The following is a 222,154-nucleotide window of genomic DNA, read 5'->3' as shown; positions in this document are numbered from 1 at the left end:
GACTAGCTAAGCTGTCTATTGTCTGTGGAGGTCTGGAGGGGGCTGGGCAGATAAAATTTCTCAGACAATGCTGTGTGTATCTAAATAGAAATGTCAGGAAACAGTCCCGAAGTTTATATTGCATCCTACAGAAATTCACGCTGCTTTGCACGTCACTTTCTCGAAGGACACCTGTAAAATACCCAGAATTACCCAAAAACTTTTCAACTTGTTAAATTTGACTTTGCTATATTATTCTTTTGTTTGTAATTGCTTTACGTTATCAAACAGATTCAATTTTTAGAGCTAAAGAACCACACCTACAGTATCATTTATGCCATAAAATAGTAATAACAATAATAATAATAAAAAACATTTCATAAATTCTCAATTTTCAAAACAGCACTATTTAATAAGCTATGATTTGATTCTCACTTTGCCCTCCCTCCAAACTATTCTTCTATGTTTTGTACCATTTAACATGCCCTAAATCTCACCCCTTTTCAAGGTAATGGCTTTAGCTTAAAGCTCCAGAGATTAACCTTGCAACCCAGCTACCCCCTCTCCCTCCTCCTGAAAATTCATTGCTCGCTTTTTTATATCTTTCCCTGGTGATAACAAACTGTTGTCCGCCTAAAACGTACAAACAACTCTGTTTCAGAACCTTGCTTGACAGGGCAGTGAGTGACCCGCGACCAAAGAACGACTTTCGGAGTGTGCAACGCGGGCAGTGGTTGCTTAGCCGCTGTCATGGGGCTTATCAATGAGACCTGCACCTTGCGGCTAATTTCTTGCATCCATTGTTCATTTGCAATCATATGCCATGTCACGTGACTAATTTAATAAAATATGTCAATTCACCTTCAATTTAAGGTTACTTAGAACCAAATTGACTTAAAATTAGGCGAAGGAGAGAGGCAAGTCACTCCAAGAAAATCTCGTACAACTTTCGTTAAAATACTATTGTTTTAGCTGAAATTCCCCAGAAATCTTCTTGTTTTAGGGAAAACCTCGTACGCTATTTGCAAGAGTGAATTGTCCCTTTGGGCGAAGGTATTTTCGATTAACAAGGATTTTTACAGATCCAGCTTTTGCCAGCTTTTAAGCACTGCAGAAGGCTTTCATGTACTGAGGCCGGTGTTGCTGCTAGCAATAAGATTCTTTTGGCTGATAGCTTGATTACACGACATAGGTAGTTACACAGTTGTGTGAGGAAGCACATAGTGATACAGTACATAAACAAGCGCAGATAAAGAATTTCACTTATGTAGAGAGAATAAGAATTGTACACAGCCCTGATCCTTGTCGCACCTCACATAAAACGGATGTAGAGCTACAAATACCATTGACGTACTCAATGAAACTGCACCGTATAGTCATTACAGTGAATATCAAATTCTCATAAACCTGGAAATTAATAGTATGCAGACTCAATACTACCGAAAGTATGGACTAGAGACTCGTTACATATGAAAATTTAATTTCACCTTACATTAACATCGATCATTTCGTAAATAGGCCCATTTGCAGGCCAATCTGCTGATTTTTGGGGGTGATTCTCTTATCTGGTTAACCACTTATCATTATTGGTGATGCCAGTCTCTAGTTTATTACTATTTATGCTCTTTTCATCTAGATAATTCTTCTATAATGACTTCTAGTGCGTCATTCTCTGGTTACCGGTTTTCAGCAGGTGCAACCAAAATGCACAAACCACTTTCAGTCGAATGCTGTTTTGGCCGTTATCAGTAGCAAGAGCAAAGAAGCATACAAGAAGCTTTTAGTGCTCTTTGCTACAATCTTCTATCGATTTGGCAAATAGACAGCATAACATTGCTGGATATTGTCCATATCCACCATGCCATAGCTCTTTTCATTCCACTTGGTGTTGGCTTTATTGCGTGCAAGATATTTTGAGTCAGCAGTCTGGCGCGAGAGGGGCAAAGAAAAAGGTAGAAAATTGGTGCCCGAGACAAGCGTAAATCAACAACATTCATGCAAAGCTTAGGCCCTGCTTTCACTAAACTGGGCTCATTTCATATCGGATTCACTGATAAAACCCGATGGCTGCTCCTAACGTTTTCATTTGGATATGAAATGAACCGGTCTACTTAAGAATTGGGCCTAATTATTCTGCCCTTATTCAATTTATTTTTAAAGGGGCCTTCGCAGGGGACTTCAAAGAGAGCGATGCTACGTTCCCTTGTCTCTTGCGGGTCCTAGCTTAGAGTAAAGGGTATCTAAACATCCACATCGATCTTCCAATATGAGAAAGGTAATCTTTTATCAGCTTAGACCATTGAGAGCCAGGACATAAAGGGTTAGGTACATACGTAACATTGTAAAGGGGGGTTTATAACCCCCAGCTACCCCTGAAGAAACGTAAAGAAAATGTTTGATATCATTAGTTGACTGATTTTGCGCTCCCACATTGACATTAAAACATCAAATTAGGTTTTCGTATAAATGCTTCCAAGCCCTAAATTTTTGTAAGGACCAAACCGTGTATAAACATCACATAATAAAAATTAGAAACTCAATTCGACCGTTTCTATTGTCATCAAGTGTCCTTTTGACCTCTGCGCTTTAACCTTTTAACCCCAAATCTGTTTTTCGTCGAGAGCTGCTGAATTGTGGGTGATAAACAAAGAAGTGTTGTCGTTGGAATTGAAAAGACAGATTTTGTGTCACGAAAATGTTCTAATTTTGGATCGATATTCTGGGAGTAGCAACCGTGGGGTGTTGGCCTCAACAGCATCCCTGATTAGGTGATGATACTCTTTGCGCAAGGACTCTGTTAGGCCAAGAGGCTGCAACAAGGCCCTGGCAAGAACTTCATTTGAGTAAAGCAAACAGCAATTCATTTGAGTGACCCTAATTATAGTGGAATGTTTGATACATATCTTTCAACATAGAAGAAGATTTTGACTTGGGGACAAATCGAATCGGGACTGCGGACTGAAGAAGTTGAAGAGAAATCGAATCGCAGAGTTTTACGGGACTGCGGAATAAACAATAGTTCAATCGCCCTTATTTACCGAGTTATTTTCCATTCTCCTAAAAAACATGCTTATCGGCATTGATAATCATTTCGGGGCAAACTTTTTATAACCAACTTCTTTGCAGGCAGCTTTCGCATAGAAAGCTAAATTAACTTTGAATACACCGAGTTGCTCATAATTTAAGTTCTGAATGATAAATGTTCATTCGAAGGTGTTTCAGTATCATCGTCATCCTGTATTACCTCTTGTATTAAACTCTTTTTTATATTAATCGCCGGATTTTTATCTGCATTTCCAAATTTTGCATGCATTGGAAAAGTGGTGCTTTTTCACGTACTGTATTAAAGTAAATTCGTAGGCCTTTTCTCAGGGATATCACTTTTTTGAGACTCTGCGTTAAAGACTTTTGAGTTTACGGCCTTCCTTGCAAATGAAGGGCATCTAGGACCCTGGGAGCCAGTGCACTTGTCACCCAAACAAGACTCCTTCCCAGTCCCTTTACGAGGCCCATTAAGCAACAATGATCTTGTTGATTGGCGTAATTTGCTCTGAATTGGTGAAAAACTCTTTATTGTGTTGTTGTAATTTGGCCTTAACTACCAAAATTCAGTTAAATGCTGCCAAAAAGTCAGTGTTGTTGACAGTGCCATAATTTGTGAGTCATGATTAACAAAAGTGTATTTCTAAAAATTGACCCTACCCTAATAAAGAGAATTGTGACTCATTCTTTTATTGTTTTACTACAATGTTTACAAATAGTTGTTGGTAAACAAAGATCAGTAAACACAACGAGTCCACAAAATTTCTCCTTTTGCTGAAAACTAGGATAGGGAAATGCTTGGCTGAAAACTAAAAAAACCCGCCAGATTACCGCTACTGTTTCCCGCAACTCATAACTACATTTTCAAAGATGCCGAGAGGAGAGCAAGAAATAGACACAGTGTTGTTATTTACAATTAAAGCATCTGTAACAACGGAGTAGAATATGACGTCATTTATGCTAGTGACTCATGCTCTACCGTTTGTTTTGAGAACCGGCCAGAACTGTCAAAAGCGAATATTGACTCGGTTATAAATAAGTTCCATAAATAAGCAAATGATGACAACAGTATCAAGTAACATGTCTGAATCTTTGCCATAAAATTTTCTCTCAGATTTGATAATATTTTTCTATTTTTAACGTAAAGTATCTTTTTACTTATGCGAATACAGGTATCATACTGCAATGTTGTTGTTTTTAGTGGTATTCTAGAAGCAGCATTTGTGTTATGAATTGGGCGGGACATAGGTGTGTTCCACAGAGAGAAACATGTCGAACTCGAACATATATATATATATATGATGATTATACGTAATTATTTATTCTCAAGAGAGAGAACCTCTCTCCATGCCTCGTGCATCTAACTCTAATCAATAATTTGTTTTGCCTTGCCGGTAACTAAATGTTGATCACCAAACGGTTGCAAAGTTAAACTGCTAGTTATAATCATCAATATGTAGTTTTCAATTACCAAAATGTTTTATTTTTAAAGTATGGAGATCTCTTCGAGCATTCAAGAGCATCTTCAAGCCCATTCAAGCCCCCTTACGACAACACATCTTGTTTTAAATTATTTTAATCAAAATTCTAATGCGTGGTCATAAATCTTATCAAAATTTACTTTTAGAAATCGGCATAGTCTTGGTAATTGAACACCCTTTAAACACTGCTATTTTGCTATTAGGACAAGTTTGGGACATTGGGTGATTGTGAAATCGATATTTAATGTTGGCAAAGGAAACAAGCAGAAACAGACATCTTCATTGAAAGGACTGGAAATGACTGTCATATTTGCTAGATATGCCATCCGCAATGTCATATGCGACAAAGCAACGTAAGTATGGTAGCAAGAGATTGCCAAAAATTCATTTTCGTTCAGATAATTGCTTGTCAAACGAGGTTATACCTCTAGGCCTTGCTATAGGAAAGAGCTGCTCTTGCCATGATTGAATGCAAGATAATTTTTGCAGAAAAACTTGCACTATGCTCAGTTTATAGGCTCAGCTTAAAGAGCTATTGCCAAAAAATGGTGAAAAGAGTGGCGATGCCAAATCGTCCTTGCCTGAAATGACCTTAGACCTTGAAAATACAAATTTATTAGACTCTAAAGAGGTTAAGAGGACTAGTCGCCTCCTTACCTCACTTTTGTGTCTAAGGCACCATTCTTCATGAATAAGTTACAAAATTGCGTTACTTTTTATGATTGGACGTGTAGGAAGTTAGTGAACCTTTGCGAAAAACAATTGGCTTCTCTATTCTATTATCCAATGCTACTTCATGAGGTGGGTGTGTCCACGACAAAACCTTCTTGAAGATGTTTGGGAAAAACGGAATACTAAAGAAACAAAGACACAAACTGACGTGTGTCTGTGTTACTAATTTAATATGAAAATGGTGCGCTAAAGTCACGGGTATAAATTGAAATATACTTCTATGATATTGTTGTTGGTTGTTGGTTGTAATTTAAGATGTTGGTTGTAATTTAAGATGGGGTAGGGCCAGTACATAGGTCATACATGACTTTCGTGCATAATTCAGAGACAAACATTCTAAGATTAAAGTGAGTTTCAACCTTTCAAGGTCAAATGGGCATGTTTTCAGACGGCTTGCGGATCATAAACTCCACACATTAATCGGTCGAATCTCGGAGCAGTTAATCAAACTAATAACGCATTCCCTTTCCCTTTATGCGACACGAGTTAAGGTGGTGCACGACCTTCCAGTCGGATGCTAAGTCAAGCCTCAAAGTCAAAACAAATCTTGAATTGACCTCCGTTGAAGAAAACGTTGAAGAACAGGACCTTTGGTATTATCCTTCAAAAAAGGTTACACGATACAAGACAAACATGACAAACCTTTTATGTTGACGATATTAGACAGCTTGTTTCCACAAGCCTTCGACGTTGCGTCATTTGATAACAGAGCATGGTGTTTGGCTGGCTAGGCCAAAAACAAACTTACCAAACAGGCGTGGAATTATCAAGAGGATATGAAACCGTCCCTCCTTTTAAATCAATGTAAATCCCAATTGATATTATTGTTATGCACGAATAAAAATTCAAAAAAGCCTTTAACCTTTTGGAACTACGCAACTTACTCGTGCAGAAAGTATTCCTTTTGGAATTGCTGAAGTCAAGGGCAGAAACTTCTCTCCGTAGTGTGCAGAATGTTACTTTCTAATCGGAACCAGATAATTTTTGTTTTCAATGATCTAGTTTTTGGATAATTCTAGGCTTGGATGTTCTTAATGTTGTTTGGATCAGAATTAGTACTGATAGTGTTTTATATATGCAGATCGTCTGGAAAAATATATGCAGATCAAAATCCAAAGGATGCTATCTTTTGCAAAGAAAAATAAACAAAATAAAAACTTTTGACTCCTTTAAATATAAATTTTACAGTTTCTTAACTTTTCATGAGCGGAGTACCAAAGTATGTTAAAATTATGGCCATCCTAATACACAAAGAGCCGTGTATTTCAGTGATAACTTTTCTGCAACAATATGCTACAAAATAGTTTGTAAGGCTATTAAAGAAAATTTTCGCATTTCATTTGTAGTAGTAGTACGGTTAATTATAAAGTCTTTTAACAACAGAGTAAATTTTCGAGAAAAAACATTTTTCTTGCCCTTTGTCATCTGAGGCTGGTCATATTCTTAAGGTGTTGTTATTTTTCGGTGTTCTCATGCAGTGTGTTTTTAAGAAATAAAAGAGTTGTATATACCTAACACAAGTTCTATATCATTCGAGACGTCGTTTGTGACCTTACTCAAAAAACTGTCCGTCTTCCGACAGGTTTAAGCTCTGATTATAGTGAGGGAATATTTCTAATATAGAAGCAGATTTATTACAGCAAAATATCTCGTGAGTTAAGCATTGTTGCCTAAAAAATATAATGACAAAAACACCAACGCGCGGGAATCAAATCTCGTGCTTTGTTTTGGTCTTTTCCAGTCGCGACATGATCGTGCGTGATTCAACCAAAAGTCGAAGCACAATAACCTTGCAAAGTCGCTGCGGGCTTTAATTAAAGCATATTTCAATTCTGCTCATAATTAAAAGAGTTCTTCCGTTGGAAAAATATTATACTCTGCTGGCTTCAAAGAAAGCAAACCGCGCCTATCGAACAAGAGATCCCAGTAGCTGAGAAACACGCAGCGCTCGAGTTCGTGCTGGAGTTGCGTGCTCAGAATCTTACGTTATATTTGACTGGAAAGATTGCCATCTATTGTGATTTGCCTTGCCAACACCATGTTTTCCGGACTAATCTCCACCGAGACAAACAATTGTTTCACAGTCTAACATCTGTGCTTCAGTTTTCTAGACAAAAAATCTGCTACCAAAGTTTCTTAAATTTTCATAATAACAGATTCTATTGTATTCCAGGGGCATGATAGCCGCAAAAAACATGCGAGACTGATAGAATTTGTTTATGCTCAGAGAAAAAAACAAGGGAGAGTTTGAAATTTCATAGCTCGTGGAAACTCAACACTACCTTTCAGTCAATAGGTCCAACAGTTTTCAAGGCCAAACTAAAACTAACAAAGTATTGACGAGAACGAGAAACGATAAACAAGAACAAATCAGAAACACGACTTTATTCTGATACAATAACATCGATTTATCGCTGAAGAAGAATTCGTACACATCTTAAAATTAATTAAAATAAAGGAAATAGATGAGTTAAGCCAAAGGTGTGACTTAAGATTAATCTAGAAAATTGTTAAAAATCACTAAAATAAAAAGAGATGGATGGGGAAAAAGAACGACAAAAGAAAACAGAACAGTTGCGAACAGAAAACCCTTGCAACCAGATCGCAAGTAAACTTTTGGGAACAGGGGATAATGGGTGATAAAACTACAAGCCGAGCGTTACATTGGAATACTTACAGGTTGGGTTTTTTAAAAGGCAAAGAAACAGTTTTAAATCATAATGCGAGATGCTGGTGTTAACTCTACCTTCAAACGAAATTAGCAATTGTTTGAGTTAATAAACAACATTTGACGATCCTTTCGAATGTTATTTACAGTTTAGAACTGGACAACCTCGGCTGATGAATACTGATATACCACAGATGACGATTACAGCATGGATCCTGATTATGAAATCAGTTTAATTTTAAATTCATAAAGACAAACACACAAACATCAAGTAAACATTTAATCAACCCTGATTTTTAACATTCTGGTACTGTATCTGTATCAAAACATTTCAGAGAATATAAAATCTATTTTTAATGTCATTTGATCATGTATAATTTTCCATGAGTCGTCGTTTTTCTTCAGCGCGCTCATCCAGGGTAGCAAGAGGTGTTCCCCGCGAAGATGGTCCAACGTAGCTCAAAAGCACGGGTAGAAATATCAGTCCATGTAAGGCTCCAATTATGACAATACCTAGGTACATTCTGAAGTAGAATATCTATGGAAAAATACAATATTATTTCACATAATATCATGTCATATCATGGAGCTAAGCAACAGGTCAAGGGAATGCTTTAATATCAGTCCATGTAAGGCTCCAATTATCACAATACCTAGGTACATTCTGAAGTCTAATATCTACGGAAAAATACAATATTATTTCACATAATATCATGTCATATCATGGACCTAAGCAACAGGTAAAGGGAACGCTTCAAATTGAAATGGGGGGGGGGGGGGGGTTGAAGGAGGGTTCAATAAAAAGCGTACATTAATATCAGAGACAGATTTGAGTTCCTAGGTGCCAAGTACTCGCTCAATCTTCCAGAATAAATTGATAAACAGTTATTTTCTAAAACTTTCCACACTGTAGAACTTTGCATACTGTCTCTTCAAAATTTTAAAATAAACAGCCGATTATACTTCTTTTAAGGTTGTTTTGAAATGCTGCTGCCATGTCATTGCACGCAGAAAGTATGTCAGACAGAGAAAAACACCACATTTTGATTGCCTGCCTGATTAACATCAAACTTCATCGTAACATTAGAGGCAGAAAAAGGGGAAGGACGAGAAAGGTTTTATCCTGTGTCGGAGAGTTGAAAGAAAGCTACGGGGGTCCTATTTAAAAAGTTTGTTTGTACAAGAAGAAATCTAAAACTTTGCTTCAATGAGTGGGTATTCTCCCACTCCATGACACCCCTGCTCCCACCCCAAACCTATGAAACCCCCTGCCCCACCCCATGACACCTCTCCCTTATGCATCAATATCAGTCCTGCAGTTTAGTAGATACACGTTTCTAAACAGGCCTAGCTTTAACCCTGAACTGAGCCAGGTTGTTCCCAGTTTTGTGGACCAGACTGACAGACAGTTTTAATCAAACAACTTTAAAGAACAGTACATACCTCAAACAGCTGCGATTTAGCAAATGCAAGCACAATGATGCCGACGAATTTCGTGAAGGTAATACCACTGAGAACAGAGCTGCCCATGCGAGCAAGCGAGTCTTGTGCTCTGTCGATTCTGCTATGCAGCGGGCTGACGCTGAACGCCCTAGCGATATGTGCGCAAAACTCCACTGATATTCCTATGGCCATGATGAGGTTGACGAGGGACACAGCATTGAGGGAAATCCCCCAGATGCTCATCAAACCAAGCAAGTTGACAACAATCATCGCGACCACTACCGTCATGATCACAGCAATACCCAAATTGAATCCAAGCAAAATAAAGGTAACAACGAAAATTGCACCTGAAAAAGAAGAACATGGATTATTCAATGGCATACGAGGGTTATATTTGCCAAAAAGCAAGTGGTATTCAGTTACGCTGGCATGTAAGAAAAGTTCAGTTAACAGTTGTAATACATTTAGTACGAAAAAGGGTAACCAAACAAGAATCATTTCTCTACAGAACAAACAAAAATGCAGTTAATATAGACTCAATGCATGATAAATGCCTTTACATGATCAACGGGAAAACACAAGGTTTAACGATGGAGATAGGAAGTTATGGTTTGTTTGATCTCAAATAGATACATGAAAATGTAGATTTCTGCTTTTCAGTCTTAAGTAACGAGACTGTTTAGATGACTCGGTCATGATGTGACATAAAAGGAGCCATATCTAGAAAATCTTTAGAAATTTATAGTACAGTACAGTTTCAATAAGTACAGCGTTTGGGTTGGGTGGCGCAAGGTGAATATTTAATAGCACTGTAAAATCAGTACATATGGCAACAACAGCAATAATAAGAAAGCAAACTGCAACAGATAAAATATTGCATCCAGGCAACGAGGATGAACAACTGCCATACGTACTCACTCTTCGTACATAAAAACGACACAGCCCTTGTCTATTAAAAGCTCTTTCAATAGGCTCTAGGCTTATGAACTAGAATGGTTTGAAAGAGGATAAAAACTTACTTGCACAGATGGATAAATCAACCCAAGTGTCATGAACGATCGTTAAGTACTGTTCATAGAAGACGTAGAAGATACTGCAAAAAGGGCATTAGTCATTGCATTTTCAGCAAACTGGTAATCAATGTGAAATATGGACAATAATTACTAGAAACTCAATATTAAAAATTCTTTACTTCCCATCATATTTTTAGCAAGCAAGATCTCAATTGTGTAGGTTATTAGTCAAGGATGGACTCCAATACCAAACTGATGAGCGATATGCTTGCAATCCAAAGAAAGACTACAATATCAACGGTAAAATGCTATAACTTCAGTTAAGCCCAGCTCAGATGTTCAGAGGGTTGTAAAGAACGACGCTCATCAATTACTAATTCAGAGGAGAATGCTCTCACTCTCAGAAGTATGGTCATCAGCATATTCGGCGTCACTGCATCTCTCTTCCCTTACCTTCTCTTCCTTTCTCCTCTCTCCTTTCCCTTTCTTTCCCTTCTTTCTTTCTTTCTTTCTTTCTTTCTTTCTTTCTTTCTTTCTTTCTTTCTTTTTTCTTTCTTTCTTTCTTTCTTTCTTTCTTTCTTTCTTTCTTTCTTTCTTTCTCTCTCTTTCTTTCTTTCTTTCTTTCTTTCTTTCTCTCTTTCTTTCTTTCTTTCTCTCTTTCTTTCTTTCTTTCTTTCTTTCTTTCTTTCTTTCTTTCTCTCTTTCTTTCTTTCTTTCTTTCTTTCTTTCTTTCTTTCTTTCTTTCTTTCTTTCTTTCTTTCTTTCTTTCTTTCTTTCTTTCTTTCTTTCTTTCTTTCTTTCTTTCTCTCTCTCTTTCTTTCTTTCTTTCTTTCTCTCTCTCTTTCTTTCTCTCTCTCTTTCTTTCTTTCTTTCTTTCTTTCTTTCTTTCTTTCTTTCTTTCTTTCTTTCTTTCTTTCTTACTCTTCTCTTCTCTTCTCTTCTCTTCTCTTCTCTTCTCTTCTCTTCTCTTCTCTTCTCTTCTCTTCTTTTCTCTTCTCTTCTCTTCTCTTCTCTTCTCTTCTTTTCTCTTCACTTCTCTTCTCTTCCCTTCCTCTTCCCTTCCTCTTCTCTTCTTCTCCTCTTCCGCTTCTCTTCCTTTCTCTTCTCTTCTCTTCTTCTCTCCTCGTCTCTTCTTTTCTCATTTTACCTTCTCTTACCTCCTTTTCACTCGTATGGTAAAAAGTGTCATCTACTTGCTCTCATATTATGCTTGATTTTCATCATGTTATTGAGTGAGTGATATGATTCTAAACACTACCGGCCGATTTTCATTTTCACAAGCCACAAGAATAACATATTTCCTTATCTAATTCGTTGGATTTTTTTAAAAACCCACACTTTTCCCAAGGGGAGAGGGGGAAGGCTGAATTTGCACTTAAAAACTGACGTTAGTGTTCGTTAACAGTAGCTTGCCTAAAGAAAGGTTCCTCTAGAAACAACGGTTTAGTAAAGCCAGAAAAAGTTCGACAATCTACAACTTATTTCCTTAGAAAAGTTAAAGTTAATGTATACGGGAATCCATAGAAAACACATACCTGTAGGGGAACACTTCGTGATTCAGCACTTTCGACATATTGGCTGATAAAGATCGGGCATATTTCAAGGCATTTGTGTAGTCTTGCGAAGTTTTTAATATTGTGTGGTAGGACATGAAATACGAAGCTAAAAAAAATACGAGCACACAATTATAGAAAACAAGTAACAATTTTTTAGGAAAAGAGATTCAAAGCACAGTCGGCTCAAAAATCAAGTTACTTCTAATTATCATTGGAAAAAAGCTTAACAAAATCTTGAAAAATAGTCTTACCATTGACAATGTCACTGCTCGTGTTTGGGTTGAGTTTCACTGCACTGCCGTAAGAAGCATGACCCCTGGAGCAGAAAAATTTAGAGTAAAAACATGTAGTATAGAGAAATGTATGAAAAAGTGTGTCAACCAAGTTTTGTTAACCTTACAAGACTGCCTTCCTTACTTGAAAAGTAATGAAAGACAAGAAGAATCGATCATCGAAGGGTATGAACATTTAACCTAAAAGACTGGAACTACCTCTCTATTATTTACAAGAACTTGCAAGTTTGATGTGAATTTTCGTTAAGAGTTCACAATAAACCAGAGACTAAAATTGTGAATTTATCTCCCACTGTATTTGTATTGCTGAAAAGTGTAGGGATTTTTGCCACCACTGGCACTATAGACAACAAATTGATTGATAGCAACAAGATTACCCTTTAGGGCACACAGCATTTGGATTGTCCTTAAGGAACGATCCGAGGTACTTCCTGAAATCGTCCTCTGTTGGCCTCAAACCCGCATCTTTGATGTCTCTGCAAGGCGAGCAATGCCAGCTTGCGTTGTTCATTGTCGAGCTACAGAACACAAATCTGCCAGGGAAAATCCGTTTTTCCACAGTGCTATTTCCAACCGTAACATTCTTGGAGATGTAATCTAGCTTACGGCAACATGGGGTATCACCACTTGGATCGGACCAAGCAATGTAATCGTCAACCCACGAAGAGGCAGTCAGGGCAATTTTGGAACTAAAACAGAGAGGAAATGTGAGGAAAAACAAAAAGTGAGGGTAGAGAATCAGATGACACGAAGATGAAGAATCCCATGGCAATACGTGAGAAATGGGGAAAATATGAATAGAGTTATGTAATTAAAGTATTCTAAAAAAAGAAGGAATACTGGAATTAACGGAAGCATAGCAAAAAACGGCAATAAATGAACTATTTTATGTGTTGATAATTCGCCCAAGATTACAGGCAACCTCAGAGCTACTATATAAAAACAATTTATTTCAGTGTACTTATATGCAGTGTATTTCAAATCAAAGTATGTGCGGGGATAGCGATACTGTGTGGCGGTGAGAACAATGATGTAGCAATGATGGTTGCGATTGGTGATAATGACAACGATTGCCATTATTGTTCTAGTTAGCAATACTTGTTTTGAAACTGATACGATATCTGGATATTAGTTCGATGAATGAACTATTCAACGAACAGGGGATTCTAGCATTCAAGAAAAAAGCAAGGACAGGATCATATACAAATAAAAAATATACATATATAGTAATTCACAAACTGCCGGTTCAATGGAGACTGGAGAGTGAGCAACGTCTCTTATATAAAAATCTTGAAAACGTACTAGTCTTTGATCTCAGATGACAGGAAGACTTGCGAAACCAGCGAGTCAACTTTACAACCAGCAATGCCACAAAGCTGCAAAGAAAACGACTTTTAGAATGCCATCTACAATAAATGAATCCTTTAGAGAGAGGCTAAGGCCCCTACACTGAACATCATTTAAATTGTTTATTTGTTTTCTACAAAGACAGGGATAAAGAACACTTTTTGGATCACGAATTAGTTGCATTTTTATCTTGATGATGGCGTTTGCCAAGGAATAAATGGGTATTGAAAGAAGGTGGGTGAAAAAGTGAGGGCAAAAGCAGGTCTTGGCAAAAGAGGATTAGGGAATGGATTTTTTGAAGGAAAAAGGGTAAATATCTCACAAGGTAAAATAGAAAGTATTACCAAAGAAGTATTACAAGGAAGTATAACCGAAGAGATGTCTGTAATAAAGCACACTAAAGGAATGTTTTCATTAGAGACAAAAATACCACCATTTTTATTAGCACAGAAAAGGCCTTGATGATAGGCAAACATCAGGCAAATTTAGAAATTCAAGTTAATATTATGAAATAAGGAGTTTTTGATCTTACCTCGTTTATATTTTTGGGATCCTCATATTTGTAGCCTTCTTTGACAACGAAGTAAACAGGCGGTCCTACATGAAGGTACTTATTCATGTCACTAAACCAATCCAAAAGGAAGGAATCTTTGGGCAAAGCTAGCTTCTGATCAAGGCCAATATCGATGTAGGGGATGAGACAAATGCTGGAGGTTAGCAAGGCACCGAACACAAGCATCTGCAAAGAAAGAACAAAGTGAAAAATTATGCACGAACAGCAAAACAAAGACGAACTAAGAGCAAATTATCAATTAAGATCCGGAAATGATATAATCCCTGGAAATATTTTTACATACCACAATAACTCGAACTTTTTTCATCATCAGAAATGGTGCATAGAACTTCTTGAAGAGGTAATACAAACAGCCCTCGTTTTCATTGCCAGAACAACCAGTGTTTTCTTTCGTTGCCATCTTTGATACTTTTAGACAGCAAGCAAATTCCAGCCTATCATTCTGCAATAAAGAGAGAGTTACTCTTTAAACTAAAGAATGCAATCACAGAAAATGTCCACTCAATACCGGATAAGGAAGTAAGAAAAGTCAATCATTGAGTGCAACACTACATGGATATTTTAGCAATAAAGAGAATTATCAGTAAAAAATTCAATTGTGATTTGGAATATTTTGGGAAAGAGGGGATGAATTATGGAAAAAATTAAATGAATAACCGCTTTGTTGCAATCTTGAATGTGAATTGCCAATGAATTGCGATCTGTAGCACGATCTATTTCTATATGAGGTCTTAGAGGCCCAATGTCTCTGTTAAACGTTAAACGTGAAATGTTAAACCTACCTTTGTTAAAAATGGACTGGCTTAGTTTTTGTGGAAAGGTAACACCAAATATTTTCCAGGAAAGTGTCCGCTCTATTCCATAATGTATGGATTATGAAATTCAGGATTTAGTTCAATTCAATTTGAAGATATGTTTTCGCTAGAATATCTCAAACAAGCTGTGGTGGAGGCTTAAGATAAAATTGCTTTTCAACGCCATTGATCACACAGTTTCACACTAGATTTAAGAATAATCTGATATACTGTTTTGCATATCAACCCATTTGGCGTCAGTATTAACATATGAACTGGAATGGACAAAAGATGCGCAGATGTACTTAATGTTTTCAGCTATGAAAAATGAAACTTACTTTATGACGTTTAGCATCCAACGCTAACAAAGCTACGAAAGCAGTAATCTGCAGCAGAAAGTCGAAAAAGACTGCTAATGCGGCATACTGCGAGAAAACACGCACAGCAGGCATTGTTGACATGGCACCTACAAACAAAAGCAAGCAATCAAGATTGGAAAAAAGTGGCATTGAAAATGGAAGAACCGTATGAAACATTACAGAAAACAAATATAAGCTACAAATATTCTGATTTTTGTTATGGCAAAGTCAAATTTCTGTTAGACAGGTTTGTAATGAAGTATTTTTCAGTTTGTTATTAGATTGGTGTTGCGAAAGACACGTTCTTCATAGGTTAAAGCTAAAACATTAGCTTAAGAACATTAAATCTACGTTTGTATGAAGCACAACATACAAGAAACGAAAGCAATTCACGCTCGCAATAAAAAACATGACAGCCTTACCTAAACCAAAAGCCACAGATTCGGACAATGATGAAAGAAGCATGCTTGGAGCGACCTGGCCCAGAACCCTTCCTACTTGGTGCGCTATAGGTTCACCCGGGAGTGGAACATCTCGCTGAAAAATTAAATCATAAAATCAAATACATCAACAAACAAACAAACGAAATAATGATTTGAAAGAGGTTGTCAAAGAGACGCAATAAAGATTTGATGAAATCACTTATTTCTGAGGTATATTTTTAAAATACAAGACTGGATTACAGCTGATCTAGATGCATTCACATCCCCTAAAGTAATACTGCTGTCATAGTAAATCTAACCAGCCATCAAAGGACAATCCATTTGAGTTTCATTCACAAGCAGATTCTTCTCACAATCACAACTTTGCAAACGAAATTCAAGAAAGCTAGCGATCATGTCTCGAATATTCATATCAAAAGGTCCTTGTAGGCGCGTTTTGCAAAAAAAATTACAGTGCCTATTTTTCAATGTTGATGTTATATCTTCGATGTTCCTTCATATTCTCCTCCCATGCCTTGCAGACACAAAAACATTTGAAAATTAAATCAAAATGCTCCACAAAAATAAATTTTGATTCAATAATGTGATTAAATAAGGTGATTCAAATAGTTTCAATTGCGATTTTTCAGACAGATTCACTCCATGACAACAAAGTACCTTTAAATCTACTGACACAGTGAGAAAGTAACACAAGTAACAGAAGAGACATATATAGATGATGTCACATGAAAATCAATTTAAAAATGCTGCTTACTTGGAAGGTCTGCACAAGAATGAAAATATTGTCAACACCAACAGCGAGCACCAAGAATGGCACAACCTCAATGATGATAAGTGTTGCTGGTACTCCGGCATAGGAGAAGGTACCCAGCGAGCTTGCAACTGAGCACAGGACAATCATTACACCACCGAGGCCAACTATCAACTTTGAATCAACCTGCATCAAGTGAAAATTCAGCAATAAGCATAAATATACATAATTATACCCCTTCTCTCGGTAAAGTTCTCAATTTTGCATCAAGTTTAAAATAAGCCACCTAAGGTTAAATTGCTGCTGGAAGCTGTTGTAGAGGAGCACTGATAGAGTGAGCTGGTTTCAGTGTTCTCACTTTGCTTCATGTAAATTTCCTTAAAGTCGCACGAAAATTTCCTCAGTTTTCGGAAAAATTCCTTAGATTTATGAAAACCTGTTTTTGTTTAAAAGATATGGTCAAAACAACTTTGGCATATAAAAAAATTTCACATCGAGTCATTTGTCTACATGAAATCGGAAAACTTCGGACCAAAATTCGTTTGTAACTTTATTTGTCCAAAATCTAAGTTTCTTTGTCCGAAAGTTTTGTCTAAACGTTTTTTGTCCGAAATTATCGAAAATGCCTTTAAAGACCCACTCGATGAAACATATTTTCTATCGCCTTACTTTTAATTCAATGTTGCGTTTGGTTGGAAATGTATAATTTTCCTTTACCATAGAAGAGCAAAAATTTCTCAAAATTTTGAAAATTCCTTGAAATTTCCTTATAACTGAAATTCCTTAAAAAGTTAAAAAATTCCTTAGTTTAAAGGAATTTCTACACTGAGCCGACTGGTTTATACAGTGGTGGAGAGCAAAGAGGTCCCTGGCGCCAGTAAGGAACTTGTAGTGGTTGGAGCCACACAACTAAGTAAGCAAAAAGGATTTTCATGCACTCACTAGATTTTCATGCACTCACTATTTTCAAGATTCTAGAATACTGATTGCAAAACAATGAAGTGCAAATTAAAATTTCGCTTTGATGCTCAGCACAATACTTTGCTGGAGAGCTGTTATCAATGTTATATTAATTAATTGTCTTCCAAACAACTTCACAAGGTTTTGTCCCACCAACACTTACAAGATCTACTAATATATGGCAAGTAAAGACAGTATATATTTAAAGAAGTCTAAAATACAGATCATAATAATAAAACCACTCACCAACAGTCTGCTCATGCTATTCCATTGACCAAGAGCAATTGAAATGTACAGAAACATGAGTAAATAGCTGACCAGGATGGTCAGAATATCTGACTCACTCTCTCTATTAAGCTCATCTTGAATTGACCTCTCTGATGAAAATGACACGTTGAAATATTTTGGTCCATTCTTCTTGTAGTCTTTCATGAATTCAATGAATGATTTCTCCCAGGCTTCTGCCTTTTTGTTCTTAGTTTCCTCATCGTAGTTATTCACAATAAAAGTAAGAATGATTGAATTTGCAGATCGGTAAATATCTCCCTCAAAGCCTCCAAGTCCAACATTTGGATCTACAGGGCCTCCAAATTCACCCATGCATGGCATAAACAAAAAGTTTCCATCATTCAAGCTGGTAGGTGACCTAGATTTGATCAAAATGTCCTGCATTAATCGAAGTATCATGTAATCTGTTCATGATATTATTTATCAAACATATCTTTGTATTTGAATCATGATTCATACCCCTTCAGGTAGCCATAATCAATAGAAAAATCTCTGGTCTGCGAGCCCTAACTTTTTGTTTCATTTAATGATGTCACGTGATCAAAATGAGTGCACAGCTTTCGCGCGGTAGAGTTCAAATTTCTAATTTGCGCGTCGTTTTAACATAATATTTTCAACTTATCATCAAGTTAGCAAGTATGCTATATTATTAACATCCCTGGAGCTAATTGTACGTTTCATGAATGTGGAGTGATAAGTAGAGAAGTTTTTTCGAAAGCAATATTTACAGTTCCAAACCGGGCAGAAATTTTATTCGAATCGGCGAAAGAATTCCTTGGATGTGTTTTCAAAGTGTTTATCTGCGAAAGACAATTTGTCTTTGCTTGAGTAAAGACTTTCTCAATTTCATTATTAGCTGTTATCAAACCTCCTCTACTCTTGGTTTTATCAGTCTTTGGGACACAGGCCTTTCTCCAGCAACCCAATTAAAGTCTGGTAAATGTCATTTGGGCTGTTTCTTGCTTTTTCAAAAACTTGTTCAATCTAGCCAGATAAGTATTGTAGGCAATCGAAATTTTTATCGCACATGGGCAATGGCCTTTCTAGCACCACTGGTTGTGCTCTCCTGAAGAAGCTGAAAATTTTGTATCCGAAATTTTTAAACAAAAAGAAGTTAATAGAGCTGGCTGCAAAACTTGGTTTAAGAACATTTGCAAACTGCACAACCATACTGAAAAAAAAAACAGAAAAAACTGCTCACCATCGCTACTGTCCGATAAGACTGCATAGCATTCCATTTATTCGTTTTTAAAAGAGTCCATTAAAATGAAATTCATTATGAAAAATCGCTTCAGGTAGGGCTTCTGGATAGCCATAGCCTGTGCGCAGACCCAATATTAGCAGCTATTATGTTGGAAATAAGTTTGTGAAGATTTTACAAATCTCATGATATCTGACATATTCAATAGGCGGATAGAGCAGCTGCTCTGGCAACAGCGATGTCGTGTTCCTTCTTTGTTTGTCGTTTTTGGCCACTTTTCTTGTAGTAGTGCTTTTTGCAAATTGCATAACTGAGTTCAACAGGAAAAATCTCATTGTTAAACAGTTCCTCTAGCTTTTCTTCAACAAAAGATATAAAATCTAAGCTAGTCGCTGTGCACACTGTCAGCTGACGTTGTAAATGCCTATTGTGTGTCAAAAGCTGGGGCACTAGACTAGAGCCTGTTGTGGCTCTAAAAGCAGTAGATTTATCAGTTGGAATTACTTCATTATATACTTAATTTTGTTACTTCTGTATTGTTTTTGTTCTGATTTTCTTCAAATTTGCCATTTCTTCCTGTTAAGTATACAATCAAAATCTTAGTAGCTTCTAAATCTAAAACACTCAAGTAGGATAAATTGCCTTGACAGCTTTTTTTGAGTTTTTCATGTTTCCTTCAGCCAATAAGTTTACGATGTATCGTCTTTAAAAAGCTTTCTTCAATTGTACAAATACAAAATATTTTACTTTTGATATTTAAGTACAATGTGATTAACATGCGTTTGAGTTGAAGGTTCGTCTGCACACTAAAAAAAGCAGCATCAACTATATCATAATTTGTTTGTACACTCATTTTGATCACGTGACCTACAAATAGACTGGCTTCAAGTTGGCGCGAAACAAAAGGATAAGACAAAGGACCTCCAGACCAGTGTTTTTCTATTGACTATGAGGTAGCTTAATGCTAAAAATTCAATTACTCCTTAATGATTTGAAATATGAACATAAAGTTGTTAGGTGACCAATTTTTGCACAGCAACATGTTTTGCCCCAATCAGTCAGAGTAGGACTTGCAATCAATGATTGTGAATGTGCCATACAAGGTGAACTTGCATGTCACTATTAATTTTGGATAATTTGGGCCGGCAGGGGCACAACAGGGTGTAGATGCTACAGTAGAGGGCTAGTTGTCTTTGCAAAATCGAAACAAAATGGAAATGTTACTTACGCTGTGCATTTCATAAAGTGATCATGCCAGTCAGAGGCATTATTTCCAATACCAGCACTGCAAGGGTCCTTTGTGTCAGCCATGCATTCATCAATCTTTGTATGATTATTCTGCCAATATTGTGTTATACTCATGATAGTGCATTCATTATTATCTGGTGACAGTGGCTTATAGCAAATGTCTTTCAATCCAACTGTGACATTTTTGCCATTTTCTTCATAGCTTCCTTTGATATTTGAAATTGCAATTTGTAGATCTAAAACCTGAGGATGTAGATTTTCAATTAATCCACGATACACATTTACATAACAGTTTAAAATAAAATAAACATTTTAAAATTCAAATGCTTTTAGCCTAGAGTTGACTGCCAGATACTTCTAACTGCAAGATCTCTGTTAAATGCGAGTCCCTCAATATTGCAAACAAAACAGACGCACAACTGTATTTGAAAACAAGATGGAAATGATTTATTCTACCTCATACCAATTAAAAAGTCAAAATCTGTTGAAAGAACATAATTTTTTGCATTATACTGTCTCAGACCAATTATTTTAACCACTGAGGAAAAATTGCAAATTTAAATAAGGAATTTTAAAAAATATAGTTTATCATATGCTTTTAAATGACCCATTGTTAAATGACCTTGTGGGAGAGGGTTGAAATTACAACATGCAAACTACAATATAAAAAATAGACCAGGTGTCCTGCAAATTTTAATACCCTATGTTCAAAATATATGCTTCCATAAAAATTTTATGTGTTAACTTTGTATATAAAATCTTAACACAAATTTTTTTTTCTTCTCTGATACTTTTTCTCAGAACTTACAGCTGATCTAAATTTCTTAGACATTCAGAAAAATCTGATCTAATCTTTACTTTTTGGATCTTACTATTTCAACCCTAAAATTGTTGCATTTGGGTCTTTCATTTTAAAGAAAAGGTCTTCCAAAAACGAACCATTTCTTGCATTAAAGCACTTTATATGATTATAGGGTTTAAACCTCATTGTTCTTCCAAATATTTTGTCAAATCGGTGTGATATTGTGTAATAATGCACCATCAAATATCCTTAACTTTTTGCTTGCAATGTAGTTCACATACAAACAAGGAATGTGTTAGAGTCTCAGGAAAAACCAAAGAGAAAAGTTTTCATTTTGTCATTGTCTGCTAACTGATGTGAAACTAAGGTAATAGAAAGAGAAGCTGCAACTCCTAGCTGGCAGAAACAGATGGGGAACTTGATTGTAAAGGGGCTCTGAAACTCTGAAATTCTAAAGAGATTCAACAGAGAAAAACAAAAACATTAATGTGACAACTAGTGGTTACCTTGTGCAGCATGTCTTTATGAATGATCCCATTGAATTCAATAATTTCTCCTCTTGGGTACAAAGAGTAATTCTCTTTTCGTGGTTCAGCTGTTATGATAACCTGCTCAGTTCTGTAAAATGGCCCAAAATGTTTGTCAAAATATGCCCTTTCTTCTCTAGCAGTACTTTCTGTTGCAGACCATAAATTAACTGGGTCAGTTATCACCTTGAAAAACAACAACCCGAATGATAGTGCAACCACAACCAAAAATGAAGCTATAATAACTGTCCAAGGATGGAAGCCACACCATGTGCCCCAGGCCTGAAAAGACTTTCTCAGATATCCATCTAAGGCAGCACCACATCTAACAGACAAACTCCTCTTTGCATTGCCCCCATATTGTGCTTCTGATTTGCGAGCAAGATCATCAGAAGTGCCTTCAATACTTCCATAACCATTCAATGAAACAACTGTTCTTTCACATCTTCCTTTACAGAAGATTGAAGCCAAAATAAAAACCAGGGCAAACAGAATATAAATTATACATACAATGAAGATATGCAATGGGATATGGATGATTTCTTTTTCATGTTTTGCTGGTGGTATATCTGGCGGTGATGGACAAGATTCTGTACAGTCTTGACAACTACAGGAGCTGTCATTTCTGCCAGTAGATTTATCAAAGAATGTCTCATTACAGCCAAGCATTCTTTTGTTGTTTGGGATAACATCACCTGGTTTGGGGTTCACTGGCTCGTGCATTATGTATGAAGTAATCTGGAATGGGGCATAAGGGGGGCTACCAATAAATGCAAGCCATTTTTGAGGTGTACATTTGTCAGCACTTGTTCCACACATATAATCAAGAACCTTGCCATTGCTTCCTGGGTAATTGACATGTCTGCATGAATTGAAGAGCCCTTCAGCGAAATTTCTTGTCAGATAGTAATCAGCTTGTAAAGAAACCCCTAAGCCATAATCATACACTGTTGTGAACAATGCTTGGTTTGGGCTGCATGTAAACTCACACCATAAATCAATAAAGTTCCGTAAGCAACTTGGACATCTTGTGAGCAAACTTCTTGCTGCCTGAAGCTGTGAGGACAATGTGCGAAGCTGTTTAACATCACAACAAGCAGTACTAAACTCTGTTGAAGAATTCTTGTGTACTAGGTTTGGGCAAGTATCCTTTAACAACTTAATAGTCTCTGCATCTGTTGATGATTTAGCAGGACCATTATAGACACAGTTCTTTGGTGGGTCATAGTTTCCACATTGACTATACATTGAGCAGTGTCCAGCTAAGTGCTTTGTATTTTGTGACATAACCTAAAACATGAAAACTAACATTTACCAACTTTATAACTTTAGTGGTCAGGGACATGGGGTATACACATGAACAGACGTTTTTTGTTGGGGTAAAGCTTGTTGTCAAGTGGGCATTATCATGACTAATAGTTTTAATAATTCTAACATAACTGCTAGGGAATATAAGATAAATTACTGGGCTAAATATGATTCATCAAATGTGGTGTATCAGCTAGAGTGCAATGTCTGTGGTGTGCAGTATGCTGGTAGCACTTCTAGCACTAACACATCCTTTAGATCAAGGTTTAATAACTATAAGGCATGTTATCAAAACTTTACTCAAGAAGCCTCATTACCTCAAGGAGAATTCTCACACACTTTACAGAAGAAGGCAACCAAGGATTGTTTTGGCATAGGAGGGAAAGCATATTTGATATAGATTAACTGAGAAGAGTAAGATGCAGGAAAGCCTCTAAAGCTTGATTGTTTTTTCTACTATGCATGTTACTTTATTTCATTTCATGTCAATATTGATCCCTTATAGTTATTAATTTCTTTCGTTAATATTCGTCGGTTTGGCATATCTATTTTCTTTGCTCTACAGGTGTTATGGACTACAGGAATTTGAGAATTTCACTGCTGCTTAATCTTATTGACCCTCTGGTAGAGTTATACCTTTAACAATACTTATTGTGATGGGCAATTTCCCTTAACCACTCTTTTGTATTGATTGGTTTAGGAGGCAGAAAACAAAGTGCCCTTGTATTGAATTAAAAATCTGAAAGAATTGCCAGTTAATTGTATATATATGTTAATATTTTCATTGTCATTGTATTTCTTTACATTGCAACTCCTTTACAGAGCCAGAAAACTTTCCTCTAGAAATTGTGTTCTTCTACATTTGTATTTTATTTGGTATTTATTCCTACCAAGATCACAATTTTTAGTACACAAAGAAGCAGTGCTTCAAGAATCTCCAGCCATGTGATTGCAGAGAGGGGACCCTTCTTTCCCCAAGTGAAAGTTTTGCCATTTTAAGGACCCCAACCGAAGACCCTTGGATAATAAATTATGCTTACTTAATAAGTGGTGATTACTCAATTTCTTCCCGCAAAATTTTGATAACATTTGGGAGTGTAACATTTTGATAATTCTGTAGTTGCTGCTGCCTACAAAGCAGTCACCTCTTCTGGCGCTGTTTTCACGGCCTACAAAGACGCTCCGAATAAAGTTGGCAGCGCATGCACATGGTTCTAACCTGTTAGTGTATCTAATTATCCAATAATATAGTGTTTCAAAGACAAAGTTGTTTAGTGGTAGGAGTGTCATAAACTGTCATAAATTTAGTTATCTTTTGCGTTATGTTATGCCTAAGCATGCGCTGCCAACAGCCAAGACAATCACGGGGTTTGTCACTAGCCTAAGAGCCGATTCTGCCTAGTTCAGGCAATTTTGCTACAAACAAGCAAACAAATTGTGTGATTATTGCAATGCTACATAACTGAGAGATCGTAAACAATATTTATAGCTGTAAAATTTTACAAGTGATTTTTCTGTACAAAATATTACGACGGGCATTGAATCGCTAATGACTTTGCCTTGCAGCGCTGTTTCTCGGCACGTAAAATGGAAATCGTAAAATTCAAGGTTAAAATATATTTAAAAGCAAACAAATGCTGTAATGAAAGCATTCTATGCCTGAAAATATAGAAAAGAATATGCCAACTACACAATAGAAAATTAAGTTAAATACACTTACCAAGCTTGCAAACAAGGCAGTAAAGCAAACAATCCCTACAATTCTGTTGAAGACAGCCATTATTTATTTGACGGAAAACGAAGCAAATCACATAGATTAGAAATAATTAATCGACTAGTCCAGTTAGCAATTTCTCTGAGAGAACCGAGGATTCTCCCCGTAAAACACGACTTTCTCAGTTAAATTTTGTTTTGAAAGGAAAGGCCAACCCTTCCTTTATTTCGACATAAGAAAGTGTGGTTCAGAAAAGCCAGACCATCGTTCGAGGCAAAGGTGTAATTTGATTGGGTTAAGTTTTAGCACACTCAAATGTGATTGGTAGAAGGCTATTCTGGAGAGAGCTTGATTGGTCAGCAGTGTTCGATTGACTCTAGACGACCCCAGTGGTATATTGTTTATCACATGATCGTCGAACTGATGTTGTTTGGTGTGAAATGACATGCGCCTTTCGTGCCATATCACGCCACTGAAAATGGAAATGCTCTGCAATGTACTTTGAACCTCTTTACAGCTGGCGACATGTTTTGTCCCCCCAAAATAACCATGAATACACTCGCTGAATGTCAAGTTTTTTGTCAACACTCGAGCCATGTTTCTTGTTCATCTGTTTCTATTCAATAAATAGGCTATCAGAAAAATATGCCGATAAAAAAGGTCTATCTTGTATTAACTTTCACCCATACACTAAGCTAATGTAAAGTTTGTGTTAAAATGCTTCTTGCAAAAGAAATGTCTGTCCAGTAGTTACATTGCTCACTGGAATGCCATGGAGAAATCTCTACTTTTAGTTCTAGCGTCCTTGAGAAAATTTAAGAGAAAATAATTTGGGACTGCACCACAAATGAGCCGGAACCATTCCCCCACTCTTTGTTCGCTTCAACACTTAGATTTGAGTTTTTTCAAAAAATTTGCCCAAAGTACCAAAATCTACAGGTAAAACAGAGTTAGAAAAATTTTGTGCAAACGTGCTTGGGTGGAGGAGCCGTTAGGGATAACAAGGACAATTTTTTTTCTTTTGCCCACCTTCCAAGTTTAGAATCGGTGGCGCGGTAAGTAGGAAATAACGAATTCAAGAAAATTGAACCTGTTTATTATAATCAATTAGCCTGTGTTCCAAACCCATAAATCTAAAGAATACCCCACCCAGGGACCAGACCTACGCTAAGTGCTCCCTTTAAAAAAATTCGGTCCCCCTAGTTCTCCATAACCAATAAGACCTCTCTACTCTTGACATTCCGAATATCCAAGAAACCTCGAATAATTTTGAAAATCTTTTATCCAAAGAGAATCTTTAAATTATTCTCATTCTTTTTGTTTCCAGAAAGATGAGACTTTCCATAATAAACATGTTGGTACAGGGCTTTTTATTTTTCGGAACAATTTTTCCATTCGTGTTTCAGTTGATCAAATACAAACCTCCATTTGTAAAACGTATATGAATCGAACCGTTCATCTCGTTAGCTGGGTATCTAGACGAATATCAGCTGCAGTTATTCGGCAGTATTGAGAAAATAAATATGTTTTCTTGCTTGGTTGTATGTAATGTAAGGGCGTGATATCGGGCAAGGTCTTCCTTTACGTGGTGACGAAAGCATTTGGAATTCGAACTGTCGATGAGCATTGAACCGAGGAGCCTACGTCAATGATAATCTACACAAAAATGTTTCGTCCATAAAACCGCGGAAATTCCACGTATTACATCATACAAGCTTAATATTATAGAATCAAGAGATGAACTTATTAACCCCCCCCCCCTAGACTCACCCTTAGCCGGTTTCAAGTTTTTGTACAGTTGACCCCTAAAATCCAAGACTCCATTATATACGAACAGCCCCACTAGAATCGGGTACTTGAATTAGGCATTTGAATAATAGCCAATGAAAACCAAATTGGTGATATTCTTTTTTTTGATAATGTGACAATTTCTGGCCAAAATATTCAAGGAAATTTATAAAATGAGTAAAAATAAATAGAATAGCTATGATTTGTTCTTTCTTCTCTGTCTATTTTTTTAAAATAAAACTATCAAAACGACACTTCGTTAAAATATAATATATTTACAAAAAAACAGGACAAAGAGAAAACAACGAAAATTAATGATCAAATACAATCGATAGGTTGATTTTTTTAAATTTTAACATTCAAATACTTCATAGACCTGGCCATGGTTATATAACGTGTATTTAACGAAGAGGGTTGAAGGGCTCTTTGTTCCAACGACGATAGGAAGCGGGTATTGAAAAAGACACCACTGTTCATTTATGGACGCAAAAAGGGCGGTGCTATCTGTCCAACATTAAAAAGCCGAATCCGTAGCGATCCGGTCCAAACAGGGATGATCCGGGAAGCTTCAAAAAAGCATTTAGAGTTCAAGTGCAAAGACAAAATGGACGACGGGGTGATTTTGCAATCGTTATTTGACTATGAAATGCGAAATGGCTTTTACTAGAAACCAGTTTGGCCAAGATCAAAGGAATACAGCAAAATAAGGTGTGGAAAGTTTTGAGGAGGAGTTGTGACATTAGTGTGACTGAGGGGGACAGAAGAAGTTGAAAAATTGACTTAAGTGACATTCAATATCCTAATGCCAAATGAGAAAAAATTCACAATAAGTATAAGGAATGAAATTCACAATGGGCAAAGCCACGACACCCTCTTGCTGCAACCATAGTCATTAGAAAAACTTTAGTCTAGAAGCAAACAATAGCACCTATGTTCTCCAAACACACAATATTTCTTATGACTATGCTGTAACTAAACAATTAAAACATAAGTGGCAGCTTCACATCGCTATTTCTTTGGCTTTCATATATTTGGGTGTCCAAGTACACAGCAGCCAGCAGACAAATACACCGGATAAACCTCCTTTTCAATTTTAATGCTGTACTAACATAAGGGCTGCTCAAAGTGTTTATGACAATAATTTAACTGAACGTGTTTGTAAAAGTAAAACCATAAAAACCACACATAACACTCTGGTTTAAGAGCTTCGCGATTGAAAATTCACTGTTTGTATTAAAAATTGACGTTCAAATATGTATTTAGTGAATTAACTATATCAACTATCTTAATCAAGTAAGAAAGAGGCCTAGGCCCACACAAGTTTTTCAATGTTTAAATTATTAAAGTAGCAGGTCTTGGGAATTTTATTTGAACAATTTCCAAAAAAAGATGTAAATTGAGTTGAAATGATCATTTTCTCAAGGTCTCAAGCTATAAATGGTTTCTAGCTAAACCTCTTTTTTTTCTTACCAAGGAGAATGGTTCATCAAAGTTTCCAGGCTGATGATTACGGGATAAACCCGGTGTACAGTAGAACAGGGGTTCAGTAATTCCCCTATGCTTAGAAACCGGGTTTTCCCCAAGAACACTGGAACTACTTGATTTACAAAGGTCATAAAAATATGGGTCTAGGTTCTGGTAAAACTGTACCCGAGAGAAAAGTGTATCGGTAAGTGTTATTGATTCCCGATAACGCCCTTAGGTGTGAAAGTGTCCCTGTTTTTGTTTGCTGCGTGATACTAAAAAATTAGGATTTTATTTACAAAATTTCACAAATATTTATTCGAATGACCACGCTTCCAGCCCCCGACATATAAAGTCCTCTTTGGATGACAGTGTCTCGTTGTCAAAAGTCTTACAAGCATGGCTTCTGCCATGATTGAGGTCTTCATCCAGCCACAGACCAAACATTCCACTGAAAAGACGAAATGCACTTTTAGAAAAGAGATACAACACAGCAGTCTGTAGAAACAAGTACAAAATTAATGTATCTTTCTGACAACACGAATGGAATATTTCTATCCTGAAAACGCTTGTTGCAAAGTGAAGGCCTGGCCAAGCGATTCAAGCATCCCGTAAAACATCGTAAAACATGGTGGCCAAACGAATAAAACATGTTTTTCAACAATATTGGATGATGTTTTATGCTGCCGTTCTATTTGTTGGACCAGGGCTTAAGGAAAAGATCAACGCAAGCGATGGGCATATTAAAATGTAAATTTATTGCTTTTTTGTCTGCTTCAATTGTTGAGTACAAATTTTCTTAGGAATCAGCGTTTAAAAGATATCCTTTTCTCACATCACTACGGTATCCTGCATTTTGTCCCTCAGACGCAAAGCAGGAGTATGGATCCCTCGGGACCTTCGTTGTTGCCTGCTTGGAGAGCAGTAGACTCCATCATGTCATTTTGTAATGATTACGATTAAATATACTTACTCTCCTCCCCCAACAGACAGACACTTGGTATCTCCTTTGATGAAAAAGCTGTTTATTCCGGTCCAACGATAGGCCTAGAAAATCGAAAGTCGGAATACGATAAAGATCCAACATATTGGTATGTAATAAATGACGAGAATTCCTAATTTTTCTGGCACTGAGCAAACATCCCTAAAATTGAAAATAAGCCGCTAAGGGACGAATATGCAAACTTGATCAAATTGTTTAGAAGAAAGAAGTTTGAAAGGGAAACTGCATTTTTGCTGAAACAAAGGTGAAAAGTCCACGTTTCTATAGAACAAGTTCACGGTTCTGGAGCTAGACAGAGATAGAGACAGAAAAATAAAAACACAACAACAGTTTGCCCTTAAAGGAAAAAGTTGTTGTAGGAATTAAATAGCTTTTGAAATAAAGTATAGAATTATAATCCAACATAATTTAAAAAGAGAAACAACTTGCTACAGTGTCTTCCCAACAAACAAATTAACTGATTCGATGATCAGGAAAATACATGGTCAGGAATGAAATTCTCTGAAATACCTCAACACCAATGATGGAAAAAAATTAATTGAAAATAAAACAAATTTACCTTAATTTTATTGTCTTTAAATGTAAACAACATCGATTCACCAGTTCCATAGAAGCCTTCGCTCACTTTTGGAGGGTCTGACATAAAAGCTCCAAATGTCTACAGAAGATAAACAAAACTTGGTGAGAAATGCCATTCAGATTTTAAACATCAACATCAACAAACTAACTGGTAAATAGTAAGCGAGCTAAACGCAAAAAAAAGCTTAAGGAACTACATTTGCAAGCTGAAACTTTTCGGCAACTGCTGGAGATACAATGGTCAATCTAGAAGTTCCTGGCATTAAGAACTACATACATCAAATATACAATGCAATACCTGCCCTGGGTATCATTTTATACTAGGCTTTTTCAATGATCATAATAGCTTTTTGAACAAAGTTGAAGAATCTTCACAGCCTTAATTAAACCGTCAATAAAGATATAACAAATCTACACAAATAGAAAACTAATATACAAAAAAAATGTTGGCTTTCCACTGGAATTACTTCAATATCTCTCTTTATTCTCTTTGTATCAAACGTTTACATTCATTAAATATAGCCCTGACATAGGAAATGCTCAATAGTTTCCCTTATTCACATTTATTTTTCATAAGTGGAACAAGCGTATATCAAGACAAAGATGCCAATGAGCTTGTAAGAAATGCAAACTACGTGACAGGCAATATCTTAACCAAGTGGCACACCTAACCCCCCCCCCCCAACTAGCTCACCCCTGGCCAGTAAGGACTATCTTTTATCCAATGACATTATCTCTCAGGTTTTCTAGTCCTTAAGCGATTCGAAATCTAAATTGGCACTCCTACTAAACTGAACTTCAGTGCCTTTACTCGTTACTTGGTAAACATTATGAAATACCATAACAAGACACAGCAAAAGGTTACCAACTAAGGCTAGAAACACAGCCGCCATTAAATTCTCATTAGCATACAGGAAATTTCCGAAAAACGTACCTTTCCGTCCTGATCGACAATAACTAACAGTATGGGCGTTTCTATATCTTGTGTATTGCGGTATAGCGTCTTCAGGCTGATGCCATGAACAGCTGTACTGTAAACGAGGTTCCATCGATGACCAATGGTTCTTGACGGCAACTCACGTGACAACTAAGGAATAATATTGGTAAAATGCAGAGGTATCTAATACAAAGGACTTCAAGTTAGGAGCTGCTGGCAAAGGTTGAGTTTTGATGACGAAGGAAGACCTGATTAACTCATGTAGTCATAAAAATTTTCATCTTCAAAAATCAATGTTGCAAGCACTACATGCGTTGAAGTTTTTATCAGCAACGGTTTTGAAGATATATGCAAAAACACAACAAAGTAGTTCCGTGTTTTACTGGGTAATAGAATAAAGTGTTTTACTGGGTAATAGAACAAAATCACATAACGAAATCGAGCTCAAATGGGCTGCGGTTTGAGATAAGAAGCAGAGATAAGAAGAATCTTAAAAGATAAATAGATGATTTGATTAGCTCAAATTGCTTTGCTCCTCAATACGTTGTTACATATTCTATCGCAACTGTAAAAACAGCCCGAGAACTAACTGTACACAATAGCATAACTGATGCTGTACACATATAGATTACATGGTTACACCTTACCGCCTCGATATGCGCGTTTTCCAGAATGTTTGACTCGTCTGTTAACTCCGGCACATCGTCTTCATTCAAGCTGATAAGAGAACAACAAGTTTACTGCGGGTATTTCAATTCACCATGCAAAACAATGTTAACTGGTGATACGCAAGTCTATACTATCAACAACAATGTTTAGAACTCAGGCTGGCAACATTAATCAGGTTTACTTTGCCTCTAGTGTTAGGAAACGAGCGAAGTAGTAAACGGCAAGGCAAGGGAGAATCATGATTACAGATCTGCTAAAAAAGTTAACAAAGCTGTCTTGGAATCTAAAGCAGGTATCGAAAACACACTTGAAAAGCACAGATAAAATACGAAAAAATCTTTATGCACGTTGTTGCGTAGATAAAATTGATACTCGCGCTGAATATTCCTTTAAACAATCACAAAACCGCGTGCATGATATGAAAATATCACCTGCACTGCCAAACTAAAACGCGACCCTTTCGAATTTCACACTGACAATACTGTGACGTTTTGCTTGACTTGACAACAAATGGCTCCAACACAGGCTGGCTGGGCAATAGGCCAAACAGCTGAAGCTCAAAGGGCAGTGTTGAGTTCTTCATTGACTTGACAAGATGTTGATGTGGAGCTTTCTTTATTTGCAACATCAAAGATCAAACAAACTTTGATGACTCTTGCAAACTCTTGCAAGTAATGACAGAAATGTTCGATCAACCTTCTGAGAAATGATTGTCTTTGTCAATCAGCCTCTTGATATTAAAAGTTCAAACAGCTCGACCCAAAGAGAGTCTCTCAAATCCAATGCGGTCAAGAATTAAAAAAATGCTTTGTAGTACAAATTACGTCATATTTCATGTTTATTTTGATGACGCAATTCCAGTGAAGTAACTTTGACGCAATACCAAGCAAATCCCGTAATACTGTAGTGGTCTGATGTGTTTGATAACGGTTTGATAAAAAGCTCTCGGTCTGATAAAAATCTCGTCCATTTAATTTTTGACAACTCCAAAACAGGCAGTGTATTATCCTTTGGCAATGCACGTGCCTACGTTACACGTCTCCTGACAAAAAGTCGTAAATCTCTCAACAGTAAACAAGATATGAATTGCATTCCATAAGTTGAAAATTCCCGGTTTACACAAGAAGGACTTCTCATTATGGTGTGCTCTAAGCTATATCTAGCGATTGTGTGTTTTCAACAAAATCGTGTTTCTAGTTCAGTATCCTCGCATTCACCAACGGCTGCACAAAAATGCACAATCTGAAGCAACGTGACTCGCGGCTGGAGGTTTCAAATAAAAGCGGGTACCAGTTTTCCTATTGAACCAACGACACCCGGAATACTGAATTCGCCAACACAACACTGACAGACAGCTTGATTAACAATCTCAATAAACAGGTTTTCTCTGTAATATAGATCACTATACTCGAGAGACAAACCGGTTTAACTAGTACTTGAAATAAGATTTTTGCTGACTAAGCAAAAACAATATTGCTGTTGCTATAGCAAACCAGCCGCACACCTCAAGGCAGAATCAAGCAAAATTTGTCCTAAGCAAAGATAATTCGATAATAAAGCCCCTATCAAAGTAGCTTGCTATTGGAAGGCAAAAAAACCACTTTGCTCTTTTGACAAAACGTCTTGCGAGTCTTTAATAACAACTTATATTTGTGTAGCTAGGCTTGGGTGACACAAGACGAAAATTTTGACGCGAAAATCTCTCATTTGGTTGCCAGATTTGAAGGGGTCAGTTGCCATTCTGTTTTAAGGCTCTTGGGTAACGCATTGAAAACCCTGTCATTCGGTCTCAACGCTCAAAGACATTTGACTTTTACTCCATACTTTTGTGACCAAGGACTGGAGAGCAGTTAATGGAACAAATAAACGAAGGCATAAGGACAAGAAGATCAAGAGGGCTATTCATTTTAACTGAGGACAAACTTACCTCGATAATGTCGATTTGCGAGATCCTGATAAAGGAGACGCCCGTAAGAAGCCTTCTTTGTACGGTTCTGCAAATTTTTTCGCTTGCTAAATGGGACATAAAAGGAAACCATGTTATGCAAAAAGATGGTATCTTTATCTCTAGCTTCTGGGAAGTCTTAGTGGAAAGCACATTCTGTTTATCATTCACAAAATAAATAAATACCAAATTAGCAAATTCTGCATTCAAATATAATTGTTTTAACAACTCAGAAGCATTGAAATGTATAGTTGGGAAGAGTTTGAAGGAAGTATGACAAGGGTATGTTCTGTATGTATTGAGATGAGTAGAGTTGTTTATCACAGAAGAGAAAGAGATTAAGCTCTAAGATCCTCCAGTAGTTAAATTCAAAGCAAAAATGTAAACATTCGTAAAAAAATAAGTAGGTTTACAGAATTCAAAATTTGAAACAAATAATTAAGAAAACTGATGGTTAATACATAGTTTATAGGCCTCAATACAGTTCAGCAATGATTGACAAGAATATTCCTGACCATGAAGTGTTCTTATTAGGTTTCCAACTTACATACAAAAAATGATATAAGAAGACGTGGTTACTATAACGGGAAACAAGTAGAAACAACTAGGAAACAAGTAGAAACAAGTAGAAACAAGTAGAAACGACTTGGAAAAATTTTAACTGCAGCACAATTATATTTATTTAGTGGAAATCCTGCATTAATAGCTATGATAGTAGATGTTGATATGGTATTTTTGTAAGAGGAATTAAACTATGAAAGCCTGATATGAAGTGCCAGCATTTTAGAGCAAGTCTCACTGGCATTGGGATTAACATGGAACAACTACCGGGAAGGTCGAAATAAAGCAATTTAAATTCTCGGCTAATAATTAAGCCTTTCCCCCCCCCCCCCTGAATTCAACTGCTTTAGGAACTTACCGGAACTTAGAGGCTTTAGGGTTAGGCTCCCAAACAAAACATTGTTCAAGAAGTAGATTGTCAACCTATACAACTTGTTCCTCTAGTATTCTGAAGTTTGTTCTTTTAGTTTATGTTGCTTTTGCTAAAATTAGCGTTGTAGAAACATAAGTAAGCATTATCACTGGGTTTCCGTAACCTCATCTAAGACATCAGCTTTTGCGATGGAGAACGACATGTCCGAACACTTAGGCCACTGCAACGAAGATGACAATGCCCACGTGGATGGATAAGCTTGCCTCGTTTTGGAGATCTAGTCGTTTCTACAAAGTCACAAATCGTTTCATGTTGTTTCTTTATCGTTTCTTCTCGTTTGTATTCGTTTCTTGTTGTCTCCTGTTATAGTAAACGCGATAAGAAGACCGGTTCAGCAGTATAACGTAGGGGACAGAGGGGAAGATCGCGTTTACTATAACAGGAAACAACAGGAAACAACAAGAAACTAGTACAAACGAGCAGAAACGATAAGGAAACAACATGAAACGATTGTTGTCTTAGCGGAAATGACTAGTCTCCAAAACGAGGCAAGCTTATCCATCCACGTGAGCATACAGTGTTGCCACACGTAGGGATTTCTACCTACTTTAGGGATTTCTACCTACTTTAGGGATTTTCAGAAGTTTGTAGGGAAAACCTACTGGATTAAATCAAGAAAAGTAGGTAGCTTTTTCTAATTGTAGGGATTTCTTTTAGTTTGCGGCCAAACAATCAAATTGCTTGTTTTTTTATAATCTCGAACATCGATTACCACCTATTTCCCCAGTGCAGTTTCCGAAAAGAGTATCATGAGACAATAATTTTCGCACCTTTTTAAACCAGTTGTAAAGAAGGAGATTAATTACACTCCCCTCCCTTGGGTACTCGCCATCAGATAGTCGTTTCTGCTTGTTTCTACTTGTTTCCTAGTCGTTTCTACTTGTTTCTAATTGTTTCCTAGTCGTTTCTATTCATTTCCTGTTATAGTAACCAGGGGGATAGATTGCCTTTCAGAATGGGGAATGGGAAGTAGGCACAACAATATTTTTCTTCTCGCTACAAGCAGAAAGAGAGGGATACCGAATATCAAGCGAAACTTGCAACTCATAAACTAACAAAAAGATGCCTACCCTGATGAAATTGTTCTGTATTTTTGTTTAGAGAACAAATTGGAGGGGCACCGTCCAGGGATTGCATCTTCATAAGGATCCCTCGGGTTTGGGATCTCAACGCTCTACTTTACTGACCACGCTGCGGTTAGAATAAGGTTGAAACTCACCTCGAATCTTTCAATCAGAAGTTCTTCAGCCGATGGACGAGCGAACGTGTCATCAATAATGCTGAGGCCCTAGTGGAAGAGATAAGAAATATCAGCTGTGGCATGAAGTTAGATTTTTATAAACACACAAACTAAAAATGTACAATTGAATAAAGATACAAGACATTGCCATTGCGAACATGATAGGCATAGGAAGCCTTTGATCTTAACAAGCAACAATGCAGTCATACTTCACGGTATACCATGTTTGTCACATCTTAGGGACAACTGGCTTAAATCAAATGATGCTGACGTCACTGATTTAGCAGAAAATTCAAAGGTTTACATATCTTGGTCTAGTTTTTAGAAACAGATATATGTTGAATGTTGACTCTGTTATCTTGAATGCTTTACAGGAAAGTTAAAAGACTGGTAGAGAGGGATGAAGCACTACATTTGTTTGTCTTTTGGTGGTGATTCAAGCGATGATTAATGTGATTCAAGAGATGATTAATGTGATTCAAGAAATGTACTGATTTATGAATAAATTTCAGCGTCGATTCTAAATTTTTAGGGGATAATCTTTTGTCACCATAAGCATTACGCGCACAACCGTTTCGGGATTTGACCGTTTCGAGACGCGACAAGATCGTTAATCGTGCCAAGAAGATCACACCTGTAAATATCATATGCAAGGCATCGTAGTAATGTTTCATCAAAAGTTACGTCATCCATTAGAAACATTATCCTAATATACAAGTAGAAGTGCGAATTTTTCGCCCGACTGTTGTTTTATTAAATGAAAACATTTTTATGGCGACAAACTTGCAAAATTTGGCTGAAAATTAATTTGTACGAAGATTTACTTTTACGAAAATTGTTACACCGACAGTTTCTGTTGTAGCATTGGGAGGAGAAATTTAGAAAAACCCAGGACCAAGAAAATGTTATCTGATATCAAATCTGTACTGTGTGAAAATATAATCAAATAAAAGAATAGTCAACAGAGAATGGAATCTTAACTTCAGGTAATATCAGCATAAAAAATAATAGCCTAAACAAAAAGCCAAATATTCTATCAAAAATTAAATAAGCATTTAACCAAGGTTTCTCGTTTTCTCATTTAGCACAAAGTTTCTCATTAGTCTCGGATACTGATTTTGCCCAAATCTTACATTAACTGTCTCTGACCATAGCCATTAAGAAAATGCCTTGCCCTAGGAAGGGAGGCTGAAAAAACTGGTCTGTATGCAGGAGCAATAGCAGAAGTGCTAATGTTTGTGATTTAGATCAAAGGAATATGTTGCCTTCCTTGCAAAACTCTGAAGATACTTCTGGATTCAAGATTAGCTAAAATATTGTTGTTTCGACTTGTTGATTTTGCCAGCCAGGGGTGAAGCGTTGAGATACTCGGTTGTTCCTCCGAAGGGTCATCCACCCTCACAACGCTGGCACAGATGACAAAGAGAACACAAAAAGAATATTTTGCAAAGAATGCGACTTGAAGAGGTCCAGATTGCTCCACAATCCTTATTAACAGTCAAAAGCACCGACAATTTGATGGAGTCACTTGTGGGTAACTTCCTCGCTTCGACCTGATGTCTCTAGCACTTGGGTGTGAAAAAGGGATAGAAAGAACAACAGAAACCAAATCCAAAAATAATCGGTGTTTTTATTCGGTACAAGATTATCACCTGTATTTCCTATCCACCATTTTCTCTGGCTTATCGATCTAAAATTGAGGCCAAAATTGAGTCTCCTTTGCTTAATATCACATAAAGAATGCAAATTAACTCAAAAAGAACAACAGTTCGCTTTGATATCTAGCCTTCCTTAATTTTTGGTTTTATGGAAAATAAAGAAATCTTACGTTTAGGAGGAGAAGGCGAGTAGCGATGAAAGATCAAATCTATCCAGCATTGTCCTTTTGGGAAAAGTTGATGAACAATAGAAAGGGCAATAGAAACAGCACAAGGCAGTTATCTAAGACAATAGACCTCACACATTTAGGAAACACATGTTGACAAGCATCGGAGACAGACAAAGAAAAATTATGAATATTCTCAAGGTAATTTGGAATATGAAATAAGAGAGTATCGCCGAAATGACTTTTAAAGGCCCAGGGGCCTGCAAATATGTGCAAATATCATAGGCAGCTGGAAGGTACAAATAAAGGAAACCACCTTATCAACAATGGCAGAACCACCTTAACATATCAGTCACTTTAAAGTTGTAAATCATAAAATAGAGCCAATATTAATTATCAGGTAAAACAGTAGACTTCACGCATTAAGAGTATATAAACTTTAAAAGGTATTTTCAAAGGCTGCAGCAACAAAATTTGAAGCGGTGCACATTTAGCAACTATGCTGGCATTCGTCAAGCTGACAAGGAAATATGATCAGCGATGGAAAGTTAGCAAACGGCTGCAACCAGTGGTGTAGTGCTATCAAAATAACAAGGGGGACTATTGCACATAGTGTTGCTCAAAACAATAGCAAAAGTAGAAATTGGTCATACTTTATAATTTGGTCACAAAGTATGCGAACGTGTGTATTCTGTTTATTCAGCTAGAATAATATAAGCATTTGCAGTAATACATCAATACAAAGCAGCCCTGATTTAATTTCAATTACATTCTTTTTCTTTATAAGAACACACTTTATGAAAAAACTGTGGTTCGATTTCCCAAAAATAGGAAAAAGCCTCAGGTAAAAAAGTAGAAAAAACACTGTCATTGAAAATTCCCTTTTATTATAACAAAACAGAACCGATTTTAGCAGCTAATCAACCATGCCTGTGAAATATCACGCGAAAGAGTTATTTCGTGGACTTAAAAAACCTTTTTATTGTAGGAAGTTGAATAAAATCAATGTTGAAATAATAAAAACAATGTTAAAGGCACACGAGATTCAATTTTCGAAAAAATAAGAACATCGAGCATCGGCAAAAATTACCCCGTTTTTATTAAAAAAGAGTGTACTTGCTTGGGTAACATTAAATTCAAAGTGCTTTTGGATTTGTTAAAACACAAATAGAAAATTTTAGACTTACATCTGACGTTCTACTGAAATCGTCGCCTTGGTTCTCTGGGCCATGCTTTGCGATTCCTTTCCAAGTTGTGAAAAATGTGTGCAACTGGTTGACCCTTTGAAAAGAAGTCAAACAATGGTATCATACAGACGTCGTGAACGAAGAATTCATAAAAAAAGAAATGATCGAAAACTGAAGTATCATCCTACCATTTAGTGCGCACCATTCTGAAGCGATCGATTCACGTGAAAGACTGCGTAATCAAAACATGGCTATTTTATAGGACAGCTAATTCCATTCACACTTTAACGATGCACATGACACCTTGAATTTACTCCACACAATGCAATAATACAACACATAATGCTTGATATTAAAAACATGCCCCGACAAGAGAATATTTAAAGGAAACGAAGAAGCATATCAAGAGCACTAAAAACGTTTTTAGCAGGTGCTATTAACTTCAAATGCAACATACAGTAGCTTCAGCTAAGCTACGATGCTGGCTAAAAGTCTTAGAACACCAATAGTATTTTTGTCATTCCCATTAGCTGTTTCCCCTCTTCCCTTTCAAACAATGCTGAATTATTCTCAAAAGAAATGAACTTTTCGAACGAAACCTGTATTTTCAGACATTAGAAAAACCAAAGTGAATTTCTAACATTGTTTTAGGGGGAAGGGGGCAACTCAGCTCCTTCTTTGGGGCGAATTGCAAATTGATCGAGAATTGACTGAAACTGCTTAGGCGTTCCAACTACTTTTGCCAAGCTGCGAAGAAAAATGCTCCTAATGAAAGGCGCCCCTAGTTCGTTCATGCCCCAGGTTCCAGGCGCGGCGTTTCGATGTATAAAGTAACTGCTGGTCGTTCACGGTTCTAAACCGCGCCCTCAATTGCACGTGCGAAACCTTAATAAAATTGACGGTGCATATTCAATTGACCTCACTATCTCCATTGAACAATTATGACACTATCTTAAACCGATAACGAAAATCATATGGTGCTAGAACCGACACTTTATTTGCACTCCTCAAGATACATTAATTACACCAATAACAGGGCTTCAATAACCGTTGTACAGCATCTGCATCTGTTTAACACAGCAACAGCAACCGTTTTATCCATACCACACCTTAATCATATGGCAGGCCATCGTAAATTGGAGCTTAACACAATTTTGAAAGTCTTAATATTCTTTAAAGGATAAGTTTTGCGAGAAAATTACTTCTCATTACATGGTATGTAACCATAATTTGGAAAATATATTCTTGCAAAAATTAAAAAAGCAGGTTGCTCAACATATTTGACAGAAAGATGTCACTGATGATAAAAGAAAACACATATGGGAAATCAAACTTTAAATTAACCAAAAACAGGAAATCAAACTGTTTATACCGATTGAATATAAACGATTGCCCTATTGTTGTTAGAACCCTATTCTGGCGTTACTCGGTAAATTTTCATGTTGATAGCAAAGATCGTTGACAGTTACACAATATCTCAAAAGTTTGATAAAATTTTTAAGTAGTAAAACAGTTCCTTTTGCATCCTGTATTTTCCCTGGTAAAGCATCTTTCATTTTGGCTGGTCATACAGATCTTTTTGAGTCCCTCCTTGTGACAAGAATCTCTAAACTTCAACCGTTATTCCTTCTCGGTCAATATTTTACTTCTGGATGCAGGAATTCATGGATATATACTTCCCCAGTTCTATTCTTTACAAAGACTCGTCTAGCACGCATTGGAAAACCTTCTTCAATTTTGATGTTAGGTATAAAGCAGTGCTGAAGAGTTTTTGCTTCCGTCCCAATTCACATGTTATTTTATTGGTTAAGATGGCATTGTCCCAGACCGATATGACCCCTTGGATCAATATGACCCGAGAGTCATATCGGTCCAGACCAATATGACACCAGGGTCATACCGATCCAGCGAGAGTCATATTGGTCTGGGCAAGAAGAATGAATTTGAGGCTTTATAATAGGAGGTTTCTGGTAGGCCTACTGTTGCTGGTTTGAATTTATCAAATCCAAATTCCATGAATTTAGATGTGTAAATGCTTGTTTGACTTTCAAAATATGTTTTGGACTAAGCCAAAGAATGGCTTATTTTAGATTTATCTGGATAATTCTTCAAATTGGCTGAATATTTGAATTTTTTAAGCAGCTGTTTCGTTTGTTATTCCTCTGCTTTAATAGGCATTATAGTTGCCATTTTGTATTCTATCTTTTCGCATTGTTGAGTTCTTCCTTTTATTCTTTAAATCTACTTGCTGAAAGTATGTATGTGTTTGTCGTCCGTGGAGCAGCACTGCTGCCGTGGTCTTTTCATTTCATTGGAATTTGTTAAGCTTCTGTCGTGGCCTGCGCGCTGCAAAAATGCATTCAAGTTGTGTCAATCAACAATAGGCATGAACAGCGCCAAACAACAAGGAGCAATCCAAAGTAAAAGTTTCTAAAGATTATCTAATTCCCCCGGAGAGGCCGGCAGGGTTTTCGCTTGCCATTTCTTAAAACGTATTGCAATCGAGGCTAGTAACATCGGGGGTCATATTGGTCTGGGAGTCATATTGGTCTGGACCGATATAACCCTGGAGTCATATTGGTCTGGGAGTCATATTTGTCTTGAACAGCATCAATGTCTTTGTTATGATTATGTACTTATGATTCAGGCCTTGTAGAGAGGGTTATGTTATACGTCCTCCCTAAAGCGGTGAAACACGTCCAAGAAGTGCTTTTCTTTCCACAATTTCTTTCAAGAACAGAAATTAAAATTTCAATCAAAATAAGAGAGGGTTGAAAAAAAGAGCATTGAAAATTTGAAAGCGCCGGGATAAAAATGTGTCTCGAATTTAATTAAATACCACGTAATTTGGCCAGCCCGTGAAAATCTACTCCTGTACAAAATTTCGTGGCAAGTTAATTGAGATTTAGTACGGCCTTTCTCCAGGTCATGCAAGCTTCTCCAACCACAGGTTTTTCTTTTAGAAGGCCTAATTCAACTGCCAACAGAATTCATAATAATAATCATAACATAGACTGATCACAGCATCCCAGTGTCGAACTGATTCGATTTGCTTCTCATTACACCGTTTAACTTGTCCCATTGCGCCAATCCGCAAATTACATCTATGGCATTTAGAGTTAGAGAAGAGCTGGGACCAAGTTGTTTTAAGCCATAGAAATTTAGTTACCGCGTATAGAGTTTTCTTGGTATAATTCGAATGATGACAATTCTGCGATCTATACACACGTGACGGTGCGCCTAGACAAGTTGGCACATACGGCGGTCCTGTTGCATTTTAGTTTAAGTGTACCATGAGAATATTTGAAAAATATCGGTAAAACGTTTAGACTCTCGATACTTGTCTTGCTTTTAAAAAAGAATGCAAAACTTATCGTTCTTACCTTTTGGAGTCATTAAACCGGAACTTAGTGAAAGGCAACACACTGCAAAGCGAATTCAACTTGAACAAACCATCTAACAAAGAGTCAAATATTATCCACAGCATTAGAATACAAATCTCTCTTCGTTTCAGCCACTTTGAAATTAGCCTCGTTTTTACCACAAACAATCCTGCACCAATAAAAATCAAACTATGTGTTCGCACCGGTAGTCTATCGATTAACGACGGAAAATCGATGTTTTCATAACCATCGCTCTCAAACAAACAACCATCTTTAAAGCGAAAAATAGACTGCTTTCCATTGTAGATACTGCATTGGCATCCCACAGATTTTCAGATCTTGCCCTCAAGGTAATTGAAAGACACTCATAGCAAGTGGCATTATCGATAGCGCGTTTCAAAAGACCAACAAACCTGGTATATCGTTCGAGAATGGAATTCTCAAAATTTTCGAACGGTCGATTCTTACGATTTCGCCTTTCAATCGCATTTGTTTCGATACCGAAACCGATTTGGATGATAGGTTTATGATAACTGTGCACCACTTAGTTCGTCAATTTGCGTTTTTTAATTACTGATACTGAATTACTGAATAGTGATTCCAAGGTCCATGATCAAAGATACGAGGCTCTCATCTCTCCTTAACTGGGGTTTATACAGGCAGTACGCATCTTCTATAAGCGCTAATTTGCTATTTCCATTAAACTTCAGTAGCTAGTTGCATAGTAAGATTCCTTCCGGTTCTATATACAAAAGACTGTAAATTGTCATACACAAGTTTCACGACCGAACTCTTTCTCACACCAAAACCAAATGTTTAGGGTCCTTAAGCTCTGAAATTATTAAGCTTCGAATAGGCTACCTCCACAATCTGAGTCTAATTGACATGATTCATCAAACATGCAATTGCGATAAATCGAACACATCCAGCATGGGCACTTAAGCCCTATTGCAACTTCCATGTCAAATAATCAACTATCATGCTAGAAGACAATCCAGGTTCTAATGTGGGCAAGACGGGGAGCATCGCATTTTTGCCTGGAAATGTTTCCCTACAGAGCCTTCTCTACTGGTGTTAGCTCAGTGGCAGTTGCTGTTTGAAAAGGTTCAAATCAACAAATAATATTTCTTCTACCAAAATACAATTAATGTTCCTGCAATTTTCAGGACTATCCGAATGAAAAAACCTGCTCACAATAACTTTACCAGAAAAATGAAACTTTTCTTTCTGCTTTGATAAATAAATCCTTCGTAAAATGGAATTAAACATAACCCCCAGATTACACATTTCAAATGAGCAGGTTTCTACAAATCTAATACAAATGACAAATAAACTGTGTTCTCAGCTTTGAAGGACACTTGTTAGAACCCTTTTAAAAAGAAATGCTGCAATCATGTATGCTTTAGATACCCGCACGTGAAATTAACCAGCTGCTGCCTCGATGCAAGATAAAACTTGAAATAAGCGCCTTTTCCGCCTTGGAAAGACTTACGTATTGCCAGAAAACAGCAGGACCACGCGCCTCGTTTGCAAATAGCCTCGTTTGGGATCTTCTTAAAGGCAGAACAGCGCTATACATTTCACAAAATGGTTGATGACATGTTTGCAAGAAAAATGATAGAACCGAATTATCCAAAAAACCTTGTGCACTCTTAGTAAAGAATGTTTCAATGTAACTGTAACTAACTGGATTTCAACATTGCGAAAAGTATTTCTTAAAGAAGTAATGGACCAGAAATAGCAGCCTAAATTTTGGCAGTAGGCTGAAAGGTAGATAAACAGTTTTCAGAAGTCTATAGCAAAGCTCCTTTCGTGTCGGTTAGATGGTGTCTTTCAAACCGATGAAATGAAGTCATCCATTCGACCCTCATGGAAAAGAGCCCAACCACTGATGGGTCAAAAACTTATTTAGTAACAAATTCCGAAGCAATGCTAGCCTAATATGTTACCATGATTTATCTCCCATGACAAGTCTCTCAAGGCAGACATGATCGTAAAATTTTAAGTAGGCATTACCTTTCCTGGGGAACAGCAAACCAGTGTTCCATCCTCTGCTGATCTCTGTTCTGAGGAATCCCCATGATGTGCGTCTCCAAGTTTGACGGTCTGCACCAATGTGCTTTGTGAATCCTGAGACAGAGATAGACCAGCTCATCTGCAGTGAGTGAAGCAGGGCGAGGTTTTGACAATTCCATTTGACTTGTGTCCATGGTTTCTATAGCAAAAGGTATTTTCAATCATATTTATCAAGTTCAACACGAAAGTAGGATAGATGGTGGAAGGTACCTACTACCCCACTTGACATCCAGCTTCTGTTAAAGAAACACTGTCGAATTTCCACAATATAATCCTATTTATTCGGACGTTTTCAAACAGCTGTTATCAATGATATTTAAAGTAGTAGGGAAAGTATTCAGAGAAATGAGAAAACCCCAATAGCGAAAGCCAAAGCAGAAGAAAAATCTTAGCTTTATCATTTCTTAATAATTAAAAAAAGGTTGGTTGAATATTATTTGTTGACGATTTACGTCCGTCGAATTTTTCCTTCCTTATCTTTTATCACGAAATTATTCTGCTAGTTTAAACAACAATATTCTACACTGCAGGATTACTGACGAGTGGCCAAAATTTTTGAGAAGGCTCTTCGGGCATACCAACTCTGGAAAGTCATAAGAGAAACTTAGGGAAGGCATACTTACCAGTAAAATGTCCCTCATCGTCACTATCAACGCTATACCGAATGCCTCGTTTGCCAAGCCACTGCCTCGCTTCATCGCTCAAACTTGATGATTTTGGTGACATGGGCCTATTTCCCACATCATTAGTAAGACCATGCTTTAAACTTGATCTCGTGGACGTAAAACTTGTGCCCTCTGATATTCCACTGTCTCTACTCGCGTCAATTTGAGACAAAGATTCCCCTTCAATGAAAGAATTAGCATTGCCTTTATCACCGTAAACATACGAATCTTCGAGTTTCCCCGATGTCTCTAACTTTATTGCATTTCCAGTTAGTTTCTTCATAGAGTTTTTCGGCTGGATTTTTGTGTATATTAGTCCTGAGTCGTCATGCATTGCAACTTTAGAATTTTTAATACTGTTTTCTTGGATTTTGCGGGGTGTGCTAGTGCACTTTGTGTCCATAATATCGATGCTGTCTCGCGCTCCTTCTGCGTGTTTCTGCGTGTTTTCATTTGATTGTTTTGTAAATATATCTGAATCTTTTATGGCGCCGTCCATCCGATCGTGATTTGTAAATGAACCACGAGACGAAGATGTCTCAGCCGTATAAATCGAATTAACAATATCATTTCCTTTTACTCTTCCTTCAACAGTTAGATTGTCCAAATCTGATCCAGTTTTGGAACTTTTCGTACAATTACAGCTAGTAAAAGTGTCGTCTTGAGATAAATTATCAGATAATGTAGAAGTTTGTGACAACGGTATCTGGTCTTTCTTCGTTTCGTCGAAACGAGAGTTCGTTCGATCTATCGATTCCAAAGAATACCTTTCCCTCATGTCTGAAAAATTGGATTCAGACAACATACCAATTGTATCTTGTGATACATAATTGCTTGTGTTCATTGAAAGATTTTCCCTTTCTGCCCAAGTTTTATGGCCTGACGTCACCAGTTTTGGTATACTAGGAAAAAACAATACATTCTTTGAGATCAAAATTTTCCTGTAAAACACAGTACAAATACTCATCATTAAGATAAGAATGAAATTATTAGATATGTGATAATCTTCTAGAGGAAACAACATTTCAGCATTCAAAACAGAAAGAAGCTAACAAGCAGCTAAATACCACAAAACCAATAATTTAGATATGTTTAAAACTTAAAGAACATAAGGAAATCTTTGATAAAACAAGAGCACGATCATTTGAAAGCTAATAATATAGCAAAAAACTTTAAAGACAGAAGAGAAAACATTAGTGAGCTAAAATCAAGCTAAAATTATCATAACTTTAGTGTTACAAGAGCGTCAAATTCGCATAAAAAATAAATAAGTTGAGGAATATATGTAAAAAGAAAATAAAATGTTAAAGGGCATGAAAAGAACAATTTTAAGAGAGTTCACGTTTACATGAAATGGTTTCTAATATTTACAAGGACTTTGGGTGCACAGACGCACTGCTGACAACAGAAAGATAAGATGGAGTTTAAACATAAACGCGAATTCACAACTCACAATTCGGCGGATACGTCTCCCAAAACCATGGCTGCTATATCATTGTAATATGCAATGCTTCTCGTTGCTTTCATTGGACATTTTACCGTGTATGCATCCCGCCCTCTGTCAATGACCAAATGGTCAGAGACGCTTGGGTTAAACATGACCGTCTGGGGAGTCACAAGCAGAACACCTGGTACCACGCCCTGAAAAAAACACAATACAGGAGCTATCTCAAATGTCCTCAGTTCCTCGTCTTTGTATCATTCCTTTCTAGATATCTAGCTCAAACTCTCATATTTGTTTGATATTAAAACCGTTTTTATTAAAACTTCTATAAACATTTGTTTGGATTTTATTGAAATTTAGAAATTTTTTTACATTAAACAACAATTTTACAAAAATTTCATAGACAGTTAAAAAATTTTCTTTATGGGTAAATAGTTTTGCAGCTCATACATTGAAAAACAAAAAAAAAGAGTATATACCTGTTATCAAAACATCCAATGTAAATAATACACAATTTTATAAAACTGTGATTTTTTATACAGGGGACTTTTTAACGACTAAATAATACTAGTAAATAACTGTGGCACGACATAGACTGTCATACCTTACTAAAATGCATATTAATGAGTTTTCGCATTATCATGGAAATTCAAGGACGGATAAAACTGTAAACAGAAGGAGGCCACTCTAGGGATAAAGCAAAATTTTCACATGTCCCAAAAACCTCACATTTGTCATGTTTCTCGGTATTAAGATTCTAATGTCATTGTTCGAAGACTGCTATAAAAAGAGGGAGGCAAAGAGAGAGGTTTGTTGTTCAATGTAAGTAAACCTGTAAATGTTTATCTATTTTCGATGCAACTCAATGGATGGCATCGGTGGGACAGAACTTGGCAGCATCAGAGTTGGCACGATGCTTTATTCCCAAGAGGTTCAACCACCTGATAATGAAATTGCCAAGATTACCTGTCCATCCGTGATGTATCGTCCATTTATTCTTAAATATTTCTCAGAAACTTCATCCTTTCCATTATCACTCTTCCTTAAAAGTTCTTCCATTTGAAAATCAGGACTCAAGGACTGTGGAAAGAGATACAAATATTTCAAACAAGAAAAGCTCGCATCAACCCCTTAACAATATTTTTAATAATACTTGCTACAGCAAGCTTAATAATATTTTCATTCAACTGAGCACTGAACATTCCATATGCAATATTACAGTATTTGTATTGAACAGGCCTGTGAAATCAATATGATATAGATGCTTTAGTTAAATCTTTGATAGGTTTATTTACAAGATCTTTTCAAATGCTTTTACATGGTTTTATACTGTTGCAAAATCAGATCAGCTTTCAGATGGTTAATCGAGTAGAAACAATGCTTTTGAGATCAGAGAGTGGCGATCACTGATACATTTAAGGCCGCAGAAATCTACTGCTTCCGTTTCTTAGGCCGTGGTGTACATTTTAGATTAAAACGACCTTATTCAAACCGGCTAGTATTGCGGATGAATTGTAGAGTCAAATTGAGAATGTTTCCATTGGCGTGATAAGGGAAATTTTCATTGCCATATAGTAAAAGCTGAGTTAGAGCCATATTTGACAGGTTTGTAGGTCCAAGAGGTCGTAATATGTCCAGTAAGACTCCAGCACAAAGAACTTGTCTTTGAGCAGCGAAAGAAGGGCAAAGCAACAAGAAATGTTCCGCATCCTCAATGCCATCATTTGAAGGGCACATTGGGTTTAAAGTATCCCTCAAATTGTGTTTGAATTTGTGACAGTTTAATTTGCTTAGACGAACTCTAAGTTGAGTGAGAATGGATAAACCTATTGGATCATGGATTCCGAAGACAGACTTTACAGCGTATCTTGAAATTGGAAATTGAGCGGCGTATCTTGCCATTGCTCAACTTGACAATCGTGAAACCTTCTCATTTTGAAACATGAGATGTAACATTAAAGAATCGTCCGCTTAAGATTTCGTTTACATCGAAAATTCGTTTCTCTCGATTTGTTCTCTTTACTAGCGCAAACTTTACGGTTATCTCAAGAAACACATTCAAAAACAAAACAATAAAGCAATGCTAAAACACAGAATCTTTGCCACGACAGTTTCTACATTCATAACGTTCGTCGAAATTACCTTACCTTCATCCGCATGCTGTGCTACGTTGGACTGGAATATCGGTATAAAACTAATTCAAAACTTCTTAACAGAAACCAGTCGGTTTAAAGTGACATGTTGAAGGTTCGTAACTAAATGACATTATCTGAATAGGGCTGACGGTCTATTTAACCATAAGCTGTAAGTCCAAAAATCTTTTAAGAAATATAGAGAATAGCAACTAAAAGATTGATCCTATTATACGCTGGAATTGCACAAAAACCAAATTGTATTGAAAGCTTAGCTTTGAAAACTTAGAGACACTTATCAGTTTATGAGTGCGAGATTAGAGAACTTGGCCGTGCCTGTCCAAACTAAACTGAACAAAAGCAAAAGGTAATGAGTTTCCCAGACCTGATTGTCTCAAGCAAAAGCACAAGAAATGCTTTTTAAAATTGTCAACTGTTGACTTGATACGGGTGCCACATTGTACCAAGAAACCTTCAATTTACAATTCTGAATTACTTTGTTGAAATAATTAAATTCAAATTGTTGGTGTACTGAAAACTGACTTAAATCAAAATAGGAGCAATTTCTTCTCGAAAAACTAGAACAACACACTTGCTTTCGAAAAACAGGCTTACTGCAATTGCATAAAAAACGAAATGCAATAAACTTGCTCGTTTTGTTGATAAAATACAAAAATTATTTTCTAAAAATCATTTTCGCCGACATGAAGGATTGAATTCAGGAATATCAAGTATTTCATACTAGAATTTGACAGACGTTTTGTTAAGGTTCCATGGCGATAGGACAAGAAAACTCTGGGTTTTCAGTTTTTGCTTTGTCGTGAAAAAAAGAGCAGGTTATTTAATTTCAAACCTCAATCCTGGACAGAAGATGTTGGGATTTATACCCCTTCCCCCAAGTTCACTATGGTCCTCGATGGTAACATTCCCTCTTATCCCGATAACGACTATCATGTTGTTTATGTATTTTATTCAAGAACAGAAAAGAGCATTCTGGAAACAAATGTCGTACTTACGTCCTGTCTGCCTGGAAATGGCCTCGTCTTCGGTGGTTTGGTGACGAGTTCCAGTTCATCTTTCTGCAGCTTTTTCTCGACCTGTCTCTCAAGCAAGTTTATTTTCACCGGCACAAACAATGTCTGGAAAACGAAGATTATAAATCACAAACACCAATATCAAATCACATCTGACGATACCGAGATAAAATAGACGTTTAGAAGAAACAAAGCAACAATGTAAAGGTGAGTTTCAGAAAAATCATAACTTTAACACTGGTGTGGGAAACAAAGTAAAGGAAACAGTTGATATGGGTCTCAGAGAGCTATGTTTGTCATTCCAGGGAAAAGTTCATTTGTTGCTTGTTGGGGCAACGAAACTTTAGTTCAGGTCTCATGGAAGGACAATGACAAAAGAAAACTCAAATGGAAGATTTCTGTTTCTATGGCTCGGAGATAGTTGCAAAAAGTATCTTGTCTTAGGAGCACTCCGACTTTCAATGGACATACATTTCCATAGGTAAAGATAAAATGAAATAAGGATCAGTTTTAATGCATGGCTTCCATTTCCCCGTTTCATTTTCTCCAATTTTGGACAAATTGATTACTCAAACATTTTGTCCCTGTCTCTTCGTAACCGGGTCTTAAAAAATACGCAATAAAGATGCACTTAAAGAAGGGAAAGTTGCCCCGCTGTCCCCTATGACAGTTTTTTTAAACTTCCCCTTTGTATTAGGGATAAATGCTTGTCCTTTCGGTGAAGTCCCTTAGTAAATGCCTTGCTGGAAAATTCAATACCATTGCAAAACAAACACAAGTGAAAATAAAATTGTGATTTATCAATATGTAAGCACTGTGAAACGTCCAAAAATCTAGTTGGAGCTACTAATGAACTATGTATAAAATAACATGCACATTGTCCTTTTCATATTCCATGTGGGGATCCTTTAGGTGAAAATTGTAATTTAAATCTTTGGTATGCCCTTATTTGAAAAAGACCTCTTCCAGCCAAATTACAATGGCTGGAGTGTTTTGATCAAGACCAACTCCTCTGCATAAGGGAACTTGTAAATATGTTTTTAAGTATTTCAAAAACAGATTATTCAAAACCAGTGAGACAATAAGATAAGAAAGAGATATGTTTTGGTGGACAAACTGAAAGCTACGACAGAACTTGAAGTCTTCAAACTAATAGTTATACACTTGATGCTTTAAAAGTAAGGCCTAACAACCAAAATTCGCAACAATAATACCTAAATTTATGTTTAGATTCTTACTCAAATAAAATCAAAATAAATTGCAAGGGTTAAAGGGATCAAACACCTTTTATTTTCTCTTATAATGAGATGACTCTTAATAAGAAATATTGCTCTAGAAATAAAGTATTTTTTCTCTGAATAACATTTAAAACCCTTCGCCTAAAGGGTTAGTGTTTGATTATTGTCATAGCCCGAATCACTTTCATTAATTTAGTTGCAAAGAGCATACACATTCGTACTTTCAAATACCAGAATTCGAGAAAAAACATTTCGCATCTAGTAAGTGACAGACCAAACTGTGCACAGTTAGAACAAGATTCTGGAAAAATATGGTTCAAATTCATACCAAAGACATTAACTCAATTCAACTCAACTTATGGTAGCTATCACCCATAAGTTGGGCTTTGTTGACAAATGTCACGACGACAGTTGCTTAAAGAGCCGTATATTAGGGAGGCGGAGAGGGCCTCGAAATGTGAAAAAACGTAACGTCCAGGATTATCTATCCACTTAAGTTAACTTATTTGCAAGGCTGCTAACACATTGATTTTTCATTTTCTCATAATCTGTTTCCACTTGATTCGCTCTGGTCGCGCGACTTGGCGAAATCGAATCAACAAGTCAGCGAATCGGCGAACGCGATCAGTCGCCCAGTAGTTCAACTGATTTCAACTACTCAGCGAACGGTCGCGCATTCGCAGCGAATAAGGAAGTTCAAATTTGCGAATGCCCTAATGTACATTCGCTCAGTCGCGCGACCAGAGCGAATAAAGTGGAAACTTGCCTTAAAATGATGTCCAGTGACAGCTGATTCTTGACCTTGGGTGTAGTGGCCTGGGAGAACCCCTAGTCTGTTGTCTGAGCCCCGTTCTAAGCAATTAAATAATTTTGGGTTAAAAATGATGCATAAAGCTTAGAACTGCATTGGCAATAATAAATGACTGCCTAAAAGCACAGTCAATCAGATAATTAAATCTAATTTAATGAGCATCCCTAAAAGTAAAACCAAATTTTTCGCTATTTAAAGGATGAAAAATTCTCAGCCTTAAAAGGTCGTTGAGTACCACCACATCATGTCATTTTTGGGTGCTCAAAAAGAAAGTGAAGCTACTAAAATTTCTGCCACGATGTAGACAAATAGAGTACATCTTATCACATGTGATTTCAATGCCATAAGATAAGACAATAAACAACTAGGCCTTACCACCACCTTCGAAATTGATCCACAGCAAGATGAAAATGACGCCGCCATGTCTAAATTTATCTACAAGACGGCAATTTAGGCAAAATAAAATAGGCCATATGTCGAGAGTTGCTCTAGCTGATCATGGTGCCCGCTGACCACGTGAGAGGTTCTATTCTTTATCAGAACATAAAACTTTGTACCGTTATCCAAGTTGGAGACGCAATGACTCGTGATTGTTTCTATTTTCTCTTCTTCTAACAACACACTTGTACACCAAATATCAATTGTAGGGTTTGAAACAATTAAAACAATTTTATGAGGCTACAAATCAAGACATTAGCCCGCGTAACTTGATCAAGCGATGAACACCGCACGGGTGGCGGGATTTATGATTTTTCAGGTGAAAACAATGTGGTTATACGGCTTTCTAGAGGACACATTGATGCGCCTGCTCTTGGCGGGAAGAACTGTGCAGAGAAGAGGAGCAGAAAAGAGGGATGTAGCAGTAAGAGGAAGTAGCAAAAGACTCGCCCTTGAGATCTGGTGGTGTCGGTTAGAAAAAGCAGGATAGGTCAGTCGAGGATAGCCATGATGAAATTTTCAAAACAATACGTCGCAACGCCATTTGTTGCTTCTTCGGGGCCAAGATAAGCAACTTGAACGAGTTAAGGGGGGTAATGAATGGCTATTGAAAGAGAGAACAAGCCAACCAAGTGGCATGGAAATGAGGCTGGAAGTAATTTTTTTATCCAAGGGCATAAATGCTCCAATAGCGGATAGAGAGGGATCATTGGGAATATGAGAAGAACCAAAGATGATTGGGGTGCAACCTCTTCCTAGTGAAGTTGGTTTTGACTTCAGGTCTTGTGAAATGAAAAGTTTTAAAGTGACTTTACTCAATGTAAACGAAATTTTGGAGACCACAAGAAACATTAAAATTTAATAAAATTCTTTAGTATCGGAGTTTCTTGCTTTTCAAGAAGCAGTGAGATGATAAACAAGTGGTGTCTCAAGAAAATACCTTTCTGGAGGTTTTCAACAACGTCACTTTTGTACTTCAAAATTCACAGCTGTTTCTATTTGCAGAAAAATCTACGATTAAGAGAATACTCAGAATTAAACTAAGTGTAAAAAATTTGAGCCCCTAGCTGATCTTGAGAAAAAAGAACGCCCTTGGGCATGTCTTTCAGAAAATGATGAACAAATTACAGGAAACACCAGAACCCCTAACAGCTCTAGCAGCTGTGGAAAAGTTTGATGAGATCAAAGGTAATGATGTTATGAGGGGAGCCGACGACGATTAATGATGATGATAATGATAATGGTGATCAGGACGGCGATTACAAATAAGGTGTACGCTTCAAAATAAGTGATATTTATAAGCGAAATAGCATCTTCCAAAAGCATAGGAGCCCAGGGCACGAGGGGCATTGTGTCTCGGCACAAGGGGAACTGTGTATCGGCGCAGGGGGCATTGTGTCTTGGCACAAGGGGAACTGTGTCTCGGCGCAAGGGGAACTGTGTCTCGGCGCAGGGGGCATTGTGTCTCGGCACAAGGGGAACTGTGTCTCGGCGCAAGGGGAACTGTGTCTCGGCGCAGGGGGCATTGTGTCTCGGCACAAGGGGAACTGTGTCTCGGCGCAGGGGGCATTATGTCTCGGCACAAGGGGGAACTGTGTCTCGGCGCAAGGGGAACTGTGTCTCGGCGCAGGGGGCATTGTGTCTCGGCACAAGGGGAACTGTGTCCGGCGCAAGGGGAACTGTGTCCGGCGCAAGGGGAACTGTGTCTCCCTCTAGATTTTGCGAGTGCTTTCCATGAAGAGTGAGTCCCCCTTTTTGCGTCGAACTTTTACTGTCACAGTGTTTATCTGCCAGAATCCAACGGTAAAAGGTTGGCATGATAAGTGCTCTTCCAAAAGCGCCCTCTCAAGTTATATAAGGGCCTATCAGGCTTGCTACATCCCGGTTTTCCTCTATGTGTGGTGAAACACCACTAGGTTGAAGTGACCATTATTCAGTCACGTGGGACATCGTTTAAAGAAAAGAATTAAAGGGATAATCCTAGGGAACATATGTCGGGGATACAAATCATATCCCACTTTCTAGCCGTTTTGGTTTAGCGAGGTAGATGGTGTATAACTGTAAATAAAACACTGGTAAGATAGAAAGAAAAAGCTTATGTTTTACCTTCATACAACTTGACATAAAATTCCACGATCGGTGATACCTAGCAACAATCGCCAATGTTGCGTCATAGTCACTAGATTCCATATCAACAGTGAATTTACTAGCATAGCTTCCGTACCAAGGTCCCGATCAAACAATTAGGCCAACGACTGTTGTGATACACATAAGAAGCCCTGAGCATCGATGATCAGCCAACAACCCGCTACTAAACTAGGGGGCTTTAAAACAAGTTTCAACGGCGCCTACTCCAATGTCTTCTTGAACCCGGAATCATTGTTCTTGTGCACGAAACTTCTGAAGATCAAAGGTCGGTTTTCACTTTGCTTCAAGATCCAACTTAGAAAATAAATTTGAAACAGGAGCTGGAAAAAAATTAGAGAGAAAAAAAGGGAAGGGTTCTTTGTTTAAGCTTTGCTCATGAATTGTTAATATGAATTTGGAGATTGGAAAAAAAACAATTAAGAACCAGTTATGATCTTATGGCTCTGAAAAAGCCTTCCCACGTGATTCACAGCATGATAGCGACACAAATGAGTGGAAAATTGGGAGTATCAAGAGTGGAGGAACGTTGCATAACATTAAGATGTTCATTAGAACGTAACTTATGATTACCGAGTGTCCAACACCAAGTATGTAAATGGACACATATTTCTGATAACTCGAGAAGCTGCCTAAGTAGAAAGGAAGGCGGCATGAATGGATAAGAGCTACGTTGCAAAATTAAGAAAGTCAATGCATAGAAGTCTACTAGATTGGAAAAGTCATGCTTCCATGCAATAGGATCCCCTGCTACAGCCTCATTTTGAACATAGCCTCATTTTGCTGAAACAGGCCTCGCTAAAGTGTGCAAGCGGCGCTCGCAGGCAAACCATGCCGATCAAATTACGTCTGCAGGCACATCTGAAAAAGCGGTCTTAGATAGACTTGTTCAACGTTTTCAATTGTTTAAGAATTTAGAGAAATAATTCAGCTACAAGTTTCACAATGTTGATATTAAGCTTTATCGCTTTGTGAAAGTGATTTATGTAGCAAAAAGAGAATAATACATTTTCCTAATACTAAAAACAAGATGTCCAAATATCTTGATATGATTATTGATTCTGTTTGCGTTGATGCAGCAAGTTATCGATTGAATCGGTCATCGATTGAAAGCTTCTGTGTAAAAAAATTCATGACAAGCTACCAATCAGGATTTAGCGTACAAGAGATGAAAATTGTGATGGTTGTTAATGGTTAAGATATAAAAAAAAGCTGAAAGTATCCTTAATTATAGTATCAAACAATATCAAGCGATAAAATCGACTGCCATTTCGTTCGTTGCTCGAATAAAATTGAGGACACAATCGCTGCAAATTTTCCCATTTTGTCAGTAGCTAAAATTTGTTTAAACTCTATAACGTTATTTTTGTTGATAAAACCATAGTCATTCTGAAGTAACTTTCTGTTAATGGTCTTCGCGTAATTAAACCTTACTTATGTCTCTTATTTCAAACAATTCTATATCCTACGCAGTACATATGATCCAAAGTTTTTCTGCTACTCACAAAAAGCATAGTTTTTTTGCTACATACACAATAGCTATTAGTTATGTTCCGGCAACACTGTAAGGATAAAAACATTTATGGAATAAAAACTGCCCAAGTTGATTCTCGTTGTCATTCATAAAAACCATCGTTCATGTAATATTCGCACGTTCATGTAATATAATATGCTGGGCAACACAGCTCTATTTTTCCGTGATATCCTCTCACTGATATACAAACTACAGCACGTAGTTAAATTATCAGGTGTCCGCTTGGTGCCTGTAAAGAATACCTTGTATCCTTGCAATTTGATCTTGTGGCTTAACACTGTTGGCAAATAGACGGTCTTCGCAAACCAGATCAGCACAGCCTTTTGTCAGGCCAGTCGAATCCAATAACAGCCCAATCGGGTTTGCAAAGCTTTTAATAAAATCGAGCGGTATTATAGGCAGTTTTTTAAAAGCCGGCGTCATGTGTTTAGCAATTTTAGATTTTAACAAAAATTACAGAATCAGATGAAATTAGAGCAGTAAATATTATTATATGGTGTATGTACTTATGATAATTTTCGCTCTAAGAGGCTAAAGATCAACAGATGTATTGAGACAATAGACCCAGGCTAGCTGTTTTTCTTCCAAAGAGTATGAATGAAACCGTAAAAAAATTTAAGCAAATAATTTCGAATGGCTGAAATTTAGATTCCTGTTCTCCAGCATCCGTCTCATATTCTGACCGAACATCCAATGTGAAACGGGTCCTAGTAGCTATCAGTAATTAATAGTATTTGTAGGTGTCTGTAATTGCTTCATTTAGCTGTTACCTGTTATATGTTTTTTTATGTTAATGGCCACAGGGTAGTCATTGTCTTTTGCTCCCTGTGGTCCCGTCCCTGTAGTGTTGTACACTTTGTAAAGAAATTAGGAAATAGGATGTAGACGTAAGCATCTATTGTAAAAAAAATTATATGATAAAAAAAAATTTAGATGGTGTAGTGGAAAACACTGTTGTTTCTCACAACAGTGAGCAGACACGTACCGTTTCGAGCCACTGCTCAGACCTCACAATAGAAGGTTTAAGAAAGTGGAAACCAGGTTAGGGGCCAGGAAGCCTAAGGGATCTGGAAATCAAAAAAGTTAATACAATATAATCACAGAAGCGCAAACTGAGTAGTGAAATACACAATAGTTTCGGAAACTTTCAAAATTTATTAATTCTGAGTCCATTTAACTCCAAATATTTTGTTAGGGTTACAAATCACAACTGTCAGAACATCACCAACGTTGTCTTAAAGCTTCAGAAAGTTTGATTGAGTTGACTCGGCTCAAACGCGACTGCACGAGCGACGCTAATAGCAGACAATCTAAACGATGACGGAACTTCGACAGAAACAACGGAGCATGTTACAAAGGGGTGGTGTGTTAAGTGTTTTCAGTACGCTTATGGCCCAGAGTAAAATGGTTCGGTGAATAGTTGTAAATGATTTCCTTCACTACAGTCCCTGACTTTAAAAGATTTATGCACCAACATTTGAAAGGAGCTCAACTAAAGGCTTATTTTATAACATTGTAAGAGATATCAGTTTAGAATATGTTAGTAAGTGCTAACATTTTTTTAGAGCATTGAACCGAGTTCCTGCATTAAAAAGGCTTAGAAGAAGCAATGCGTCATCCACTGACCAGCAACACCAGATACCATATATTATGCAGGATGGAAGAAACAGTATGGTGTTTTTATTCGAGTAGCATGCAACGAAAGACAGAATGCTACATAGCAAACGGAGTAGAGCCAACAATTCAAAGTATGTTTCCCCATAGATAGAACAGAAGCTTTAAAACAATGAAAAAACTCATTCAGCAAAAACATCCAGGGTTGAAAGCAGAGCTACTGTTCCAACATAAATTTAGGCAATTTTCAGTATCATTTCATATCCATCACAGAAGCAACACGGATGACAGCAAAACAGGCTTCTGTTTAAGGTAAACTGATAAACAATGTAAATATCATGTCGACATGAAGTAAACAATATATGAATTTAAAAGTAAGAACATCATTAGCAGAGTGTGTACACTATGACCTTAGTGCTACAATTAATGATGCAATGGCTACATCTTATAGCTGGGACAGGTAACTTATGACTGACCAGCTAACAGAAACATGGACCTTTACGATTGTTTTAGAAAAGCTTGCTGAAAATTTTAAAAAATAAAAAAGGTCAGTAAATAAAGATTAAAGTGTAAATATCTTTAAACAGCTTTAGGTATTGCATGCAAGAAGGTTTATCACAGCTTTCAAAATAATTTTTCCTTATCTTTCTCCCTATTGACACTTTGGTTGATAAGATGTGATGCAGGCTTCTCCAGGAAAAAGAACAACGCAGGCTTTAAAAAGCCCTTGCCAGTTTGGCTGCGTGGGCTATTTAGCCCTTGCATAACTGTTGTTAATGTTTTATATTTGAGTATTTACAAAGGCAAAATACATTACCTTGCCAACTCTTTGAACACTATTCACCTAAAGAAGGCAACCAGGAACATAACTTTTTTTGGAATATAGCAAAGTTCTGTTAGATTTTGCCAGTCAAATGTGGTGTTTTTGGGAATGCCTAGTTATATATGTTGTGACTTGAAAAGAACGTTTCGGACTTTCATTTTTCGTTGCATTAATCACACTATATGTTGTTCTTTTTGTGCAAACACATTTCCTATTCCATTGAAAGTTTTAGCAGATAATACAATAGTTTTTTAACATGTGAGAAACATCTAGATGTGTAAGACCTCTTTCTCTTTATTTACTAACACCTTAATATTCAGTGGTAAGTAGTACAAACATTGGGAAGCTAAACTGCGTGGATTAAATGAGAACATTGGTTTGAAAAACTGCACGGGCTGAAAAAAGCCCTCGTAAATTCATGGGCTATAGCCCGCATCTTTGAGAAAGGCCTGATGTGATGATACTTTAGCAATAAGGCCTGCTTTCATGTTGGTCCAGCAGACCTAACCTCATGCACCCTACAAGATCTGAAGCATTACAAACTTGGTCCCCAGATGTAAGTGTCTGTCGGTCTCTGTAATATAGTAATGCCACAGCATTTGAAATGATTTTTTTGTTGAATATTAAATATGATAATAAACAGATCTTTCTATAACCAAGAAAGGCTTGCTTTGACTGCATACAATGGCAGCACTCATTTTACATGACTTTTTTACATTGGAATGTTCTCAATTGTGATTCTAAGGTTCAGGCTTAAGCTGATCATCAACAGGACCAGCTGAACATTCAGTTGCCAGATGATCGTATTAAGTAAGTATGAAATTGTGATCTGCAACTTGAACTGTACTGCTCTACACATCAAAGTACATGAAGCTCTGCCTCAATGGCATCAAATCCCAAACAGCAGACCAATAACATGGCTTCATAAAATTATATCATACCCTATAGCATAATGTTTTAAGAAATATTTCATAATATTTCAACTCGCTGTGAGTTATTAAGAGGCTTGAATGCTGCTTTGATTGTGGTTTGCTATATTTATAGTTCAATTTTATTTCCATCAAAATTTATGATAATCTAAACAAAATAAATAGAAAAATAAAAAAGCCCCAACTGAAATTCAATGCATATGAGAAAAGGACTCAAACATTCCAACCACTTATGTCTAGTAGATTGTCACGAGAATCAATTTTGTCTAAAATTCACAACCAACCTGGCCAGGATAGAGAAGTCTCGTTGAAAGGCGATTCATTCTTGCCAGTTTACTTGTTGTTGTGTTGAATTTCAATGCTATACTGGCCAATGTGTCACTCCCTTTTACCTATTGATGAAAAAAGTCAAATGTTTTATATGACTAATAAAAAGCTCCTGTGAAATAAGAATTATTTCCACATGGTAGTAATTGGACCCATGGAAAGTAGCAATCATGAAAAGTACTTAAATACCATAAGTGTGTTTTGCTTTATGAGATAAAAATTGTGTTAGATGGTACACTTGCAAATTTGGAAAGTGACTGCAGGTGGCAATTAAAAACTCATAACGAAAGTGTGTGCCTTTTGCCTTGTGAATAGCCATTGTTATCATTGGTATAATGTCCTGACTAATGCACTTAAGCGCAGAGAATAAATTGTTCATTTATAAATCTTTGGTTAAATGCTGAAAGCTGAAAAATTTTGCCTTCATCTATAGGTCTTATCAAGCCCAATTTTCAGTCCCCGAAAAGCATTTATTACAGAAAGCAGTTTTTTATTCAAAAAGCTTTTAGCTGCCTTTGTTGTATTATCATTTTTCATTAACAAAACCATGAACTCTTTGAACAAGTTAAAAGAAATGGAAAGGATCAAAAGTTGTGTTTTTAACATACAAAATTCTAAATTAATGTCACCAGTGTCCTCTTTGAAATTTACTGTATCAACCTAAGTCCTTTAACATACTTAGGATATTTATTTAAACCAGATCCAAAAAAAGAGTTCTCTAATTAAGTCAAATATTTGCATTCTCAAAATAAAAATAAATGTCATGCTAAGTTTGAATATTCTCAAACCATATCAAAACAACAACATAGCAAGCTCAGCATCACCTTGTTATGGTTAGTGTTATCTGGAAAACATTTTGAAATTGTTGTTGGCAACCAAAATGTTTCAATGGGGAAATTTCTAGAGATTGCCCCAAGATGATTTTGTTTTAAAAATTTCCACCCTGGCAGGTTTTTTATTTCAATACAAATGGAAAACAATATGCCTTCTGATTTCTATGATATTGAGCAAAATGGCTCACTAATCTGATGATACTAGCCTGTGTCACGATTATCATTAAAATCTTGACCACTTTTTTTAAAGGCACTATATCTTGAAGATTCAGGCCGCCACCTACATTATTATTGGGTCAAATTCTATAGTTTCAAATCAGACCATATATCAAGTATAGAGGAACAGAGCAACAAAATAGCCACTATAGCAGACAAGGAAACCAAGGAGAAGGCCAGTCAATCCTTACATGAAATCAAATGCCAATATTGCAAGAAGGAGCCAAGGACACAATAAATAACTTTCTAGCCATCATTATACTAATGCATTGTAACAAAAGAGTGCATTTTTATTATTTGCTCCACTGACATACAGGGAATGTGTCACATGACTTTGGGTAAATCAATGACAGATAATGTCTATAAATAGAATAAATTGGGTTTTAACAAATTGAGCATATCAGTAAAACATTAATCACTGGGAGTGGCCTCCTTGAGAAAGAAAATCAAACAGACATACCGAATACTCCATCATTTCAGGAGTCTCTGGAGTGTTTGTGTTTCCAACCTTACTGTTTTTCATTTCAACTTCTCTTGCTGACATGTTTAAAGTCTTCTCTGTAGTGAGACAGAAAAAGCATAAATTAAGTTGCAAACAAATATATGAACATTTCAGGTTCTTTAGGGAATAACTGGAGATCTTTTTTTGTAGTGTGTAGTTTGCAATGGGAGTAGTATAAACAGCTTTTGAATCCTTTTTAAATTGATACAAATGACAAAATGAGTAGAGTAAAAAAGGAATATCAATTTTGGAGCTACCGTAAAGACTAACCCATCAACACGTGTTGAGTTTAAAAATTCAACCCAGGGCGTTAATGCAGTTTCGCACCTCTTGGACACTGATCCTCACCCAAACCCTATCCTTATGTATCCAGAAGCTGAGAGAGCAAACGACGTCCACACATACAAACCTTTGCTTAAACGGAACCCAACACCTAACTTTTCAGTCCTTGGTTCAGCCTTACTCGAGTCACTGTCACGAGGTTGTAACTTATCCTCTATTTTTTGGTGGATGAAAAAGTTATGGCTTTTTCTATAGGATGTAACTGCTTTTGTTGGATAGATTACGATTAAAGATACAATACTATCATAAAATATTGTTTGGCGTTGTTTGGTAGTCCAAAAAAACACGCCTCCAGGTCAATCGCTTACATTAGTTAAAGCCAACACAATATTAAGAACGATTAAGTACATTGGGCATTGATGATAGCAGCTTCTCTTTAGGCCGGGGAGAAGGGGATATCTTTTCTTGGAAGGCGCACGGTTAGGGCACTGGGTGTTATCAAAAATAAGCAGGGAAGATAAATGCAACTTAAAAGTTAATACTGCAATGTTAATTTCTAAGGCCCAATTTTATGCAGAAAGAGTCGTGTTGTAAGAAATAAGAAATAATGCTTGCAAGTTAAACTGTGGGAGAGAAAGTGAGTCTGCAGTAGCTTCAAACAGGCCACCTTACAGCTTTGAGATTTCCTGTCATATAGGAAATGAAGGGGAAAGCATCTCACCTGTGCATTTAACGTCCTTGTTACAGAGATAAAGTCAGCTGGAAAGAGCGGTGCCTATCATTAATTCATGTTCTTGGATCGAGTTACAAGTGTACTTTGATACAGCCTAACCAGATGGCCTTCCTCCAGTTTGTTTTGAAACAGGATGGTAATTCTCAAGTCGACGCTGCGAGCATGGCTAGGTGCCATCGCAGTGGCACCTAGCCACCCCCCTGGGAGGATTTGGGGAGACAAAGTATTCTTGCATTCACCAAAGCCAAATTTCAAAGGTTTATCTTGCCCAGGGCTTTCACTCAGATACCCTTTCACGACGCCCCTTAAAAAGAAGTTTCAGCCTCAGTGGCGGAAATTGCTGGGGTGTGGGGGTAACTGCCCCCAAGTTTTGCCAAATTGTCGGTTTTGTCGGTAAAATTATGTCATTTGTCGGCAAATTTGCTTGCTTTTGTGGGCATTGCCCCCCCCCTCCACTTGAAAAATCTGAATAAAAAGGGGAATAAATCTTTCATACATGTATTTGCATATTATCTTGATGTCACCATAATGATGTCACGTTGTACATTTTTGCTTTGCATATTTATTGTAAGTAGAGGTGGCCAAAGTTAAGCGGCAAGTACACAACGTGCATTATACTCGACAAATGTTCAGATTAATTACACCTTACCAAAGAAATTAATATAAATCGAAAATATAATGTACATGACTGAAAGGAATTATCGAATTTTCAGTCTCTCTCTCTTTCAAAGCAATTTTCAGTCTCTGTCTCTTTCAAATTAAATTTTTAGTCTCTGTTTACTTCAAAGCGAATTTTCAGTCTCTATCTGAGAGGGCTTTGGGGGAAGGGGGTATCAAATACCGTGATTCTGCAAGAAAATTTCCCTTTAACCGTAATTCCGCAAGATTTTTTTGATTTTACCTTAATTCCGAGCTTTCAAATTGAAAATTACCGAACAAAAACAGTTTGGGTTTTACCTAACTTCGTTTAAGTTTCGAGTAATTTCTTGGGAAATCTTCAAGATTCAAGCATGTAACATATGCTCATATATCACCGAAAGTTTATAATATATCCAAAACTCGTCCGCCTACAAAATATGACGCTTGTGCAGGACCCTTTTTCGTCAATCTTTCTAACAAACATATTCAGCTGGACTTTGTTAAGACTGGACAGAAGAAAGTTTGAACATTTCTCTCAGAGAATAAAGCGCTTTCTCTGTTCTGTTCTAGTCGTTGATACTATTTGTAGAAGAAGAGATCCTGCTTACCTGGCAGCTTTCTCGACCAAATGAGAACTCGTTTGATAAAAATTATTAATAGGAGGAGAGGTCCAAGAAAAGATCCCTGTGGAACACCAAAATGCAATTCCATTCCATTCTTGACCTAACACCATTGGTCGAAGCAAACTTTCGGCTCCAGGAACTAAAGAAGGAACTAAAACGACCCAAATTTATTTCCATTTTTAAACTAAAAAATAAATTTTTAGTTCCTTCTTTATGCTTTTAAAACCCAATAGCAGAAAGTCAAAAAGTGCTGTTCTGTTATGCTGATGGCTTTATGTAAAACAGAAGCAGTTAGCAGCAGCACCAGCATGAATAACAAAAGGGGTTAGGGCTCAGATCCAAGCAAATCCTATAGAACTAAGTTCTAAGCAGGGCATTCCTTCACAGACATATATAAGTAAGACACTACAACCTTTCTGTATTACGAAAGCCCAACACGGATGTATTTTGACAATATTGTACTGTTTTCCATAGTATAAATTAGAAAAATGTGTCCTATTCTTACACAGTAGGTATGTCAAATTAATATGCCATTGACCAAAATAGGGGACCCCTCCTACTTGTCCCCACCTGAAGTCGAGTTTACTTTTAATAAATGACATGATGTAAATGACATATGGGCAAAACGATAAATGGTTCGCTGTCTCCAGCGAATCTGCATTTTAGATTGTAAGAAAAACGAAGAGGAAAAAAGTGATAATGAAAAATCTAAAATTAAATCATACACATTTGCAGTTGCAACTTCAGTATTTTTCAACCAGTGGTAACACGATTCAAAGTGGAGAGAATAAAGAAATTTAAGATTTATCAGGAAAAAAGTCACGAAGGCTATGGATACAACAAGGATACAACAAGGAACCACCACTAGCATTTCACCCATATTTTTAATTAAACTGCTACATTGTTTAATTCAGAGTTGGCCAATACCGTACCCCGGGCAATAAATTCACTAAGTACTTTTCACCGCCGATTTTTTCATTACCGAAATACCGCCCAATTTGAGGACGATTACCGAATTACCGAGAGAGAAAAAGGCAAATACCGTAATACCGTCAACCCTAAAGACCCCCTCTATCTATTTGAAGGCGAATTCTTTAGTCTTATTATACTTAAAGTCATGTTTCCAAGTTCTATCTCTATAAAATTAAGCAAGACAAAATTGAATGTTAACTCCAGAATAACTGAATTTCCAATTCACATTTCCTGGGTCGTAGTACGCTGGTACGACAGTCTCCTTCGCAGTAGTTGTAGCAGTTAGGACTTTTGCCAGCAACGCCTATATGTAGGTTGTTCCACTTAGCAGCTGAAGGCAAAATATCTGGCTGTGAAAATATAACACGCAATTTACTTTTTTCAAAATAGGGCACATTTTACCTCTGCCCCGTGGCCCTCCGGTTCCGGCGGCCCCTAGCGGAATGGAATCATGTGTGACGTTATTAACTCGTTATAAATTTTATGGGTTTTCAAGCCTAGATATCAGTGGCTGATATTAGAACAGTGGCACGTTTCTAGCTTAACATGCGAAAGGTCGTGGGTTCGAGTCCACGCCCCAACCACTAGATGTGTATCTCCTTGGGAACGTAATGTCACGACGTCGTTGCCAAACCATCCCTACATCCCAAACATGCAGTCTCAGCAGGTAAATAAGGCCCACGAAACACAGAGTTGCAACATACAAGAAAACAATGGCAGCAAAAGGTTAGTAAACACGTGCAACCACTCTAGCACACATGTAGACCAGTCGAATGCATGGCAGCTGTTGCAAATAGGCAATATAAAAGCAACATTGTTGCCTAAATTATGTAAAAGCAAGCTTGAACAGGCAGATAATCAGCCAGCCATCACAGCAACGTGACGAGGAAATGTGTTGCAAATGTTGAAGTAACAGAATATACACACTAGTCGGCTTTCAGAAAACTGAAATAAGCTGTTAAAAAGACAGTTGAGACAGAAATATGGCGAAATATTTGCATTCTGTGAAACAGATTCTATGAAAAAAAATTCCTGCAAATCTTTGATCTTATGATACTAATTGGCAATGATATCAAAGACCGAACTCGTGAAATTTAAAGCTACCTTTGAAATTTAAAACTTTCTTAGAACTCTTTGGTCCGATATACAAATATTTAGGAGTACCCTCTTCATGGTTATCTATCTTCAGAATTCATAAATTCGATTCCTAGAGCTGAGCATTTAGCCAATTCAGTTCTCTTCGACTGCTTAAAACCTTTTTATCAACTTTCATCAATGGTATATGAGGCTCACACTTAATTTGAACAATGGTGGACTTTCCAAAGCAGCCCTCGCTTAAAAGGAGCTCTAGAGGTGGCTACAACTGCACTTGCAAAACTGTCTTATTTCATGATGGAGTTACCTTGAATATCAGAAGCTTAAGACAGATCCGTAGCAAAATGAACTGCTGAAAGGCTCTTGGAAGAATGCGTAGTTTGAAGCCTCCGTGGAAAAAAGGGGCTGGATAAGGAATTTGCCCGCGGGACACTACGCGCAAAGTTTGTTTCAATATTTGGTTAAAGATCAATCTTGCTAATGGAGACCGTAATAAGGAACGTTGTCTTCAGTAATGATTTGGCAATCTGTAACATTAACATATGCATAGCCTTTGATAGGCCCTGTTAGAGCATCTAATCTCCTAGGTTTCTTAAGTTTCACGTTCGAATATGGAAGTTTACGTCAATACGAGCTCGTAGCTCTTAAGATCTGCTTGTCAGTTTAACCGACACAGATACACGCATTAATTCAAAATGTTCGAAACGAAATGACAAGTCGATATTCACGCAGAATAACACTGGGAAATATACTGAATAAGAAATCTTCATATTGCAGGAACTTTGAAGTCTAATTGGTAGATTTGAACTAAGTTTCGCTAATTTTAGTGACCTCATTTGAGCTTCTTCAGGAACTCATCTTCATCATCATAAACCTCGACCGCACATTGCCTGGGAAACCAACCTTTTTCCCGCTCTGGTATTGCACCATTTGAAGCTTAACGGGGAAAAAAGTGGCAAAATTTTGTCAAATAAAGAAATCCAGAATCGACTTGAAGCTTGTAATCTTAAAATAAAAAAATATTCTGGGCTTACCAATGCGAGCTTCAGCAGAGTTTGGGTCTTTAAAGTCATAAAACCGAAATCTATTAATCACACCTTTAAAATAATATCTCAAAGATCAGCCCAAGTCTTCTTCTAACAAATTTCAAGATTTATCTTGCCATAAATTTTTCCAGTTTGAGAAGTACTTAGCAGCTCATTGCATCACAAAAATTAAATGATATAAATTAAACTTGATAGATGATATCCAAATAGAAATTACCATTAAAACTTCTTTTTGTTGTAACTTTTTCGCCAAAGAGCCAGTGTCTGCAAATATAATCAAATTGAATAATTTAATTCATCAATTTTGGCAGTTTGAGAAAAAGAATTAAAAATATTTCATTAAAATATGCAATGCACACGATAAACACAAGATTACACGATAAACTAAATATTCTTTTATGTTTGACGTTTTGAGTGACAGTTTTTCAAACTTTTCTTCCTGTAAAGGTGAACAAGAGGCCAAACAACTTGAAATATTATAATCGAAAAAGAAAAGGTGCAAAAGATTACAAAGCATTGCAAATCGCAAAAAAATTCATTTTGATGCCCTGTTAAGAATTATTATCATATTCAGTAAATCTTCCAGTGGGTAGCTTTTATATGACGTGGAAAGCTAAAAAATTACGCAGAAATACATTTATAAGTATATTACTTGCATTCCATTACTCTGTAAAAAATTGGATCTATCAACAGAATTGATTACACAGTTACGTTGTGTATGATAAAATCTGGCAGGAAAAGGTCAAACGAGCGAATCCAGATAGGGTAATTTGACTAACATCGTGTTATACATGTCAAGGAGTTTTTAGACTGTGATAACCAATCACAGGTTGCTTATAGTAAGGAAACGCTCTCCTGCTAATATGACATCCAGGAAAACATGATGCCTATCTGCGTTCGCTATGTCCGTCTACAGTGCAAAATGCCAATGACTTTTCTGGAGAACCAAACAGTCGCTACGCGATAATGTTAGTACTTACGAGGATAGGCATTAACGAGGTTTGATTAGCCTGAATATGGATGATAATGAAAAAATGTTTTGTTAAGCAAAGACTTACCTACGCCATCTAGTGACGTAAACAGCATCCTTCTCTTCGACTCCCATCCTCGGTGCATCTGACCATGGCATATCATAGCAAGTCCGAAGACCGTGCTTGCATGGAAACCAAGTGCCACTATAATTGCCAATTATCTTATGTAATACCTAGGAAAAAACCAGCATTATAATAGAAACAAAGAACCTTCAAAGAAAATATCAAAGACAATGAAATGGCTACATTTTCCAAGACCAAACTTTATGTAAATTCTTTAAAGTAGAACATTTCCAAGCTGACAAAATACCCCATTTCATGATATATTGACACCATCAGCAATAATGATATAGAAATTAGTTTTCGATAACTAAGAGAACTGGTTTAATTCACAGAATAAAAAAGGGGAAACGTTTAAAGAAACATAAGGTATTTAAAATGAATAAAGAACCCTCACCATTCTATCCCTTTTGAGGGCCTTCTGCTCTAACTGCTCTATCTAGAAAGGAACAGTTTCCAAAAATCTTAGCTGAAATTTAGAAAAAGCACTCGGATAATAAAACCGCTTTGAGTATTAAAATGAGTTAGCGCCTCCCCTAAAGGGGCGTATGTTCTAGGTAATATTCCTTTCAGGTATATTCGCCAATATGAATATTTTTGATGCGAAGATATTCGTTATCTTTGATTCGATATTAAGTTGATTCTGTTAAAAGACCAGCCATAGTGGACCGTAGTTAAAAGACTCTTAAATCAGCTCTGGCATTTTTAACCATTAACTGTATCTCAAGTGAAAACCCAGTCAGCACCGGGGTTAATTCCATAGTTAGCACACAATATCTCGTGCTGCTTCACACCAGCCTGATTTGAAGTCATACCATGAGTTAATTATCGATCTAACTCGTACTTATCTCAAGTTAATTCATACAGTAGAAACCCGCATAGAAGAACCTAGGTTTTTGTCTGGCATCCTGAATAGGTTCTTAATTAACAGGCTGCTATTATAAGTTCCATTCTTAAAGATTCTTAAGAAGGCTCTTATATACGTACCGGCCTTGCATACATTAACAATGTTTTCCACCGCAACAATTCTAATGGACACCCTTAAACCAGCTTTTTTTATGTTATATTACAACCAATCTAATGAATTTGTGTTGTTAGATTGTCCAATTAATATGCAACATACCAAAACCTAATAACCTAATCTAACCTAATACCAAAACCCTTTTTTCTTATATATATATAAGAGCCTTTCCAAATTTCAGCCTCCTGGGGGTTCTTAATCATAGGGTTTTAAAGGTTAAATTTCAGCCTCAATGTCCTTATAAAAAATTTCTACTGTAGTGGGAACAAAGTTTTAATAAGGAGAATGAGACTCACGGTTAAATCATATTGCTTGCAGCCTTCTTTGATCGGCCAATTAATGCCATCACCAGCATAATCACCAGACCAATTAATAACCTTCAATAAAAAGTTGAATAAAACTGTTACTGGAAAAGATATATTTGAGTTCATTTTCAAAAACATAACGAGGAAGGTTGGTGGATGTAGAAATGGATGAAAGGGGAAACTCTGTTATATATGTAAAGGATTTATTTAATGTTAGCTGTTACAATAGTGGAAAAAACACTAATTCATACTAACATGAAGCAGTTTCAAGTATTGGGCAGTTTATTTACTGCAAAAAGAACACGTACATTTTTTCATGGAACCAAGTTTTAATCAGTTGATGCAAAAACTTAACAAGAAACTGAAGTGAGAAAAACGAGTCCAATGCCCAGAATAAAAGTGCGACGACTTGTGTTGATTATTAATACAGAATTTAAGCTTCTGTATCTTTGTCCTTAAAAAGAAACCAGATAAAAATTGAATATTGAAGTACTAAGAGTATTTTCATGACATGCAAGCCCTCGACTAGGACCGGAAGTGCTGTCAATCTGAAGACGATTAAAACTGAAGCGGCCTAAATGTAGTTGTTTTCCGCTAGGCATATTTTGTTCAGCACGGTTCAGGTGAGAAGAGAACAATTGGCTAAAAATAAGCCAATCAGGCACGTCTCTTTTCCCATTGGCTAATTTTCATCCGCATCATGGCATGGGCCTTGAGCACATTATTATAAGCTATCCGACTTTTTTGCTTATAATCATAAGATGCAATGATATAGCTAAGTTATAAGAAACAAAAGCTCTAGGAAAGTAAACACAATGAATCTGTCTTTCCTTGTGCAACAAACAAAACATAATTCGCCAAGAAACCGCGAAGTCTGCAAAACATCCGCTAATTACCACTGTTTTGACAAAAGTGGTAAGGCTTTCATATGAAGCAAGACACTGTTTAATCATCCGAGAAAGGTTTTGTCAGACAGTGTAGACTGGTGTCGTATTTTTTACAATAATGGGATAGTTAGAAACTCAGTTATTGAGCACCAAATAGGGTGTAAGCAATCAATTATTCTGATGTTTAGAAAACTAAATCTCGCGGAAGAAAGACTTAGGTGTAATGAGAAAAATGGGTGGGATCTTCGAGTAAGCAATTAGTTTGAAAACGAATGAACATGGGAGAATTTTTAAAACTAATCACCACTTCATGTAAATTTAAACGAAGTTGCAGCTGCTTCGGAATTGAATAAGAATTTATACATTGCTAGCAAAGCAGCGATAGATATATTTTTCAAGGTTTGATTACGACCATTCTGGTAAAAGAGGATAGATCAGAGCAAAATGGGGTTAGGCAATTATCAACAACAGACAGATCAATGTAGAACATTGCTAGTGGTTCTGTCGATAGCATCTCGAATTATCACTGATTAAGCCCTATGGAGTTTATGATTTTCTGGCTTCTTTGTCTATCAGTGATGGGTTTAAGGATAAATCTAAAGCCTTACGTTGCACTGGAAAATCGACAGTCATAAAAAACAATCGTTTTAGATTTACTTTCTTTTCCAGAAAAGGCTTTTTGAAGCTAATTGTATCATTACTGCATATTAAATTTGTCCACAAGTCTCCATAATACCCCTTTCTTGGTATATACCAACTGCTAGGATCTAACAAAAATGCTATGTAACCATTTCCGTAATGCTTTCGCTGTAAACTCTTAGCTCGTTACGCCAATTTTCATGCCGTAGCTCTTAATTGCTATACACATGGACAGATAATGAGGAGATGACTCTCTCAAAGATCTCCCCTAAAACGTTACACACCAGCAGATACCCTGACTGGCCATTTGTATTTGGCCATCTTATTCAAATGTATTTGGAATGAGAATGAGGAAACACACCTGTTTTATATTGTTCCAGGTGCCTAAATCATACGGGTAAATGAACACAGAGCCATCAGGACGCTCTCGATCGGCCTAAAAGCAAAAATTAACAAAATGAAAATAATTAAGAAGTTCTTAATATTACAGTTAGAGATTATTTTTTAACAAAAACCGTTACATCCTCTTTTTCTGTTCACTATATCTATAGATTGTGATATATGTGTCATTTACTTGGTAATTACTCTTCGGGCAAAGATTTTGTAAAATGCCTATAAGCATATTAATAGCGTCTTGAACTTATGTCTGGCACACCAGTCCAGGACAAAACGCATCGCTCGTCCATAATCTTGTCTGACTGTTGGATGACTTAAACATTAATTTTTTAGCAAAGTCAAAGTATATAATTAAAGTTTGAAATCAAAGTAATAGCGATAGACGATCGCGAAACTATAAATTAGACCATGTGACCTACGCTCTACAATGGGATACTAGACAAAACATCTTGAAGAAAGCATGAATACTGAACCTTTGTCACAATCCAGTCTTCAATTCCAGTTTGGTTGGTTAGAATTGTCCTTATCTACAAAAAACACTGAATATTCATAAATCTTCAAAAACTTCAGGAAGGAATTATTCCATTGCTCGAGAGAAACTAAGTTTCGGTTAAAGAAAACACAGAGAAATTGACGTAAAATTCAAGAACAGCAAATTTTCTATGCTTCAAATTGCAACGAAGCCAAAATATTATTCGATATCTGAAATGATTCAGGTACGGAGAAAAATTATACACGAGAAAAGCAATAAGTTTTAAGGCTTCCCAAAGATCTATGCAAGGAAAATTTGCACCGTGCTCAAAAGCACAGCATCTTTGATTGATGTTTGTAGGACATTTCTCCTCCTGTTTGTTGAATAAAAACAGAAATAAAAATTTGAAAAAGTTCATCGCTCACAAGACGCATATCTTGCATGTAAATTTGCTTAGTTAAATATGCATGTAAATTTGGCTATCAGCTAAGTGATATAAGCTCATCGTAGGATGAGAGAATCTGAGGGATGAAGGTCACTAAATAAGATTATAAATGATTGCTTACCTGGTAGTAAAGAAGCAAAGAAACAGCCACAGCAACTCCACTAGATAAGCCGATTGCAAGGCAAAATACTATAAAGTATTCGACTCCAAACGAAATCAAATCATATTCGTCAATTTTAATGATCAAGAATCCCTCATCCTGAAAAAGAACTGATTCAATCATTTCTATATTTGAAATGCACAGAGAAGGCTGTGTTTAAGGCAGCCCGTTTGAAAATATTTAATATGAAAACTCAAAGAAAAAATTAAACAGCACTAATAAAGTATATTAAAATATATTTTGAAGGCAAGTTTTCTAAAAAGAGACAAAGCCTCATTTTTTCTAAAAACATAATAACACAAGCATTTAAAGGACTGGCTAAACTTCATTAGATTTGTAATTAAAATTTTAAAAATTGTGCTATACTTTTCTATCATCACTATTGCTTTTTCACAGTCGTCTCAAAACAAAACATGCTAAGTGTTATAAAAACGTTTTGCAGATAAATTGAAATAAAATGAAAATGGAAATGAATGGTATGAAAAGAAGCCTTATTTTGTTACAAGTGAAAGCCCTCAAGAAAAAAGTTTCTTAGGCACCAAACATGTCAACTTCCAACTAATTAGTTTCGTTAAAAAATACCAAACACTCTACCCCTTCCCAATAGAAATGGTCTACCGAACTACAGTATCCAATAAGGGTACATAGGGCAAAATTCAAAGACAGCTTTGACAGTTTGCCGCAATCATGTGTACTGTAACCGGGCTCTAGGTATGCATTGCAAATAGTTTGAGGACGTTCAAAAATTTCAGACTGAAAGTCAGCCAGTTTGAAGAGCCAAGAAACTCTACATCAAACGTCAGGATTGCATATAATCGATCGATTTAGATAAATGTGTTGTCACAAGGGGTCTTAAGTCTCAACTTAAGAACGTAACATGGCCATACCCACAAAATATAGCGAAGACAAGTACAAATTAATATGACAGCTGCGTGGGAGCATCCGATCACGACAAACACCAGAAACAGAGTGAAACTCTTGTGATTCTTATGGCCGACGCAATTGTTGATCCATGGGCAGTGATGGTCCATTTTCATGACACACCTAGCCAAAAACAAACCAAAAACATTTTTCAACGAAAAAATCAACGAAACAAACATTTTTCAACGAAAAAATGCTTTTTTTCTTTAACTTAAGTAAAACTTGTAGCTTTTAAGGGTTTCCGCCTTGAAAGCTACGAGTGGAACCCTCAGAAATAGTAGTCTACTTTCTCTGAATAAAATAAGAAAACATAAAACATAATAATGCCACAAATAAACCACATCCTTTTACAAATTTCTTTTTAAAAGATTTTAAAGAGCTACAGTTGTTGGATCAAGGATAGAAAGTTCTACTTTTACTCCTATCAAGTTTCGTAATATTTTAGAATTAAGACATTTTTCTTTCAAGTGAAATCTATATGCAATACAGAATGTCTTTTGTATTTAACACTGTATTTAATGTTTTTGTACTTTTTATTAAAGCCCTTTGACTTGTCGCCTTTCAATTTCAACAGAATTAGTAAGCGTGTATAGAATATTGGATACAAAGACTCGAATTTTGGCAAAAGATTTAACTCGGTATTCCTTGACTGGAAAAAAGTATTAACTATCTCTCTCAATCTAGCAATAATAATTAAACTGTCCTGATAAAACCGTATTTCGGGTAAACGCATTATAACTCTCTTGTAAAACCACAGAATATTTTATTCCAAAAAACGAGTTTATTTAAAACCTTTAAGCTAATTCCAACTGCAATTGTCAGTGAGAAAAAGGCCCAGCTTAGCAAAAAACAGGTGAAGTTGTATTGAACGCAGTTTCTTCAAATAGTTTCCTGTTTTCATTCAAGAGCTCCTAAAACCATGGGGAAATAACTGTTCTCCCTTAAAGCTAAAATTCAAGATGAATTCAAGAACGATTGCATTAAAAAAGATCATGGGTGCCATTATTATCCACAACATCGAAAAAGCTTGATGTGTTTCAAGTAGGAGAAAATCTTATGCTAATTCTTGCAAATTTAATACAAGTGAAGAGGCCGAAAACAAGGGAAAGGACAGACTAATCCTTCTTTGCGAACCAAGTCTGTTGCTCATGGAATGAATGAAAATTTAATAACAACAGCAACAGGTGAGACAAAAACATCTAAAATATTAACTTCTTACAACCAGAATCCGGCGGTTTTCAACCGCCAGAAAATTGAGAAAATTAGCAGCATATTTTGATAGGACTTTCAAATATCATAAGAATTCAAATTATATGATTCGAATACAGCTATAATAATTGTTTTCAGACAGAGGCAAAAGATTAAACATGGACTTCAATACTGGCAGAAGAGATTCAGAAAATATGACATTGTCAAGAAATAGATAAATCATGATTGCCAACGTCCAGGCGGGATAGGGCACCTAAAAGAAGAAGGAGACGGAGAAAAAGAAGAAAAAGAAGAAGAAGAATAAGACGAAGAAGAAGAAGAAGACGAAGAAGAAGAAGAAGAAGGAGAAGAAGAAGACGAAGGAGAAGGAGAAGACGAAGGAGAAGACGAAGGAGAAGAAGAAGACGAAGAAGTAGACGAAGAAGAAGAAGGAGAAGACGAAGGAGAAGAAGAAGACGAAGAAGAAGAAGAAGACGAAGGAGAAGACGAAGGAGAAGAAGAAGACGAAGAAGAAGAAGAAGACGAAGAAGACGAAGAAGACGAAAAAGAAGACGAAGAAGACGAAGGAGAAGAAGAAGACCAAGAAGAATAAGAGGAAAAAGACGAAGAAGAAGAAAAAGAAGAAGAAGAAAAGGAAGGGGAGAAGGATGAAGTTGCTTTCATACAACAGCTCTTGGTAGAAAGAAAAGAAAAAGAGGAGGTTTTTGACTTGAAAGTTGTTTAAAGAAAAAAGTTATTACCTGTTACATTTTTTGCAATGATGCGATCTGGGTGCCTTGAATCCCATGCACGTTGAGCAATACTGGAGGCATTTCTCGTCTTCTTCATTCTCCTAGTGAAAAACCCAAACTTATAGAAAACAAGCTAAATATATGAAACAATACGAAATTAAGAATATTGCTACTTGAAGTGAGGTTTAGAGAAAATTGGGTCAGGAAATCGAGACAAGGCTAGATGATAATGGAGAATCTGAACTTTGTAAAAGTTTAGCAGGAAGGAACATGCAAACAGATATCTAAAGGAAGTTAGCAGCTTTTAAGGTGAAGAATAATCTTGGTAATGGAGTTTTTTTAATGTTTGTTGGGTGGAAGAAAGTATTTTTTGAGGTTTAAACATGTTTTCAGGAATATATCTGGGGACAGAGAACGATTCTGCCCTCGCCTACTTTTAAAGACTCAACCAAAACCATATGGTTAAGACTGAAACAGTGATTAACAAATTTATCTTCCTCGGTCGCACAAACTGATTTGGATCGCAAAAGTTTTAAGAAAAGGTAAATTTTCAAAAAACCAATATCGATGAATGTTATTCTTAAGGACTTTAACAATATACGGGGAATCGAGAATGTCACAAATTCGAGTATTCAAAACATTGAAAAATAAAAACAAATAAATTTGATTAGAGTACGGCCTTGTACATTAAAAAGCTAAATAAGAAACATTTAATATTGATAAAACAAATCTCTTATAACTTTTTAAATCATCTTTTAATTTTTGTAACGATAACTATATTAGTTTTTCGTTATTTTTCATTCGAACTACAACACGCTGAACTACATTGATATTCAAAATATAACTTACAATTTCTAAATGATCCAAAACACAGTCAATTATATTGTGAAAGACACTCGGTTTGACTTTCTCTACAATGTTAATACCTTAACGAATAATAGTTTTTCTTCTGAATGAACTGCCAGTTTCAAGCGTCAGAGAATTTTGAGCAAAGTGCGACAGGCTTTTTATTTGTCACCAACGTTTTTTACTATCATGTTTTGTTTGCTTTTAAGGTCTGGTATCTGCAGATATTATTTAATATATCTATCATTTTTAATCTTTTTCGATACTCAGTCCACAGGTAATTCAAAGTTTGCAAGTTAAATGAACCAGCAGATTATCCCAAGCAACATGCTACAGCTTTGAGGCCTAATTATCGTGCTTTTTAAATCGCCCGTTGAACTAGATGATGTGGCACTAAGTATGTTTTCCTAAGATGATAAAGTTTCAGCAAGCTTTGATCGCCGTTTTAAGTCTTTGCACTAATGGCATTAAGGAAAAAGAGAATTCAGTAATGCCTTAGATTATCAATCGCCAAATTTGGTGAATATTTTAATCACAAGTCTAATCATATTGGCACTAAATCAAATTAGAACTATCTAAATTCAAGAAACTTCTTTTCGACTCTAAAATTTATCTTTTTAATCGTATATAGTATGAATTTTTTCCTTGGAACGATTATCTAAGAAGATCAAAATGGAGAGTAAAGATTAGGCGGTTGTTGCCAACGCCCTTGCAAAAAAGGCCATGCATCTAGAGTGCATCTGCTTTGCTTACAAATGAATGAATTTGAGAATGATAATCCATGAAGATCAGATACGACAGCCAAAACATATGCCTGTCATAGATGGAATTTATGAGTTTTGTGAATTAGGGCTTCAAGTGTAGGTAGAATTGGTATATTTTTTATTCTCAAAACGAACAGCAGATGAAATTATTAATTAGCGATGATCTTTTTAGTATTTCTTTTAAGGTCAATAGAACTTAAAATGCTATAATAACGATAAATGTAAGTAAATTGCACCAGGAAAATTTTTCTTAAAATAGATAATGACGTTTTGAGCATAGCCCCGTTATCACTTATTGTACTGCACGCAATCTAGTTTATTTATAGAACTTAAAATGGTTGAAGAACGGAGTTTGCTTTTGAATGGAGTTTTAAATGTAGCTACATTTAATGTTCTTGTCAAAACATGGTTCCAAATGTAAAAAAACTCATCTTTTGCATGTGGCTGCATTTAAATTGAATATATATGCTCTAGAAATAAAAACATGGAAAAAATACACAGAAAATTCAAAGTATGGTTTTAAAAAATCAATTTATTTCTAATAATTATTCAAAGTTTGAAAAACATACAGCTCACCATCATTACCTGCTTAATAACAAACAAGAAAAATTGAATAGCATAGACAATACTTGCAAACACATTCCTAGCTACTGGGTCTAGCATTGCAATTCAAATGAATTCAAAATAATTGCTATACATATGCTTTCAGCAACCGACATCATAAAGACCCTAGACTGCAAAAACTATATAAAATATGTTTCTAACAATACATAAATCTCTGCAAAAATATGTGGGAATTCTATATTTATAAATAAAAGCCCGGCACTGCAAGATGATGTTAAATTATGTTGAAAAAGTTCCACCAACTTGGCTGATAAATAGTGTAAAAAAATTAGCATAAAGAAGGACAAATTATTGCAACAATAGTACCCCAACTCAGTTACAATATGTTTTAGAGCCAGAACTCTTAAAAAACTTCCCAACCTAGATTTTAGTGGACCTGATAATGTTGTTAAAACACTGGCGATGTTTAAATTCTAGGCTGCAAAGGTGTCAAAAAGGTTGCTACAACTTGTCATTACTGTAAATCCATAAATTAGCAACCTCTTCCAATGAGCATCCTGTTCAAATGATTGATCCCTAAGACAGGAAAAAAATTAACAAGCCCTTCTACCCTAAAATGTGAAGCCCCCTACCCCTCATTCCATGTCTTTGAAGAAATAAGTGTGAGTAAAGTTATGACAATGATGGAGAAACAGACATAATATTGACCTTAAGTAAAGAGCCATGTTTAACTTTTAATTGAAATTTAAATCAAGCCGAAAATCCAAAAGCATTATTATCTGCATGATCTGAAAAATGACTAAATGTTGATTCATGCCTCCTTCAACTGAGCAGCTATTAGAGAATTTATGGTAAATAGTCAAAATATTTAAAAACTGTCTCCAGCAGACCATGTAAATGAAAGAATGTTAAGCCACAATAAAATCCAATCAAAACATGAAACTCTTCTTGGATGGAGTTTTATATGCTTGACTGATTCCTCATAAAATAAATTGCATCAATTTTAGCTCATTTATGCGAGCTACATTTGCAAAGTGGCAGGAATTTCAAGTTGCTAGCAACTGGAAATTTGAGTTGTTTACTTAAATGTCAAAAGTTATGAAATTTCTTATTTGGTGGTAGCATACTAACTCATTGGAGCTCATTCTAAGAAAAAAAGTGAGTACACAATAGGGGAGGAAAGATTATTGGAGGTTTGTGGCTTCACAATCTCCACCATATTTCAAAATGTGACCTAAAGATTTGGAAATTGGTTTTCAGCAGAATGTGGCTTCAGCATAAGAGATGTCTTGCATCTTTTCGTGTAAAGTGGCTACAGTTTACGGCTTTTAGGTTGTGGGTGCAATGTTCTTGAAACAGAGAGACAACACCATGAGAACTTGTCACACAGTTACTCAATGTTTCCCTTTCCTTACTCATTAGCAAGGTATCACAGCTACATGGACCCCTTAGAACAGGGCCTCAACAGGAATTCTATATAGAGTACATTACATCCTTCTTTCAGCCCTATCCATTTTTTCAGATGAGCTTTTGGGTACAATTGTACTATATTTAAAATATTTTTTCATAAGATGTTAAAGAAAAGACTTCAATTCTGTTTTTAGTCACAGAGCTTTTTTAGATAATCATTTTTACAGCATTTGTCAGGCACGATCAAGCCTGAACTCAGACCTATGCAAAGGTTGTCACAAAGAGAAGCCTCCCCCATTTTGTGGGTAATTTCAAAATATTTTTGAAAAATTTATATCACTGATTTAAAAAAAAAATGTTTTTGAAAAGGAACTGTTCCACAAAGTAAAAGAAGGCTGAATTTGTCTGCAGCACAAAGAGAAAAAATTAGGACTTGCTCTTTGTATAGTCATGCCTGTTGTCTCTTTATTCTAAAGCCACCACACCCTTGTACAGACACGCAATTATGACTGCAGACAAAATAAAAGAGACTGATTTGGCAAAAGATAGAAATTTTGTAGAAAGCTATGACTATCTTGAATTCTCTTTTTTGCGTAGTGATATAAAAGTGTAGATGAAGGAAACACCTGTTTTATATAATAACAACCACACAATTCTAAATGCATCCAGCAGACAGGATAGATAAGCAAATTTTTGCAAAGAATAATTCACATGTACCATTAAAATAGCTCTCTTTCCCAAGTTTCTCTAGTTTTCACTTAATCTTGGATCGACATGGATCATAACTTTTCAATCGTTACAAAAATTCAATTGTGGAGCCATTTTCAATTTTTACTATACAAAACCTTTTTAAAAAGGAGCTTTAGTTGATTCCCCAAATAATATGATCAAAGAGAAATAACATTTATTATCGAATTTTGAAAGAGCATTTTGTTGTCCGCCCTATTGTTTCACGAAAGTTTTTCAACAACTTTCTCCTCCCTATCACATAAGATTTCCCGGAAAGGACCATCGCATCATCAGACGTCAGGGCATACGACCCAAAACATTTAATATTTCAAATTATCAAGAGGAAAGACTTACCGGTTTCCAACCAAGAGGCACAAATCCCGGTCCATCGAAAGCTGCTTTCAAAAATTCTTTCAGAATTGCATAAACCCATGAACAGAAAACAGCCAAGTGCAACAAACCTCCAATATCACAAGGGGAGTACCATGAAATATCGGCCAACAATGCATTAACAAACAGAAATGTAATTATACTAAGTGCTGTCAATGGCCCCCAGTGAAACAGACGTTTGAATCGAGTCATCTATGATCACTTGCATACTACTTAAATTCTAAAATTAATTCTGTAACCAAAAGATAAATCTTGGAATTTCCTCGCATCCTTATCGCAGAACGCCGCCAAAGATTTGAATTTGAAAACGAGTGTGTCATTATTAGATTCGAGGCAATAAACAATCCAATTCACTTCGTCGCCAGAAACTTATAAATCTTTCATCATAACCACTATTTTCGACAAAGAACGATAATTTTTATTATGTATTAAGAACAAAATTCCTTATTTATTTACATGATTATGAGTATGCTAAGTTCCCGACGACTTTCCGCATCATTAAATGCAAAAGGCGAATTGAAATCGAAGGGTTTATTGTAGTAAAAACCTTAGAATCCAAAATTCAACAGAAAAGACCGCATATTGTAAACTTGAACGAAACCAGAAAGCAATTTCAATCTTTAGTTATGAATTTAGCAGAAAAGATATAAAAATTGAATTGACGCTTAATAATAAAAACTTTGAAGATTTTTGATAAAAAAACATAAAGTTGGTCGTACAAAGAATATTATAACACTGCGGATATAATGTGCATTGATTTGAATTTATTTGTTTTGTCGTTTAGTAGATGCCCATGTTTACCTAAATATCTTCAAACAATTCTTTCGACATTGAACAAAACAGAAACGTTATACATTATTATGTTAGCAGTGTTTTATCCTAAAGAATTTAGGGCACGAAACGGCAGATAACGATCTAAAAGTAGATAGACGTCATACGGCGCTGATCAAAAATGCAAGGTGGAACGGGTGTCTAAATTCGCTATTTAGACCCGGTGGCAGCCACAGAACGCTTATAAAATTCAAAATTTAATGTTAGGAGATTAATACCTTTTTTCTACAATAATATTGATAATTCATCTTATTATAGACAAGCTCTAAAAGATCTAATTGCCAAGACGTTGTGATTTGACACACTGGATTTTCATGTAACTGTTGTCGTATGGCGGATTCACATTGTTACAACTCGCATAAGATACAGAAAATATAAGAGAAAGCTACTTGTGAAGCTACTATCAAACCCCAAGGTCGAAAATACCCTATTAAAAATTTGTTCTTGAGCCCTTTAACACATAATTACACCAACGCAAAGCACTTTCTTTGTCTTATCATCGACATAATTATGCAATATTTTATTATTTTTTGAACTGAAAAAATTACATTTTTTTGCCATGGCATCCTTAGCGCCAAAGACGCATTTTTTTGATAAATTGGGAGACAACCTTTATGCTACAGAAAACAATATAATTTGAATGAAAATTCAAATTTAAACGATAAATTCTACCTAAGCCTTTTTAAAGAAAAAGGGGCACTGTTCTTGACCAAATACTACATTAGTTTTAAAATTAGCATTATCTACCTAAAAAAGCCTAAACTGAAATATTTTGGGTATCCCTTATCACTTAGGTTTAGTTGAGTTTTTTCAGCTTCAGAATCAAGTTTAGAACGCGCATAAAGTACTTCTTGGAAAACAAGCATCAATGAAATAATTTCTCTGTTCATAGCCTCATATTTGTTTTGAAAAAATTCTGTCGAAGCTGGTATTCTAAACGCAAAGTCGTAGGGACTTGATTGTGACACGTTGGGACCTTTGATAGTCCCGAGCCATGTTGTATTCCTAGTTAAGAAAAACACACCCCAAAAACCCCCAATCCAACACTAACAATGATCTCAGATGACTCTTCAAACAAACAAAATTATGATTTAACAGTTATGAATAAACACTCAAATGCTAGCTGACAACACACATTTTTGGATCAGACGATGGAGAATAAAAAACACACGATTTTCTGTATGCCCAATTATTTACATTTGTCGGCTTTATTGAAAAATTAAGCATCAATAATTATATTCTATTTCAACCATTTACCAATGATTTTAGACCTACAGTTCTAAATATTATTATTTAAAAGTTCTGGTGGTGAGTATTTTAGCGCATGCGTTATTGTGCATAACAGCAAGTATGCATTAATTCAACATCAAACACAAACTGTATGCTTGGATAGCAACCCGTTTCAAAATACCAAATGCTGATTTCAGTGGTGAATCGAAAATCCAATTGAAATGCAAAAGAAATATTAATTTGTTTAGGGACATTTAAAAGCAAAAACGTACTAGATAAAGAACTCGAAACCTGAAGAGAATTAATCGATTCCGGCTTTTAGTTACCTATCCTATTTATAAGTATTCTTTTTCGTTATTTCTAATACCATGTTTGATATTTTGCAAAAGGAATAAGATGAGCTTCTGTAATTAGGCCATCAAAAGTCCCATGATTTGAAGCTAGTTCCCTTCTTTCTACAGGCTCCTATATTTCCCTTCGTGAAGAACCTTCCCGTTCCCTTATAAAATGATGTCTAGCATGGAACCCTTACAAATTATTGGAATATTCTATGAAAATTTCATCTCTGCATCGTACAAGAGTTTTTGGGACTTTGTTAGAATCTGCAAACGAAATCTTTACAAACTACTGATGAACTACGATTCAATAAAATGAGAATATTCTCAACACAACGACTATCGCGCTTTCAGGAAAAAACCCTTGTCACTGTTGAATTAATGGTTCACCAATTATGAAGCTATCGAGCTTGTGTATATCTGAGACACGAGAAAAGAGTGTATTATTTGCAAGAGGGCGGGGCAGGAAAGGCAGTTAAGGATGTGGAGGTATGCTCTTGAACAAGATGCTGGAACCAGGACGAGATGCTTGCAAAATTTATTGAACATGCTTGTAGTATGATACTTTGGGGTATGATGTAAAAGGCCAATAATGACAAGTCTCGTTTGAAACGATAGGCGATGGTCTTCACAGGCGTTGCTAAAGAACGTTTATCATTGTAGCAGTCAATGTTATCGTCAGAGCGCTAAGGCTAAAGTGTCTACATTTGCAATTGTGATCTGCTTTTATTCAACAGAAGGTTACTATCTAAGCGTTATGAAAAACTTAAAACACATATATCTAAACTTAAAACACATATTTCACAGGTACCCTACATTGCGTGCGTCTTATACAACTTGACCGACCCATTTAAACTACCATTTAATGGTCCATTCCCATTGCTAACCCGCTTTTTATCAAACAAAGTGTTCTCCTCCTCACTATCCTCGTCTGATTCAGTAAACGTCAGGCTATGTGCGAAGTATTTTCCTAGAAAATAATACAGAACATTTACTACAGTAATTAGACATAAAAGAATACGAGGCGAAATCAGTCCTTCAAAAGAGCTTCCATTTTCAAGCAGTCAGCTTTGATAAATAAGCTGTTAAAAGTAAGTTCCTGCTGTTAAACCCAAAAGGTACAAAATAAAACCCACCGTTTCCTTTCGAAATCATCATTATTTCTTCTTTGCTTTCATCTTTGTCATCTGACTTCAAAGGATAGTAGCGACCCTTGCGTCGCAGCCGAGATCGTCTATAACAAAAATAATATGACGTAAGCAGGTGGAGTTTTATAAAAAGTTAAAACAGACAAACTGCATTGTCTAGAGAAAATATCTTTAAAAAATCAAGGTAAAGAATGCTGATATGCTTCATAGCCATTCCCAAGTGAATAATTTGCTATATATGCTCAATACCAAATTAAAGGTAAGACACACATGGTCCAACTGAGAAATATATCGCAACATGAAAATATTAGAAATTACTTATCTTTGCTTAAGCCACAACATACGGTAAGATGATACTTGACATTTGGATTTTACGTCAGGCAAAATAGTTCACTGTATGTAATGCGATGAAAAACAGGCAATAAAGGTACCTTGAAAAGCAGAAACATAGTCCCCAGGTCAAACCAATCAGCGACATTGCGATTCCAAACACGACAACAGAGAGATACAGAACGCTCCACTCTAAAAAAATTGACGGCACCTTACCAAAAATGCTTAAGCACAGACAAATACTGGGGCAAAGCATCTGTTAAGGCTATAGGGCCTTTGGGCAAATGTTGGGGGTGGTTATCACAAACAAGGATAGGCATTGTTTCTAGCAGAAACATTTAAGATATGATACATTGTCAAATAAATACTTCATTGTGTTTTGATTATGAATTATTTACGACAGACTTGGGTAATTTGGTATTACCTGAAAAACTGACTGAATACGCTCAAATCAAGTGATTGAAAACGCTCCAGACTTTGAGATAATCTTTATATAATTTAAATATTACCAACATTCATGTCCCCTTAATGACTGGCTCCAAAAATAACAGACTTGGGGTTCTTATTTCCTTTTGCTTGTTAACCTAACAAAACTCCACTCTGAACTCTACAATAACAAAATCTACACAGATTCTTTCTGTGACTTTGTTTTTCTGCAATGCCAGGCATTAACGCTGTTTACTAATAAGATAAATAGCATACCACAGTTTGAGACACGCTCTCCATAATTGGCTTTGAAAAAGTTCTCCATCCAGAAACTGTCACAAACACAGAGTTTGCTATTTTTATCACAATAACCATGACTGGAGCAGTTGTTCCTGCAAACTGAAAGGGTACAGACATTAGAACAAAAGGGAGCAAAATGTCATGTAAATAATGATGAAACTTGAGGTGTATTCGAAAGAAGAATAATTGTGTAAACATATGACGAATCCCTTCTACTGAGGCTGTATGCCTGACTGTAAAGAAGGAAATCAGTAACATACAAAACAAGTAAAACAGTTATTACTTATTGAAAATTAGAGCATTAATGTAAGGACGAAGAAACTGCAACAAATCGATGTGCTTGGAAAACAGTGGAAAATCTGCATGTGAAATTCGCGTAGGCACCTGAAAAGATCATACCCATTGGACTGCGCTTATTCTTTTCGCTTTGTGTCAAATTCGAATAGGTTGCAAGGCGGACAGACTTAGTCGCGTCCACCAGACAAAAAACTTGGGAAAGGCCTGTTTTTAAAGTTGTTTCTTGAAGAACAAAGACTTACGACAACCAGAAGCAAGTTTGAAATCCAAAAAGTCTGTGAAGTTCTAGATAATCCTATTAACTATTTATAATTCATATTATCACCTAAATTAAAAATTCATCATCGTTTTAGACTGAAAGAAAATTTGTACTTTGAAATTGGGACACAATAAAGTTATTATACAGTAATAAACAGGGCGCAATAAATGTGACTGATAAAGGAAAATTAAAACCGGTTGTGCTTTCCAGAAAAAGCCTCCACAGTTTAGCATATCGATAAAAGGTTTAACAAAATACAGTCCAACTACTTTATTTCAAACGTCATACCACGCTTTGATTATGAGGAAATCTTCATTTCTCAATGCAATGTTTATTGTTTGAAGAAATTAACAACGAAAGTAGAAGGATCTATCACAAATTGTTGGAGTTAGGACAACCAATTGATAAGAATGCACAAGTTCTGGTCTTGCGTTGAAATGTCTTTAGAAAATTTAATTTTGCAGCAATCAATAGCTCCAACAAAGATGACTCATGTTTAACAAGACTGTGAAAAGTGCTTTTTCGCCAAGTGTTTACAATAAATTTCAGAAATGTTCTCATAAAAAAGGGTGCTGCTTAAAATAAAAGCAAAGCTAGTCTAACGATGTTCAGATAAACATAAAGAAATAATAATGATAATATTATATTAGTTTGAAAAATTTGTGAGAATACTAGCAACTATAGGGGTTTCAAATAATCGCGTGAGTAGTGGTTGCTTTCACTTTCATTTTTGTGGGCCATACTCTTCACCGTGACAACATTGTTGCCTATTTTGCAGGAGTGGCAAGTGATAAAGCTTTTTCACATAAACGATTCATACCCAAAGTTTTTCTGTCTATGAACAAGGCTTTGAAAAAAGGGAATAACCAACTCACCACCCTACCCCCTTTAAACTAATTTCAGTGCAACGGCGTTACAAAAAGACACTGAAGATGGGAGAGATTTCTAAACCTAAGGACATCAATCACATATTTGTCTTTAAAAAGTCAGAGCAGTGTGCTGGCTTCTGACGTTGTTAAATCGTACTGCTAACAATATTGGCGATTTTAAGATCAACCATGACATGCTGGTTTACTTACTGTAGGGTTCTACACGCAGCATCTTGTACTCGAAAAGTGTTCCGTGATATCCAATCTTCTGTTTCAGCAGGTTCGCTATTACCAAACCATCTATCTTGCTTCCAGTAATACCATCAAGAATGTAAAACAAAAGAACGATGCCGTTGCCATATCCAGCCTGGCGTATTTGCTCAAGAACAACATTTTTATCGTCCACATTGAGCACGACCGACAGCTTGCGTAATAGTTGTTTCTGAAGAGGAAAATGTAGAAATTAGGCCAAAAAACAACTGCAGCAATAATCGTTTCAAAAGTTTGACAAAACAATGTGTTAGTTTGACAGTACAGTTTGACAATGTACAATGTATAAGTGCCTTGGGGTCAAGTTTGTGCAATTCGAATGTGATCTGCTCAATGAATAATGATACAGAAATATCACTTAACAAAATTACATTCTACAGAAATTATAAAATTTGAATCAAATTATTCACAACAAATTACTGTTTTTAACATCGCATCCAATTTCTATATCCTGGCAAACTTGTAAACAAGGCCACGTTGTTGATAAATAGGTAGCCTGTGGACTGGATAAAGTGATCAAGCAAAATTCCCAATCGATTTGATGCTATCTTTGTAAACCTTCCTTATCATAATTAAAGATTTCTCAAACGAGCTTCCATAGAATATTGCAAAACTGTATAACAAATTATTAAAATTAGCCTAACTGAACTAATCTAAAATCTTTTATGCAGAAATGTGTTTATCTAAAAGAGTGGAGAAACATGGCCATTCAAAGTTCTTAAAAACCAGAAACCACATTTAGAGATCCACAACTATAAATCAGTGTTCAAGATAAGGCTAGCAATAGTTTTTAAACAGAATGCTGTTTTGAGATTTGCTCAGACGTCTTATCATCAATCTTGTTTAGATAGCAGAAAGAAGTAAACGCTGTTCATCTTCCTTTGTGATTCATTTAAAAGAATTAAGATAAAGTTATTGATTTGATCAGATAAAATCTTGGTCACTTCCACACCATAAGCAAAGTTAGATTTTGCAGACAGACAAGTGATAATTATTAGAATACAGAACATACTTTATTTTCCTCTGTGAAGCTATAGATGTCAACGTCTAGGTAAAGCTCGACCAAATAGAGGCTGTTTTCATCTGAAAAATAGATTATTATCAGAATAGTAATTTTGAGATAAGTACACTCTATAGTATCATAATATGTGGCTTTGCTAAATATGTAGCATAGGTATGTACAATGACAACGAAGAAGTGACATATAGAGGTACAATGGCACATATTCAATTTGTACTCAGGTCTATAGAACGATGATATTCTTTGAGATAATGATTAAGGATAATCATTGATGATAATGATTGATGATAATATCATCACTGAGTTAATCATGAGTTATATCATCAATGGGAATTATTCATGACACGCATGACAAATATTCAAGACCAGATTTGTGATAATGATTAGTGATAATATTAATGTCAATGATTGATGAAATCATTCCGGACAAATGATAACAACGATTGATGATGATTGACAATGATTGATGACGATTATTTGTGATAATGATTGATGACAATATTGATGTCAGTGATTGATGACAAATATTCCTGACCAATAATAATAACGATTGATGATGATTGACAATGATTGATGACAATTATTTATGATAATGATTGGTGATGATATTAATGTTAATGATTGATGAAAATATTCCTGACAAATGATAACAACGATTGATGATGATTGATTATAACAATATGCATCGAGGATCCATACCTTGCTTTACAGAAAGCACAACTTTGTCAGTGCTCTTGAGTCCCCTATTATCTTCAACTTTGAGCTCAAACGTATACACGCCCTCGACGAGGTTAACTAATTTCAAAATGGCTTTGTGATTACTTTGGTTCAGGACATCCTGAAAAATAAAAGACGAAATCAGGCAAAGAAATTCTCCAATTCACAGGTTGATTTTTGCTAGTAATGCTTATGTCCAGCCAGTACTGGAAAGTTCCATCTGGTCTTCATCCCACATGTGATTTCGAGATCATGGCTAAAACGTCGATAAACCTCTCAGACAATCAAATCATTCTACACTACTTCAACTATAGATTTAATACTTTGTCGAGGAAAACTGGCGTGATTTCATAACATTGTTTAGCACTTAACTGATCAAACAGAAATAACACAAACAACTGATAACTTCATTCTCAACATAAAGTGAAAGTTTACGAAGAAATGGACACGAAACATGATCTGGATGTAAGAAAAGTACGAATTGGGGATCGTAATACAATTGTGGATCGAAATAAAAGTACAAATAAGTTACGAACCCCAGCAGCTGGACTTTTCCTGTCTCTGATCCACTCATAGGAGACAATTCCCTGATCATCACTTGACTTTGATCCATCAAGTTCCGCCGATCGAGCTGGCAGGCTGACAACAAAGTCCGGTCCGGCGTTGGCGAGCGGTGGCATGTTTTGACCTACGATTATGATGAAAATGTTTTTCAAACAAATGCGATACAATGTGGACTGGTGTATGAGTTGACTATTCCACTCTATTGTAATATCTTAAATGCTTGAAGACCTTATATGAACCTGTTTTCAAAGAAATGCAACTTCTAAGTGATACAAAGTCGACTGGTCTACGGGCTGATTGTAATACTTGAAATGCTTAAAGACCTGTATTTAATAAGTGCATGTATAACCTAATTTAAGATTTTGTTCAAGAGTATACTCAATTAGTAAAAACAATGGTCATTGAGCATTTGATATACTCTAGACATATGCTAAGAAGTCCTAATGAAAGGCTGTAAGCAAATCAAATTGTATACCTGCCAGGGGCGTACCTTGACGATTTCGAGTAGGGGGGGGGGGGGGTGTAAATGGGTGAATTTACTGACCAAATTCAAAATGCAAAAATCCACGAATCGCTTTGTTTCATTGTGAATCAGTTTCATTTGTATGCAAATCAGTTTAATTTTAGTGCGTGGCAGTTATAGGCCACCGCACATATCACATCAGCCTCTTTGTGAAATTATCGGTTTCTTGGGCGTAGAGTCATCCTTGTTGCTCATTATTTCTTTGATTTAGGTTGGACAGTTTTCGATACACACCAATGTGCTATAAAAAGTCAAGATACGCATCTACCGACAATCCATAACATTTACCAACCTTCCGAAAAGTAGGAGGGTGCACCACCCCCCTCCCCCATCCCACACTCCTTCGGTAGGTACGCCCCTGCCTGTGGCTGACCAGAGTATATATTGCATTTTATGACACGCAAGTTAAATGAGACTTAAACAGGGGTGTTTCTACGGATGACAAGAGAAAAGTAGATAGGAGAAGTTCAGCGTGGGAACATGCAACATGGATGGCTGCAAAATGTTTTTCTGATTGGTTTCCAAGTTTTTACAATAAATCAATACCACATAACAATAATCATTGTTCCTGTAAATCTAACAAATGCAGAATATACTCACTTTTCTTGACATTAACAGCAACTGTGTCTGAATCACTAAGGCCTTTATCGTCCGTGATTGTTAATTTGAACACGTATCGTCCTTCAACCAGTTTGGATAAATGCAGCACTGCTTTGTCGGCGTCTTTCATTTCAAGGCCGTCTGGTCCACTAAGAAAAAAAGCAAAAATGAGGTATAGAAGATTATTGCATTTGCAGAAATTTCCTAGAAATGAATACAGAGTGAACAACGTTTGTGCAAGGTAAATAATTAACAAACGCAATGAATATAAATAAATGACAACAAAAAACAATTGTTAGTCGAAACTCAAGTCGGCTTCCAAATTAATATATGACACAAATTTGATCAAAACAGAAACACTATATTTATAATAGCTTCGAAAAAAGCAAATATTCAATACTAAAGCTTTTCGTCTGACACTCTTTAAAGTTTAAAACGTCAGAACATAGACCGAAAACTATGTTCTCACGTTTTAAACTCTGGAGAGTGTCAGACGAAAAGCTTTAGTTTACTAAATGTTTGCTTTTTTCAAAGCCATTTTCAAGTTTTGTACCACCAAAAGATTGTTTACTATATTTATAGTTCAAATTATCTCGAAATTTATGAATTCAAAAAAATATCATTCTTCAAACATTTTCAAAGTAAAATGAAAAAAGGAGGCAAATTTGATCAAATAAGTTGTTCCCTTAAATGTCTTCAGGAATTGCAACAAAAATACTTTGGGCATTTACCTTACTTTCTCCCACTGGAACGTAACAATTTTGCTATCGTCTTTACTCTTTCTTGCATCGAGTATCGTCGAATCATCTGGGAATACGAGGTCCTTGGAGAAAAGAAGAAGGAATAGATGAAGTATTAAATTTATGTACTGGCAAATGGCTAGGGGGAAAAGTTCCTGAAAAGAGACACAAAACAAGCTTTTCTTGATGACCATTCGTTGATTAGTGACAAAAATAAGGATTTGTACCTTGTCTGATCCAGCCACTGCTTTTGGTGCTTCATTCTTCGATGGCCTAACCACAACTGTCACTTTTGACTTAGACGTTTGCCCTGATGTGTCTGTCACTTTCAGCACAAATGTGTAGTCTCCAATCTCCAGGTTTGAGACGGTTAAAATTGGTGCCGTTGTTCCCTGTTGAAAATGTGAAAGGGACGATTGACAAGGTAACAAAGAATTTCATATTCATCAAAACTTTCACATTGGTACTTTAAAAATAATGCTTAAAAAGGAGAATAGATTAGCCATACCATTAATACCAGTGGACTTTTCATGTTAGAAATAGCTTTTGCGCCACGTTTAGAGCCGGCAAGTAGAAACTACACTTTGCTGGGGCAAAGCGGCAAGGTTATTGCTTGATTAAAGTTTCTTCTGCCATTAGTACCATTCCACAACACCATTAATACAAGTTTTAGTTTCATTACAGGATCGATAGGCTGTCAACCATATTTTTTGCTTTCTGTCGCTGTTCTGCTAAGAGCTGTTGTTCTTTTCGGAGCTCAAAATAAAATGACCACAGAGTGGAACATATTGGGATAGCCTATTGCTTAACTCCGTTAGTCAAAATTTAGGTGACCACACAGAAATTTTTGGGGACATCAGCGATTTTCCTAAAAACAGCAGAGCCGCTGACCCAGCTAAAATGAATTTACACTTACCAACATATCACCTACAGCAGGGCTGTCTGGGGTCTTCGTCCATTCATACTTTAGTCCAGGCTGAAACATTGTTTGTTAATTAAAGGTTTGTTCAAACGTTGCGATAAATCAAAAGAACAAAAATAAAATTACATGAATTCAAGCTAACATAAAATTATAAACTCAAGCTGTAAAGTGTCAATCTTGACAAGAAAAGTGAAGCATTTTCTTCCAATATGAAACGACAAAGTATTGACAATGATAGATCAAACAAGAAAATTTGTCTGATGCGCTAAATTGATACCTAAATCATATGATGTTGCCTAATTTTACATCTGGTATACGCAGTGGTGGTGGATAGTTTACCTTGTCGTCAGTGCTGGCATTTCCATACAACACTGCCGAGTTATGAGGAAGTTGCAATACGATATCTTTACCGGCGCGGGCAACAGGAGGATAGTCTTTCTCTGTAAAAGATAAAACGGTTTTCATTGGCAATAAACCACACATATGATTGTTGTATCTTTCTATAATTTATCCAATCTTTAAGAAATGTCTAGCCTAATTTTTAGAGGTTTTTTATGATCTAGCAACAGTAAACACATCAATGTAACAGATATTCCTCCGGCGCACCTTTTTCCGGTATACCATTCTCCGATCAGCACCGAAACAGAGGTATGACAAGGTTGTATATGCCTATTTGCGAAGAAGTGTTACCCAGCATGTTCATATTTGGGTTAAAAATCTCCATTAACGGGAAAAAATTACAGCTTTTCTTACCTTGTAAAACGTTGATCGTGACTTCATCATGGTCCTCCTCGCCATCAGAATCAGTTACAGTCAGTCTAAAACGTTTGGTTACGAGATTAAAAAACGAAGCGAAAAGCGACAGGAAAATATTCTTAAATTGAATATGGATAGAAGCACACAGTTTGGTAATTGGCAATTAGTACGTACAAAGCTTTGGATGACTGGCTATTTGAAACTAGCAGTTCTTAGGGTTGAAGAGATTACGACAAAAATACGCTACAATTGAATATGTTGAAGACAGATAGAAAGTAAAATCTGTAAAAGAGGAGAAAGTAGAATCTTTTCATTCATCATGAGAAACTTGAAAGAAACCAAGTTTATGGAAACTGGTAGATCTGGCCAGCTCATTGCACTAGAATATGAATATAATATTTTGATGTAAAAGCAACATCTCATTATCCTTTGGACGTTTTTTCTTTGACAGAAAAAATTGGTTCGAATTAAAAGTATAAAAATATAGATTAGACTAGTTCTAAAATGCAAACAACCTGAAAGTATAATCGCCTGCTTCTAGATTTTTCAGCTCCAAAATCGGTTTGTGTGCTCCGTTAGATACAATTTTGCCATGACTGTTAATCGGCGCCTTCATTTCTTCCCATTTGTAGCTGACGATCTTGTCATCATCACTGCTTTCTAAATATAAATTCAAAATCCATTGAATATTTTGTATTTCAAAGTATCTGTGGTCATAAAATAGATTTGTAGCATCAAAACGTATTCAAAATCTAATTATTAGAAATTATGACAACAAAAGTAAACCTTTACTTTCATACGTAAATAAAGTACTTTGTGATTACCAATTTTTATTCAAAACCTACGGAATCATGATAATATATTTTGCTGTATCGCCAGTTTATTGTACGCTTTATACTGGCTATCCACAACTTCCAGAGTATTATTATGAAATTCTAGTAACAATATAAAAATCCAAAATTAACTATCAAAAGCTTTTTAAAATGATTTCTTTATAGAATAGCTAGCCGGGTTAGTATCGAACAATATTGTTAAAGGGAGGTGTCACTAAAATCGACATAGAAAGCTGATGATAGTGTTCCAAGACTTTTCTGTGTAACTGCATTCGGATTCACTCAAAACACACTCACTTGATCCATCAAGCACTGCTTCGTTCGTTGGCAATTGTACTGTCACCTCTTTCGGTTGAATGGCGGCCCTGGGGGCGTGGTTGACCCGAGGGACTGGTTTTACGGTCACGTTAACCAGGGCACTGCCTTGGCTTAAGCCATCCGTTGTTGATATCGTCACCTTAAACTGATAAACGCCGGGCACGTCGAGTTTGGTGAGGATCAACCTGCTCTTGTCCTTGCCCTCCATGTAGCCGTGGCTCTTTTCAGGCGCAGACAGCTTGTACCATTTGTACTTATAGGTGACATCTTGAAAAAAGTAATATTAGCATTTTTAAAATGCAAGAAAACTCTTGGTAGATTGTTTGCAAATTTCAATTCGTAAGCGACTTTGTACAACAAGATATTGTAAATTTCAATAAAAATTCTGTTACATATAAATCATTCTTGGCTCGGTGATATCCTCAATGATGGGCGAAAAACAATAGAGTTAGGCTCGAACACAGGAATCTACATAACAGCAGCAACAACAACAAGAACGACATCAACAACAGCAACAGCAATACAATAGAATAGCAATAACAACAAAGACAGGACATCTCAGATGTGCTCACATGTCACCTCCTAATAAAAATACGCAAGAAGGTCAAGACATATTTTTGAAAGTAAATATATTTTCCCCTCTTCTAGGACACTCTTTTTCAACTCTTCTAAAAAAATTTGTTGAGTCTTCATTGGTGTAAATGCTAATCGACATACAAAAAGCGAATCTTTATTGCCAGGAAGGATATCGGAAACTAATGCAACAATGGCAAACAAACCTTTCGGCGGCTTAGGCCAAGTGCTAGCGTACAGGCTCACGTGATCTTCTGGAAGTACAAGTTCTTTGTTTTCTCCAGCAGAAACTTGGATTGTAGTGACAATGGAAGCTGTAAAACAGGGGAAAAGTTCTATCACCATGAAGGGCAAGGAAGGTATGAAACCTTGTTGAAAATTGTGAAAAAACCTATCCTTATTCTTAATGAATCTATGTCTGATCATGAGACAAAAATTCCTCGATTGGCTAAGGTCATTGCAAAACAACAGATAAAAATATTTTTGACTGATAAGATTTTTACAAATAACAGTTCGATGAACTTACGTTTTGAAATTGTTGCTGCTGAAGTTGGTTTTGGCGTCTTTTTTGTATCTGCAAAGCGACAAAATTTTCTATTAAAGTTCTTGATTACGATCACAGTTATCAAAACACTAAAATTTTTATAGAAAACTGGCAGATCACAGACTTAGATTTGCTAAAAATTGATCAGTTTGGAATGTCCTTAAAAGTGGATTCCTTTCTAAGATGCAAATATTGCTGCTGTCAGATAATTGCCTTATAGTCTAAATTTCTATAAATGTAAAATTCTTTTACTTTATCAAAAATTCTAAGAAGATTTGAGCTGATATCAACATGCTGGAGTGAGAAATTTAAAACACGGGTTCTCACCTTGTTCTTCAAGACTTATTTCACCAACATTCTTCACGGGGACTGTGATAAGAGTCGAACGGATGGTTGGCAGCTAAAAAAATGATCAAAAATACTTAGTAATAACTTTAAAATAAAAGAGAAATCAACTCTGGTACCAAACATTTTATACAAGATGTTGGAAAAAAATTAAAAGTCTTACAAAGCTATCTGAAAGGTGAATCTATAAAATACGAGAAACGGAAACTCACAGATTCGTAGGCCTATTTTTAAAACGGATATGCCAGTAAACAGCGAAAAGCTTAACACTTACTACTTAAATAACTTACCACTTTTACATACCATACATACCATTAAGACTCTCTAAATCAACATCTCACAATAATCCCGACTAAAGCAAGGGTTATAGCTAAGGTATTTCAGCTTTCTATGCTACAGATTTAGAAAAATGCCTCCATCACACTTGGCAATTATACTAGAATACTAAAGTCTTAACAACAATTTTATCATAAATCTGTGAAGAAGAAGATCTTAACGTACAGCGCTAGTTGTTCCATCTCCCAACGCCAAAAGTGACTTCTTTAGCGAATCATTTCGTGAGGGTTGCAGAACTGAAGCAGCTGTGGGTGTTGGTTGGGGACTCACACCGGCTTTCAGTGTTTGGGAACTTCCGGTTGTCCTTGCTTTAGTTACGGGCTTGCTTGTGGATGACAATTCCTCGGCTTTTGTTGCCTCTTCTCTTTCTTCAATGGGGTTTAGGGTTGTCTTCGAATCGACAGGGGCTGTAGTTGGTTTATTGGTCTGTGGGGTTTGTGTGCTGGTAACAACGCTGCCATTTTGAGGAGCTTCTGAGCCAGCCTCTTCATCACTAGTAAGTTTTCTACCATGTTTTCTTCTAAGAGGTTTATCAGATGAGCCCAAGGCTTCCGTGGTACCTCGCCCCTCACTAGGCATTTCAGCTGTCAAATCGTCTACAGAAATAAAAAAATCAAATACAAGAAATAATAATTAATGGTCCAATTCAATGACGGTATAATAGTTGCTAACAGACATGATTTTTATATTTCTTTTTTCTTTTTTCTTTCTTTATTCAAAGCTGGTACAATGTCTAGCTACATTAAAGCTAATTAAAATCAACTAATTCAAATTACCATCGCATTTCACAAATAAAACATAACCAATTTTGCATATGTTTATATTCCTTGGAAAGGTCACAGGTACAATTGCACGATGAAAACACTGTGATTTGTTTCGAAAATCAGTGGCTGTTGCGAATGTAAATAAGGATTAATCTACTGAATGCAAAGATCAGAGCTTCCGAACCATCTAAAAAAATACTTCTATATCTTGCTTTTCACACAAATTGCCACATATTGCTTTTCACAGTAATAAGAACAGGTCAGTCCCTTCTCGATGCATACAACTTGTATAAACCTATGACAATTCTTCAAAAATATATAAAATTCCTACCGAGCAGAAGGCAGCTTGGATCTTCATCCTCATCTGGCAGTGAATCGCAAACAGGTAGCAATGATCGCACACTGGTCGTCTCACTATCGTACTCCCTTTGGCAATACTCATCTTGGAGCTGCTCGCAAGCCTTGCGACACAATCGGGTGGGTCTTGGGTGTTTCGGATCTGTGCATTCTGGGTACCATGTGGCACACATTGCATATAGAGCATACCTAGAGAAGGAAAGCAAAAGAATCAATCTTCAAGAAGTTTTCAAGAAGACTCGGGACATGCACTTGCAAAATACTAAAGATATCGTGCTTATGTTCAGCACAACCAGCATATCCAAAGCCATGGCATAATAAAGCCACTAGTGCAAGGATTGCTCAATGGCTAGGGTCGCAGGCAATAGATCCAAGGGCTCGGGGAGGGGGTACTTTTTTCCGAATCAATTATGAAATATTTTTCATACTTGAGTTCATACCATATTCGACTTATGTCTGATGTGAGAAGAGTTGCCAGCCACAGATGTGAGGAGAGTGGACCAAGAAACTTCCCGAAGGACACTGCTGAAAAGCCACAGCTTCTACATGTCCTAAAAACTACCTTCAGCAGCAAGGAAGTTAAAGAAGTACAAATAAATACAAAAACTGCAACTGGATAATTGAAATTACAAATGCAGAAATAGAGATACTAATTTAAAAAGAAGTTACCTCCTGCATTCAGGGCTCAGCTGTGCTTTTGCTTGATTAAATGGCTCAACAAGAGACCTGTCATACTGGGAAGGAGAGTGTGCAGTGAAATAATAAAACTGTGCTGCATCCAAATAGCCTTTGCATACTTTGCCATGGTAACGATGACAAGAAGCCTTTCGCCTTGAAAAAATTGAAATGTATTCAAGTTGGCTTCAAAAAGAAAAAATTCTATACCAGTTCTGTTCTGTATCATTGTGCTATAATTTGTTATCAAGTACTTCATTCATAGTAAATGTTATTCTAAAAATTTTACATAGGAAGAAAGCATGTTTCTGATTTACCATGTTCCAATATCAGCGATAGGCTTTATATCATATTATATGAAATTAAAGGCTGTTTCATTTGAATCATGGTTTTGTTGGAATTATATCTGCATCATAAAGGGTTATTATATAAAGTAGGACTTCACAGTAAAATGTTAGTCTGTAGAAGGGTGAGTATGAATACCAAATGTTACAGGGAAAAGCTAAAGTTTTTAAAATTTAGTTTAAATTTTACAATATGGTTGATAAGGCTAAATCAGATTTAAACAGGAGTTCCTAGAGTTATTTCATCTTACAGGCATTCAAATTCTTATTCAGTTTAAATCAAAATATTCACAAAATAAAATTTTTAAACAAAAGATTAGTAATTCCAATATATAATAATGCTATAAATTTTGTTTACCTTTTAACTCTAATAAGTTCTGGCAGGGCTGTATCGTTTATTAATGAGCTGTTTTGAGAAGCAACCAGAATTTAATTAGATTATTGTAAACATATGTTTTTGCCATTTTAAGAATAGATTATTTGTAATAGCATTTATGATTAATTCTTTTAAAAATTATAAGTGTTGTGGGCAACTCTTATATACTAATTTGAGAGCTGCCTAAAACAAGAATAACTACCATTTGGAAGACTTTTAACAACATTACAGTGCTTATTAAATGGTTAAACTGAATGAATCATCAAATCCTTGAGTTGCCTCACCCTTTCATAAGGCCCAGCATTGCATATACAGAAATTTTCTAAATACAGGGCTTTTGCCTAAATGATGATCAATTAAACAACAAAAATGAAGAACTGAAATAAGCAAGTATTATCCCAATGTTTTTGTTGTCATCAGCATATTGCAGAGTTTTTTTCTTGGTAATGTGAACTTGAAAACTTCCTCAGACTTCTAATATGAACCCCACCTTTGTTTAAGCCACGCCCTTGAATGAGCCCCATCAAAAAACATATCCAACTAACGAGTCCATACAGGGCCAATTCAAAGATTTTGGTAAGGCTATGTTGTTCTTGATAATAATCATGTTTGCTAAATTCTCAAAAAAACATTAAGAGCCCATTCAAATATGATCAGATCCAATGGATCCACACCTAAGTAGATCACATTTTGATATTGAAATTATGCCAGGCTACCATGGAATTGTGATTTACAGTTCCTTTGTAGTTAGATGGATTGTAAGATGATGGATGAGAAATAGCAAAAAAAGAATTGGATAAGTTTCACATAAGATAGTTGCATACCTGTTAGCCACGAAGTGGTCCAAACCAGATCCTGATTTTGCAACTATAAATGATGAAAAAAATATAATATTCGTAATGAAAAAATATATTATTTGAAAAGCAGGAACAAACAAAGACATATAAAACAGAAACTAATTAGGCATTTCAACTTTTAAATTCATGAGCAACAATCATTTTGATGCAAAACAAAATACATAAATGTTGAAAAAGCTTCCCACAAAGAAAATTGCTCATTTTCTATTTTTACAGCATCAGTTATGATCATCCAAATAACAAATAAACTACTAATCATAAATCCTGCTTTCAAAATGTTCTAATTATTTTCATAAGTAGAAAGGTGTTAGAGTTTAGGTTTTGAGCTGACAGCTGTCATAATATTGTCCTGATATCTTTTACAAGCCTTTTTTAAATATTTAACTTACTTAGCAAAGCTTGAGCATAATATCCACTTAGCATTTTAATAAGCATTTTGGAGAAAAATTATTTGCCTTAAAAATTCATACACTCCTTGCAACTTAGATGAGATGTCCAAAATCTTATCATCACATATATAGATACGTTGAAAATTGATGAGAAGAAAAACTATATACATTTTTAATTCTTGTATTCACAAAGGTGGTGGGATTTTGATCTTAGGATAACAGATTTCTGTAGACTAGTTGCATAATTGAAAAAGCATTTATGTTAAAACAGCTGTGTAAATACTTCCAATATGTTCAAACTTAAAAAAGATATTTATATCAGACAGTCTAATTATTTGACAAAACCAGACACTTCTCGTAGACACTTTATTAAATATAGATGACCTTATGATAATTCAATTTGAGTAGCACTTGACATTCATAAAAAATGCTATATGATATTTTTGCTACCCATAGTGAGATATTAACTGAAAGAAGTATTTTAAAGATATTGTTTTTAAATTTGTTTTTTTGGCAGACCTTGCATATAGAGTTCTTAAAGCATTCCTTTATTAATAACAGAGGCGGATCCAGAGTGAGTTCCTTGGTGCACAGAACTCAGTCAGTTTTCCAACATATAGCTAAAAATAGTGTTGCCTGAAACAAGTAACCTAGAAATTATAAGTTTCATTGCAGTCTCTTCAAAATCTTCAAATTGTTAGTTTGATGTAATCCGTTCTCCCTTTTCCTTCCTTCTTCTCTGTCCAGCGTGATTTGGAAATGACTTTCCAGACGCTGTGCAGGACAACAGCTGTCAATCCTAGAACTCGGATAAAAACGTTTGTGCCTTGGAAGTGAATGAATTAAAACAATCTTTGTTTGGAACATGGATGGAACTCAGTCAAAACAGCATCTTGAACTCGGAAATGATACCATATTTACAAGAGATTTGTACAACAGCCAGTGAAAGATTGGCTACCTTTTGATTCTGTTCTGTTTTGGAACTGCCAAACAATGAATTCGAAATGGCGACTGCAGATGTCTTATTTTCGCGACCCTCACAGCATTTTCACAGAATATTAAGAGTTTGAGATAAAACTAAGAAATATCATTGATTTTCCAGGATTATCAACTACTTTTTCGTTAAATTGCAGTCTTTGATGGCACGGAGGACCTATGCTCAGACGGAACGCCATATTTTGATAAATGAGCTGGTGTCTACAGAGGCAAAACAACAAATTTCAAGCAAAACAAAAAGGAAAAAACTTTGCTGTGGCATCCAAGACAAACAAAAGGGTATTGAGAAAGGGAGGGGGTTGCAAAAAATTTCACAGAGGCACTGCTCTCTATCGGAAAGAAATCTAGAAACCAAAGTTAGTGAGTGGATAGCACCTACCCCTCCCCCTCAATAGTACCAGATAGCATAAATATGATTATCAATGCACTATCTGAAAGTCCCTAGCCTTGGCCTGGAACTCAGTCAGGTTTTTTGCTGGATCTGCCCTTGAAGAAAACCTTTCTGTGTGTTGAAAAATTTGCTTTCAAGTGGCTGAATCATATAGAATTATGATTTAATTCTTAAATTTATCAAATAGAATGGGTAGCTGGATAGTTTATTTGCTGACTCGAGGGTTGTATAGTTTCTGGTGTTAGATAGTTTTTAGGGTTGGTTGGCTTCTGGGGATGATATTGTAGGGGCTGTAGCTTTATCCTTGCAGAATTGGGCAGTTGTGTTACATTTTTGTCTTATTCAATAACAGAATTAACTGAATGCCAGAAAAAAGTGGCAAATAAACAGGAAGTGATATCTACTTGATTAGCCAAGCTACTGGGAGAGCTGGCCAAAAATAATTAACTTTTGCAAATAATTCTCCTTAATCATCTGATTAAATTCATTCTCACGCAACTTTACTGAATTTCTTATAATAGTTTAATTGAGAGAACTATCTTAATTAAATTGATTAATAAATTCATTTAATTTCATTAAATCTAGTTACTGGATTTGTTATTATCTATTGTATGTAGATAGCATTTTAATGTCAAACTGAAAGTGAAGAAGAATGAAGTAGTATATTTGTTCTCAATGTTTGAAACAATTGCTAATTTCTCATTCCATTGCATGATTCATTAGACACATTTTAAACAAGTTTTTATACACACAACAAACAAAGAAAAATGGAAACCTCCAAATATGGCTTGTATAATATTCTTGGATAAAATTATATTCATTGGAAAAGATGATCTTTGATTGGTCAATTAATAATTTGTCATGATTGTCAAACATAGAAATGAAGTTGTTGGATCTTGTTATGGTTTAAAAATGTCATGATAGGAAAAACCTTTTAATAATACCTAGAAAAACTGAATTAAAAATCAATGTGCTAGTGTAAATCTTTACATTTAAGAAAATGGTAAACTTAGCTACTAGATTGAAGTTATTATGCTTTAATAAAATGTACAAAAAGCCTTCCCTTTTTAAAAATCTCACTGACTGTGAATAAGAAGAATGAAACAGCCTTTTATGTTTCTTTGATAATTAGAATATACATCATAGACTTTTAGTTTCTTGTTATGGTGATGGGAAATTATACTGATGATGATAAATTTCAATCACTTATATTAATGATACAAGAAACAGGCCTAAGAGTGTGCAGATGTTTTTCTGATCAATCAATATACTTCCCTGTTGTACACCTGCCTTCAAAACAAAACACTTTTATGCTTAACATAAAAAGGCCTTTTCAAATAAACAGTCCAATGACATAGAAAGATACTTGAAAGTTGCTATAGAGATATGCTTTAAAACAGTTCAGCAATTAAGGTAGATACTTTCATGGCGTAGGCAGTTATTGAGATTCAATATATATACAGATATAGAAAAAGCTTTGTAATGGAGTATCTACATGGCTTAGCAAAAGTTAACACTTAAAGTTTTATGTTAACAATCAAAAATGGCTTAGAGTTTTTGTTTAAATAATTTAGAAAATTCTAATTAATTTCACTCTTAACACTTCACTGTTTCTTCAACTTTCTTCAAGAAAGTTGGTAAAAGAAGAGTTTCCTAAAGACAACACTAAACACAATACAAGTTTTTATGTTGTAGAAGGAGATTCATTACTTGCTAGTGATGATTAAAGAAAACACCCAATAAGGCTGTTCAAATTGATCACTACCCAGGTTTGTTCTTGATGCATAAGAATACTGAGAGTTGTTGCTTCAAGTGTTTTAGAGACAATTAAACAGCTGTTAGCGGAAGTTTTGTGTCATATGGGTGTCAGTAAATGAGAGAGGGTTCTGCTCCTAAATAATTCTCTAACCCTGTTTAATTACGCCTGTAACCGAGTTTTGAAGGGCAGTTCCGACAGCCCTTAAGCAAAATAAACGAACGAAAAACCTATATAATTAACCTGACAATTAAATTCCTGTTGGCTGGAGAGCATTGACTGATATCTATAAGCCATTGATTTTGCCTTCAAGCATCCGTGACAATCGCAAACTTCTACTGCCCAAAAAGTTCTTCTTTCCTGTTGGTTTTATTAAAACTACTTCAAATAAATTAAAAATACTTACTTTTCATTGGTCTTTCCACTTCTCCTCTTATAAAGAGTTTCGGATTATACTTCGATCTTCTGGCTGAAATTCTTTCACAACGATGTGGCTCCCCCTTCAGACAATCGACTCGAAAACAACTATGTTTCAACATAAGAGCCATTTTGCAATCCCTCTCGCGACAACACATATCAACACAATCATCAAATATATCTACACGTCCAAGTTTGATATAAGTCCCTGCTTTTGAGCCACCCTTTAATGCATAATCTTCGAAATATTCGCCTCTCCTGCAAAGTTCATATTCTGTTAGTGAACCAGCGTTGACTAGGCCCAATCCTGGCGGCCGCAGTAGCATTACTACTATGATCAAATTCATAAACGAAATGTTAAATACAAGTCGCATTTTTGAAGACGAATTCGGGCTTCTCAGCTTCTTTAGTTGTTTGCATGTACAACATGACCTTTTTCCCGAAGAAACATCGCGGTTTTCGAGGAATACGTAGAGTTTATCCAGTGACATCTCCTTTCCGTACCTTTCCGCTATCTCTACAAGCGAGTTATCAACAATCCAATACTCTATGTAACACAGCGCCTGTGAAATATGGCGTTATGATTGAGATTCAGGAATCAATTTCCTGACATACAAATCTAAATAAATCCCATTTTGCGATTTCTCTTCGTCATTTGAAAACTAGACATATTTTACAAATCGCCATTTTGTATTTGGAAGTGTTCCTTTCACAATGTTTGCCTCTCCAAGTCACAGGTACGTATGATCAGTTGACCGTGGCATCATGGTGGTTTATTATGCTAAATTTGTCATGGCCCCTGTAATGAATTGGCAATGTGCCATTGTTTCAAGCACGTCTGAAAGAAGCTAAGCTAATTCTCGAAAATTAATGTGCAAATTCACAATTAGAAATAAGAAACAAATGCAATAGAATTCCCCCTTTTTATCACAGGTGAAAGACTATACTGTTTAGGCGTCAATCAATGCTGTACGAAATGGTAGCTAGCACCTGCAAATATAACCATTGAAAAAACTTTGCGATATCTACCTCCAGATTCTTCGTTACCAACAAACAAGCAATGGGCTAGAAATATTTTTGTTATCATTCCACGCAGAGTCTCACAATCAAATAAAAGAAATGTCTGCACAACAAAGTATGTCATATTTTGTGTGACAAATTTTCAATGACAGAAGAGAATAGATGAAGAATTCGACTAATGTCATTTTGTTAAAATCTCTTGATGATGACGAATTATCAGAAAGTCAGCATTTGAATTGGAAAAACGTTAATTGAAAGTAAAAAATAATTGTGGATCTTGGAATGATATGATAACTAATGTGAAAGAAGTATTTTTAATATTAAACAGACACAAATCTTCAGCGTTAACTGAAATTTCTGGAAATATCCATTGGTGATAAGCTGATGGCAAGTTAGAATTGCATGCATATAAGCACTGCTGTAAGAAAACGCAGAGAAAAAGAAAAAGAGACAACGCAAATCTTTATATGATATTTTCTTATAAAAAGATAATTACACGATATTAAAGCAATAAGAGCGACATTTATTTTCTAAGCCTTAACACAAAAATATAGATCAAGTCAAAAGCCAGCACATAAAATGTAGGGGGGGGGGGGGGTGTTGACAAAACGGCTCAATTTCGTTAAAGTATGAGTCTTATTTTCTCAATATTATGTGTTTAAGTCAAACTGTTGCATCCTTATAATTATTATGAATAGAGCCGTTAGCATTTATGAGTATACTGCTCTTACATTTGTCCAGTCAATTTTAAGGAACTGTGGGAGAGATGAGGGCATATCTTTGGCCGATTCTCAATGGATGGGTCCACCCATTCCGGTTTGCGGGAAAGAACACGTATGGTACTCATCAAAGTAGGTGTAGTTATGGTTAGCTGTGGCTCGTTTGCTATTTTGTTGTGGAGTAAAGCTGTGTAGAATACTTTTCACCGAAGGCGTGGTTTTTTGATACCATAACGGTTATCTTATGTAATTTCATAATCTAGAACACGTGAACCAAGTATCAACTATCAAGCGACTATCAAGAAGATGGAGTCAAAATATCTCTGCTAGCTGGGTACTGTATCACCACGGCTCGGTGACTTGAACAAAGCTGTTTGCGAAGGTTAAATAAATTACGTTGGTTATCTTCCATTGCCAAATTTATTTTCTTCGTTTCAATAAACATTTCTTCATAAAGGGAGCCTCCTACGTCGAAAGAGGCGTCAATTCACAACGAGGCTATCTAAGGCATCACCTTTATATACAGCTTCTCAACTTTAAAAAATAACAAAACTGCCTTGGAGTTTGACCAACTAAAGACTAAACCTTGGTATTGAAACTGTCGATACCATGCAAATGCCGTATTTCAGACAAAAGCAAGATGTTACAGAAAACCACAAAAGTTATACGGTGATTGAACATTCATTGAACAGCCGATAGGACTAAAAGAATTCAAACAAAAATCTATGATCTGCTTTGGCGTTTTGCAAGCTGAGAAATCGTTTGAGTAACTTCGCATATTACATAAAGAAAATGTGCGTATTTACAACAGTTTAATGCTTAATGGATCAGCCCGGCTGTTAGATTAACGTGCTTGATCTTACGATTCAAAAACCCTTCTTTGTGACTATTCACCAGTTTCTTGTTTCTTTACTCAGTACCTCGACATGGGCGTCCTATACCTTGTATGAGAGGCTAAAAAACAAGAAAAGAGGTTAAAGTTCATGTAAGCAGAGTGAAACAAAAAATACATTCTTTATGTTAGTTTGTTTGTCACATTTTCAATTTGAGAAAGATGTACAATTCAGGTACAGATACGGGTTTTTAAAAGAGCTGAAATCATCACGACTAGAAGCCGTGCAATGATTTATTTACGACCATTTATTTATTTAAGAATTGTTAATCTATTTCCAATTTCTTTTACGTAAAATGTTTTTTACTTTTTATACACGTAGACCAGCACAGCAGTGCAGTTGTTTACATATCGTTTTAAGACATTCACACTGCTTGGTGACCCTTCAAATTTATCGTAAGAAACTGTACATGCTCTTTAGAAAATTCAACTCGCAATATTGCAAAATGGAACAAAATTCACTGACGGCAGTTTTATCTTTGTTGTCAGTCTACATTTGATTAGCACAAACAAAGATCTTTATAACTTTTTGTCAAAGATATGATGCAACAAATAGAATTCTATTAAGCAACGAAGTAGAATCTTATGTTGCCTGGCGACAGTTTTTTAAGTAGAATATTTTGACGTGGCTTTTGCAAGCACCTTATGCAGTTGAGGATTTTTCCACAATGCCATTAAAATGAAGCAAATATAACATCATCTGCAGTGCAAATTTTTATCTTAAATATGAACCATAACCGATGCATATTCAGAAATTTCACGTGCATACTCGAGCCATTTTGAACATATCTGATGGTGCCGCCTTATAAAAACCATGGCTACGAATACTGGAAGCAAGAACTCCTGTATCTACGCGAATAAATTGCCAAGACATTATAATTCCATAACATATGAACTCTTGTGCACGAAAATATAAAGGCTTTAATATGATCGGAAAATATAAATCTCCCAGCTCACGCCGGCAGAGTGACGTAACATCTTATTATTTTGATCTACTTACGTCTGGTAACGAGGTCATCGACAGATTCTTCTTCTTCGTCTAAGAGCCTTCCTTTATGACTTTTTAATTTTTGCCTATCGACACAAGATATCAAATTTAGATAAAAACACAGTCAAGTGTAGAATTCAATCAACATTAACATGTATACAGCCAGTATGAGAATGTAAAGCGCAATTATCACAGTGATGTGCTTTAGGCTTGACAGTCCTTTGGAATTGAATATAAATGTGAATTGCTCAATGAATGCAACACAGCACCTTAGAGCGAAGGATGCACTTAGGCCATCATGTAGAGAGTGTTCTTAACTGAATCTTTTAAGCGTTTTTCGTCTAAAAACACCTGTTTCAGATAAATACTAGATTACTAGCTTTTAAAGCTGTTGGTGCTCTTTAGATATCCCTCATGATAGACAAATGCCTGCAAATAATTTATAATCTAAAAGCTGCAAACAGAGCTGTCTGTGAAATATTTTAGAAGTCTACATTGCTTTCAACATTTGACGCAAAAACAATCGTCTCTCTTTTCACTGTGAAAACTTTTCTTCCTATGATGTTTCTTGAGAGACCATTATGGAGACAAGGTCGTATTTACCTTTTCAACTGGGACTTCCATCATTGCTATATTAGATCTTGTAGCTTTCAGATTTGTATATTATCGTACAATCGTCATTAGGTCTCCTTTTTCTTAAATCTCTGAAATATCTTATTTCACATTTACATGCAAACACAAATACAGGGGCATTCCATATGTTATAGGTAAAAAATTTCTGAATTACAAATGTGGATTATAAACTAAGTGGTGAATGAAATTTGCTACAGCGAATTCTCAATAACAACACGAATATGTCAGTAATTGAATAGCTCGTATATCAACGGGTCTTATTAGCTTAAATGGCTAAATGACTAGCTCCATTTGCTTACTTACCTCTTTGTGAAAACGAACGCCATCCAAATGAGGCCACCAGTTATAGCAACGAATGCCAATGAGCCAGCAATGATGTACAAAACGAAGAAATCTGCCGCAATACAAAACAGGTTATAAAGCAACGTATCAAAGATTTCAAGAAATATTTTTTATAGTGAGAATATTGTTTGCGATAGAAATTCCTGAGAAAGGACTTTTTAGATTTATGTATGACTCTGTTCATATCGTGCAAAATAAGTGTAATGAATGAAAATTTATTCATCTTTGAAGAATTTAAGTTTTTCATTATCATTGATAAACTGAATAACTTAAAGGTGTGAGACAGAAATTTATTAATTCATTTTGGAAACTCGGAAAGTTTTTATGGATCCCTTAGTCGATGTAAATTTCACAGAAGCCTTTCCCATTTAAACAGTTTGTCGTATCTTTTCGACAGGCATCGATTTGGTAGCAACCTGCTGTGACTCATTTATGCTGTTTTTCAACACCAGAAGAAGAAAAATGACTACCTATTAAGGTTTTTTGAGACCATATTTCTAAGTTCAGCAGCTAAGATTTCCACTAGGAAATTCTAACGTATTATCACATAGTATAACTGAGGTTCATTTCTGATAAATATCTAGCAGCTTAATGAACGTAAAACTTTAGCAGGGAAATGAATTTGATGTGAATAGGAACCTCGTTTGTATTCTCCAAGTGCGGCTTTGTTCATATAGGCTAATGCAACTGTATCACCAGCCTTGGCAGGCTCCGCAGTGGCTTGGCATAAACTGCCGTCTGCGCATTGGACCGCAAAGCAGTGTCCATTCAGCATATAGGCCACATCACATTCAGGCCTGTCGCAACATGATGACACACACTTCTTCATATCAACCATTCTGCCAACCTCTTTAAAAACTCCAGCCCGCGTTCCACCTTTTAGAGTCACATTATGGGCGATTTCAACGTTGCTGCATGCACCATTATCTGCAGGTTTTTGACCAATCGGCTTTGATTCTTCAGATAGTTCTGGAATTTGAGTTAAATAGAAGATAAGGTTTCAGCAAATGTCAATACTGTTTTAACAGAGACAAAATAACTGCATATAATAAACATTTCCTTTGCTTTCTTCAATTTCAATTTCACATTGATATCCATCAGACATGATGAAAAAAATCAAATGAAACTATTCCGATAAAGATCGATTTAACTTTTCCAGAAAGACAGGTTTTGTTGCATCTAGCAGTGGTATTTGCTTTGTTGTCAATTTCTGGTTAAAAAAGATTAGGCAATAAGAAGAATCTACATCTTTAGTTATAAAGATCTGTATGATGGTCTTACCAATTCCTTGGTCATTTTCAATATCACTTCCTTCCTCGGCTTTATTTATAAAATGATCCATGTAAGCAATGACGGGGGCTTGGTCATTCGGCTGCTTGTCTACTGCCATACACGATCCCTTTTTGAAGCATGATATTGTATAACATTTCCCCCCTTCCATGTACGCAACATCACAATTTGCATTCAACGCACAACATTTTGAGATGCAAGTGTTTATATTTTTAATGTTTTTAAAATATCTGAATTTTCCGGCCTTCTTGCCTCCTTTCAGTGATTTTCCTTTCACCGGAGGCTTGCTCGAACAAGACTTTTCGCCTTTGCTAACAGGCTTTGCTTTAGACGCATCAACAGCTTTTTCTTCCGATTTTTCTGCGGGTTTTTGCGCCGATTCTGCGGGTTTCTTCTCATCTGGCACCTTCTCTTTCTTATCATCTTTTGTTTTCTCTTCAGGTTGTGGCATTTGATTCAATTTATCTTTAAAAAGGCAACAAAACAATAAAAAGTTGAGACCGATAACGAACACAGAATAATATTTAAACCAGTACTAATTCTTTCAGCGTAGAGCACTTTATTAACCAGGAGAAGTACGGCCATGTTTAATGCCTCGTCTATGTAAAATTAGGGTTCTTGTAAAAGCAAACAATGTCAAAGGATAATAAGCAATAGGAGCAGGCGAAAAAAATAACCACAAACAGTGCTTACCTATCTTTGCCAGTCCACTAAAAGCAGGAATAGGTTCCCTCACCATGGCAACCTGTGGGTGAAACGAGCTTGCTGGTGCAGGGATTGTCGCACACAATTCTTTGACTTTGCACGTTACTGCATAGCAAGTTTTTGAAAGCATGAAAGCGAGATTGCATTTTTTGTCTTTAGCCTCGCAACACTTGGCAATGCAATCTTGCATATCCTTAACGTGAGTTATTTCCTTAAACTCTCCAGCTTTGCGACCACCTTTAAGAGTAACATTGTGTGCAATAGGGCCCGGCTTGCAGTCGCCACTTGATTCTGCGGGAGCTTCTCCTGGCAGGCTTCCCTCCTTCTCTTCTTCACCCTTGTCTTCCCCGAGTTTCGCGAGCTTGGTTGTTATGTCTTCTTTCACTTCCGTCGCGGGTTTTTTTGGAGTGGCATTCTTTGGTGGGGCATCACCCAGATTGCCAATGACGATCTGAACAGGCTTTCGAAGCTGTTCTCTGAATTTCTCTAAACAAGGACATCAACAGAATTTAGAAAAGAGAGAAAAAATATGTCATAGATTTATCTTCAATTCTGTTTATTTGCCAATATGCACAAGAAGACTTCGCTGAACAAAGCTGATACAGTTTCATACAGTCTCAACCTTAATTTCTCATTCTAATCATTAATAAGTAAGATTATTATAATTATCAAATGATCCTGATCCTTATTTTCTATTTTTCATCTTGAAAGGTAATTGTCACTACATATATAATGTGTTGCTCTGCTCAAAAATTGCTACGGATTAAGATATCGCCGTATTATGAGCCAAATGAAAGCTACATTGAGTATTAGACGATCCGAGAAAGGGAATAATGCCTGCAAGACAAAATAAATCTAACGAAACTAGATCTTCGCCATTAATCATGATTCTACGGTTATCAAAAGAAATAAAAAATAAAGTGTTCAGCAATGTTTGAGAGATTAAAGACCAATTACAAACCTTTTACAGATTCAATTTGGGATTTGAGACTATTTTTCTTATTTTCGGGTTTCAGCAGCTCATTTGAACCAACTTTTCGAACATAAGATATCTAGAAGGAACATATGTTATAAACGTAAATAGTGTTAAATTAGAAATGATGTAAGGCATAAATCAGAATATTGTAAAGTAAAGAATGAAAATTGAACTTTGCCAATCTAAAGCAGATATTTTGCGAGGTACTGGATATGGAAAAAGACACCACAGCAGTCAAAAACAACGTCGGGTAAAAAATATGATGGAAAATATGGCGTAAAAAGCCCATACGCAACCCATACTCTCCAAAAAGTTGATTAAATATTTGCAAGGAAGAAAGCTGAATATTTATTAAAAGCAAACTTCATAAAAAAGGAAAGTTAGATGAAAAAAAAAGTCATATACCTTGGGTAGAAAATTTGACGGTTTCGCGGACTGTGCTCGACAAGCGTCAACATCATGACATTTAACTGAGAAACAGTTCTTGCCAAGCATGAATGCCAAATGGCATTGGGTCATTTCGCAACATATTCGCCTGCATTTGTCCATGTCATCAACCTGACCATTGTCATGAAACTCGCCAGCGTCAACGCCACCTTTTAGCGTCACATTATTTATAACTTTGGTTTTTGGACATTCACTCGGGGCTTGTCCTTTTTTCAGTGTATTTGCTAAAGCAAAGAGCGAAGCATGATGCATCATATGGAATAACACTGACACGTCTCAATATAACAAACATTTTTCTAATTTCCTCTTATTCGGTATGAAGAAAGGACATATAAAGAATAATAAGACCAAGGCATTGTCTCGAATTAGAGAAGCCTTCTGCGTCCTTTCATTGTTCTCTAAGAGCTAAAAGAATTATGGGATTTGTAGCAAATGCTTGTGGTGCTTCACCTTAAAGCTTTGAAAAGTTCTAACTGTCCCATAAAGTAGCTTGGATTATATCGTTGAGTTTAATTTAACTGAAGGTTCAAGTGATAAAAAACAGAGAGCTTTGGGAATAAAGTGCAAACTTACCTTTCTCTGAGGCTGGTGCTGGGCTCGTCTCAGGCCCCTTATCTCGAGACGTGACGTAAGCAATTTGCGGATTGAATATCGAAGGTTGGGCAGGAACAGTTGTGCAGAGTTTCTTGTCTTTACACTGGACACTGAAGCAGTTTTGTGCAAGCATAAAAGCTAGATCACAGTTTTCTTGCTGACAACAGATATTGTAGCATTGCTCTAAGTCATTCACTTTTCCGACATCGGTGAAATCACCAACTTGGAGTCCACCTTTTAGTGTCACTTTATCTAAGGCTTTCATTGGAGGACAGGTATGCTTAACAGAACTTTTTTCTTGAAGTTGAACTGAAAGGAATAAATCAAACGTCATCGATAACTGAGCAATTAAACCATTGAAAAGGAGCTTCAAAAAATGGCGACTTTCAAGCCAAACAAGACAGGCATTAGAACATTGCAACTGAGCCAGTGACGATTTAAGGCTTCCAGGAATTTTTGCTTTATAAATAATTCTGATAAATTCATTTTTTTCATTTATTTTGGCTTATGTCTTGTCATCGCAAAGCTGTTTCTGCCTACAGTCACTTAATAAGTATAACTAATAAAACCTGACTTTAAATATATTCAATCAACAGGCTGTTTTTTACTTGGGGATTATTATTTTAGTCAGAAAAACATAAATCGATAAACGCATAACAATTCTTTTTCTTTTAGGTTTTCTTTTGACCAAAGCTGTAGAGAGAATCGAGAAAGAATGTAGATGACCGTACGCATGTTTGATGAGAGACTTTTGTCTGCAGAAATATGCAGATATACTTTCGGAAAGGCGAGCCTAGCCTACCTGTGTGTTTTACGCCTTCGCTGTTCCATCTTGTGACGTAGGAAACACTTGGATGAAAGCTCGATTTCTTTGCAGGTTGCAGTTCACAACTTTTATGATCTGCACAACCGACCAGATAGCAACTAGAAGCTAAAGTGAATGCGAGGTCGCAAGCGGGAAATTCACAACATTTCTTTTGACATTCCTCCATTGTGGATACACCGCCAACATCTTTGTATGTGCCTGCATGGATGCCTCCTTTTAGTGTAACCTCTTTATAAATTGGACTCGGTCGACATTGGCCCGCCATGTTCATGTCAGTTGCATTAGCTACGAGGAAAATAAAATTATTGACGTCTCCTTGTTTTTCTAAAGTTTTTTCGTATTTACATATATCAACATGTTTTAGTCCACTTTGAAAACAACTGCATTGGTTTTGCAGCTAAAGAGACGATTTTCCAAGAAATTGATGACCTGAAAAAAAGAAAGCAATGTTAGGTCGATATTATTTCTAGATACGTGCTTTTGGCCAGACTTCAGTTTAACTTCAATTTAGTAAAACTAATTACATATTATGGTGGATGGCCTCCATGATTAGTCAGTTCGAAAAAAGTCGTTTCGTTGAGTTTTGCACACTCAAACACAACATCTTTAGACATAATCGACAGATTTGGTTTGTGCAGATCTTTCGTTATTGAAGCCGGTGTAGGAAGTCTCGCAATGAAGCCAAGCTGCGCTCAGCAAAAGAGTCCATGGGACGTACAAACATACGTGTAATTTCAGATGTTCAAGATAATTGGTGAAGATGCATGTTGTGACATAGTTAACAATTTAAGAAAGGCCTGAGGAAATAATCTAATTTCAACTTCTGAAAAAGAATCAAGTATGTCAAGGAAAAGTCTTATTTGATGTTTAAACGAAATTTTTTAAATATTAAAAAGTCTATCAACGTTAATTTTTTCAAAGATAATGTTCACTTCTTGAAACTTGGCCTAATTTTTTTAGAATGGAGCACTCGTTTGATAAAGTAGTCAAGTCGAAGTTTAGTCATACTTGTATTTACACTGTCAACTATACTGTCTGATTCTGGTCAGTGGCGTATCAAGGATCTAAACTGTATGCATATTTGAGCAAAGCTCGTAGTCAATAATACCAGTTTGAAATCTTATTATGCTCTCATATTAAAAACTAAAACAATTTCGTGCCCGCAGTGCATTCTCTTTCTCTACCTATTTACATAATTTCTTATCTATTTAAAGTTTGGTATCAACAAAAACAAGCAGAAATGCTGCGAATCCCGGGTTTTTCCTCGCGTTTTCCCAAGAGTGATCTAGAATTTTGACGATGGGTCAGATCATTCGAAATAGGCCACTGACCAGTTGGGAGCGTGGTACGAAAAACCTCGATCCTCACCCGGCCTCTTTCCCGCTCTGACATGCGATATTTCAACAGCAGTGTCCCCAGGTTCAGTTGTTACTGTCTCACAACTATCATCACTGACACATTCGATGCCATAGCAACGGTCTTTGCTTTTGAAGGCAACTCCACAGAGGGGCATCTTGCAACAAAGATCAACGCAAGTTTCCATATTTGGTGTATATCCAAGATGGTGGAATGTTCCTGCCCCGAGTCCTTCTCGAAATTTTGTGTTTTTCTGTACGGGAGTCCATCTGCATAGCCAAGGGTCCTCCTTTGCCTTCGACGACTGGACTATTTACGGGAAAATTACGTAGCCCTTAGCAATAGGGCTTTGCAAGGATCGATACCTTTCACACCTTACAAGGCCATTAAAGAATCACAATATGTCATATGTTTAAAAAAAGGATCACAAAAAGTCTTCACGTGTTTCAACAGTTGCAAACCTGAAATATTTCGAGTTCTTGAAAACAAAGAAAATATCATAATAATTAAAAGGGCAGGGAAAGTCTTGGAAATATATAGATGCATGATAACGCAGAAATTTATGCAGGTAGGCAATGGCCTAAGCCTCAAAGCAGAGTTCTTGTGGCCTATGACAACAGTCTAACTGCACAAGTTTCTCTGGAAAATATTGCAATTTTCTTCAATATTGCAAAAACTTTCATTACTTATCAAATTCTTTAATAGATTTTTTGATAATCACAGGAATATTCTAGGGAATGTAAGTTGAAATTCTTCATAATTTTTCCTTGAATATACAAACAAATTTGATTTTTCTTTTAAGTCAGAAACTGAGAAAATTTTATTCTGTTCTTATTTTTGATGAGCCATAATATTTGGGTATCCATAACACCAGCATCGAGCATTGTTTTAAAAGATAAAAGATCAAGAACAAAGGCAAAAGAAGAAAATCTCACCTAGTATTAATCCTAAGCTCCAAATGAGCGAAATGATGAAGTAGCACTTAGGCAAGTCTGCTGCCATCTTAAAACCGTGTCAAGCGTAGTATATACTGTGTCAAAAGGTCCTCTATTCCATCAGCTGTTAAGAATTCCTTCCAAGTTTATCCATCATGTTTATTCGTTAACGCTACTCAATTTCGTTAGGCCAGTATTTCCGATTTCTTTCCCTTTATATCAAATCATGGTATTGGTATAAAACCAAAAGGTTACCAAAAAACTGGACGGCCGCCACTGAAAATAGATAATTTGCCATACGCTGTAACATTCGCAATATTACGTCAATAAACCAGAATTCATCAACGGAGAGGCAAGACAATGGAAAGTCACGTGACTAATAGGTTGCTTATTGGGCTAGGTGGTTTTGGGAAGTTGCCACATGCAAAAAGCTGCAGGTAACCGTGACCTGGGTAAATTGGTGATTAACCCTGCGTTTAAACTTTGCAAATCAGAAAAATATTTACAGAAATTCCAGATTAAGAATCTATTTCCCAAGTAATGCCTGACTTGCGGAAAGGAAGATTATTCACCGGACCTGTCTCAGACTATGATACCTAAATGACTGCAAAAGCTTAGGGCAGTATCTAGAGGTTAGGCTCACATGTTCTCTTGCACCACGAGCATCAAAGTGATAGACATTCGTTTTTTGATATTTGAAACTGCAAACTCGCACTCAGCTATCACCATCTCTATGGCTATCACAAACTTTGGATTTTCAATGAAACAACTAGCTGCAGCAAAATGGCTTCCTCTTTTGTGGTCTTTCCGCTGCTTACAAATCAAAGTCTCTCAAGCTTAAATAAACTGGAAATGAAATCTTTTACAATCAAATCTAGAGCAATATTTTTAGTATAAAAAACAAGATTTTCAACAAAGACTCCAGTGCAGCATAACTGGCATGACATGCAGGGTGCCTTTCACGAAGCATTTTACAGAACTCCACAAATCTAAAAACAATCAAAAGAAATGCTTTTTAAGCTTGCTTCTTTCAGATATGACCTATTATCTTTTCCAAATCACCAGAAAAAGCATCTGATTTCAAAGAAAAATATAATGTCAAAATGGCTCTTATATGCATATTCAGTTTTATGGGTTCGTAAGAAATGCAAAGTTTCTTTAGGCGAATGTCAAATAAGTGGAATGACACCAAATACGAATCTAATGCAGACGGATTCAACTTATGCGAAGTTCTATGAGTTTTTGAACAATATCCAACTTGATTAATTTTACTGTTTTAGTGACTGAGAGCAGGAAAATAGTGGAAAAGAATGGCAAATGATACTCACCAACAAGACTGCAAAGGCATTTCGAATTAATTCTGTAGACCTAGAAAGGATGGGCTGAGAGATTCATGTTGTGTTTATGTTGCAATTTTGTTAAGCTTATCATACTTAAGTGTTTGGAACATGACATTTTGAGTTGCAACTCTGAGTTTTGTGCTTAATGCGATCATCAGGCAACTGTATGGCTTTATCATAAAGGTGTTTTATAATATATGGATACCATATAATGAAATCTAGGCAAATCTCTTTTCCCATTATTCTTTGGACATGATAACTTAACAAATGAATCATTGATTAGGAGATATGCAGCAAGGGAGAGGAAGGGTAATGGACCCAGACTACAGAGCCGCTGTTCTGAGACCTGCAGATGGCGGTATAATTTTAATTGTATGCATTTGCCAAACGAACAAGTTTCTAAAGATAAATCGAGTGTATCATCAAATGGCACAGTAGTATGACACTCAAAGTCCAATTTATCCAGCAGTGTAAACAAACAAGATAATCCCTCAACAAACAAAAACAACAACTTTAAGTGTAAAAGAAGACTTCACGAGTATAGAGTTACCTAAATTATCAGTGAACCAAGATAAAGGTTTAAAAAAATGAAGTTAAATTGATACAAAAAATTGATAAGTCGTGTCAGTCGTGTTCTTTCATGTCTTGGAAAGCATACAAATATTTTTAAAAGAGATTTATCTTAAAATATTGAATTATTCCGAAACAAAAATCAAAACTTTCTAGAAGATGGCTGTGAATAAGAATTCATCTTTCATGGCCAATCTTGCACTTAAACTAGAAAAAGATGTTTGGAAACGATTATAGCCAGTTGTGTTTGTAGCCAAAGAAAACTACTGAATCTTGTAATGCCTTTGTCAAAATGTATTTCTTTGCCTTGACGTAGAACGAAACAAATACTACTAATAAAAACAATCTAATGAGTAGAAACTAAAGGTTTTGGTCATTATTAAGATTGGGTCTTGCAAGGTGTATCATCCTTTTAATCTTTGAAACCTTACAAGCTAGAAGCCTTTGTTCATTGAGAAATGTCATTGTTTTCTATCAAGGTCCTAAGAACGTCATTAAATACAAAAATATAAAAAATCATATAAACATTTTCAAACAAAGTTTCTGCATCCAGTCTGCTTTTGTGAGCAGATTTTTCCAAATTTCGAACATTATTACAAAAAATGCTTTGTTTAAAATATCAATTTTATAGGATTTGTTATGGAAATTTAAATCTATTTACTGCATTTCGTAAGATTTCTTCTGATGAGAGGCTAGTATTTTTAGTAGGGTTTATTCAATTCACTTTAAAAAAATCTCTTAAAAAGTTGAATTAGCTACACATTTTGTTTTTCAGTTTATGAGACAAAAGAAATTGGTGACAGATAGATTGCATTTATACGTTTATCAAAAATACATATATCAAGAGGCATTTGGACTTTTGCATATTTCCTTTTCTAAATACAACTATTAATGTTACAGATTTTAAGATACAGTGTATTTAGTGGTATAAATAGAAATAGGAGAAATACTGGTTTTTATTACATATTTTTCTTTGATGTCTAATAAGACATCATTGTTATCGTCTTTCTCTTGGAAATATAGCACGTTGATACAAAGTACTATTGATACCATATTCTCATTATCATCAACTAAGCGTTAGTTGGGTCGCAAATATTTAATGACATATAATATTGATAACATATGATTCAACTGTAGTAGAATAAATAGCAGTTATGTATCAAATACAAGTTTTTCATTTCCTGTTATTTAATTTAACATGCAGAAATGCATATATTTTAATCATGAATTTATTTTGAATACATTAGTACATTTAGGATGTTTAGGTATAGAAGCATACTTTTGAAACAAGATTTATATGATATACAAACAAAGATTAGACAACAATGGCGATAAACGTAAATAACAGCAATAATCATTTGCTGACATAAAATGTTTTAGTTAGTAAAATATTTTAACCACTTCTAATGTCATACAAGCTCGTTAATATTTTATGTCTACTATACAACAGAGATTTACGGTGTTAATATTTAAAAATTCATTTATTGTTGGATAATATTTATACCACATTATATGATTGTGTTGTTTGATTATCAGTATCTACTCTTCCGAAGAAAATATTGCATTTAAAGGTATTTCTTCACAGTGTAAAGAATTTTTGTCAAGTCTGTCACTTTTTTGCAAAACCAAAATATCATAAATACACTGCTGCAGTGGTAAATTTGCATACGGTGAAGATGCGAACCGGTGATTAATCAATCGATCATTCGTTAGTTTCCTTTCTGGACAATATAAGTTCCAGCTTGGTCCATGGAGGCAAACTTGGCTATTGAGATGCCTTGAGATTTTGGTGCTGAAAGAAATGTTTTTGTTTTACTCTTAATGAAGAAACGATAAAAATGGTCAACTCGTTAGGTAATACACAGCTAAAGTCAAAGAGGAAAACCTAACACAAACACAGAGCTTTGGAAATAACGAAACTTGATATCAAGGGTCGTAATAATTCAAAAGTTAAAATAAATTAAAAAGTTGATATTCCGCAAACAACAAGAGATTGCAAATTTGGTGTGATTTGAGTCAAATTCATTTAACCCTAAATTTGTGAATACATCTTATTCGTAGCAATTTGGGGTGAATGTAAGCAATATTTCTGTTAAGTGTAAAAGTAACTAACATCAAACCTTACATTTTCTAAGAAAAAACACTTGAGAGAGAAAGGTAAACTAAAAATGCCATTCATTACCCATTGATATTTCTCCCCTTTTGACGTAAGCAATCGTTGGGCTCTTTTCGATGATGCTTTTTGGCGCTTCTTTCGGTTGACAAGCATTTTCGTTTGCACATTCCATGGAATAACACAGTTTTCCGAGCATCAGTGCTACATGACAACGTTTCTCTTCGCAGCACTTATCAATGCACTTAGTCATATCCGTAAGACCTTTCTGTAATTTGACCGTCCCAGATAGCATACCTCGAGCTAGAACCGTCTTATTTCGGATCTCACCATCCACTGTGCATTTTTTATCGGGATGAATTACAGTGCCGTCTGCAAGCAAACGTCATAAAAGTTAAAAAGAAATGTCCCAAAAGCAGATCCTTGTATGACACACTGAGATTAATTTATCACTTCACTTATGCTTTTAATAAATGTTGCTAAAGAAACATCGAAAGCTTATAAAAATATTCAACTAACTACTAATGGCATGGGATGACTTCAAGGTAGAGCGAAAAAATTATAGCAACCAAATTAAATTCCTTGCCTGCATTTTTTTTGTATATTTGACTTCGGAGTGCAATTTTGAAAATTCAGAGCATTTTCATATGTTGTTGATAATAACAAATTATTAGTTTCTAAAAGTGTAAATTGTGAATTGATGTCATGGCTCCATTAACAAATAAAAATTATAAAAGCTATCAGTGAATGCAAAATATTTCAATTGAATGGGAAACGTGCAAGCCCTTTAATTCAGAAATCCAACAAAAACATCCACTTTAGCATGTTTGTGAATTAATAGCAGGATAAGATTTCCATCTACTGATACAATAAAGAAGGGTAGATTTATAGAAACATCGTTTTGGAATATTTCAGTGATTAAAAAATCTGAACCTGGTCGCAACTTCACTCCAAATTTTCGTTTAATGATGTACTGCACTTGTTTGTCGAATTGAATGTCCCTTCTCTCGCCCTGTCCTGTGTACTGTAATTCTTCATCAGGTACCACTCGGCAGCTCTCTTCACTGTAACACTTTACCAGGAAACAGTTTCGCCCAAACATGTAGGCAACATCACAGTCCGGGTTTTCGCAGCAAAGCCTTGTGCAGATATGTGACTTCCCTACCTTGCCAACATCCTTATAATCCCCTGCATCGCCGCCTTTGGCCAACCGGGAACCAGTGTAAAGCTTGGACTGGATGCACTCGACGTGATGAGAAAACAGAGATGATGGCACTTTCACTATTAAAATAAATCAATTTGATAATCATGCTTCTTTTACTTGAAAACAAGTTTCATAAACTGGGGCATCTGGTTTCTCCTCGGTCTGATAAATATATTGGGCCCCAAGAAGAAGGCTAAGTGAATAAAAATCAAAGCTGCCATAAGTTTAATAACTGAATAATCTAGTCATATTCTGAAAAAAGGTTTCAGACGGTCAGGAGTGTTTTTTTTGTGAGTAAAGCTTATAGATTCCAACGTCAAACACAAATCTGAAAAAAATTCTACGACCGAATACAGAATAAAACGCAGGCGGTTGGGAAGTCAAAATGTGATAAAATCATTTGCCTTGGGGATAGTCAGTTTCTGAGTCCTCTTGTATGAGTTCATATAATCTAAAAACCCTTGAAAGTTACTACAGCACCGCAAAGCCTTACTTTTCTAGTTAAAATGGCTGATTATTAAGGGCAGAAATGAAGCAATAATGTACCGAACAGTGTCTCTAGGCAGAGAATGTTAAGCAAAAGGTGACAGTCTCAGTATTATCAGACGAGAGCATCTTTGCTAAATGCTTTTTGGTATTCAAAAGCCAAATACTACAGTAATGGGATATGGAGTGTACGTTGAAAATGACGGTGCTCCACTTACCAATCTTTTTCTTTTTGCCAAAAAGCCACGGCGAAACATATGCCATTCTTTGCTTGAATTTGTAGTCTGCTCCCGTAGCAGGCAAGGTTTGACATTTTTCTTCGGTGTAGCATTTAACAAGGAAACATCTGTTTCAAAATAAAGAAAGAGAATATTAAAAAAATAATGCTAAGTTGATAGAAACAGATACTTTGCAATTGCCTTTCCTATTTTTCATTTGTATCTACCTAGCTTCCGAAGGTAGTTTTGAGGACACTGAGAAGCTATGCTTATCGAGCAGTGTCATGGTCCTTCCTCTCGAAGTGGTCACACCCCGTGATTCCTATGCCTGGAATTACAGAGAGCTGGCAACTCCTCTCGCTCTAAGTGAAAGTATGTCATGTCAAGTACTCGAATCTAGGACCATTGGCTCTGTAGTCCGCGACCCTAACCGCTGAGCCATCCTTACACCAATTGAATTATATGCTTATATTTGATGCTAGGCATTGAGGCATTAAGAGGAGCTGAGGACAGAGTGAGATGGAGGACGGATGTCCATAAATAGGTGCACCTACGGCCTCCACAAGGGCTACGGTCATGATGATGATTGGATACTATGCTGATATTTAACTATTGCATAACGAATTTTTAATACTGCATGTAGTTAGTTCGTCTATCTTTTTTCGGGCAATGAGGGTCTAGGCCGCCTTCTCAAAAAGAGGCAATACTAAAAAGTAACCCTATTGAATGAAAGTCACCTCATAAATTAAGGGTCTTACATAGAGAGCACAATTAAGGGTTTGCGTAACTCAGTCAGAAGGCTTAAACTAAAGTCCAAATACGTCAATTCTCATGTCGAAAACAGAAGGATTGAAGCTACGGATAGCACGACGCTGAGGATTCAAATCATTTTGATTTTCGAAAAAATAATGAAAAGGCTTAATATTGCAGATGGTTAAGTGGAACCCTTGAATAATGTAAAAGTTGATTTTGCATCAGACCATTAATCTTAATCATAAAATCCTCCTTATGAATTTTTTTTAACTTGTTCTTTGCAACTTTTGATCTATGTCAACATACCTTTTTCCAAGCATAAAAGCTAGATCGCAGTCAACCTTGGAATCACAACAGTATTTGATGCAAGTATTGATTCCTTTGACTCTTCCAATATCAGTAAATCTTCCAGCTTTTAGGCCACCAGCAAGTTTCATGTTATACATTATCTCATTATGTGGGCATTTGTCTTCGATACTGTCTGTCTTCAACGTCCGCGTTTTATTATCTGCAAGGACGTCACTTAGTATTAAAGGCAATCTGTCACGACATTGATTGATTAAAAGAACAAAGGGATTTTTTATTGTTTCAAGTCCCCCTTTAATTCATCGCATTGTAAAAAATATGGCGGAGCGCTGGAATTGTGTTAAGGCTATTGTTCCAGCTATTGTTCTCGTTAACCAATCCACAACGAGACAGATTGCCTTTAAAGCAGACTTCTGCAAATGTAAACAATTTTGAAGCCACTTGAGAGAACAGTCGATGTCACTAGCACTTGGATACAAATCAGGATCTCTTATTTGATGTAGCCAAAAATAGTTTAATTTCTGTCTCTAACTATTTAAATATTTTAGAGGTGAATGATCGCTGACTGGTCAAAAGCAAGGGACAAGTCAAATACTCCATTTTTCCTCTCGCGTTACTTTCAATCGACACATGGGTACAAAATGTCTGCTTACTTTTTGTCATTATCAAACGTTTACACTCTGAGGGGTATCGGACGAAAAGTACTTTAGTATGCTTTGTTTCCGCTTTTCTTTGCTATCTTTAAGCTACCCACTTCATAAATGGGTTCAACAGAATAATCAAACAACAAGTATTCAAACCACACTCCTACTTTTATTCAAAGATACTATTGGTTGTGCTTTCTAGACAACAGTTCTGAGCATTCAAGTAGACGTCAATGTCAGCAAGATTTATTTAAAAGTAATCCATTGGAATTCTAATGTTGCTATTCATTGGAATACTCTACCACGTTTTCTTAGGCCCATGACTTGTTTTGGCTCTCTCAATGAATTAACAATTGTTTAACCATTTACAAAATGAGCAAATGGAATGTCACCAAAAAGAAATGCTAAAGATCCATTAGTGACTGAATTTTCTTACCTACTTGGATGTTTTTCAATCCTCTTCCAGAGACATGGGCGATTTGGAGGTCTTCATACTCGCCATACATTTGCGGCACTGTTTCACACGAACTCTCATTGGCACACCGAACACCAATGCAGTTTTTACCTTGTCCTTCTAACATGGCGACATCGCAATACTCTTGCTTGCAGCATTTGTATATACATTCCTGGAAGAATAAGCAAACATACATAAAAAGCTTCATTTGATTTGGAACAGTGGCACAAAGAATCGTCTACTGTGCTTGTTTAAAAACTCAACTGTCACAAGAAGAGCTAGGCCAAAGTTCGATACATGCGCTTTTTTGTTGTTGCTAGCCTGTTTATTCGTAACCTTTAATGACAGTTCTAACTTGTTTATGTCCTCCTTCAATGACCGAGTAAGAACGAACCCAAATTATGCTTGAAGTCTTAATTGATTAGGAAAATGAAAGAAATCATCCACACATAAAATAATCAAATAGATACCCTTTTTCTAATTTGAAATCTGCTACGTGTTTTTAGCTAGGCCACTTGCCTGAACATTTTTCACTGTTCCCAAACTTCTGAATATTCCTGCTTTCTTGCCCCCTTTGAGTGACATTCCATACTCGACTTCGCTATCTTTGCAGTGGTATTCCTCTAAGATCGTGTGACTTGAGACAGCACCTATAAACACTGAAAGACGGCAACGTTAAAGAAAGGCAAAATGTATGTGCGACAAAAAGCGACCTCACATCAAGAAAGGAATTCGATTAAAAAAATATATCTTGGAAACTTCAAATCTAAATGCTGGAAACATAGGAGTCTAACCAATGCAACAATAGCAACAAGTCAGAATCTCGACTTTATATGTGATGTTCTTGTAACAACATCAATAATTGCACATTATTGATGTTGCAGTGTCTATTAAAAAGTTTCTTATCTTTAAGCCTTGTCTCATTCTAATTAAGCGAAATAGTTTTAAGCTTCTTGGTTCTTAAATATAAACAATTCCTCTTGAGATAAGTATTTGGGGTTTTTTTCCGTTTTATAAAAGTTTTCACAAATGTAATAGCTTGTTAAACAAACGTACCATAGTAACAGCCCCCAATAATTTTCAAAACGATACTAAAACAGTACAAATTTGCTTTTGGCCATTTGCATGCTCAGGCCCCAAAGCTTTTACCCCATGCCCCCTATCAATTTGACACTCACCTAAAATCAAATATTGGTAGCGTAAATGGTAGAATGTAGGCCGCTCTAGCAAAATATTCCCTAAGTTTGCAGCATTACTTAGAGTGACATGTTATTCTTTGTTTCCGCCATTTTTTGTTCTCTTATAAATCACAAGCGAAAATACCCGGATCCAAATGAGCATGGCCTAATGCCAGTCATTGACAGAAGCCCCTCCTTAGAGAAATTGGTGTCAAAACGAAGGAAATTTGATATTGTTTCCAAAAATATGCAATCGATATATTACGAAATGAAAAAGTTTCTTGGATACTACGAACGGATGCTACGAACGGATGCTACGAACGACAGCACACCAAAAATTTTCGAAGGAAGAAGCAGTTTTTATTCAATGCTGATATCTTAAGGAAGAATTGAGAAAAATTAATGCTTGAAAATGCACAGAAGTTCTTCGCAAAATGGAAAAACAAGTTTTTATAAAGGCCTGGTTGCTGAAAAGTGCAATTTGGTTATATATTCAGTAAGAAAATTTTAAAAAATACAGAAATTTCAACTGCTTTGAACATCACAAAACAGTTCATTCGTTATCAAGGCAAAGCTTTCTCTGGTTTTTTCATTGCCCACTAATAAAGAAAAGTCAAAAGATATAGTTTTATGGAAACACCAAGTAATTCTTTAACTATTCGATTTTAAATATTGCGAAGCCTTGAAAAGGAAGAGGGGAATCTTGACGAGCCTATTTCTTCATCAACAAATCCCATGTAGTTACGTGCAACAAAATATTTTCTATAATAGTTACAAGCGCTTGATTCGATAAAAAACTACATTGACGTAAGAACCGCATAATCAACAGAAAGAAACACATTTAATATGATATTAATTCACTTACAAAAGGCTAGCAATGTTTTCACTCCAAGTCGACTGGTAGCCATCTTTGTGACCTGTTGACCTTTCCTAATTGGTTTCCGCCAGTGTTTTAGATTTTCCTCGTCCGATCAAACACACGTGATAAAAACAAACAGCAAAAATTGAAATCCAACGATTTTATCCAGTAACACTCCTTCGATAAGTTCTTTTCTACAAAGATTACAGCGGACAGCCCCTTCTCTCTTCAAATATGTTGTGATAACATAACGTAAGAATTCGACCCTAGATCTCTTGATGCAATATCGATTGCAGGTGACTGAAATACAAGCTTCTGCGAAGGAGGAGGACTGTTGTGACGATGATCTTGTCTGCAGACGTGATTGCAGTGTAGATAGTAACTTCGGTTAATGTATTCGGGGAATATGAAGATGCACTTTGATACGTAAGGCGGGTATTGGCATTGAATTAACAGAACTTGTACTTTTGTCATGGTGCATGGATTGTCATTATCAGTGTCTGCAGTGTCTGTAATTTAGAGTGGGATATATCGTTGGCAATTAGGAGGAACCAGCCACTTCAAGTTCCTGCTAATTAACAACTTGTAATTTAATTTGCGCATCAGAAGATTTCGTCAATACTAAAAACAACATTCTCAGTTTTTGAGTATTTCGTTTCGCAAAACTTGAAGATGCAATATTGCAAATATGGCAAGATATTGTGCTATGTTTCCGCTACTTCGTGCCATCTTCAAAGATTTTGACAATGAATTATTGATTATAGCAATGAAAACTTGTTATGAAAATACTGGTGTAGCTTGGACTTAACATTGGCAAAAACACGAGGTTGTCAAATAAACAAAACAGAGCTTTTGAAGCAATGTGATAATTTTCTACGTGAATGGAGAAGTTAGATGTTTTGGAGAAGAGGAATTTTTGTTTTTAATGCTTTAAGTAATTAAGGCAAAGCGTTTAACGATTTAGCCCATTAAAAGTGGTGAAAAGCTACTTCAGAAATCTATTTCAAGTGAGGCTAATGCATTTTGGCTTGGTTGTGAGAGTAGCAAACAAAATCTTTTGCTAAAATCCGAAAGTTGCTGGAGTGAATACAAACATCAAGGGAATCATGGTTCGAAGCACTGTTGCTAGAAAACACTCGCAAGCAGTAAGAGAATAGCTTGAAAATTGGCACTTATCAGTACGAATATCATTATAATGCTTTGAAAATTTAAATTAGGCGTTGTTTCTTACGCTAAAAACCTACAAATCAACAGTGAATCCGTGCGTAGAAATTCGCAGACAGTCGAACGGTATTTTTTGTTTCTGGTCAGACCAGACAACCAAATTTTGTTTTTTTGCTTAAGCCTCAACAGTGACCAGGGTATCGCAACTGAACTTCACTAGGGGAAGGGAGGGGTGCAAAGCAAGAAAGTGGGGCAACGTTTGGAATGAGGAACGCTGGTAGAGGAGAAGAGAAACAGACTAAGAATTAATTTTTCTCAAGAAAAGTGAAAAGAATTCTCAAAAAAGGAGGGACGTGACAAGGATCAGAGGGACATGGCATGTTTTTTCTAGGTGTGGCTCTAGAACTTTATTATAGATAAAGCTAAGATTGGCTAGATTTGCCGATGACAGCACCAATTTCCCATCAGCTGTCTTGTTTCAGTTGGGCCCTCTTGTTTCAGTTGGGCCCTCTTGTTTCAGTTGGGTGTGGTGCCCATAGAACATCTTTCACCCTGTCTGTTGCTTTTCGGAAAGCAGTTGAACTCATTAAAGTAAGTTGAGCAATGGTGACGGTGAAGCTAATTAACGGTATTGCAGAATTAAATTCATAATCCTGATTTCAAAAGTTAGTCTTTCTAGTCAGAAAAGACTAGGTAGCCCATACTCAATGTCAAATCGAGCCATGAAGATAATTCATTTGAAGCAATCAGTAGTGTGAAATTCAGCATATGGATTTAGATAAATAGATCACATGCATTGATACAAACCAACTCTACAAACATTCGATCGGCAAATCACGCGCAATTTTGAATGTAGGAAGCTCAAGTATCCTTCGGGACTATTGTTGCTCAACATAATTTTCAACATAAAATACCAAAGATTGGTAAATTTTAACAGCGCTCCTGTCTTAAGAAAAAAAGGATCGATCGTGATAAGAAAGCAGAAGGGTGTTAGGGGTTGGTTCCACCAAACCACTTCAACTGCGCTGCGAACCGAGGGGCAAATCACTCTAAAAAAATCTCGTACACCTTTTGTGAAAGTCATATTCTTTTAACTGAAAATCTCCAGAAATCCTTTTGTTTTAGGCGAAATATCGTACGCTTTTTGCAAGAGTGTATCGCCCCTCGAAGAACTACTAACTACAATAGTAGATATTCTTCAGTGATATTTGCGCTGCCGCTGGACACAATTCAAGCTGTGAAGGAGCAGACGGTTAACGAGAAGAAAATGAGAGTTGTTCATGATTTACCTGTAGGCTCGTTGGACAGCCGGTGTTCTGGCCGTTTGTTCACATGGCTTTTGCATCGGCTAAACGAGAGCCACCAGTGTTCACTCAACCAAACCAAAAATAGTGGGCCTAAATTATTTGCGGCTTCCAACACAAAGCAAAACAAAGTTAAATAGATTACGTTACATTAAATTTCATCGATGACAATTAGCTGTAGTGGGACCCATTATAAGAACGTGGTACACGATCTTACCGTTGACATGTCATGATGGAATACAATTCTTAAGATTGTTTAAAAAATATGTGATTTTTCTGAAGATGCGATGAGAGTCAACTCATAAACAAAAACTTGTCAGTTACAAGAGGAGTTGATCGATGGAGCAAGTTGTCTTCATTTTGGTTCAAATTTGCCTGGTTTTCAGTGCAAGGACAACAAGAGAAGGTAAGATATCAACATAGATATTAAGATATTAACATCGATATTAACAAACTAGTAACTATAATTTAGAAAGTAGCCCACATTATAAAAGAATTGTGTTAATATAGATCACAAATCTTGTGAATCAAGTTTGTAAGAACCTTTGAAATATCATAAAGTTTCGCTTACTGCTAGTATTGCAAAATAATATTAAATTAAAATTCATGACTTATCATTAAAGCATGTATTTTTCGGTATAATAATCAACCCCATCACAAATGAAACCAAATGGGACAATATAACAGGAAAAAAGCAAAAACTAACAGTAAGTCTCTCTGAAGAAGATACAAATAACCTCTCTACATAAGAGGCTCATCGAGCTTTAAATATCATATGTAAACATTAGCCTTTCTCTATAATGGGGAAATGAGATCTTATAAAAGCAATAATACTGATGGTTGGTGAGAGAGGTCATAATCATGTCAATCATTAGAAAGACCAATGATGAAAATGATGACAATTATGAAAGATGATAGATGATGATCAAATAATGAGACAAATGAAAATGACAATTAATGAGAATGACCGGGATCAAGGTAAGCATGACATGGATCAAAGAGGAAAATGATGATAATCATGAAATATGATTGATGTTGGATGATGATGATTTATCATAATAATAATAATGTTAATGAATGGGATGGTATTGACGATTACTGACATGTCATACTTTGACTTTAACTGATCAGGGGGAAACGAACCACTTCATTCCCACGCCCTAGGTTTAACTATCCCAGAAAACGAAATCTGCCAATCTCTCAATCATTTTTTTTAGAAAAGTGCAGCATTCTAAATTTTGGCCATAAAACTTTGCCGTTGAAGTATCAAGCTTCCCAACATACTGGTTCAACAACGTATCACATATTCTGCATTTAAGACAAACCTTTTTCACTCTTGATCTCCTCTCATGTCGACGAGCGAATTTACTTTGATGAAGATCGGTAGACAACTGTTAAAAAACAACAAATTTGATCAAAATAAGTAAGTACAGGATACAAGATATGGTAGTGCGGGTAGTATAAAATGTACTAACTTTGAAATGAAATGAAATTCAAAGTTTAAAGGATGTTGATTGTGTAACAGTATTGCTTGTTTCTCATCACAGCACACAGCAAACTATCGAAGCTTACGCGCTGCACCTACGAAACAGTTCTATCAAACCACACTTTTAGCAGAAATAAACAAGCCGGAGTATTTACACACCTCGGGCGCGCTGCAGACATTCATAAATGCAAGCAAATGTGTTGCGAGAAGGCAGACTGTGATGTTGCGTTCATGCCGCAAAACCACTGCTACGCAGTTTCGTGTTACTCAGATGAACATTGCGAGACAACGCCAGCATCAGTGTCGAATTTTGTAGTACAGCTTGTTAAAGTTCGACGGGTTACGATTCCTGATCCTTACAATGAAAGTCCAAAAGAAGAGGACATATGGAAATCTGGCAATCAAGAGAGCTCAAAGGAGAACTTAAACGAGGAAGGTGAGACCTTGACCAGAAAAGTTGGTCCCAGAAAATCATACAACCACTATTTGTTTTCTGTGAAACTAAGCTTTACTGTATCTTTCTAATAAAAACTTTAAAAATATTGATATTTAGAGGAATTAAATCAAATTAAGTATCCAATGGAAATGAAATATATGAATAACGAGTCATGAATATTTAGCCCACCTTAATTGTAGCTCAAGGCATTTTATCCAACACGTTTTGCATATAAATTTTGTTTTATGTTTCCTTAAGTAAATAGTGAAAATAGTTAGATTTTAGTAAAGTGAAAGATGAAGAAATTTTTTGCATATCGAATTGTATTTTGAAACTAATCAAATTAATCAGCATAAAGAGCAAAAAATCTAAATTTCATACCCTTTATAATTATTTTTGCATCATTTTCAGTCACTCTACAAACTTCAAACGCGATGGAGGCGTTCATCTGTACGCACAGTCCTGTCTTGTACAATGTGACACTGCGAGGTGCGTCGAAGTCGGGGATCTTTACTGATTTAGGCTCGGTTGACAACATCAACATGTGCATCGCCCTGTGCTGTGAATTGCAGAAGTGTGACTTGGCGTTTATGATCGGCCAGACATGTGTTGCAGTGAAATGCCACAGCGAGGAGCTCTGCCAAACGATAAAGGCCAAGCCATCAAAACTGGCACCCCAGCTAGCGTATATCAGGAGAAAAGAGGTGCAAAAGAAAGTTAGACGTAAGTTTTAGAAATCAGGTGACTTCTAGAAGGGTTTTCAAAGATATGTCATCTTATACATAGACCAGGGAACGAGAAGAGAACGGGAAGGGCACGACAGGGGAACGGGAAGGGAACGACAAGGGAACGACAAGGGAATGGGAAGGGAATGGGAAGGGAAAGACAAGGGAATGGCAAGGGAACGACAAGGGAATGGCAAGGGAACGACAAGGGAATGGGGAGGGAATGGCAAGGTTTTTTAATTGGCAGCAATTAAGAAATGATACAGATTTTAAAGAAAATCTTAAATGAAAAATTTTGAAACCCTTAAGTTCTAAAGCCTGATTTACACGAGAGGAATTTCTCGTGCGAAGCGAATTTTTCACCACAAATTTCTTGGCTGCAAATTTTTCTTTCGAATTCGAAGTTCAGTTTACACTGGCAGAATTTTTTTTGCGAATTTGCTGCAAATAATGCAAGCGAATGTGGCGACTGTTCGAAAAGTGCTATCATCAGAAAAGTTAAAATTTGAAAGCTAAATTTACCGATAAAGCGAAAAAAACAGCAGAAAAGTTCAAGTGAAATAAGAAGTTCAGATGTATGACAATTACAAATTAAAAACATTATTACGAAAATGTCAAACAATAAGTTTTGTAATAACATACTTTATATCAACATTATTTTTTCGCATTTTTGAAGCTGCAAAGTCAGGAAAATGTCATCCTTGAGAGGCATGTCTATTACATCATGCTCGATGCTTAGAAGAGACGAGCTATCCAATTTGTCTGACTTATAGTTGATTGCAAGTAATTCTTTATGCGTTTCAAACTTGAAAGGAGCCTTTGCCACTGCAGTTTGTCATCATGTTTTCTAAATTTGGAAAAGAATTCGACAGTATGATTTGAAACATATTTTTTGATAAATTTTCTAAAAATTCTGGCTAAGTAAGCCATGCAAAGTCGGATGTTCTCCTGCTCATTAGAAATAGCCAGGCCACAGTAGGAAAATACAACCAACCACTTAATTAGCGACGAAATTTGCTGATTAATAGCTTTGAAAAAAAGTAAATCTAAATGCATGCATTCTAACAGGGAGCATTTAGGTTCAACTTGAGCGTTTCAACAAATGCATTCAAACTTTTTGTCAACTCAATGTTACATCTAGCTAATGTTTCTCCATTCTTAAAGAAAGTTGATTCTTATTGCAAAAAAACTTTCCATAAATTACTTTATTCAATATAGGAAGCTAAAATCAGTAATTTTGTATTCAACATATCAAAGAATAAAGATGAAATTTATCTTAGATGTAAAGGATAGAGTTTTACTTCATTTTTCAACTTCATTTTTAAGGGAATTAATTTTGCAAGAAATTATTTTTTTCGAAATTTTTAAGCAATTTTCTTAGGCATTGATTTCGTGTATTGATCAAATTAGAATATTTCACGGGAAGTTATTTAAAAAAAATACCGATTTATAATAAACTGCTAATATTAGATAGCAAGTCATGATATTTAAACGATAGGTGTTTGAGACAAAGATCAGAAGTAAAAAGTGATTATGATAGAAGAAAAAAGCAATGATCAAATTAAATTAAATTGATCAAAGAAAAAAAGGAGAAATGTTTTATTTTAAGTTAAACTTATTATGCCAATAAAATCCAAAAAGTTCAGTATATTCTAACAAGAGTAAAGCCAGGATCGCGTCAACTTGTGCTCGCCAACCCGTCAGTGTTAAGTTTCCGCGCGCATAGAAACTTAACACTAAGTAAGGCTTGGCGACTGACGATAGCCGATCACAGAATGAGTCGACGATGCGTCGAACCACAACTTTACGCGATCCTGGCTTCCAAAAGCTGGATTACAAATGCACGCTAAAACATTCAGCCAACTGTGTTGTGAAAAAGTTCGATATCATATGTACCGACGATGAATGCGGGATCTTGGCAAACAAAGGCTTTGTAGACTGTTATTGTTCTGGGTTATTCTAAGCCGGTGTGTAGACAGGACAGAGGATAAACGTGCAGCTTTGCTTTGTATTTCTTTCTGGTGTGGCTAAGAATAGAAGATAAAACCTAAAAATGGTTGATGTGACTAGCAATCTGAAAATTTTATTTTGGCACCGAGATCGTCTTCAATTTTAGAATTTTTTTCATTTTTCGTTTCTCATTTAACCCTTTAATTCCTTATCCAGATGTACATCTGGATAAGACCACGTGACCGATACTCTAGCCGAAAATATTTTATTTTGGAGCTCCAAGGCAACATACCCTCCTTAACTTATGCTAAAATTGCTCAAATATGATTGGACAGTTAGAAAATTATACTTATTTGATAAATTTATGCGCTTCTTTCGTATAAATATCCCAGACAACGTGGGCCTGTAACCGCCATCTTGACTGATCTTGTTGCGTATGTCGTGAATGAGGCGTGTTTTTCAAAATTGATTTTAAAATGGATAATGAGAACGGACTTGACTCAGAAGATGAATTTGAGATCGACTGTGCCTTATTAAGTGGTAGAGAGGTAGAAATTCGGTTTGTAGCACCTCTGACGGAAAGAGTGGACGAACCAAGACGAAGGAAGCCCTGCAGGAAGCGACAAAGAGAAGAAAATCCTGAAACTTCGAATGAGAGTGGATCGTAAGTTTACATATTGTTTCCTTCAAACTTTTGGATACATTAGCGATAAAGAAGAACCATTTCTGAAGCTGTAGTGAAAATCTTAGAATAATGGCTAACTAAGTACCGCCAAAAAGTTTTGTTTTTTTTGGGAGTGGTTTTCAAGAAATTTTAGGCCCGTGATAAACAAATCAGCTGATTTTGTATATGGTGGCTCTGAACAGATTCACTTAGATTTCTTTACTATTTGTTGCACTGCTGCAGAAATTACCAAATTATAAATCATCTTGTCTTTGCTTATTTTCTATATCTTTGTTTTAGGCAGAGTCTGGCTGGTTCAGGACATCCAGTTGAGTTGGACGATGAGTTGGACGGAGCTGTAGTAGTCGATGAGATCTAGACGAGTCAGAAGTTAGTGAAGAGGAGTATCAGGATAGTGATTGTAGTTTGGCAGAGTCTCTAGGCTACACAGGTGATAGGGAACAGAAGTGGCTTCCACCACATAATGTAAGCAGTGTTGGCCCAAAAGTAGTTTGGGCGAGAGGCAGTGCCCCTTGTAGAGCCTTAGACTTTTTCTTGCTTTTTTTTTCTTTTGATCTGATGGGAACCATAATTGAAAACTCAAACATTTATGCTGTGTATGGTCAAGGAATAGGTCAAAGCTACATGTCCCAGGACCATGGTTGCCATGTGTGGAGACCCATTGATTTGATGGAATTTAGGAGATTTCTTGCCTGTCTATTTTATATGGGTATTGTTAAGGCCCCTGCTAGGCGTAACTACTGGCAGAATGATAAGCTTTTTTCTGGTCTTCTTGGGTCAATGTTTATTCCAACATTTTCTAGGTATTGTGGAATACTTGCTGCCCTTCATTGTGTAAACCCTGAGACAGAGGACAAAAGTGATCCATTAGGAAAAATAAGGAATTTCTATGACCATATGCGAAGTCGCTGTAAGGAACTTTTTACTCCTGGTAAATGTGTGTCTATAGATGAACGTATGGTTAAGTCTAAGGGTAGGTTCTTCTTCAAACAATATATAATGAATAAGCCCACTAAATGGGGTTTCAAACTTTGGGTTCTAGCTGATTCTGCTACAGGCTACAATTGGGATATGGTGGTTTATACTGGTAAAAGCAGAAAGGATGATTGGGATGATTTCAGTGTTGTTGATAATAGTTTTGAAGGGATAGAAAGAGGACTTGGTAGAGCTAAGGCTTTTAATGAAAACCCCAATCCAGAAAATGCAGGAAATCTCATCAACCAATTAGCTGCCAGAGTTGTTATTAATTTAACAAAACCTCTGGTAAACAGGGGGTATGTTCTTTTTGCTGATAACTTTTATTGCAGTGTCCCATTGTTCCAATATTTGACTTCAGTTGGTATAAATGCTGTTGGTACTGTAAGGGAAAATTCCTCATCCTTTCCTGAGGTAATGAAAAATAGGCAGTCTTGGGGGAAGAAACTTGATCAAGGAACAATAAGGTATATTAGAAATGGGGAAAAGCCGAATGATGTGTTGCTTGTACAGTGGGTTGATAGGAATGTTGTCTCTGTTCTCTCCACCTACCATTCTGCCAATGATTATGATTATTGTACAAGGAATACAAAGGTTGATGGAAGTCATAAAAAGGTTAAGGTTTTGAGGCCTAAATGCATTTCAGATTATAACAAAGATATGAATGGTGTAGATTTGTCTGATCAGATGTACCATATGTATTCTGTTCAATATAGGACTAAAAAGTTTTGGAAAACATTATTCTTTCATTTTGTTGATATTTGTGCTTGGGATGCATATGTGTTTTGGAGAGAGCTTAGAAACCCAACCCCTGAGCAGAAAATGCCTAAGAACTATTCTTTTCTTGATTTTAAAAAGGATTTAGCCCTTCAGCTTGCTTTTGTTGAGCAGAAAGCCATTAGAGCAGAACCAGAGGTCAGATCATTTGCAGATTTAGGTACTAAAGTTAGTAATGTAGAGGACTTCATCTGTAAGGCAACAGCTCATGCAGTAAATAGTGCAAAGCAAAGATCAGCAACTTTGAAGAAGGCAGTTAGTAAAAAGGAATTGTGGCAGAATAGATTAGAGAAAGGGCATTTGCCGGTGAAGCTTGAGAAACACCAAGTTTGCAAAGTTTGCTCAGTTATGAAGTCAGTGCATAGCATAGATCAAAGTTATAGAGCAAAAACCTCATCATTTTGCTGTGTTGTATGTGATATCCCTTTGTGTATTGGAGAAAGAAACTGCTTCTTGCTTTTCCATTCCCCAGAGTTTGAGCAGTACAAGGAAGCTTTCCTAAGTTACAGTCGTGATCGCTAGATTAGTTGTTGTTTTTGGTAAATTCATGTAGATTAGATAGAGAAAAAGCAAAAAAAAGAAAAAAATAAAAAAGCATAAAAAGTAAAAAAGAACATTTGGTCAAAATTACAATCTTTTCTCTCCAAGATTTTGTGTTTTTTACTTGTTTTCTTTCTCTTAATAGTCAAAATCGAAATTGCACTTGCCAAATTGAATTGAATTGTTTTAGACCCATTGTTGCATATTAATTAATTAAAAAAAGACTGTTCAAGAAAAATGATTGATATTTCAACTCAGTGTGCTAAGACTATGACAAAATACATTATTGAAAGAAAAAAGTAGTTAAGTGTTTTATTATTGAAGATAATTGACCTTAATAAATAAAGTTCTTTTCTGTTATATTCAATTATGCAAATTGAATGCTAATTAATGTCCAATTATAATATAATTTTGGCATAATAAGATCATTTGCATAAAATACAGCTATTGATGATTACTTGGGCAAAAGATCATCCAGTTATCTTGAAAAATCAATTTTTGCTGAATTTTTAGATAAAGTAGGCAAAAATCCTAAAATTCTGTCAATAACGAAAGGGTTAAGGCACACTAGCGTATTTTCGTCAAGGCAAACAACCGCCTTCCTCCTTTTTTATATAAGGAACCTAGCTACATGTAGAGGACAGAAGAAAATTAAAGAGCCGGCAGTATTATATCGGGGTCCCTGAGAAACATTTCATTTTTGAATATTTTCATCATTGCAAACAATCAAGAACTACGAGGCCAGTTCCATTTATTTGGAGATAAAAATCACATAGGTAAACTGTGTGTTACGAAGGAAGGTTTTGCATATCTCATTGTGTAATTTCGAGCAATTAATTTTCCTTCTTGATTGAATTTCCACTTTATCATATATAATACGTCTTTCTAGATTTCTTTCTGTTTTCAATCCTGTTTTTATAGCTACAGTTCAGAATCTAACGACACTGATACAGAATTCTAATGTGAAGTTAAATTAAGGAGCTAATAAGGAGCTTTAACAACTACAATTTGATAAAAAGATATCTTAAAATAAGTAACTTCAAGTACTAGGCCATGAGCTAGACTCCTTATAAAATAAAAACATGCCTAAAACATTGCACAGCATGGGCGTCGACAAAGGGAGTACGAGACTTGTGGCCCCACTCAACTTTTGGATTTCCGGCAAATACAAACAACTTCTAGATTCTAAGTTATATTATAAATTACTCCAATATTTAAACTTTGAAGATAAATTAAAAGCAATAAACGAATTTATCTACATCATTTACTTTGTTCCTGGCTAAAAATTGTTCGTTTAAGCTTAGATGGCTCAATGGTTTAATGGGAAGCACTTTGGTCAGGTTCTGTCACTGCAAACAGTGTCACTTTAGGAACGCTATTTTTGTCGGCAAACCTGGGGATCGCTCCCATAAGGAATTTTCTTCAGCTCGCTCCTGTTGTATACTAATAAGCCAAGAAAAGTGCATATCTTTTTCCTAGTCAATGAACCAAACCTTTGAGAAGCATTCTGGAAATCAATAAAAACAAGCTTGATGTCAACAAAGGGCCGCCATGATCACTTGATTTATCACCTTGGCAACCTTTCGATTCATAATCTTTAAAAATCATGACCAGTCTATCTTTGCTCTCCGCTGGTGAATAATTCACAAAACTTCAAGGACACACGGGTTGGAATTACGTTGATAGCTACAAATGTTTATCAATGCGGGCTGATAATTGCTTCCATTTAATATCCAATGAAAGTAAATAAACTTCTTTCTTGAAAAGCGCAGATAGCATCCCATCAAAGCATAGACACTTTGAACTTCGGCGAACAGTCTCTATCATTCTGTTATATAATCGACCGAAAAATTCATACTTCTGACGAATGGTATAGTATGGTCTGCCTAGACTTGTTCATTAAATGGCTCATATGAATTTTACACATATAATGGCCACTTACATCAAGTGGATCATTTCTTCTTACATCAAATGGACCATAGTTTTGCTGAGCCTCAATATTCTTGCTCGAAACTTGCTATTCTGGCCCTGCAACAATTCTTAAATTCACTTAAGCAATACAACATGTAAACTTCGCAAAAATCGAGAAAAAAGTTCTAATCTTTGCTATTATGTTTTTCAATACTGGATGGGTGTAGCTCAAACTCTTCGCGTGAAAATTTGAGCTTGGCAATAATTCTTAAATTCTTAAATTTGAGCCTAAAACCCTTATAAAACTTATTCTTAAAAACGTGTATATTACATAAGTTAAGATCGTAAAATCGATGTCCCAGGCCTCTTGCTGGAAACATCGCTATAAAAACAGAGAAAAACAACACAGCAAAGCAATAGAAAACTGGGAAATTTGTAAACTGAAACGTTTAAAACGGAGACGCTAGAAAGAAATATGGAGACATCTGAAACGCATCTGTTGTCACTGTTGAGTGTGGAATCGGATGCACGGAAAAGCTCTTGTTTTCATATTGAGTTATTCTATTTATTTAGACTTTAATTGTAACATCTCTTACAATCAACCCATTCAACTTTGCTCGGGGTTTTGGAACCCTCTTCCACCAACAAAACGGACTTGCGTGTTAACTATGCAATGCTTATGCCAACGTAAATCAGGCAACATCAACAACATTTACAGTATTGAATGTCCTGGAAAAAACACAAGGTAACATCTGTGAATCACTAGAAAAACATGGATTGATTTTTCAGCATCAATTACTTGGAATAAACGTATTTTTCGATATTTGTGTTTCACTTTCTTCATGTAATTGCACTACTGAGAGAGTTTTTTCACATTCAGCTGTTGCTGCGCAGCCACAGATACAAAGTCCTCCGATACTGCAAAAGCCTCCACAGAAGCAATCTCCAATACTTAGGCCGAGCACGTGTCAAACGCGGAAGATCTACAACAACGTAACACTTCTTGGTGGCACAAAAGCTGGAAATTATACATCTCTCGGCAAGGCAGAACACTTGCAGGACTGCGTTGGCAGAGCATGTGATTTAAATGAAGGTCACGTGGCATTGATGATTGGCAGATATTGTTTCTCTGTCACATGTCATAATGAGAGAGTCTGTCAAACAATACCAGCAAAACCAACACAGCTGAAGCCAAAAGTTGCATATTTGGCTTGGACCCAAGAACCTATAGAGCCAGATACAAGTAAGGCCTTGTTTACTATTGCCATATAAGGCATTGTCAAATGTTCCCAATTCGACGATTTCTGATGACGTCTCAACCTTGGTCTAAAAGCTTACAGAAGCATTCAGTCTTCAAACTATTCTTGTGAGATATTTTGGATAATGTATGCATTCGAGGATAACACTACCAATAACCACTGATAAAGAAAAATAACGAACAAAAGGAACCTCCATAATCTTTAAATGTATTCTTCCTGTTTTCTAGTAACAAATATGGCGGAAAGTGACTTTTTTGTGAATCATCATCGATTTCCAAGATGCAAACGAAGCCATATCATGTACAATCACACACTAAAAGGAGGCTTGAGGGCAGGGAACTTCAGCATGCTAGCCGCTGTCAATGACATCGAGGTTTGCGCTGCACTGTGCTGCGAAGAAAAGAACTGTGATTTGGCTCTCATGATAGGAGACAATTGTTATGCAGGCGACTGTACCAGTCCGGACCTATGCAAAGCTGTACCAATACCACCTGGTATGGTGCAGAGATCACAGATAGCCTACATAACTGCACCCGGACGAAAGAAACCAGAAGATAAATGGGTAAACGCAGGTAAAATGTTGCTTTTGAATTAATCTCCATTCAAAGTTTTAAGAATTAAGTTTACAATCAGCGTTATGATACCATCAATGTAGCATTCGTTATAATATCATCAACCTAGCAATTTTAAAACCTTGTTTACTGAAATTTTCTGACTCACAACATTGGCAAAGTAACTTTTCACCATAAACTACAGAAGTATTGAACATTTTTCTATAGTTATTGATTCTCTCCATGTTCACGTGTAGCTAAGTTCCCACTTTTTAAGCTCAACTGCTTGTTTATCATAAGACATAATTAAATTGCGTTTCAGATTGGAGTCTGGTCTACCTCATAGTGAGCAGTCTGGTTATTGGAATCAGTCTTCTGGGTACAGCATGGACAGTTTGTCTGTGTGTCTTAAAGTAAGTACAATTCTTATTCATATATGCATAAGACCAACTAAAGTGTGGATACCTATGGCAGGGAAGCTTTGTGACTAGAAAACGTTTAGATGCTTCACATTCAGTTTTTAAGTTCAGCTTCAGATGATATCGTCCCTTGAATGGCATTCTCTTTCTTCACATTCTTTTGTCATATCCCTTGAGCAGCTAATCTTTTAACTGTCTCAGGTCCTATGCATTGCAAATATGATGAAGCATATTTTTCCATTTTCTTATTCTGTGACCTCTAAAGTCATCATCTAAAGTCATGTGTTTCAAATGTGACAGGAGACACAGAACAGTCACCCAAGACGAAGAGCAAGCCAAGGCAGCAAAAAGGACAAAAACATTACGGGATTTAAGAGGTAGGTTGGTTTTATGATAGCACAGAGAGTGTCGAAAACATTCCTTCTGCAAATCATATCGTCCATTTGCACGGAGAACAGGGTTTCATTATGAAGGCGGGCGGTAGATTTTGCATTTTTTGAACATTTCAACATCCGTTTTCCGAATTCGCGTTCAAAACTAGTTTCCATCACAGGATCTGATCTTTGACTGATCTTGTTTAGGAGTCATGAAAAGAATATAGAGTTTCCTTTAGTTCCTAATTAAATAAATATATATATAGATTAAATACGACGCTGTACGTAATTGAAAGCAGAATTCAGCATTCTTTTTTAAGGGTTTGGTTTTCAATGTAATTTAAAGGAAAATTGACATATTCCCGGACAAATCTCAAAGAAAACCAACTTTAATTAAAGTATTCTTTTCTGTACCCATTCAAAGCTTTATTAAGTGCAGTTATGTTCGGCGGGAGAAACTTTTGAACAAAGATTTGTCCAAAAATTTATTTATGCGAAATTTTGGGTTATCCGAAAGTTTGTCGAGCCAAAAATATATGAATGAATTACGCATGCGCAATGTTAGTTGACTGAACTGAAGCTACGGAAATCAATTTATCTCTGAATCTGTATTCAAATTAAGGAAAAACAAAGGCTACAAACTTCAAACATGAGTAGGTCTGCGAAATTTTGAAAACATTTGTTCTTCCAAGCTAAAGTCATTTTCTTCTCCTTTCTCAGTCTTATCTGAATCGACAGTATTTATGCCTTCGAGAAATGACTGATCTCTAAAGACCTATACATAAACAGGAAAACTAATACATTTTTCTTTACTATTCTATGCATTTTAGAGTCTTTGATTTTGAGAGGGGCTCGGTTTAAATACACATATTTTTATAAGAAAAAAAGAATTTAAGCCAGTTCGGTACTAAAAGTTTCATTTCATTATCAAATTTTCAGTACTCAGAAGTTTTGGCCAGTTTTCCAAAAGCTCAGTAACAATCTTTAAAATATGTACGAATCAATAGCCCAACGTAGTTTTGCTTTAAACATCTAAAGGTTGGTCAACACTTGACCGAAAATTTACTTGTTAAAAATTTTAAAAAAAATTCCCCAAAACTATTTTCTTCGATTTTTACTCTCCGAAATCATCCGCTAAAAAACTTTCTGTACTTAAAGTACTCTAAAAATTCGTTTTTGCTGAAATAATCTGTGCATAAAAATCATAAATGAGAAAATAAAAAAATTTCGTGATGCTTCTGTTAAAAAAGTCAAACTTAAACCTATATCAGATTTGCATTAATTTAATGTCTCTCCAAAAATTTTTAAAAACTACGTGTAGCTAGGTTTATGACAGAAAGAGACCAAATTGCAAAGTAAAAAAGGCTGCCGCTAAGACATGGCCGCAGTTCTGGCATTGTTGAGGATGCGAAAAAGAACAGGTTGATCGCAAATTTGCCTTCGTACAAAAATAACAGGGATTTAATATTTGTAAAACCGTGACTTGCTTACAAAATTGGTCAATAGCATGGAGTTACTGGCTCAGCATCGGATGGCTTACCGGCTCAGCAATCAATACTTTTGTTTAATTGCCTGATCGTTTAATTTTTAATGCTGCTCAACTAGGCCCAAAATTCAAAACAGCAAGTCTCGTTCACAGGATGTAGTTTTAAGTGCAGCCTTTGAAAGATATATTTCAACTCGGCTCGGTGGAGAAAAATATAAAAATTTTAAAAAAGGCAGAATGAAAAAAAACTATTCCTTATTAAAAGGCAAATGTTTTTTTTCATTTTTGATCAGCAAATCACTACAATTTACAAAATGTTCTCTTCTTATGCTCGCATTAAGTATTGGATTTTACATAATGAAGTGAAGTGGTGAAGAGAAAAGGTTTGAACTTTCTTCGAACATAAGCTAAAAATGATTGCTTTGTGGTATTAAGAAAGCAAGTGCAAGTCTCAGTTGCAAGGCCATCAAGAAGCAGTTCTTTAGAATACCATATACTATCTCAAACACTGTAGTTATACGCTCAAACATTAAGTATATGCATTCAGACGTACAATTTACAATTTGAATCTTTGTAGAATTTCAGACGGCATGTTGAGCATGGTCAGACGGCAGGTCATATCTTCGTCATGGAATGAGCTTATTATAACGATTTTTGAAAGCTAAGAGGAGTTTTGGGTGATTATAACTTTAATTACCAGTTATTCTAACCTAACTGGAATTCAGGCCTTAAAGAGCTTACGGATAAGCACTTCTGATCTCAAACAGGCTTCGCTGAATCAAATTTTCTTTCAATAGAGCAACTAAAAAGAAATCTGAGGTAACACAAAAATCTGGATTAAAGGACAGAGATAAGTTTACGTGGAAAGCTGCAACATTAATTAGTCTTCTTAAAAAACCGATCTTGTAAATAATCATTCAAGATTATGTAAGAAAATTAGCGGTTACGTTACGGGTTAAAACTGAACAAGAAAGTTGATCTATACTTAAAAAGCTGTATTCATACATACTGAAGAAAAATCCAAAATTGGCACATGTAGCCGGGAAAAGCATACTGTTTATCTTGTCTCATTATTTATCATCATCACACTCTTTATTTTTGACTTTAAAATTTAGCACAACGATGGCAAAGGCATTTGCTTAACAAGGAGAAATCTTGAATGCGAGAACACTCCAATCTTCAGATTATCAATCAATGTTTTGCGGAGAATTCTAAATGAAATTTTTCTATCTGATTTTTGGTTTCACGCCTCTGCAGGCAAATCATATCATTTGAAGTTAATGTTAATCTTAGGGGTTTAACCTTAACAAAAAAAACAAGAAACTGTTGAAATATCTCACCTTTGTAAGAACTTATTTGACCTCAGCTTCTTACAATAACAATTTTCCTAGGCATTTGTTTTCCAGTTAAAGTTAAGAGATCTATGTGGAGGAAATAGGACTGGGATGTAGAAGATGTAAATGCTCGTGTTGATGGACCGATTAATGGACTGATTAATGAATTGAAGGATAGCTAAATGGATGGATCAATAAATGAAGTAAAGGTTGGGGAACAATAGATGAAGGAAAGAAGTGAAATTGCAAGGAGGAGAAGGAGACAACAAGTTAAGAAAAACGAAAATAAAGGAAACAGCGACACGTAAGATGGATAGGCAGAAATGGGATAAATGTGAATAAAAGTGAAGAGAAAGAAGAATAAAAAGATAAAAAGAAGGATTATATGAAGAAAGAGGAGGAAGAAGAAATAAGTGGAAGGAAGAGGAGAAAGAAGAAATAATATGAAGAAAGAGGAGGAGAAAGAAATAATTAGAGGAAAGAGGAGAAAGAAGAAATAAGTGGAAGAAAAAGGAAGAATAAGAAAGAAAAAGAAGAAAGAGGAGGAAGAAGAAATAAGTGGAAAAAAGAGGAGGAAGAAGAAATAATAAGAAGAAAGAGGAGGAAGAAGAAATAAGTAGAAAGAGGAAGCATAAGAAAGAAGGAATGAGAAAAAGTCAAAGAAGAAGTAAGGGATCCGAGGAAAAAGAAAAGGAAAAGAGAGAAGATGCTGAATAAGAAGAAGAGCGAAGTGGAAGAAAGAAAAGCAAAAATACGACTAAGAATAAAGAGAAGAATAAGAGAAAGAAATACGGGGATTGAAGAAGAAGAAAACAGAAGAAAACGCTCCGACTTCTCTGGAAAGCAGTAGAACGCATCAGGCAGCGAATTGAAAATTCAAATTGACACTTGATGTATCCGTTGTTCGTTACCAATCTTGTCTTGTGAGATGCTTAGTTTAAAAGAGTTGTGTTAGCCTGGTTAAACGAGTTCTTATTCATTTCAACCAATTTCCAAAGGCGCGTTTGTTCGCATAGATTCTATTCAAAAAAAAACTTCAACTTCTCCAAGGTTAGGATATAAAGCTCTAACAAAACGATGACAGCAAATAAATTCCCCTTCCTCTAGAATACAATCAATTGTTTTTGCTCGCACAACCATTTTCGTCCTCTCCCTCCTAGGTTCTTTTCCAACTCTCTCTCACTTCCTTCCACTCTCTCTCTGCCGGGGGCTCTGCCTAAATTACAAGAAAATACTAATAATAGAATAAAAACTAAGGGGGTTTCCTAAGGGAGCTCTCACAGTTGCAACAGGTGCATCTATTTCTATTTCTTTCTATTTTGTAGACAACAGGACAGCGAAGTTCATATTTGTGATCCCAATGCTCCATCTAACAGTCAAATTCCGAACCATTCATCTTTCTCCTAGAAATACCGTTTTCGCCCACAAGCTAGCATTGTTAAAAAAGTCTGATTAGACCAAAAATGAAATAAAATTCTGTAAATCTTTTAATCAGGAAACGATTGGCAATAGAAATGCAGAGATCTCATCCCTATTCTTCATAGACAAGCTCAAACTGCTCAAGATCACAGTTATTAACCCTCAGAAATCACCAATTGAAGCCACTTGATGGCTACGTATTTGTTTGTCGGTGCCTACGCATGATAAAGATGTCGGTGCAAACCTTTACCTATTCAGTACATAAAATCTCAAGTGGCAACTCTGCCGATAATGAATATACGCATATATCAAGCGCTCCTCCTGGCGGCTGCTCGCCAATCCAGCGGGTCCTCAAAAAGGCCACATTAACGTTTTCCAATATCAAATGCACCAATATCAGTTATTAAGTGTAGAGAGATTTTACATTAAATGAAACCAAATGATCCCCTATGGCTAATTGAAAATTACATTCATTAAGATATACTACTTGCTATAATGTTTCTTTATGTAGAATTTCGAAAGCCTTTTCAAGTCAATCCTACAATATAACTACCCTACACCGCAATAACCTTCTATATACAGTTAAAGAATCATGGTATGCTGAAATGAATTGTTCTTTTAACTACTCTTTTTGTCAGATTGAATTATAGTTTAATAAAACTCAAGCAAAGATCTTTTTGCTAAATGTCCCAATGTCCCGGTTAATAATTCCAAAAGTACTAAAGTATACGTGAATTTGAAATTAAATGTCATGGTTCTGGAGCTGTTGTCAGCAGCTCTAACTGGCATGACTCGCGTTTTACTGTTCTTTCAAGCAATTCATCTGCACGTGCCACGGATAGCGTTACTGGTATGGTGCGCTCGACAACTTGATTCTCCCTGTAGTTTCTGCATATTCGAATGTAGAAGTAAATGACAACATCAAGAAATGTGTTGAACATGACGAGCAGGTCAGATACAACAACAGCTGTGAAGTCGTACGAAATGAAGAGATAGGTGATTGCAAATGGATAGAAGCAAACGACAAACCCGACTGTCACAAGAAGCGAATGAATGAGTACGGCACGATTCCTCATTCTGGTAGCTTGATATCTTGCGTTCTTGCAAATCTGATCTCGCCTGGATGTTGTGTAAGATATTCCCACATAAAGGATAATCAGGGCCACACCAGACACAAGGGTTACATAAGAGTTGACAGCGAGGAAGTCCATCCGTGTAACAGCACTGAGGATACCATACAAGCCCGCGGAGAACCAAGTCAAAGCAAGAAAGATATTGAACCTGCACTTGTTGATGATGCTTTTGATGTTCAGTGGAAAGAGGACAGCAAAGAAGCGCTGAAGGGCAATGAAAATGATATGGTTGAAGGAGGCGACGACAGAAAAGTTCAAGCCAATAGAAGCATACCACACGAAGCTCAAGCCTGCTATTTCTTTGATGTGCAGTATCCTTGCCATTCCGTAAAGTGCAAAAAATATCGCTGAAACAGCGTCAGCGCAACTCAAACTGACAACAGTTTTGTCGAATGCGGTAAGGTTTTTCTTGGTCTTACATGTAAACACCATTTGTATTGCGTTGGCAGCCACTGCCAGTACTCCTAGCGCGATACGCAAAGAGCCGACAAAAAGTTCTCTTTGGAAGATCTGCGGCATGGCAAAAGTTTTTTGATAAGATCTAACAGCAAAGATATGTGGAAAATATATAAAACGAACAGAAACTCAAAAATCTTTTGACTCAGACGCCGAAATAGTCTCTCAATCTTGATTATTAGTACTTCTTTATAAACATTATAACGAACCCGACGTCCCGTACGATTCCAGCCGTTGGAAGCTGATAGAAACTCTTTGCAATGCGAATGCGCGGAACCAAAACCTCAATTTCAAGCACGGCACATACAACTCTTGGTAGGCATCAAAGACGTGATTGTTGAAATCTACAACCTCCGTTCTCCGCAACTTCAGCCAACTGACAAACACTCGAGGAAGCTCTGTATCATCAATCATGTTATTGCAGCTGCCTCAAAAGACTTTCACATTGTCACATAGTTCTTTGCCGCTTACTGAGTTTATTTCCGGCAAAAATCTTCTCTCTTAAATATTTAATAGCCCTTTTTTCTAATAACGTTTGTCTGGTAATTAATTGTACAGGAGAGAAAGAGAGAGAAAGAGAGAAAAAGAGAGAGAAAGAGAGGGAAAGTAACAGAGCAGACGACAATAACAAGATATTATAGTGTTTTACGATGTTTTGGATGCGAAGAGGCCGGGAATCACATTGTACAACGTAAAAAATGAAATATTCTTCAGCAATAACGCTGAAAAGAAGAAAGGTCCTTTCGGTCATTAAACCTGACGTTATTCAACAATGAGCTTTGATTTTGGATTAATTATTCGGAGCTAGGTTAACCATAATCAATGAAAGAGATTAATTTTAGTTAAGAATATTAAGTTGATGATTGACTGTGAAATAATAGGATCTATAATACGTCAAGTGTTAACTGCCCCAAGAAGAGGATTTATTCGATCAGTTATAACATTCAGAATTAACAACCGGCTGTCCCTTGGCAGCCTTTATATCATCTTAGGACACAGCACTCCAATTGCAAAACATGGAAATGCAGGAGCATACATGACTTTTACTACTCGGCTCTGAAAGCATGGAATTATATTCCCATTAATATGGTAGAGCTCCATAGGCTTAATGGATTCAAAAAGCAATTAGAATTTTATCTCACGAGCTAAAATCAACTTAAAATTTTAACTCTTCTTCTCAAATCAACTTAATATTTATTGATCTGCAAAAGGCCTTTGATACTGTTAATCGTGGTATTCTCTTAGAAAAGCTGGGACCTTATGATATCAGAGAAACTGCCTTAACTCTTATCTGAGTGATCATAGGCAGTTTCTTTCAGTTAATGGTATCTCATCTCTGACATGTGATGTTACATGTGGTGTTCCACAGGGGTCAGTTTTAGGCCCCTTGCTGTTCCTAATCTACATAAGTGACTTACCAAAATCATCTGAAATGCTTACTTTCTTTTTATTTGCTGATGATACCAATATTTATTTTGAATCTGATGACTTGATAAATCTAACTTAAAAAAGTTAATAAGGAGCTCAATAAAGTAAAACCCTGGCTTGACTTCGACTGTAGCAAACTTGCACTAAGTATTGACAAAACAAACTTTGTCTTTTTCAATTCCCCCAGAAAGCAATTACCTGTTTTGATAAACCTTAAATTTGGCAAGTAATTTATCAAACAGACAATTTTAAGTTATTTGGTGTCTTTATTGATGGACATCTTTCCTTGAATTACCACATCATTTAACTTTTTAAAAAACTTTCTAGGACTACTGGGATCTTCTATAGACTCTCTCTTTTACAAACGCATTTTTACAGACCCTGATTCACTCTTTTAATCTTTTTTCAATTATGGTATATTAGTATGGGATCTTACTTATGGCACTTACTTAGACCGTCTGTCCATTATACTAAAGAAAGTCCTAAGATGTATTAAGTTCCATCCTACTACTGCTTCTTCTGCACCCTTATTTAATTCGTTAAAGCTGATCAAGCTTGTGGGCATGCTCCACCTAAATATGTCAGCCTTTGTTTATAAAGCCTTGAACAAACTCTGACCTGTCTGCTCTCATAACTACTTTACCCCAAGTTCTTCTGTTCATAGAATTGGAACACGCCAATCTTCCAGAGGTGTTCTATTTCTTTCGTTTAAAAGGATCACAACTTATGGACTCCGAACAGTCCAATACTTTGGCTCAAGATTATGGAACATTCTGCCACTTTTCATACGCGTTTCTGGAACTATTTCCCTTTTTCGGTCAAAATTAAAAGCTTACTATATTAACTTCTAAATTTAATCTTGCTATTTTGCGATGCCAACCAAGGCTCGTTATTTTCCCTCAAGACACGTCTGGCTCTTTTTTATTTTATTTTTATATACAATGTTTTTTAGTTTCTTTGCTTTTATGGGATGGGGGGGGGGGGGGGGGGGCTCTCTCTTGATTAGTTTACCTACTTTGAGAGCTCCTCTTTAATCAATCAATATTATATACAATTATGTAATGTCATTTCTTTGTTTAGTTTATAGTTTTGTACTCAAGTGCATATGACACGAAAATTTTTCTTTGCCTCCGCCAGTCGCGGACCAAGCGAAGGAAATGTACGCGAAAGATCAGTCGGAGGACGATGTTCTTCAGTAAGATGATGGTTGATATCTTTACGAATCATTTTTAATAAGTAATACCAAGCGGCGAACTTCAGTCGGGGCAGGTTTTCCCGGACGGCAGCCAAGCACAACGGTATCTCCTTCAAGGAGGTACTATCGTTCCCAAGAGTCAAGTACACTTGTTTGCCGTAACGCACTTAACTGTTTCAAAGTAAAAGTTTTCTAATTCTGTTCTTATACAAAATGTTTATTTTGGAATATTGGCTTGGCCCTATGATAATATTGTGAGTTACGAAATAATGACCATGACCGGGGCTGGCGATGTACACCTCACGTTATTTCATTTTTTATCAATTTTATAATGAACCAAACATTTTCCTAAATTATTTTCCGACCTTTAATGGCATTACTTGAATTATCTAGATAAAACTTGTTACAATTATGGTGGGAAAAGAGTCTTTAGGCGATCAACAGTGTCCGTTCACAGTGAAACCATATAGTAGCTTTGTTCTATTAAACAGATACACCACCACTTTGCGTCAGAGGGGTCACGTGACCAGAGATCGGACCGCGCTTTTGTTGTGACACATTTAAGTGTTGGAAAACTGTGTTTTTTAAGGAAAGTAAGTCGCAAATGAAAAAACTAAGTTCACCATCATTTCCAGCGATGTTTCTCTGATGATTTAAGAGAATAAAAATGATCGTGTCTTATGCACTTGAAATGTTTCTTATTTAGTTGCATTTGTTGCATTGTATTGTACCTTGTAAATTGTAGGTAGTGTTGATTGGTAATCAAACGAAACTTGAAACTCTTCCTTTGAAAACAGCAGCTTTGTAGATTTGTTACTACACACAATCTAGGATTCAACTTTAACAATGTATTCATGTATTTATGACATTTATTTTCTTATTTCGTATTAAGTTTGTGGGATGAAGGCATTTGTTTAAATGAGTTTTTAGTTAAATACAGAACAGATGTAGAAAAAAGCTTATTAGCAAATTTTAGTATCTTTTCTCAAGCCCTTTACTTTTTCATTTATAAGTTCAACAAAACAAAAAAGCTCCTGTTGTGCCCTTAGAAGCTAAATACTGGTAATTTCGCATAATTAAAATTCCTGCACCTGAAAAACTTTTTTTTTTAATTTGGGAATTACACATGAATCGTTTGTAGTACAAAGTTTGTCGTTGGGATACATTACAAACTTACAGCATCTCATTGTCTGAACAAAATAGTGTCAAGAAATAAAGCTTTCACATGACTTAATTGAACATATTCCAAATTCTAAACAGTAAACTAATTTCCGTTTTACTTTCTTTGCTTCTTAGCGAGATTCTCTGATGGCCTACCTTCTTTCTTGGATTCGGAGGCAGAGATAGAAGAGCCAGTGGGAACGTCAACTAGAGGAAACAGCTTCAGCCCTCGGAAGACACCAACATCATCACTACAGAGCGTGGCGACGCAGACTAAAAAAGAAGCCGAACTTGCCACAGAAAGATTCTTTAAACTTGAAGAAAACGCTAATAAACCAAAATAAATGCACAGTAATTCAGATGACACCTGCGCCTTTAAAGGACTGATAATAATAAAAAGCGTTTTTGTAGTGGTGGCTATGGCACACGTTAACTTTTAAGCCTGGGCATATAAACAACAACAACAACAACAACAGCAACAACAACATAAACAAAGGGACAAGATAGGATATAGCCTAACGCCAATGTGCTCTACAAATAAACATACATTTATGCAGACAAAAGGCTTTGAATGACGAAATCATCAAGCCTTTGCTGATATTGATATTGTTACACATCGATTGCATTATCGTTATCAATCCGTTCATAGCATGTGTTGTGATGGCTTCTTATGTATCATAAGTATCTTAATATTAATATCTTAATATAATTATCAGTCAAGGTGAATATAATCATTTGAAAAGGAGCCAAGCCATTATCAGTTTACTCCTTGAATGTTCAAAGTTTGTGTTATCGAAATAATTTTAAATAATTGTCAGCCAAATTCTCCCTTTACCTTCATTTTCTTACGAGCTTTACTGATTGGGACTTTGTTCTTCAGAACAATAAAAAACTTTCAAGTTTGCAACAGATATTCATCGTTTCATATGACAAAGAGATTTTTTTCAAATCTCTTTCATCACTTTGATAACAATTTATTAACAGATTAACTGTTGTATTTATCGCATATGTATTAAAACATCGTTAATCGATTTGTATGTTTGATTAAAATGTTTGCACAAAATAAAATTGTTTGAAGAATTTAACATGAATTGGCATCATCTCTAAAAAGTAACAGAAAATCTTTAACATATCTTTCCTTCTTGTGCAATGCTATTGAAAAAGAGGTGAAGAAGGCTCGCATATTCAAATTCGGGAACATATCCCTGGGACTTTTTTGCAACAAAGAGATCTACATGCTAGTCAAAATGAACAAATACCATACCATCTCAATCAATTAAAAAACTTATAGATTGTGCTTCTACAGATTGGCGTAAACATTCTAGAAAATGTCTCTGCTATTGTTTTTGAACTGACTATAAAGGCAATAAAATGTTGCAATGGGATATTGAAATAAAGCTATTTGAATCGAAACCCTAGGGAGCTTTAAGTCAAGTTTGCTGCTTTTTAGATATGCATTCACATCTGAATTCAACTTTTCCATTGCCATCATTGCAAATACAGTAAAGACCTTCCACCATTCATAGCTCTGGCTTTCTCACTCTAGAGAACTGGAATACATAATTGATAGAAGCTTAATTGACTCAGCGCGCTTCATCCACTTGTAACAAAAAATTAAAGATTCCGTCAAGCTTCCTTACCGAGCATCATTTACATGTATTCATTACACTGACTTTGAAATGTATTTTACTTTGCTTTCAAACGTTACATCTCATTACAATCAGTGTAAAATCATTCAGTGTTGTCTCACCGAACAGGATTCTCATTAAAAGGAAATCTGCAAAGTTTTTTATATATCTCTATAGTTGCTATACAGTAAATCCCCGCATATATGAACCTACAAAATTAAGAACCTAGAGGCTGTTCTTCCAAAATTATGCACCTTTTAATTAAGAACCTGTTTCAGTGTGATAAAATTTAATAGGTTCTTATTCCAAGGGCAAACATATAGAGTTTTGAATGGTTCTTATTTAATCCCAGATTTTTAAAGATGAGGTAAAATCACAATCGATATAAAAATTTTCAGTTGTGCATTTTCAGCATTTTATACACTTTAACGAAAGAGAACTTTAAAATCACTTTGACTTTTTAAATAATTATATATAGCAAAATCCAAAATGTTGAAAATGAAAGAAAAGCATTATAATTCATAATTTTCAATTCCTGAGGACATATGAGATCATCTCCAGATCCATCCACTGTCATAAGGCAGCCAGTGCACTCAAATGTCTTTCTGTAAATATCTTTGTAATGTTGCATTAATAACATTGCCAAAAGGAAACAAACAGGGTTGAATGCATCTTTTGATGATAAATCATAGAATTTTAAATATGGGATCTTTCGAATAAAATTAATCCAGGTACCTTCCCAATAAGAACCTACTTCAGCCTGAACCTCAAAAAGTAGGTTCTTATATGCGGAGATTTACTGTACACACTTTCTCGAAAAAAAATAAGAGAATTGGCTTCGAAAGTGCAAAAAGTGCGCTATATTCCAAAAATTTTTCTATCCAACCATTTAATGGTGCCGGTGCAATGTGCGTTTTAGAACCCTATGCAAAAGAGTAACATTGTGAAACGCAACGTGTTTCAGATCGTGTAATTTCATCATTGTGTGATGTTTTGATACGTTTTAAAGAGTTTAATATTTCACACTTGTCAATCACGCAAAGTTTGGAGTCGCCATTAATGTTGTACATTTTTGCATAAACTTAACAACGGAAATCACAGCACCACTTCTTATTTGCACCTTTTTTAGAATAATAGCTCAATTGTTCTTTACATTCTGAACAATATGACCCAGAACATTTGTGTACCCGGACAGGTTCGGATGCTAAGTTCCACCGTTCGTTTTGGTACCCTATTGTTTAAGTGCTTAGGTACGTTTTTTGCATAACCAAAATTGTCATGCGTCTGTGTACCCGGACCGAAATGCATAAGGTTACCGAAACGCGTATGACACCGGAACTTTCTGCTAGCTATGAAGAAAAAGCCGAATAGAGAGAAAGAAAATTCGACAAGGTAGTAATCTGATACACTGTTGTTTCTAAGAGTTGAAAAAGGAATAAAGGCGATCAGTAAAATAGAACAAACAGACTGCGTCATTGATTTTAAGAGCACAACTTGCTACCTCAACTTCTAACAAAATTACTTAGGGAAAATTGTCAAAATTGTGAAGACAGTTTGCTGCATCATAAAAGAGAAAGGAAATCGTTCTTGATGCCTGTTTTGGTCGATATTGACCGACCTATAAATAAAACATAACGCTTTTCTCGATTACCAAACATGTAGACATGAGGCCTGGTCTTTTATATTAGCATATATTGAGGTATTTATAGAATTAATCTTGTTCAACGGCCTCGAAATGCTTCGCTTAAGATGCAAAAATTGGGTATGTGTTTTGAACATTAAAGGAAGGCTCCTGCTTCTTTAACCTTTCCAATGCAAAACGGTGCAGTTCTGTTTATGTTCACAATGAAACATGGAATGATCAATGAGGTGCAATGAGATAAATAGGCCGCTAAGGAGGCCGCTAAGGAGGCCGCTAAGGAGGCCGCTAAGGAGGCCGCCTAAGCAGATGTTTTCAAATTCTAATTCATCTGCTCCTTCACCTGCTATCTTCTTATGACTATGAAATCTCACTGTTAGCCGGAAAAGAGTGTAAGGTAGTTTTCGTGGAACTGAAAGACAGTTGGTGTACATATTAATTGCATTGTGCGAATTTACTATGCAAAGCTAGTGCACTGTATAGACTGAGAAACTAAATTACTGAATGACTTTCCTTGTTGAGTCAATGATTAACTAATAGGGCAATCGAGGAATGGTAAATTATGAAAGATCCTAATCACTTAGACACGAGCTAGTGGTTTCTGTCATTCCACCAACGGAAATTTTTGGATCGCATTGGAATTAGAAGGGGTCGCTTTGAACAACCAACAATTAAAAATTAAACAGCAAAAATTAGATTACAAAATGTTTAAGTTCTAGTTTGTTGAGGTAATTAAAATGATTTGCAAATGGAATTGAACTAAAATAGCACTCAATCAGGTGATACATGGGAGTATAGGTGAAGGGATTATTATTTGAGGAATTCACATCCAACGGAAACTTAAACAGCCTGTCTAATAAAACCGAAAATCACTAGGTAGGGCACGTAAATAAAATCAAACTTCGTAAGATTCATACACAGAAAAACCGATACACAATAATGTCAGGTGAATTGAATGACAGATGAATAGATGTGATATAGATATAGGGTAGTGCTTATGACAAATCATGATGTCTTTAAATCATCTAATATTCTTCCTCGTCTTCTTCTCCTTCTTCACCAGTTGTATCAACACCAACTTCCTCGTAATCCTTCTCAAGAGCTGCCAAATCTTCTCTTGCTTCAGAGAATTCACCTTCTTCCATACCTTCTCCTACATACCAATGCACAAAGGCACGCTTGGCATACATCAGATCAAACTTGTGATCAAGCCTTGCCCATGCCTCAGCAATTGCAGTTGTGTTGCTCAACATACACACAGCTCTTTGTACCTTGGCCAAATCACCTCCTGGCACAACAGTTGGTGGCTGATAGTTGATGCCAACCTTGAAGCCAGTTGGGCACCAGTCCACAAACTGGATGGTCCTCTTTGTTTTGATTGTTGCAATGGCTGCATTCACATCCTTTGGCACAACATCACCACGGTACAGCAAGCAACATGCCATGTATTTGCCATGACGTGGGTCACATTTCACCATCTGATTGGCTGGCTCAAAGCAGGCATTGGTGATTTCAGAAACAGTCAACTGCTCGTGGTATGCCTTCTCAGCAGAGATCACAGGAGCATAGGTGGCCAATGGGAAGTGGATACGTGGGTATGGCACCAAGTTGGTCTGGAACTCAGTCAAGTCAACATTCAATGCACCATCAAATCTTAGAGATGCAGTGATGGAAGACACAATCTGGCCAATCAACCTGTTCAAGTTGGTGTAAGTTGGTCTCTCAATATCAAGGTTTCTTCTGCAGATGTCATAGATGGCCTCGTTGTCTACCATGAAAGCACAGTCTGAGTGCTCCAAGGTAGTGTGAGTGGTCAGGATGGAGTTGTATGGCTCAACAACAGCTGTTGAAATCTGGGGTGCTGGATAGATGGCAAACTCCAGCTTTGACTTTTTGCCATAATCAACTGAGAGACGTTCCATGAGAAGGGAAGAAAATCCAGAGCCAGTACCACCACCAAAGGAGTGGAAGATCAGAAATCCTTGAAGACCAGTACACTGATCTGCCAATTTTCTGATTCTGTCCAGGACAAGGTCGATGAGTTCCTTTCCAACGGTGTAGTGTCCACGAGCGTAGTTGTTGGCTGCGTCCTCCTTTCCAGTGATGAGTTGTTCTGGGTGGAACAGCTGTCTGTATGTGCCAGTTCTGACTTCATCTGAAAGGAAAGCAAGTAGGAAATAAGTTTTAGAGACCAAGTAGCTTAGTAAAAATAAGTAAAATCCAGTCAAAAATCGATGAAATGAGATTTGATTCATGAGAAGTCGAATCCTTTGCTGAAGTAGATAGAACAGGCAGCACCTACCTACAACAGTGGGCTCGAGATCGACAAAGACAGCCCTGGGTACGTGTTTTCCAGCACCAGTTTCGCTGAAAAAAGTGTTGAAGGAATCATCACCACCTCCAATGGTCTTGTCACTTGGCATCTGTCCATCAGGCTGGATACCGTGTTCCAAGCAGTACAATTCCCAGCATGCATTACCAATCTGTACACCGGCTTGACCAACGTGGATAGAAATACATTCACGCTGCAAAAATAAATCTTGTTGTTTATTAATATATTTGACGCTGTAGAAGAAAAGCAACTGAAAGGTTATAAAGTAATGATGAACAAGCAAACCTTTCGTTTTCACTTAAGACCTAAGGATATTGATATTTGCATGAAATAAAAAAGAAAGATTAGTAAACCCTATTGACACGAGGTTTGCTTTTATTGGTATTTTAGAAAGAGGTAGTGGAGGGGTAATTTTGAGGGAGAGATAAGTGATTCGGAGATTTTCTTGAATAAAAATAAGCATAGAGGGGAGCAATTTTTGTCATTGGTTAGACAGCAAATCGGATAGCTTAGTCACCTTATGATTGAAAGATACGACAAATTAAGAAAGTTTCTCCTTCATTGGTTGGAAAATCAATGCATTGTGTAAATTATGGTCATAACGGGCTGTAAGCATAAACGTATCAATTTCTTTATAAAAGGGCCGGTGCTGGTGTTAATGGGAAATCCTTAAAGCAGAGTAGTGTATAGAATATTTTTCCTGCGTCTTGGTAACAGGCATCTTTAAAAGAAAGATTCTAACCTGATTTATTGTGAACGAAATGTTTCGTCATTCGGTTTTATTTTGCTGAATAAACAATTTAAAGATATATCACGTGACAGTTAAAAGATTTAATAGCAGATGTCCAGCGGGTGGACATTCAATAAAGGCTCATAATTCATAGAATTGGTTTGTTGTTGAATGCTGCCATGGAGAGGATTTTCTGTGGCGAGGTTAAGAGCCTTTCTTCTTCAATTCTATTTTTAAAAAACATAATTGTACAAATGAAAAGGCAATTTTCAAGGGATTGAGCTTTTGAAATGTAATTGAATGCAAAGCAAAAATAAAGTTGCGTCGAATAAAGTCATCTCCTAAATTTCATATTGAAAATGTTTTTCTCAAAGTATCGAACCGTTATTAATCGATGGTAAGAGCTCACACAACAGTCTTCTGAAGCATCTAAAATATTTTACTGCTACAGTAGATACTAGTTGCTCATCTACAGCAGAAAAAGAGTTGAAGAAATTATATACACTTATGAAGGTCCAATATGATGGACAAAACGAAACAGAAAGAAAAAGGTATTCCACGAGAAACTTACAATGAAATACCCCAATGACAAAAACCAAGCCGGTTGAATGGTTGGATGGCAAGATGCGGGATTAAGGCCAACCGGCTTTGTACAAGATAAAGCTGTCATTATCGCAAAGTGCTTTGTTATCATAAGCTACAAACGCAATAATATCGCGAGAAGACTATTATATAGTATGAGAACTATATAATAGCATACGTAATACAGTAAAATAGAGTTAAGAGTTCTTACCATATTGTTTTGTTGTCTTCTTTTTGAATGTTCAAAGAAACTTTACAGAAAACTTCCGAGCGACGTGTTACGGGTCGAAGAGCGAAAGAAATGCTTGTGTTAAGCAGGTCTCACATTTGCTAACGTGTTGTTGTCGACAGGTTACTAAGGCAATGAAAAGACAAAAACATTTTTATACACACGGGCATCTGATTGGTGCACAAGCGTTTGCCTGTTGTTCGTTAGTCTTATGCCGCCATTAGACTCTGCTTCGCTATTGCCTCACTTTACGGACGCTAAAGCAGATAGAGCGTCTATCAATTCAGTCAAGTGCAACAAAATCAGCTAGTTTAGTCACCGTGCTACAATGCAACTTGTGTTTCGGAATGTTCAAATATTTTTACGCGACTTTTTCTTGTTGTTTTAGTTTAGCCACAACACCATTCAATTCAATACGGTTTCAATCGCCAAAAAGATGCAACAAAAGAGATGCGTCAAGGTCATTTGATTTAGCCAAGTACTTAGCGTTATGAAATATATAAATCAACAAGTATGCATAGAATCTTCCTTATTTAAAGTTTGGCTTTAGTCTAGCTATGACAGTTAAGGCCAACCAACATTTGAATACATGTTAAAAGCAAAATGGGCTTGCAAGAATATCAATCAGCCTGAAATAACAAAAACCTTACATTCTCAACATATCTCTCAAATAATCTACAGTTGCAAGGAAAAAATGTGGCCTTTGATACTTCTTTTAAAACCATTCAAAATCAGACACCCTGCATGGCTTATCTTAGGCCCTAAAACACACATTTTCAACAGCATACCCTGTCGTGTTTTGCTTTGGTTTTGTATCTTTTTTGAAACTATCCAAAGTCAGAGATCCTGTAGCTCAGAACAGCATCGCATGCCATATCTTAGGCCCTAAAACACACATTTCCAACACCATACCCTGTCGTGTTTTGCTTGTATCTTTTTTGAAACTATCCAAAGTCAGAGATCCTGTTGCAGAGAACAGCATCGCATGCCATATCTTAGGCCCTAAAACATACATTATCAACACCATACCCTGTCGTGTTTTGCTTGCATCTTTTTTGAAACTATCCAAAGTCAGAGATCCTGTAGCTCAGAACAGCATCGCATGCCATATCTTAGGCCCTAAAACACACATTTTCAACACCATACCCTGTCGTGTTTTGCTTGTATCTTTTTTGAAACTATCCAAAGTCAGAGATCCTGTTGCTGAGAACAGCATCGCATGCCATATCTTAGGCCCTAAAACATACATTATCAACACCATACCCTGTCGTGTTTTGCTTGTATCTTTTTTGAAACTATCCAAAGTCAGAGATCCTGTAGCTCAGAACAGCATCGCATGCCATATCTTAGGCCCTAAAACATACATTATCAACACCATACCCTGTCGTGTTTTGCTTGTATCTTTTTTGAAACTATCCAAAGTCAGAGATCCTGTTGCTGAGAACAGCATCGCATGCCATATCTTAGGCCCTAAAACATGCATTTTCAACAGCATACCCTGTCGTGTTTTGCTTTGGTTTTGTATCTTTTTTGAAACTATCCAAAGTCAGAGATCCTGTAGCTCAGAACAGCATCGCATGCCATATCTTAGGCCCTAAAACACACATTTCCAACACCATACCCTGTCGTGTTTTGCTTGTATCTTTTTTGAAACTATCCAAAGTCAGAGATCCTGTAGCTCAGAACAGCATCGCATGCCATATCTTAGGCCCTAAAACATACATTATCAACACCATACCCTGTCGTGTTTTGCTTGTATCTTTTTTGAAACTATCCAAAGTCAGAGATCCTGTTGCTGAGAACAGCATCGCATGCCATATCTTAGGCCCTAAAACATGCATTTTCAACAGCATACCCTGTCGTGTTTTGCTTTGGTTTTGCTTGTTCTTTTTTGAAACTATCAAAAGTCAAAGATCCTGTTGCTGAGAAAAAGGGTCGAACGCCACATCTAAGGCCCAAAAAACATGCATGCTCAACCGAGTGCGAAAATCTGCATCCAAATCAAGAATATGCATCCACAGTTCAAGGTAACCTTCTCTTTTTGCAATATGTCTTATTACTGTAATCAAATGCATTTCAACATAATCTTTACTGAGAACAAATACTTCGTAGTTTTGGCAAACTCAAGCTCAAAAAGATCTTTTCATAAAACATATCCTAAATTTAGTAGCTTTGGAATGCTTAAGATCAAATACCTCTCATCTAAAACATTTTAAGCTCCTAAACCTTAATTACTCTTTTGACTGTCCCAATCTTTCAACAATATGCTTTTAGGAATCAGTAATCTCAAAATACATTCTCATGCTGACTATAAAAGTGATGGAAGAGGAAGAAACAAGAAACAGGAGAAAGATTCAAACTTTCTGTGTCTGTATGTGGAATCAAAATGATGCATTTAAAAAATCTCTACATTTGAAATTTATCAAAGCAAACTACTGATGTTCAATTATATAGGAGAATCTAATATTCATCTCCTTCCTCTTCTCCTTCTGCATCAACAGAGTCAGCTCCAACTTCCTCGTAATCCTTCTCAAGAGCTGCCAAATCTTCTCTTGCTTCTGAGAATTCACCTTCTTCCATACCTTCTCCTACATACCAATGCACAAAGGCACGCTTGGCATACATAAGATCAAACTTGTGATCAAGCCTTGCCCATGCCTCAGCAATTGCAGTTGTGTTGCTCAACATGCACAATGCTCTTTTTACCTTGGCCAAATCACCTCCTGGCACAACTGTTGGTGGCTGATAGTTGATGCCAACCTTGAAGCCAGTTGGGCACCAGTCCACAAACTGGATGGTCTTCTTTGTTTTGATTGTTGCAATGGCTGAATTCACATCCTTTGGCACAACATCACCACGGAACAGCAAGCAACATGCCATGTATTTGCCATGACGTGGGTCACATTTCACCATCTGATTGGCTGGCTCAAAGCAGGAATTGGTGATTTCAGAAACAGTCAACTGCTCATGGTATGCCTTCTCAGCAGATATCACAGGGGCATAGGTGACCAATGGGAAGTGGATTCGTGGGTATGGCACCAAGTTGGTCTGGAACTCGGTCAAGTCAACATTCAATGAACCATCAAATCTCAAAGATACAGTGATGGAAGACACAATCTGGCCAATCAACCTGTTCAAGTTGGTGTAAGTTGGTCTCTCAATGTCCAGGTTTCTTCTGCAGATGTCATAGAGCGCCTCGTTGTCTACCATGAAAGCACAGTCTGAATGCTCTAGGGTAGTGTGAGTTGTCAGAATGGAATTGTATGGCTCAACAACAGCTGTTGATATCTGGGGTGCTGGGTAGATGGCAAACTCCAGTTTTGACTTTTTGCCATAATCAACTGAGAGACGTTCCATGAGGAGGGAAGAGAATCCAGAGCCAGTACCACCACCAAAGGAGTGGAAGATCAGGAATCCTTGAAGACCAGTACACTGATCTGCCATTTTTCGGATTCTGTCCAGGACAAGGTCTATAATTCCCTTACCAACGGTGTAGTGTCCACGAGCGAAGTTGTTGGCTGCATCCTCCTTTCCAGTGATGAGTTGTTCTGGGTGGAACAGCTGTCTGTATGTGCCAGTTCTGACCTCATCTGGAAAGAAATAGCTAGGAATTAATATTCATGTACTTAGAAACTGACTTGTAACAAGCAAAATCCAGCTGAACAGTGATAAAAGGAGATGTCGAAACTTTTGCTAAAGCAGATAGAACAGGCAGCACCTACCTACAACAGTGGGTTCGAGATCGACAAAGACAGCCCTGGGTACGTGTTTTCCAGATCCAGTTTCACTGAAGAAAGTGTTGAAGGAATCATCACCACCTCCAATGGTCTTGTCACTTGGCATTTGTCCATCAGGTTGAATACCGTGTTCTAAGCAGTACAATTCCCAGCATGCATTACCCATCTGCACACCGGCTTGACCAATGTGGATGGATAAACATTCACGCTGCAAAAATAAATTTTATTACTTATTTATTCATTCATTTCACGCTGTAGAAGAAAAGCAACGAAAAGATTACAAAGTAACGATGAACGGGCACACCTTTTGTTTTCAATTAAGGCCTAAGGCCATATTGATTCTTGCATCAAAGAAAGAAAAGAGATTAGTAAACCTAATTGATAATAGGCTGGTTTCTATAGATATCATACAAAGGGGCAGTGGAGGGGTAATTTTGAGGAAGAGATAAGTGATTCGGAGATTTTCTTGAATAAAAATAAGCATAGAGGGGAGCAATTTCTGTAATTGGTTAGACAGCAAATCTGATAGCTTAGTCACCTTATGATTGAAGGATACGACAAATTAAGAAAGTTTCTCCTTCATTAGTTGGAAAATCAAAGCACTGTATAAAATATGGTCATAACGGGCTGTAAGCATAAATGTATGAATTTATTATTCAAAGGACTAGTGCATAATAAATCGGGTTAGAATCTTCATTTGCAAGAAACCAGCTACCAACGTACAGGAAAAGTATTCTATACATCTATCTGCGGGGGTGGGGGGCGGGGGGGGGCTTCTGAAATCCTTGAAGCAGAGTGGTGTATAGAATATTTTTCCTGAAAAACATATGAAAATACAGGTCACACACACACAACAGTCTTCTGAAGCATCTCAAATATTTTACTACTACAGCAAATATTGGTTGCTAATCTACAGGAGAAAAAGGGTTGAAGAAATTATATACACTTCTGAAGGAGGGGTGGAGCTACTTCTTGTCGTTTTAGTTTAGCCACAACACAGTTCAATTCAATTGCGGTCAATTTGCTAGCCATAACGTTATTGTTAGCTGCTGATTCCAATACGGTTTAAATCGCCAAAAAAGATGTAACAAAAAGGATGCGTCAAGATCATCTGATTCAGACAAGTATTTAGCGTTATGAAATATATAAATAAACAAGTATGCATAGAATCTTCGTTATTTAAAGTTTGGCTTTGGTCTAGCTATGATAACTAACGCCAACAAACATTTAAATACATGTTAAAACAAAATGGGCTCACAAGGATCAGCCTGAAGTAACAGAAACCTTGCATTCTCGACATATCACCTTAACAATCTACAGAAACCTCGTGGTTTTTTATATTCCTTTTGAAACCATTCAAAATCAGACACCCTGCATGCCATATCTTAGGCCCTAAAACACACATTTTCAACAGCATACCCTGTCGTGTTTTGCTTTGGTTTTGTATCTTTTTTGAAACTATCAAAAGTCAAAGATCTTGTTGCTGAGAAAAAGGGTCGAATGCCATATCTAAGGCCCAAAAAACATGCATTCTCAACAGCATACCCTGTTTTCATGCCTTTTCAACAGGATACCCTGTCGTGTTTTGCTTTGGTTTTGCTAGTTTGAAATACGTGCAAGCGACTTTTGTCCCGCTTTCAGAACTTGCTTTGCTGTTTAGGTTACTTTTAGAAGCATACAATATGCTTTTGTTTTTTCTTCTTTTGGAAGTTTTCACTTTCTTGTCCCACTTGGTATTGTTTATTATTTTGTATAGAATGATAGATACACGTGGACAAATTTCTAGAATGTTTGATAGTAAATAATTGGTTGGAAACACGTACCAAGTATGATGTAATCGCTATCTTAATTTTGCAATAATGATGTACACTATAAAACGATGTTGCGCTCGTATTCAACGTCTGTGGTCGTATAGAATTGAGAGATAACTTCGTGGTGATGGGAAAATAGATACTGCTATTCTTTGCGAGCGTCGATGTGATTGGCTGATCGTATAGACCAATTCGACTTACAATTCGAAAAAATTTCAAATTATTTTGTACCAAATTTTTGACCTCAGATTCGGATTCCAAGCAATGATTTTAGCATACTTTGAAGTTTTCATTATGGTATTGCTCACGATATTGATTTTATGACGACAAAAAGATAAAAAATTTACAAGGGATTTGACCGTGATTGGCGACTAGGGGGGTAAAGTTTCCCCCCCCGAATGATTTTTGACGGTCAAATCCCTTACAAGTTTTCAAACTTAATTTCTCCGTAAAATCTAAAATACAAGCACAAACAATATGAAAAATTGTATCCGGCCTAAAATTATGGTGATAAAACCAAATCTGAGCTTTAGAAAGTCGTATAATTAGGTGAGGAGAAATTTTCAAAACGAGGCCGTAGGTCGAATTGGTGTATTGTTTGCGATAGCTGATCACATAAAAGACCACGTATAATTAAACAAGCTAAAATCTATGAAATCAATGAAATATACTTTATTATCAAAGGAAAGAAAATGAAAAAGGGAAAGGAAAGAAATTTTGTTAAATCGATGTTAAAGGATTCAGAGACGTTACACTTATCAGGACCTGCTCAAGGAGGGTGCTCAGATTTCATCAGCCGAAAAATTGGGTGCACTGATAATTTTCTATCCTCGTCAAAAAATTTTTATCAAGCGATCTTCTATTTTGTACATACAGTTTAATCCCTAAAAAATCACCTTGATAAAAGTCGCGCCAGAAAAAAGTTGGACTTTCATTCAGTCAGACAATTTACATCCGCTTCGGAAGTGTGTCCTGTAGTTACTCAGTAAGTTATTTCAGGTATAATATTTTCAACATAAGTTTAACCTAGTTGATTTAATTCAAATTCAAACTATTGATTTAATTCTCATGGATCAAAAGCCAAAAACTAGAAAATACGATATATATAATAGAAGCTTCGTGTATTCCTCTCTTTGTTAATTTGAAACTCGCTCGCAGTTTACACTCTTTTTTTATAAGAACCGGTAAATTTGAGTTCAGCTGACTGTTCTTAATTTTTCCGAAAATCTGAGGCTGGATTGTTCTTAATTTGTTCTTAAATGTTTAGAGTATAAGCAGTGCGATTTCTAGCTTTTCGTTCTGGGGAGGTATTCAGGCCTCTTTTGCCAACAAAGTAACAAAGTGCGTAGAGACAAACTTAATTTGCCGCCATGTTTTAATGTTCACCGAAAAAGCACCCACACATGGTTAAATATCCTCGTTTTTGAGATAAAACGTTGTTCAAAATTTCATTTTACAGTAGCTCGGCCTAATTTGTTCTTAAATTTTGACCCATTTTGAGGCTTGTGTTCTTATAAAATTGTTCTTATAAAAAAGAGTGTAATTTGAAAAAGCAAATCGCAGTTTTGACTCGATCAGCTTTAAATTGGACGCCATAAATCTAGAAATCATGTTTACACAAATTAACGAAACTTGGCTTTTGGACCAAGTATTAAATATCCTACATGTAAGCTTTTAAAGTTGTGAGCTTGTTAGGTAAAAAATATTCCAAAAACCAATGGGAGGAAAACCTTTAAAGGGCTAATATCTCGAAATACGATGAAGACAAAATCCAACTGATGTAATGTCTCAGAATAAACTCATTCGAATCAATCTTATCTCATTTGAATCTATCTTAACTCATTCAAATTTCTCTGCCTTTGTTAGGTCTGCAACTTTTTGCGAAAGCTCCACTACAGGGCGTTTATTTTAAATCAAAGTGCCGGGTCTTGCATTGACTCTTTTCGGGTGGTGGGCAGCATCATGAATTTACATAACATATGCCTCACTAAATTTACGTATCACATGTCGCACAATCGTACAATATTACCCCCCGTACTTTTCCGTGACGCCTTATTTTCGTGCGTAAAATCGTGAAATCTCGATTTTTTATGCGTGATTTTGTGAATGAAGATTCCTACGTGAAGCGTGAAACATGAGTTTTTCTTGCGTTATGTCGTGAAAAGCCTTTAACTATCTGTGAATTCGTGAATGAAATTTTAAATGATACGCTATATCATTTTAAGGCTACAATTTGATTGAGGGGTCATGCCTTAGCGAAATTTCCAAAAACCACCAGTCTCACGAATATCACAAATTTGACTACTTGAGATCCCAGCAGTCTCCACCGACATCAAAATTTGATTGTGTTGGATCCCTGTCTTAATATGCCTAATGTGTGACATGAGTACTTAATGTGTGAATCAGGATTTCTTTTGCGACTCGCTAGAAATTTGTGTGAGTTGATTTTTTCCGCATGAATCGATTTGTTTCACTGGAATCATTCTCGTCTGTATGCGAATCAGTTTAAATTGAGAGCGTGGCTACAGAATACAATTAGAACATTATCAAAAGATCGCAACTTCTCCTATGACACATGGTACCTTGACACAAGTGACGCAACACAATTGATTTTCAAAAACATAGTACGTTGTATCCAATGGAATTTGCCTAGTACGCAGAAGTACGGTATAACTGAAAGAACCTTATAACGGGATTAACTTAATTTCTCTTTCAAAACCCCACAATTTATCACGACCACAAAAAACAATAAGCTCCTCTGGGGCCTGAAAAGAATTAACGGTATACCGAATCCGAAAATCTCCATCCAAATCAAGAATATGCATCCACAGTTCAAGGTAACCTTCTCTTTTTGCAACATGTCTTATTACTGTAATCAAATGCATTATAACACAATATTTACTGAGAACAAATACTTCGTAGTTTTGGCAAACTCAAGCTCAAAAAGATCTTTTCATATAACATATCAAAAATTTAGTAGCTTTGGAATGCTTACGATCAAATACCTCTCATCTTAAACATTTCAAGCTCTCAAACTGCTGAAATGCATTCAAACACTATTCTTACAACTATCCTAATCTTTCAACAATATACTTTTAGGATTCAGTAACCTCAAATTACCTTTCCATGCTGACTACAAAAGTGATGAAAGAATAGAAACAAGAAACAGGAGAAAGATTCAAACTTTCTGTGTCTGTATGTGAAATCAAAACGATGCATTTAAAAAAATCTCTACACTTGAAATTTATCAAAGCAAACTACTGATGTTCAATTATATAGGAGAATCTAATATTCGTCTCCTTCCTCTTCTCCTTCTGCATCAACAGAGTCAACTCCAACTTCTTCATAGTCCTTCTCAAGGGCAGCCAAATCTTCTCTTGCTTCTGAGAATTCACCTTCTTCCATACCTTCTCCTACATACCAATGCACAAAGGCACGCTTGGCATACATCAGATCAAACTTGTGATCAAGCCTTGCCCATGCCTCGGCAATTGCAGTTGTGTTGCTCAACATGCACAATGCTCTTTGTACTTTGGCTAAATCACCTCCTGGCACAACTGTTGGTGGCTGATAGTTGATGCCAACCTTGAAGCCAGTTGGGCACCAGTCCACAAACTGGATGGTCCTCTTTGTTTTGATTGTTGCAATGGCTGCATTCACATCCTTTGGCACAACATCACCACGGTACAGCAAGCAACATGCCATGTATTTGCCATGACGTGGGTCACATTTCACCATCTGATTAGCGGGCTCAAAGCAGGCATTGGTGATTTCAGCAACAGTCAACTGCTCGTGGTATGCCTTCTCAGCAGAGATCACAGGAGCATAGGTGGCCAATGGGAAGTGGATACGTGGGTATGGCACCAAGTTGGTCTGGAACTCAGTCAAGTCAACATTCAATGCACCATCAAATCTCAAAGATACAGTGATGGAAGACACAATCTGGCCAATCAACCTGTTCAAGTTGGTGTAAGTTGGTCTCTCAATGTCCAGGTTTCTTCTGCAGATGTCATAGAGCGCCTCGTTGTCTACCATGAAAGCACAGTCTGAGTGCTCCAAGGTAGTGTGAGTGGTCAGGATGGAGTTATATGGCTCAACAACAGCTGTTGAAATCTGGGGTGCTGGATAGATGGCAAACTCCAGTTTTGACTTTTTGCCGTAATCAACTGAGAGACGTTCCATGAGAAGGGAAGAGAATCCAGAGCCAGTACCACCACCAAAGGAGTGGAAGATCAGAAATCCTTGAAGACCAGTACACTGATCTGCCAATTTTCGGATTCTGTCCAGGACAAGGTCAATTATTTCCTTGCCAACGGTGTAGTGTCCACGAGCGTAGTTGTTGGCTGCGTCCTCCTTTCCAGTGATGAGTTGTTCTGGGTGGAACAGCTGTCTGTATGTGCCAGTTCTGACTTCATCTGAAAGGAAAGCAAGTAGGAAATAAGTTTTACAGACCAAGTAGCTTGGTAAAAATAATTAAAATCCAGTCACAACTCGATGAAATGAGATTTGATTCATGAGAAGTCGAATCTTTCGCTGAAGTCGAATCTTCTGAAGTCGAATCTTTTGCTGAAGCAGATAGAACAGGCAACACCTACCTACAACTGTGGGTTCGAGATCGACAAAGACAGCCCTGGGTACGTGTTTTCCAGCACCAGTTTCGCTGAAGAAAGTGTTGAAGGAATCATCACCACCTCCAATGGTCTTGTCACTTGGCATTTGTCCATCAGGCTGAATACCGTGTTCTAAGCAGTACAATTCCCAGCATGCATTACCCATCTGCACACCGGCTTGACCAACGTGGATGGAAATACATTCACGCTGCAAAAATAAATCTTATTACTTATCTATTTATTTATTTTGAATTAATTATTTAATGGACAGAATTATTCATTTATTTATTCATTTATTTTACGCTGTAGAAGAGCAACCAAAAGATTACAAAGTAACGATGAACGGGCAGACTTTTTGTTTTCAATTAAGGCCTAAGGCCACATTGACTCTTGCATCAAAGAAAGAAGAGAGATTAGTAAACCTAATTGATAAGAGGCTGGTTTCTATAGATATCATACAAAGGGGCAGTGGAGGGGTAATTTTGAGGGAGAGATAAGTGATTCGAAGATTTTCTTGAATAAAAATAAGCAAAGAGGGGAGCGATTTCTATAATTGGTTAGACAGCAAATCTGATAGCTTAGTCACCTTATGAATGAAAGATACGACAAATTAAGAAAGTTTCTCTTTCATTGGTTGGAAAATCAATGCACTGTATAAAATATGGTCATAACGGGCTTTAAGCATAAATGTATGAATTTATTATTCAAAGAACTAGTGCATAATAAATCAGGTTAGAATCTTGATTTGAAAGAAACCAGCTACCAACGCACAGGAAAAGTATTCTATACATCTATCTGCGGGGGTGGGGGGGGGGGGGGTGGGGGGTAATTGGAAATCCTTAAAGCAGAGTGGTGTATAGAATATTTTTCCTAAAATAAATAAATGAAAATACAGTTTTCAAGGGATTGAGCTTTTGAAATGTAATTGAAGGCAAAGCAAGAATAAGTTGTGTCGAATAAAGTCATCTCCTAAATTTCATATTGAAAATGTTTTTCTCAAAATATCGAACCGTTATTAATCTTAGGTAAGAGCTCACACAACAGTCTTCTGAAGCATCTCAAATATTTTACTACTACAGCAAATATTGGTTGCTAATCTACAGCAGAAAAGGGGTTGATGAAATTATATAAACTTCTGAAGCAGGGGTGGAGCTACATCTTGCCGTTTTAGTTTAGCCACAGCACCGTTCAATTCAATTCAATTGCTGTGCATTTGCTCGCCAGAACGTTATTGTTAGCTGCTGATAAGGTTTCAATCGCCAATACGATGCAACAAAAGAGATGCGTCAAGGTCATCTGATTCAGCCAAGTACTCAGCGTTATGAAATATATAAATAAACAAGTATGCATAGAATCTTCTTTATTTAAAGTTTGGCTTTGGTCTAGCTATGATAACTAACGCCAACAAGCATTTAAATACATGTTAAAAACAAAATGGGCTCACAAGGATCATCCTGAAGTAACAGAAACCTTGCATTCTCGACATATCACCTTAAAGGAGAACTGACACGCAAAAATAAGTTTGGCTAAAACGGTAGTTTGTGACAAGCAAATTCCAGGATCGAAAAATTTTTTTAAATCACAGTTACCGTTTTTGAAATACAGGCGTTTTAAGTTGAGAAACGACAATTGTTCCGACAACTTGAGACTCGAGGCGAAAATCGTCACGAGTGGACGATCATCTTTGACGTCACAAGTGACATGTTCTCAGCACGTATTGTGTTTCTCTATAGAAACCTTTAACAAAATGCTGCGGACAAATGTTTATTTTGTGCATGTGAAAGGAGCTAATTTTGCATTTTTGACACATAGTTGACTTTTTCAATAGTTTGGGACTCTGAATCGGAGTTTTATTACACTGATTTCGAAACAAATGGAGAGTTTCAGCCGTCTGAGTTTTTGCTACCAACCAGCGCTGCCGCTTGGGCAGACAGTCGTCCCATGGCTCAACAGTGACGATATTGTAAACAAAGAACAGACTGGAAGTACAAACTGATATGGAATTTCTATTAAAAATAATGCTATTGCTACAATCTAAATGAGATCAGGTATCGTAAAACTAGAATTTTATTTCAGATTGAGGCGTCTTTGGCCAGACTGCTTTGTCTGTATGGCCTAAATTGGCTAAAATGCCCATGATGCCCTAAACGGAACTGCAAGTTATTAATTGTTAATGTAACATTCTATGATTGTTTTTCAATGTTTTAAACGCGTTAACTGTATAGTGATATTGAATAGTAAAGGCGGGTTAAAAGTCGACTTGTGCGGATTTTATGCCATTTTCACCCGGCGTGAAGGGTTTCGGGAACTGATAAGTTACCTGGCAGTCGAAAGATCTGGATTTACGAAATAGGCTCTTAGCTCTTAGTCAAAAACTTGATTTCTTAGTCGAAGAAAATGCTGTTTAGCTGTCATAGGAATATCAACTGGCGCATTATATTCTTTTGCAAGCAATTTTGACTTGGGTGGGGGATGGGCTTTTTGCAAGACTAGGTTATTCCCTAGTATCTCAACCTCTGTTAAAATAAAATAATCAAGTTCAGTGAAATTATTATTTAGTCACACTCGCAGCTCCCATCAACCAAGGTTTTTTCTTGAATTCATATTTCTGCACCCAAAGCAGGTTGCAGGATCGCTTTTACCGCTGTCTCCATTAGATTTCGTTTGTCTTTTGGCTACTGCTTCAACCCCCCACCCCCCATGTTGCGATTTTTTTGTAATTGTAAAAATAAAAACTTTGAAGAAACGGTATCAGTTTTCAAACAAAGTCGACCCTTTTTTTCACAAGCTTAGAGGTTCTTTCAATGTTTCAAAGCATGCTGGTTCGAAGATATCATGGCATGAAAATAAATTTTATGTGGATATAAGCGTCTTAGCAGACATGTAGCTAGGATTTTCTAGCCTCTATATACTTATAAATGAAATGCCTGACAATTTTTTGTCTTTTCACCGCGGACTTTTTTCAATAAAACACGAAACTTCACTTGTATTTTCACCGTTGCGGTGAAAGCCTTTACAACGGCATTGTTAACATGTCACTTGTGACGTCAACCGAGAATTTTAACAACTCCTGGCGATAATCTTGTTTCCGCTTCGGGAAATTCCCGAGTCCTGGCTGTGACGTATTTGACGGATAAAAGTGCAAATATCAGAAAAACGGCGAATCTAAGAAGAAAACTTTTTCCAGATTTGAAATCAGCGACAAATTTTGCATCGAATAAGCCAAAGTTATTTTTGCGTGTCAGTTCTCCTTTAATAATCTACAGTTGAGAGGAAACCTCGTGGTTTTTGATATTCCTTTTGAAACTATCCAATGTCAGAGACCCTCTTGCTGAGAACAGCAACACATGCCATATCTAAGGCCCAAAAACATGTATTCTCAACAGCATACCCTTTTTTCATGCATTTTAAACAGGATACCCTGTCGTGTTTTGCTTTGGTTTTGATAGTTTGAAATATGTGCAAATGACTTTTGTTCGCTTTCAGAACTTGCTTTGCTGTTTAGGTTACTTTTAGAAGCATACAATATGCTTTTGTTTTTTCTTCTTCTGGAAGTTTCCACTTTCTTCTCCCACTTGGTATTGTTTGTTATTATTTTGCATGGAATGATAGAGACAAGTGGAAAAGTTTCTAGAATGTTCGATAGTAAATAATTGGTTGGAAACACGTACCAAGTATGATGTAATCGCTATCTTAATTTTGCAATAATGATGTACACTATAAAACGATGCTGTGCTCATATTTAACGTCTGTGGTTGTATAGATTTGAGAGATCCTGTGCCAAACATTAATGATAAAATTTGTAAAAATCAGATGGAGACTCCACTAAGCTGGAAAATCACTTGAAAAAGCCAATGAACATTAAATTTTGATAATCAAACATAAAAAATGCAGCTTTTAGTGTCGTTGGAAAACTTTACAAGAGATAAGTGTTTTGAAGTCCAAAAGTTGCAAAAACAAAGAAGCGTTATCTTGAAATAAAAAAAGCTGACCTTAAACAGGATTAAATCTATGAAATCAATGAAATGTACTTTATTATTGAAAAAAGGAAATAAAAAGGGCAAGTATTATTGAACGAAAAATATAAATTCTAATAAAAGGAAAGAAAATGGAAGCAACAGACATGCAAAGCAAGCTATAATAGAACATTGAAAATAGGGAAACCATGTTAACTCAATGTTAAAGGGTGCTCGGATCTCATTAGCCGACAAAGTGGGTGCACTATCCTTTTTGCCAACGAAGGACCCCTACAAAAACCCCTTGTTTTTTCAATGAAATTTTTTTTAAGGGAGTGTCACGCCCCAACCGTAGCGATGGTTCTGACTCTGATTCGTAGAAAAAGGTCCAGCATCTTTCGTCTTGTCAAAGATTGACTAGGATGACTGAATATAGTCGCCTTGAATCCAAACAGACAACTATCTAAACAGCACTAACGGTATCTCGAGATTGGGATGGCTTCAAATGAAGGAGGAAAGGTTACTCCTGAGATGCCCTTTTTGGATATTTATTGTGCGTGTCCTTTGAGCGATGAATTATGGTCAATACTTATACCAAAAGTTTCTGTTGTTTTTCTAGGTTTGATTTTCGTATTATTGTTTTTTTCAAAGATGTGTCATTGTTGCTTTTATCAAAATTTATTAGATGGCATTTGTCCCCATTCAGTTTCATATCATTATTTTGAAACTATTCTCTAATAAAAAGTACGTCTTGATCTAGTGTTGTAATAGCCTCCTTAATGTCTTGGTGGATGACATATAGTGTCGTATTATCAGCATAATTGCATATTTGGCTATTTGATATAAACATAAACATGTCATATATGTATATATATTGAACAAGAGAGATCCCAAAATTTGTCCTTGTGACACACCTTCACTCGTGGTTTTCCAGTCACTGAAAGCGCCGTTTATTTCGACTCTTTGTTTCCTCTAAGGTGGGATAATGTGAATTTCAAGGTGCTGCTACTAAAACCATAAGCATTGAGTTTAGCAACCATTAGGTCATGATTCCAACAATCAAATGCTTTGGACAGATCCATCAATAGTGCACTGGCTGTGTGTTTAGTATCTAGAGCCTTTTTGCAATTTTCTATGAGTCTGAGTAATGTATGTTGGGTGCTATAATTTCATCTGAAACCACATAGCAGTGGTGACAGAAAACCATGAGCGAAGGGAGTAATTTGTGATTCCATGTTTCTCTCACATATATTTTTGACGCTGACGATAAGGTAGCAATTGGTCTATAATTTTTTCTTACTGAATTTGTCATCTTTTTAGTGCAGTGATGATGTCTCTATTTTTCAGTTGCTACGATGCATTATTGCCTTACGTAATTCTTTCATGATAAATGATCCGTCGTTTGCACGAACATACTTTATCTTAAAAGGTTTACTGGATCCGAAAATCTGCATCCAAATTAAGAACATGCATCTAAAGTTCAAAGTAACCTTCTCTTTCTGCAAAATTTCTTACCACTGTAATCAAATGCATTTCAACATTATCTTTACCGAGAACAAATACTTCTCAAATGATCATATCCTAAATTTTTCAGTTTTGGCAAACTTGATAAATGCATTCCTTGCTAGTTAGTGATCAATGTTCTACCGGTAGGAAATCGTGAAATTACTTCTGCACTGATTTCAAACTTGTTTTCATTCTAATGATCTCCAATCATCTTAGTTAAAGATCTATTTCTCTGATGTTTAGCTAAATACTAATGTTAAGATTCTGTTAGAAGCATTCAGTGTATTGGCAGGCAGATAGTACACCTGCTGAACATCCTTATAAATATAGATAGAAAGGCCACTACCATATAAGGAAGCCTGTTGCTAACATTTGTACTCTAAGGTCCTTAAGAGACCGGAGGGAGAGATGCTTATTAATTTTTTTCTGACCTATTTGACCTATCTGACCCCAGAGCCTATTTGGAACCCTGGTTTATTAATTTTTGTATGCAGTTATTCATAACCCTTATTTTATTTGTCCTTTGACCTTGCAGGTGTGAAATTTGTGCAAAGTTTCTCTTAAATAAAGAGGTTGCATTGTACAAAAGTGTTAACATAGAAAAGGAGTGACATCCTAAAAAATTTCCATAGGCCTGGCTGATGTACACAATGATAATTAGCCTGCTCATTTTAGTAATACAACAATGCATTATTACATTGTGATAATTGTAATTTTGCTATCAGCTGTATTCAGAAGAAAATCTCCTTTGACCTCAAACAAGAATCATCACGTGATTTTTCAGACTTTTCAAATTTCCGCCCCCCCTAATTTATTTTCTGAAAATTTTTTGACCCCCCCAACTATCAAGACCTTCTATTAAGGACCTTAGAGTGGGTGTTTGAAACAAACATTTTGTTTTGATGTTTTTAAAAATGCCAGTCGGCCATCAAATCTGCTTTTAAAAAAGGTTTATCGAAGCTCAAATATATCAATTCAATTAACTGCCCCATTTTGAAAATTATCGTCTAGCTTTTGTGAATGAATTTTCCCTTGCTACACACTATGTAGAACTTTTTGGGCTCAGATTAGCATTCAAAAGCATACATTTTGTCGGTCACTAATTTTCATCTTTGCGCTTGTATCATAGAGATTTATCTGCAAAAATTAATTCCACCTAGATTTTTTCACCATAGGTCCCTAATAACAGTTAAATTCTAAAAGCATTGAAAATTACTGTTCACCAGTCTATCATAAAGTGCTTGATGCCATGTAGGCAAAGCTGTTCTTGCCAGTGTCTTCCTTTTGAAAAAGCATTGGGCTTCTTATTTATTTCAAAGACCACACAATAGATATATTTGATAACATAAATTGCATATATACATATGTAATTTAAAAAGTAGCTTTGAAAAAAAGGAAACATTATATAAGATATTATGCAGTCATTTTCAAGTTCGGTACCGCAAAACTGTCCATAATTATGTGAAATACCAAAGTCGACAAATCTATTTAGATTATGTTTAACAGTTTTGAAGAACCATATCCTAAATTTAGTAGCTTTGGAATGCTTAAGATCAAATACCTGCTATCTAAAAACATTTTAAGCTCTTCAACCTAAATAACTCTTTGGACTGTCACAATCTTTCAACAATATGCTTTTAGGATTCAGTAACCTCAAAATACATTCCCATGCTGACTACAAAAGTGATGGAAAAAAGAAGAAACAAGAAGCAGGAGAAAGACTCAAAACTTTTTGTGTCTGTATCTGAAATCAGAAGAATGCATTTAAAAACCTCTACACTTGAAATTTATCAAAGCAAACTACTGATGTTCAATCTTATAGGAGAATCTAATATTCATCTCCTTCCTCTTCTCCTTCTGCATCAACAGAGTCAACTCCAACTTCTTCATAGTCCTTCTCAAGGGCAGCCAAATCTTCTCTTGCTTCTGAGAATTCACCTTCTTCCATACCTTCTCCTACATACCAATGCACAAAGGCACGCTTGGCATACATAAGATCAAACTTGTGATCAAGCCTTGCCCATGCCTCAGCAATTGCAGTTGTGTTGCTCAACATGCACACTGCTCTTTGAACCTTGGCCAAATCACCTCCTGGCACAACTGTCGGTGGCTGATAGTTGATGCCAACCTTGAAGCCAGTTGGGCACCAGTCCACAAACTGGATGGTCCTCTTTGTTTTGATTGTTGCAATGGCTGCATTCACATCCTTTGGCACAACATCACCACGGTACAGCAAGCAACATGCCATGTATTTGCCATGACGTGGGTCACATTTCACCATCTGATTGGCTGGCTCAAAGCAGGCATTGGTGATTTCAGCAACAGTCAACTGCTCGTGGTATGCCTTCTCAGCAGAGATCACAGGAGCATAGGTGGCCAATGGGAAGTGGATACGTGGGTATGGCACCAAGTTGGTCTGGAACTCAGTCAAGTCAACATTCAATGCACCATCAAATCTCAGAGATGCAGTGATGGAAGACACAATCTGGCCAATCAACCTGTTCAAGTTGGTGTAAGTTGGTCTCTCAATATCAAGGTTTCTTCTGCAGATGTCATAGATGGCCTCATTGTCTACCATGAAAGCACAGTCTGAGTGCTCCAAGGTAGTGTGAGTGGTCAGAATGGAGTTATATGGCTCAACAACAGCTGTTGAAATCTGGGGTGCTGGATAGATGGCAAACTCCAGCTTTGACTTTTTGCCATAATCAACTGAGAGACGTTCCATGAGAAGGGAAGAAAATCCAGAGCCAGTACCACCACCAAAGGAGTGGAAGATCAGAAATCCTTGAAGACCAGTACACTGATCAGCCAATTTTCTGATTCTGTCCAGGACAAGGTCGATGAGTTCCTTTCCAACGGTGTAGTGTCCACGAGCATAGTTGTTGGCTGCGTCTTCCTTTCCAGTGATGAGTTGTTCTGGGTGGAACAGCTGTCTGTATGTACCAGTTCTGACTTCATCTGAAAGGAAAGCAAGTAGGAAATAAGTTTTACAGACCAAGTAGCTTGGTAAAAATAATTAAAATCCAGTCACAACTCGATGAAATGAGATTTGATTCATGAGAAGTCGAATCTTTCGCTGAAGTCGAATCTTCTGAAGTCGAATCTTTTGTTGAAGCAGATAGAACAGGCAACACCTACCTACAACTGTGGGTTCGAGATCGACAAAGACAGCCCTGGGTACGTGTTTTCCAGCACCAGTTTCGCTGAAGAAAGTGTTGAAGGAATCATCACCACCTCCAATGGTCTTGTCACTTGGCATTTGTCCATCAGGCTGAATACCGTGTTCCAAGCAGTACAATTCCCAGCATGCATTACCAATCTGTACACCGGCTTGACCAACGTGGATAGAAATACATTCACGCTTTAAAAGAAAAACATATGAAAAGTGAATAATCGTCGTATACCTGATTTGTCTTTGATTTCGGAACACTGTGTACACCATGGGATTCAAGCTCCGAAAAATGACTGAAACTCTGCTCGGCACAAAAAGTTAAAGGATTTGAAACGATAGGAAACTCAGGACATGGAAAACTCAAAAACTCAAACTCGAAAATGGAAACATACGAAGCGTTCTTTGTAGTCAATGGGCAAATTCGAGCGTTAAAATGATCGAGAAAATGGCTTCAACAATTCACATCAGGAATACCTTGTGGATGAAACAATAATTCATAGAACCATGAAGCGACGCCTTTAGGCCAAGGTGAAAAGCGCGCCACCAGATTGTAGCACAGCGCAGTTTAATTGATATGAAGTTACCAGCTAAAAAGCTAATTGTCGATAATCTGTAAATGCAAACTTACCATGTTGACTGTAGATGTTTCTTCACGAGGAAAATTTACAAACTTTTATAGCTAAGAGCTCTTTCTTACGACGTGTTACGTGTCGAGGTCCGAAAGAACGATGCAATAAATTCTTTCCACGGGCTTTTCAGTTTAATACAAAATGCGGCTTAACCATCCATAAAACCTTATAGTTGATTGGTCAATGTCGATCAGAGCATTGTCTTGGATTCTTGAAAAATGAATATATCCATGGCTACCTTGAATTTATCAATTTTAATTGGTTAATTTTAAACATAGGCTTCGAGGGGGGTTTATCAAATTGGTTGTCAAAGCACGAAAAAACAGCAACCGCCCATCCTCGAAAGCTCAAAATAGAAATGACGACATTCTATTGCGTCGAAAGATTTGCGTTGCGTAGCAATTCCGTGGCTGTTTTGGAGAAGTATTTTATTTATGGTAACGCCATGGGAACATTTCCCTTAATCCATTCCCAGGATGAAAACATACAAGAAGAATTATTTATTCCGTAAGTTCTGTTTTGAGAAAATTTGTCTGGGCGAGGAAATATTTAAAAAAATGGACGATGAAAATGTATTAAATTAAGAAATTTCGAAAGTGAACTTTTTTGGAACAAAGGCTGATTTCCACAGGTTAAGAAAAGGATCACTGGCGATATCTCTATATTTATAGACAGAGGACCGTAGAGGAACCAGATTATTGTTAACGAATTGAATATCAAACTATAATACACACAACTAAGTTGTATTAAACAAAAATACACACAACTATGACTGTGTAAATTAACAGCGAAATTTAACTGAAAACTATCTACATCTAAAAAATGAATCTGATGAGCTAAAACTATGAAAATAGAAAATGCTTTCACTACTTTCTAGCTACAAAGTCTTGAGATGAGCTAGACCTCCACTAGTAATTTGATAATTATACTTTTATGATTAAAAGAATCATTGTTCGTTTGAAGGATTTTTGCATATTGCTAGAAAAATCATATCCTGGGACACTGGTGGTTGCTCCTATTACCATACATAACAAAATACATTAGGTGAGCAAAAGTATTGCACCCATGGTATTGTATGTATTTCAATACTGCGATAAAATTATAACGAACTGTAAGCAAAACCCCTACATGAAACTACATTGGAAGTGAAGTGATATGTATTAAGTGAATAAATTGACCCTTAGGCCAACTTAAAGGTGATATCAAATTAAATGCACAGAGAAACAAAAGGGTGAGGGTAGATGTTTAAACATTTTCTGTTAAATTTATAAAAAAAACATTTAACTTGGCAACAAAAAGCATAAAACATTGTCATACCAGAGCCAATCAATGTCAATGATGTAAACATCAATCAGACAAAAGTTTCTTCAAGGATTGTTCAACTTGACCAACAAGAGCTGGGAATCCTGAATCCAATAAACAACTTCGAACAACAGAATCAAGTTCTTCATCTGAAAACTTACTGCTTGATCTGTAGCAGTCAGGAAAACCATCAAGTGAGTTTTTCATAACTGACTGAAAAAGAAAAAGGTATCAAAAGTTTGGGTGCTATAATTTGCATGTTCTTGCTACCTATACTTGGACAAGCATCCACCATGTTGTATACTGACTCAAATTGTATCTACTTCTAAATTCAAGAAACCATTTATGTAAATTAGAAATATTTATTTATCTAAGCTATTTAAACTTTTAACCTTTACTTATGAGTTAATTAGCAGGTCCACATCAGCAAAAGCTGCCATTTAGATGACCTGCGCTGTTAAATAAATAATGTATGTGTGTATAAATAAAAGTAATCATTATGCATGGATAGAATAAAAAACAAATTCATATTTTGTTTGGATAAGAACTTTTGTAGATAAGAACTTCCTCCCACATTTTCCAAAAAGGTTTGGGAAATTCTTTGCTTACTTACATTTATATTGAAGGTGAAAAGTTGTGATTAAGATAAAAGTTAAGTTAGCCCCCTCCAAAATTCTGATTGAGAATGATGGTGGTAGATTTGTGGTAGATGTTGAAGATTGTAATAGACATAACAGTTCCAACAATTGTTATGTTGTGGACAGATTTTCCATGAAACCACTTTGATAAAATTCCAATGAAGATTTGTTTGTTTTGAAATTTTTTAGTCAAACAAAGGTCTGAAAAAATTGTATGCAGAAAAATTTTTTAGAAAACCTACATAGGAACCTAATAACCTTTCTTTTCTGAAACAAAGTTTTTTCAGTTTTTTGTAATGACGGAAGGGCACCACCGGGAGTGAAGCCAGCAGCTTAGGTTTACTAAACACAGGAAAACTCACCAGGTCCAGACTGAGGACTGACATGGGTGGTGGTGCATGGCTGTTCTCAGTTGGTGGAGTGAATTGTCTGGTTAATTCCGTTAACAAATGAGACCTTATCCTGCTAAATAGTCACACAAATCATGATTTTGGTGTTCACCATCGTAAGGAAGGCAATAATAGGTCTGTGATGCCCTTAGATATTCTGGGCCGCACATGCATGCTACCCTGATAATGTCAACAACAACATTATGAAATCAGGCTGAAAGGTTCCTATATAATTATTTGAATTATTTGGCAAATTTCACATAAACAAAAATGACTCATTGCTTATGCAGTTTGTGAAATTGAAGTTATATAATTCCTAAATCATTGTGGTAAAATTTTCTTTCCTTTCATTGCTAAAAAAGTTTAAATGGAGTTTCATTTTGTTAAAGTTCGAGATGTTGAAGGGAAATGACTGGAACTCCTTTTGACTTTAAATTGTTTGCAAGCAGATAATACATTGAAACAACTCTATTAGAAATATTACACAATTTTTTATGGAGATTGGTGCCACCGTACTAGAAGGCATTTTAGAACTTGTTCCAAAGTCAGGGTCAAAAAGTTCACAAATAATGGAGCAAATTATCAACTATGTTAGGTTTTAGCTTCTTATTTGGGAAAGTATCTTATATTTTTGTAACTGCTTAAAAACATAAAGCTAGAAAATAAAATATCAATGTCTCCTTGTTCACTTATTTGTGCATTCTTTAGAAAAAAAAGAAAATTTAAGACCAATAACCTCAGCTAGCTGACGTATAGATTTTGTTGAAAATATTTTTGCCTCTTGAATTGGTATTTCCATCGCATGCTCATCTTTACTTGTCTTGTTTGGTGGCGCATAATCATATTCAAATGACAGATTGAGTTGGCTTTGTGACTCCTCATGCAACAAGGACTGACTTGCCTGTTGGCTGTTAACATAATCATTTTGTGATTCTATCTCTTTCAAATTTATGTGGTTTGATACTTTCTTAACAAAGTCTTGGCAGTTTTCCCTCTCTGAAAACTTTGAGTCTTTGGCAAACTTGATCCTGAAGCGTCTAGCACCCTCCTGTAATTAAGATTGCTTGGTAATAAGAAAGCTAATAGCCAAAAATAAAAGTGATAACAGCATGAAGCACATTTGATAGCTTCACTTTATTTTAATTTTAAAATAATTGCTCACAAATTTAAGATATCAACAGCTGTCATATATACATACATATTTATGTGGTATTTCTTTTGCAGGTTACGCTAAAGTCAGCTTATGCTGATGTGGACCTGCATATACTTCTAATCAATGAAAGGTTTACCTGAAAATATAAAGAATGCCAAGTACCAACATGACTGATTTGATTGCTACATTACATAACACACATGGTGAATTAGATCAAAACATTCTCACAATTCTTGATAATTTCTGCAAATGTAAAAACAGTGTATCATAATGAATACTGACAAAATTATGAGTAATGGCAAAATTGTTCAGATCTAATTAAAAATAACAACCAAACCTTTAGCTTCATGAAAAATAGCATGCTGTCTCCTCTTACAATAGCTTTCAAAGATGGTTCTTCAGTCATTCCATACAAAGGGACAGACTCCTGGAATATCATGGAAATTGAACTATAGTTAAACATTCTTTAAAAAAGTACTTGAAATTCTTCAAAATACAAACATATGTTAATTCATTTCACTGCAAAATAAAACTATGATATACACTTTGTTAAGCTATGATATAGTTCAAATTGCAGGTATACTGTAAAAGCAATGTATAAGCATAGATGCATTCATAATATAAGATTTGAGGAAATGTATTTTAAGTTTTTTTTCAAATTAACTAAAACAAGAAACAATCTTATTTATTTGTATTTGTTTCTACCTAGCATCGGAAGGTAGTTTTTAGGAAACTGAGAAGCTTATGCTTATCGAGCAGTGTCCTGGTCCTTCCTATCAATGTGACGACACCACGCGATTCCTACCCCAGGAATTTCAGAGAGCTGGTGACTCTCCTCACTCTGGGTGAAAGTTTGGTCATGCCAGGGACTTGAACCCCAAAGCCTTGGGTCTGTAGTCAGTGCCCCTACCAACTGAGCCATCCTCACATTTAGCCATCAAATTCCATGTAAAGCTAGGTTCAGCTAGTAACCAGTTGTAAGAAAATCTATTTATTGTATCACAGAACAGAAATAAGCATATCAGATCAGCAAAGCAGCATCAGAAAGCTGAAAGCCATGCTGTATGTTTCATGAAACCTTGACACACAGATTATATTTTATGTTGTTTTGTTACTTTTTGACATGAAACAAAATGGAAATTAAATTAAACAAAAAAGAAGTTATATTTTGATAAGAAAAAGAAAGCCCCATTTCAAATATGCCTTATTTTCCCCAGGGAACAGTGCACTTCACCAATTGGCCACATCCTAATATCAGGTGTAAATGAAGGAAAAGGTACAGCTTGTATGTGGGATTTTATAAGGCACATAGAATAAAGAAGCAGAATGATTTGAGTCAAGCAACATTACTGTCATGGACATTATCAATGCAGTGCCAAATATGAAGAACTTTGTTTTACATTATTCAGGCCTATTGCTAACTTTGATACAAGTAGTTTTCTACTTATCAGGTGACTTCAACAAGTGACTATTATCATCTAAGCAAGATTGTCTTGAACAATGAAGAGCATTTCTCAATGCAATACAATATTTAGTTACTATAAATTGAAAATCCAAGTACCAAATATTAATCATAATAAAATGTGTCAAACTCAACAATATTTTTTACCAGGACAATTGAGCTTCCAGAAGTTATGACCAATTTTAGTGGCTTCACAAGTGAAATCTTCATTTCATTTCCACCTCCATAACTTGTAAAATACTAAAAAGAAAACTGTTGTTAATAATCTTAAGGCATGATTGTGCCATTTACAAAAATGAAATATAAAATAAGATTTGTTGGGGATTTTTCAGAAAATACTAGTTAGCTTAATAATCCAAGTATCAAAATCCTTAGAAATAAAATAAGATGGAAATCCCAAGAACAGTTAAAGTTCTGCCTATGGAATAAAAAAATTCACACTCAACAAGATGGTTACAAACAGACAAAAGTATCAATAGGTAGAGAATAAATATTGTTTACCTATCTATGCTGCAATATGCCCTATTTGGTATATGGAATCAACAGGATGGTTCTAAGTTGCTACCAGGGGTGGATCTAGACCGGGTTGATAAGTTTAAAAAACCATTATTATCAGCTCCCTTAACCTTATCAACATTAATCATTATCATTATGCATCTTTCATCGCTCCACCTCTGGCATGAAATTTGCACTTTACAGATATACCAACAAAATTACATATTGATTGCAAAAATAATGTGACTTTTTATGAAGCAATTGAGTTATTGACGGTGCTGTTTGTGTCAAAGTGCTCACTTTCAATGCAGCCAATCAGCATTGCCAAATGTATGTTTGAAATTCAAAAGAGTTTTCCAGGTTGCGTAACAGAAGAAAATCTTAACCTGGTCGCCCATTCATTTTAAGCCATTTTTTAGCCTTCAAACCAGTCAAAAACTGCTCAAGATTGCAGAATATGAAAAAGCTCCAAGCAGCTTGTAAAGGTTTTACTGGGTTCTGACTGGGTTGCGCAAAGTAGATCTGAATTGTCCAATGGAATCAAGTGGTCTCCCTTTGCATTTTAGTGCATAGGAAAAAGTCGCTAGAGTATATGGGAAAAAGAAAGATAATTTTTTTAAAGAAATAATAAATGAAGCAAAAAATGTTAAAATCAAAGCAACATAGGCCTAGACTTGCATTTTTTTCAGGGGGGCTAAAAAAATTAATGACAATTCCTAATGGCAGCTGCTGGAGTCACAGGATAGAAAATGGATTAGCTGAGGGCTTAAAGGTGACTTTTTCGTGCATTTTTCATTATCGAGGAAGAAGAAACACACATGAGATGATGGAAAGTTTATCTTTAAATCATAATCAGTTTCTTTAGGTTGAGATCATCAGTTCTATTAAGGCACCCAAAATGTTTATGCGTGGAACCAATAATATAACAAACTAATCTAAAAGTTGATGAAGCACTTCCTTATTTTCCAGGAGGGGGGGGCTTAGCCCCTCGGTTTTCCTCAGGAGGGGCTCAAACCCCAGAGCCCCCCCCCTAAGTTTACGCCTATGCAAAGCAAGGTTGTTGAAGACTAAAAGAGACCCACAAAGGGAACAGAAAAAAACGAACAGAAATAATTTAGGAGGGGCTAATTTTTTTATCACAATATTGAATATGTTTTTGAAAAGTCATCAGTTACCTAAACTAAGCGAAATATCTGTAGACAAACTTTCTTATTTTGTAAATAGATATAGATTTAACTGAACTCTGAACTTTAACAAAGGGGACTGAGCCCCCAGAGCCCCTTCAAGACACCCCCGAAATTCCTTTGTTGGCAGGCAACACAAAATTTGCTTTCAAAATCTGCTATACAAACTTTGCTGATGAGTGTAGGTATTTTCGGGGGATAAGAGACCTAAGAATGTATTGGACTATCTCAGGGGCAAAATATGGCTCCTAATAAAATGCTTTCAAATATAACCCGGTCATAAATTTCTCTGGACCCGCACCTGGCCTGGCTGGCTACTCCGAGTTTCACGCTTAATGTGATCATCAAGAAACAGCTGAAATTAAAAAAAATTTAATAACCTTCCACTCTCCGCTCCCTGGTTTCGTTGATGGAATAAATCTTGCATATTTCTCAATATTCCAACTTCTGCCAAAATCGTTATCGATTTCAGTCGCCATTTTTTTCCAAAAAGATTTCGCGGGAAATATTCAATTTTCACCTTATTGTAACCCTGTGACGAACCTGTGTCATAAATGGTTCATACCTTGGAAACCTCAAGGGTTTTTTCCAACGTTTTAGAAAGGGTGGTATTACAATTTTCAGCACACAGAAAAATACGTATTATAAGAGACAACCCTCTGAAAAATCTTGTGTTTGCACACGCCACACTCTGCAGGCAGGCCTGGGATTTACAACAGGGACGCCGGGGAAGGGCGCGCGGGGGGTTAATCACCCCCTTGCCTTTTGATAGGAGTGGCAAGAGGGGCCGAAATAATTTCCTTTCATAAAAGCGCCCTTAAAATTGACCCATTGTAATTATCAGAGAGATTCATATGGAATTCTGATTGTAGTGCTTAATTCACGACGTCATTTCTCAAAATGTGGTAAATAATTCCTTATGCCAAAAGTTACCGAATGTTCAAGATACCTACAGAAGATCGAAAAAAGCAGTTACGAAGAGCAGTTAGTAGAAGCTGGGAATTATTTTTTAAATGCCCTTTTACTCAAGCCTGCCCCCATTGCCCCTTGGTCGTTCCAGCGTCCTTGACTTACAAGTAGAGGATGCAATTTATGGTAGCAGATTGTAAGAGATCATGTATTTGAGTTTTTAATAATTGGTTTTGACAGGAAAGATGATTTTATTCAATTCTTTTTGACAAAAATTTCATAGCAATATAGCAATGTGCTTCTTTAATGATTTGCTAAACAAGTATATACAATCATTAAATGCAACTTAATTCAACAGTAGTCATATCTACAATGAGATCTTTAGTTTGACTTGGTTTAAATTACTTTTATTTCATCAATTTCAGGTTTCCTTTCGATTTGAAATGGCTGGAATTGACCTTATTGGACCTCTTGCCAAAGCACAAAGGGGAAAGTCTCATATTTTTACAGCCACAGATTTCTTATCAAAGTTGACTGAAGACTTTACTGATATCAACCAAATGTGCATCGGAGGTTGTGAAATGTATCCTGCAGATATATATTCGACCTGTCTGACAAAAGAGGAGAATTTGTCAATAATGTAAGTTAAATATATAAAGTTTTATAAAGCATGTATAATATGTAAAACAGAAAGTCATATCTGAAAGCATTTAACACATTCTGGGTTTGGAATTGAATGCTGAAAGGGAAATCCTAAGCAGCTCGAGCAAATATAGAACTGAGACGACATTTGCATGCACAGCTGACCTTGGGGGGCTGGGGATGGTGGCTATCACTCCCAAATCTTTGCTTAAGTATGATTGTTAGCTTACCACCATAAATTTTTGTCAATATTTCTAGAACCCCCTTCTCCCCCCCCCCCCCCCCCCCACTCACTCTAGAATGCGCTCCGGAGCCCAAGGCCCCGTTCACACGGGAACGCAATCGTTCCGTTCCGTTCTTGTCCGTTCCGAAAAGCGGAACGCTCAGGGGTTGTGTTCACACGGGAACGCTTCAAACGACTTCGTTCCGTTCCAAAAAGTGGAACGATAAAATAAGTGATACGAAAAGTGGAACGGTACGCAATCGTTCCGTTCCGTTCCCGTGTGAACGCGCAGAACTGGTCCAGAAAATGGAACGATAAGAGTTTTGCCCTTGGCGCATGTGTCTGTGTTGTTGTTGAGGGAAGGAAAAGGTGACAATAATAAACTCAGCGAAGAAAATGGAGGATTTCAAAAACACCATTGGCTGAATCTCGCCCTTAGTCCATTTAAAAGATTCAACACCATTCTGCAAACATTGAAATTCCTTCCTTTTAGGGTTGGCTTCAATTTTCCCACGAGCTTGCTTATTTTCAGGCCCCTTTGTATTCCCCATTTATTCAAATTGTTTAAAAAATTCAGAGATAGCTCAGAGATAAATCGAAATGATGAAATCTATCTCCATTATGGACATGCGCATTAAAATTCATTCGCTTATTTTGGCGCGCAAATTGCAGAACGGAACGATTGCGTTCCCGTCTGAACATAAACAAAAATCGATACGCAATCGTTCCGTTACCGTGTGAACAGTATACCTTTTCGTTCCAGAAACTGGAACAAAAATGGAACGGAACGATTGCGTTCCCGTGTGAACGGGGCCCAAGACTTGCATTCTTATCATGCCAAAACTTAAATACAATCTTTATTGGCATTTTTCCATGATAAACAGAACAATTTAAGCATTTGATTTCTTATCTTCACAATTGCTCTTTTATTCTATTTATACATAATGATTAGTTTTTTATTTCTGGCTAGAAAAATGATGCAAATTTTAATACCGTAAATCCTCAAATTAGCCCCCTAGGGGCTTCCAGAATTTGTTGTTATCCTTAACAAATTTTACGTCTAATTTTTCGAAATAATTTCTTTTTGTGCTTCTAATTAAACACATTTATTTCTGACTTTTTTGTACTTCTCCCTCTCAGAGACTGTGATATTTTATTGAGCTCTCTTTTCGCCTTAAATCTCAGCATTATCAACTTTCTTATATCTTTATTCAAGAAAGGCACCTTATTTGCTCTCACTAGCTTTTGATTCGAAGGGGCATGTTTATAAAGAATAGAAATTAGCGTTTGATTGAAAACATTGTACAACACATTTCCTTTAAGTATTTTAGCTAAATTAAACTGGAGATCCTCGTTGAATTGATCGACAGAAAAGCATTTATAGCATCTGTATGAAGTGATTCCTGTCTCGTATGTATCCGTATTTATACAGCTGTAGTTCTTGTTTGTTAAGATCAAGTCATAGCATTTTTGGCGGATTACTTTTGTAGCATGTTGGCTCTTTCATCAGATTATATAGATCATAATTTTCCATAAAATTTACTATGCTAGAAAAACCAGGTTCCATATTAAAGTCCCGAAATATTGTCATTCGTTCATGGCTTTGTGAATAAAAATCCAATAACTTACCTAATTCATCAACAAAATAGATGTCATTTTGGTTTGGAGGGCGATAGATTCCAATAATTAGTCATTTTTGTTTTTTTAAACTTGCTGGGTTGAGATTTCTCAATTCTTTAGCTGGAATGTTTTCATTCACATAAAGTAGTAATCCTCCAGATCCAATTTTTCTGTCAGGTCTAAAGGGCTTCCAAGACCTCTGTAGTCGAGATGTTGTGAAGGAATCATCTATTTTTGTTTCTGAGGTAAGAAAATATCTAATTTTTCCTTTATGATTTCCACAATACTAGAAAGTTAACGACTTTGTTTATTTACTAGAAAGTCTGTATATTTTCAACTTCCGTAACATCATCACGTTCTCCATGGGTTATGAACAAATGATTAACTTTTTGGTTGTTAGGGCATGCGGGCTCAATCATAGTTAAACTTTGTATTACCTTACTCACTTGTCATGTTTGCTGCAGATGATAAATTATGTTTCTCGCAAGAAGTATGTTCCCTTGTCTGTTTAGATAGAGTCTGCTACCGTTGAAGCTATCAATAGTAATGTTATTTTTGTTTATAAAATCAAGTTTGCATTTTCGGCATAACTGGTAGAGGTCATCGTTCATGATTTAAATATCCTTGTTCGTTAGATCGTTATCTCCTATCTTTTTCACAGAACTGATGCTTATACGTGTACCCTGACTGCTATGTAGGATTTTGTTTATGATTTTCCGGTAGTTGTCTATTATCTAAGACTTGTTGCAATATTGTTAGTGCCAAAATGTATAATGATTTCATGAGGATTTCTTGTTAAGATAACTTTAACATATTGTATAGCATCTTCGGATGCTGCTCCAGCTGTCGAGTGAGTCTTTATAAATTTACTACTTGACATTCTTGACAGTCATTCTTTGGCCTGCTAGGTTTTTTATCTTAGAGTCGCCTATTATGTAGACCAACTCTTTTCTTTTCTATGAGATTGCAATGTTATCGAGTTTGATACACTATGAGATTGAAAGCTGTGTTATTCCGGGTTTAATAAGGTTTTATTTTGATATGATATATGGGTAGATTTGACTTGCTTTTGTGATGTTGCTAAGATTTGGAAACTATTTGAGTTTGCTATACACTCCCCTCGCAAAAGTATTGCACCACCTTAAAGCAAGGCTAAAGCACAAGAATTATCGGAAGCTTTGTTGTGCGAATTGATTGTTGTGCGATGTTTTAAGTTGCGAATGGGAGTGGGTCGGAAGTGAAACAACCACCAATCGAAACTTCAATCTTTGAAGAGCACTCTTTTAAAGAATAACAGTAAGAAAGGCCTTTTTACATTTTCAACGATGTGCAAATCTTGACTTGATGGACGCCATTGAAAAACCTGAATTCTTTTTGTTTGAAAATAATTCATTGTAAAAATGGTTTCCTTTTACTCGGGTAACTTTTTATGTTGTATTTATTTTGCTTTGAATGTAGTTGAAAGGCCAAAGTTTGTAGTAGATCAAAGGTCTGTAAGAGATCGTTTCACAAAATTGGAGAAGGATTTCAAAAAGATAATGACAATAGAAGAAGAGAGATCAAGTGGGATAGCTCCAGATGGGCCTTCAGAGCTTGATCAGCTTTGGAGGAAATGGTCGAACGGTCAGCTGTAGCTGATTAAAGAATCGCAAAGGGAATGGACAAAGAAAAGGTTACAGCTGAAAATGTTAGAAGAAGGGCAATGGAAAGCCTTTCCGAGACAAGAGACAGGGAGGAGTTGGAAGGCAGCAAAAAGAGAAAAAGAACTAAGAATGGAACAGTGGATTATTTAAAAGAAAAATCGGTTGCGCAGATGGAGATAAAAATGGAGAAACTGGAACTGAAGAAGAGGAAACTTTTGTTGCAAGAAAAAGGGCAAGAAGAAGCAATGACTTTAAAGCAAAACGAACTGGAACTGAGAGAGAAAGAGTTGATAGAAAATGGCAAGAGGGCCAATGGTGTTATGATGTTGCTTAGGCAACACAGGGAGCAAAGAGCCTGCAATTAAATCAGATAGGGCTTTAATTTGAATTGGGGAGGGGGAGGGGGGGGGGTTGTTGTTGTGTATAAACTATTCCATATGTTTTTCAGGAGGCAATTAAACCACTTTTTTGAAGAAGTGTCACATGTTGGATTAAACATGCTTAAATTATTTCTAAAGAATTTAAAAAATAGGCTGATTTATTCCTTACTACTCAAATTTGTTAAGTAACAGCTGTAATCCCAAAAACATCTGGATCTTTATTTTTCTAACCTCTTTTTGCTTTGTTTAAGACATTGTTTGTTTGATATATTTTTTAAATGATTATATAACTTTGCTTATCTACATCTGAACAAAGAGAGAAGTCCTCAAAACTCGTGTGTGCTAAGAAATAATATACTTCTCGGCAAAACTGTCCTGGGAGCCTTGAAAAAAGCTTTTTGATTGTTTGCTCACTGAAAGTATTCTTCGAGTGCAGGTGGCTCAATACCAAAAAATGTTGATGTATTGTTGCCATATAAACATGTCAATGCATTCTCAGTAAAGCACAAACAATATAAATTTTCCCTACAGGACTCAAACCAATTTTCAAATTCTTTTTAAAGTCAACAAATTTGAAATAAGTAATAATATCCCCCAAACACCCACTCAACTGAAATTCGAACTTGGCTCATCTACTCATTAAATGCAAGTGGATCCTGAGTGAGATCTGGTCTTCTTTGGAAGGGACATTGAAAGTGAACCCTATGAGGGTATGCAGGGTCCCCATAAAGACAAAGTGGCTCCCCTTCAGGCGAATGAGAATGCTGCTCTAACTGATCCAGGAGGTCAGACATTTGCAACATTGCACTGTCATGCCTTCTGCCTTCAACATGGCCACAAAGATTGGCAATTATTCCATTTGGACACACAACAGACTGAAACTTTATGGCATGTACCCTTTTGTGACCATTATAGACAGCTCTTTGGTTTTGGTTTGGTCTATAAATAGGCCTGGCTGTGCCATAAATGAACCCCCAACAATTATTCAGTGCAGCCCCTTTATAGTGAACAGCATTGGCAAATATTTGAAGCTGTCTAGGGGACATCATTGGTTGGTCAATGTCCCTCAAAGAATTCCCGAATCTAGCGTTAAATAGTCGATCATCAAATTGGTCATCATGCAGTACGAGGAACGAAATGTAAGAAACCTTAATGGAAAACAAACAATGAGCATATAGAGCTATTTCCTTTCGTGGACCTAAGCTTTAGAACCAACTTGATCCTGATGCTAAACAGGCACCTTCCCTTGCCACCTTTCAGAGAAAAATCAAAAACTAACTATGAACGACCATTCTTACTTGGTAGTATTTATCTTCTTACTTATTAATGTTTTTTTTACGGCCCCCTGAAAAGCAGTTCTCGTGGACTGACGGGGCTACCGTGCCTAATAATTAAAAATGTAATGTAATGTAAATGTAATGAACAATAGCAGCATATCTGCATGGAAATGCAAGACGTTTCAGAGTCACGCAAAGGTCTTCCATCTACGATAACTCCGTCTGCGCACTTGAACGAGTCAGACAACTGGAAAGCGCCAGCAAGTCTGTTGATGTCCCGTTTGAGAAATCTGAATTCGACTTCAACATCGAATCTATCGTACTTGTCGTACGGTAGGTTCGCGTGGAGATTCCTATGCTGATTTTCATGCATGAGAAGTAGGACCTCTTCGTCATCTAGCTCACCATCATCATGCATATCAAGCAAAATACCATCTATACATTCATTTCTGCCATCACGTACAAATTTTATATTCTGGCGGGAAACTTCACATCCCCGTCCTATTTTCGGAATTTAAATCCTGGTCATCAGCCAAGACGGTGAGACCGCGCTAGTTCAATACCCCTCACCGTCTCCGCCCCAAGATCAGTCTTGCATCGAAAACTTACTAATGGTCGAGAGTATGATTGTGGTGGCTTTTGTATGTGGATTGGCCAATTTGTTTGTGTTTTTTAATGTTCGAAAAAATTATGGTGATATCCGTGATTGGTGAAGCGGTCTGTTGAGTTTTGATTTGCATTTGTAGATTGTCTTCAAAATGAGATGGATGAGTGGATGGATTTTATTCATATGGTTGATTTTTGAGGTATGTTGGTATCCGCGGAGTGCATAGACTTGCGATGTTCTGGTCGTGTAATCGGTCGAATGAATCGAATGTGCCATTCTAAATTCGCATCAGTGTGTACCAAACCAATCAGAACTTGACGTTTCCAGATATCCATGGTTGCATTCTTCTGATTCTATCAAAATCCAATCAGAATTCAGAAATAAATTATGTTAAAGTCACGTGATAACCTTTAGCCAATGATATTTACTTATGAAGGAGCAGAAAGAATCTTTAACGCTGCTCTTTTGAAACAGTTTCAGATTTCCTTCGCTCCGAATCGTTACAAGTCAGAGTGAAGAACAGTTTGAAAATAAAAGAAAAGTCAAGATGGTAAGTTACTGTCAAAATATTCCGAAAAATGTTTCAAGAAACTTTTAGATATTTTTGGCAAGAATGGCAGCGATATCTTACCACCGAAATGTTGCGCTTAAGCAAATTAAAGAAAAAACAACTATGAAAATCAAGTTACAAGCTGAAAAGATAAACTGTAAACAGACCTTTGTAGAGTAACTACTCATGCTGGAAGTTCGCTTTTGCACGCCATAGGTTTTACTTAGGTTTCAAAGAGGCATCAATGCAAAAATTGGCATCGCCAAACAACTTTTTTCGTCGCCCTATTGTGTTATGTGAACATGGAAGACTATCACAGAAAGGCTCAATAATGTCTGTAATACAGAAAGGGGGTCTAATTTAGTAGGAAGGAAGTTGAAGCGAGCAAGGGTACGAGTGCCTGCGAGCAAGGGTCATCTGGAGGTCGATACCGGAAGATTTCAACCAGCGCGTGATTAACTTAACCTTAGCGCTCTCTGGAAATTGAAAACAAACCAATTGTTAACGAACATGGCGCAGAAAAGAGGAAAGAGGATAAAACGTTTTCTATTCTGGACTAGTTATATACCTCTATCAGAAGTTTGAATATCATATTGTATTCATTCTTTAGAAGAGGCGGTTGGGAGCTGTTCGAAACTTCATTTTTGACAGATTTAATTATTTCTTGTTTATGTCAACCTTTTTTATTTCATCGACGTGAGCAGCCATTACTTCTAGGCAGGAAAGTTTGTCTTGTGCCGAAAAATCCCCATCGACCGAGAACTTTCACGATTATTTTCGGTTATAACATCGTCAATCGATTATTTGTTCATGACCATCGGACCGTAAAAAAATTAGGTTACCGAAAATTTAATCGCGCTAACTTCTCTCCCTTGTTTCTCAGAACATGTATAGGATACAAAGCATGTTCAACCATTTCTCGGTATAGCACTTTTGTTCCCGAAATCTTCATATGACCGAAATCTTTTTGCAATTTTCAGGGGTAGAAATTTTGCGTTGGTGCCTCTCTTTTAAAAGTACTTTGATTTTGTGCCTTCTAGAGAAATCCCTCAGGCCAATGGCGGCATGAATTTCCATGGTTTTCAGTTGAAAAAGGTTCAATATAAATGGGAGGTGAACCCGAAAAATAATAGTCTGAATTATATGCACTAACGCCCCCTAACATGCGCTTAAACATGCAGTGTATAGAAAACCTTAGCAAATACACCAAAATTTCCTGGGAATTCATCAATCTAAAGCATACTAAATCTCTATTTAAATATCAAAATTGAAACATTTGATCAAAACATGACGGCAAGTTAAGTGGAAATTTATTTTTACAGCGTGAATGTATTTCTATCCACGTTGGTCAAGCCGGTGTACAGATTGGTAATGCATGCTGGGAATTGTACTGCTTGGAACACGGTATTCAGCCTGATGGACAAATGCCAAGTGACAAGACCATTGGAGGTGGTGATGATTCCTTCAACACTTTCTTCAGCGAAACTGGTGCTGGAAAACACGTACCCAGGGCTGTCTTTGTCGATCTCGAACCCACAGTTGTAGGTAGGTGCTGCCTGTTCTATCTGCTTCAGCAAAAGATTCGACTTCAGAAGATTCGACTTCAGCGAAAGATTCGACTTCTCATGAATCAAATCTCATTTCATCGAGTTGTGACTGGATTTTACTTATTTTTACTGAGCTACTTGGTCTCTAAAACTTATTTCCTACTTGCTTTCCTTTCAGATGAAGTCAGAACTGGCACATACAGACAGCTGTTCCACCCAGAACAACTCATCACTGGAAAGGAGGACGCAGCCAACAACTACGCTCGTGGACACTACACCGTTGGCAAGGAAATAATTGACCTTGTCCTGGACAGAATCCGAAAGTTGGCAGATCAGTGTACTGGTCTTCAAGGATTTCTGATCTTCCACTCCTTTGGTGGTGGTACTGGCTCTGGATTTTCTTCCCTTCTCATGGAACGTCTCTCAGTTGATTATGGCAAAAAGTCAAAACTGGAGTTTGCCATCTATCCAGCACCCCAGATTTCAACAGCTGTTGTTGAGCCATACAACTCCATTCTGACCACTCACACTACCTTGGAGCACTCAGACTGTGCTTTCATGGTAGACAACGAGGCCATCTATGACATCTGCAGAAGAAACCTTGATATTGAGAGACCAACTTACACCAACTTGAACAGGTTGATTGGCCAGATTGTGTCTTCCATCACTGCATCTCTGAGATTTGATGGTGCATTGAATGTTGACTTGACTGAGTTCCAGACCAACTTGGTGCCATACCCACGTATCCACTTCCCATTGGCCACCTATGCTCCTGTGATCTCTGCTGAGAAGGCATACCACGAGCAGTTGACTGTTGCTGAAATCACCAATGCCTGCTTTGAGCCAGCCAATCAGATGGTGAAATGTGACCCACGTCATGGCAAATACATGGCATGTTGCTTGTTGTACCGTGGTGATGTTGTGCCAAAGGATGTGAATGCAGCCATTGCAACAATCAAAACAAAGAGGACCATCCAGTTTGTGGACTGGTGCCCAACTGGCTTCAAGGTTGGCATCAACTATCAGCCACCAACAGTTGTGCCAGGAGGTGATTTGGCCAAGGTACAAAGAGCAGTGTGCATGTTGAGCAACACAACTGCAATTGCTGAGGCATGGGCAAGGCTTGATCACAAGTTTGATCTTATGTATGCCAAGCGTGCCTTTGTGCATTGGTATGTAGGAGAGGGTATGGAAGAAGGTGAATTCTCAGAAGCAAGAGAAGATTTGGCTGCTCTTGAGAAGGACTACGAAGAAGTTGGAGTTGATTCGATTGATGCTGAGGGAGAAGAGGAAGGCGAAGAATATTAATGTGGACATCTTTGTGGTTTTGTTATATGTTTGAATGTTTGTTGTGATTTGAAATGTTATTGTCTGTCGTTTATGCTCAAGAATGTCCAAAGATCACTTTGCTTGCCTCCTTTTTTGTAGTTACCTGACCATACACAATATTTTCGGCATGATGCAAGATAATGGATAGCAGTATTTTGCAATTAAAGAAAATCACATAAACTTATTTGAAGGATTCTTTTATCTTCTCGAAAGCAAAAGTAGAAGGCCATCTATAGAGGTGATTAGAGAGCGTGGTAAATTAAAACACTTTTTGAATTTCAAGCCGATGTTAATGGATCCAAAACGCTTTTAAACTAAGAGTAATACGTTGATGGCTTCATTTTTAAATTCTTCTTAGAGAACCATCAATATTGTAGATGCTACATTAAGTTTAGAATCATGTGTGGAAAGAATTCTAATATTACTTGGACACTGTACTGTTTTATTTGCACATAATTGGATTATATCGATTTCCCGAAAACAACAGCTTACAAGGTGACAGAATCAAAAGTACAGCATATCGCTATCAAAAGTATTTACTTCCTCTGCCATAAATATATGCAATGCAGCAAACTAAATCAGTGCAAATTCGTCTAATCTCATTTGTAAATATAATGGCTCGGAATATAGACAGAGAAGCAACTTTGTCCATGTAGATCTGTCAGGCGGAACATCAAATTCACAAAACGATGCGATACGTATCTTGGTGATAAAATGGTTTACACTTCATGATATTGAAGATTTTTCTTTACCGTGTAGAGGCCGCTTCAGATTCTATGATCTTAGTATCACAGATTCCCAACAACATTGAAAGAAATTACTTTAATTTTGGCCACCAAAAACAGATTTTTAATAAAAATTTTAAAGCATAAAATTTAATTTGAAATAATGAATTTTTGGCTTGTACAATCAAGCCAGTCTAGATAGAATTACACAGTTCAAAAATTCTAGATTATACATTAAGATTTATACATTTATACTCTCTCACAGTCGCATAAGCAGACAAGATTTATTCATTATATTTTTGTCAACTTTGTGGCTTGAAAGAAAAATTTTTCTGTTGGATGTATTGCTGCTGCATTTGTCTGTATCGTTTTTCTCTCAACAATCTGTGGATGTTTGATTCCAAGATTCTTTAACATATAAAATAGTGTTAAAACATTATTTTGACACTCTTAAGTTCAAAATGAAATAAAACCTTGATGTTGACAGGGTTGAACGTAAGACCATGATGTCATATTCAATTCAACCAATTGTAAACAACCAATTGAATGTCCTCATTATAAACTGTTTCCCACTGAAATTCCACATCTTCGTCATCATCTTGATCTTGCTCAATCCCTAGTACTTTTCAAGTCATCAAAATACTTTCTGGTCAAGGGAAACTCGGCCTTTATGCCTAAAATCGACAATTTTGCAGGCTCATACCACGTAACTGATGATTTTATTGGAATCTCCAACACACGTCGACTTCAAGTTTTTTTTGCTATCTTTTTGTTTTTCCCTGTACTGAATTTGAATGTATTTTAGTTGAAAAAAGTTTGCTGACATCCAAAATTTCTGTTAATTAAATACCATTAGAACATTTAAATTTTGTTCATCCGCGTTAATTACCACATGTTTTGAAATCCAATCTCGCAATTCGAGTTAATTTGCGATCGCATTAATTTGTTCCGCGATATTTGGTGTACCGCGTAATTTTCTTGAAATAAGGTAGATTTTCTCTTGAAACGCTCACAACAGAAACATCTTTTTTCGAGAAACGAGAAAGAGCTATGTTTTCATCTGAAACTTGGAATTCGTATTTTCTCCCGTCAGTTTGTGATTCTCACTTAAGTAAACCAACGCCAAATCGAAAACAATCCCAAAAATGGCTCTGTAACCGTTGTAAATGCGTGCTCATCGCCTGTGTTTGTGCAAATCAGCTTTGCAAAATGAAAAAAAAGAATAAAATCTAAGTTCTGAATAGTTTTTGTCCTGAAATTGTTTAATCATAAGATGATTCAAACGCAACATTATTCTAAACAATTTTCCTTGCTACTTTGATATTTGGCAGATCCAAAGGTATCTTTGACAAATACATTAACAGTAAGATTTGAAACAGGGAAAGGAGGGTTGGAAATCTATGTTAGGAAGAGATTTTCTAGGATTTTACATGTGACATAATAGTAGATGAAAATTGATTTTAAAAAAAAAGCTAAGTGCAGGGCTAGATCAAATTGAATTAAGTTATCTGTATTCAGCGTAGCCATTGGGTCTAGATAACGACATAAGATCGCCAGCAACAAGCAGAGACAGGGTTACAAACATTCAAGTTCGATAAGTGCCCTTCCTGCAGTCACAAATACGCTTGGAATCTTTTGTGTGATATGCACACTGTTGTTTGGAAGAATCTTTGTATCTATGTTGATTCCAAAGAATGTTAGATAGTGAGTGAATAGGGAACCCGCTTTCGAGCATGCGAATTGGCTGGTCAGTAGCCATGAATGCCCCCAATCAACCGCGCGTGCTGTAGCCAGTGAATTTTTCTGCAAGTCAACCAAACAGTGTAATAATCGTTTTTCTGCATATAAACCAAAAACGTCTGATCCATTCCTATGAAAGAGCCTATCCAGATGTGCTTATGGTTGAATTCCGTTAAGTTGTATGCCGGAAACTCAGACTTCTACTCAGTCGGGTTGATTTTCAATTTACATAGGATTTTCCTAACGTATTAATGTCAAAAGACTTTCCCCGAATAAGGCGGACATTTGTCCCTTTGAGGTCCGACTTAACAGGATTCAACTGTATATTTAGGATTGGGGAGTTGGCCGGTTTCCTGTGTCATCCTGGAATAACTTTTTATGACAATTTATTAAACCAGTATCGAGCTGGATTCTTAATAAGAGAGGTTAATTTTTGGTTTATATTTGAGTTCAATTTAAAAAGTTAATAAACTGAATCAATTTCGCAAGTCCAAAGCACAGGTGATTAGAATTGCATCAAAATTTCTATAGCCTAAAATTTGTATGTTTCTTTTCTTGCCAAATCTTGAACACTATGCGATGAAAATGAAAACGAAAGCATGATTGTTGCAGTGCACACAAATTTTTTATTATATGTGAAGTTTGACTTGATTTTTTAGGTCTGTTGAGCAATTTTAAAGGATGATTGAAATTTTTTGAAAATATTGCATTACTTTCTTATCATTTTGATATCAGGAAGATTGCACAGCTCCGGGTCCAAGCGCAAAGGCCCTGTGCGTCTGTGCAGCCGATCTCTTTATCAACACGGCAACCATGCATTCAGTGTTGTTCCCGTGATTCATTGACTGCCGTGCTCACAGGCGCACGTGGTAACACGCTCATGCGAGTTTCACTGGCAACCACAGCTTCTTCGCTGTCATATGCAATTACATCATCAAGCATGAATTAATTCATCTTCTCTTTTTGAAGCAGCTAGGCTTTTTCTCCTCGTGGCCTAAGTAAATCCCTTGCGAAATGGAAATTTGGCCCGTCGTTAAAGCGGCTATGAGCAGATGAAGAATGTGTATGGAAGATTTGGCACACATTTGATGGGAAGATGTGAACGTGATGATCTTGTTGCGTTGGTTTGCAATAATTGCAGCTCTAGGTTTTGCTTGCTCGTTCACTTCTGGCCAGTATTCTTACCAGTCACTTAAGCCAGGTATAAACAAATCATTCGATATTTTTATTTTTCTCCTTCAAATACTTCACGATATATTCTAGTTACGTCGACATTAAATGTTACTTTTTCTTAATCTGCTAATTGTTTCAATGTTTCTCATTCATGAGTAGATGCGTCTTTTACTATTAACTGCAATATTACTCACTCAAGATGCAGTTGATTTCAATTCCACTTTGCTTCCCTCCTTTTCACTCTGTTGATTATTCAGTGTATATTTGATAAATTTATTTTCTAATACACTCAATGATGCAGAACCTCTTCGTATTTGCAGAAATATATTCATTTTTAAAACTTAAATATATTCATGATCTTCCAAAAATCGAAGACTCCTAAAGTGACTTAAATTCTTACAAGAATAGAGCTGAAAAAGACCACAAAATGACTAAGGATGTGCAAGTGAAGAGCGTTACGTTTTTAGACTGAAACCTAGCTACCGTTATTGCTCGTCAAATCTTACTTGCGATGACTTCAAATCCATACTTGAAGCCAATGTTTTTTATTAAGGTAGAAAGTCGCAGAAATAAAGCCAGTGCTGTTAAAAAAATTACAAAGATCTCGGAGCAAGCCTAAAGGCGAAGAAATCTTACAATATCAACTAAGAAATTATTTGATTCTTTGTTAGATTTGCTGCGTCGTGAACTACGAGTCCGAAGTCCGTCATCTTTGAAAAGCAGTTCTGAAAGTGAAGGATCTTGTGGCCAAAGTGAGATAGAACATAATGTGACACTCCGTGGGGGAATAAGGGCAGGATATTTCAGAAAGTTGGCCCAGTACGTAGCTATGAAATTGTGTGTTGAGCTGTGCTGTGAGGAAAAAGGCTGCGATGTTGCATTTATGACAGGAAGAAATTGCTATGGCGTTCAGTGTTTCAGTGAAGAGCAGTGCCAATCTATTCCGACGAAAGGTTTTCCATCGGAACAAATCTTTGTCTCCCATGTTACTTTTAAAGGAGAAGGAAGTAAGTCCTAAAGAACAACAAATTTCCTGATTTTCTGATTTACCTACACAATTTCTGTAAATCAAATTCAATGCCAAAGTTTTGTTCACAAGTTGATAATTTTTACATTATACGGTTGATATTATCGAGGAAATAAAGGAAAATGGTGTTAATGAGCTTTTGGAAGTGATGTTTTGTTTATGGAAAATTGCAATCAATCTTCATACCAATCAATATCTGCGATACTTTGAGATTATGGCAAATTCGCTTTGAGATTATAAAGTTTGTACTGGGACTAACTCTGCTAGTAAGAATATTTGCAGTGGCATAAAAGATCGTTAAAGTTGAATAATACATAGGCACCAATCCTGAGATTTTTATCTCTTTTGATAAACATTAATTCTTCTTTCTGATTAATATTGTAAATTTTGAAATGTTCTTAATCTTAGCCCAAAAGGTTCACGAGCCGAAAAACCTGAAATGCTCTGCGACCAGGATGAAAGTTGGAGTGACTCTTAGAGGTGGCCTAAAGGCTGGGAATTTTACTGATGTAGGAAAGGTGGATAATATGGTCATTTGCACAAAACTTTGCTGCGTGGCTGAGAGATGTGATTTGGCAATGATGATCAACCAAAGCTGCTTTCTAGTGGCCTGTTATACCATGGAACTATGCCAAGTAGTCAAGGCAATAAGCAACAGGTACCAGCCCAGTGTTGCGTATGTTATGAGACACACTGGCGACCTGCAAGAAGAAACAGGTATGCAGTTGAATTGATATGTTTAACTTTGCGACGGACTTCAAGGGGGAAGGGGATTACTTATGCATAAACAACAGACAAGATTTTTTACTGGTGTTCATGCCTCGTGATGCTTTTTATTGAAATTGGGAACTTGGGGGAGGGATGAATCTTTGTTCATCGTTCTCTCATTATCATTCGAAATTTGAAAATAAAGATTTGAAAATAATTTTTTGATGATAGGCCATAAAAGTAACAGCTTTATTAAAAAATGTTGATTAATTTTCTAAGTGTTAGTCCAACTGCCTCTTCAAAAACCTGTAATTGGCAACAGTATGCTCAGTCGGGGTTTTCAAGAATGTTTATGTTTTGCAGCAACGAAACTGCAGGCATTACACACTCTGGACTCTAAGTTAATGTGCAAAAACAGCCAAATCTTTTACAACTCAACTCTCCGTGGTGGATACAAGGCAGGGAACTTTACTGACCTTGGAAAAGTACCCAACATGTCAGCCTGTATACGCCTGTGCTGCGGAGATAAAAATTGTGACGCTGCATTCATGCTTGAGAAGAACTGCTACGCAGTGGCCTGTGTACAAGAAGATCTATGCACCCCAGTGCATGCTAAAAAGTCAGGTGCATTGATTTCTCTTAATCCGAGGATATCTTACATTACCAGCAGGACTGAAGAAGGTGAGCTGATTGGCTTCTTTATACTGATGCATGGCTAACATGCATAGCTATAGATTAGTAATTACAAAATGTATATATTGTGTCTCATAGCGATGATTTCTAGACGCAGAAAGGACAATCTAGGCTGTGACATTTTGTGCATCGATCTGATGAAACCTTCAAACCCACAAACTCTTTTAAAAGGCTGAAACCAATGATTACTGATTGAGAACTGAGTTCGTCTTGTCTTTCGCAACCTGATTCCTCCCTTTGGCATTAAGTGATTGCAAAAATCGGTTTTTTTTTCATTTGAGTTTGTATGTTTATAATAATTTGCATCTTGCAAAAAGGGTTTAGCCTCGCCATTGGGCATTATTAGTTGCGACAAGAACCCTACATATGAAAATCTCAATTTTTCTCCATACTTATAAAAAAAGGTATATGTTACCAATATAACAAAAGGTGTATGTATACGTTACCAACTGCAACTTTAATATATTGCTTCTTTATGGATTCAAACTTCGCAGCTGACATCAGAATCTGACCTTGCCAAGTCTTACTCCGGCAACAGATTTTCTAAAAATCATCTATCTTCTTTCTCAGTTGCATCAAAAAACCTGATATCAGTCGATGGCTCTTGCCATGCAGGAGTTATTTCATATGACGTCACGCTTAGAGGGGGTATGAGTGCGGGAAACTTTACTCCTCATGGCAAAGTTGGGAGCATGGAAACCTGCATTGAAAAATGCTGCAGACAAGCTGATTGCAATGCTGCAATGATGCTGAAGGATGCCTGTTTTACGGTATCATGTCAGAAGGACGAGCTGTGTGAGAAGAAACCAATACCAACATCTTCGAGCTACAATCCAAAAATCGCCTTTGTATATAGAGATAGAAAGCAGAAAAAGAAAGGTACTTTTATATTCGATGTCATGTTGTTCTGTTTTATGCTAGTACATTAAGTACTGGACAGAAAAGGGCGGGTTTAGAAAAGAACATAAGAAACATTTTAACAAATTTAATATTTATAAGTTTAGTATTTATGTGATAGCAATATTTGAGTTAGCAATATAGTGTTATTACAGCCATGACTTGCTGCCTTTATTGCAGTTCTATTGACCACTGTTAGTTGCGAAACGACAATATTTAACTTAAGGACAAACTGCAATTTGTTTGAAATGATATGATAATTCACCTTTGCAAATACCTTCATGTGTACCTTGTGAAAAATTATTGACTGCATATTATCTTGTTGATATTGTTTGGTGTTGGATCTAGAATACATTTGCTGCATGTTATGCATCAATTGAATGCATAACATGTATCATCTGCGGCCTAAGATGACAGCGTCTATTTTCTCTTGCAGCTTCAAAGCATCCAGTGCCATCTTTCGTTAGGCCAATGTCGTTAACAAAACCAACATACAAACACGGAACAGGAAAAGTAAAGCAGAATGCTGGTCTTTTGAAAACTGTTCTCCCAACAAAGAATTACCACGTCAGCATAAAACCTCCAGGGCTGGCTGACAGGACTTTGATGAAGCATTTCGAAAATAAACCTGATACTTTTAAGGCCTCTCTGAAAGAGACTAGGCCCTCAAAGAGTGTATTTGCCTCCCAACATAAACCAAGTTCTCTTCATGAAATGGTGGAATTCATAACAACAGGCCTAGCGTCAAAATCATACACTCATCATACTAATAGACAAAACAGTTCACTGCCAGTAACAACTACGTTAGGACAGTTGACTGGAAAAAAGTCAGTAGAGCGATTTCCAATTAGAAACTCAGCTGATAAGTTTGTAAAAATGAATTTGAAGATGCCTGGTCTTGACCATTTGAAAGGTATTGAGAAGAGCGATATCCATTCATTGCCAATAGAAGAAGGTGCAGCTAAAATTCCAGTTGATAGTAATGATCAGCTGGGAGAGGCACCTACCAGAGGCGATGTTCAAGAATTAGTAAAGGAACTTGAAAGGAATAACTCAGACAGCTCGGTTATTGCATCCGAAGAATCTGGTGATGGTGAAAGTTATTTGACCACAGAAAATCCAAAAAACGATTCGAGCAATGCAACTTTGGATCTAAGTGAGTCGAAACATTTTGCTGGTAGAGAAGAGGATTTTCAAGCCCAGAGATTTCCAAGTCTGAGTTTGATTGGAGATGATGTTGGCTGCACGAACAGTGAGATCATCAAAAACGTCACTCTCCGAGGAGGGATTAAGGCTGGGAAGTTCAGAGACCGCGGAATCATGGAAGATTTTCGCCAGTGCATCAAAATATGTTGTTTGTCAAAACTTTGCGATCTGGCATTTATGCTTCGCAATAATTGCTTCACGGTCGAGTGTAAAAGTGAGGAGCTGTGCGAAGCAGTCGCTGTCAAAACGACCAAAGAATCACCTCCGATGCTTGCCTATATTTACGCACGCAGTTCTGCGCATGCGAAACGTGATACCCAGAATGCTATTATCAACGATGACATAATATTTGGAGATCTGGACCGGTCGAGGGCTGACCTCCATGTCTCTAGAAGAACAGTAGAGGTTCCAGACAACAAACCTTCGATAATCTTAAAAAAGCGTTGGACTGCCAGTGATTCAACGGACAAGAGCGATTAATACAATAAACACAGTTTATAGAAATAGTTATTGGCTTTTTGTAAATATAATTTTCATCCCCATAACCGTTAATATTTGTATAAACTGCCAGTTGACGAATTGCGGAGTGAAAAATCTCTGAAAGCAAGTCAAACTTTTTGCCTTTGCAAGAAAGAAAGCATTTGTTGTGGTAAATGCATTAAAGCATTTATATGTCATACATTTTTCTGTTAAAATCAGGGATGGCTTTTTTCTGAAAATTATTTATGCATATTTACTGCTTTCCTAAGAATTCCTTTAGAAGAGCGTAAAGTATAAAATTATACGCATTTTAGCAAATTCTAAGAGGCTGAGCGATATAGTTTGCAATGAAGCTCGTCCTTCAAGCTTGACACCCGACTAAAACATAAAAATGGAAGGATCTTTTTCAAGTTAAATTTTTTTAAAGCTATAGTTTAAAATGACGTCATCATGCATCATCATAATGAATATCACGCGGTTAAAGTTAAAAGCAACTCAATCTGAATCAAATTAAAATTTCAATTTGATTATTGAGTTCAGTTACAATTTGAGCCAAGTTGCCAGAAACTTCCCCTATTTGTTTTTATAACAAGCCTTCCCAGCTAGAAGGTAACATCATAAGTAGTTTCGTTGTCCTATTCATAGTTTTTCTAGTCTATTTTTGCTCCTCAATCTTTCAGTGACTGTATATCAATTGCTATCTAATTTTTTGTATGTTGTAATTTTTGTAAAAAGTTCTGATTATAAAACCAGAAAGCAGATTGTAGAGAATAGCTTTTTCTTACTTTGAGCTCTTGTATTAATCTCATTTCGTCTTTAATATAAATTTTTGATGAGTTAATCGATTTAGATTGTTGTAAGCCACAACAGTCGGGTTTCGGTTGAGAAATATGACTTGCTATCAGTGGCGGATCCAGCCAAAAATCTGACTACCGCCGAAATGAGATAGAGGGTTGACCACACCCTTTAGACCACACCCATTTCTTGGTCACACCCGGTTTTCTAAAACGATTATTGCTTTCTATAATTTCTTATGTAGACCATTTTCAAGATACAAGCGGTGCTTTACTTAAATTTCATGTATCCTTACAACAAGCTTGAGAAGAAATAAATAATCTTATTCAATATTCTGAGGATGGATATTCTAAAAAAATTTACGGCATTTAGACGAGGAACACCATCGAATTAGGAAAAAAGAACAATTTGGCAGAATTTCGAAGTGTCGCCTAAAACTCGCATTTAGTCGGACAATTACTTATGAAAATCAGACCTGTTGAAAATTACTAAGTTTAAAAAGCTAGATAAAATTTGCAATTATTGAGAGCAACTTTTGTTAAACAAAGAATCATACTTTTGGCGATTATTGTGGGCCTGACTTTTAATTTAATATTCTTTTAAAATATATTCCTACGAATAGTTGTGTATTGTACAGAATAATGGGTCACATCGGCTTTGAAGTTACAGTTTGCCCACTTGCAGAATATGTAGGCATCCCCCCATCTTTCTGTAACGTTTGAGCCGCGTTGAGCGGCAGTACTACTTCAACCCCCCATCTGAGCGGTAGTCAACTCGGTTGTTCATTGGTTGTCAACAAAATTTGTATGCATCCCCCCAGGTTGGCAGTGATTTCTGACGATTTGATTGGTTTAGGCAAGCTGACTACCGCTCAGTGAAGCTCGAATCCGCTCTACACCGACTCAACCCCCCTAGCTAGCAAGCCATGATTTCATCATCCCCCCATGCTAGCCTTCTATTTGCAAACATGTGGCACGCAATTTCCATAGCGATAAGGATTACAAAATATTTCTGTCTCTGTGGAAATTTCAGGCATGTTCCTAGGAAGAAAGGCTTGGTTTGCAGCGCGATCAAATATTTTCAATAATTAATTATGGTTTAATTAAAGTAGTAGGATAAACATGAGAATGATCCTTGTTTCTATAATTTTTTGAATAATCTGACTACCGCTCGAGCGGTAATGGCGGTAGTCTGGATCCGCCACTGGCTATGTCTTCATCATGTATATTCTTGCCTTGCTTTTTCAAATCCACATCGAGAGATGAACAGAGCATTACTTTCTATACAAAATCCCATTTTCCCTTTCCATCAGGGCTAGGAGCTATCAACTCTACTACAAAAAATTGATAGACAAGCTTTCTTTTCACTATATCTTCGAAGCAAGCAAGGTCTGCGATTCTTGTAGATGAATATCTTGAAATCAAAGCTTTTTTCAAAAATTTCTTGAAAATTCAAAAACTGTTATCACTGCCATTTTTGTCACGTGACTCCTTTGAAGCGGGAAACCCAATTGTGAAACGCGATATTCGTCAACTGGAACAGCCCGCCATTTTTGGAAAACTTTGATGTTTGAGAACTAAGTCTTAATATCTCAGTTTACAAATGAACTGACCATAAAAACAAATGTTCCGCAAATGAAGACTACCTTCAAGCTCCCGGAAGATATTTGAAAACTGTTATTGGCTTGGTTTTCAGGTAAATATCGTTATATATACTGTCAGAAAACTTTGTCTAGGCCTATAAAGCTTGGGCCTAATCGTTTATGGATTAACACAAGACTTTCGCGAATGACGTTAGTATAATGTTTTAGATTCAACAAGAATAACATCTTAATTTGTATAGAAATACGTTGCATAGGAAGCCTCAATCAATAGATTTGCTCAGTCTCAAAAATGCCCTCCAGGGTCAAGCTCCTTGTTTTTGCTCGTTTGCTTGTTTGTGGAAAGGTTACTCCTTGCAGAGGCGGATTCAGACTACAGCAACCTATGCAGAAGCATAAGTCAGATTTTTGCAGCAACAAAATAAAATGGAAACTATCAACATTTTTAATCAATAGTTTCTTTGGCAAATTCTTTAGCAACGTCTGACCTAGATCTGTCCCCATTGATACCAACAACATGCAGAAGACAGGGCATAGAGTCACGTAGCCCCTTATGTAACGATTTAAGTAAAAATTGTTTCCTCAGCTTTTTGGTACTTCCTAATAAAATAAAAGTACTACAAGCACATTCTTTGCTGTATAATCTACATGCTTATGTAAAGACAGTCTTATCGGCTTTTCTCTCTTTCTGCACGAGCAACATTACTACAGGCTACTTTTCTTTGTGAAAATTTAGGCCATCGCACCTTATGGAACGACTCAAATTTAGGCATGCAGAATAGCGCACAATGGAGAAAAACCCGGGAATTATTATCTGCCTTCTTTCCTTCTATCTTTATCATTCGTCAGTATCAAATCAGACTTTCGTTAGAGCCATTTGTTTTCAAATTCAGAGTAAGGAAAAAAAAGTTATCCCCCAGTTTGGTTTTCTTACTTGAATGAGACTTTACCAAGTGTCTCAAGTTAAGCCACTCATGAATTGTTGAGAATCACAACAGGAAGCCCGCTGTTCCATCGAAGAAGCCACTAGGCCAATGAAAGTGCTCCTGATAAAAAATCTTGGTGAATGAAAATTGCGCAAGCTATTGTTTGGGTTTCAATGAATATTCGTTTTTGGGAGATGAAGAAACACGCTGTCGGGGTTGGTTTTGTTTTAGCTAAAAATCCGACCGAGGGAATGACCAAGAAAGTTGAGGTGCAGGAAAAAAAGAAGGGTTGAAAGCCTAATGACAACTTTTTTGTTTACATTTGGCTCACTTTTAAAATAATTTCCTACCTTTTAAGAACTAAATGAAACAACGATAATTAGCAAAAAGTTCAAGGAATGTCGTCAGCGAAATAATTTCGCACGTTTTTTGAAGATAAACAAACCTAAACTCCTTCATATTTATTTTTATCATTGCACAGTCAGAATTCATGAAAAAATTAAATAGTTCCCTAAGGGGTGATGTGAATCTATATTTTGCTGACTATATATCTTTCGGCCCATGCACAGAATAGTTGAGTTTAGATTCTAGGCCTTTATCTGGTCCGTATTTTCTGAATCCAGAAACTTTGTTGTCCTTCAGGAGCCTATCACCACTTGTTTGACCTATGCAAATGCCTTGTAAGACAATCAGAGTGTACTTCACCTCTGCAATCTTTGGGGCAAGCATAGGTGAGATTTAATTTATCAAATCAGAAGCTGAGCTTACCTCTGCAGCAATACAGCCAACCAATAGAAATCAGAGCTGACCTATGCAATTGTTTACAGTGGACCTATGCAACTGTTTGTTGCAACCAATGAAATGGAAATTGACAATCACTGCTCTCCCTGTTAAAAAACCTCTAGCTAAGTCAGTCAACCATGCAGTGTCTATTTTGTAGTGTTAGGGTAAGACAAATGTTTTCAGAATGTGGGGGATCCTGTTTCGAATCCTACTGTGGACAGTTAATCTGAAGGTTTTTTCCTTCGAATTGCAGGTAAACTTGGTCTTCTCTTTGCGAATCGTTTCCTTAGAGTTCCTTTTTGGAACCCCTATTCAATACTAGTGATACTGATTTTATCCAGAAAAATTTGGGCGTTTTCAACACAAAAGCGCATGGCTTCTTTTTTTGACAAACTTTGCATAGGTCAGAATTAAGGTTGGATCGGCACCTGCCTTGTCCCAGCAATACAATTACTCTGTTGATTTGCCAACTGTCAAGTTTGAAGACAGACCAAAACGACACACATTTTGATTTCTTAACACACAAGACTTCAGCTTGCAAACTTGAACAAATTTTTAGTACGACTGTGGATTTAAGAAATATGAATAGGAAATAGTCTTATGGGTGAGCCTGCAGAGTATGGGAGATACACGCACAAGGTCAGTGTACTGCTGCATGCCAAACTTTGAATCTGCACTTTATTGATATAAGGCTTTTTACAAAGATGTTATTCTGCACACCTTATGAAGTTGTAAAAGGAGGTTTGTTTACAGAAAATATGGCTGAGATTACTGTGCATGTGCCAGACCTCATCAAGAACTAGCTTATGGGCAGCATCTTTGGTCAATGTTGACATAAAAAACATTTGACATTATATTGAAAGGCCACAAAGAAATTTCTGTCATGAAAATGTCAAATATATATGTAATTTTTGTTGAAAGCTGCTCTAATGACTGTTGCAGTGGTAGAAAATTTTGAAACTATAGTGAGGATTTGCATTTTATCATTATTAAAACAGAGCTTTTACAACCAATACCAACAAAAAAATAACAATTAAAATTAAATTTACAATGCTTAAAGTAAGGGTATTTAGTTTGGTACTATCACCCTTTTTTATAGGAAAATATCAACGTAAAGTCTTGCATTGCAGTTAGTGTTAAAAACCTTGCCTTAGCTAAAGGAAAGGTTATGAAATTTAAGCAAGAAATTCTTCCCTCATCTCCTAAGGCCCAATTAATAGAAGAAGGCTTTGTAACAAGTAAAAAACCATGAGCTTTCATTGACTGTCTTATTCCAGCCTTTTACTCAGTAAAACAAGACACTCATTGTCAATTTTTATATATCTGAGTAACAAGTATATAGTTATCTATAACTTGCTGTGCCTCATTTTGCACACACAATTATATATCTTTATTTTATATCATAAATTGCTCATTATAACTATATATATGTCAAATGGTCATCAGTTATATATCTTTTTACTTAGGAAAATTTAGGTTTTATGAAGTATATATATAAAATTTTTGTGCTCCAATACATAATTTGTTAAACTCATGTCTCTTTCTAAGAGAATGTTTGTTTTTTATTTCCAGCCATCTCGCCTACTTATTTGTTGCTGGTGAACTAAATCAAAATGTTTTATGCCAACTTTATTCTGGCCAAAAAGGGCCCTTTGGCAAAAATTTGGCTCGCTGCACATTGGGAAAAGAAGCTTAGCAAGGCTCATGTCTTTGAAACTGATTTACAAAGCTCTGTGGAGAGCATCATTGCTCCAAAGGTCAAAATTGCCTTGCGGACATCTGGTCATCTTCTGCTAGGGGTAGTGAGAATCTACTCAAGAAAAGCAAAATATCTGTTGGCAGATTGCACAGAAGCTTTGATAAAAATCAAAATGGCATTTAGACCAGGACTTGTTGACCTCCCTGAAGACAGCCGTGAAGCCCAAGTTGCTGCTATTACTCTTCCAGAGATCCAAGAATGGGATGCTATTGTTAATGATTTAAAGTAAGTAGACTTTTTTCTCTTTGTGGCTTTATTTTTTATGTAAATAGAGATTGATAAAATATTGGGCTTATGTATATAATGAATTTGTGTTTCTTGATAAATTCTTGGAACAATCTGCTCCATTTTGAAACATTAATACCTGGATCCAACATGTTGCCGAAATCCTGGTATCATAATGGTAATTTTAAATAGATATTCACCTAGGAAATCTATCTGGTTAGCTGTTTTTTTGTCCTGAATGATAATATCCTGATAATCAGCCTGTCAATAAAAAAGTATATAATTAGTAAAACACTTTTGGAAAATTGCATATTATGCTTCCAACCAAACCTTAACCACTAATCCAATGCAATGACTCTTGTGGTATAGTTGTTCTCAATCCTTGGTGTTGCGAGCAGCAATGTGAACATTCGTACAAGGTTTATGCAATGATATCACTTCAACCGTGTTGAATTGGGCAATATAAATGTTGATAGATAATTTGCAAGATGTTGTTCTTTTTAATAAGTGAAGTGAGCAGGCACAATTAGACAAAGTCTGTTTGATTATATCAATGGTTTGTTGAATTGGCACTGAGATATGCATTACTTTCCAACAAAATATGATATTGGGCATGGCTTAAATAGAAACCCTCTGTTGTGTTATATTTAGCCAAAGTGCTGGAAAATTTTGCAAAACATAGATTTAGCTAGATGTACTTGTAGTGTAGTATATTCTTCTACCTAGCAAATACAAGCACCTATAGACACTATCATGACGCCATGACACAAATGGGGCAAAAACCACAATAAAAACAATGGCGTGGCCTATATCATCAAGAATTGTAAATTTCTTTGTAGCTCGAAAAATGTCTCTGCATTATTAATCAACAAAATTTAGATTTTCATTCTAAAGTTATTTTTCTTTACTGCAAAAAAGTTTCAAAACCAAAAAGACAAGAGAGCATCCTCTATCACCATGAATTTTTTGCTGGTTCGTCCCACCTGAAGGATTAAAATTTGATATAGAAAAAAATTCTCTCATGGCATCGGGAACTCTGAGACAGTCTTTTTTAACCTGAAATAGCTACATGAATATGATGCTTTTAATCTTTGAATTTAATCTCATGTTTTTAATTTTTAATATTGATATTGAGAAACTATTTGATATTGGTTTAAAAAGGTCACCTAGCTTACTGCTTAAACCACAATTTTTCATTTTTGATAATTTTTTCTCCTTTTGTTCTAGTAACTTTGATATACAAGCACAAATAAATCGTAACCAAAGCAGAGTTGAAGAGATCACCATGAAGGAAGATCTTGTTAGCACAAATTTTATCACCGATGACAACTTCTTTGGTGACACGCCATTTGGTGAGACAAACGAAAAAGAAATCCTTCGATCCGGTTCAGCTTTAGATGAATCTGTGTACAAAGAAAGTGATGCATCAAAAATTACCATTGAAGATGAAAGAGATGAAACTGGGGACAAGTTATCTGCAAGTAAAAGTGTTTTGGGTAGGTTGTTATTGCCTGCACCTTGTTGTAACATTACAGTTTAGAACTTGCTTCAATTTAAACAGGACTAGGATTTAAGCAAGATTTTATTTTGCAATCTTGTTCTTTCTTCCTTTTGCTTCCTTTCTTTGTTTCTTTTTCTCTTTTACTTCTTTTCCTTTGTTATGTAAAGATCTAGAATTGAGCTGAAAAATTGAAGAAATATGTTAACAGAATTTCAGATGGATTATTTAGATGCTTCCAATAGCTCAAACCTTCAGATATTAATATTTTAAAGACATTCAACCAGTGGTAAAGTTTATACCGTATATTGTGCCAAGAGCCATGGTAAATTAGAAATAGACAACCAAAGAGGATCAGTTATGAAATTTTGCATGTAATATTTTGTGATGCATTTTCATGTCAGACTTATGTGACAAATTATGCAGCTTTTGTATGCTGGACAGTGTAGTTTCTGTGACTTGTTTCTAAGTACATTCAAACAAACACAGCTGTTAGGTCTTTAAATATATATATCTATAAAATTCAACAGATATAGCTCTTGATGAACCAATCAGGGATGATGGCTTTGGTGGCGATGCTTTTGGTGGAGAAGGTATGGACTTGTTTGATGGATTTGGTGCAGGCGAGGGAATAGTTCCTGGATTTGAGGAGCTAGGTGGTGAGGCAGCACCTGTGTTAGAGGAAGAGCCATTGGCCCATGACGTCACTCTTGAGCCTCTGGATATAACACTTTCAAAAGATGATGACAAGGAAAAAGAAGCAACAGAGGAGGAAAATGCAGAAGCTGAAGTTCTTGTGGGTGAGTAGTTTCTTTTGGCTCTTATTCAAACAATTTGATTTGACCTATTTTTTTCATTTTTCATCTTTTTGCTGCATCAAAAATAAATGCTTTTTGCTGTTTGAGAAATGTCTAATTTTTCATCCCAATCATCAATGTTTTCTTTTCAAGAAGCTGCTTGCGTTTTTTAACTTAGCTTTGTGAATAGATTGTATTATCTTTCAAAAAGAAATGATTGCATTCAACCATCAATACGCCTGTAACAGTAAAAAGATTTGTTGTTTTTTTAAAAGACTGAACATTGTTAGTAATCAGTGTGTAATGCACTAGGCATTTATAATCATTGATTTTGTTGACTTCATGTAAAGTGTAAAGTGTATCTGCAAGGTAGCCCAATTCTTGCTATACATTTTTCCAATAATCAGCATTTTCTTAAAGATCATCGTGAACTTTTTGCCACTTAAATCCTTTTATATTTCCTTGTCATTGCTGATTGTTGTGTTCTATGAGAAGTTCATGATTTTTTGCAGATCTCCTTAAGAAACTTTTATATAATATTCTTCCGCGTCTGCTAATCGCAACTCGTATATCAATGCCAAGTTTCTTTTTTCAGCTTAGCCATGGCTTTCCCATATCGATCAACGACTCTTCTTACAAATTTTGTCATTTCTTAATAATTAGCTATTAAAACTGCTGCGGTGAATTCGTCATCTGAAATGCGAAGAAAGCAACTGAAATGATTTAAGAGAAACTTTGGTTGCAAAGAAATAAAGAAGAGCCAACACCAGAAATATTCAATGATGCTAATGCGAATCCATGACAAAATTTGTTTTGATTGGGTTAATCAAAACAACGATTTAGTTACTTTCCATAAAATACCTAACGTATTCTAGCCTGACACAGTTCATCGTATTTTAAGACTAAAACTGATAATTTCCCTTTTATTTTACTCAGAAACAGTAAATGAAACGACTCTACTTCCAAATGACCAAGAAGCATTTGCCCTTGAGCCAATTGAGGTTACTGTTGGGAAAGACAAAAGGAAGCGACGCAAAAGGAAGCTTGTTGTAGATGACAAGAAGAATTTGACTGGTGATCAGATCAGAGCACAACTAAGTGATACATCTGATATTGTTCAGGCTGCAAATGTTGCACCGCCAACAAAACTGAGGTATATCTACATATCTCGCGCAGATATACATATGTCGCTATTCTTTTGTATCAACAGTGTGTCACTATCTTTTGTTTCATTTTTTGTATCCCAAGAATAGTATGCCATTCAAACATGATATAATCTTTAAGCATTGAAAATTTAATGCAGTCAACCCTGTTAGGAATGCTAATCTTACAAATGTGTACCCTGATGTGCAACAAAGCATCTGTGACATTTTTTGATCCAGCCATATTTGAAATCGATGAGCATATTCTTTGAAGGAAACTATAGGATATTCTTTTTTTATAATGTAGGATGAGGCTGAAAGATACTTCAACAGTAAAGTCCCTCTTCTCTCTTCCTGGTGTCGAGCTGCACTCTAACAAATTGCTTGAAGCCTTCAGAAGGAATTTGACCACTGAGGTCAATGTTGATGATGCTCCCGAGTCATCATCGCAGGAGGAAGAACCGATGGAAGTTGATCAAGGCCAAAATGATGCTGTCATTTCAAATTATCCAGGTAGACCAAAGAGATTACAGCTAGATTTGTATTAATTGATTCATTACAAGATCAATCCTAAGTTTTGTCTGATCACTTTTCTCAAGAGAAACGAGTTTTGGTGTATAAATGCAAAATCCTAATCAGCTATCCAAGCAATATATTGTCGTTGGTATGTAATTGGTTTTAACCTTTAATGAACATGAATGTTTCATTGTTGGGAACTAGCCTAACCTCCAAATGGCCCCGTTTTTCAGTTCTCAGTCACTTTGGTAGTCTGTCCTACTTCAGATTCCATATCTAGACTTAACCTTTTATCAGTACACAATGCAGAGGCAAAATTCGCAGTGATTCCCTTGCATAGAATCTCTTAATATCATCGAAACGTCTGTTTTGAATTTAAGGTGACGCTTCACTGATTGATGAGCTGCCTCCTATCGACGACTTGCCTCCGATTGAGGATCTTGGGCCTGTTCCCGAAGCTGAGCAAGATTTCGAGTTAAACTTGGATGAAAATGACATTGGCAACAAGGAAGATGAGCAGGAGAAATTGGAAGAGGCTGCAGTGGAGCAGGCTACTGAGGAGGAACAACGCGATGGGGAGGAGCCAACAGCGATGCTTGATGAAGCACAGGAGCAGAAACGATGGACTAAGAGGGCACAGCAAATGTTGCATACGCTAAACAAGGAACTAGCCAAAAAGAAACAGGCTGAGTTTAAGAATTTGTCTAAGAAGTGCAACCGAAAGCAAGCTGCATACAAATTCTATACACTGCTTATTTTAAACAAAGAAAAGGCAATCAAAATTAGCGAAGACGATTTATATGGTAAAATCATGGTAGAAAAAGCAGACAAATTTGACGAAAGTTTTTAGTTTGCGTAAATTAACCCGTTTTTAGTAGCGTATTTTAAAGGATTTTATTTCAATCCACAAAGTGCCACTATTGGCCCAGAAATAGTACCAGTCTTCCAAGTGCACACCGAGGGACATAAATTGACAATTTCGGCTCTTTTGACAGGCACGTATGGATAATTGATGGTTATTGCATCAGGTCATTTGTCTCCCTTCCCGTTTAAGATAGGTGTATTACGTACTAAGGCATTTTATAGAAACTCTTATTTTAACAATGCAGGTCATCTAAATGGCAGCTTTCGCTGATGTGGACAGGCCCTGCAGCTGCCTTGAATATTATAGACGTTTCTTTGTGGGTAGCATTCAGGTGGATAAACCCCTTAGCTAATATTGAAAGTGACTGGAAATCGTTTTATAGGAAACACATTAGCCAGTATGATTGGTCGGCAAACATAACTCCCTGATCTCATAGATATTTGCCGTGCTCCAAACTTAAATCCACATTGTACAATTTTTAAGATCTACGGAGGTCCTAGAATGATAATCGCATCTAAGCACCAATCATTTTTGTTCAAACTATTAAGAACGACTTCTCGTTTCCTACAGCCCAGTTTATTAGCTGAAGTCAGGCCTAGCTGTCTATTTTTGCAATGTTTCCAAAGCGCAAAAAGCTTAAGTTGAATGATATAACCCTAGTTTTAACCGACACTTGTAATTTTAGACGAAACGAAATGGATTCCTTTTAACCCTACTATTTAATTAATTACCAAATATTGGGTATGTGCTAGTTTGAATTTTAAAGAAAAATTTTGATAAATCGATGGCTTAGGCTAAGATAGAGGGCCAAGTTGGTATACTGCACCCATGGAAGCGCTATCTGATGATAGCAAAGATTGCCTCTGGATTTTCAACCTTTCTTTTGATAGGTTTTCCTGATAGCTTTTAAAATGATTCTTCCCTCTTGTTAAAGCGAGCAAGGCACTTATAATTTGCAATATAAGTTGTATTTTCTTTTTGCTGAGTTATCCAAAGCACTGACTCACAATGTTCTCCATCTTAAACCTTAACCATAAAGTTAATATTTTAAATTTTCATTTGATGTTTTAGAATAATTATTGATTAAGCAGGTGTCTTTTTAACTAACTATATTCTTTTTGGGCTGATTGCCTGTTTTATCTTCAAAGTAGATCTGTGATTCTTATTCTGTTTCTTTCCTGTTTTCTTTAAGTCGTTTTAAGTCTGTAAATATAATTTCAAGGCTAGACATGAACTGTATCATACTAAACATCTAGTTCGTGGTATTTTAACTAATTATGTGTCATTTCAATGTTTTCTGTGGCTTTTTATGTGAATCTGTGGCATAGTTATTTTGAGTTTATTGTTTTTATTGAAGCTTGTTCATTTATCACTTTCTTTTATGATACAGTGTTGTTGCATAAACTCGCCTGGAAATCGCAACACCATCGCTTTTGTAGAAAATACGTTTGTAAGATTTTGGCCAAATAAGTCATGATTATCAGTTAAGAAGTCAAATATAATCAACGAACAGTACACATGGTTTGAAGCATTGGTTTGTGGATATTTATGAATCAGACATATCAGGTTTCTTGGGAGATAATTTATTGCTATTGGTACCATGACCCGGTTTTCAAACTTGAACCCTAATTTTCATGTCAAACAGAACACAATTTTTCTGTCAGATAGAAGAATGGCAAGGGGAAATGACGTTTCTTGTTTTGAAACAAAAGCAGAAATTGTCAGAAAAAGAAACTCGTGTGTAAGGCTACCTATGAATATGAAAATGGTAATTTTTTGTGATGAATGTTCGAACAAACGTGCAGTTTGGAAAAGCAATTAATTAACCAATATTTTGCTTCACGAGAGGGTCGATCTTTCTGTGTTCTTAGTTTATTGAGTATTAATACATTCCTAATACTATGGATATTGGACGCTCTATAATTACTTCACAAAGTGGATTTACACTTAAATGCTAATAGAATAATGACACCAAAACAGAATAAACCCATTAACGCTCCGCTCGCAAAGTTGCGAAACAGCTCCGAATACTGGTCATTTTCAAAAGTAGTGGGGGGGGGGGGGGGCTATCACGAGCAGTGGCGTCGCTTGACCTTCCAGACTAGGGGGTGGAGGGTCAGCAATATAATTTTTTTACCGACGAAGACATAGATTGCGAAGAATTTAGGTACTATTTTACCTGCACTTGATAGGTGAATTTACCGACAGACTAAGGGTTTTTTAAGGCAAATTGAAGATTTACTGACAAATGCGTGAAGTATTTGGGGGTGTTACAACCCCTGCGCTAGCTACGCCCCTGCCCCTCGAGACAGCAACACCGGGACTTTAATGAATAATTCTATTTTTTCTTTTTTAACTATAATGTTCCTCTAACCTTCATGATTGTGCATGACTTTACATTTATTTGTGGCAGATAACGAAAATATTAACATTATAATTCGCTTCATTTCTACTTACAATGATTACATATGGGAAATTGAGATATAACGTCGTTGTACCCCTGTGGGGAGTTTGTTATGGCCATGGCGCTGCTTAGGCCAGGAAGACGGAGCCCAAGGAGAGAATTATAAATCAACATAGTGGACAAGTTCCCTATTTTCCAAAACTACATATGATCTAGTTTGGGAATCATTACTAACTGTCAATGAAATTAAAATGTGATTTTATTGTGAAATGAGCCATGACACTTTGGAAACGTTTAGGACAGAATGGGTGAGTGAAATAAACAAAGACATTCAAGATACAAACAACTGGGATGCTCGTCAGACTGTTTGTGAACATTCCAGAGCACATGAAGAAGAATGTCATACAAGAGAAAAACTAAAAAGAAAATGTGAACCTGGTATAGAAGCTGATGGCTTGATAAAAGCAAAAAGTTTCAGTTCAAAAAATACAGACAAGCTTAATCTGGAAAAAAATGGAAAAAAAGAGAACTTGTTGGACATTTTGATAGCCGATATTGACGAACTGGTTTCTCTTCCATTCTTTGATCTTGAACTTCCCAAGGAAATTGCCATCAAGATTTTTAGCTTCCTCTCTATTAAAGATCTTATAAATTGCGCCTGTGTGAATAGCAGCTGGAAGATTCTTGCAGACGATGACTTGATTTGGTACAACATGTGTAAAAAATATGGATATGCTGATAACACAACATGTGTTTTAGATAGAGAAGACTGGAAGAGTATTTTCAAATTGGAGTTTCAAAATGACAAAAAGTTCAAACTGAATTGGAAACAAAGAATATGTCAGACATCTGAGCTTGAATATGAAAAAGGTGTGCTAAATTTCTTATTAGGAGTGTGATTGAGGTTGAGCTATGCTCAGGCTTTAGCTATTGATAAGTGAAATCTAAGCCTGGTCAGCAAATCTTTTTACAACCAGTCAGGGACAACACACAGTGGTATAAGCAGTATGAGCCTCATTTTATTTTGCTTGCAAAGGTTGTCTTAGAAAAAAATTTAAAATTCATGAGCTCTTGGGGGGATATCCCTTCCAGTTGTTTTGTACTGCATTGATGCAGTAGCAGAGGCGCACTACTTTGTTTGTCAATGGTAATTCAAATGTCAAGATCAACATACTTTGTGGTTGAATTGCTTTGACAAAAGGTTTTTAATTATCTTCTAATCCATTAATGAATCATATTTTACAGTACTATTGATACCAATCAAATCTCAAGGGCGGTTATGGACACGGTATTAGTTTCTCATTTCTCATACCGTGATGTCACTAAACTTTTGTCTAATTGGCCCTGCTCTATGACGGAGCCTATCTAGTAAAGAGGGAGCCAAACAATGAATTTTTAATTCAACGGAAAGATAGAAAAAAGAAACAGAGGAGCCGAATTGAAAACAGTAGAGTCTGCACACAGTCAGGCTAATTGTTATCCTAACATGAAACAAAGCGGCTTGTCTGCCATGGTATAAGCTTTTGATTTCTCATACGGTGGCCAGACAAACTGTGGCCTCGCAACGTTACTTTGAAGTTTCACTTGCTTGCATCTGCAAACTGTGTTTTTATCAGGTTTAGAAATTGAATATCGTTGGGATGGTAGGAGTAACTTTTGTTGGATAGGTTGCTTCATGCATGACTTACCGAAAATGAATTTTTTTACTTAGATTATTTAGTATTTTCAAGTTAAAAGATAGTTTCCCTAAGTAGCATTTTTTCCAGATTAGGTTGTCAAAAGTTAAAAAGGGATGGTGATAAGTATAGGTTGACAGGTCCAATTGTTGTGTTTTGGTTGAGGTGAAGTACTTTTCACCAAATTTTCCTAGTATCGGCTTTTCAATTTGCGATCTTGATACCCACAGCCCTTGCCGTATTACCACCTCAAGTGCACAGTATCAGAATCACAATTCTAATACCATGCTCTTGAGATGGTGATACGGCAAGGGCTGTGCGCCAACTTTGTTTTCTAGTAGCACCATTCTTCCTATATCACCATTCTTCCCCTAAGCCCGCTATTAGACCAAAGACCCTGTAAGTGTAGGCAGTTAGACAGTCCCTTGAAATTGGAAACAGAAGGGATGTGTTAACAAGACACCTTTTTCTCAATGGTGATAAGATAAGTTTTCTGAGAACCCTTAGAACCAACTTTTACTAAGCTGTAAATTGTTTTATATAAGTTTTTCTTATTATAGATAACAAAGAAATAGTTGACTGGATCTAAGAGTTATGAGATTTTCTAATTAAGAGTTTTTGTCAAAACTTTTCAATTAGGATTTTTGCTTTACGTATTGAAATTTTCAATTGATTTTTAGGAGGCATTCTATATGCAGCTTCAATTTTCAATGATCAGGTCATCACAGGCTATGCCAATGGATTGATTAAACTATGGGATATCTGCAAAGACTCACCAACAGCCTCATTTGGATCCCTTTTGGCTGACTCTGAACCAGACAACACTATTGATTCTTCAATCAATTGTGTCACAATGAATGGTTTTATATGTGCTGTTGGCTATAATAGTGGTAAGCATTGAGTTTTAGCAATATTTGAGAATCAGAATCATAGGCTGACTCAACGCCTCTTTCTGGAAATTAGCTTAACCCGTCATATCGCATGAAAAGGTTGCTTTTTCTAAAGTAGATTGCTCTGAGGCTGAATATCCATGTAAGATAAAAACCTGATCAGCTTCTAGACTACTTTTTCCAACTTTTCCTAGACTAATGATCTTCAACATGATTGAATCCAACATCTTTAAGACTATTGATTTCAACATAGGCTACTGATAACAATATTTTCCAGTCTATTGAATCCAACATCTTCCAGGCTATCAAATCCAACATCTTCTAGACTACTAATTCAAACATCTTCCAAACCATTGAACCCAACATCTTCCAGACTATTAAACCCAATATCCAGACCATTGAAGCAAACATCTCCAGGACTACTAATTGAAACATCTTCCAGCCCATTGAACCCAATGTCTTCCAGAATATCGAATCTAACATTTTCCAGATAATTTATTCTAACATCTTTCAGAAAGACTGACTACAACAGGTGACAGTTATTTTGTTTTTTTATTTTTGAGAAGCAACTGATAATACATGCATTGTTGCTTCCATTCTCCTGAATTTTACACTTCTGGCTGCTTTTTTTAAAAAATTCCTCTTAGGTGACTTTTGTAGCTTTATTGCTATCCTCTTTATTAATTACCCTTTAAATAAGCATTCACCCTGCTGCGAAAACCGACTAATTGTTTTTAACAGAGATTTGTCACTTTTATTTATTTCATTATCTTTTTAAGTCCAAATAAAGCCCTTGTTCTTTCTCAAGTCCTAAGAGTTATTTCATATTTTATGACAAGACCTTAAAGAGAAAGGGGCCATTGTGTGAGATATGCAAAGAATATTAAATCAATATTAAGAATTTATGAAAAATTAAAGCCCTTTTAATTCTTAATTTCAGGAGCTATAAAAATCTGGCAAAATGGACTGAACTTCTCATTGATTGATTCATTCAGATTGGATTCAAGGATAGCTGCTATTCATGCAAGTGAAAGGTCACCATCAGTTCTTTCAGCATCTGGTAACATATTTAGAATAGATGCATCTGATCAAAATGGTCAATGGAAAACTGTTTGCCAACAGAAAGTTGATCAAAATGTATGCGTGTTTGTTTATTTTCTGCCACATATTTCTATCAATGTTTGTTTGAAATTTCTATTATCCCAAGTGATAAATCAAGAATGAAGTGTCTTTGGAGAATGATCCATGTAAAATCTTTTGATGTCTTTTCATGAGTGACCCTTTGAAGATGTGACTGTCTCTTGAGGAGTGATGAGTCAAATACATTAACATCTCTTGGTGAGTGGTTGATCAAAGATGTTAATGTATCTGTTGAATGATCAATCAATACTGTGGATTTCTTTCCATAATAAATCAATGAAAGATCTAAATGTGTCTGGATAAATGATCTGTCAAAAATGTTAAAATGTATTCTGATGATCAATTGCCAGTGTGAGTATCTTTTCATGAGTGGCCTTTTTAAGATGTGACTAGTTTGTCAGGAGTGATCAATCATAGATGCAAATGTGTCTTGTGAATGTCTTTTTTGTTAATGACCCTTTAACCCTGCTAATTTCTTTTACCAATTGGTGGTTTGTATATAATATGATGAGCAATTGGTCTAATACTTGATGAAAGATTTTGATGCTTTTCATATTTTTCTGATTAAAGATAAACATGTTTATTGCTGTTTGCTTTATCAGAGGTTTAATGCCTGAATTTAAATGTGATTCTACTATCAAACCTGCTATTTCCGAGGTTATCTCCTCATATTATGAGATTATAAAATCCTTTCTTGTTATTTTTGACATTCCCTCCTAATTATAGCAGGCTTCGTTTTTTCAAGTGGCAATAGCTATTTCAGAGTAAAATCGTTGGAAAATGATCTAAATTCAAGCAACAGAAATAATAAGACCTTTAATTAGATTCCTTCTTTTGTAATTTTGCCTCATAAATAATAATGTCTGATAAAATGACTCATCAAAATATATAATCACCATTGTTGCATGACACATTTGGAAATTTCTTGTAGATAAAATCTGTGCACTTGTATGGTGGTTGTGATGATGTATCAGTGATTCATACGCAGAACTATGTTGAGATATACTGTAAAGATGTCATGAAGCAACAGCTTGAAAAAACCATATCTGCTGAAGTTTCTTGTATCTGCTGTCAAGAGAGCACTGTAGCTGTTGGCATTACACCATTAGACTTCAGTATTCTTGAAGGATACAGGGTAAAGTAGTTTTTTATGGTTACTTTTCCAGGTTCAATATTATGCGGTTTGTACTTCATTGTTAAACGGTGTAAAGCGTTTGCCAGCTCGTTGAAGTTATGATGAAGCTATCATATTTTTCTTTATATCTGTCACAGGTCAAGACTTATTCAATTTGTGACAGACGTATGCACCATCTAATGAAAGGACCACATTCTAAGGTTTTATGCCTGTGTGGATTTGCAAACGAAAACAATTTGCTGGCTGTTGGATGCTCAGATAAAAGAATCAGGATTCACGACGGCAGACTGGAAGAACCTGTCATTACTCTAAGGGGGCTCTCTGCACCACCTTGTTCGTTACAGGTGCTTAAGTTGACTTTTTTTGTAACACGTAAACAGCAAAATGTTGATTCTATTTCATGTCTTGAGAAGAATCGTGAGATAACTAACAGAATTTTTTTTCATTCGTGCTTAGGCAACCTAATTTCTTCCATTGTGAGAACTACTTTCAGTAGCAAAGTTTTATCCTTTATCCCTGCCACTCTGCAAGTTTTGTCAACTTTGATCCAAAACAATGGAAGTAAGCAAGTAAGCATAACTAAGGAAATGAGTTTTATTCTATTTTATCTGAATGGATGACCATTTTTAGAAGAAGACAAAGTTGTTTTTTAGTAATGTTTTGAAGTCATAATAAGAGTTTCTAGAAATTTGTTTATAAGTTGAAAATGCAAAAAGCTTTGTCGTAGCATTCTTCTTGGAATCATTTTTTCCATAGCCGAAAATTTTCTGTAGCGAATGGAATTTTTTGACAACGTACTTAATTACGACTTCAGACTTTGGTTTGAAGAACAGTTCGAAGTTGCCACTCTGAGTTTAATCATAGTCCTTTGAGTAAAATTTTCTTTGTTTAGCATCAGTTGATAGTCCTTCGATCAGGATTGTTTGTTTATGCACGGGGATTTTTGCATTTGGTCCCCCAAATTTGTGGAGCTACCAATAAATGGATAGAGAAGATCTTTGTCACCACCCTTGCAAAATGCTTTAAGACCAATAGGCGCAGGGCCGCGGAGAGGATTGATGGGCCCCGGGTCACGACGAAAGACAATGCATGTAATGCATGCCTTAGGCAGAAGCTTCTAGGGGGTATGGGAATGCTCCCCAGGAATTTTTGAAATGATGGTTGCTGAATTGCTCCGGTGGCTATTTTGGTTGCTAAAATTGCTATGGTGGCTAAACTGTTCTGGTGGCAGTGGCGTAGATAGAGGGGGGTCAGAGGCGGCAAACCCTCCCCCCTGTACAGCTAAACTGCTATATTGTCGGAAAACTTCTGGTCTTGTGGGAAATTCAACGCGGTTGTCTATGTTTACCTAATTGCTTTGTTTTTATATGAAAGAATTTGAAGTTAAATAAACATAAGAATATATAAATATATCAAAAGATATATTTTTTTAATTCCAATGTTGTTATATTAGGTTGATATTTAGGGGAACAAAAGTTTCTCACCCCTCCTGTGAATTTTCCTATATACGCCATTGTCTGGTGGCTATTCATTACTTCTGTTTGCTGTTTGATATAATTTGAGCATAGCTGATATCTTCACACCATAATGCATAAAAATGAAATTTATTTTAGAAATTTCAAAAGTCTTAGAAAATGGAAAACGTTTAATTCGTTAACTAAATTCGATCACCACCGACACACTGTTGCAAGTGGATGCGCATGCCATAGTAAATTGGTATGACATACATATTGTTGTATGTTGCCCTGTTGCAATCACATTTTTTGGTTACATTCAGTAGCTTTTAAGCTTCTTTAGCCCAAGCCCACAAAGATAAGAAATTTTTAACAAAATATCTTTATCATTCAAGCAATCAAAGATTCAAACTGCCTCTACCTTATTTCATTCAGAAACTTTTGCATTATTGTCTCTATTAATGACAGTTTGTGGTAATGGAGAGGCTGGATTATTACTTAGAAAATTTTTTGATTGAGTTATTATTTATAGGCCCTTATAGCCAAGGGCCCCCAGGTCAGTGACCCCCATGACCCCCCCTCTACTCAGCACTGAATAGGCGAAGCACTGACCACTTTGGGGGTGTGAATGGCGCTCCTGGGGCTCCTACCTGCAACTGCAACAACTTTGATTATATTTTTATTTCACTGTTGCACCAATCCACGAACTAGTTTGATTGTCTGTTCTTTATTACCAATCCTCTGGAGAAAAGCAAGGTATCATTTTTAATTAAACCAGTTTCGTTTTGTTGTAGATTGACGAATGGAAAGTTGTATCTGGTGACACAAAAGGGTTTATTTCTGTGTGGGACCAGCGTAGTCGAGCTTTGCTGTGGCAAACAAGTACCAGGCATCCTGTGCGGATTTGCAAATTGAGCGGGCCTTGTCTGGTTTGTGTAAGCATACCAACCGATAAGAACCCAAGGGAGACATTGTGGTATGCAGATGATTTGATACAGCACAGAAGACATCGAGGAAACATCCGCATCTTTGACTTCGCAGTTGAGAATAACACAATGGGTATACCTGATATATGCCAGTCGAGTTATGATAATTATGAAGGATACAATTATAATATTAATTTAGTAACGCCATATGACGAAATTTCTGAAATTTATATATGATATTTATGATAAAAAGCACTCAGAATTGTCTGCGTTTTGCCTCTATATGTCTCTGTTTTATCTCTTTTTGTCATTTTTAAATCCCATAATATGAATAAAGATGATATTTTGAATCCAGATTGTTTTGATCGATTTTAGAAAAAATTGCCTCTTCCTAATCTATTGACTGGTATTTTTGGATCATGTTGCAAAAGAATAGAGAGAAACAGAAACATACAGGATGTGTTACTTTTATATTGTTTTAGGTCTGCAAGGTAGTGCTCGAACTAGGATTCTCGTAGATGATTTTTTTGACCTCGATTTCTATCATTAAGTTGCAGCAAAAAATTACCGCATTTAATGGGGCCTAACACAAAAGAACTTATTTTTGTTCAAGATTAGGATGGAGAAAAGTTTTATTTCTAATTCTGAATATTTTAATAGAGAGTTCTTTAAAGTATGAAGTCATCAGAAAGTTATTTCGGAATTTTGGCTTTGACTGCACAAGCTTTAAACCACGAAAAACCCTGGAAGTGAAAAAACATTTGGACATAATGAAGATTTGATGAGATACAGCAAATTAAAAAATTCGGTTGCTAACGAGTAGCTGCTATTTCTGGTATCATTTGTGATGTTCAAACCTCATCTACATTAACAATTTTTCCTTTACAAGTTTCTTTGACACGTCCCTTTTTGTGTAGATAGGTAACAAGCTTTTTGGCTATTTTTACTTACTACTTAGCACGCATGGATTGGTTTGACTCAGTGAAATCTGTATTTTCCTATGCCTCAGAGATTTTTCCGCCAAGACGCTAGAAACTGTCACTTTCATTGTGCGATGGCAGCAACTCTGTTTTTGTATCACAATTAGATCACCCCCTTGTGAAAATGAAGAGAGAGTGGAGAGCTCAGCTCATCCCTTAACAAGCCAGTACATTTTTGGCTTAACCCTTTATTTTGCCGTTGATTTTCCATGAATAAGCAGTTTCTATTCGCCTTTTAGCGCGAGCAGTTTGAATGATTTCATATGCAAAACAGAAAATCTTTAGCACAAATGCAAGATCGAGAGTGTGATCTTGGGTGTGGTCCTGGATGTTGCTTCTGCAGAACAGTCCCCCTTCCTACTTTTTTAGGACGGTACCCCTGTGATTGTGATGTAATAATCTGTGACATCTGCATAATAATCAGTATGGCTCATAAGGCATCACACTGTTGGAAATGAATTCACCACAAATGCACACCCAGCATATATCACTGAGGTGGTGAATGGATAGAAACTCTAAGGGAGTTGACTTTGGAGAACTAGTATGGAAGTTTGACTAAAAGATAGGTATGCATGAGAAGTGAGAAGATTTCAGTTGGAGAACAAGTCTACCTTAAATGACGAGGGAGAAGAAAGGAAAAGCAAATGAATTAACAAACGAAAAGATAAATGAGTAAATAAATAGAAGTAAAGTGTAGCAAAAGAAAATTATGTGAGCAAACTGAAAGACAGTGCACTACACACAAACTATCATGATATCATGGACTCAGAAATCAGCTATATGATATAAATAGCAGATATGGTTTCTCTGTCAATACCAGCCTAGCCGAAGCGAATACACTGATTTAACGCGAAAAAATACGAAATGATTGCTCCAAGTAATAATTATCAAGTGCTATTGCCAAGTTGTCTACACGAGAGAGTTTTTAAACTGACAGCTTTCCACTTGTCAAGCGTAGTTGTAAGGTGAAAAATCGTGAAGTTTGCCCAAT

The 222,154-nt window shown here is 36.3% G+C and overlaps 16 protein-coding genes across 24 annotated transcripts; 6 read left to right on the top strand and 10 right to left on the bottom strand.

Annotated features, from left to right (window-relative positions):
• Window positions 1-7,604: 7,604 nt before the first annotated feature.
• Window positions 7,605-24,767, bottom strand: LOC135690027 (NPC intracellular cholesterol transporter 1). Its single transcript, XM_089116289.1, has 16 exons — window positions 24,530-24,767; window positions 21,481-22,791; window positions 20,153-20,415; window positions 17,682-18,081; window positions 16,479-16,661; window positions 15,704-15,818; window positions 15,261-15,388; window positions 14,412-14,570; window positions 14,087-14,293; window positions 13,510-13,583; window positions 12,585-12,896; window positions 12,166-12,230; window positions 11,894-12,020; window positions 10,365-10,438; window positions 9,346-9,692; window positions 7,605-8,440 (listed from the first exon to the last, which is right to left on the bottom strand). Exons 1-16 carry the CDS (start codon window positions 24,587-24,589, stop codon window positions 8,270-8,272), a joined length of 3,996 nt encoding a protein of 1,331 aa, XP_088972415.1. The 5' UTR covers window positions 24,590-24,767; the 3' UTR covers window positions 7,605-8,269.
• LOC148960181 (uncharacterized) lies at window positions 10,445-11,496 on the bottom strand (the record flags this gene model as incomplete). Its single annotated transcript, XM_089108573.1, has 1 exon — window positions 10,445-11,496. A coding segment is annotated over one exon (708 nt), but the record flags the coding sequence as incomplete, so codon positions are not given.
• A 1,732-nt stretch (window positions 24,768-26,499) lies between the features above and the next one.
• Window positions 26,500-61,461, bottom strand: LOC135690028 (nuclear receptor coactivator 7). Of its 4 annotated transcripts, XM_065207450.2 has the most exons (16): window positions 61,302-61,461; window positions 60,257-60,354; window positions 58,705-58,812; window positions 48,871-48,993; window positions 46,689-46,802; window positions 45,732-45,919; window positions 44,237-45,180; window positions 43,554-43,752; window positions 38,155-38,248; window positions 35,122-35,190; window positions 32,891-32,976; window positions 30,942-31,011; window positions 30,292-30,444; window positions 29,338-29,436; window positions 28,749-28,822; window positions 26,500-28,226 (listed from the first exon to the last, which is right to left on the bottom strand). In XM_065207450.2, exons 2-16 carry the CDS (start codon window positions 60,338-60,340, stop codon window positions 28,091-28,093), a joined length of 2,541 nt encoding a protein of 846 aa, XP_065063522.2. In that variant the 5' UTR covers window positions 60,341-60,354; window positions 61,302-61,461; the 3' UTR covers window positions 26,500-28,090. The 4 variants fall into 4 exon arrangements, with proteins under 4 accessions (XP_065063522.2, XP_065063525.2, XP_065063523.2 ...); XM_065207453.2 differs by lacking the exons at window positions 58,705-58,812; window positions 60,257-60,354; window positions 61,302-61,461 and adding exons at window positions 52,316-52,386; window positions 53,482-58,678; XM_065207451.2 differs by lacking the exons at window positions 58,705-58,812; window positions 60,257-60,354; window positions 61,302-61,461 and adding an exon at window positions 53,482-58,680.
• A 3,080-nt stretch (window positions 61,462-64,541) lies between these two features.
• LOC135690006 (palmitoyltransferase ZDHHC6) lies at window positions 64,542-78,977 on the bottom strand. The gene is made up of 11 exons (XM_065207408.2): window positions 78,633-78,977; window positions 73,975-74,066; window positions 71,992-72,148; window positions 71,066-71,203; window positions 70,501-70,554; window positions 69,993-70,067; window positions 68,097-68,177; window positions 67,177-67,218; window positions 66,747-66,892; window positions 65,906-65,952; window positions 64,542-65,578 (listed from the first exon to the last, which is right to left on the bottom strand). The coding sequence occupies exons 1-11, from the start codon at window positions 78,858-78,860 to the stop codon at window positions 65,475-65,477; spliced, it is 1,164 nt and encodes a 387-aa protein (XP_065063480.1). The 5' UTR covers window positions 78,861-78,977; the 3' UTR covers window positions 64,542-65,474.
• A 1,606-nt stretch (window positions 78,978-80,583) lies between these two features.
• On the bottom strand, window positions 80,584-101,968 carry LOC135689915 (dyslexia-associated protein KIAA0319-like protein). Of its 2 annotated transcripts, XM_089116256.1 has the most exons (25): window positions 101,066-101,968; window positions 97,095-97,137; window positions 96,253-96,300; window positions 95,545-95,706; window positions 94,850-95,064; window positions 93,920-94,350; window positions 93,401-93,473; window positions 93,056-93,103; window positions 92,736-92,843; window positions 91,936-92,223; window positions 91,321-91,465; window positions 90,803-90,867; window positions 90,389-90,489; window positions 90,044-90,103; window positions 89,355-89,519; window positions 89,119-89,210; window positions 88,388-88,536; window positions 87,237-87,388; window positions 86,683-86,821; window positions 85,976-86,046; window positions 84,904-85,135; window positions 83,245-83,367; window positions 82,644-82,734; window positions 82,201-82,298; window positions 80,584-82,034 (listed from the first exon to the last, which is right to left on the bottom strand). In XM_089116256.1, exons 1-25 carry the CDS (start codon window positions 101,565-101,567, stop codon window positions 81,877-81,879), a joined length of 3,759 nt encoding a protein of 1,252 aa, XP_088972382.1. In that variant the 5' UTR covers window positions 101,568-101,968; the 3' UTR covers window positions 80,584-81,876. The 2 variants fall into 2 exon arrangements, with proteins under 2 accessions (XP_088972382.1, XP_088972383.1); XM_089116257.1 differs by lacking the exon at window positions 96,253-96,300 and having other exon boundaries at window positions 101,066-101,964.
• Window positions 101,969-102,534: 566 nt separating this feature from the next.
• Window positions 102,535-113,698, bottom strand: LOC135690004 (uncharacterized). 2 transcript variants are annotated; one of them, XM_065207404.2, is made up of 12 exons: window positions 112,800-113,698; window positions 111,877-112,173; window positions 110,485-110,793; window positions 109,662-109,991; window positions 109,047-109,312; window positions 108,627-108,717; window positions 107,654-108,151; window positions 106,952-107,425; window positions 106,310-106,639; window positions 105,632-105,722; window positions 104,708-104,781; window positions 102,535-103,769 (listed from the first exon to the last, which is right to left on the bottom strand). In XM_065207404.2, the coding sequence occupies exons 1-12, from the start codon at window positions 112,864-112,866 to the stop codon at window positions 103,729-103,731; spliced, it is 2,868 nt and encodes a 955-aa protein (XP_065063476.2). In that variant the 5' UTR covers window positions 112,867-113,698; the 3' UTR covers window positions 102,535-103,728. The 2 variants fall into 2 exon arrangements, with proteins under 2 accessions (XP_065063476.2, XP_065063477.2); XM_065207405.2 differs by lacking the exon at window positions 111,877-112,173 and having other exon boundaries at window positions 102,538-103,769; window positions 112,800-113,682.
• A 1,232-nt stretch (window positions 113,699-114,930) lies between these two features.
• LOC135690005 (uncharacterized) lies at window positions 114,931-123,371 on the bottom strand. The gene is made up of 8 exons (XM_065207407.2): window positions 122,931-123,371; window positions 121,407-121,546; window positions 120,870-121,059; window positions 119,790-119,991; window positions 118,731-118,858; window positions 117,756-118,103; window positions 116,892-117,194; window positions 114,931-116,501 (listed from the first exon to the last, which is right to left on the bottom strand). The coding sequence occupies exons 1-8, from the start codon at window positions 122,971-122,973 to the stop codon at window positions 116,419-116,421; spliced, it is 1,437 nt and encodes a 478-aa protein (XP_065063479.1). The 5' UTR covers window positions 122,974-123,371; the 3' UTR covers window positions 114,931-116,418.
• A 1,330-nt stretch (window positions 123,372-124,701) lies between these two features.
• On the top strand, window positions 124,702-149,185 carry LOC135690007 (uncharacterized). The gene is made up of 8 exons (XM_065207409.2): window positions 124,702-125,798; window positions 126,940-127,314; window positions 127,726-128,037; window positions 135,758-136,120; window positions 136,364-136,708; window positions 137,010-137,100; window positions 137,407-137,483; window positions 147,228-149,185. The coding sequence occupies exons 1-8, from the start codon at window positions 125,732-125,734 to the stop codon at window positions 147,434-147,436; spliced, it is 1,839 nt and encodes a 612-aa protein (XP_065063481.1). The 5' UTR covers window positions 124,702-125,731; the 3' UTR covers window positions 147,437-149,185.
• A 707-nt stretch (window positions 149,186-149,892) lies between these two features.
• On the bottom strand, window positions 149,893-154,370 carry LOC135690008 (tubulin alpha-1 chain). Its single transcript, XM_065207410.2, has 3 exons — window positions 154,215-154,370; window positions 152,662-152,884; window positions 149,893-152,514 (listed from the first exon to the last, which is right to left on the bottom strand). Exons 1-3 carry the CDS (start codon window positions 154,215-154,217, stop codon window positions 151,385-151,387), a joined length of 1,356 nt encoding a protein of 451 aa, XP_065063482.1. The 5' UTR covers window positions 154,218-154,370; the 3' UTR covers window positions 149,893-151,384.
• A 17,211-nt stretch (window positions 154,371-171,581) lies between these two features.
• LOC135690017 (tubulin alpha-1 chain) lies at window positions 171,582-173,808 on the bottom strand. The gene is made up of 3 exons (XM_065207421.2): window positions 173,653-173,808; window positions 172,991-173,213; window positions 171,582-172,810 (listed from the first exon to the last, which is right to left on the bottom strand). Exons 1-3 carry the CDS (start codon window positions 173,653-173,655, stop codon window positions 171,681-171,683), a joined length of 1,356 nt encoding a protein of 451 aa, XP_065063493.1. The 5' UTR covers window positions 173,656-173,808; the 3' UTR covers window positions 171,582-171,680.
• Window positions 173,809-173,940: 132 nt separating this feature from the next.
• On the top strand, window positions 173,941-185,701 carry LOC148960180 (uncharacterized). 4 transcript variants are annotated; one of them, XM_089116259.1, is made up of 4 exons: window positions 173,941-174,160; window positions 181,611-181,825; window positions 183,848-183,915; window positions 185,129-185,701. In XM_089116259.1, the coding sequence occupies exon 4, from the start codon at window positions 185,328-185,330 to the stop codon at window positions 185,676-185,678; it is 351 nt and encodes a 116-aa protein (XP_088972385.1). In that variant the 5' UTR covers window positions 173,941-174,160; window positions 181,611-181,825; window positions 183,848-183,915; window positions 185,129-185,327; the 3' UTR covers window positions 185,679-185,701. The 4 variants fall into 4 exon arrangements, 1 of the variants encoding a protein (XP_088972385.1); XR_016145342.1 differs by lacking the exons at window positions 181,611-181,825; window positions 183,848-183,915; window positions 185,129-185,701 and adding an exon at window positions 177,207-177,814 and having other exon boundaries at window positions 174,021-174,160; XR_016145344.1 differs by lacking the exons at window positions 181,611-181,825; window positions 183,848-183,915; window positions 185,129-185,701 and adding an exon at window positions 175,026-175,147 and having other exon boundaries at window positions 174,029-174,160.
• On the bottom strand, window positions 175,001-181,434 carry LOC135690019 (meiotic recombination protein REC114). Its single transcript, XM_065207425.2, has 5 exons — window positions 180,657-181,434; window positions 178,745-178,837; window positions 177,473-177,562; window positions 176,719-177,030; window positions 175,001-175,168 (listed from the first exon to the last, which is right to left on the bottom strand). Exons 1-5 carry the CDS (start codon window positions 180,753-180,755, stop codon window positions 175,001-175,003), a joined length of 762 nt encoding a protein of 253 aa, XP_065063497.2. The 5' UTR covers window positions 180,756-181,434.
• Window positions 185,702-188,021: 2,320 nt separating the features above from the next.
• On the top strand, window positions 188,022-191,078 carry LOC135690018 (tubulin alpha-1A chain). Its single transcript, XM_065207424.2, has 3 exons — window positions 188,022-188,127; window positions 189,450-189,672; window positions 189,853-191,078. The coding sequence occupies exons 1-3, from the start codon at window positions 188,125-188,127 to the stop codon at window positions 190,980-190,982; spliced, it is 1,356 nt and encodes a 451-aa protein (XP_065063496.1). The 5' UTR covers window positions 188,022-188,124; the 3' UTR covers window positions 190,983-191,078.
• A 3,165-nt stretch (window positions 191,079-194,243) lies between these two features.
• LOC135690013 (uncharacterized) lies at window positions 194,244-200,442 on the top strand. Its single transcript, XM_065207415.2, has 6 exons — window positions 194,244-194,669; window positions 195,313-195,648; window positions 196,077-196,385; window positions 196,740-197,057; window positions 197,640-197,948; window positions 198,403-200,442. Exons 1-6 carry the CDS (start codon window positions 194,576-194,578, stop codon window positions 199,650-199,652), a joined length of 2,616 nt encoding a protein of 871 aa, XP_065063487.2. The 5' UTR covers window positions 194,244-194,575; the 3' UTR covers window positions 199,653-200,442.
• Window positions 200,443-201,956: 1,514 nt separating this feature from the next.
• On the top strand, window positions 201,957-211,927 carry LOC135690015 (double-strand-break repair protein rad21 homolog). The gene is made up of 7 exons (XM_065207419.2): window positions 201,957-202,142; window positions 205,329-205,740; window positions 206,968-207,236; window positions 207,769-208,038; window positions 208,972-209,188; window positions 209,485-209,690; window positions 210,074-211,927. The coding sequence occupies exons 2-7, from the start codon at window positions 205,370-205,372 to the stop codon at window positions 210,541-210,543; spliced, it is 1,803 nt and encodes a 600-aa protein (XP_065063491.2). The 5' UTR covers window positions 201,957-202,142; window positions 205,329-205,369; the 3' UTR covers window positions 210,544-211,927.
• A 1,127-nt stretch (window positions 211,928-213,054) lies between these two features.
• Window positions 213,055-220,450, top strand: LOC135690016 (F-box/WD repeat-containing protein 8). The gene is made up of 6 exons (XM_065207420.2): window positions 213,055-213,832; window positions 215,319-215,528; window positions 216,469-216,665; window positions 217,600-217,803; window positions 217,941-218,147; window positions 220,052-220,450. Exons 1-6 carry the CDS (start codon window positions 213,232-213,234, stop codon window positions 220,418-220,420), a joined length of 1,788 nt encoding a protein of 595 aa, XP_065063492.2. The 5' UTR covers window positions 213,055-213,231; the 3' UTR covers window positions 220,421-220,450.
• The last annotated feature ends 1,704 nt before the right edge of the window (window positions 220,451-222,154 follow it).

The sequence above is a fragment of the Rhopilema esculentum genome, chromosome 5, assembly GCF_057945365.1.
Source record: "Rhopilema esculentum isolate cy_ngs chromosome 5, ASM5794536v1, whole genome shotgun sequence".
In the NCBI taxonomy this organism is placed as follows: Eukaryota; Metazoa; Cnidaria; class Scyphozoa; order Rhizostomeae; family Rhizostomatidae; genus Rhopilema; species Rhopilema esculentum.
The sequence above is the reverse complement of the archived record's forward strand: the minus strand, read 5'-3'. Positions and strand labels throughout refer to the sequence as shown.

Coding starts and splice junctions, on each gene's coding strand:
- LOC135690027 (XM_089116289.1), bottom strand. CDS start 24,589: ATGGCTGTCTTCAACAGAATTGTAGGGATTGTTTGCTTTACTGCCTTG. Junction 15,819..16,478: donor TTCTTGTGCAGACCTTCCAA/GTAAGCAGCATT, acceptor TTAATTTTTCAG/CGAGATGTTCCACTCCCGGG. Junction 8,441..9,345: donor CTAAATCGCAGCTGTTTGAG/GTATGTACTGTT, acceptor ATTTTTCCATAG/ATATTCTACTTCAGAATGTA.
- LOC135690028 (XM_065207450.2), bottom strand. CDS start 60,340: ATGTCAGCAAGAGAAGTTGAAATGAAAAACAGTAAGGTTGGAAACACA. Junction 45,920..46,688: donor GATACATCACGGATGGACAG/GTAATCTTGGCA, acceptor TGTTTTTTTCAG/GGCGTGGTACCAGGTGTTCT. Junction 35,191..38,154: donor ATTTCAGTAGAACGTCAGAT/GTAAGTCTAAAA, acceptor CTCTTCCACTAG/GGCCTCAGCATTATTGATGA.
- LOC135690006 (XM_065207408.2), bottom strand. CDS start 78,860: ATGACTCGATTCAAACGTCTGTTTCACTGGGGGCCATTGACAGCACTT. Junction 71,204..71,991: donor GTCTTCGCTATATTTTGTGG/GTATGGCCATGT, acceptor GTTCTTTTTCAG/GATGAGGGATTCTTGATCAT. Junction 68,178..69,992: donor CCTGGAACAATATAAAACAG/GTGTGTTTCCTC, acceptor TTTTTATTGAAG/GTTATTAATTGGTCTGGTGA.
- LOC135689915 (XM_089116256.1), bottom strand. CDS start 101,567: ATGTCACTGGATAAACTCTACGTATTCCTCGAAAACCGCGATGTTTCT. Junction 90,868..91,320: donor GCAGGCGATTATACTTTCAG/GTTGTTTGCATT, acceptor CAAACGTTTTAG/ACTGACTGTAACTGATTCTG. Junction 83,368..84,903: donor GCTGCGTGTAGAACCCTACA/GTAAGTAAACCA, acceptor GTACCCTTTCAG/TTTGCAGGAACAACTGCTCC.
- LOC135690004 (XM_065207404.2), bottom strand. CDS start 112,866: ATGGCAGCAGACTTGCCTAAGTGCTACTTCATCATTTCGCTCATTTGG. Junction 110,794..111,876: donor CAGAGCGGGAAAGAGGCCGG/GTGAGGATCGAG, acceptor TTTTCCTCGTAG/CTAATGCAACTGACATGAAC. Junction 108,718..109,046: donor CGTCAAATTTTCTACCCAAG/GTATATGACTTT, acceptor TGTTCCTTCTAG/ATATCTTATGTTCGAAAAGT.
- LOC135690005 (XM_065207407.2), bottom strand. CDS start 122,973: ATGGCTACCAGTCGACTTGGAGTGAAAACATTGCTAGCCTTTT. Junction 121,547..122,930: donor GAAAACATTGCTAGCCTTTT/GTAAGTGAATTA, acceptor GCCGTCTTTCAG/TGTTTATAGGTGCTGTCTCA. Junction 118,104..118,730: donor TGGCAAAAAGAAAAAGATTG/GTAAGTGGAGCA, acceptor TTATTTTAATAG/TGAAAGTGCCATCATCTCTG.
- LOC135690007 (XM_065207409.2), top strand. CDS start 125,732: ATGGAGCAAGTTGTCTTCATTTTGGTTCAAATTTGCCTGGTTTTCAGT. Junction 125,799..126,939: donor TGCAAGGACAACAAGAGAAG/GTAAGATATCAA, acceptor TTCTCATCACAG/CACACAGCAAACTATCGAAG. Junction 128,038..135,757: donor GGTGCAAAAGAAAGTTAGAC/GTAAGTTTTAGA, acceptor TTTCACATTCAG/CTGTTGCTGCGCAGCCACAG.
- LOC135690008 (XM_065207410.2), bottom strand. Junction 152,515..152,661: donor TCTCGAGCCCACTGTTGTAG/GTAGGTGCTGCC, acceptor CTTTCCTTTCAG/ATGAAGTCAGAACTGGCACA.
- LOC135690017 (XM_065207421.2), bottom strand. Junction 172,811..172,990: donor TCTCGAACCCACAGTTGTAG/GTAGGTGTTGCC, acceptor CTTTCCTTTCAG/ATGAAGTCAGAACTGGTACA.
- LOC135690019 (XM_065207425.2), bottom strand. CDS start 180,755: ATGGCGACTGAAATCGATAACGATTTTGGCAGAAGTTGGAATATTGAG. Junction 178,838..180,656: donor CAGGGAGCGGAGAGTGGAAG/GTTATTAAATTT, acceptor TTTTCTTTTTAG/TATTTTACAAGTTATGGAGG. Junction 175,169..176,718: donor CTATACGTCAGCTAGCTGAG/GTTATTGGTCTT, acceptor TTTCTTTTTCAG/TCAGTTATGAAAAACTCACT.
- LOC148960180 (XM_089116259.1), top strand. CDS start 185,328: ATGGACAAAGAAAAGGTTACAGCTGAAAATGTTAGAAGAAGGGCAATG.
- LOC135690018 (XM_065207424.2), top strand. Junction 189,673..189,852: donor TCTCGAACCCACAGTTGTAG/GTAGGTGCTGCC, acceptor CTTTCCTTTCAG/ATGAAGTCAGAACTGGCACA.
- LOC135690013 (XM_065207415.2), top strand. CDS start 194,576: ATGATCTTGTTGCGTTGGTTTGCAATAATTGCAGCTCTAGGTTTTGCT. Junction 195,649..196,076: donor TACTTTTAAAGGAGAAGGAA/GTAAGTCCTAAA, acceptor TCTTAATCTTAG/CCCAAAAGGTTCACGAGCCG. Junction 196,386..196,739: donor CGACCTGCAAGAAGAAACAG/GTATGCAGTTGA, acceptor TATGTTTTGCAG/CAACGAAACTGCAGGCATTA.
- LOC135690015 (XM_065207419.2), top strand. CDS start 205,370: ATGTTTTATGCCAACTTTATTCTGGCCAAAAAGGGCCCTTTGGCAAAA. Junction 208,039..208,971: donor AGAAGCTGAAGTTCTTGTGG/GTGAGTAGTTTC, acceptor TATTTTACTCAG/AAACAGTAAATGAAACGACT. Junction 209,189..209,484: donor GCACCGCCAACAAAACTGAG/GTATATCTACAT, acceptor TTTATAATGTAG/GATGAGGCTGAAAGATACTT.
- LOC135690016 (XM_065207420.2), top strand. CDS start 213,232: ATGAGCCATGACACTTTGGAAACGTTTAGGACAGAATGGGTGAGTGAA. Junction 216,666..217,599: donor AACAGAAAGTTGATCAAAAT/GTATGCGTGTTT, acceptor AATTTCTTGTAG/ATAAAATCTGTGCACTTGTA. Junction 217,804..217,940: donor GTATTCTTGAAGGATACAGG/GTAAAGTAGTTT, acceptor TATCTGTCACAG/GTCAAGACTTATTCAATTTG.